The sequence below is a fragment of the Haliotis rufescens genome, unplaced genomic scaffold (genome assembly GCF_023055435.1).
Source record: "Haliotis rufescens isolate VD_foot unplaced genomic scaffold, xgHalRufe1.0.p SCAF_8, whole genome shotgun sequence".
Lineage (NCBI taxonomy): Eukaryota > Metazoa > Mollusca > Gastropoda > Lepetellida > Haliotidae > Haliotis > Haliotis rufescens.
The window spans coordinates 8745581-9029258 of record NW_025964372.1 but is presented as its reverse complement, the minus strand read 5'-3'; the positions used below and the strand labels follow the sequence as shown (position 1 = coordinate 9029258).

The following is a 283678-nucleotide window of genomic DNA, read 5'->3' as shown; positions in this document are numbered from 1 at the left end:
GACATCTGAGAGTATCGTACGAAATTATGATGTGGCGATTGTATTACAACACACTATACGTGTTATGACATATGTAAACACACACACACACACGCACGCACGCACGCACGCACACACACACACACACACACACACACACACACACACACACACACACACACACACACACACACACACACACACACACACACACACACACACACACTGTTGATTTAACAGCATAAACCTTTACCAGTCCTGACATATGAACGGCCATCGTTTTATGGCGAGCCTTCGAACAAGAAAACATTATGTAATATATGCGGAATGTACATATCAGTTAGGTTAACTTATATCCTGTCTATATTCCGTATGCTTTTAGAGAGACACCTTGTTTCGCCCAAATATGGTCCGGAGTGACACGTAATTTAAAACAGCAACAGGACGGTGTGATCTTCATGGTTCAACTTCGGAAACCACATGGTATTTTACATAATGACAAAACAGCGTAGTATATACAAGTATTGTATGAACATATTATAGTTACTTTATTTTGCGCAGAATAAAACGTGCTTGTGAAGGCAAAATAGAGTATCTTTTACTTACAGGTACTGTTATACGATTGAGTGGTAGTAGCCCAGTTCAGCCCTTGTGAAATAAAGAGAGGTATTTGTACATTCAACCTACATAACGTGTTTCTTGTCACTTGAAAACAAATAGAAACACCATTGTCATTCCGAGATGATTGCTCGAGTTCTGAATTATTATACAATGGGGGCGGTCGGGTAGCCTAGTGGTTAAAGCGTTCGCTTGTCACGCCGAAGACCCGGGTTCGAATCCCGACATGGGTACAATGTGTGAAGCCCATTTCTGGTGTCCCCCGCCGTGATATTGCTGGAATATTGCTAAAAGCGGCGTAAAACCAAACTCACTCACTCACTATTATACAATGTTACTTACAAGGATTATAGCTGGTAGAGGCCTGATGTGCAGTCGCTGGTGTTGGATCTTGGACAGTAAGAAGAAACATGTGATATTATTTTCCACTATACCTGTAAATGTTTGATGAACAACTGAAGAAAAAGGACAGTTACTGCAATGTATGTGAAATGCACATATCAGTTCGGTAACGTAACCTTTAACTTCAGCGTACCTAAAATAAGGACTGTGATGCAGGTTGTAGACAGCTGACATTTCGGTGAAAACGAGCACGCGTATGGTGCTGACAGACCAAGAATCATATACGAACCCAAGAACATATAATCATGCCTTCGCAGGAATCACCCGCCGTGTCCCGAAATGTAGACATGACTATCACATATAGTTCCTATAATTATACATTCTGTACGTTATGAAAGAACAAGTATAATAGAAGGGTGATGGAGTACACTCTTCAAAAACAGAAACGCACAGGTAGATATTTAGTAAATGTATTGTGCCTAATGAAGTTGACACGAGTTGTGTGCGGTGGAGCGTTGTCCTGTTGAAACATCTCCCTCTGGCGGTCAATGATTGGAAGAAGGTGTAGTTGAAGAATTTGACTCATGTAGCGATTTGCTGTCAAATTTCCCTGAACCACAACCAAGTCAGATCTCGTCGTCACAGCCGATCGGACTATCGCAATAGGACGAATCCAAAGAGGGGAGTCGCAGTCTTCTGTTGCACCCCACTTCAACATCTAAAACAGCACCATTTGCCGCCTTTGTGACCGATACACACAGTTCAATTCCACTGCAGACCGTCCGATAACCGGCCGACTAAGAGTTACCAACCCTGCACAGGATCGCTACATTCGACTGTTCCACCTACGTCATCGCAATGCCACAGCTACGGAGACCCTGGTTTGAGGAGGATATCGGACCAGACTATCAGGAACCATCTTCGTGAGGCTTGAATCCGACCCAAAAGACCAGTTATTGTCCCTGTTTTGCAACAGATCCATCGACAGCGACGCTTGCGTTGATGCCATACCTTACAGCCTTGGCATTTGAGAAACTGGAGACGAGTGTGACTAATCACGATTTCTCCTTCACCGGCGAGATGGAAGACAACGTGTTTATCGTCGTCGAAATGACCGTTTTGCCCCACATTGTGTACGTGAATTCGACAATTTCGGTGGCGGTAGTGTCATGGTGTGGGGGAGCAATATGACACATTATTGGCTTATGCTTGCCTTTTTATAGCAACTACCACGAGTTACGAAAGCCATAACTTGCACATGCATTTTGCTTTACTGTTTTCCTCCATGACATTTTTGAACAAGCGTGAAAACAATGCTGTTTAAGACATTGCAAATCGACAATGGCTGCTTTTTGACGCACCGTTTGGCGAATATCAGGCCACCAACATTTTCCTATATCATATATCCAATTCAAATTCCAGATTGTTTTGTGTAGTCGGGTTCAGTGAACTACATACTACCTGTGCGTTTTTTGAAGAGTGTAAGTAAATTTATCACCGCTTTGAGTGGAACATTTAGTCATTCGGGCCGCGTCAGCATAGTCTGGGAGAAGACTATCAAGGCATAGGTGTTTAAAATTTTGGTGAAACCCACGAACACGGTAATGGTGCTGACAAGAATCATATAATCAGTGCAGATCTAGGATTCGAAACCACATTAATGGGATTCTGGCATACCGCAGAGACGCATCTATACACAGCGAATTGCAGCACCTTAATAGATACGCAACCAAAAGCAAGCTTGTTATTCGTCATTCGTCTTTCGAATGTCGAAAGGCGAATTTTTTCCTCATTCTTCTTTAATCTCACAACAACAAAATACTTTCGCATGGCGAATGACGAATTTAAAACATTCGAATGACGAATAACAAATTATGTCGTCATTTGTCATTCAGCTTACACGATCACAATACAATCGAATGATGAATGAGAAATTAAAAATACCCATTCGAATAACGAATTATTTCGTCATTCGTCATTAGAATGTGTTTTAAAGTTATAAAAACATAATTCTTCACTCGCTCCAATGTATTTTTATGTTGTGAGTTGAATGACGAATAACATGCTTATTTCTGGTTGCCAAATTACAGGATCCTCTTTGTTCCACGATCCAGACTAGGAACCACTAAAAGCAGGTACTCATATGGCTTGAACCTCTCCTGCCTGCATTGGTTACAACAGGATTTGTTATTTTTGTCTTTGCCATATTCCAAACTTACACAACTCTCCACTCACAATTCAAGGAATGGGAAAAGCGTAACAAAATTATTTTGGCTTGCGTGACAGAATCATTTGTTGTAATTCGTTTATATGCCTAAGGATTTTTAAACGGATTGAAGGAAAGGCATATACTCACCTGTTGAAGCTTGTCATTTATTGCGCCGGGAAGATATTCTCTGTATTATCATGAAACAGATATAACAGTTAAACAGCATTCTTTCTACTAATTTAGAGCCGAATCAGTTACAAGTCTCAGGAAGTGTTAATTATAGGTCAAGAGAATTATAACTGCAGACTAATTAGAGATATTAGTTACAACTGATTATAGTGATAATTGTTTAGCATCGTGCTGACAACAACCGCTCAGAAAAACAACAAAATTACGCAATTATTCAACATTACGAAACGCCACGCCTGTTCGAAAATGAGCGTCTGCGAGCCATTGGTATGCTTAAAGGAGGATCGAGTCAACGTGATATTGCAAGACAATGTAACGTCCACAGAAACACCATTTGGTGTTTTGTGGCAACGTTGGCAACAGACGAATGCAGTCAGAGACCATCCTCGGAGTGGCAGGCCACGCGTAACCAATAAGCGACAAGACAACTGGATTCGAACAACACACCTACGAAATCGATTCCAACCAGTAACAGTGACTGCAAGAAGCATCCCTGGCCTTCGACTAATATCTTCACAAACCCTACGTCGTCGCCTCAGATGTGCAGGGATTGTCGCCAGAAGACCCGCCAGACGTCCCATTTTGACACGAAACCACCGTCCAGCACGTCTTCAGTGGTGTAGACAGCGTCTACACTTGACGGCCATGCAGTGGGGGCAAGTTCTATTCTCTGACGAGTCTCATTTCACCTCAGCCACAGCGATTGACAGACTGGAGTGTACCGACGTCGAGGTGAACGTTACGTCAATCATTGTGTCATGGAAGAAGATCGGTTCGGGGGCGTTAGCGTTATGGTATGGGGTGGGGTAACAGCAAGACAGAGGACCCGTTTGATAGTGGTAGAGGGAAATATCAATGGACAGCGCTACCGCGACGAGATCATCGGGCCTGTTTTTGCGTCATCATGGTCCATTCATTACCTTTCAACATGACAACGCACGGCCTCATATTGCTCGACTTGTTCAGGATTCTCAACAAAACAGCGTGAATGTCATCCCCTGGCCGGCTCGCTTCCCTGATCTCTCACCAATCGAGCACATGTGGGATGAGATGGATCGGCGCCTTCGACGTCAACCACGTGTTCCACAGACACACCAGGAACTTCGAAACATGCTCCAGCAGATATGGACAGATACCCCACAGGACTTTGTGCGACGCCTGGTCCATTCCATGAGACGAAGATGTGTTGCTTGCATCGCAACCAGAGGTGGACACACGGTATTGTGTTGTAATTTGACATTTTTGCATCTTCATGTTTTTTTATGAAATCAGGCATTTTCCGAAGTTAGTATGGCAAATTAAACAATTTGAACACTTACAGGAGTCTTTTATCTGTTGCAAACCGAAATTGTTTCAGATTTGGTAAAAAACTTAACTTTGCATTAAATCTTATTTAATGTCACAGGAACTTTTGCTGTTCAGTATATCTCCAAGTGACTGGCTGATTTACTTTAGAGATCTTCGTAATCCCTTACAGGGAACTGATAATAATGAGTTTGATCGTGTTGTGGGAGAGTTTCTGCTCTCTCATACATGTGATAATTGTAATGATTTACCCTTTTTGGATGAAGTCAGATGAGATCACTGAGAGAGAGGTCTTGTACGCTATCAATAATCTGAGTATGGGCAAGTCCGCAGGTGAAGATGGGATACCCCCTGAACTCTTTAAACTAACATCGGATCTCTTTGCACCCTAGTTGAAGTTATTGTTCAATAAGATTTTAGACATGGGTGTGTTTCAAGAATCTTGGAATATAAGTATGATTATTTCATTATATAAATCTTGGTCAGTTTGTGAACCAAGTAATTATAGAGGCATTTCACTACTAAAAGTTATAGGGATAATCTTTACGTCAATCATAGAAAAACGATTGCGAATATGGATGGAAGTAAATGATTTACTGTCCGAGTCTCGAGCAGGGTTCCGACCTACATGTATCTACTCTACTTTTGATAAATTGTTTATTTTACAAGCTCTTTGTTCTAAATATTTGTGCAAAACCAGAGGTCGCTTTTATTGTGTATTTATTGATTTTAAAAAAGCTTTTGACTGTTAATAGGAAAGAAATGATGTATTTACTTATTACTAAAGGATGTCATGGTAAAATGTCTGTACTTTTAAAAAACATGTATGCATCAGTCGGCGCATGTATAAAGGTCAATAATGAGCGTACGGAATGCTTTCCAACATCCTCCGGTGTACGACAAGGTTGTGTTTTAAGTCCGTTGTTGTTTATATTTTTCATAAATGAACTAGCATAGAGCTGCAAAATAGTTGCCAACATGGGATATTTGTATGACAAGAAATATTGGACATTATGCTCCTTCTCTTTGCTGATGATGTTGTATTTTTTTCCTATTCTGTAAATGGCTTTCAAAAACAGTTAAATGTGTTACAGAGTTACTGTTCAAAATGAAGTCTTTAAGTAAATCTGAATAAAACCAATGCTTTAGTTTTTAGAAAAGGTGGTATTGTTGCAAAACATGAAAAATAGTCACTTACTATAAATACTTAGGTCTTATGTTCTCCTCTAGATTGTCATGGTCTATGGCATGTAAGCAATTAGCTGTTCAGGCGTCGAAAGCCATAATGCCTCTTCATAATCTATTCAGGAAAAATAGTTGTGTGTCTTTTTTCACAGCATGTACCATTTTTGAAGGCAAAATTATGCCTATACTCTTGTATGGTTCTGAAATATGGGGTGCTAAGTATTATGCTGTAATTGAAAAAGTTCACACTTCATATTTCAAATGTTTTCTCGGTTTGGGTGAGTTTGCCTCAAACAAGGCAATCCTTGGTGAAACAGGCCGTAGTAATATTTTTGTAGCCAGCCAATTAAGGGTAATTAAGTATTGGATTAAATTACTTAGAATGATGCCTGATGCTCTGGACTGTCTATGTAACTTTGGGATGTTGTCAATCTGTTTATGTAGCCAAACTGCCCGTGTAAGTCTATGTAGCGTCATGTTTTAGCTATGGTGTTGTCAATCTGTCTATGTACCTTCATGGTGTAGCAAGTATGTCCTTGTCAATACAAGACGTAGTCAGTAAGTCTATGGTACGTCATGTTGTTGTCAATCTGTCTATCTAACGTCATGCTGTAGCCGTGGTGCAGTCAATATGTCAGCGTAATGTCATGCTGCAGTCAATCAGTCCACGTCACGTCATGTTATACTCAATCTATCTAGGTAACGTCATGTTGTAGTCAATCTGTCTATGTGGCGCCATATTGTAGTCAATCTAAATATGTTACGTCTTCTTGTTGTCAACCTATCTATGTAACGTCATGTTGTAGGCAATCTGTCTATGTAACGCCATGCTGCAGTCAATTCGTCCACGTCACGTCATGTTATACTCAATCTATCTAGGTAACGTCATGTTGTAGTCAATCTGTCTATGTGACGCCATGTTGTGGTCAAGTAGTCTATGTCACGTCAATCTGTAGTCAATCTGTCTATGTGACGCCATGTTGTGGTCAAGTAGTCTATGTCACGTCAATCTGTAGTCAATCTGTCTATGTGACGCCATGTTGTGGTCAAGTAGTCTATGTCACGTCAATCTGTAGTCAATCTGTCTATGTGACGCCATGTTGTGGTCAAGTAGTCTATGTCACGTCAATCTGTAGTCAATCTGTCTATGTGACGCCATGTTGTGGTCAAGTAGTCTATGTCACGTCAATCTGTAGTCAATCTGTCTATGTAACGCCATGATGTGGTCAATTAGTCTATGTCACGTGAATCTGTAGTCAATCTGTCTATGTAACGCCATGTTGTGGTCAAGTAGTCTATGTCACGTCAATCTGTAGTCAATCTGTCTATTTTCCATCTTGTTGCAGCAAATATGTCTATGTGACGTCATGTTGTAGCCAATTAGCCTATGTGACGCTATATTGTAATTAATATATCTATGTAACGCCATGCTGTAGCCAATTAGTCTATGTGACGTCATGTTGTAGCCAATAAGTTTATGTAACGCTATACTGTAGCCAGTATGTCTATCTAACGTCATGCTGTATTCAATCTGTCTGTGTAACGTCATGCTTTATTCAATCTGTCTGTGTAACGTCATGATGTATTCAATCCGTCTGTGTAACGTCATGCTTTATTCAATCTGTCTGTGTAACGTCATGCTGTATTCAATCTGTCTGTGTAACATCATGATGTAGCCAGTATGTCTGTGTAACGTCATATTGTAGCTAATCTGACCGCGTAACGTCATGCTGTCGTCCAGCTGTTAGTCAGTCTGTCTGTATAACGCAATGTTGTATCTAAACTGTCTATGTAACGACATGATGCAGCCAATATGTCTTTGTAACGTCATGTCAAAGTAAGTCTGTCTTTGTAACGCCATACAGTAGTCACTCTGTCCATGTGACGCCTTGGTATCACCAATCTGTCCATATAACGCCATGCTGTCAATGTAACGTCATGTTCTGACCGACCGCCTCCGTGTTCTCGTGATAGAGCATCTGACCGGAAGAACGGAAGGTCGGGATCCCCGGCCGCGTCATACCAAAAGAGATACAAAATGGTACTTGGTGTTGCCCTTGCATGGCGCTCGGCATGAAGGGACAAAAACAAGGACTGGTCGGCTAGGAGTCAGTATACTGAGTCTGAGTGAGGTAATAATGTTAAACTGCGGCATGGTATCTCAAGTGTGCTAGCACTATAAAATCAGCTTTAGTCAGGACAAGTACAAGCTGGAACATACACACATACACACACACACACACGTGAACGTCGCTGTATAAATGCAATAATCTTGAACGTGACGTTGAACCCCATTTCACCTCACCTCATCATGGAGCCAAGTATTCTATGTGACGTAACGTTGTAGCCAAGTAGTCGTTGTAACGTCATATTGTAGCCAAGTAGTCTACGTGACGTCATGATGTAGTCAGTACAATGTGTAATCCATGGTGCAGGTTATCTGTCTATGTAACGTCATGCTCTAGTCAGTACAATGTGTAATCCATGGTGCAGGTTATCTGTCTATGTAACGTCATGCTCTAGTCAGTACAATGTGTAATCCAAGGTGCAGGTTATCTGTCTATGTAACGTCATGCTCTAGTCAGTACAATGTGTAATCCAAGGTGCAGGTTATCTGTCTATGTAACGTCATGCTCTAGTCAGTACAATTGTGTAATCCATGGTGCAGGTTATCTGTCTATGTAACGTCATGCTCTAGTCAGTACAATGTGTAATCCAAGGTGCAGGTTATCTGTCTATGTAACGTCATGCTCTAGTCAGTACAATGTGTAATCCATGGTGCAGGTTATCTGTCTATGTAACGTCATTCTCTAGTCAGTACAATGTGTAATCCAAGGTGCAGGTTATCTGTCTATGTAACGTCATGCTCTAGTCAGTACAATTGTGTAATCCATGGTGCAGGTTATCTGTCTATGTAACGTCATGCTCTAGTCAGTACAATGTGTAATCCAAGGTGCGGGTTATCTGTCTATGTAACGTCATGCTCTAGTCAGTACAATTGTGTAATCCATGGTCCAGGTTATCTGTCTATGTAACGTCATGCTCTAGTCAGTATAATTATGTAATCCATGGTGCAGGTTATCTGTCTATGTAACGTCATGCTCTAGTCAGTACAATTGTGTAATCCAAGGTGCAGGTTATCTGTCTATGTAACGTCATGCTCTAGTCAGTACAATTATGTAATCCATGGTGCAGGTTATCTGTCTATGTAACGTCATGCTCTAGTCAGTACAATTGTGTAATCCATGGTCCAGGTTATCTGTCTATGTAACGTCATGCTCTAGTCAGTACAATTATGTAATCCATGGTGCAGGTTATCTGTCTATGTAACGTCATGCTCTAGTCAGTACAATTATGTAATCCAAGGTGCAGGTTATCTGTCTGTGTAACGTCATGCTCTAGTCAGTACAATGTGTAATCCATGGTCCAGGTTATCTGTCTATGTAACGTCATGCTCTAGTCAGTACAATTATGTAATCCAAGGTGCGGGTTATCTGTCTATGTAACGTCATGCTCTAGTCAGTACAATTGTGTAATCCATGGTCCAGGTTATCTGTCTATGTAACGTCATGCTCTAGTCAGTACAATTATGTAATCCAAGGTGCGGGTTATCTGTCTATGTAACGTCATGCTCTAGTCAGTACAATTATGTAATCCAAGGTGCAGGTTATCTGTCTATGTAACGTCATATTGTGGTCAATTTATCTATGTGACGCCATTGTAAAGTCAATATGTTTGTGTAACGTTTTGCTGGAACCAATCTGTCTGTATGTACATCAAGTCAATCTGTAAATTTAACGTCACGATGAATTAAATATCTGTTAGCGTTATGATACTATGTATTTACTGCTCATCCAATCGTATCATCCGATGTAATATCAGTTGCTGAGTTCAGAAGCAAGTTTATTTTGCAATATCTCGAGGCAACTGCCAACATCGATATCACCTCTAACTGCCATTAGGAATTGCATCTGATATACATACATGTACATATTTATCCACTTGTTCGCCACTTGATGACTTGTAGCCAAACAGAAGACAAGCAGCCTCAAGGAAAAGACAAGTTAGATATCGATGAAACAAAATACAATTATACCTTTTTATTGAAAGAGAATTCACGGTAAACGCCTTTTACTACAGTATATCAGTCATATGACGAAAGTTTTAAACTGTGCAACGACAGCAGTTATACCAATTTAGTTAAGCAGTGGAGTTAGTGAGTGAGTGAGTCTATGTATTCTATTAATATCACCGCGTGTTAGCCTAATGCGGGAGGAAAGCCCAATAATGTAGGTCTCATGCGTTTACTACTTTGGTGAAACTCACGAGTAAGGGCATAGGCTGACAAACCTAGAAACTGTTCGGGGCGAACTGGGATTCAGACCCACGAGCATAGGTTGCCCAAGGGACGCAAATCTGCACAGCGAATTGCGGTGCCTTAGTCGACTGTGCCACCCGTGCCCCCTGTATGGTGGTTAAGATTGCTTGGTGAATCTTACAGACGCTTTTAAAGTGTTGACACACCAATGATCAACATTACTGAACATAGTTGCTGTGTATCTGTCGTTTACAAGAAAATGATCAATGAGATAAATATAAATGAATAAATGAGAGTGTATTAAACGTGAAAGTACAAATCACGAAGGTGACTAGGTGACGTTTGTTGAAACATCACAGCTGTTATTTGATGGGAAAGCTGAACATAAAGCAGATACTAGTATATAAGGCGTTTACGATATGGTGAAACTCTCGAGATAATACTATGGCTGACGCACGGGTGTTGTTAACAGCGGGGTTGCGCTGTCAGTGACCACAAAGTAACTCTACTGATGTACCTACCAGCCTGAGACGGCGGTGAGGTTCAGCGTCACACATAAGCGCTAGACACAGCCCGGCCAGCACTGTGGCCACGCCCAAGTAGAAGGTCTTCATCCCCACGGGGAAAACGGGCACCTTGAATGAAGTGTAATGGACAACCCGCACTGAAAAAGAATAAATATATCATGTGTTTTTCATCTGTAACGATAACAAGTTTAGGGTAAGTAAAACTTAGACGATACAAATTATTTAACACCGGGTCCGGTTTTAGACAACCGTGGCAACAATATTTTGGATCTATGTGGATGGCTCAACATCCGCACCAGTACAGTCATAACAAAGCGCGTCCACCGAAATCTGGTATTAGATGATGGAACTGTGAAGTGGGCAACTCAAGTCTGAATGTTATGGTTCTATTCCAGGTATATTAGACAAGAGGCCGACTCACGGGAATTCTGTGAGTTTGGTGGGAAACACTTTTTTTAATAGAGTGTAAATTGGGTTTCGAAAGGTGTCTTGGTTTATCATCACCATACCCGTGCTCATAGGTTTCCCCAGTGTTATAAGTAAACCTCGATGACCTGCATCTCTTTAAACTTTTCTCCCATGCGCTTTTCTGCCGCAACTGAAATACTGCTGAAGGCGACATGAACCAAACTCACACACTCACCCCAGTTCATATTGACCGATTGATTGACCTGTGTTTCATAAAAAACTAACTAGGTATCACTTGTTGACATGTACCTTTAACATTACTTTTCGGATTAATCATCCGTTTTTAGATGTGGCGCGCGTATTTTCAATTACATACTCACAGATTTCCCGAACGGGGATTGAGGGTGACTGAGGATATGATTTTAGAATGATTCGAACGACATTTAAACACACATCGACACATATTACACATTTCGACCACTGGTTCCATTGGTCAAGATATGATAGTGTATGGCCCCTGCTTGGCCAATGTCCCCTCGGTTCAACGTTTTTAATGTTAAACCCCTGTACGTATAACGTTTTCATGAGCTATGGGAAAAGCATCTTTTTCGAGGCAAGGGCGTTAACTGACTATAAAAGTCCAGTTTCCATCCTTGCCGAACTAGGCTGGAATTCTGGAGCAAGATTTGGGCTGGACGACAAGTACATGCATAGTTCAAGCAAAATCGGGTAACGAAGTAGACATCCAGTTCGTAAACAACATGTATTTCAACGTGCAGATTGTGGTCGACTGCAGGATTTGCAAAACATGTGTACCGTCAACTGGGTGTCGACAGATATTTTTTCAAATCTGTTCATGTTTCAAATCAATACGCTGAAGTGACCCGTTTTATTACAACACAGAACTTGATTATCGATCAGATCGTCTTTACTGTTTGATCTGCTCACTTTTGTTTGGTGCAAACGCAAGTGACATGGGAGACGGAATTGGACCGCAGGAGGGACATAGAAGGGACATAACCCGTAATTATTACAACCACTGGTGGCGCTACGATCGAGTCTGGAAATTCCAGCCAAGTTCGACAAGGGTGGAAACTGGACTTTTTTGTCAGTTAACGCTCTTGTCTCGCGAAGATCGCCACCTGGCTAGTATTGTCAGTGTACAACTATGCCCATCTGCGGTTATGATAAGAAGAACAAAGGTTTCCTCTGACCAGTGCATAATTAGTTGATGAAGCCGTCTGGCATATCCCCAATCTACAATTCTGATTTTTGCAACTTCGCTTTCAATTTGCCTTGTCCACTATAAGGAGGCGAAACTATCAGTGGTCGCCCTTTAGCTGCAGGTGCGTTTTTGTAAGTTTATTAAACACACTTTATACGACACAAAATCATTTTGTGGACAGAATGTCTTCTGATGTTCAACTTATACGAAGCTTTGTGAAATAAGTTTTCATTTACGCGCCGTACACTGGACGTTTGTTACATCACAACCTGCTGGTTGCATGGCTGCCCCCGTGATGACCAGTACATGTATAACGCAGGAATTACACGATAACCAAACCTTTTGCAATTACAGTATTACAGTATCACATGCATTTTAGGTTATTCGTCATAAGAGCATATTGCACATCCCAGTCAATTTTTCAATTAGTGGATTTAGGAAGTTTCTAGACAACCTTTTACCGGCATATACACATATTTCAATTCTTAAACATGATATAAACTCATATTGGAGTTTGTTTATCCTTTGACAAAACATAAAGTACAACTAAGTCCTGACTTGACGTATTCTGATAATTGTGAGCTATGGAACATGTTTATTTATCATCAATAATACTGACACGGTCGACAAATATGCGGATGTAATAAAAAATTAATCTTTCAACAATCAGAAAGAAAACTCTGTATATTACTTTTAAATTGCTGAACAAATGATCATAGATGAAATTATTGAAGTTAATGTTTGTGTCCGTATTTCTGGTAAGACATAAGTAAGACATAAATAATGATGCCTGTCTGTCAAACCTGATAACTTGTGGACGTACGTAACTAACCATCACCCCTGACAGCTTTACTTTATTCAGAGCGTACTGATGCAGTTCACGTGGTCTTCCCTGACAGCTCTAACTACCAGCCTTTCCTTCTCTTGAAACGCTACTATAAGAAAGCACCATTCTCTTTTTAGACAATAATTGGACATATTTACACGAATATGAGAAGTTGCGTCCCAGCAAATAATGAGAAATAACCGACAGTAGCTTTCGTATGTGTGTGTATGTATGTGCGTGCGTGAATCGTTGTCAATGGAACTTGTCTCATAAATACTTCGCATGCAAGAACCACATTTATACATCATATGAACATTTCCAATACGTTAAGCATTATTTATAGGCGTTTACGATCACCAAAAAATGATATTTCTATTATCACAGAGAGCATCAGAGAGCAGAGTTTCGAACGTACATTTATTACAGAGTAAGTGTACACCAGACCTGAAACGAGGTGTTTATTCACCATAAATAATTATTATGTTGCGCTGCGCTGCATTCTACACGCAGTGTCTGGTAACCACGGGAATATCAGTGTATACAATTGTCAAGTATTAGTCATTCAGTTCATATTGTAGCAGGAGAAAAAGCACATGAGATCAAAAGAAATATGAAGGCAACAAGTGAAATGAGGTCATCCTAAATATTTCAGAGCTATAATCATGAGAAGGTTCCTCATGTAAAAAAGTCCAAAAGCATATGGAAATAAAAGAGTGATGTCAGACCGCTATCGATTCGGGAGACATACGCGTTATTGATGGTAGCTGACCTTCACCTTGGACTTTTCCTATGTACCGATAACTGAGTTAACTACAATCAGCAAGTGTTCTCACCACAACATTTTGGCTCAAAACATTGTACGGTTCCTCGTATAAATGTATTTTCCTACCTCACAAATCTGGCTTTGTTTTTTTAAGAGTATATATTATCCATCCTAGTGTGTGTATATGTTTAGTTGATTATATGAGGCAAAGGTTCCATGTATCAGTGTTATCTGTCATTGCATTCCACATGTACACACCACAGAAACAGAATCTATCACTTGAACATGGTATCCTAACATATGCCAGGCACTCAACATCCGAAAATCTCAACATATTTTGGACAAAAACCTGTTTATGAAAACTGTGGACAATAGTTAATGGTGTCATTCCTAAGTGAGACCATCCCTGTTGCGCGTCAATACAAGGCACGTACTTTACTGCAGCTCTGCTGCTGTAACGCTCGATATATCAAACTCATGCAGAGTCTCGGTAGTGAGTGAGTATGGTTTTACGCCGCTTTTAGCAATGTTCCAGCAATATCACGGCGGGGGACACCGGAAATGGGCTTCACACATTGTACCCATGTCGGGAATCGAACCCGGGTCTTCGGCGTGACGAGCGAAAGCTTTAACCACTAGGCTACCCGACCGCCCGGCAGAGTCTTGGGAAATATAATGATTTCAAGCAGAAGTCAGAAGAGAAATGTCGATGATTGTGTGATACCATTTAAGTCTAAAAGTGATCAACAAAATATTCTTATTTCATAATATCGTCCAACCAAAACAATTAGACATTATACGTACTTGATTATCTGAATATTGTATTTTTTCTTATTTCATAATATCGTCCAACCAAAACAATTAGACATTATACGTACTTGATTATCTGAATATTGTATTTTTTTAGAGGTCTTCATTGTAAACGATTCCAAACAAGTTAATTGGAATACAAACGTATCAAAACGCGTTTAAATGATCGGACAAGGATTAAACACTTTCTGCCGCGTAGTTAGCAGTTTATATGCCTTCTAGGGAGAGGATGTGCCCACCACTATTGTAAGGACCGAGATAACCTTAGATTATTAATTATCAACTAAGATAAAGACAAGGCTAAAGCTAAGAAAAAAATTGTCCCTTGATATCTCCACTCGTGCCAGTTGTAACATGACGGTTGCCATGAGCGGAATATTACGTACGTCTATCGCATACATTTGATAATATCTTTCCACAAGTCTCAAAAAATAAATCCATGAACTGATTGGCAATGTTATACATTAGGGAAACTTCCGAGACACGAACAAAGCAATATTTTAAGTTTCCTTGAGGAGCTGACACATCTAAAAGGTTGGTATATCTTCAGCCTCTACACGTTTTGTAGATCAAATAACGAACAACGTGGACAAGAATATAAACTGGTGACCTAGGCTATCAATGACGTGAATGTATCCATGCATAAAACAATGTATCTGCCAACCCGACAGTCGAGGTATTCACCTACCTTCGGCAACCAGACAAACAAAACAACAGCAGGCAGTTACATCTAGTAGTATGTTCGCTTCAAGGAGGGCTAAATTAAAAGACCCTCACAAGGATTTGTCAAGCGTAACCAAATAATGAGAAGATGTTCGAAAAAGCGAAACAATTTACTTCAAATAAAATCGCATGAACGAGTGTATGTTAAGATTTGTTTACAAGAACATCTGTAATGCCGTTGTGTCATCCGTATTGTGGGATAAACACTCTGTTGAACATTGTAGCTAACAAGGTCTGTAGGAGACTTATCTTGGATGCGGTTACCACAATAAATAACCTCCTTCCATCCAATATTAGGGGTACTTACCCGGTACAGAACACAGCCTACAGTTCTCCTCACCGATAAATGAAGGAACGCCCGGGTATTACCCCACACGTCACGTCTCGGGGCAGTGCTCCTCGTGTACTGGTCGGGTGCATGTTGACGTATTATCCGCGAACGAGGCTCCGGGTGAGCACAAAGAGACTACATGAGGCAGTGTCAAATGTTTCTACTTCACCTAACGTATTTCTAAATTGAACTATCATACCCTCGAAATACACCGAACCTGTAGTGACAACCTTGGTTAATTATACATTTAAATAGCTGGGCAACACATGTTCTACGGATTGGTATCTAAGACAAGTCAAAATACAAATATAAATACATCGTCATACATTTGTCTGTTAGATCTAATGGGATAAAATAAATGCTCATTTTGTTTAAATTATACAAGTTTGTATATGTTTAAAGTAATATGTGCATGTATTTATTTCTGTCAGAGAAAGTTATCTTCTTTTTATTAATATTTAAACGGTTAGTAGTTACTCTTCTTAATTACACAAAAGTCAATTATTCAGTACAGCCATGCCGTATTATATATATATATATATATATAAGAGAGAGAGAGAGAGAGAGAGAGAGAGAGAGAGAGAGAGAGAGAGAGAGAGAGAGAGAGAGAATGTTTATTTAAGTGTCACGTGCATATTATATGATAAAATACAAAATATACATTCATAGAATTATAAAAAGCACCCGGCCATATGGCCTATGAGACAGTATAATCTAAAATATCACAGAACAACAATAAGTTAAGAAAGTACAAATGACAAACAGTCCCCACATTCAATATATAATTAAAACATGAATTATACCAAAACCTGTGTTGAGAACAATCATACAACATAGATTCTCGCACAAACATGTATTCAGTCGAACGCATACACACACATACATACACGCATACACACACATACATACACGCATACACACACATACATACATACACGCATACACACACACAACATACACATATAGACACACACACACACACACACACACACACACACACACACACACACACACACACACACACACATGCATACATACATACATACTTACAAACATTACAGAAAATACGTTAACTACATAAATCATAAAAGAGTATTCCTTCTTCTGACCATGAGATGAATCTTAGAAGCAAGTAAGATTTGGCAATTAGGATTTTGAATTAAAAACACATACTTTTCTGTTGGGTTTTTATGTGTAAATTCATCGTCTACATTCAGGGCATACTTGAAGACATCGTACTTTATATCTGAGTACAGTGGGCAGGTGATGGTGAAATGGGTTCATCCTCGATTTCTAGGGGGCAGATAGGACAGATTCTGTCATGAAGTGGTATAGGCGGTTTAGAATATCTCTACACACAGAGGCAGACTGCAGGCTCTCAGTCGTATGAAGTCCTAAGATTATTTCCGTTTGTTAAATTTCCTTTATCGTCCCATAGGTCAGTAAACCACTTCTGTTCATCCTGAATGTTCAGCTGCTTGCGAATAAGTTGTACAGTGGATTGTTGTACGGTGTTCCAAATATATCTTCCGGTTGAGTGACCACTTATGTATCTTGTGCATAAGTCCTACTCTCATCCACAATCTGAAGACCTCAAGACGCTGTTTGGTTACACAAGAGGTCCAACCCATATCTCCTCTCGTAGCGATGTTCGAAGTTTTACAACTGGCTCCAAGGAAAAAACGACACGCTCTGTTTTGGACTGTGTTAAGGCATTTGTGTTCATAGAGTCCCCAAATACCTGCCCCATACGTCAGAATAGGCTGGATCAAAGAATTATAGAGGGCAGTAAATGCCTCATAGGCCATTCCACCTGCATCACAAAACTTGGTGAAAAGTGCACACAGAGCTCTGCCTGCCGATTTTGCCAACTGGTTGATCGCTGTCTTGAAGTCCGAATGTTCATGGAACCAGAGGCCGAGGTATTTGTAGGTATGTGTGTACTTCAATGTAATATCACCACATTTAAACGTTACTTTGGAACATTCTCGCTTGCCTGGTCTGAAGTGAACGATTTGAGACTTCTCACCATTAAGCTCCAATCTCCACTTAAAACACCATTCATGAACTTTGTCGAGCATCATTTGTAAATATTCTTCTGTCGGTGCAAGTAACACTATGTCGTCTGCATAGAGAAGAATACATATATTCGCATCCTTGACATCAACACCACAGTTCAAGTTCTTAATACTGCGAGCAAGGTCATCAATATAAATGGCAAAAAGGGTTGGTGAGAGAAGGCATCCTTGCTTAACGCCATTTGGTACTTTAAACCATGGAGTTAAAGAGTCGTTTACCTGAACAGCACAAGTGACCCCTTCGTATAGAGATTGAATTGCTTTCAACATTGGTCCTCCGATACCTGACATTTTCAATTTATACCATAAGCAGTCTCTGTTTACGTTGTCAAACGCTTTTTTCATGTCGATGAAACAGGCGAAAGTAGATTGGTCAGAGCATCTCCTGTTGTTGAGAATTTCATACAGGCTGTATATATGGTCCATGCAGCTACGTTGTTTCCTGAAGCCATTTTGCTCCTCAGCTAATAAGTGATGATCTTCGATGAAGGCTGATAATCTGTGGTTTAAAATGTCACAATATACCTTGCACGGGACTGAAATCAAGCAAATACCTCTGTATGTTAGTGGTTGCCGAACATCAGTGGTGCCGGGTTTAACGATAGGGTTGATAATTCCAGATTTCCAAGACTCAGGAACACATCCGCTCTCGAAACAGTATTCGATCAACCTATGGAGAATGTCAATACAAACATCGTTCTTAATTGCTTCAGCTGGTATAGAGTCAATGCCTGCAGCTTTTTTTAGTTTACAACGGAAAACAGCAGCCTTGACTTCATCCCGAGTGATCTCACGGTTGATGGTTGTTATGTCATCACGGACCGTTGTGACGTCATCCGTCGTCAAAGAGTTACGCACAAACGACAGGTGTGTATCATCAAAGGACATTGTGTTGGTATTGTCGTTGTAGAGCTCTTCGTAGTCATCTCTCCATCTTTTCGTGACGAGTTCAGGGTCGGTGATTACGGTACCATCATCGTTGGCAACTTCCATGGGAATACGGACTTTGCGATCGTTTCCAATTCCAATTTTACCAAAGGATTTCCAAAATACTGAGGAATTACAATGCTGTAGTTGCTCCAGTAAAACACTCTGTTCTTTTAGCTGGTATGATTTTTTAACCTTTCTATGCAACTTGTCAAAGTGGGTTCTCTGACTACAGTATAGTCTACGTAGGTTCCGTTTCTGTCCCTGGTTGTTAGCTCGTCGCCACTGACGTTCCAATTGACACACTTTATTCCACTGGAGTTGTAACTCCTGATTCCAATACGGTTTACCGGTGCGTTTGTGTCTTTTGGTAGCATTAGGTGATTTCGAGTTCGTGGAGCAGAAAAAATCAAGACTCTTGGTAATAAGAGACACAAATTCATCGTATGCTGAGTTGATATCTCTCTGTGTAGAAAGACTATCTTCTATACGCTGTATGGCAGCCACAACAGCCTCGGAGTTCCCATCCTGTAGAAAAACACCCTGTAGAACGGTAACGCTATTTTTCAGGGCATTATCATTTGCAGAAGCCCGATGTCTTCAATTAACTGCCCAACGAAGCAATGATTATACAAACAACAAAGTTAATTATCTGGAAAGCATGGTCAGCCGTAAATCTTTTCAAAATTAACTTTGATGGCATTCCCAAAGACATAAACAAAAGTATGAACGTTACTTCATTTGGGGTTAGAGGCAAATTTAAAGATTCTTGTAATGGCCGCTCCCACACTGGTGGCAGCGATGTTACCGAGAGTGTAACGAAGGTGTCACGCTTGAAAGGGGCTTGCAAGTTACAGTGGCCCGCTCATTTCTGATAACATGCAGGCGGTTTAATGATAATTCTACCCATTTTAGCTATAATATCGTATATAACGATTCACGTGGATCAAGTGTGTTGGCGTCATATAGAGAGTCGAATGAAACTGTTTTACAAGAACCCGAGTTATCAAACTTAGTTGTGTGTCTTACGACCAGACACCTACTTGTCTACATCACAACTTGCTGTCTTGGTCCACGATCATCAAATTATATCTGAAACGTGATGTAGTTTAGTTATCAGGAATCAAAAGATCATTACAGATGAACTCGCCTGAGACCAAACGAAAGTGCATTGTATAAGTTACCCCGAGACTACACAGACGTCGTCGACTCCATAAAAGATACTGAACATCTGCCTTGTGAATGAATGTCTACACATTCCGTCGGCAGAATGATGCATCAAACATCGGCTAATTTCGTCAACGTAATGTCAGGCTAAGTAATTTACTTTTTCCGAAAAAGTCATACTTGGAATACGAAACAGTTAAACTTTGTAACTATTTTAATGTGACATTTGTTGTGTTATGCACCCGTGAATTCCCCCTGCAAAACCGTTTTGAGATTTACAACAGAAACAATAACGTTGTCACAGACGAAATGGTACTATGGAGATTTTTATTCCTCGTGAACAGTTAATAGAACGACGTAACATTACGAAGATGTGTTCAGTTTACCTGCTGCATATTGAGAGACAAGTAAACTTCAGCTAACCATGCTTGCCGTAAAAGGCGACTATGCTTGTCGTAAGAGGCGACTAACGGGATCGGGGGGTTGTCAGGCTCGCTGACTTGGTTGATGCATATCATCGTATCCCAATTGCGTGGGATGCAGCCCAGACAGCGAAGAGCTGCCTCGTCGAACCCTCTCAGAACTTTTCGGAGAATGTGAAGACTCAGACCAATTATTAACAAATCGAGAGAGATGTATTCGCAATTGCTTTATTCTTTCATGTGGGTTATACTTACCAAGTAATATTATGTCCTATTCAAATTCATTGTATGTAAAACTCGCACTTCCCTTGGGTAGGACCATGAGGACCAGTATACACAACTCTGTTGCCCGTTTTTATGTTGTTTTGTGCTGTTGTGTGATATTTTTCTCTCCCAAATATTCTAAAATTAGTTTTAAAAATAATTATGTGGTAATAGTGTGCTGTTCATCGCTGACAACTTTAAATATAATATTATTAATATACGGTATATTTTTCTGGCTAAAACACTGCTAATGTGACTTTTAGCCTCACTCAGCCCCCACAAATAAATCTAAAATGTGTCATAAAGGTTGATGTTAGAGTTTTTCAGAAAGTGTTTTTCTAAAATTTAAATATGATGGAGCCGATTTTCATGGAACTTGCAGCTAAAGCAGAACAAACGTATGGTACAACAGTCCTGGGTCTCGGACTTGCCGGTGCTTCGGTTTTCTCTTGAAGTTTACTTTTCACTCATTTTGAATACACTCAGAAATCCATAATAAAGCTGCTTTTTTCTTCTATCAAATTTGCATAGGGAAGATGTCAAATTTAACCCTTCCAGTAATTTTCTAACAGGGTATTTAAACAAACAACTAATACACATTTATACAATCATTCATTGCTCAACAATTTATACAAAACATAACATTAAGAATACACTGTATCGAATATGAAATGATTTTATAATTTTGCAGTTTTCAGTGACTCCTGGGGCAGTCCATTCCCTTTGCCAAGAAATAGCCGTGTCCATTGTCTTTGGCAGCTAAAGTTATCTTACTTTGGCTAAAGGGGACGGAAGTGTACATACATGTAGGTTAGAACCGGCATGAACCATTAAACACTTAAGTACTTTATATAAATGTACGTTCAACACTGCGCGTGAACAAAACATCTATTTGTTGGAATCCACCTTTCCTGTGGCTGCCGCATAGCATGATATCCTTTCGCAAGATCAACTACATCGCAATATAGCTGACGCCATTGTCATGGCAGAATCAGGAAAACCCAACTCGTTTTTTCACTTCATAGGCTTCAAAACTTAGTATCTGCCCAGTAGACGTTTTGCTTCCTATGAGATATCGGAACATCACATGGTCACCAGTACTACCACCGTTTATTACTGACTGTATATTGTTCTAAGGTAATATTTTTCACTGCAAATTATTTTCACTTAAATATATATGATTGTAACCGACACGTAATAAAATGAAACACGAGACACCAGGTAGAAGATTTCGTCACACGGTCGCTATACGCAGCTCAACAAGTTCTTTGTTGTTCTGGAATGTGCCAGATCACGGGATGGGTGATCGCATAACTTTTTAGGTCATGCTGACAACTTTGCAACAAAAGGCGTAAATGACTCAGCTTTGCTTCGTGTGAAAACACTGACAAGGGTTTATCTGGAAGTCACGCTGTGTGGTTAATTGTGTAATGTACCAGTAATCAAGTACTTTTGGTGAATCATGCACATGTTTATAGTGTCAACTGATATCGCCAATATTGAGCCACAAGTTGTTGCAGAAATAATGAAAGAAATTTCTTGGAAAAACCCATATATGAAGACAGACATTTTTTAACAAATGTAGCAGGAGATATATGGTGTGAAGATGGAGATTAGTAAGATAGACGGAGTGTTGTAGGGAATAGATGGAGATAAGTAAGATAGACGGAGTGTTGTAGGGAATAGATGGAAAGTAGTAAGATAGACGGAGTGTTGTAGGGAATAGATGGAGATTAGTAAGATAGACGGAGAGTTGTAGGGAATAGATGGAAAGTAGTAAGATAGACGGAGTGTTGTAGGGAATAGATGGAGATTAGTAAGATAGACGGAGTGTTGTAGGGAATAGATGGAGATTAGTAAGATAGACGGAGTGTTGTAGGGAATAGATGGAGATTAAAAGATAGACGGAGTGTTGTAGGGAATAGATGGAGATTAGTAAGATAGACGGAGTGCTGTAGGGAATAGATGGAGATTAAAAGATAGACGGAGTGTTGTAGGGAATAGATGGAGATTAGTAAGATAGACGGAGTGTTGTAGGGAATAGATGGAGATTAGTAAGATAGACGGGGTTTTGTAGGGAATAGATGGAGATTAGTAAGATAGACGGAGTGTTGTAGGGAATAGATGTAGAGTAGTAAGATAAACGGAGTGTTGTAGGGAATAGATGGAGATTAGTAAGATAGACGGAGTGTTGTAGGGGATAGATGGAGATTAGTAAGATAGATGGAGTGCTGTAGGGAATAGATGGAGATTAAAAGATAGACGGAGTGTTGTAGGGAATAGATGTAGAGTAGTAAGATAGACGGAGTGTTGTAGGGAATAGATGGAGATTAGTAAGATAGACGGAGTGTTGTAGGGAATAGATGGAGATTAGTAAGATAGACGGAGTGTTGTAGGGGATAGATGGAGATTAGTAAGATAGATGGAGTGCTGTAGGGAATAGATAAAGATTAAAAGATAGACGGAGTGTTGAAGGGAATAGATGTAGAGTAGTAAGATAGACGGAGTGTTGTAGGGAATAGATGGAGATTAGTAAGATAGACGGAGTGTTGTAGGGAATAGATGGAGATTAGTAAGATAGACGGAGTGTTGGAGGGGATAGATGGAGATTAGTAAGATAGACGGAGTGTTGTAGGGAATAGATGGAGAGTAGTAAGATAGACGGATTGTTGTAGGGGATAGATGGAGATTAGTAAGATAGATGGAGTGTTGTACGGAATAGATGGAGATTAGTAAGATAGACGGAGTGTTGTAGGGAATAGATGGAGATTAGTAAGATAGACGGAGTGCTGTAGGGAATAGATGGAGATTAAAAGATAGACGGAGTGTTGTAGGGAATAGATGTAGAGTAGTAAGATAGACGGAGTGTTGTAGGGAATAGATGTAGAGTAGTAAGATAGACGGAGTGTTGTAAGGAATAGATGGAGAGTAGTTTCGGATAGACGGAGTGTTGTAGGGAATAGATGGAGATTAGTAAGATAGACGGAGTGTTGTAGGGAATAGATGGAGATTAGTAAGATAGACGGAGTGTTGTAGAGAATAGATGGAGATTAAAAGATAGACGGAGAGTTGTAGGGAATAGATGGAGATTAGTAAGATAGACGGAGTGCTGTAGGGAATAGATGGAGATTAAAAGATAGACGGAGTGTTGTAGGGAATAGATGTAGAGTAGTAAGATAGACGGAGTGTTGTAGGGAATAGATGGAGATTAGTAAGATAGACGGATTGTTGTAGGGAATAGATGGAGATTAGTAAGATAGACGGAGTGTTGTAGGGGATAGATGGAGATTAGTAAGATAGACGGAGTGTTGTAGGGAATAGATGTAGAGTAGTAAGATAGACGGATTGTTGTAGGGGATAGATGGAGATTAGTAAGATAGATGGAGTGTTGTAGGGAATAGATGGAGATTAGTAAGATAGACGGAGTGTTGTAGGGAATAGATGGAGATTAGTAAGATAGACGGAGTGTTGTAGGGAATAGATGTAGAGTAGTAAGATAGACGGAGCGTTGTAGGGAATAGATGTAGAGTAGTAAGATAGACGGAGTGTTGTAGGGAATAGATGGAGATTAGTAAGATAGACGGAGTGTTGTAGGGAATAGATGGAGATTAGTAAGATAGACGAAGTGTTGTAGGGAATAGATGGAGAGTAGTAAGATAGACGGAGTGTTGTAGGGAATAGATGGAGATTAGTAAGATAGACGGAGTGTTGTAGGGGATAGATGGAGATTAGTAAGATAGATGGAGTGCTGTAGGGAATAGATAAAGATTAAAAGATAGACGGAGTGTTGAAGGGAATAGATGTAGAGTAGTAAGATAGACGGAGTGTTGTAGGGAATAGATGGAGATTAGTAAGATAGACGGAGTGTTGTAGGGAATAGATGGAGATTAGTAAGATAGACGGAGTGTTGGAGGGGATAGATGGAGATTAGTAAGATAGACGGAGTGTTGTAGGGAATAGATGGAGAGTAGTAAGATAGACGGATTGTTGTAGGGGATAGATGGAGATTAGTAAGATAGATGGAGTGTTGTACGGAATAGATGGAGATTAGTAAGATAGACGGAGTGTTGTAGGGAATAGATGGAGATTAGTAAGATAGACGGAGTGCTGTAGGGAATAGATGGAGATTAAAAGATAGACGGAGTGTTGTAGGGAATAGATGTAGAGTAGTAAGATAGACGGAGTGTTGTAGGGAATAGATGTAGAGTAGTAAGATAGACGGAGTGTTGTAAGGAATAGATGGAGAGTAGTTTCGGATAGACGGAGTGTTGTAGGGAATAGATGGAGATTAGTAAGATAGACGGAGTGTTGTAGGGAATAGATGGAGATTAGTAAGATAGACGGAGTGTTGTAGAGAATAGATGGAGATTAAAAGATAGACGGAGAGTTGTAGGGAATAGATGGAGATTAGTAAGATAGACGGAGTGCTGTAGGGAATAGATGGAGATTAAAAGATAGACGGAGTGTTGTAGGGAATAGATGTAGAGTAGTAAGATAGACGGAGTGTTGTAGGGAATAGATGGAGATTAGTAAGATAGACGGATTGTTGTAGGGAATAGATGGAGATTAGTAAGATAGACGGAGTGTTGTAGGGGATAGATGGAGATTAGTAAGATAGACGGAGTGTTGTAGGGAATAGATGTAGAGTAGTAAGATAGACGGATTGTTGTAGGGGATAGATGGAGATTAGTAAGATAGATGGAGTGTTGTAGGGAATAGATGGAGATTAGTAAGATAGACGGAGTGTTGTAGGGAATAGATGGAGATTAGTAAGATAGACGGAGTGTTGTAGGGAATAGATGTAGAGTAGTAAGATAGACGGAGCGTTGTAGGGAATAGATGTAGAGTAGTAAGATAGACGGAGTGTTGTAGGGAATAGATGGAGATTAGTAAGATAGACGGAGTGTTGTAGGGAATAGATGGAGATTAGTAAGATAGACGGAGTGTTGTAGGGAATAGATGGAGAGTAGTAAGATAGACGGAGTGTTGTAGGGAATAGATGGAGATTAGTAAGATAGACGAAGTGTTGTAGGGGATAGATGGAGATTAGTAAGATAGACGGAGTGTTGTAGGGAATACATGGAGATTAGTAAGATAGACGGAGTGTTGTAGGGAATAGATGGAGATTAGTAAGATAGACGGAGTGTTGTAGGGAATAGATGGAGATTAGTAAGATAGACGGAGTGTTGTAGAGAATAGATGGAGATTAAAAGATAGACGGAGAGTTGTAGGGAATAGATGGAGATTAGTAAGATAGACGGAGTGCTGTAGGGAATAGATGGAGATTAAAAGATAGACGGAGTGTTGTAGGGAATAGATGTAGAGTAGTAAGATAGACGGAGTGTTGTAGGGAATAGATGGAGATTAGTAAGATAGACGGATTGTTGTAGGGAATAGATGGAGATTAGTAAGATAGACGGAGTGTTGTAGGGGATAGATGGAGATTAGTAAGATAGACGGAGTGTTGTAGGGAATAGATGGAGAGTAGTAAGATAGACGGATTGTTGTAGGGGATAGATGGAGATTAGTAAGATAGATGGAGTGTTGTAGGGAATAGATGGAGATTAGTAAGATAGACGGAGTGTTGTAGGGAATAGATGGAGATTAGTAAGATAGACGGAGTGTTGTAGGGAATAGATGTAGAGTAGTAAGATAGACGGAGTGTTGTAGGGAATAGATGTAGAGTAGTAAGATAGACGGAGTGTTGTAGGGAATAGATGGAGATTAGTAAGATAGACGGAGTGTTGTAGGGAATAGATGGAGATTAGTAAGATAGACGGAGTGTTGTAGGGAATAGATGGAGATTAGTAAGATAGACGGAGTGTTGTAGGGAATAGATGGAGATTAGTAAGATAGACGAAGTGTTGTAGGGGATAGATGGAGATTAGTAAGATAGACGGAGTGTTGTAGGGAATACATGGAGATTAGTAAGATAGACGGAGTGTTGTAGGGAATAGATGGAGATTAGTAAGATAGACGGAGTGTTGTAGGGAATAGATGGAGATTAGTAAGATAGACGAAGTGTTGTAGGGGATAGATGGAGATTAGTAAGATAGACGGAGTGTTGTAGGGAATAGATGGAGATTAGTAAGATAGACGGGGTTTTGTAGGGAATAGATGGAGATTAGTAAGATAGACGGAGTGTTGTAGGGAATAGATGTAGAGTAGTAAGATAAACGGAGTGTTGTAGGGAATAGATGGAGATTAGTAAGATAGACGGAGTGTTGTAGGGGATAGATGGAGATTAGTAAGATAGATGGAGTGCTGTAGGGAATAGATGGAGATTAAAAGATAGACGGAGTGTTGTAGGGAATAGATGTAGAGTAGTAAGATAGACGGAGTGTTGTAGGGAATAGATGGAGATTAGTAAGATAGACGGAGTGTTGTAGGGAATAGATGGAGATTAGTAAGATAGACGGAGTGTTGTAGGGGATAGATGGAGATTAGTAAGATAGACGGAGTGTTGTAGGGAATAGATGGAGAGTAGTAAGATAGACGGATTGTTGTAGGGGATAGATGGAGATTAGTAAGATAGATGGAGTGTTGTAGGGAATAGATGGAGATTAGTAAGATAGACGGAGTGTTGTAGGGAATAGATGGAGATTAGTAAGATAGACGGAGTGTTGTAGGGAATAGATGTAGAGTAGTAAGATAGACGGAGTGTTGTAGGGAATAGATGTAGAGTAGTAAGATAGACGGAGTGTTGTAGGGAATAGATGGAGATTAGTAAGATAGACGGAGTGTTGTAGGGAATAGATGGAGATTAGTAAGATAGACGGAGTGTTGTAGGGAATAGATGGAGATTAGTAAGATAGACGGAGTGTTGTAGGGAATAGATGGAGATTAGTAAGATAGACGAAGTGTTGTAGGGGATAGATGGAGATTAGTAAGATAGACGGAGTGTTGTAGGGAATAGATGGAGATTAGTAAGATAGACGGGGTTTTGTAGGGAATAGATGGAGATTAGTAAGATAGACGGAGTGTTGTAGGGAATAGATGTAGAGTAGTAAGATAAACGGAGTGTTGTAGGGAATAGATGGAGATTAGTAAGATAGACGGAGTGTTGTAGGGGATAGATGGAGATTAGTAAGATAGATGGAGTGCTGTAGGGAATAGATGGAGATTAAAAGATAGACGGAGTGTTGTAGGGAATAGATGTAGAGTAGTAAGATAGACGGAGTGTTGTAGGGAATAGATGGAGATTAGTAAGATAGACGGAGTGTTGTAGGGAATAGATGGAGATTAGTAAGATAGACGGAGTGTTGTAGGGGATAGATGGAGATTAGTAAGATAGACGGAGTGTTGTAGGGAATAGATGGAGAGTAGTAAGATAGACGGATTGTTGTAGGGGATAGATGGAGATTAGTAAGATAGATGGAGTGTTGTAGGGAATAGATGGAGATTAGTAAGATAGACGGAGTGTTGTAGGGAATAGATGGAGATTAGTAAGATAGACGGAGTGTTGTAGGGAATAGATGTAGAGTAGTAAGATAGACGGAGTGTTGTAGGGAATAGATGTAGAGTAGTAAGATAGACGGAGTGTTGTAGGGAATAGATGGAGATTAGTAAGATAGACGGAGTGTTGTAGGGAATAGATGGAGATTAGTAAGATAGACGGAGTGTTGTAGGGGATAGATGGAGATTAGTAAGATAGATGGAGTGTTGTAGGGAATAGATGGAGATTAGTAAGATAGACGGGGTTTTGTAGGGAATAGATGGAGATTAGTAAGATAGACGGAGTGTTGTAGGGAATAGATGGAGAGTAGTAAGATAAACGGAGTGTTGTAGGGAATAGATGGAGATTAGTAAGATAGACGGAGTGTTGTAGGGGATAGATGGAGATTAGTAAGATAGATGGAGTGTTGTAGGGGATAGATGGAGATTAGTAAGATAGACGGATTGTTGTAGGGGATAGATGGAGATTAGTAAGATAGATGGAGTGTTGTAGGGAATAGATGGAGATTAGTAAGATAGACGGAGTGTTGTAGGGAATAGATGTAGAGTAGTAAGATAGACGGAGTGTTGTAGGGAATAGATGTAGAGTAGTAAGATAGACGGAGTGTTGTAGGGAATAGATGGAGATTAGTAAGATAGACGGAGTGTTGTAGGGAATAGATGGAGATTAGTAAGATAGACGGAGTGTTGTAGGGAATAGATGGAGATTAGTAAGATAGACGGAGTGTTGTAGGGGATAGATGGAGATTAGTAAGATAGATGGAGTGTTGTAGGGAATAGATGGAGATTAGTAAGATAGACGGGGTTTTGTAGGGAATAGATGGAGATTAGTAAGATAGACGGAGTGTTGTAGGGAATAGATGGAGAGTAGTAAGATAGACGGAGTGTTGTAGGGAATAGATGGAGAGTAGTAAGATAGACGGATTGTTGTAGGGGATAGATGGAGATTAGTAAGATAGATGGAGTGTTGTAGGGAATAGATGGAGATTAGTAAGATAGACGGAGTGTTGTAGGGAATAGATGTAGAGTAGTAAGATAGACGGAGTGTTGTAGGGAATAGATGTAGAGTAGTAAGATAGACGGAGTGTTGTAGGGAATAGATGGAGATTAGTAAGATAGACGGAGTGTTGTAGGGAATAGATGGAGATTAGTAAGATAGACGGAGTGTTGTAGGGAATAGATGGAGATTAGTAGGATAGACGGAGTGTTGTAGGGAATAGATGGAGATTAGTAAGATAGACGGAGTGTTGTAGGGGATAGATGGAGATTAGTAAGATAGATGGAGTGTTGTAGGGAATAGATGGAGATTAGTAAGATAGACGGAGTGTTGTAGGGAATAGATGGAGAGTAGTAAGATAGACGGAGTGTTGTAGGGAATAGATGGAGATTAGTAAGATAGATTGAGTGTTGTGGGGAATAGATGGAGATTAGTAAGATAGACGGAGTGTTGTAGGGAATAGATGGAGAGTAGTAAGATAGACGGTGTGTTGTAGGGAATAGATGGAGAGTAGTTTCGGATAGACGGAGTGTTGTAGGGGATAGATGGAATGTCTTAGGAGATAGATGGAGTGTTGTAGGGAATAGATGGAGATTAGTAAGATAGACGGAGTGTTGTAGGGAATAGATGGAGATTAGTAAGATAGACGGAGTGTTGTAGGGAATAGATGGAGATTAGTAAGATAGACGAAGTGTTGTAGGGGATAGATGGAGATTAGTAAGATAGACGGAGTGTTGTAGGGAATAGATGGAGATTAGTAAGATAGACGGGGTTTTGTAGGGAATAGATGGAGATTAGTAAGATAGACGGAGTGTTGTAGGGAATAGATGTAGAGTAGTAAGATAAACGGAGTGTTGTAGGGAATAGATGGAGATTAGTAAGATAGACGGAGTGTTGTAGGGGATAGATGGAGATTAGTAAGATAGATGGAGTGCTGTAGGGAATAGATGGAGATTAAAAGATAGACGGAGTGTTGTAGGGAATAGATGGAGAGTAGTAAGATAGACGGAGTGTTGTAGGGAATAGATGGAGATTAGAAAGATAGACGGAGTGTTGTAGGGAATAGATGGAGATTAGTAAGATAGACGGAGTGTTGTAGGGGATAGATGGAGATTAGTAAGATAGACGGAGTGTTGTAGGGAATAGATGGAGAGTAGTAAGATAGACGGATTGTTGTAGGGGATAGATGGAGATTAGTAAGATAGATGGAGTGTTGTAGGGAATAGATGGAGATTAGTAAGATAGACGGAGTGTTGTAGGGAATAGATGGAGATTAGTAAGATAGACGGAGTGTTGTAGGGAATAGATGTAGAGTAGTAAGATAGACGGAGTGTTGTAGGGAATAGATGTAGAGTAGTAAGATAGACGGAGTGTTGTAGGGAATAGATGGAGATTAGTAAGATAGACGGAGTGTTGTAGGGAATAGATGGAGATTAGTAAGATAGACGGAGTGTTGTAGGGGATAGATGGAGATTAGTAAGATAGATGGAGTGTTGTAGGGAATAGATGGAGATTAGTAAGATAGACGGGGTTTTGTAGGGAATAGATGGAGATTAGTAAGATAGACGGAGTGTTGTAGGGAATAGATGGAGAGTAGTAAGATAAACGGAGTGTTGTAGGGAATAGATGGAGATTAGTAAGATAGACGGAGTGTTGTAGGGGATAGATGGAGATTAGTAAGATAGATGGAGTGTTGTAGGGAATAGATGGAGATTAGTAAGATAGACGGGGTTTTGTAGGGAATAGATGGAGATTAGTAAGATAGACGGAGTGTTGTAGGGAATAGATGGAGAGTAGTAAGATAGACGGAGTGTTGTAGGGAATAGATGGAGAGAAGTAAGATAGACGGATTGTTGTAGGGGATAGATGGAGATTAGTAAGATAGATGGAGTGTTGTAGGGAATAGATGGAGATTAGTAAGATAGACGGAGTGTTGTAGGGAATAGATGTAGAGTAGTAAGATAGACGGAGTGTTGTAGGGAATAGATGTAGAGTAGTAAGATAGACGGAGTGTTGTAGGGAATAGATGGAGATTAGTAAGATAGACGGAGTGTTGTAGGGAATAGATGGAGATTAGTAAGATAGACGGAGTGTTGTAGGGAATAGATGGAGATTAGTAAGATAGACGGAGTGTTGTAGGGAATAGATGGAGATTAGTAAGATAGACGGAGTGTTGTAGGGGATAGATGGAGATTAGTAAGATAGATGGAGTGTTGTAGGGAATAGATGGAGATTAGTAAGATAGACGGAGTGTTGTAGGGAATAGATGGAGAGTAGTAAGATAGACGGAGAGTTGTAGGGAATAGATGGAGATTAGTAAGATAGATTGAGTGTTGTGGGGAATAGATGGAGATTAGTAAGATAGACGGAGTGTTGTAGGGAATAGATGGAGAGTAGTAAGATAGACGGAGTGTTGTAGGGAATAGATGGAGAGTAGTTTCGGATAGACGGAGTGTTGTAGGGGATAGATGGAATGTCTTAGGAGATAGATGGAGTGTTGTAGGGAATAGATGGAGAGTAGTAAGATAGACGAAGTGTTGTAGGGAATAGATGGAGAGTAGTAAGATAGACGGAGTGTTGTAGGGGACAGATGGAGATTAGTAAGATAGACGGAGTGTTGTAGGGAATAGATGGAGAGTAGTAAGATAGACGGATTGCTGTAGGGGATAGATGGAGATTAGTAAGATAGATGGAGTGTTGTAGGGAATAGATGGAGATTAGTAAGATAGACGGAGTGTTGTAGGGAATAGATGGAGATTAGTAAGATAGACGGAGTGTTGTAGGGAATAGATGTAGAGTAGTAAGATAGACGGAGTGTTGTAGGGAATAGATGTAGAGTAGTAAGATAGACGGAGTGTTGTAGGGAATAGATGGAGAGTAGTTTCGGATAGACGGAGTGTTGTAGGGAATAGATGGAGATTAGTAAGATAGACGGAGTGTTGTAGGGAATAGATGGAGATTAGTAAGATAGACGGATTGTTGTAGGGAATAGATGGAGATTAGTAAGATAGACGGAGTGTTGTAGGGAATAGATGGAGATTAGTAAGATAGACGGAGTGTTGTAGGGAATAGATGGAGATTAGTAAGATAGACGGAGTGTTGTAGGGAATAGATGGAGATTAGTAAGATAGACGGAGTGTTGTAGGGAATAGATGGAGATTAGTAAGATAGACGGAGTGTTGTAGGGAATAGATGGAGAGTAGTAAGATAGACGAAGTGTTGTAGGGAATAGATGGAGAGTAGTTTCGGATAGACGGAGTGTTGTAGGGAATAGATGGAGAGTAGTAAGATAGACGGAGTGTTGTAGGGAATAGATGGAGAGTAGTAAGATAAACGGAGTGTTGTAGGGGATAGATGGAGAGTAGTTTCGGATAGACGGAGTGTTGTAGGGGATAGGTGGAATGTCTTAGGAGATAGATGGAGTGTTGTAGGGAATAGATGGAGAGTAGTAAGATAGACGAAGTGTTGTAGGGAATAGATGGAGAGTAGTAAGATAGACGGAGTGTTGTAGGGAATAGATGGAGAGTAGTTTCGGATAGACGGAGTGTTGTAGGGAATAGATGGAGAGTAGTAAGATAGACGGAGTGTTGTAGGGAATAGATGGAGAGTAGTAAGATAAACGGAGTGTTGTAGGGGATAGATGGAGAGTAGTTTCGGATAGACGGAGTGTTGTAGGGGATAGATGGAGAGTAGTTTCGGATAGACGGAGTGTCGTAGGGGATAGATGGAGAGTAGTTTCGGATAGAAGGACAATTGTAGGGGATAGATGGAGAGTAGTTTCGGATAGAGGGAGTGTTGTAGGGGATAGATGGAGAGTAGTTTCGGATAGACGGAGTGTTGTAGGGGATAGATGGAGAGTAGTTTCGGATAGACGGAGTGTTGTAGGGGATAGATGGAGAGTAGTTTCGGAGAGACGGAGTGTTGTAGGGGATAGATGGAATGTCTTAGGAGATAGATGGAAAGTAGTTAGATGGGGTGTCGTAGGGGATAGATGGAGAGTAGAAGGGGATAGATAGAGCGTCGCAGGGGATAGATAAGGCGTCGTAGGTGATATATAGTGCATCGTAGGGGATAGATTGAGAGTAGTAGGACAGATGGGGTGCCGTAGTGGATAGGAGAGTAGAAGGGGATAGATGGAGCGTCGTAAGGGATAGATTGAGAGTAGTAGGATAGATGGGTTACCCTAGTGGATAGATAGAGAGTAGAAGGACAGATGGGGTGTTGTAGGGAATATATGGAGAGTAGAAGGGGATAGATGGAGCGTCGTAAGGGATAGATGGAGAGTAGAAGGGATAGATGGAGCGTCTAGAGAGTAGAAGGGGGTAGATGGAGCTTCAAATACCAACACATGCATGTTCATCTGCTTATAAAGAAAAAGATAGAGAGAAGTAGGACAAATGGGTGTCATAGGGGATAGATTGAGAGTAGAAGGGGATAGGTAGAGAGTAGAAGGGGATAGATAGAGCGTCGTAGGGGATAGATGGAGAGTAGAATGGATAGATGGAGCGTTGTAGGGGATAAATGGAGAGTTGTAGGGGATAGCTAGAGCGTTGTAGGGTATAGATAGAGAGTAGTGGGACAAATTGGGTGTCGTAGGGAATATTTGGGGAGTAGAAGGGGATAGATGGAGCGTCGTAGGGAATAGATGGAGTGTCGAATGGGATAGATGGAGCGTCGCAGGGGAGATCGTTCGTAGGTGATAGATGGAGAGTAGTAGGACAGATGGGGTGTCGTAGGGGATAGATTGAGAGTAGAAGGGGATAGATGGAGAGTAGAAGGGGATAGATGGAGCGTCGTGGTCGTGATGAAACTCCTTCCAATACCAACCCATGTTCATCTGCTTATAAAGAAAAAAAAGAAAACTGTGAGTGTTGCAACATTTATTACCTCGGCACCTATCCGATAAGGATGTTGTTAACATGCGGGTTGTTCCCTGGAAAAAAGGAGTATTGAAAAGCACGTTACATGCAAGTTAGGGTCCGTAAAATATATAGTGAGTGAGTGAGTTGGGTTTAACGCCTCTTTTAACAGTATTCCAGTCATATCACGGCGTGTCAGCTTAATGTGGGAGGAAAGCCCGAAATGGAACATGTATAGGACACATGTCACCAATATGCATTGAGGTGTACATTCGATGCTGTCAGTTTGCTATTTATTACCATTTATGTATCAATATAGTGAATGTTATAGTTATGTTCGTCAGATTTGTCACTTCATGTCCACTACGTGTTACCTTCGTACATGTTCATTAAGGTAATGAAAGTCTTGGTATGAAGGATGAACACATTCACATTCCTGGCAGGTAGAATACATCATTGTGCACCGTTCTGCGTTGTTAACTGGGTATATATAGTGGATAATACATATTGTGTGCGGTATTGAGAACTGGATTTCAGATAATAATGAAGCTTTAAATCTAATTCCTTTTGCCAGCCAAACCGTTAGTACTTTAATGTTGCCTGTCTTTAACTGTTGCATGGACATTAGCCAAACCCTAAGATAAAGAATACTGCATCGTCATTGAGAAACATTTAGTAATATGATTAATGCATTGACGTTCATAAATAACCATACACCGTTTGGATGGTGCGTATTTATTGGGAATATTATACTCACACACGTTTTTTTTTTTAATTTGACACACAGTGGTTGTTTTGCTATCAGGTGCTCATTAAAACACTTTTGTTTAACCGTAAATGAGAACGTTTTAACGACGTTTGCGTTACTCAACGTTTACAGTTTGGGGGTGAAAGTGCAATGGCATAGGCACAAGCCATGGGAGAACAAAATTGATCATTGTTAAGGGCCATTTGAATGGCGTACGCCACATGGACGACATCTGATGTCTTCAATGCGCCGCCGCTGCCACGCCTGTATCAACGCCAATGGTTGTCACACCTAATATTGATTGTTAATTGAGTTGTAACACCACCCCTCTTTTAGGACGTGTCGCTCTGTTGTTATGATCAGAAAAATAAATAAAATATTATGTTGTTATTTTCAATTACATAACATGTTCACCGCCGTATACGGAGCACAGTTACTTTTTCCCGTTAGTATGTATGATACTGCTGTGATCTCGCGTTCTCGTGTTCTCGCGTTTTAGACGCTGTCCGTGCGCATGCGTAATATCATATGGTCAAGGCCCATGCGCACGTTAGTAGTCCTTTGGTCATGCTTCTTTCATGCTCTTCATTCTCCAAGTAGCATTTAGCAAACTTATGACTTGAGCTTGAAAACGCTATGTAATTTACATACACAAAGTCTGAGTCATCTCCAGTTGTTACAGTTTCCTATGTACTTTATAATAAAACCCTCAACATGCTCAATATAATTTAACAAAAGAAATTGTGTATATGAATGTCCAATGATGGTGAAAACATTAATGTGTCCGAAAGCTGGAAACATAACTATCACCGTCAGTGAGTGAGTGAATAATATTGCTTAAAGCCGCATCAGCAGTATTGCAGTTATTCGCGGCTACACTGTCAGTTACAGAAATAATCACAAGCCAGTGAGTTTCTCAATGAGGCAATTTTATACACGGCTAGAATATTCATGCCTTACATTATTCTAATGCCCTCAAATTCCTAGAAATAGAAGTATCGTTAATATGAGTGTTCCTACTTTCTTTACCTGATAAAATACTCCGTACACGTAGCCCTACTGAACACACATGATGCATGTGAATCGCATCCGTCGACAGCAATTGTACACATATACATATACATGACCAAGTAGGTCGATAAGAACAAAATATAACGTTAAAAATAAAATGCCTCCTGTCTCCCATGTTTTTAAAAAATCAATCAAACTGTAACTATTATTTTATTGCGGCCTTAACATCCAAATGACAGGCATGCTTATACTGGAAAAGTACCCCCAATATCCAGCCTGGGGGACCGGCATGGCTCTAAATAAGTGAGTGAGTTTGGCTTAACACTGCTTTGAACAGTATTTATATTTCAGTTATATCCCGGCTTGTCGGTTTAAAGGGGCACTAATCTTCTTCTCGGCTGTCTAACACTGCAAGCTGGGGCTCACTATCTGCCGATTTGCTCGCTGACGCAACTGAGCGTGACAAGAGACTGGACTACCGTGTTCAAGAACACTGATTGGTTACCTGTAATCTCTGAATTTCAGACAAAGGGCGCATGTTAATTAATTTCTTCAGCCTAAACAAACGGACAAAAAGATTGATGGAAGCTCATCGGATGTCGTTATTTGGAAAAAAACCCAGATGGTTATAAACTGAGGGCCAAAGAAACGTTACCAAAATTAACTGATCTGCCACTTTGAAACAAAGATGCAAACCTGTTCAAAAACAGTAAAGAACACATTTCACGAATACATCCTTCATGTTCTCTGTCGTTCTTTGCATGTGCTTTGCGGATTTTGGGAAATATTGGTGCTTTTCAGCAATTTTTAAAAACATTCTTTCCCAAATTATCGTGCAATTTCCGGGTATAAATAACGCACGGATCTGTTCCCTATCAATGGTTGCGATGATTAACACCAACCCACATGCCAAGACAGGCCGCTGTCCAGAGGGAGAGAGCCATAGGTATGCTGCAGATGGGAGCGACACAGAGAGCGGTTGCCATTAACATGAACTGCTCCAAGATGACCATTACCAGACTGGTCGCACGTCTCCGACAGACTGGCAGGACCGCAGACAGACCACGGAGTGGCAGACCAAAGGTCACGACCCCGCAGGATGACCGCTTTTTACGGGTACTTCATCTGAGGAACAGATTTCTTACTGTGACGTCATTAGCTGCCAACAGCTTAGGACATCCGGTCAGCAGACAAACAGTGACCAGACGACTACGACATTATGGTCTCCGGGCTTATCGCCCTTTCAAGGGCATGACCATGACCCGTCAACATCGACGTGCCAGATTGACGTGGTGCAGGCAAACTCAGCGATGGCAACAAAGGTAATGGCGGCGAGTGCTGTTTAGTGACGAGAGCAGGTTCCAACTCTTCAAACCTGATGGGCGGACGCGAGTTTATCGACGACGTTGTGAACATACGGCTCCTTGTTGTGTCCAGGAGGTGGAACCTTACGGGGGCGGAAGTGTGATGGTCTGGGGCGGCATTTGCGGGGACGAGAAGACGGAACTTGTCATCATCGAAGGCAATCTGACAGCACAACGCTACATTGACATCTTACGGCCAGTGGTTCTTCCTTTCATCCAGCGTCAACAACGGACGGTGTTCCAACAAGATAACGCCACACCCCATAAACCCCGTATTACTAGAGACTTCCTCAACGCCAACAACGTGACTGTCCTGCCGTGGCCAGCTCGATCACCAGATCTGTCACCCTCAGAACATCTCTGGGGCCAGCTTGGGCGTCGTCTTCGGAAACGTCAACATCCTCCCTTCACGAGACAAGCGTTGATCGTTGCCCTCCGTGAGGAATGGAATCGGATACCTGCAGTCGATGTGAGGACGCTTGTCCATTCAGTTCGACGCCGCATTCTAAGATGCATTGCCGCTCACGGAGGTCATATCCCGTGTTGAACGGTCTGGGCCGTCGTCACCTTCAAGTTGTAACCAATGTTGTTGATCGAATACTGGACGAATGACCCCTTGTCAAAAAAATGTCCCTGTTGGAGGTCAAGGACTTTGTTGTTGAATTAGTAAATTCGCATTTTACTGTTCTGAATGATGAATTTCTACAATACAATTGTTATTGCTGCTTCAATTTGTGTTGGTCATATTCTATCTTAGAAATATCGTTGGTAACGTTTCTTTTGGCAGTCAGTTTATTTTTATCGTTAAAAAAATGGTATCCAAGCAGTGAAAGCATTTTCGGATTTTTGATTGCGCGGATAATACGATTGCTATATATCTCTTGTTGTCATCCACGTTTTCTGGCATGACCCTACACCTGTGTCTTTGTTGCCATTCACTAGAAGCTCAGTTATGAACCTATTACAGGTATAGTTAGTGGTAGCACTACTCACATTACCTGACAACGGTTCCCATTTGGCATGTCTTGTGTCTTGTGGGGTAATTATTTCATCTGAATCCAGGTTTGAAGTGAGGTGAAATGTATGTTATATTCACGTCGCAGCCCAGCAAGAGGAGTGATCAGTTCATTTACTTTTTTGTAAACGGATCATTCCTCGCCATAAAAAGTTTCACAGAAAATACGTTCATTGATTAATCACTGTTATCTTGCACAGTGAATTTGTAAGTGTTTACATGTGTAGGTTTACTAAAGCAGACGGAATACACTCATATCATGGCGTGAAGTGCCGATGTAAAAACAACATACTTGGTTCAAAGGATTAGCCGATAATACGTTTATTGATTGTTCATTGCTCAACTCCATGGATATTTTTTAAAGCACCATGGACATCATGAACATAATTGTCACACGTGCTATCTTAGCTGACCGATGAGACTTGACACCTTTGTGAAACATCTGAAACAAACTTAGTGATCAGTTGAGAAACGAACACGGGTTATAATATCCAGAAACGCTATGTGTATATATTTTAAAATATTTGAATGTAACAGAGCCATGTGATGTCGAATAAGTTTATTTGTACACCTGCAGACGTCTGGGATATTGTTCCTATATGTGAATATTCACGGATACATTCCTCGAACAAGGAAGCTGCCCAAATGTATACATAAAACTTCGATGGGTCGTAATTATGATATTTGCATTTTGTTTTCATTCATTTGCTTTTGCATTGGATAGAATCATTTTTGTTCCTCTTGTACCTGTAGGCGTGTATACATGTATGTTATACTCAATGTGTAAAATGTGATTCAATCAGGCAATTTATAAAATGTCTAAATATTTCAGTAATATACAAATTGACTGAATCCAAGTCCAGATTGACTAACAATTTTTAAGAGGTTCAAAAGGGCTTAAAAATAGACTATTTATCCTAGTATTAGAGTGAGTGAGTATGTTTGATTTTACCCCGCTTTTAGCACTATTCCAGCAATAACCACTAGGCTACCCGACCGCCCCGCTAGTATTAGAAAATCAGTAACAAAGGCAACAACCAGTCTCGGGGCATTGCTTTAGATCAGTGCCCCTTTAAAATTGGAGGAAACCTACCATTGTAGGTTTCTGGCACATCCAAGGGACGCAACTCTACACAACGAATTGCGACAACTCAGACGACTGAGCCACAAGATGACTGTATAGGCAATCAGCACAAAAACACGAGAACGGGAGATCGCGACACTTGACCAATGTCGCAATCTCGCGTTCTCGCGTTCTCGTGTTTTTGAAAATAGTTACATATAACTGTATAGGCAATTAGCACAAAAACACGAGAACGCGAGATCGCGAGATCGCGAGATTGCGACATTGGTCAAGTGTCGCGATCTCGCGTTCTCGTGTTTTGGATAATAGTACATATAACTGTATAGGCAATTAGCACAAAAACACGAGAACGCGAGAACGCGAGATCGCGAGATTGCGACATTGGTCAAGTGTCGCGATCTCGCGTTCTCGTGTTTTGGATAATAGTACATATAACTGTATAGGCAATTAGCACAAAAACACGAGAACGCGAGAACGCGAGATCGCGAGATTGCGACATTGGTCAAGTGTCGCGATCTCGCGTTCTCGCGTTCTCGCGTTCTCGTGTTTTGGATAATAGTACATATAACTGTATAGGCAATCAGCACAAAAACACGGGAACGCGAGATCGCGACACTTGGCCAATGTCGCAATCTCGCGTTCTCGTGTTTTTGAAAATAGTCACATATAACTGTATAGGCAATTAGCACAAAAACACGAGAACGCGAGATCGCGACACTCGACAAATGTCGCAATCTCGCGTTCTCGTGTTTTTGAAAATAAGTGATATATAACTGTATAGACAATTAGCACAAAAACACGAGAACGCGAGAACGCGAGATCGCAACACTTGACCAATATCGCAATCTCGCGTTCTCGTGTTTTTGAAAATAGTTACATATAACTGTATAGGCAATTAGCACAAAAACACGAGAACGCGAGGTCGCGAGATCGCGAGATTGCGACATTGGTCAAGTGTCGCGATCTCGCGTTCTCGCGTTCTCGTGTTTTGGATAATAGTACATATAACTGTATAGGCAATTAGCACAAAAACACGAGAACGCGAGGTCGCGAGATCGCGAGATTGCGACATTGGTCAAGTGTCGCGATCTCGCGTTCTCGTGTTTTGGATAATAGTACATATAACTGTATAGGCAATTAGCACAAAAACACGAGAACGCGAGAACGCGAGATCGCGACATTGGTCAAGTGTCGCGATCTCACGTTCTCGTGTTTTTGTGCTAATTGCCTATACAGTTATATGTAACTATTTTGTAAGGTAATTCGTCACGGTAAACTCGCGTGCAACGGCGTGAACTGAGATGCGCACGAACCATTGTATCAAACATCTTTAAGACACTGCTTATTAATGTCTACAAACTGAAAAAAGTTGGAAGAATTATGTTGGATGATGAATAAAATCTCACGCTCGTGTCCTTTGACATCAAAACGACGAGATGAACCACAAAGTTCATAGACATTTCTGCTTTGCAAATTAATGCAGTTTATTTCAAAATGGCTGCTCAAAATCACGTGACTCTTGACAATGTGAGAATGCAAATTTTCCAAGTCTTTTGATTATACAGAAATACATATGTTGACTGGTAACATAATAAAGTCAAGAACACGCTCCGTTTCTTGCCTGTGAACTGACTGAATTTGACAAATATTGTCTGACAACTAACAGTCAAATAACCAACATGGATGCCTAATGGTACTTTTCAGTATTATACGATTAATCATGACCTCATTTTGGATTATTCGAATGTGATCTTGTAACATTATAACACAGTGAATTTAACGACGTTACTTGTGAGAGGGAAGTGACCGACAGGTTGCTCTCCATAGATGTAAATACATGTCCTTCATGAAGACGATAAACATACCAGTGTCACCAACATGGTACGGGTAATTTACATGATTGTCGTGTCTCGAAATATGAATTGTAAATAGTGTATCGTGCCAAATATATGGTGAGTTACTGAATAAATACAGCAGTTTCAAGAAAGTGGTAATTGTATTTATAATGTTAAGTGTATTTTACAACATGGACCAGGCTTATATTGTATCTTATGAGTGCTGTCGGGATCGAGTTATCGCCCTTGATGAATTGTTTGTTTATTATAGGGTTAAGATAATGATTATGTATATCATTGATTATTAAGTTCATGTTCATGTACAGAATATAGACGTGTGTTTATATGAAATGAATGAATGTGTGAATATGTATGTGTATGAAACCTATGCACTATTGTTTTTTATAATGTGATTGTTTTGTACATTAAAGGATGTCATTATCTACTCTGGCAATAAACACTCACAACCGTAGCCTATGTTTGAAATTGTATTTTCCATCACACTCCCCGGTTACAATTTGACAATCGTTTTTTGGAGAAAAGGTACGTGTAATCGACCTAAGGATTGTGTGAGCATATGCGGGAAATACCCACCTTAAATAGGGGTAAATATTTTTAAACCTTGTACATTTTATCAACATCCTTAAAGAGGCTGTACAGAATGTTGATATGTCATATAATCATTAAACGACTCGTGGTTGTTGTTTATTGTACAATAAAACACTCGCCCCTCATGGTTTATTCTCCCTGCAGTGTTGTATTGTACCCCCACTCGTCGTTTATTTCTTTAACAGTGGCCCGCTCATTTATATTATGATTACATGCGGGCGGTTTAATGATAATTTTATCCATTTTAACTATAAAATAATGTAAAGCGGGATGTTTTGTAGTCAGGTTGGAGCGGATGAAAATATGATAATTAATTTTGTATTTCAAAATTGGTCTATGAGAATTTTGCCTTTCATGAATATGCTAGCCGTGTATAAAATTGCCTCATGGAGAAACTTACTGGCCTGTGATTATTTCTGTAACTGTAGTACTGCTGATGCGGCTTTAAGCAATATTACTCACTCACTGACGGTGATAGTTTTGTTTCCAGCTTTCGGACACATTTAGGTTTTCACAATCATTGGACATTCATGTACACAATTTCTTTTGTTAAATTATATTGAGCATGTTGAGGGTTTAATCATAAAGTACATAGGAAACTGTAAAAACTGGAGATGACTCAGACTTTGTGTATGTAAATTACATAGCATTTTCAAGCTCAAGTCATAAGTTTGCTAAATGCTACTTGGAGAATTTAGAGCATGAAAGAAGCATGACCAAAGGACAACTAACGTGCGCATGCGCTTGACCTTATGATATTACGCATGCGCACGGACAGCGTCTAAAACGCGAGAACACGAGAACGCGAGATCGCGAGATCGCGAGAAGATGAAATGTCGCATTCTCGCGTTCTCGCGATTTCGTTATTTTGTGGCCTAATTTGACAAGTCGAGATTGCGAGATTGCGAGATTTTGCATCATGTCCAAATGTCGCATTCTCGCGTTGTTGACTTTTTACAAAAAGTGCTATTTACCAAAAACACGAGAATGCGAGATCGCGAGAACGCGAGATTTTGGCCAAATCTCGCTTTCTCGCGATCTCGCATTCTCGTGTTTTGGGCATATTTACCTCGTTTCCAAAGGTCGAGATCGCGAGAATGCGAGATTGCGAGAATGTTCCTTACAGTATTCCATAAGTTTCAGAGCACTCCGTTCAATTCCCAGCAGTCCATTTTGCATCGTCCGAATTGGTTTGCGATTATCCAAACACAAGCAACACATTCATAAATCGGTGATATTCCCAATTTGCTAGTGCCGTGAGAGGGTTCACGCGTCGGGGTGTTTTCCATAACTGCTCCATAAACGTCATTTTCAACAGCAGTAAGTATAATTCCATCCTCATGCTCCCGTTCGACTCGAAATGCACCTCTTTACAAACTTATGTGACGTCATATATAAATCCGCGCTTGACCTCGCCTCGGTGCATCGAGGTCATGTTTATATTTTTGTTCACCTTCCTGTAACCTATCTTTATGATTTGATTTATCCCAAATATTGATCGTAAATTTGTTCAGAGAATGAAATTATGTTGACATATTTCTAGATTATGTTGTAAATATTCAAAGAACTATTTTTCTTTGCGTAACTGAGTATGAGTGGGGAAACGCATGTTACCGAGAGCTGGCAAATACCGACAAAATAACATTGTTGCAAAGTTCTTCGGCGAAACCAGAGGACTTCAAATTTAAGCAAACAGTGTAACGATATTATTCGGCGAGACCAGTAAACTACAAAATATAAAATTATAAGAATTGAACGTCAGTTTGGATGGGTTCATTGAAGTGTGAACGATTTAAAAGCGCTCGCAAGCTCGGGGGTTCACACAGTTTAACACGCGCTTTTAAATCGTTCACACTTCAATGAACCCATCCAAACTGACGTTTAATTCTTAAGTAAATACATAATGCGCATAATGATAGTTATTGTTGACATGAGGTGAAGGTTGTTATTCAGGTTGTCTCGACGTAAACAAAATCTCAAGATATCATTTTCTCTTCCATTTCTACAAGCGTTAGATAAACACAGTTTGGATCCTATAAATGGGGTGTCATTTACAATTATAGGTCCAAAGCTCAAAGATTTTAAGTAAACTACAGCTGTCTTCCTCCAGAATGACTGTTGCTTGTGAAAAGGCTCGACTTTGTGTTGTTGGTATAGCAACACATGTGAACAGTCGTTTAGATCAGGTATTGTAATTCACGTACTTGATGTCAATATCATTCTTTCTGATAATGTCTATTCTCCTACTGGTGTCGGACTAAGGGTTGGCTATTTGGGGAATCTCCTCAACGCTGGCTGTGTCAAGTAGGTAGTTGACCTGAGACTCCGCGATCTGGAGGTACAGGCACAGCTCCTGGGCATCTGCAGGAAATACCATCTGCTGTAACCCAAATGAAGACATAATTCTGACCTATATAACTGAATTTTCAGAACTTCTGAGGGAGTGAGTGAAACAAGTGACCGAAGTGAAGCAGGTCAAAGCAAATGTGGGATTCGTATTCACCGTCATAAGTTGCTGGCACGCTGCTGGGACATATAGGTATGCACGATGAATTGACGACGGGGCTATTGTTTTTACGTTCATAATTCATAAATTCACTACAACACACCATCTACTTGTACGTTTATCACTTGACCGTCCACGAGAATACAACCATACAGTAGTCGTGGATCAGTGTTACAATTGTACAATATATCCGTATGTATACTCTGCAAAAAAACAAACACGCAAAAGTCGTTGCCGACATCCATGCAAAATCCATACCCAAAATGAATTCGTCATTTCTGCATGGATTGGGATTGATACGAGGGGCGTTCAATTAGGTTTGCAACTTGGGCATTTGTGTTTACACAAACAATGTCAACTGGCAGGTGTGGCATTAGTCATAACATCAGGTTGACACGTGTCATAACAAGTTTCAGGCACAACAATAAGTTAGATGTGATAGCTTCATTCCCCTAAGGGTAGTCACAATCATGAATTCTCTCAAACATGAACAACGCGCTGTAATAAAGTTCCTTACCAAGGAGGGATGCAAAGCAAAAGAAATCCATGATCGCATGTGTGAAGTGATGGGTGAGGCTTCGACTATTCCACAGTTTGCCGTTGGTCTCTACAGTTTAAAAGGGGTAGGGAGTCCATAGACGATGACCCAAGGTCAGGCAGGCCTTCAGATTCCACCCAACCGGAAACCATTGCAGCTATAGAAAGAAGAATTTTGTCTGTCCGACGAGTGAAAGTATCTGAACTTTCTGGGGAATTCCAAATATCAGCTGGAACTGTTGTAACCATTTTTCATGAGCATCTTGGTATGTCCAAGGTATCTGCTTGATGGATACCTAGAAACCTCAGAGCACAAGATAGCCATCAGAGAACTGAAAGTTGTTGAGACCTGCTGGATCTCTATACTGCTGATGAAGCCGGATTTCGTTCTCGTCTAGTGACAGGTGATAAAACATGGACCCAGAAACTACATTGGAATCCATGCAATGGAAGCACCCCAATTCTCCGCCTCCGAGGAAGTGTAGCACTACAACCATCGGCTGGTAAGGGATGCAAAAGGCATATTACTGATTGATTACATGCCACCCAAAACTACAATCAATGGACAGTATTATGCTAATGTTATGAAAGAATTGCGAAAATCTATTCGGCAGAAACGCCGTGGGATGTCAACACGTGGTATTCTACTTTTGCATGACAACGCTCCGATTCACAAGTCGAGAATTGCACAGGCCGCCATATGTGAATGTGGATTCGAGCAGTTAAATCACCCACCCTACAGCTCAGACTGAGCCCCCAGTGACTATTTCCTGTTCAGGAAAATGAAATCTGCCCCACGTGGAAGACGCTTCCGGGATGACGAGGACATAAAGGCTGCTACAGAGACGTGCGGATTTCTATAAAAGTCGTATTAGAAGCTTGAAGGACAAATGGAATAAGTGTATTGAGGTGAATGGAGAATATATTGAAAAATAAAAGTGCAAAAGATATTCTGAGACATGGTCTCATTTTGAAGATGCAAAACATATTGAACGCCCCTTGTATGTATGGAAAGAATGAGGTACTTCAGAAATTTGGTGAAAAGATGGAAAATAACATAAAAACACAACCATGTGAGAGTCTGAACGACATGACCTGTACGTGCAACATCACTTGTTGGGCTATAAAAACGTTGGGTTTTCATTTGCTTGCCATCACAATCTTAGAGCAAGTGAACAGCGAAAACATGTTACGACTGACGGAAGCCAAACGCAGCAACGCCGATTGCATACGGGAGAATTATTTTCAGCTTCAGGACTAAGCACCATTACAAGACTGTGGAACCGTTATCAGACACACGAGACAACACGTGAAAGAACCACCAAGGCCACCTCTTCAACCACGGCAATACCAGGATTAAGTAGGATATCAGCCCAGACAATGAGGAACTGTTTACGCGCTGAAAGTATTCGCGCGCACCTGCGACATCAAGGGTGTCAAGGCCACAGAGTTGCAGGCGTCGCGGGGAACGTTATGCACAAAACTGCATACAGAAAGTGGACGGATTTGGTGGTGGTAGTGTGATGATGTGGCCAGACGCACTATGATATCTACCACTTTAGGGAAAGAATAATAGCAGTTTTGTTGTGAGTAATAAATCTATAACGTTCTTTGTTTCAAACACCAGAACCAATAATCGATGTAATGCACAAATCCATCAGAACATTGACGGTTACCAACCGAAATTTGATCCCCACTCAAACTAGAAACTTTGACACAGACACATGCAAACTGTAACGCGTGGTCACTGTGCTAGCACGGTGTCTACACTGTTATGGTTGGAAGCATAGTTAGTGCAGTACTGTCTTGACGTTTTCCTCAAATCGTGAAATAAATTAATTCTTACTTGTTTCCTTGTTCTTTGTCTCTTGTCCAACCTGTCAAATAGTTCACTGTGGCATATTCCACCTCTCAGATTGTGAGAATAATACAACCTCATAGGGTTGGTCGGGTGTTTGCCTAAGGGGGTGCTGATCTTCAGTATTGAACATATAAGTCTCAGTCTGTCGTGAATATCCGCGGCCGGTCCAGATTCTCATGTGCTCACAAACAACAGTTCTTGCGTAATGTTCGCATATAACTGAACAATACAATTGAGCGTGGGGAATCTTCTAAAGTCGACATAGAGGATTCATCACCAGTGGATCTTTTCAATGGGGGAAATATCAACTGAGTCTCAGTTGATCGGTATTTGCCAAGTCTGAGCAAGTCTTAGTCACGATATGGCTGAAATATTGCCGATGTGACTATAAATCTTAACTCACTCACTTAGGCAAGTCAAATACCGATTAACGCGACCAGATTGGTGCTTCAACAGGAGTGATGAATTCAATTTATTGCTTCCTTCTTAAAGAGTTCTACAATGAGAAACACATACAAAAATTGTTGAAATCTGACGGTACATTATGCTAAGAGATATTTATATTCCTTGGCAATGTGAAGCAAAACAAGTAAGCCCATCACTTCCTTTGGGAAAATCAATTTGCTGAGTATAGGTTCCTTCTAATTCATAAAACATAACTGCACGGTGTCTTGTAGCATACAGTAAACTACGGTTATAACGAACACGCTTATAACGAACTGACGGATATAACGAACTTACTTTTTTGCCCCTAAAAATTGCTGTAGTTATGCTGTATATATGCCTATAACGAACTACGGTTATAACGAACTAAAATTAGTGGTTCCTTTTGGTTCGATATAACCGTAGTTTACTGTATTTGACACTGGTTCACTGTTATAACAACAATAACGATTTATTCTATTGTATTTGATTATATCTGTTGTATATCACAACTTTAGTCATTCGATAGGTCACAACAGTACATTCAAGTTGGTGTCACTGTCACACAATTGAAGTGTCGTTTGACTGGAACTGGACAAGATTAATATTTTATGTTGGAAAGCAACCAGCAAACATAGTGCTGACGCCACAAGAAAAAAAGAGAAAATATGAGATTGCCGACTGTTGCCTCAAGATAATTAGAACATTGTGCTTGCATAGGCCGCTGTTATGAAGGGAGTTTCAAGAACAAATTAAGCTGGGTAGTTATTGTGTTCAATGCGTTTGATGGAATACTTCCTGTTATTATCAGGATTTATGTTTGTGCTTATCAGGATTTATGAGTTATGCGTGTTTTCATTTGGTGGAATATTTTTGTCATTCAACATTTGGACAACTTCGTAGGCGCCAAGTGTTTTCACGTGTGGAAAATGGCTGTGTTACACATGTTCCGTGACAGTGGGTGGTTGACTTTCTTAGTAACATTTCCGATAAACCATTGGTCGGAGAATTAGGTAGGCTGAAAGGGTGAGCCGATGTAAAACAGCTCGTCATCATTTTCAGAAATTGGTTATGGACACGTTATTTACAGACTGTATCGGTGACTTTGACCATCAGTCTGTAGCCATCGGGTAACCTTTAATAGCAATCTAGCAACACTGTATCAGTGACATTGGCCATCAGTCTGTGGCCATCGGGTAACCTTTCATAGCAATCTAGCAGCACTGTATCAGTGACATTGACCATCAGCCTGTAGCCATCTGGTAACCTTTCATAGCAATCTGGCAACACTGTATCAGTGACATTGACCATCAGCCTGTAGCCATCTGGCAACCTTTCATAGCCATCTGGCAACACTGTATCAGTGACATTGACCATCAGCCTGTAGCCATCTGGTAACCTTTCATAGCAATCTGGCAACATTGTATCACTACCTTTGTATATTTTAAATGTTGTCTCAAACATCAACATGATCAAATGTATCCATGGTGTTACATTGTTTGAGTTAACCACTGTGCACCACTGAAAAACGCCCCTGGGTCATTAGGGTATGACACACATGCTTTATGTTATAGATTTATGTCATGGATCAAATTATCTCAAGGCATATCGCATTTCATTTATTAAGAGTACAAAAACTATGTGACAGTTAGGTACGATATACGAGAAATCCATCTCTTTAGGTTCCTTCATGAGGAACATAACTATTTTTCACTGCTGTATTTTCCGCAAGTCCTACTCATCGAGCCTAAGAAATATCAAGAGGAATATGCTAAGCTATATACAGTGTTAGACTTATCCAATTTCACCAAGAAGTATACAGGTGATACGTTTCAATTTGCAAAACACAATAAGTGTTCAACCTGATTACAATTACATAGGCTAGAGTCATTTTAATTAAATAAAAGGTAGTAAGGTAAGGTTATAAATTTTATTATGTTGTCTGATTCAGGCAACTATTTACCATCTCACTGTCGAGAGTCAGGCATGTAAATGTTTTATCCAATGGCAGATGGACATGCCCCTCATTTAGAAGGGCACATCCGCACGAAATCATTCTGATTTTTAATCATATTCTTCATTTCAAAATGTGTGACAAAACTTTTTAATCAGTCCACTAATGTCGGTATTTTACATTGCATCACTACAACGGATGCAAATATAATCTTGTTATTACTTCTGACTTCGTTTATGTTGTTACATTGTATTGTGTGAGGGTAACCCAGTTTTCAGCCAACTCCGCCATCATTCGGTGGGTAACCAATCAGCGATGCTGAAAAGGTGTGGTGATATTTCAGGTACAACACATTATATACTTGACATATCAGGGCCAATTTTCGAGTATGCACAGAGAACACGGTGTAAAGGTTTCCGTTGTTCGGACACCTAGAAACCTTCTGCATACCTTCCGGCCCAGATACATTCCGGAAATTAAGTGTGAAAAAGAAATATCCGAAAGTACCAAGAAAAGTGAAGGTTGCTGAAGGTATCCGGAAGGTTTCCGGAAAACGGAAACCTACACCTTTTTGCTGTGATGGCATTTATTACCATGACAACACCAACGGATACTCTGCCGGCTATTTGGTTACACTAAATGAAAACCTTTACTCTCTCCAAAACCTTGATGATAATGAATCATTATCTGCGTGTACACCAGCAAGTATTCTCCTGTTAGCCAATGGAAAGCAATTCAATTACTTATTATCTTTTTTTAATAACTGTTTTGTAGTAGTTGACAGTATTTAGATGCACTAAGACATGGAACAAACACTGAAATGATTACAAGGAGTTGATATCAAATTCGAACATGCATTTATTATTATAGCACTGAAATAGTTGCACAACATATAATTAAAACATCAAGAATAATATATCTTCGTCTTAGCAAATGGGTGTCTAAATGTGAGCGACAAATTCATAAACGTCCACGCTATCGATTGATTGGAATGATGACACATAACGGGTGTGAGAAATCACTGGATAATCAGGTTACATCCATACACTGCTCGTCAGCTGACAAACTATAGGGGGCATTGGTTAACCATTTAAAACACCATAATTGAACATTAGCCACAGATGAGGCGTTAGAATGAAAACTGCGGGTACTGGACATGCGAGGTATTATGCGACATTCACATTGGAACTAAATATGATGAACGCAAATGAGTTCACAAGGCTTTAACTTCAATATGTCAAAGTACACGGCCCATTGATAGTTGGAATTTCGTCAAAATTATCACCGATATGTTGTGTGACATGGCAACTTGAAAACCAAAAAGAAGTGATTTGTAAAATACTGACATTGATCAAAACGATTACGGACACTTTATAAACAAGGTTCACAGAAAGGGAAAAACATGAAGAAAACCTACAAAATAGAGACGTTTAATCTAGGAAGAAAGGTGTAACAACACGGAAGGCACATGCACATAAAAATATAATAGGACAAAGGCAAAAGAAATTGAAGGTTTAGGTACTATCGATATTATATGCATTTCGATTACATATTGATTGTTTCCACGTGTAAACTGCCATCAGACAGGTGTTAATGATGCGTATATGTTCACGCTGGGCGGCTGATGGTGTACTGCTGTGACTGACAGACTCGTCTCATCAACACTCATGTTACACCGTTATAACTGTCAGACTCGTCTCATCAATACTCATGTTACACCGTTATAACTGACAGACTCATCTCATCAATACTCATGTTACACCGTTATAACTGACAGACTCATCTCATCAATACTCATGTAACACCGTTATAACTGACTGATTCGTCTCATCAATACTCACGTAACACCGTTATAACTGACTGACGCGTCTCATCAATACTCATGTAACACCGTTGTAACTGACTGACGCGTCTTATCAATATTCTTGTAACATCGTCATAACTGACAGACGCGTCTCATCAATACTCATGTAACACCGTTATAACTGACTGACGCGTCTCATCAATACTCATGTAACACCGTTATAACTGACAGACTCGTCTCATCAATACTCATGTAACACCGTTATAACTGACAGACTCGTCTCATCAATACTCATGTAACACCGTTATAACTGACTGACGCGTCTCATCAATACTCATGTAACACCGTTATAACTGAATGACGCGTCTCATCAATACTCATGTAACACCGTTATAACTGACTGACGCGTCTCATCAATACTCATGTAACACCGTTATAACTGAATGACGCGTCTCATCAATACTCATGTAACACCGTTGAAACTGACTGACGCGTCTCATCAATACTCACGTAACACCGTCATAACTGAATGACGCGTCTCATCAATACTCATGTAACACCGTTATAACTGACAGACTCGTCTCATCAACACTCATGTTACACCGCTTTCAGAATAATCAGGCTATTAGTATGGTTGATTATCAACGCATGGATCACTGAAAATCATGACGACATCAGATGTTCGGAAAAAGTGTTAGCACGTCCTGCACCACGTATAGCACCCGATAATATTCCTGGCATACTACGGCGGCCTGTAAACAATAGATTCTGGATAAGGCAGTCCAGTGATAGCGAGTCTGGAATCCACCAACATGAAAGTAAAAACGAAATGTGAACCAAATTACTAAAATTGCTACTGCTGCGTAAGATATTCAGCTGTGTTCACACGAAGAGACTCTGCTGTGTATAAGTGCCGAGATTCTACTGCTTTCAATCAAAGAGAAAAACTTATAAACTTATGAAACTTTGGGGAGGGGGGAGGGGGTTGGGTGGCGGGGCAATAACAGCAGATTCCGGAGGCAGCCCACAGACAGGAAAATCATATTTGTCCTGAAAAGAATAGGATTCAATTAGTGTTGGTCATTAGGATGATCCTTAGTGAAGGTTTGAAACATAATTGTTTAAACATAAAGTGAAGGAGTTGTTTCACAATTTTACAAGTTGTTTTAATATTGGAGGACCGTCGCTGGCACTGTTCCAAAACCCGTAGAACTCAATTCACTCATATGTCTATTTATACGAGAACTACTTTGTGTAGTTGCACATAGTGTCACTGCCCCTACCACATAACACACATAACCACACAACCACGTGTACCTAGTCCCCACCTCACCCACACCCACTCAACATTTCCCTTGGCAGCAAATTCAGTTTGGGCTGCATAATTATCTTTGTCATCAATGTGTTAATATTCAAGGACTATGGGAGTGATCTAAAGGGGCTTAAGTCATCTCTTTGCCAAGTATTGTTTGCAGTCAGCTACATGGGACCAGTTGATGGATAATGTTTGTGGACAGACACAGATACAGATAAAAAAGACGACCTACTCCAACACATTCAGTGTAACCTTTTCAAAATTGATAATGTTTATGTGTCTTCAGCGATTTATCATTTTTCTGCATCAAAACTGAAAAACTGATCTGAAAACACCAACTTAATTATTTCAACATATCACATGTTGATAGATGGACAGATGATCTTCACATACAATACAATACATTTAGGCTTTTTATTATGACATAATTGGTTAATATACAACAGATGCTGGACAAATTATTCTGTCCAATTACTGTTTTTGGTTGGATATTCTACGTTATTGACATGATCCTTGTGAACTTTGGAAAAGTACTACGCATTACTGCGGACATGTTATTTGCCAATGGCCTGATCAACACGTTGACAAACTGCAATGTTATGTACATGTGAAAGAGCAATATTCACTGAACAGTCCCTTGACCCCTGTTCCCAACCAAGAGGATTCGGTTGTGAGTCTATTTCAAACAGGGGCGGTGGGGTAGCCCAGTGGTTGAAGCGTTCGCTCGTCACGCCGAAGGCCAGAGTTCGATTCCCCACATGGGCACAATGTGTGAAGCCCATTTCTGGTGTCCCCCGCCGTGATATTACTGGCATATTGCTAGGCGGCTTAAAACTATACTTACTCACTATTCCAAACAGTGGCAAGTGACATCATATCATTCGTCATTCACACATCCCATGCCTCACCCTAGATCACTTGATAGTTGAGATCAAAGCCTCTTCCTGTGACGCTGCCATCACTCCTGAAGTACATCACGATGTCACCGCTGGTGTAGGGGACTGCAACAGTTGGAGACATGTTTACTGTAGAAGTTAACTAGGCAACTTTCACATTCAAGAACTGATGAATTTAAAACAACATCACAATTAATGCTGTCCTCAGAGGCATGGCTGTTATGTATTTGTTCTTATATTTCATAAAACTGCAGTGAGTGGGTGGAGGTTACTCTGCACAATGGACTACTCTCGTCCTCAGTTTAAACTGAAACTTATGTTTGTGACATCAATGATCTGTATATACTCGAGGATATAAATTCCGTTCTCAGAAGCGAAGTACGTACAGCTCAGAGTGAGCCCTGCTCTGTTGCGACCGCAGTTCTTCGTAGAGGTGACCCCGTACATCTGGAACTCTAGTGAGTCGTAGTAGCAGGTGGAGTGATACTCGAGGTCGAAGTCTGTGAAGGTGACGTTGAATGTCTGTCCAGCCCCAGGTCTGATAGTCACCTGGCAACGGACGTTGTTGGTGTAACTGGCGGTAGTTGGGTAGTAGATGCGCCCCGTGGAAGATGTCAGCGTTGTGCCACAGGCACCTGGATAGAAAGCCGTTTTGTAGTTTAACACAACAACAGCTTCAGTGAGAACGTTAAACCCCAGTGTTTCTACGTTCTAGCTTTCTCTCAATTGACAAATTGAATGGCCAATGAAGATGAATAACAGAATATAGCCCGAGATGATCGTGTACTTGTGATAGCAATACTATTGAAGTTATTTGTGTCCACATGTGCTGTACAAGGCTATTGACTTTGTTTCATGTTTATTCTAAAAGCTTAATACAGAATATGTTTTTAATTTGAAGTTTCACACGATAAACGTGTTTTCAATTGGACGAGAGGTCGGTCACATGACCGCGAAATTGATGTTCATAAGTGTATGAACGACACAATTTGACGTGCATACGTTTTTCTTTTCGTAAACACTGACGGACTACTTCCACATCCCTGGGAAAACCCCTGGGAATTCCCTAGCACTAGTTCTTTCTGATAATTTAGACCCTTTAATTTTGAACTCAGCCTTTAAGTATACATTGAGAATCTTGAAAGAGTTTGACTGCACGATCGTTCACGAATATCCTCGCTACGACCCTCCTTGTGAACAAAACGAAGAAATGCACATCCAAACTATCGTAGTATCGACTCGATCCGTGTCAAGGCTGACAGTGACAGTCTACAGCAATCAATGACTTTACCTTAGTGACTATTTGACACATCTTTCATCACCTTTCAATGATCGGCCAATTGATCAATGATGATCAAAACATGTAACCGCCATAGGTTCATTAGCAACTCCCGAAATCTCTCCCGTCACGTATATCGTGTCGGCCATTTTGACGTCTTGTACTTGATGTAAATGTATTACGACGCACTGTCATTGTAACTGACGTACTGAAGTAGTTCTTAACAGACCTTTCTCATCTAATGGTGTGTTATTTGAATAAATGTTTTGTGTAAGATGTTTCTGAAGAGCACGTTGAGCATCCACGTCACCTCTGTTTTTGAGGAACTATCTTATTCCGCGAAAAAGCTGGTTGTTGTATCGCTGTCAGTGTAAACATGAAGTCACACCTATTATATACAATTGTGAGAAGGTCTTGGCCTACATCTTTGAGGTAAGAAATTGTGATAAAAAAATATAAGAATTGACTTTCACTTTGTGTGAGTTCACTGGAGTATGAAGCTTCATCGAGTAAGGGCCAAACATTGTATGTCAGCTCCGACGTTCATACAGTTTGGCCCTACTCGATGAAGGTTCATACTCCAATGAACTCACACAAAGTGAAAGTCAATTCTTAAGTAAACTGCAAAAAACATTCCTTTAAAATCAGATATAAAGATTTGTATATCTTATTTTCATATACATTTTCAATAACAAGGATCAGAACCTTGAATCATAATTTTTATTATGAATTAACATTGATTACACAGTTAAAAGAAAATACCAGTTTCTGCCTAAAATTAAAAATATTCCCCTTAAATTCAGTTACAGGAACCAACCCCATCTGTCGATTCTGTAGAAAAGGTGAAAGGTTCACTAGACTCGGGAGTTTATCACTCACCGTTGTTTGAAAGTACCCCGGCGGGAAGACTGGTGGTTGCTGCGTCAATAACTGAAATTGAAATGAACACTTTTTACTTTTACTCAACTCAACCACATAACCACATTTTGTTGTATTTACCTAGACTAAACTTAAGATTCGTTTATGCGTATCAGGGCTTCAAACCAAATTGAGCGTATTACCCAGATGCTTAGTATTTACACATGAGACGGAGAACTCCATCATACTTGACATAAGGTTTCGGAATAATGTTAATATAAATTAACACATGTTGGTGGTGCTTGTTAAAATGATGCATTTTGGAAAGGCTAAATCGATCTAAACTGTCAACCTATGTGACAACTCAAATCAGTTTTGTTGAATGATCATACTATCGTCAATTGTGAAAACATATCCGTTATTATTAATACTGAATAGATGCAAGTTGGCAATGCAGTTTTACCAAATCCCAACGACAACATCTTGGAGAATGTACATTATTGAATAATACCAGTGTTATCTCCTTGACGTGAGGCAAAGTATAAATTGTTATCACATTTACTTAGTTCACGCCTATTTATGTTTTATTCTATTAATCAATATGATTAATCCGAGTCTATTTTGGGATTAGGACGTTGAATATCTCATCCACATCAATCGTAAGCTAAACACCAAAGTTTCGTTCATGATTTTTCTACAAATAGTGGTAGTGGACACATTTATCACGGGTGTTCGGTTCGGTGTGGACATATTTAGATCTACAGTTGATGATTTTTTTTAAAATCAGTTCGTATTACATACACTACAGATACAAGTTAATGAGATTTCCAAGTTTACGACCCTGGAACCCTTCAGTGTTTACTTTTCTAAATTTATATTTTCCTGGCCATGACTGAAGGCTGCTGATTCTGAGAATTTTACTCAGTGTTTTGACAACTGACTTTAATATGTCAAAAACTTAAATCCGAAACTAAACAAAGTCAGAGAAGAAAAACTGAATCATTTCGTAGAACATAGATATCATCACCATTGATGACGTCGTTGCAGAAGGTCAGCATTTTGGCAACTGGTTCGAAAGTATAATGAAAATCCTAAAGCTTAAGTCAAAATGTTGAAAAACATTTTCAATAGATACCACGAGTCTCATGATTCACAAATCATACCAAGCAACATTATATTACCGTGTGTCTCAACTGTTCATCGTTGGTGCATATTACAGACATAATGTAGATTAATTTGCAACATTCAGAGGGTCTATCTTCATCTTCAGAACCAAAAGTAAAAAAGGGCTACAATATTGTCCATTTCCGAATTGAAAGGGACAAACTGTCAAACCATTACAATTTGTGATTCCATAAGTGTTTTGTTTCCATTATCGCAGCTGGTGACACAAATCCCGTCTTCGGCCCAATAGTTGTAGAATCATAGACCGTCATGGACCTTGCAGTTTAACAGGATATTCGAAACATTTCAAAGTAGATGACGGAGGACAAAACAAAGCGCCGTCATTTTTATGACAGAAAACTCACATGGAGTAGATCTTGTGTAATGTATAGCCTCTTCAGCTGCTCGCTGAAACACAGCCATCTCCACTTACCCATGGATGTCGTCTGTCACGATCAGAGATATATTTTGCGACAATAATACATAGAAGAATGTGCCCCAGCTGATATGTTCAAAAGACCCAATTTAATGTAAAACATGGCGAACAAAAAGGCTGTAATGTGAAAAAGCACTTGATATATGACTTCACGTTTGCACAATGCAAAGCGAGCTGACCAGAAGCATTTACTGACAGATGTAGATCTAATGGAAAGCCGGTGTAATGGGTTTAAATGCAGAGTGGTTGCAGAATACAATAAATGCATAACAATGCGTGATACCTACCGTCGCTGATCTGGTAGGTGGCCACGAAGCCACGGCGTGTGACTGATGAGTCAGTGTAGAAGGTGACACGGTACTGGCCGTTCATCGTATCAGTATCTGGAGACAGACACACACCCAGGATACATAACGAAAGCAATAGTACAATAAAAAGATGGTAGCTCACCTGGATATGTAGTCTACAGTTTCAATTGGTAACAAACTGTTTCGATTAGGTGGGATATTGAAATAGTTCCTGTACAAATAGAATTGGATATATGACCAAAAATATGATAAAAGTAACTAAATGTCAGATATGTTTCTTCACCTGCATCGAAGAAAGAAACATGAAATATTGCTAAAAATAATGATTGCTTGACAGTTGATTGGATAGCCAAACAATGTCTTTGCTTTTATGTGTTGGCCACTCCCACCAACAAATTCTGAAAATAGAATGAGCTGGCTTCTTGTTTCATTATTGCGCTGAACGATGTCACTGACTTCCTACTGTTGTCAGGGGCGGTCGGGTAGCCTAGTAGTGAGAGTGTTCGATCGTCACGCCGAAGACCCGGGTTCGATTCCCGACATGGGGACAATGTGTGAAGCCCATTTCTGGTGTCCCCCGCCGTGATATTGCTGGAATATTGCTAAAAGCGGCGTAAAACCATACTCACTCACTATTGTTGTCAACAGCGTTTTGCGTGTTAATGACACAATAATCAGTCTGTGAAGTTATCATTGTTGATGTGTCTATTCATAAGAATTGATTTCAATACATTTTGCGTTCATGGAGTTGAAACTGAAAAGCCGGTATGCACACTCTGCATAAATCACCGCATGCGCACCGGTTGTAACGTTTACAACTCCATTAACGCACAAAAGATATTGAAGTCAATTGTTTAAAAACAACTTTGTAATACGGTTCAAATGTAATATATAAACTCATGCACACGACACAAGTAAAACGTTGAGCACTCGGACCCTGTTGTTCACCTCATTGACATGGCCTTGTGCTAACTACCAAAGTCTTAAGCATGTACACAGTAGCAGGAGAGAACCCATAAGTAGCTGGACTGACATGATGACCGTTATGATAATTATCAGTATAATTAAATTCAGATCTTATATTTTGATTTGACACCTTTCTACATCAAGATCTGGAATAATCTCCAGAGAGTGAAAGACCCGCTTTTAATACGTCTGAATAAATTGTACCTCGACCTTTGATAATCTGACGTCTGACGTTTTTCGCATGCATGGTTCTCAGTTTAAAGGCTGGAAGTGAATCAATGCTTTAGATCCTGTCAATAAAATATGACTGATATATTTACCAAAACATTTTTTAAAGCAAGGTCCCTGCCACGATAAGTTGATTTTGTTAAACATTTTCACAAACATTTAAAACAATAAAATCACAACGAATGGAACGAATCATGACGGCTTCTAAGAAAAAATGAATGTCAACTATCTTTTGTCCAGCAATTTCAGAGATCTTCACAGAGAGCACAGAATGAATGTTGGGCGAATTGAAGGGTATAGTCATATCAAGAGCATTAGTTAAGATATCGTAAAACATAAATGTTGAGTCCCCATAACTTACCAGAGGCATGCCAAATTTCATTATTTTTGTTTCGAAAAATGGTCACAAATAGGTTTTTAATGTGACTTCCGTGACGGCCCTCGCGAAAGTCACATCCGATCCTATTGATAAAAGTCATTTTTAGTTGGAACAAAGATGTCAGGTTTTAGTTTCGACGTCAGATGACGTAATCATCGTAATAAGGACGACGGGCCCTTTCAACATAGCGACAGTAGCCCTTCGATCGCCTTACGAATACGGGCTCCAGGAACTTTAGCTGTCATTCCAAATTTTCTCAATTATCTAATGTATATTCACGGAAATATAAAATTTCAGTCTCAATTGACCCACAAAACAGATTCCATTGTGTGTAAAAGGCAAAATATCGGTGACAATTATATGAATGGATCACTGACAAGTAAAGACATTGAGGAATACTATGTTTTGCCCAAGCACAAATGACATATTATTGGTTCCAAAACTCATTTTGGATATTCACAATGAAATTAACCAAAATCTAAAAAAAACTGATCTTAACTTCTTTATTATTGTAATCCCTAACACTTACACACGAGATTAGAGATAGTTCCACATTTCTTCACGCCACCGTTAAACTGGAGGTAGTCATATCTGCAGGAGGAATGACTCTCCAGCTCGAAGGTTGTGAAGGTGAAGGTAATGGTTCTCGGGTAGGATGTCGCTGTGAAGGTGTAGTAGCACCGGGTGTTGTCCAAGTAGTTGCTGCCGTCACCTGGGGCGCTCATGATGCTGCCAGATAATGATGACAAGGTAGCCGTGCATGTCGCTGGAACAACAAATAACTATGTGAAGAATGAATAAAATATTTACTTATATTTACTTAATACGCAGGGGTTAAGTTGGATGCAAGGATTATGAAGCATCATTGTATCATTGAAGAATGAACTTACCTGTACTGCCGGGAGTGGGCGTGGTGGCGTTCACAGCTGAAATACATAATGCCTTGTATCAGAATGTGTGCCCATCATCCTGTTCAAATAATCATTCTGTCACGATCACACAGTTTCCCACGAGTTCTCGTACCTGAGATATTTCGAGAGTTGACTGTACGTCTTGATCAAACTATTTATACGACATAGTGGAGTAAGAACGTTGAGTGAAGCCATGAACTCTTTACACCAGGTAGAGCCTCTGTACATACCGTTCTGGTGTCCCCCGCCGTGATATTGCTGGAATATTGCTAAAAGCGGCGTAAAACCATACTCACTCACTCACTCACTCTGTACATACCGTCACTAACAACGTAGTTGGCCACAAATCCACTGTAGGTGACACTTCCATCTGTACGGAATTCCACCGTAAAGTTCCCAACAAATGTATCTGTAAAATATCAACAATATGTATATGAGCCAAGTACTCATATAGTGCATATAGGGTTATAGCGAAAACGGCACCTCAGCAAAACGTCACCGGGCGAAAACGTCACCGATTGGCGAAAACGGCACCTCGACTCAAGCGAAAACGGCACCTCGACTCGAGCGAAAACGGCACCTTATTTTTTTTTTTTACCTTGGTCAAATAAATGATATTAAACTTACATTGTAACTTGCAAAGGCCAATAATTGTGAGATGTTTAAACAAGTTTACATTAGAAATTAGCCTCTGCTCCAACTATAATCCAACTTAGCTTATACGCAACTCAACTTATGGTGAAAACATAACATGCTTTGACGAAAGATAATAGAAATTAAACTCACATCGTCTGTTACAAACACAAATAATTGTGAAATAAAACAAATAAGAAATTAGCCCCCTACTCCAATTTACTCACCGACTTTTATTCACTATACGCTTTGAAGTTTTAAGTACCTTTACTCAATTTAAGCTGAAACTGATTTAAGAGACCTAACATGGTGCTGTCAGGTCACAATTATTCACAATGGCCTATCGATGTGTTGCATGCGAGAAGAATGTCAGAAAAAAAATCAACATGCTGTATCCTTTGTGACTACAAAAATCGTTGTTATCGTTATTAAAAATAGAGGTGCCGTTTTCGCCCGACACATAGTAGCCGTTTTCGCCAAATGCGGTGCCGTTTTCGCCAGAGAAATCGGTGACGTTTTGCGGAGGTGCCGTTTTAGCCTGCACCCGTGCATATATACGATGACAATAATTAATCTTGAATGAACCCTTGCTAACTTTGTTGACTACAAAACTTGTAAATAGATAGAATATATTGTTCTTAAAAGATTATCAATAAAATAGCTTAATGACTGAAAATGTCAAAGGCCATGACGACTAGTGTGAGACTGATTGACGCTACCTCTAAAGTAGCTACAACCCCCACTGTCTGTCTGCTCGTCACAATACGTACATGTACTGCTGAATTCCGTGAAGCCACACCTCTTGTTCCCGCCACTGATGATGACCCAATCCCATCTACAGCTGGCATGGTTTTCCACAGCGAAGCTGGTGAAATCCAGTGTTATAGACTGTGTCTGTCCACTTCCCACAAACGTGTAGCGGCAGTAGATGTTGTTGGGGTAGTGGTAGGGGGAGTTTGGACTACGAAGCTGGCCGTTGGATGCGGTGAACGTCTCATTACAGTTGGCTGAGAAACAGAGAGACAATTGTACATCATGAAGAGCACCAGATACCGTTACACGTTCGCCATTAGCGTATGAAACACATAACGAAGGCACATATCGACTATGCCACAAAAGGTACGGGATACTGAGAACCATCAAGACGTATCTTCTGATCTACATGGCATTGGCAAATGGAAATGATGAAATGTGATCATATCTGCTTGGGAGTAGGCGATCATATCTAATGAGTTCTAATGCTTGGCGTGATGAAGTGTTGACACACTAGGTCATAAAAGAGGTCGTCAAATGACTTGCAAATGATGTACTCTTACACCAGTTGCCTTGTGCAACCGGCCCCCTTTCTGAATGACAGTTTGCAACTTATTTCGTTATGCCATCGTTCTGACTAATCTGTCCTGGGCTGAAGTTGATGCCGTTGGGCGTCCAGGGTGGCGTCGATTATCGACGCTATGTGTTTGTTGGTATCGGAACCACACTCTACTGATGACAGATCAAGAATCATGCAACATTTGGGCAACAATATTCTGACATGTGCCCATCTGCAATAAGCCTATGACACGTTGCAAACATCGCATGATCAATCCCGTTGCTTCTTTAATGATTAAATGTATTTAATCAACTGTCCCGGAGCGTTTGGTTCAAAGAAAACGATATGCGTTTGTTCACTACCGAGTGACAATGTTAAATCTGGCATGCCACCTCTTCCACGTGCTATCTGAGGTCACATGCCTCATGCATGTCACAATGTTGTGTTTGGGAGCTTGATTTCTTAGAGTATGTTCTTGCCATGTAAATCACTTATTTTCTTTACCAGACATTAGTGTATTTTACTGTAGTTTCCCCTCAAAACAAAATATCCCCGACTTTCTTTGCATAGTTTAGGAATTTAAGGAACATATAACATCCAAATATACCAACGTTTATATGAAACTGCATGTCATATCTCAAATGACGCACTGTAACTATCGCTATAACAGATCAACAAACTAAATGTCTTTAAGCACATCACACTATTGTTATCATGATTTTGTATTACGATGCAACTGCCACATTAACCGATGACATGAAGGGGAACGAGTGGCACAGTCGTCTAATGCATTGTTGTGCAGAGTTGCGTACCTTAGGCCGGCCAGAAACCTGTGATCCCGGGTTCCGCCCATGTATAGCTGACACGCCGTGATATAACCAAAACACTGTTTTTAAAGACGGCCTTAAATCACCCCGCTGACTAGATGATACACCATCCATCGCTTAAATGTTCATTAAGCGGACACGTGTAAGCCAACAAATACAAGCCTGTCACGTGGTTACATAAGTCTACATGAGGATAGACTCTCCATGTTCGGGTGAATGGATATTGTTTGCATGTTTGCAGAGTTCCAACTATAGGAGTAGCTAATCCAGTCTGGACCACCAAACCAGTGGTCGGGAGTATGAGCAACGATATCACAAGCATATGGTAATGTTTCAATGCCATTTCAAACTCGTATACTGAAGTGTGTATCTTCAATGAACAAACATCGTCAGAATCAAGACCTGCCCAAGGGGAGTCGACGGTGTGTCACATAAAGGGTAATGTCATGCATACGTACGTGTTGGCGGTGCTGTTGTTGTTGTAGTTGTTGTAGTTGTTGTAGTGGTTGTGGGGACATCTGAAAAGACATAACCAGCAAGGCATTATCAAATTGTGTAACGTTCAAGGAATCTGGGTGTTGTTGGTAGCATCGACATCATCACATTTTAACCTACATGCATGAGTTCAGTATCAAATGTAACTTCTTCACACTATCGGTGTCCTACCTTTTATATGCCCACCACAACATTTCTTTTCATTATTATTGACAGACCTGTGGCTTTGACACGAATACATTCAATTTGTATGATTGAGAGATTACTGGTGTGACGTAAACGACCATTGAAACAAAATATACACTGAATGACTGAATAAATTTGCGGGGAGAAAAGGCCGAGTTGTAGATGGATGAGGCGGGCACAACGCCTAAAGGGAGATAACTCCTGTGGTGTTAGTATAGTGCAGCTTCTAAATAAATCAGCTCCCCGCTGTATCCGAATCAGTCGAGCTTACCACTCTCTCTGCTAGACCCTGAGCAGACAAGAGTTTATTAAGGCTATGCCATGGCATCCACCCGCTGACGATCTACAGGCTTGATAAATGGGCCCCGCTGTGTAGCAGGCAACCAGCGTAAAAGCGCTACCATTGCGGTTTTTGCCCGATAGCGTGTGAGAGTGAAGGATTTGACGTAGTGAGGGCTGTGACGTGGCGGATACGTCACAAGCGCGTGGTGGTTGGCGGAGTTTACGATGTAAACATAGACAAAAGGCAGAATAAATATTACAGTTGAAGGATTTGTGTTGGCATGTCAATAGCCGCATTTTGCTGTTTATGGCTGAATGTAATTATATTCAACCTCAAGATAAAGAGTTTCAATAAACTTCAATACCACTGAACATCTTTTGCACTCTATTGAATGCATTTTCTGTCATAATTCTGTTTAAGAAGTATTCAGGTTCCACCACAGCATCATGCAACACAATCACTATGTCATTCGGTAAACGTCTGAGACCTACATTACTTCGGGCTTTCCTCCCACATTAAGCTGACACGCCGCGATATAACCGGAATACTGTTAAATGCGGCGTTAAACCCAATTCACTCACTCACACATGTCATTCATTAGAGGGGGCACGAGTGGCGCAGTCATCTTGCGTTCCTTGGGCACCCCAGAAAAATGCGGGTTTGAATCCCGGTTCGCCCCGGTAATGTTTCAAGGTTTTTCAGCAACATACCCGTGCTCGTGGGTTTCACCAAAGTGGTAAACGTCTGAGACCTGCATCACTTTGGGCTTTCCTCCCACATTAAGCTGACACGCCGCGATACAACTGGAATAATGTTAAAAGCGGCCATAAACCCAACTCACTCACTCACTCATTCATTATATGTACGTCATATTTCGCGATATACTAGTGCAAATGTTAGTTTACCTCAGTGTGTTCCCTAGAGATATCTGGCAAACACTCACATGGCACCGTCCTGTAATTAATGGAGAATCCTCTCCTAGTAACGCTGTAGTCTGTCTTGAAGTATAAGGTGAAGGTGTTCGTGAATGTATCTGTGAACGAAACATCAGCGCGACCATGAACTTAGTCGAAATGAATACTGAATACAGACAGTAAGCAAATAACGAACGCCATTTACAGCACATTCATGTATTAAATCAGCGTGCTACATGTGGACTGTATCAACGATGATACGAATTTTATAAGACAACGAGGTTTGACTTTCGTATACACATGCATCAGATTATTAAATCCTTTGAGAATCCAAATATCTTAATTTTCAAACAGCATTTGACAAAGTCAGCGGCGAAAATATGAACTCAGACAAGGAAATCTTCACCGCAGTTATACTATACGCTGCAGCGCGTCTATGTGTGGTAGTTAATTAAAACGGAAACCGGTCCTATCAAAGTTAACAACAATGCATAATGTTATTCTCACACGTGAGAACCCTGCCGGCGTACAGAGAGCTCCCGCAGTATTTCCTGCTGGAAGTTGAGCCGAACTGGAGCGAGTCGTAGTAGCAGCTGGACTGATACTCCAGGGAGAAGGTCTGTACAGTGAGCTGCAGAGTCTGCAGGCTGGAGTTCCCCTGTACAGTGTACGTACAGTAGGCGTTGTTAGGGTAGTAGGAGCCATCTCCAGGGGTGCTCTCTATAGTGCCCTCGTCGGCCGTGTGGGTCAGGTTACAGCTGACTAGACACATGCAGAACATTGACAGCAAATACAGCGTAAGGGAATTGTGATGAATGATATAAAATGTATATATCACATAACATCTGTTATTGTTCAAAGTTATTTTCATAGAATGTTTTTTGTGTGAAGAAATGTGGCAAAGAAATTTCCCAACAGCAAGTTAACTGAAGCCGTGCTTCCTCAACATTAGACAGAGTGTAAGGAGCTTGCAGTGTCCTGATGTATCCTACATTGCGCCTACCTGGTGTTTTGACGTATGTTACATTGAATCCACTCCTTACTTCACGAGAGTCCGTTACAAAAGATACCTTGAAATCCCCACTCGACACAGAATCTGAAATCAGAAGATATAGATCATAAAATGTTTGGGTGTTTTGAACTGTTTACGAGAGATAGGGGATCCTGATATCAAATCAGTATCTTGAAGACAAATACGAGTACATACATTTGAGTACCGACATTCGACTAATTACCCCCGAGGACCAGATCCCAGACATCACTTTACAGCGCGCACGTTCGTTGCCCAATCTTTTCTGAGTCAAATGTTTGTGTCATTGTGTTCTGCAGTAACATTGCCAGTGATCCGTGGAGAAGTTTTGTAGAATTTGCGAATATCACCGGATGTCTTGGAAATATAACTGATTGTTCCATGTCTCTAAATAGGAGTTTTATGAGTCTTTCACCCCATCAACGCGTTGCAGGCAATGGCAATACTCCCAGAAAACAGGTTAAAATCTAAATATATGATGCTTCACCTTAAAGTGATTGCAGGTAATAGATGCATGACAAGTTTGTAAATAATTCCCGCCATAATAATGTTGTCCCTAAATATTTGACATGTATATCTGATTTATTACAACTTCCACTTCTCTTGTCTTGTACCATTCAACGTGTATATGTACTGGCATATAACAGTAAAATTCTGCTGTGGCAATGACGTGTGCAGCGCGACAAGTAAAGGCTTACATCTAAGTGAGCGAGGTCCTATGTATCTACAGTGTATCTGACTTGTGAAGCTTACATCTAAGTGAGCGAGGGGCTATGTATCCACAACGTATCTGGCTAGCAAAACTAACATCTAAGTGAGCGAGGTCCTATGTATCTACAGTGTATCTGACTAGTAAAACTTACATCTAAGTGAGCGAGGGGCTATGTATCCACAACGTTTCTGACTAGTAAAACTTATATCTAAGTGAGCGAGGTAGCTTTACGTCTCAAAGGCTCTCAGCCACAGCACGACGTTCAATACAAATGGATCTATCAGTAATATACTCATCATGTCAAGACAATTTGACAATTTAAATGTATATGCATTTCAGTGAGCGAGGTACGATGTATCTACAACGTATCTGACTAGTAAATCTTACATCTAAATGAGCGAGGTCCTATGTATCCACAACGTATCTGACAAGTTAAACTTACATCTAAATGACCGAGGTCCTATGTTTCAACAACGTATCTGACAAGTAAAACTAACATCTAAGTGAGCGAGGTCCTATGTTTCCACAACGTATCTGACTAGTAAAACTTACATCTCAGTGAGCGACGTTCTCTGCAACATATCTGACTAGTAAAATTTACATCTAAGTGAGCGAGGTCCTATGTATCTGCAACATATCTGACTAGTAAAATTTACATCTAAGTGAGCGAGGTCCTATGTATCTGCAATGTATCCGACTAGTAAAACTTACATCTAAGTGAGCGAGTTCCTATGTATCTGTAACGTATCTGACTAGTAAAACTAAAATCTAGGTGAGCGAGGTTCTCTGCAACATATCTGACTAGTAACACTTACATCTAAGTGAGCGAGGTCCTATGTATCTGTAACGTATCTGACTAGTAAAGCTTACATCTAGGTGAGCGAGGTTCTCTGCAACATATCTGACTAGTAAAATTTACATCTAAGTGAGCGAGGTCCTATGTATCTGCAATGTATCTGACTAGTAAAACTTACATCTAAGTGAGCGAGGTCCTATGTATCTGCAATGTATCTGACTAGTAAAACTAACATCTAAATGAGCGAGGTCCTATTTTTCGACAACGTATCTGACAAGTAAAACTAACATCTAAGTGAGCGAGGTTCTCTGCAACATATCTGACTAGTAAAGCTTACATCTAGGTGAGCGAGGTCCTATGTATCTGCAACGTATCTGACAAGTAAAACTTACATCTAGGTGAGCGAGGTCCTATGTATCTGCAATGTATCTGACTAGTAAAACTTACATCTAAGTGAGCGAGGTCATATGTATCCACAACGTATCTGACTAGTAAAACTTACATCTCAGTGAGCGAGGTCCTATGTTTCCACAACGTATCTGACTAGTAAAACTTACATCTAAATGAGCGACGTTCTCTGCAACATATCTGACTAGTAAAATTTACATCTAAGTGAGCGAGGTCCTATGTATCTGCAACATATCTGACTAGTAAAATTTACATCTAAGTGAGCGAGGTCCTATGTATCTGCAATGTATCTGACTAGTAAAACTTACATCTAAGTGAGCGAGTTCCTATGTATCTGTAACGTATCTGACTAGTAAAACTAAAATCTAGGTGAGCGAGGTTCTCTGCAACATATCTGACTAGTAATACTTACATCTAAGTGAGCGAGGTCCTATGTATCTGTAACGTATCTGACTAGTAAAGCTTACATCTAGGTGAGCGAGGTTCTCTGCAACATATCTGACTAGTAAAATTTACATCTAAGTGAGCGAGGTCCTATGTATCTGCAATGTATCTGACTAGTAAAACTTACATCTAAGTGAGCGAGGTCCTATGTATCTGCAATGTATCTGACTAGTAAAACTAACATCTAAATGAGCGAGGTCCTATTTTTCGACAACGTATCTGACAAGTAAAACTAACATCTAAGTGAGCGAGGTTCTCTGCAACATATCTGACTAGTAAAGCTTACATCTAGGTGAGCGAGGTCCTATGTATCTGCAACGTATCTGACAAGTAAAACTTACATCTAGGTGAGCGAGGTCCTATGTATCTGCAATGTATCTGACTAGTAAAACTTACATCTAAGTGAGCGAGGTCATATGTATCCACAACGTATCTGACTAGTAAAACTTACATCTAAGTGAGCGAGGTCCTCTGCAACGTATCTGACTAGTAAAATTTACATCTCAGTGAGCGAGGTCCTATGTATCTGCAACGTATCTGACTAGTAAAATTTACATCTAAGTGAGCGAGGTCCTATATGTATCTGCAATGTATCTGAGTAGTAAAGCTTACATCTAAGTGAGCGAGGTACTATGTATCTTGAAATGTATCTGACTAGTAAAACTAAGATCTAAGTGAGCGAGGTCCTATGTATCCACAACATATCTGACTAGTAAAACTTACATCTAAGTGAGCGAGGTACTATGTATCTTGTAACGTATCTGACTAGTAAAACTAACATCTAAGTGAGCGAGGTCCTATGTATCCACAACATATCTTACTAGTAAAACTTACATCTAAGTGAGCGAGGTACTATGTATCCGCAACGTATCTGACTAGTAAAACTAACATCTCAGTGAGCGAGGTCCTATGAATCTTGTAACGTATCTGACTAGTAAAATTTACATCTCAGTGAGCGAGGTCCTATGTATCCACAACATATCTGACTAGTAAAACTAACATCTAAGTGAGCGAGGTCCTATATGTATATGCAATGTATCTGACTAGTTAAACTAACATCTAAGTGAGCGAGGTCCTCTGCAACGTATCTGACTAGTAAAACTTACATTTAAGTGAGCGAGGTCCTCTGCAACGTATCTGACTAGTAAAGCTTACATCTAAGTGATCGAGGTCCTATGTATCTATAATGTATCTGACAAGTAAAACTTACATCTAAGTGAGCGAGGTCCTATGTACCCACAACGTATCTGACTAGTAAAGCTTACATCTACGTGAGCGAGGTCCTCTGCAACGTATCTGACCAGTAAAACTAACATCTTAGTGAGCGAGGCCATGTATATCTACAATGTGTTATGTCAAAGTGTCACAAGTAAAGACTTACACCTGTATATCTGCAATGTATTATGTCCATGTGTCACAAGTAAAGACTTACATCTGTATATCTACAATGTGTTGTGTCAAAGTGTCACAAGTAAAGACTTACACCCGTATATCTACAATGTGTTTTTTTCAAGTGTCATAAGTAAATACACACACCTGTGTCAGTGTGAACCTGTATATCTACAATGTGTTATGTCCAAGTGTCACAAGTAAGACTCACATCTGTGTCAGCAAGGCCCTGTATATGCGCAATGTGTTATGTCCAAGTGTCACAAGTAAGACTCACATCTGTGTCAGCAAGGCCCTGTATATCCGCAATGTGTTATGTCCAAGTGTCACAAGTAAAGACTCGCATCTGAGTGAGAAAGACCCTGTATTTCTTCAGTGTGTTATGTCCAAGTGTCACCAGTAAAGACTTACACCTGTATATCTACAATGTGTTTTGTCCAAGTGTCATAAGTAAATACACACACCTGTGTCAGTGTGAAGCTGTATATCTACAACGTGTTATGTCCAAGTGTCACAAGTAAAGACTTACACCCTTATATCTACAATGTGTTTTTTTCAAGTGTCATAAGTAAAGACTTACACCTGTATATCTACAACGTGCTATGTCCAGGTGTCACAAGTAAAGACTTACACCTGTATATCTACAACGTGTTTTGTTCAAGTGTCACAAGTAAAGACTTACACCTGTATATCTACAACGTGTTATGTTCAAGTGTCACAAGTAAAGACTTACACCTGAGTGAGCGAGGCCCTGTACAGTATCTTGAAGTGGTGGTAGTGTAACCAGAGGATCCTCTGTAGCTGAATCGGACGTAGTCGTTGTTGCAGTTGTAGGAGTATTGAAGGTCGAGAGAGACGAAGTTGAGGCGGAGGATGTAGGGGGAACTACCGCCACTGATGGTGTAGGTGCACGCCAAGTCGTTCACGTAGTTTCCGTCAACATCAGCTGGACTCGCAAATGTTCCCGTGTCCGATGTAAATTGCTGGATGCAGTTTTCTATGGGTAAGTGAGGATTGTATAACATGGATCATTCTGTGTACTGTGTAGTTTATAGTCTAATGTTCTGTTGAAAAACGCGGAGCCATTATATATTGTACTATGTTGACGAAGTTAGCGTCATCATTGTTTAACATTCGTGCCACGTGTTATCATGATAGAACATAATGATACATTTGAAAATTATACATTTGAAAATTATACTTCTGTCAAATGAACACATATGTCACTTACCCGGTACAATAGTGTAGTACAAGAAGAACGACGGTGGCTCCATGTCAGCCGCGTGGAACAGAGTTATCTGGAAGTCGCCATCATAGGCATCTGATGGAAAGTGAAAGGCTCCATATCAAAATATTGTTCAAAATCAATTCCTCATGAACCACGACTTGGAGTACTTTCAACATTAACTTACGAAGACGGAATGTTGATGTGCATCTACTACGACAAATGACCTTTTTTCCTGCACAAGAAAGTAATAATGATATTTATGTAAAGAATAACCAGTGAGTTACGAGGAATTACAGATAATCTGTCGCGGGTGAATAAATTATGTTCGTCCCGAGCCATTGACGTAATTCTGCTCAGATGACGTAATGTTATAAATTTGTGACTTCATAACAACGGATGACGTCACATGGCACTACCCTAAGTGAAGTGAAGCAGGGTGACATCCTATCGCTTCAATGATCAATTATAAATGTCTATAACGCACATGTGCATATAACTGAAGGACAGTCTCGTTTTGATACTGGAAACCCATTTGTGCAGATACACTGCGCGTTGTGGTCGGTTTTCTGTCAAAGGTATTTGCAAAATCAAGATGATGTTTGATGGTGGCTGAAAAGTCCTGGGCCTTACCACGATGGACTCCATTGATGGAGTGAGTTGCTTATGATTTTTTTAACAATCCCCTTTGTGGTACCGACACATATGCCAACGATGCTGCAGTTCCTAGACCGCACAAGTGTTTTCCCTTGTGCTGTAGAAATTAATCCCTAGCATCAGCTTCATTTGCATAATGCTTGCCAGACATTGATTTGTCAAGTTTTGGAAGAGGTGGGAATCTGGTGAATATGGAGGACGTTGAATGAGTTGAGAGTCACAGTCATGCATTCAAACCATGGAAACAACAGACTTTTGCACAGTGCACTGTTCTGATGGAACGTTTACCTTGATATTCTCACGCAGTTGCCTAAGCAGATAAGCACATTATTGACCTTGTTAGCTAATGGAACAGAATAATTTGCTTTCTTGGAAACTAGAATACGTTTCCACTACTCTGGGTGTTGTAGTATCTGTCTGACAGTGGCAACCCCAAGGCTCATCGATGGTCGAAACGACGTAAATTCTCACACGAGAGATGATGAACCTGGAACCTGAACCTGACTAGGCGCCAAAAGCCTTGGAAGCCAGCATGCTGAAACCTTTTTCATATCCAGTTCATCACAATCGTAAAGGAAGGAGCATCATCCCCTAAATTGGACACCATGTCCGCGTGGAAGCCGCTAGACAATTAGGTTCATTTTCAAAGAATACCTAGTCACTTTAATTTGCTGCCTGCAGAAATAGGCTGCCTGGTTGTGCATTTGGTTAAAATGCAGCCTGTTAGCATGGTAATTATTGTACTGAATACATGCACACTATTAAATGTGTATCAATTGCAGTTAAGATATCAGATCTTTTCAGCCACCCTCTTACATAGAAAATATTTTTTTCTGCATACATGGGTAATTCATATACTATATTTTTGGCTTAGTAGTTTAAAAGTTATGTCACTGGAAGTTATATCACACAACACTGATGGCAAAACTTCACATAAACCACTATTTTAAACTGTAAATTATGTATGACGCTTCTGAGACCACAACGTACATGTTATCTCGGTGCCACTTGTTCCATTGTAGCCACATCTCCTGTCAAGGCCGTCAAAGTCGAAGTAGTTACATTCAGCATGCGAGTCACTGCTTGATTGAGAGACCAATCGGATGTGTATCTGTGATGATGCCATATTGTTCTGTATCCTGTAGTAACATGATGAGTTGCTGCTATCGCTGGACATATTGCCACTGATGCTACCAGATCGGCCCGTGTAGGTCATGTTGCACATTCCTGAAAGAAAAACGAACCACACTGAAGGCACCTCTCACATATACAGGCATGAATCATAAGCACCATGAGAGAGAAACAAACCACACTGAAGGCACCCCTCGAATACACAGGCATGAATCACAAGCACCATGAGGGAGAAACATACCACGATGAAGGCACACCTCGAATACACAGGCATGAAACACAAGCACCATGAGAGAGAAACATACATCACTGAATACACCCCTCACACACAGGCATGAATCACAAGCACCATGAGGGAGAAACATACCACACTGAAGGCACCCCTCACATACACAGGCATGAAACACAAGCACCATGAGAGAGAAACATACATCACTGAATACACCCCTCACACACAGGCATGAATCACAAGCACCATGAGGGAGAAACATACCACACTGAAGGCACCCCTCACATACACAGGCATGAATCACAAGCACCATGAGGGAGAAACATACCACAGTGAAGGCACCCCTCACATACACAGGCATGAATCACAAGCACCATGAGAGAGAAACATACATCACTGAATACACCCCTCACATACACAACATCACTGAATACACCCCTCACATACACAGACATGAATCACAAGCACAATGAAAGAGAAACAAAACGCGCTGAAGGCACCCCTCACATACACAGGCATGAATCACAAGAACCATGAGAGAGGAACATACATCACTGAATGCACCCCTCACATATACAGGCATGAATCACAAGCACCATGAGAGAGAAACAAACCACGCTGAAGGCACACCTCACATACACAGGCATGAATCACAAGCACAATGAGAGAGAAACATACATCACTGAATACACCCCTCACATACACAGACATGAATCACAAGCACCATCAGAGAGAAGCAAACCACGCTGAAGGCACACCTCACATACACAGACATGAATCACAAGCACCATGAGAGAGAAACAAACCTCGCTGAAGGCACCCCTCACATACACAGGCATGAATCACAAGCACCATGAGAGAGAAACAAACCTCGCTGAAGGCACCCCTCACATACATAGGCATGAATCACAAGCACCATGAGAGAGAAACAAACCACACTGAAGGCACCCCTCACATACACAGGCATGAATAACAAACACAAGGAGAGAGAAACATACCACAGTGAAGGCACCCCTCACATACACAGGCATGAATCACAAGCACAATGAGAGAGACACATACATCACTGAATGCACCCCTCACATACACAGGTATGAATCACAAGCAGCATGAGAAAGAAACAAAAAACGCTGAAGGCACCCCTCACATACACAGACATGAATCACAAGCACAACGAGAGAGAAACAAACCACGCTGAAGGCACCCCTCACATACACAGGCATGAATCACAAGCACAAGGAGAGAGAAACATACATCACTGAATGCAGCCCTCACATACACAGGTATGAATCACAAACACCATGAGAGAGAAACAAACCACGCTGAAGGCACCCCTCACATACACAGGCATGAATCACAAGCACCATGAGGGAGAAACATACCACACTGAAGGCACCCCTCACATATACAGGCATGATCACAAGCACCATGAAAGAGAAACATACATCACTGAAGGCACCCCTCACATACACAGACATGAATCACAAGCACCATGAGAGAGAAACATACCACGATGAAGGCAACCCTCACATACACAGGCATGAATCACAAACACCATGAGGGAGAAACATACCACGCTAAAGGCACCCCTCACATACACAGACATGAATCACAAGCACCATGAGAGAGAAACATACAAGAGTGAATGCACCCCTCACATACACAGACATGAATCACAAGCACCACGAGAGAGAAACAAACCACACTGAAGGCACCCCTCGAATACACAGGCATGAAACACAAGCACCATGAGAGAGAAACATACCACGATGAAGGCACTCATCACATACACAGGCATGAAACACAAGCACTATTAGAGAGAAATATACCACACTGAAGGCACCCCCCGAATACACAGGCATGAAACACAAGCACCATGAGAGAGAAACATGCAGCACTGAATGCACCCCTCGAATACACAAGCATGAAACACAAGCACCATGATAGAGAAACATACTACACTGAAAGCACCCCACGAATACACAGGGATGAATCACGAGCACTATGAGAGTGAAACATACATCACTGAAGGCACCCCTCACATACACAGACATGAATCACAAGCACCATGAGAGAGAAACACACCACACTGAAGGCTCCCCTCACATACACAGGCATGAATCACAAGCAGAGTGTGAGAGAAACATACCACGCTTAAGGCACCCCTCGAATGCATAGGCATAAATCACAAGCACCATGAAAGAGAAACATACAATAGGCTCCAAGGCTCCACTTGGATGGACAGGCATGAAACAAATGATCCCTGAAAGATACTCCACTCTCTCTATGTGAGATATATGTCATTCATATTCCCAGCTGTGCGTTTCGTGTACTTACCTGGAGTCACGTGATATAACACGGAGTAGTTTCCCCTCACGGCGCCAGTGCTGAAGTAATGCAGTTCCATTGCATTGTCTGCTGAATTTGCTAGAACAACATGAACAAAATCATTAGTCATACAGTTGGAACTCAGAATCGAGAGCACGAAATATTACATCAAGCGTTGGGTGTCTTGTTCAAATTAAAAAAAAACCGTTCTGACCTTGCCACGATTCATTGCGTTGGCCACAGAATCGACCCCCGTCCTGACTGACATACTCTGTGGTGCACACGCCGTCTGTGCCCGCGTCCTGGAGCCCAAACTGGAGGGGGGTGAAGGTTACAATGAAAGGGTAGAAGGGCACAAGGAATGTGTAGTCACATCTGATGTCTCCACTGAAGTCCACGCCAGAAAGGTCAGGGTCGGAGATCATGCCACCCTGCTCTGTGTAAACCCGGGAGCAGTTGACTGATTTGGAAAGACAAAATACATATCTCCAAAATAAGGTAAAATATGATAAAACGAGAACGACAATACAAAGCTATAAGGTATTATAAGACAATAAAATGGTGTCTCGTGGGTACCATCTCCTATGAAAACAAGCATTTGAAAGTTTCAGGCTTGTGTCTGACGTATGTCTTATGAATAACAACACAAAGATGCCATATGTGGTCAATACGTTTCCATAGCGCTGTTTCTGATGACTGTGAAGATGAAACAGCAAGTTCTTTTGCAGTGGTTCGTGTGTGGAGTGAGTGTTCATTCCAAAATTTCAAGAGAAAACTATTAACTTGCTTTGTTTCCCCTCTGTACTGCAATATATAAATAAAATATGGAAACACGGTACTTTTGTTTGTTAATAAAAACAAATTCAAGGTCAAAACAAATTCGAAGCGTAATAAATAGACTTACACGGGAGCACCTTGTAGCTAAGTCGGAAACCTCGATTTGCATAAGATGCATCTGAGCGAAAGGTCAAACTGGTGTTGCCTACTGTTGAAACTGAAAAGAATAGTCGTCATTGTCAAAGAAATACAGGGAATGCGACAGGTTTAGGTGTTACGTTCCATGTGGTTAACCTGGGTGGAGAATCCGTGGGCTGTTCATGATAGAAAGTAGTTTTTAGAAATGTTTGTCAATGCCACTCGTACATTGTGTTATAAACCACGAAGGGAACATCTGATGGAGGAGAAGATGCAACGCATACCGAAAAGCCGATGCAAGGGAAAGGGTCCGCCGCCTTATGCTTGACATATCTGCAGACACTTTAAGCATGTCACAATTGCGTCACCAGCTTGTTATTTTGCATGTCTTAGCATCTTATCTGAATGTCATATACTTATGTACAACAGGGCGAACAAACATAAAGGGAACTCACATGATATGTTTCTCATGTAGGTCCCGCAGTACCGCTGGCCGTCGGGGAATTCAAGGTAGTCGCCATTACAACTTCTTGTGTAGTATAATTCGAAATAGGAGATGTTGTAGAAAATGGTGTAGAGGTCGTTCCCGCCCATAATGGTGTAACTGCAGAACATGTTGTTGTGGTAGTAGTAATTACCGCCGTTTGGACTCTCGATCACACCGTGGCTGTCGGTGAATACGTGGTCACAAATATCTGTGTGCGAGAAAATATGTTCATTACATGGAGCTCACGTTGTCTACTGAAGATTAAACATACGACTGAGACAATGCCAGGAATGTGACTCACTTTCTGTGTAGGAGTATCTGATCCGAACTCCCCTCTTCTGGGTGGAACTGTCACTGTGGAAAGTGATGTTCAGATCCCCATCAACGATGTTATCTGGAACAATAGAGTGTCATCTGGATGCATGTTGTATCTACTCTTATATGTGCTGGAGATGAATGAATGGCAATCAAAATAGAAACCTATATTTTGATGTTTAGGGATGTCATGGTAGAGCTGATAACGTATGCATTATCAAATTTATAATTAATAGATATTTAAGCTAGAAAAGCTTACCTTGAAACTAAAACACTAAGTACATTTTTTTCCAATACTGCCATGAGAAATATGAGCTTAATAAGATACATTTCTCTGCTGCCATTAATCAGACTCTTACAACTTATGTCTAATATTTTGAATACAGTTGGATTTAAACGTTTCATTTAACAACTTGTACCTCGTTAGCCGAATCGACAATAGCAAATTCTAAAGTCGTTAGTGATCAAGTGGAAAGCCGAATTAGTTAACTATTTAGAAAAGGATGGACACGTGTGCTTACTATAGGATAATCGGATATGCTATGCACATAGTATTCTATGTCAAAAAAGGCATTTGCAGCCTCGACAATAACGATATGCAGTTTATTGAAATCTGCCAAAGGAACTAAGTTTGCAGGCAGAAATACAATAAAATATTACGGATATCGTTCTGGAAATGAACCTACTAAAGGTTTAATACCTTTCCATAGTCATTGATTGCCTGTGAGCTAGCGAAGTCTCGAATCTACGTACGCAATTTCGAATTTAAAAAGATGACATAGAATTAATGGCATAATATTGACAATAATATATAATCACAATATTGATGAATTTCTGCCCTGGTGACCTTAAATTACAACTCACTCCAAAGTGGGACATCGTTGATACCTCTACCACTGCATTGTCATTTCCTCTTTCGATACATGCACATGTACGTTTCAAAACACTTCTTGCATCAATTATTTATCTCAAACAAATATATCACTTACGTATGTACGAAATGGTTGAAGTCCTCGTTCCGCACATCCTGGAGGAGGAGTACCCGTCGTAGAGGATCTGTATGTAGTCCATGCTGCAGGAGGTGGAGAAACTGTTACTGTAGGAGGAATAATATCTCTGTACGTCGAACTCCTCCAGTGTAATGTTAACAGCCCACGCCCTACCTGCTGGAGGCCTGATGGTGAACAGACAGTCGAGGTTAGGTGAGTAGGTTGCGCTGCCATCGCCAGGGACCTTGATCTCCCCTTGAGCATCTGTCATCACCTGGACACAGCTGTCTGCAGAGGCAGAAGAACTGGTTTACTCATCAAATTATGAATTTGTGTGTCAGTGATATAACATAAGATGTTTTATCAGTCAGGTTTTGTGTTGAATAGGGTGAACATATACTGTTTATATCTTAGTAGGTTATTGAATATTGAAAGAACAGTTCCACAAAAAACATTACGCGAACACACACACACACACACACTCTCTCTCTCTCTCACTCACACACACACACACACACACACACACACACACACACACACACACACACACACACTCACACACACACACACACTCACACACACACACACATGTCAAAGTGTTTCTTGTACATAATAATTTGGATTCGACATGATCACAAACATTTTAATATACCATGGACACTCACTTTCTTCAAATGAATAATCCAACACAAATCCACGTCGTAGGATAGATCTATCAGTGACGAAGTGAATGGCAAAATCGCCACCTAGTGTGTTATCTGAAAATATATGTTATATGCAAATGCATAACGAACTTGTACAACAAACGGGAGTGTTTAGTATTTGTGAAATATGTTCTAACTGGAAGCTTTAAAATCAGGTTGTAGATATATCTGTTATCATCCAGGTCATGCAAAATCATTGTTTGACTTTTACATTGTATCACAATAAAATGTATATGACATATACATGAAAAGAAACGACAGGGAAATACGAAACTAAACAGTCCCAAAGATATAATTGATATATGTCCGCACTCATACGTCCAATATCCAACAATTGTAGCCAAACTGAATGCTGCTGTACTCTGTGACACTGTCAGATAACAATGATGTGTGACATTGCCACACCTAGTTGTATGACGTCGACGCCCTTTTCAAAGCCCTGCCTGTGGGTGATCTCATGTTTATGTGTCAATCATGATCCTGAATCAGTTTTGACAGGAAAAGAGCAGGACTGAGTTCCCATTTAGCTTTTAACATGAGTGCCCCCAGAAGACAAACTGACGTCATCAACACCATATTGTCGATTTTTCAAAATTCATTTAGAACTTATTAATTCCCATTCTCAAACCCTGTGTATCTCATTTCTACAGGATTTCAACATCTTAAGATGTTATTCTTTTTGGTAAACAATAAGACACAAATTTACATTCTTTTATTTCACTTTCAAGTTATTTACGTCTTTTGTCTTGTGGAGAAACAAACTGCAAAACAATTAATTAATTGAGTCTGGGTCGGACATCTTAAGTAATGTCCCAATCTGTAATGTCCCAAGTAATGACTCAACAATTAACTCAACCTTAAAAACCCGATCTAAATGAGTTACTGCTTATGATCACGCGCATATTCTAAACCTAACGGGGTTATTGTTTCCCACTAGATGAATATGTTAAAAAGAAATTATCATGACTTACAAGAGTATGTTCTTGGTGGGCTCATCCTGCCACACAGTCTGCTGGTGCTGGTGAGTCCTGAGAACTTGGTCTCCACGTAGTCGTAACTACATGATGTACTCAGACTGTAAGATGAGGAGTTGTAGTACGTCCTCTGAACGTCAAACTGAGAGTACCTCAGATTGAACTTGTATGGACCCTGTGTTGGAGGTCTGATGATATAGGTGCAGTTCAGATTATTTCTGTAGAGACCAGTACTGTAGACGGGACTCCTTATTTCGCCATTGGAGTCGGTAAACAGTTGGTTACAACGATCTGAAAGTAAAACCTTTGACGGTCAATACCTTAACATCAAGATGCGATTCATGCTGTATTCACGGAAAAAGTATTTTGGAACAAAACAAAGAGAACATTACTTTGTGAACAGGATTTCATTTCTATCTCAAAATAGATAATTATACCTTCCTCAATCCTATAGGACACGTTGAACCCTTGCCTACTGATCTCGTTGTTTGTATGAAAGACCATGTCAATCTCTCTTGTGTTTGTGTACCCTGAGGAAATTAACATCATATGAGCCACAGGAATCATTGTATATTAAGTACATATGTTATGAAAATGGTTCCAATAGAAGAACTCAATCGTGAGAGAATGAGCGAAGTATTTCCTTCGTTTAATGCTGTAATACATTTGAAACATGGAGAATTCAGCTGAGTTGAGTTCTATTTTTAAGACTTCGTTACATTACATTTTATATCAGAGTCGTCGTGTTTTCATATATTTTATGTGACCAGATATTCGGGTGAAAGTATCTACATGTTGTAAAAAGATAAACATATATAGCCCTCACAAGTAAACATGGTTCCTGCAGCGATGGCACCACAGTACCTCCCGGAAGTGTAGGACCCGTCTGTGAAGTATATGTAGTCGTTGTCACACGACCTCGTACTGTAAGATGGAGATTCAAGGTCAAAGTTGTTGACGGTGGCCGTGACCTTAGTCTGGGTGTAGGATGTTAACATGGTGTATCGGCAGTCAAGGTTGTTGTGGTACAGACCACTGCTTGTTATAGGGCTGATAAGAGTGCCTTCAGTCGCGGTGTTCGACACCAGACAACCATCTGCAATTGAAATTAATCAATTTCACCCAAAAAAGATAATATTATGATTGAAACAAACTTTTCTTTACACATCGAAAAAGCTTTTGAATGTTCACTTCTTACAAGTTAGGTTTTCACATACGGATAGACAAGTATTTAACACAATCGTCATACTTTACCTTAGAGTTCTCAGTTTTCTAAAAAAGACAAAATTCTCTGTCTTGTAAGATTTTTGTAATCAATTAAAATAGTCACCTGGAACGATGTTGTAACGGATGTTGAAGCCCATGTTTGTCTGACTATTGTCACTGATGAAGGTCACGACAAATGTGCCATCAAAGCTGACTAAAAAAGAAATGCAGAACGGCGTTGTTACATCGCGTAAACATATATATGTCACGTGATCGTATATATTGAAGAAAAATTAGTAAAATACTAGTATATATTGAGGCACATTTAACGGAATATTATTTTTTAAGCTAAATTCGAAACTACCAAACCCTGGACCAATGACTTTTGATGTATAAGTAACATTGGGATGACATATAATGTTATTCAATTGTTTTGTCTAAAGCTGATGCATGGAACATTCATTATTCCCATATTTAATAACTTAGGAATCGTTGGCGATTATAACATGCAAAGTTAACTATTGTCTTCTTTCGAGAAGATAATGTTCAACTTTGCATGTTATAAGTTTTATAATAAAAACATTGTCACATTTATGAGAATAAAACAAATACGATACCGTTTTATCGTATCGTGTGCATTTCAAACAAGTATCTGACGATCAATGGCAGGGACTCGGACAGTAACCTCCATTAGGTTGTGTTCATGAAACTGTTATATCTGAATGTCCCGAAACGCTAAATGGTTGGATGGTCTGTACTCACAGCTGCGAGTCCCGTATTGGTATCCACACAATCTCTGTTCGCCATTCATATCCACATAGTCATTACAGACAGATGTGATGTTGTCAGGGTCCTCCAGGTGGAACTGATTGAGACTAAAGACAATTGTCTGACCCACATCGTCATCCCCCTTTATTGTGAAGATGCAGTGAGTGCTGTGGTTGTAGGAATGTCCATACACGGACTCATTGCCGTAGACAGAGTAACTGTTGATGGAGCCGGCATTGTCGGTCAGCGTTATGTTACATGAGACTGCAATTTCCAAACAGGATTTATTTGTGAGAGATGTACTCATAACATGAGAGGAAAGGCAGGGTAATGGAAAGAAAGATTGTAATTGTATATATTACAAACATATTCAAGTATTTACGTTTGTGCAACCTTGTCTTCTTAAATAGAATACACACCTACATACGTGTACAATACCTACCAGGCCTTATGTAGTAAAAAATGTGAAAGCCTTCACTTCTCCCTGTGTCCGAGCTTACAGAGTGGTGATACCTCATAGAGAGGTCGCGATTCGTCGATGTGTCTGTAAAGAATATCAAAAACATTGATGAATTTGGTATTGCATGTATGCATATCTTAAAAGCGTAAACAAAGAATCTGCTTAAATATTATATTTTACTTTGGTACTTGTAATTGGCATGTTTCCACCGAACGATATGTACAGAGCAAATGAAAAGCCAAAAGTATCCCATCCCCTACAAATAAGTGAGTAAATAAATAAATAAATAAATAAGTAAATAAATAATTAAAAAATAAAAAGATAGATAGATAGATAGATAGATAGATAGATAGATAGATAGATAGATAGATAGATAGATAAATAAATCGATACAGAAATAATTAGGAAATAATTGTTACTGCAGCGAAGAATCATCCAGCTATCCCAGTTAACTCATGTTCAAGCCGATAAATCACCTGTATATCAATCTAGTGATATCATTGAAAATGTAAAGAAAACGGTGAGAAAATTTTAAATAACAAGTTGAAAGACGTTCATGGCAAATGTAAGAGAGGAATTCGATTTAAGAACTTTGACTTTTAACGAATCAGAGAATCAGAGCCCGGGACTATTCCACGACCAACACCCAACTGCAGTACTATCTTCATATTGAGACATTCAATTTTGTACTTACAGTTATATTCTCCGTAAACCGTTCCGCAGTACTGTGTGCCACCGATCTCAACATAGCTGCCAGAACAAGTGCCGTTGTTGTTCATGAAGTTGTACGGCATATAGAATGGACTGAAGTACATTGTCATGAGGAAGGGGTAGTATGGGGGACGAACGATGTATTCACAGTCCAAGTCTTGGGCCAAAATCATATTCGACAAGTAATATGAGTCGACGTTGCCTGACGTTCCATGATAAACTCTGTCACAAGTGTCTGCAACATCAGGATCACAGAATACAACAGAAGTTGCAATGACCACGCGGGTTTATCATGACTCAAAGTGGAAGGCATGAATATTCTACCCAAACGTCCATATAAATGTGGCAGAATTCTGCTTACCCTTAACCTGCTGTTAACGTCTTCAACGCAGGTAAATATATATATATATATATATATATATATATATATATATATATGTGTGTGTGTGTGTGTGTGTGTGTACTCTTGAAAATCACATGCGTGAAACCGGTTGAGTAAATTATACAGCTCATCTTTGGACATTTGTATTTAATATATATATATATATATATATATATATATATATATATATATATATATATATAAAGCACAGTAAAGTTCTAACTCTCAGGCACAATATAGTAAAAATTAATTATTACTTGCCCGTGAAGAGATCACCCGTTTAATAAACATACAGCTGTATTACACATTGTGTAATACCAAAACGCGTGCTTATGTACTCTCGGAACACGTTTCACGAACAAATATTGAAAGCTCTCAACATCCCTTTGCTTATTCAACGACATTGCGTGTGGAGATGATAGATCACTGAGAGGAGCTTATGCACACGCGATGACCCCAGCAACCTTGTTTGCTAGGTTGACGTCACATGGCATTGTTTCGCCGAAGGATCTTGCAACAAAATTCCACAAATGACGTCATCGGGTATTGTGACGTGATTGTAAACTTTGAGGTGCAAGGCCCCGTTCCACAAGGCGATCATACGGTAGCGCAACGACATTCGTTGGTCTAAGTTAAAGTATATGAGTTGCGATAATCTTAACGCTACGATAATTTTGTGGAACGGACGCCTGAATTCTAAAGGTGGACCGTTGGATGGTATTAAATCCATACGTTTCAACTTTTGACGTAATTGAAGTATTACTGTGTTAAACTCAGTTGGACTATGACGTGGATCGTGTAGGTGTCAGCCTATTCACACTCAACAGTATAATTCTAAAAACGTTATAAATGGCCAGTAATAAATAAAATACTAAACTCGCTCCCGTGTAAAACCAATTTAATAAACTCGTGAATAGTTGTGGTATCTGACTCGCTTTCGCTCGTCAGATACCACAACTATTCACTCGTTTCATAAAATTGGTTTTACACGGGAGCTTGTTTAGTTTTCTATATTTCTACCATGAATTTGGAATTGACTCGATTCTGATTGGTCAATCAGAGGCTATTAAATCACAATAAACCCCCTCTGATAGAAACAGCATCACCGCGGAAGCTGATATTCACAGAATAGTACTTTTGTCAGTCATTGTCGGTAGGCATATTTAAATAATTATATCTACAATTACAGGTTACAAAATGCACAGGTGCGGTTACTACAATATTCAAAGGATGTGTGGCAATGCATTTCGTGCAGAAAACACGATAGAAATCTACAAAGGGAATGTATTTAGGATTTGGAGACATCAGAGAGCTTGGAATTTTGGCGCTTTTCTATATACGACTGTGACGTCATAGCTTTTGCGTCACAATGAGCGATATGACGTCATAATGGTGACGCGCGATGTAGAGCGATAGCCTTGCAAAGCTTGCTTTGTTTTCTTTACGGATGCCCACCTCATGTTAGCTTACCAAGTTGCCGTGCTTATATGCTTTCAATGCCTGTCATATGTTCGAGTGAAGTATTACGGTGTAAACAAACTGCTTGAGTATACATGGCGCCATATTTTGTTCGATGATTCCGTAATTCAGATCGATAACACTGGACTCAACCCATGCCGCTTCACTCAGTATATTTGCTAACACCCAAAGAGTTCGCGTTTTATTTAGTCATGGCAGAATGGAGATAAACATACTGTGTTTTCAATGTAGAGCTAGGTTACCTGTAGATTTAGCGTGCTAAATTTAACATTTGAAACCTCACGCTGCGCGTTCGGTTTCAAATTCAATTTAGCTGGGTTAAATCTACAGGTAACCTAGCTCTACATTGAAAACACAGTATGTTTATCTCCTAAATAAGTGGAGTAAGATTGAACACAGTTTTAATAGGCTAGCGCTTTCAACTCGTACCACGTACGAGTCTCATCAGGCCATAACTGAATAACGGACATGAAGTAGTAACATATAGTTACGTGACGTCATAACATTTAGGAAACTATGACGTCACAATACCAAGGTGACAATGGACAAATAACTTACGCCTTTACATTTACCTTAGGCGCGTATTTATGAATGAAATTTTGCTCTTTTTGAAACAATGTAGGTTCATGATCAAAATTTAGCTTATATAGCGGATAAACTAAAAAGTTGCCGTTTCCACATGCTTCTAAATGTTCACAGTGTGGAATCGTGCGGTTGTGTGGCTGCTTTATTTGTGAACGGTGAAGATTCATTCTTCTTTTTAATTTAACTTCTGTCTTTCGGATATACTTTTCATTGCATCCACTGCAAACAATCAAGTAAATAACATTTCTAGTATCACAAGTCATATTTTGTTTTACAGTAAATTTAGTGTCCTTGGTAATTTGGACTGATCAGCCTTCAATTATATTGCTGCAACTTAGGCAACGTTTGTCACCGCACTGAGAAACCTGTGGAGTGATGACAACAGAATCAAATTTAGAACTTGTCAAAATCTTTCTAAGAATTTTGGGTTGTCTTTTGGCTGCTGATAATTTTGTATTTGCTCAATATCTTCTCCATTTTAATATTTTGTTTCAAAATAGGCAGGTATCGTTGAACCATGGATAATGTCTTTTCATGATTAGGGTTGAAGGTAGATACTATAGTTAATATAGATCCTTCCGGTTCCTCAGTAGGTAATTTACATAAAAAATCAATGTCATCTCTGAGAAAACTTTTTACATGTTTACATAAAGGCTTAAGAATAATTTCTATGAAATTGCTAAGACGCAGAGTACAGCTCTCGGGTCCTCCCACAATTGGTCTAAATGGTAAATCTTCGGGATTTTCAACAGAAATAACTACCGGAAGGATCTATGTTAGTTAGTTTTGATGTTTTGCTAGTTTGTATAGTAATATTGAAACTGAGCTCGGACTTGAAGCTATCAGATACTGGATGAAAGAATACCGCCATGAAATATCAAATAGATTTTCGGATGAGTTTATCATTGATGCATTGAAGTTGGTTATTACCAATGACATGGAAAGGTTTTTTAACGACTGTTTTATCATATTGAAAACCAGTGAAAGTCAACTCACCGCTGTTCATGAAATTTTAAATTCACTTAATGCGTCACTCAATTTCACTATGGAAAAAAGCGAATCCAGTTTAACCTCTCTCGATGTAAGAATCAATTTAATATCTGGGAGATTTGTACAAACTGATATCTTTTATAAAGCTACTGATACGCACCAATATTTGGATTTTGGATCATGTCACCCGTATCATACAAAACGAAATATCCCTTACGTATTTGTACCATTGTTTCCGGGAATGATGTTAAAACTACTCGCCTTGCTGAACTTAAGAGTTTCCTACTGCATCAAAATTTACTCCCGCAAAGCTAATTGAAGATAGCATACAGAAGGCGCTAAGTATTAAGCAACTAAAAATGAGAGAAAAGTCTGAAGAAAACAATATGGGGAATAATTTAACTATAGTATCTACCTTCAACCCTAATCATGAAAAGACATTATCCATGGTTCAACGATACATGCCTATTTTGAATCAAAGTATTAAAATGGAGAAGATATTGAGCAAATACAAAATTATCAACAGCCAAAGACAACCCAAAAATCTTAGAAGGATTTTGACAAGTTCTAAATTTGATTCTGTTGTCATCACTCCACAGGTTTCTCAGTGCGGTGACAAACGTTGCCTAACTTGCAGCAATATAATTATAGGCTGTTCAGGCAAAATTACCAAGGACACTAAATTTACTGTAAAACAAAATATGACTTGTGATACTAGAAATGTTATTTACTTGATTGTTTGTATTGGATGCAATGAAAAGTATATCCGAAAGACAGAAGTTAAATTAAAAAGAAGAATGAATCTTCACCGTTCACAAATAAAGCAGCCACACAACCGCACGAATCCACTCAGTGAACATTTAAAAGCATGTGGAAACGGCAACTTTTTAGTTTATCCGCTATATAACTAAATTCTTATCATGAACCTACATTGTTTCAAAAAGAGCAGGGCGGTCGGGTAGCCTAGTGGTTAAAGCGTTCGCTCGTCACGCCGAAGACCCGGGTTCGATTCCCGACATGGGTACAATGTGTGAAGCCCATTTCTGGTGTCCCCCGCCGTGATATTGCTGGAATATTGCTAAAAGCGGCGTAAAACCATACTCACTCACTCACTCACTCACTCAAAAAGAGCAACATTTCATTCATAAATACGCGCCTAAGTTAAATGTAAAGGCGTAAGTTATTTATCCATTGTCACCTTGGTATTGTGACGTCATAGTTTCCTAAATGTTATGACGTCACGTAACTATATGTTACTACTTCATGTCCGTTATTCAGTTATGGCCTGATGAGACTCGTACGTGGTACGAGTTGAAAGCGCTAGCCTATTAAAACTGTGTTCAATCTTACTCCACTTATTTAATTATTACTATATATATATATTATCATCATTATATATATATATATATATATATATATATATATATATATATATATATATAATAAAATAAAATAATAAAGTCCACGTTTAGCCATCATCTTCTTTATATCAGTTTCAGACTCAGACTGTGTGTGTGTGTGTGTGTGTGTGTGTGTGTGTGTGTGTGTGTGTGTGTGTGTGTGTGTGTGTGTGTGTGTGTGTGTGTGTGTGTGTGTGTGTGTGTGTGTTTTTGTTTGTTTATTTGTGTGTGTGTTGCACAATTCCTGTCTTCCAAATTCGTCAATATATCCCCTTTAAATACTGGTATATGTGTGTGGCTGTTCACAAATTATGTCTTTAACATATGTCAATATATCATCTATGAATATGCGGTTGTTCACTCCCTGAATTCAACACACCATGGCAATATACTGGTAGCAACCGAGTTATGTCATGTGTGAAAGGGGACATTGGTTAAGTTGTTTAATAAATGTTCGTGTAGGCGTATGTATATCCTGCTCGATTATATATTTATTTATAGATATAAGGGACTATATGTCATCATAGACATGGATCCTGTTCAATGGTACGCAAGTCTATATTTTTACAGAACTCACAGTTAGTCACATGGTAGTCGACATCCACCCCTCGACCTGTCCCAGCACTATCAGACACGAAGGTGATGTTGATCCTCCCAGTCAGGTTGACTATATAAAGGAAAATAATATCCAGAAAATATCACCAAACATCACATTAAGAGAATAAAATAGACTGTGGTACAAAAGACTGCATCTCAAGCCAGAGTATGATGTGAAGATGTGACAGAACTAATACAGATGATTACAATCGACGTTTAATAAGTAGGGTTTTTTGCAGACGCGTATTTCTTTAAACAGCTTGTTCGCAAACAAACCTTCATAGCTTTCTTCGCATCACTGGTCTTGAAAGTCCCATATGGGTTGTTATAACAGAGTTCAAGTGGTTTGATGATATTACCGGAGAAAAAAGAGCAACCAAGGAATCGTTTTTATTACTTTATATGCTTTACAGTCTGATCTAACGTGGGCATGGAACAACCCACACTCAAAACATTTTTTAACGGGGCTAAAGTATATGCATGCATTCAGATGAACGTTATTTCAAGAGACAATACTCAATGGTTTGTCGATGAAGCATTACGTTTGTTCATTCAAAAATAATCTACAACGTTATACAACAATGATGATAATCTTTGCTCCCGTTTTCCAAAATGAGTTCTAACTTTCTTAGCATATCAAATATATCTTCTTCAATAGATCTCACTCTTTGGTTTCATTTAATATACAGTGGACAATTACACAAGTTAAATCTTTAGTTTGTTTCATTGAAGCTTGTCATTGTTTCATTGATCAAACCTGTTGAGCCACCTTTACATAATGTCAGTATCTATAACCATATGCACCAATTGTATCAACGACTGAAACCATATGGGTTCACTACTCACAGGACGTCTGGTGCATCCTGTCTCCACAGAAACGCTGATCATGGACGGTGAAGGAATCACTACAGTTTACATCAAAGACCCTGACTGTGAAAGTAACAGTCTTGAGGGAATCTCCCAGGTCGAGGTAGTAAATACACAAGGTGTCTGTTGGGTAGGTCACCCCACCCTCAGTCACAGGGCTGCGGATTGTACCAGTATTCTGGTCGAGGTCCGTCACACAGGTATCTGAAATGTTAATATATTTATATTTACATTTGTCAGTACTATGTCGATTGATTATTTCACATGGAATATAACATAAAAATATAATCTTCATACAAATCAGGATACATGTACCTGTCAAGATGTCACCGTTCCTGGACTTAATACGGTTCTACTCAGATTTAGCCCTTGCGCATGTTCTTAAAACATAACAAGTGAACCTGATCAATATTGAGCTACTATACTTAATCTATGTCTATGCATGTATACTTGTGAACCTTTCCTACATTGCAGAACAGAACATGCCTCTAGTTTACTGGAACATGGGTTATGGGTCCCATCACCTTGAAGCTACTTACTGTTTATGTACGTGTAGGTTATTTTGAGTCCACTCCTCTCAGTGGAACTATCACTGTGAAAGGTGATGTTCAGGTCACTTTCAAAGATGTTGTCTGAAATAATGGAGTAAAATACTTCTTTTTTAACACTCTTAACGTGACAACATGCTTTGCTCCTTTTAAAAACAAGCTATAAGGAACATACTCACATCGGGTATTAATAATTTACATTTTGTAGTTAATATAAGTGATATGGTAGTTTTATTAATCGTTAATATTAATATGTTTTACTTCTGGAATACAATTATTATAATACAAGATTACATCTCTCGCCGATAACGACTGAACCGTTTTGTACTGAATGTGGTACTGACATATGTATGATATGGGTGATGTCCTCGTTCCGCACATCCTGGAGGAGAAGTAGCCATCGTAGAGTATCTGTATGTAGTCCATGCTGCAGGAGGTGGAGAAACTGTTACTGTAGGAGTTATAATATCTCTGCACGTCGAACTCCTCAAGAGTAATGTTAACAATCCATGCCCCACCTGCTGGAGGCCTGATGGTGAACAGACAGTCGAGGTTAGGTGAGTAGGTTGCGCTGCCATCGCCAGGGACCTGGATCTCCCCTTGAGCATCTGTTATCACCTGGACACAGCTGTCTGCAGAGGAAGTGGTTTAGTCTTCAAATTACGACTCCAGGTTGTGTTTCAATTATATAACATAAGATATTTTATCAGACAGGTCTTCATGTTGAATATGATGAACATATGAACTGTTTATTTCTCAGTTGTTTTTGAATATTGAACGAACACTTCAGCAATAACATTACACATATATATAAGTAGCACTTGGATGTTGTTCAATGTCAAAGTGTTTCTTGTACATAATAATTTGGATTCGACATGATCACAAACATTTCAATATGCCATGGACACTCACTTTCTTCAAATGAATAATCCAACACAAATCCACGTCGTAGGATAGATCTATCAGTGACGAAGTGAATGGCAAAATCGCCACCAAGTGTGTTATCTGAAATATGCAAATGAATGATAACCAACTGGTACAAAAAAATTTGGGAGTTTAGTATTTGTGAAATATGTTCCAACTTGAAGAATTCCCTTCAGGATGTAGATGCAAATATGTTCATCTAGATTATGCAGGAAAAAATCATATGCATGGTTTGAAGTTTACAGTGTTACACAATACATACGTGTAATATATTCATGAAAAGAAGCGATGGGGAGATATGAAACAAAACAACTTATCATGTGTCCGTACTTCAATGCACGCAGCATGCCAATATTAGAATAGGTGTAACCAAATGAATTCTCAAATCGTGTGATCAGTGGCATATTATATATCGACAAACATAGAGTTTTGCTGCGACACTGTCAGATAACAATGATGTGTGACATTTGACACACCTAGAATCAACGTCAAGGTAATATTATTATTATCTTATTATTTTCTTAACAGAACAACACAGATACAAACGCCACAAACGTCGGAAAAATTGTTAGGTTGTATACAATATCATAGATGCTTCTTGGTTTGAAGGACATACCTTTCTCGGCAGTATAACATAATATTCTACTGTAATTGACCTGGTTTAAGTTTGCAGGCTCAACCTCCCATTCTCAAACCCTGTGCTCTCAAACATCTAATTTCTACAGGATTTCAACATCTTAAGATGTTATTCTCTTTTGCAAACAACTATACACACGTTTATGTTCTTTTATTGGACTTTAAATCTATGTGCGACGTTTTCTTGGACATCGGAAACAAACAGTAAAAATTGAAATAGTGAAGCAATACCTTCAAACTGCCTCATCTGTTTCATATTTACATCAATGAATACAAATTCAAAATTGGCAAAGGCTGTCCGCAAGACTGTATGGCAAGAGAGATGTGCTCAACTTTAGAACAGTCAACTTTATGTAGAGCAATATTCCAGCAGCTACAGCATTTGGTGTCTACATTTAAACAACGTTTGAGGTACAATCATGCATGCTTTTTATGTGAACATTTCAATCGCTTTCATAATGTTGACATGTAGGGGACAATTCAAAATTTGATGCATCAGTGACCAAAATGGATGCAATTCCCTACCACAGATTCCTGTTTTGTTTCAGGTGAACAATTGACTTGCCCTTGCATGTGGTTGTGAAGGGTGCCAGTGGTGGGACATTATACGCTCACCTTTTTGCGAATTAAGACTTTTCTAAGCGCTCTTTAATGTTGATTGTTTATTTGTTATTTCATACCTGAGTCAGAAATATTCCAGCTTTATCATTGCGATATGTAATTAATCGAGTCTGTGTCAGACATCATAAGTCATGTTCTACCCTGCCGTGTCTCAATAAAGTAACTCAGCATAACCAGCCCGATCCAAATTAGTTACTGCTTATGACAATAGTATGACGGGCACATATTCTAAACCAAACAGGCTTGTTATTTCCCACTAGATGGATGTGTTCAAGAAAAATTACCACGACTTACAAAAGTACGTTCTTGGTGAGCTCATTCTGCCACACAGTCTGCTGGTGCCGGTGAGTCCTGAGAACCTGGTCTCCACGTAGTCGTAGCCACATGATGTACTCAGACTGTAAGATGAGGAGTTGTAGTACGTCCTCTGAACGTCAAACTGAGAGTACGTCAGATTGAACCTGTATGGACCCTGTGTTGGAGGTCTGATGATATAGGTGCAGTTCAGATTATTTCTGTAGAGACCAGTACTGTAGACGGGACTCCTTATTTCGCCATTGGAGTCGGTAAACAGTTGGTCACAACGATCTGAAAGTAAAACCTTTGACGGTCAATACCTTAACATCAAGATGCGATTCATGCTGTATTCACGGAAAAAGTATTTTGGAACAAAACAAAGAGAACATTACTTTGTGAACAGGATTTCATTTCTATCTCAAAATAGATAATTATACCTTCCTCAATCCTATAGGACACGTTGAACCCTTGCCTACTGATCTCGTTGTTTGTATGAAAGACCATGTCAATCTCTCTTGTGTTTGTGTACCCTGAGGAAATTAACATCATATGAGCCACAGGAATCATTGTATATTAAGTACATATGTTATGAAAATGGTTCCAATAGAAGAACTCAATCGTGAGAGAATGAGCGAAGTATTTCCTTCGTTTAATGCTGTAATACATTTGAAACATGGAGAATTCAGCTGAGTTGAGTTCTATTTTTAAGACTTCGTTACATTACATTTTATATCAGAGTCGTCGTGTTTTCATATATTTTATGTGACCAGATATTCGGGTGAAAGTATCTACATGTTGTAAAAAGATAAACATATATAGCCCTCACAAGTAAACATGGTTCCTGCAGCGATGGCACCACAGTACCTCCCGGAAGTGTAGGACCCGTCTGTGAAGTATATGTAGTCGTTGTCACACGACCTCGTACTGTAAGATGGAGATTCAAGGTCAAAGTTGTTGACGGTGGCCGTGACCTTAGTCTGGGTGTAGGATGTTAACATGGTGTATCGGCAGTCAAGGTTGTTGTGGTACAGACCACTGCTTGTTATAGGGCTGATAAGAGTGCCTTCAGTCGCGGTGTTCGACACCAGACAACCATCTGCAATTGAAATTAATCAATTTCACCCAAAAAAGATAATATTATGATTGAAACAAACTTTTCTTTACACATCGAAAAAGCTTTTGAATGTTCACTTCTTACAAGTTAGGTTTTCACATACGGATAGACAAGTATTTAACACAATCGTCATACTTTACCTTAGAGTTCTCAGTTTTCTAAAAAAGACAAAATTCTCTGTCTTGTAAGATTTTTGTAATCAATTAAAATAGTCACCTGGAACGATGTTGTAACGGATGTTGAAGCCCATGTTTGTCTGACTATTGTCACTGATGAAGGTCACGACAAATGTGCCATCAAAGCTGACTAAAAAAGAAATGCAGAACGGCGTTGTTACATCGCGTAAACATATATATGTCACGTGATCGTATATATTGAAGAAAAATTAGTAAAATACTAGTATATATTGAGGCACATTTAACGGAATATTATTTTTTAAGCTAAATTCGAAACTACCAAACCCTGGACCAATGACTTTTGATGTATAAGTAACATTGGGATGACATATAATGTTATTCAATTGTTTTGTCTAAAGCTGATGCATGGAACATTCATTATTCCCATATTTAATAACTTAGGAATCGTTGGCGATTATAACATGCAAAGTTAACTATTGTCTTCTTTCGAGAAGATAATGTTCAACTTTGCATGTTATAAGTTTTATAATAAAAACATTGTCACATTTATGAGAATAAAACAAATACGATACCGTTTTATCGTATCGTGTGCATTTCAAACAAGTATCTGACGATCAATGGCAGGGACTCGGACAGTAACCTCCATTAGGTTGTGTTCATGAAACTGTTATATCTGAATGTCCCGAAACGCTAAATGGTTGGATGGTCTGTACTCACAGCTGCGAGTCCCGTATTGGTATCCACACAATCTCTGTTCGCCATTTATATCCACATAGTCATTACAGACAGATGTGATGTTGTCAGGGTCCTCCAGGTGGAACTGATTGAGACTAAAGACAATTGTCTGACCCACATCGTCATCCCCCTTTATTGTGAAGATGCAGTGAGTGCTGTGGTTGTAGGAATGTCCATACACGGACTCATTGCCGTAGACAGAGTAACTGTTGATGGAGCCGGCATTGTCGGTCAGCGTTATGTTACATGAGACTGCAATTTCCAAACAGGATTTATTTGTGAGAGATGTACTCATAACATGAGAGGAAAGGCAGGGTAATGGAAAGAAAGATTGTAATTGTATATATTACAAACATATTCAAGTATTTACGTTTGTGCAACCTTGTCTTCTTAAATAGAATACACACCTACATACGTGTACAATACCTACCAGGCCTTATGTAGTAAAAAATGTGAAAGCCTTCACTTCTCCCTGTGTCCGAGCTTACAGAGTGGTGATACCTCATAGAGAGGTCGCGATTCGTCGATGTGTCTGTAAAGAATATCAAAAACATTGATGAATTTGGTATTGCATGTATGCATATCTTAAAAGCGTAAACAAAGAATCTGCTTAAATATTATATTTTACTTTGGTACTTGTAATTGGCATGTTTCCACCGAACGATATGTACAGAGCAAATGAAAAGCCAAAAGTATCCCATCCCCTACAAATAAGTGAGTAAATAAATAAATAAATAAATAAGTAAATAAATAATTAAAAAATAAAAAGATAGATAGATAGATAGATAGATAGATAGATAGATAGATAGATAGATAGATAGATAGATAGATAGATAGATAGATAAATAAATCGATACAGAAATAATTAGGAAATAATTGTTACTGCAGCGAAGAATCATCCAGCTATCCCAGTTAACTCATGTTCAAGCCGATAAATCACCTGTATATCAATCTAGTGATATCATTGAAAATGTAAAGAAAACGGTGAGAAAATTTTAAATAACAAGTTGAAAGACGTTCATGGCAAATGTAAGAGAGGAATTCGATTTAAGAACTTTGACTTTTAACGAATCAGAGAATCAGAGCCCGGGACTACTCCACGACCAACACCCAACTGCAGTACTATCTTCATATTGAGACATTCAATTTTGTACTTACAGTTATATTCTCCGTAAACCGTTCCGCAGTACTGTGTGCCACCGATCTCAACATAGCTGCCAGAACAAGTGCCGTTGTTGTTCATGAAGTTGTACGGCATATAGAATGGACTGAAGTACATTGTCATGAGGAAGGGGTAGTATGGGGGACGAACGATGTATTCACAGTCCAAGTCTTGGGCCAAAATCATATTCGACAAGTAATATGAGTCGACGTTGCCTGACGTTCCATGATAAACTCTGTCACAAGTGTCTGCAACATCAGGATCACAGAATACAACAGAAGTTGCAATGACCACGCGGGTTTATCATGACTCAAAGTGGAAGGCATGAATATTCTACCCAAACGTCCATATAAATGTGGCAGAATTCTGCTTACCCTTAACCTGCTGTTAACGTCTTCAACGCAGGTAAATATATATATATATATATATATATATATGTGTGTGTGTGTGTGTGTACTCTTGAAAATCACATGCGTGAAACCGGTTGAGTAAATTATACAGCTCATCTTTGGACATTTGTATTTAATATATATATATATATATATATATATATATATATATATATATATATATATATATATATATATATATATATATATATATATATAAAGCACAGTAAAGTTCTAACTCTCAGGCACAATATAGTAAAAATTAATTATTACTTGCCCGTGAAGAGATCACCCGTTTAATAAACATACAGCTGTATTACACATTGTGTAATACCAAAACGCGTGCTTATGTACTCTCGGAACACGTTTCACGAACAAATATTGAAAGCTCTCAACATCCCTTTGCTTATTCAACGACATTGCGTGTGGAGATGATAGATCACTGAGAGGAGCTTATGCACACGCGATGACCCCAGCAACCTTGTTTGCTAGGTTGACGTCACATGGCATTGTTTCGCCGAAGGATCTTGCAACAAAATTCCACAAATGACGTCATCGGGTATTGTGACGTGATTGTAAACTTTGAGGTGCAAGGCCCCGTTCCACAAGGCGATCATACGGTAGCGCAACGACATTCGTTGGTCTAAGTTAAAGTATATGAGTTGCGATAATCTTAACGCTACGATAATTTTGTGGAACGGACGCCTGAATTCTAAAGGTGGACCGTTGGATGGTATTAAATTCATACGTTTCAACTTTTGACGTAATTGAAGTATTACTGTGTTAAACTCAGTTGGACTATGACGTGGATCGTGTAGGTGTCAGCCTATTCACACTCAACAGTATAATTCTAAAAACGTTATAAATGGCCAGTAATAAATAAAATACTAAACTCGCTCCCGTGTAAAACCAATTTAATAAACTCGTGAATAGTTGTGGTATCTGACTCGCTTTCGCTCGTCAGATACCACAACTATTCACTCGTTTCATAAAATTGGTTTTACACGGGAGCTTGTTTAGTTTTCTATATTTCTACCATGAATTTGGAATTGACTCGATTCTGATTGGTCAATCAGAGGCTATTAAATCACAATAAACCCCCTCTGATAGAAACAGCATCACCGCGGAAGCTGATATTCACAGAATAGTACTTTTGTCAGTCATTGTCGGTAGGCATATTTAAATAATTATATCTACAATTACAGGTTACAAAATGCACAGGTGCGGTTACTACAATATTCAAAGGATGTGTGGCAATGCATTTCGTGCAGAAAACACGATAGAAATCTACAAAGGGAATGTATTTAGGATTTGGAGACATCAGAGAGCTTGGAATTTTGGCGCTTTTCTATATACGACTGTGACGTCATAGCTTTTGCGTCACAATGAGCGATATGACGTCATAATGGTGACGCGCGATGTAGAGCGATAGCCTTGCAAAGCTTGCTTTGTTTTCTTTACGGATGCCCACCTCATGTTAGCTTACCAAGTTGCCGTGCTTATATGCTTTCAATGCCTGTCATATGTTCGAGTGAAGTATTACGGTGTAAACAAACTGCTTGAGTATACATGGCGCCATATTTTGTTCGATGATTCCGTAATTCAGATCGATAACACTGGACTCAACCCATGCCGCTTCACTCAGTATATTTGCTAACACCCAAAGAGTTCGCGTTTTATTTAGTCATGGCAGAATGGAGATAAACATACTGTGTTTTCAATGTAGAGCTAGGTTACCTGTAGATTTAGCGTGCTAAATTTAACATTTGAAACCTCACGCTGCGCGTTCGGTTTCAAATTCAATTTAGCTGGGTTAAATCTACAGGTAACCTAGCTCTACATTGAAAACACAGTATGTTTATCTCCTAAATAAGTGGAGTAAGATTGAACACAGTTTTAGTAGGCTAGCGCTTTCAACTCGTACCACGTACGAGTCTCATCAGGCCATAACTGAATAACGGACATGAAGTAGTAACATATAGTTACGTGACGTCATAACATTTAGGAAACTATGACGTCACAATACCAAGGTGACAATGGACAAATAACTTACGCCTTTACATTTACCTTAGGCGCGTATTTATGAATGAAATTTTGCTCTTTTTGAAACAATGTAGGTTCATGATCAAAATTAAGCTTATATAGCGGATAAACTAAAAAGTTGCCGTTTCCACATGCTTCTAAATGTTCACAGTGTGGAATCGTGCGGTTGTGTGGCTGCTTTATTTGTGAACGGTGAAGATTCATTCTTCTTTTTAATTTAACTTCTGTCTTTCGGATATACTTTTCATTGCATCCACTGCAAACAATCAAGTAAATAACATTTCTAGTATCACAAGTCATATTTTGTTTTACAGTAAATTTAGTGTCCTTGGTAATTTGGACTGATCAGCCTTCAATTATATTGCTGCAACTTAGGCAACGTTTGTCACCGCACTGAGAAACCTGTGGAGTGATGACAACAGAATCAAATTTAGAACTTGTCAAAATCTTTCTAAGAATTTTGGGTTGTCTTTTGGCTGCTGATAATTTTGTATTTGCTCAATATCTTCTCCATTTTAATATTTTGTTTCAAAATAGGCAGGTATCGTTGAACCATGGATAATGTCTTTTCATGATTAGGGTTGAAGGTAGATACTATAGTTAATATAGATCCTTCCGGTTCCTCAGTAGGTAATTTACATAAAAAATCAATGTCATCTCTGAGAAAACTTTTTACATGTTTACATAAAGGCTTAAGAATAATATCTATGAAATTGCTAAGACGCAGAGTACAGCTCTCGGGTCCTCCCACAATTGGTCTAAATGGTAAATCTTCGGGATTTTCAACAGAAATAACTACCGGAAGGATCTATGTTAGTTAGTTTTGATGTTTTGCTAGTTTGTATAGTAATATTGAAACTGAGCTCGGACTTGAAGCTATCAGATACTGGATGAAAGAATACCGCCATGAAATATCAAATAGATTTTCGGATGAGTTTATCATTGATGCATTGAAGTTGGTTATTACCAATGACATGGAAAGGTTTTTTAACGACTGTTTTATCATATTGAAAACCAGTGAAAGTCAACTCACCGCTGTTCATGAAATTTTAAATTCACTTAATGCGTCACTCAATTTCACTATGGAAAAAAGCGAATCCAGTTTAACCTCTCTCGATGTAAGAATCAATTTAATATCTGGGAGATTTGTACAAACTGATATCTTTTATAAAGCTACTGATACGCACCAATATTTGGATTTTGGATCATGTCACCCGTATCATACAAAACGAAATATCCCTTACGTATTTGTACCATTGTTTCCGGGAATGATGTTAAAACTACTCGCCTTGCTGAACTTAAGAGTTTCCTACTGCATCAAAATTTACTCCCGCAAAGCTAATTGAAGATAGCATACAGAAGGCGCTAAGTATTAAGCAACTAAAAATGAGAGAAAAGTCTGAAGAAAACAATATGGGGAATAATTTAACTATAGTATCTACCTTCAACCCTAATCATGAAAAGACATTATCCATGGTTCAACGATACATGCCTATTTTGAATCAAAGTATTAAAATGGAGAAGATATTGAGCAAATACAAAATTATCAACAGCCAAAGACAACCCAAAAATCTTAGAAGGATTTTGACAAGTTCTAAATTTGATTCTGTTGTCATCACTCCACAGGTTTCTCAGTGCGGTGACAAACGTTGCCTAACTTGCAGCAATATAATTATAGGCTGTTCAGGCAAAATTACCAAGGACACTAAATTTACTGTAAAACAAAATATGACTTGTGATACTAGAAATGTTATTTACTTGATTGTTTGTAGTGGATGCAATGAAAAGTATATCCGAAAGACAGAAGTTAAATTAAAAAGAAGAATGAATCTTCACCGTTCACAAATAAAGCAGCCACACAACCGCACGAATCCACTCAGTGAACATTTAAAAGCATGTGGAAACGGCAACTTTTTAGTTTATCCGCTATATAACTAAATTCTTATCATGAACCTACATTGTTTCAAAAAGAGCAGGGCGGTCGGGTAGCCTAGTGGTTAAAGCGTTCGCTCGTCACGCCGAAGACCCGGGTTCGATTCCCGACATGGGTACAATGTGTGAAGCCCATTTCTGGTGTCCCCCGCCGTGATATTGCTGGAATATTGCTAAAAGCGGCGTAAAACCATACTCACTCACTCACTCACTCACTCAAAAAGAGCAACATTTCATTCATAAATACGCGCCTAAGTTAAATGTAAAGGCGTAAGTTATTTATCCATTGTCACCTTGGTATTGTGACGTCATAGTTTCCTAAATGTTATGACGTCACGTAACTATATGTTACTACTTCATGTCCGTTATTCAGTTATGGCCTGATGAGACTCGTACGTGGTACGAGTTGAAAGCGCTAGCCTATTAAAACTGTGTTCAATCTTACTCCACTTATTTAATTATTACTATATATATATATTATCATCATTATATATATATATATATATATATATATATATATATATATATATATATATATATATATATATATAATAAAATAAAATAATAAAGTCCACGTTTAGCCATCATCTTCTTTATATCAGTTTCAGACTCAGACTGTGTGTGTGTGTGTGTGTGTGTGTGTGTGTGTGTGTGTGTGTGTGTGTGTGTGTGTGTGTGTGTGTGTGTGTGTGTGTGTGTGTGTGTGTGTGTGTGTGTGTGTGTGTGTGTGTGTGTGTGTGTGTGTGTGTGTGTTTTTGTTTGTTTATTTGTGTGTGTGTTGCACAATTCCTGTCTTCCAAATTCGTCAATATATCCCCTTTAAATACTGGTATATGTGTGTGGCTGTTCACAAATTATGTCTTTAACATATGTCAATATATCATCTATGAATATGCGGTTGTTCACTCCCTGAATTCAACACACCATGGCAATATACTGGTAGCAACCGAGTTATGTCATGTGTGAAAGGGGACATTGGTTAAGTTGTTTAATAAATGTTCGTGTAGGCGTATGTATATCCTGCTCGATTATATATTTATTTATAGATATAAGGGACTATATGTCATCATAGACATGGATCCTGTTCAATGGTACGCAAGTCTATATTTTTACAGAACTCACAGTTAGTCACATGGTAGTCGACATCCACCCCTCGACCTGTCCCAGCACTATCAGACACGAAGGTGATGTTGATCCTCCCAGTCAGGTTGACTATATAAAGGAAAATAATATCCAGAAAATATCACCAAACATCACATTAAGAGAATAAAATAGACTGTGGTACAAAAGACTGCATCTCAAGCCAGAGTAAGATGTGAAGATGTGACAGAACTAATACAGATGATTACAATCGACGTTTAATAAGTAGGGTTTTTTGCAGACGCGTATTTCTTTAAACAGCTTGTTCGCAAACAAACCTTCAGAGCTTTCTTCGCATCACTGGTCTTGAAAGTCCCATATGGGTTGTTATAACAGAGTTCAAGTGGTTTGATGATATTACCGGAGAAAAAAGAGCAACCAAGGAATCGTTTTTATTACTTTATATGCTTTACAGTCTGATCTAACGTGGGCATGGAACAACCCACACTCAAAACATTTTTTAACGGGGCTAAAGTATATGCATGCATTCAGATGAACGTTATTTCAAGAGACAATACTCAATGGTTTGTCGATGAAGCATTACGTTTGTTCATTCAAAAATAATCTACAACGTTATACAACAATGATGATAATCTTTGCTCCCGTTTTCCAAAATGAGTTCTAACTTTCTTAGCATATCAAATATATCTTCTTCAATAGATCTCACTCTTTGGTTTCATTTAATATACAGTGGACAATTACACAAGTTAAATCTTTAGTTTGTTTCATTGAAGCTTGTCATTGTTTCATTGATCAAACCTGTTGAGCCACCTTTACATAATGTCAGTATCTATAACCATATGCACCAATTGTATCAACGACTGAAACCATATGGGTTCACTACTCACAGGACGTCTGGTGCATCCTGTCTCCACAGAAACGCTGATCATGGACGGTGAAGGAATCACTACAGTTTACATCAAAGACCCTGACTGTGAAAGTAACAGTCTTGAGGGAATCTCCCAGGTCGAGGTAGTAAATACACAAGGTGTCTGTTGGGTAGGTCACCCCACCCTCAGTCACAGGGCTGCGGATTGTACCAGTATTCTGGTCGAGGTCCGTCACACAGGTATCTGAAATGTTAATATATTTATATTTACATTTGTCAGTACTATGTCGATTGATTATTTCACATGGAATATAACATAAAAATATAATCTTCATACAAATCAGGATACATGTACCTGTCAAGATGTCACCGTTCCTGGACTTAATACGGTTCTACTCAGATTTAGCCCTTGCGCATGTTCTTAAAACATAACAAGTGAACCTGATCAATATTGAGCTACTATACTTAATCTATGTCTATGCATGTATACTTGTGAACCTTTCCTACATTGCAGAACAGAACATGCCTCTAGTTTACTGGAACATGGGTTATGGGTCCCATCACCTTGAAGCTACTTACTGTTTATGTACGTGTAGGTTATTTTGAGTCCACTCCTCTCAGTGGAACTATCACTGTGAAAGGTGATGTTCAGGTCACTTTCAAAGATGTTGTCTGAAATAATGGAGTAAAATACTTCTTTTTTAACACTCTTAACGTGACAACATGCTTTGCTCCTTTTAAAAACAAGCTATAAGGAACATACTCACATCGGGTATTAATAATTTACATTTTGTAGTTAATATAAGTGATATGGTAGTTTTATTAATCGTTAATATTAATATGTTTTACTTCTGGAATACAATTATTATAATACAAGATTACATCTCTCGCCGATAACGACTGAACCGTTTTGTACTGAATGTGGTACTGACATATGTATGATATGGGTGATGTCCTCGTTCCGCACATCCTGGAGGAGAAGTAGCCATCGTAGAGTATCTGTATGTAGTCCATGCTGCAGGAGGTGGAGAAACTGTTACTGTAGGAGTTATAATATCTCTGCACGTCGAACTCCTCAAGAGTAATGTTAACAATCCATGCCCCACCTGCTGGAGGCCTGATGGTGAACAGACAGTCGAGGTTAGGTGAGTAGGTTGCGCTGCCATCGCCAGGGACCTGGATCTCCCCTTGAGCATCTGTTATCACCTGGACACAGCTGTCTGCAGAGGAAGTGGTTTAGTCTTCAAATTACGACTCCAGGTTGTGTTTCAATTATATAACATAAGATATTTTATCAGACAGGTCTTCATGTTGAATATGATGAACATATGAACTGTTTATTTCTCAGTTGTTTTTGAATATTGAACGAACACTTCAGCAATAACATTACACATATATATAAGTAGCACTTGGATGTTGTTCAATGTCAAAGTGTTTCTTGTACATAATAATTTGGATTCGACATGATCACAAACATTTCAATATGCCATGGACACTCACTTTCTTCAAATGAATAATCCAACACAAATCCACGTCGTAGGATAGATCTATCAGTGACGAAGTGAATGGCAAAATCGCCACCAAGTGTGTTATCTGAAATATGCAAATGAATGATAACCAACTGGTACAAAAAAATTGGGGAGTTTAGTATTTGTGAAATATGTTCCAACTTGAAGAATTCCCTTCAGGATGTAGATGCAAATATGTTCATCTAGATTATGCAGGAAAAAATCATATGCATGGTTTGAAGTTTACAGTGTTACACAATACATACGTGTAATATATTCATGAAAAGAAGCGATGGGGAGATATGAAACAAAACAACTTATCATGTGTCCGTACTTCAATGCACGCAGCATGCCAATATTAGAATAGGTGTAACCAAATGAATTCTCAAATCGTGTGATCAGTGGCATATTATATATCGACAAACATAGAGTTTTGCTGCGACACTGTCAGATAACAATGATGTGTGACATTTGACACACCTAGAATCAACGTCAAGGTAATATTAATATTATCTTATTATTTTCTTAACAGAACAACACAGATACAAACGCCACAAACGTCGGAAAAATTGTTAGGTTGTATACAATATCATAGATGCTTCTTGGTTTGAAGGACATACCTTTCTCGGCAGTATAACATAATATTCTACTGTAATTGACCTGGTTTAAGTTTGCAGGCTCAACCTCCCATTCTCAAACCCTGTGCTCTCAAACATCTAATTTCTACAGGATTTCAACATCTTAAGATGTTATTCTCTTTTGCAAACAACTATACACACGTTTATGTTCTTTTATTGGACTTTAAATCTATGTGCGACGTTTTCTTGGACATCGGAAACAAACAGTAAAAATTGAAATAGTGAAGCAATACCTTCAAACTGCCTCATCTGTTTCATATTTACATCAATGAATACAAATTCAAAATTGGCAAAGGCTGTCCGCAAGACTGTATGGCAAGAGAGATGTGCTCAACTTTAGAACAGTCAACTTTATGTAGAGCAATATTCCAGCAGCTACAGCATTTGGTGTCTACATTTAAACAACGTTTGAGGTACAATCATGCATGCTTTTTATGTGAACATTTCAATCGCTTTCATAATGTTGACATGTAGGGGACAATTCAAAATTTGATGCATCAGTGACCAAAATGGATGCAATTCCCTACCACATATTCCTGTTTTGTTTCAGGTGAACAATTGACTTGCCCTTGCATGTGGTTGTGAAGGGTGCCAGTGGTGGGACATTATACGCTCACCTTTTTGCGAATTAAGACTTTTCTAAGCGCTCTTTAATGTTGATTGTTTATTTGTTATTTCATACCTGAGTCAGAAATATTCCAGCTTTATCATTGCGATATGTAATTAATCGAGTCTGTGTCAGACATCATAAGTCATGTTCTACCCTGCCGTGTCTCAATAAAGTAACTCAGCATAACCAGCCCGATCCAAATTAGTTACTGCTTATGACAATAGTATGACGGGCACATATTCTAAACCAAACAGGCTTGTTATTTCCCACTAGATGGATGTGTTCAAGAAAAATTACCACGACTTACAAAAGTACGTTCTTGGTGAGCTCATTCTGCCACACAGTCTGCTGGTGCCGGTGAGTCCTGAGAACCTGGTCTCCACGTAGTCGTAGCCACATGATGTACTCAGACTGTAAGATGAGGAGTTGTAGTACGTCCTCTGAACGTCAAACTGAGAGTACGTCAGATTGAACCTGTATGGACCCTGTGTTGGAGGTCTGATGATATAGGTGCAGTTCAGATTATTTCTGTAGAGACCAGTACTGTAGACGGGACTCCTTATTTCGCCATTGGAGTCGGTAAACAGTTGGTCACAACGATCTGAAAGTAAAACCTTTGACGGTCAATACCTTAACATCAAGATGCGATTCATGCTGTATTCACGGAAAAAGTATTTTGGAACAAAAAAAAGAGAACATTACTTTGTGAACAGGATTTCATTTCTATCTCAAAAAAGATAATTATACCTTCCTCAATCCTGTAGGACACGTTGAACCCTTGCCTACTGATCTCGTTGTTCGTATGAAAGACCATGTCAAACTGTCTTGTATTTGTGTACCCTGAGAAATTAACATCATATTAGCCACATAGATCGATGTATATTAAGTACTTATATTATGACAATTGTGAGAGAATAAGCGAAGTATTTCCTTCGAATAATGCTGTTATAAACTTGAAACAAAATAAATTGAACTCTTTCGACATGGAGAATTCAGCTGAGTTGAGGTCTATTTTTAAGACTTACTTACATTACACGTTTTCATCCGAATCGCCATGTTTTCATATATTTCATATTACTAGACATTCAGGTAGAATTATATGTATATTGCAAATATTTTAACACATATGGCCCTCACAGGTAAACGTGGTTCCTGCAGCGATGACACCACAATACCTCCCGGTACTGTAGGACACGTCTGAATAGTATACATAGTCGTTGTAACAGTAGCTCGAACTGTACGAAGGGGATTCAAGGTCAAAATTATTGACAGTGACTGTGACCTTGGTCAGGTCATATGGCGTTAATATGGTGTATCGGCAGTCAAGGTTGTTGTGGTACAGACCACTGCTTGTTATAGGGCTGATAAGATTGCCTTCAGTCGCGCTGTACGAGACGAGACAACCATCTGCAATTGAAATTAATCAATTTCACAAAAAAAAACGATAATATTACGATTGAAACAAACTATTGGATGTTCAGTTGTTACAATGTGCAAATTATGTTTTCACATACAAATAGACAAAGTAGTCTTTTTTTCACATACTTTACTTTTGAGATCTCAACTTTTAAAAAGACAAAATTATTTTTTAGCAATATTTCAAAAATCAATTAAAATAGTCACCTGGAACGATGTTGTAACGGATGTTAAAGCCCCTGTTTGTTTGACTATTGTCACTGATGAAGATCACGACAAATGTACCATCAAAGCTGACTATAAAAGAAACGAAAACCAAATAGTGACACGAGTTGTAACATCACATCTTGTACACACGTAAACACATGTGATCTTGAATATTAAAAAGGTACATATACATTGGGACATATTTGATGATATATGAATATTCCTGAAGACAACTAAAATCAAAACTGTCACTGACAAGTGAGTATAATTAAGGAAGGATGGGATGCTATATATAGATATTCTCTGGTCTTCTACTTTTTCTGAAGTTAATTAAAAAAATATTCCAATTGATTCTACATTATATAATCGTTGGCGGTTTTAACATGCTGCATTAAACATTATCTTCTTTCGATGTGTACAAAATACATTGACACGTTTATGAGAAAAAACAAATTACCATACTCGTCCCGTTAGATACCGTTTTATCGTATCGTGCGCATTTCAAACACGTATCTTACGACCAAAGGCAGGGACTTGGACAGCAACCATCACAAGGTTGTGTTCATGAAACAGAACGTCCCTAAAAGCTAAATAGGTGGATGGTCTGTACTTACAGCTGCGAGTCCCGTATTGGTATCCACACAATCTCTGTTCGCCATTCATATCAACATAGTCATTGCACACTGATGTGCTGTTGTCAGGGTCTTCCAGATGAAACTGATTGAGATTAAAGACAATTGTCTGACCCACATCTGCTTCTTTCGTTATGGTGAAGATGCAGTGAGTGCTGTGGTTGTAGGAATGTCCATACACGGACTCATTGCCGTAGACAGAGTAACTGTTGATGGAGCCGGCATTGTCGGTCAGCGTTATGTTACATGAGACTGCAATTTCCAAACAGGATTTATTTGTGAGAGATGTACTCATAACATGAGAAGAAAGGCAGGGTAATGGAAAGAAAGTGAAATTGTATATTTAACAAACATATTAAAGTTTATTTTGTGACTTTATTTACGTTTGTGCAACCTTGTCTTCTGAAACAGACAACACAAACGTGTACAATACCTACCAGGCCTTATGTAGTAAAAAATGTGAAAGCCTTCACTTCCCCCTGCGTGCGAGTTTACAGAGTGGTGATACCTCATAGAAAGGTCGCGATTCGTCGATGTGTCTGTAAAGAATATCGAAAACATTGTTGAATTTGGAATTGTATGGATGCATATCTTAAAACGTAAACAAAGAATCTGCTTAAATATTTTTTCACCTCGGTACTTGTAATGGGCATGTTCCCACCGAACGCTCTGAACAGAGCAAATGAAAAGCCAAAAGTATCCCACCCCCTACAAGTAATTAAGTAAATAAATAGATAAACGGATACATAAAAAAATGGGAAATTACTGCTAAGGCGGCGAAGAATCATCCAGCTAACCCCGTTAACTCATGTTCAAGCCGATACATCACCTGTATATCAATCTAGAGATATCATTGAAAATGTAAAGAAAACGGTGAGAAAATTTTAAATAACAAGTTGGAAGACGATTATGACAAATGTAACAGAAGAATTCGATTTAAGAACTTTGACTTTTAACGAATCAGAGAATCAAAACCTGGGACTACTCTAAGACCAACACCCAACTGCAGTACTATCTTCATATTGATACATTCAATTTTGTACTTACAGTTATATTCTCCGTAAACCGTTCCGCAGTACTGTGTGCCACCGATCTCAACATAGCTGCCAGAACAAGTGCCGTTGTTGTTCATGAAGTTGTACGGCATATAGAATGGACTGAAGTACATTGTCATGAGGAAGGGGTAGTATGGGGGACGAACGATGTATTCACAGTCCAAGTCTTGGGCCAAAATCATATTCGACAAGTAATATGAGTCGACGTTGCCTGACGTTCCATGATAAACTCTGTCACAAGTGTCTGCAACATCAGGATCACAGAATACAACAGAAGTTGCAATGACCACGCGGGTTTATCATGACTCAAAGTGGAAGGCATGAATATTCTACCCAAACGTCAATATAAATGTGACAGAATTCTGCTAACCTTTAACCTGCTGTTAACGTCTTCAACGTGTGTGTGTGTGTGTGTGTGTGTGTGTGTGTGTGTGTGTGTGTGTGTGTGTGTGTGTGTGTGTGTGTGTGTGTGTGTGTGTGTGTGTGTGTGTGTGTGTGTGTGTGTGTGTGTGTGTGTGTGTGTGTGTGTGTGTGTGTGTGTGTGTGTGAACAGGGATCCTGTTCAATAGTACGCTAGTCTATATTATTACAGAACTTACAGTTAGTCACATGGTAGTCGACATCCACCCCTCGACCTGTCCCAGCACTATCAGACACGAAGGTGATGTTGATCCTCCCAGTCAGGTTGACTATATAAGGGAAAATAATATCCAGATAATATCATTAAACAAATATTATTAAGAGAATAAAATAAACTGTGTTACAAAAGACTGCATCTCAAGCCAGAGAAAGATGTGAAGATGTGACAGAACTAATACATAGGACACAATCGACGTTCAATAAGTAGCTTTTTTTGCAGACACGTATTTCTTCAAACAGCTAGTTTGCAAACAAACCTTCATAACTTTCTTCGCATCATTGGTCTTGAAAGTGCCACATGGGTATTCATAACAGAGTTCAAGTGGTTTGATGATATAACCGGAGAAAAAAGAGCAACCAAGGAATCGTTTTTATTACTTTATATGCTTTACAGTCTGATCTAACGTGGGCATGGAACAACCCACACTCAAAACATTTTTTAACGGGGCTAAAGTATATGCATGCATTCAGATGAATTTATTTCAAGAGACAATACGCAGTGGTTTGTCGATGTCCCATTACGTTTGTCCATTCAATAATAATCTACAATGTTATACAACAATGATGATAGTCTTTGCTCCCGTTTTACCAAATGAGCTCTCACTTTCTTAGCATATCAAATATATCTTCTTCAATAGATCTCACTCTTTGGTTTCATTTAATATACAGCTGACAATTACACAAGATAAACCTTATTTTATTGAAGCTTGTCATTGTTTCATTGACAACACCTGTTGAGCCACCGTTACATAATGTCAGTATCTATAACCATATGCACCAATTGTATCAACGACTGAAACCATATGGGTTCACTACTCACAGGACGTCTGGTGCATCCTGTCTCCACAGAAACGCTGATCATGGACGGTGAAGGAATCACTACAGTTTACATCAAAGACCCTGACTGTGAAAGTAACAGTCTTGAGGGAATCTCCCAGGTCGAGGTAGTAAATACACAAGGTGTTTGTTGGGTAGGTCACCCCACCCTCAGTCACAGGGCTGCGGATTGTACCAGTATTCTGGTCGAGGTCCGTCACACAGGTGTCTGAAATGTTAATATATTTATATTTACATTTGTCAGTACTATGTCGATTGTTTATTTGTCATGGAATATTACATAGAAATATAATCTTCACACAGTTCAGGATACATGTACCTGTCAACATGTCCCCGTTCAAGGATTAAATATGGTTTTACTCTGTTTTAGCCCTTGCGAGTGTCCTGAAAACATAACAAATGAACTTGATCAATACGGAGCCACTATACTTAATCTATGTCCATGTTTGTTTAGTTGTGAACCTTTCCGGCACTGCAGAACAGAACATGCCTTTAGCTAACTGAAACATGGGTTATTGGTCCTGTCACTTTGAAGCTACTTACTGTTTATGTACGTGTAGGTTATGTTGAATCCACTCCTCTCAGTGGAGCTATCACTGTGAAAGGTGATGTTCAGGTCACTTTCAACGAGGTTGTCTGGAGACAATGGAGTAAATACTTCCACTTTATATTCCATCAAGCAGCAACATGCATTCTTCCTTCCTGACACAAATTGTTCATAACGTACATATTCTCCACGTGTATTAAATATTTTGAAGTTGTTTATTTTTTACGCATTATTATATTTTACTTCTAGAATAACGTAACAAGTACTGGAATGAAGATACTGATGATTAAATATCAAGTCATTATCATATATCTCAGTCACTACATACACAAAAAAATACATGTACGCTCGTATATATAGGAAACTCGCGCCAAATATCTATAGCCACCAGAGTACATTCATTCTCATGCAAGATTACATCTCTCGCCGATAACGACTGAACCGTTTTGTACTGAATGTGGTACTGACATATGTATGATATGGGTGATGTCCTCGTTCCGCACATCCTGGAGGAGGAGTAGCCATCGTAGAGTATCTGTATGTAGTCCATGCTGCAGGAGGTGGAGAAACTGTTACTGTAGGAGGAATAATATCTCTGCACGTCGAACTCCTCCAGTGTAATGTTAACAATCCAAGCCCCACCTGCTGGAGGCCTGATGGTGAACAGACAGTTGACGTTAGGTGAGTAGGTAGTGCTGCCATCGTCAGGGACCTGGATCTGCCCTGCAGCGTCTGTCATGACGTGGTAACAGCTGTCTGCAGAGGAAGTGATTCAATCACGAAACCCGGGTATTCAATCATTATTAAACGATATCAGGTCATAGAGATTCCTCAAAACTCCTCTCTTGTTTTACAAATCCGAGAAGAAATTCTAATTCGCATGTGTTAAGAAACAGATCAGCAAGTTGGAGAGCACAGCACACATCGGTGCCCAAGGGGATTCCTACTTCCTGCCTAAATGTACTTTTCCCAAATATCAAATGTACGTTATCTATGAAGAAGTCTGAGACTTCACATACTCAGCAATGTTCAAACTATATGAGGGCGTCCTTCAAATAACCTTGTCTGGACCAGAGAAACCGGTGATTTATGTTATGAGTAAAGACATTAATAATTGAAACACATTTAGACGATAAACCTACTGTGTTTTGAAATTTGAGGTATTCCAACTGTAGATAAGGTACCTATTAGTTTAATTTGGATCCGAGAGCTTGAGCGGGAAGAAACAAGGAGTAAGTATTCTGTGTATGAGTATTTGTTCCATGTTAAACTGCGGCATAGTTATAGTGGCCGAGGGGAGACAGTGAGAAAGTGAGGGGACAGCGAGAAAGCGATGACACGGAACGAGAAAGCTTTTGCTTTCTCGGCTCACGCTATCGCCCTTTCTGGACTCCTGTTATCGGTGTATCGCTTTCTCGCGCTTTGGCGAGAAAGCGATGTCCTCTCTCGGCCTCCAAATATAATGAGTATTCTCAGCTGTTCGTTCAAACTTATATTCACCTAAGCTTCAACTAACGACATGTGACTCCTCATAATGGAAAAAGTCTCAAGACTCTTATCATATTCACATGCTTTACCGTACAACTAGCATTAGTCCCGTCTAATACAAGCAATGGTTAGTTAAACCCCATATCACCTCATCACCTTCCCTTGGGTTTCAGTGTATGTGTTTTATGTCGTATGTCGTAGCATCATTTGAGCGCTGCAGTATGCTTTGATAAAAGCTTATAAATACACTTGTTCGTTAAGACGAAATATGTTTAACATGTTATGAAGTATTTAATTATGGCAGAATATGTACTTCTAAAGGGGTATGTGTAGGCATACTAGAGTTTCTGTTTCCTTCAGGATGTGTACGAAGATGTGCTCCTAAAATGCTTACGATATTATGTTTAACAGCATACTGTTTGACAGTGGCAGAACGTCCGCCAGGGGAGCGGAGGGCCGTTAAAAACTGGTCAGTAAATAGTGTCTGAGTGGGGTATTTATGTTAAACTGCGACATGGTATCTCACTGGGCTGGCACTTAAAAATCGACATTAGTCCGGACTGGTATAAGAGCACACACACACACACACACACACACACACACACACACACACACACACACACACACACACACACACACACACACACACACACACACACACACACACACACACACACACACACACACACACACACACACACACACACACACACACACACACACACACACACACACACACACACACACACACACACACACACACACACACACACACACACACACACACACACACACACACACACACACACACACACACACACACACACACACACACACACACACACACACACACACACACACACACACACACACACACACACACACACACACACACACACACACACACACACACACACACACACACACACACACACACACACACACACACACACACACACACACACACACACACACACACACACACACACACACACACACACACACACACACACACACACACACACACACACACACACACACACACACACACACACACACACACACACACACACACACACACACACACACACACACACACACACACACACACACACACACACACACACACACACACACACACACACACACACACACACACACACACACACACACACACACACACACACACACACACACACACACACACACACACACACACACACACACACACACACACACACACACACACACACACACACACACACACACACACACACACACACACACACACACACACACACACACACACACACACACACACACACACAATAGCATTTGGCGCAACGTTACACCCCAGTTCACCTAACCTAACATGTATCTTGGTGATAACGAGCTTATGTTTGAAATCTAGTGTCAACATTCCTTAATACGCCCATGACATAAAAATAATCATATTTGTCTTATTATCTATGACTACATAGTGTAATCAAAATGTTAATGAAAACATAATTCTAGATATTATGTATATTTCGGTTACATGGCTGTCTTTCTATGGCGAGCTGCTTAACAAAGATAATTTATATAACGACAAAACAGCATACAATATACAAGTGCTATATTAACATATTATAGTTACTTTAAATTGTCAGAATATGTACCCCTTAAACGTAAAATTTATTTTACTTACTGTAAGAGGTTGTGGTCCTGTAATACCACGGAGTGGTTGCAGTCCGGTTCAGCCCTTGTGAAAATAAGAGAGGTATTTGTACACTCATCCTACATTTGTACATAACGTGTCTTGTGTCAGAGCATTAGTAAATGCAAGTTCTATTGAATAAAAGTAAACACACCATTCCAGTGTGAGTACTCATGCATTTAATTATACATTCAATGTTACTTACAAGGATTATTAAACAGTAAAAAGAAATATAATCAATGTATTTTCCAACTAGAAAACTGCGTTATCTCTATTCCCCGCCATGGGGCATATTACACTTTTGATTGTTCATATAGTCGTGAAGATAAACTATACCACAGAGTCCTACAAAGCCTTAAAAGGGATATGCACTTGGGCAGCTTGATGTAATCAGAAAACGTGATTATAAGTGATATCAATACAAACAAAAGGCCCCTTCCTTGGAAAAGTCCCTCAGTCTTGATAAGTATCTCATTGGTGAGCTTACTTCAGTAGTATCTGCGAAAACGTGTCCCTATTGCACTTAGTCAAATGACATGGATCAAGGGAAGTAACTCTGTCAATATATTATTGACGGGACCAATTTTCGAACACAGTCTTGACAAGTATCTCTTAGATAAACATGCAAACTTTCACTCACTCACTCACTCATTTACTCACTCACTCACTCAGTAGTTTCTGAGAAAACGTGTTCCCATTTCAAGCAGTATGCACTTAGTTGAAAACAATGGAACAAAAGCTACAAGTCTGTAAAAACCAATTTTCAAACCCATTTTAGATCATGACCAGAGACATCAGTTTGTAAAATTTCATTTCTCTGACTTATATAGTTTTTGATAAACTGTGTCCCCTTTTAGAAGCGGAAAGACGGACAAAAGGGCGGAAGGACTGAAGGACGAATTCCGTTCCTTTATTCGCTAACAACACTTCTTGGCGGGGATAAAAAACGGTAAATGTAACCTGACGAGGGTTAAGGTAATCTGAAGATAGCATAACACTTGTCTCAATTTGGAACCGAAAATAATAGCGGCAAATCAAGCAGTCAATACACTGTCTGAGTTTCAGTAATCATTTTAAACTCTGCCATGGTATCATAGTGAGCTGGAGCTATACAACTAGCATTAGTCCCGTCTCGTGCATGCAAAGGTTATAAACTCCATTTCAATTCACCTCACACGTAACTTGGTGAAAACGAGCTTTTTTATGTTTGAAATCTGGTGTCAGCCTTCGTTCATGCGAACATGACATAAAAATAATCATATTTGTCTTATTATCTATGACTACATAGTGTAATCAAGATGTTAATGAAAACATAATTCTAGATATTATGTATATTTCGGTTACATGGCTGTCTTTCTATGGCGAGCTGCTTAACAAGGATAATTTATATAACGACAAAACAGCATACAATATACAAGTGCTATATTAACATATTATAGTTACTTTAAATTGTCAGAATATGTACCCCTTAAACGTAAAATTTATTTTACTTACTGTAAGAGGTTGTGGTCCTGTAATACCACGGAGTGGTTGCAGTCCGGTTCAGCCCTTGTGAAAATAAGAGAGGTATTTGTACACTCATACTACATTTGTACATAACGTGTCTTGTGTCAGAGCATTAGTAAATGCAAGTTCTATTGAATAAAAGTAAACACACCATTCCAGTGTGACTACTCATGCATTTAATTATACATTCAATGTTACTTACAAGGATTATAGCTTGTAGAGTTCCGATAAGAACTACCAGTCGTTGGTGTTGGATCTTAAACAGTAAAAAGAAATATAATCAATGTATTTTCCAACTAGAAAACTGCGTTATCTCTATTCCCCGCCATGGGGCATATTACACTTTTGATTGTTCATATAGTCGTGAAGATAAACTATACCACAGAGTCCTACAAAGCCTTAAAAGGGATATGCACTTGGGCAGCTTGATGTAATCAGAAAACGTGATTATAAGTGATATCAATACAAACAAAAGGCCCCTTCCTTGGAAAAGTCCCTCAGTCTTGATAAGTTTCTCATTGGTGACCTTACTTCAGTAGTATCTGCGAAAACGTGTCCCTATTGCACTTAGTCAAATGACATGGATCAAGGGAAGTAACTCTGTCAATATATTATTGACGGGACCAATTTTCGAAAACAGTCTTGACAAGTATCTCTTAGATAAACATGCAAACTTTCACTCACTCACTCACTCATTTACTCACTCACTCACTCAGTAGTTTCTGAGAAAACGTGTTCCCATTTCAAGCAGTATGCACTTAGTTGAAAACAATGGAACAAAAGCTATAAGTCTGTAAAAACCAATTTTCAAACCCATTTTAGATCATGACCAGAGACATCAGTTTGTAAAATTTCATTTCTCTGACTTATATAGTTTTTGATAAACTGTGTCCCCTTTTAGAAGCGGAAAGACGGACAAAAGGGCGGAAGGACTGAAGGACGAATTCCGTTCCTTTATTCGCTAACAACACTTCTTGGCGGGGATAAAAAACGGTAAATGTAACCTGACGAGGGTTAAGGTAATCTGAAGATAGCATAACACTTGTCTCAATTTGGAACCGAAAATAATAGCGGCAAATCAAGCAGTCAATACACTGTCTGAGTTTCAGTAATCATTTTAAACTCTGCCATGGTATCATAGTGAGCTGGAGCTATACAACTAGCATTAGTCCCGTCTCGTGCATGCAAAGGTTATAAACTCCATTTCAATTCACCTCACACGTAACTTGGTGAAAACGAGCTTTTTTATGTTTGAAATCTGGTGTCAGCCTTCGTTCATGCGAACATGACATAAAAATAATCATATTTGTCTTATTATCTATGACTACATAGTGTAATCAAGATGTTAATGAAAACATAATTCTAGATATTATGTATATTTCGGTTACATGGCTGTCTTTCTATGGCGAGCTGCTTAACAAGGATAATTTATATAACGACAAAACAGCATACAATATACAAGTGCTATATTAACATATTATAGTTACTTTAAATTGTCAGAATATGTACCCCTTAAACGTAAAATTTATTTTACTTACTGTAAGAGGTTGTGGTCCTGTAATACCACGGAGTGGTTGCAGTCCGGTTCAGCCCTTGTGAAAATAAGAGAGGTATTTGTACACTCATCCTACATTTGTACATAACGTGTCTTGTGTCAGAGCATTAGTAAATGCAAGTTCTATTGAATAAAAGTAAACACACCATTCCAGTGTGATTACTCATGCATTTAATTATACATTCAATGTTACTTACAAGGATTATTAAACAGTAAAAAGAAATATAATCAATGTATTTTCCAACTAGAAAACTGCGTTATCTCTATTCCCCGCCATGGGGCATATTACACTTTTGATTGTTCATATAGTCGTGAAGATAAACTATACCACAGAGTCCTACAAAGCCTTAAAAGGGATATGCACTTGGGCAGCTTGATGTAATCAGAAAACGTGATTATAAGTGATATCAATACAAACAAAAGGCCCCTTCCTTGGAAAAGTCCCTCAGTCTTGATAAGTATCTCATTGGTGAGCTTACTTCAGTAGTATCTGCGAAAACGTGTCCCTATTGCACTTAGTCAAATGACATGGATCAAGGGAAGTAACTCTGTCAATATATTATTGACGGGACCAATTTTCGAACACAGTCTTGACAAGTATCTCTTAGATAAACATGCAAACTTTCACTCACTCACTCACTCATTTACTCACTCACTCACTCAGTAGTTTCTGAGAAAACGTGTTCCCATTTCAAGCAGTATGCACTTAGTTGAAAACAATGGAACAAAAGCTATAAGTCTGTAAAAACCAATTTTCAAACCCATTTTAGATCATGACCAGAGACATCAGTTTGTAAAATTTCATTTCTCTGACTTATATAGTTTTTGATAAACTGTGTCCCCTTTTAGAAGCGGAAAGACGGACAAAAGGGCGGAAGGACTGAAGGACGAATTCCGTTCCTTTATTCGCTAACAACACTTCTTGGCGGGGATAAAAAACGGTAAATGTAACCTGACGAGGGTTAAGGAAATCTGAAGATAGCATAACACTTGTCTCAATTTGGAACCGAAAATAATAGCGGCAAATCAAGCAGTCAATACACTGTCTGAGTTTCAGTAATCATTTTAAACTCTGCCATGGTATCATAGTGAGCTGGAGCTATACAACTAGCATTAGTCCCGTCTCGTGCATGCAAAGGTTATAAACTCCATTTCAATTCACCTCACACGTAACTTGGTGAAAACGAGCTTTTTTATGTTTGAAATCTGGTGTCAGCCTTCGTTCATGCGAACATGACATAAAACTAATCATATTTGTCTTATTATCTATGACTACATAGTGTAATCAAGATGTTAATGAAAACATAATTCTAGATATTATGTATATTTCGGTTACATGGCTGTCTTTCTATGGCGAGCTGCTTAACAAGGATAATTTATATAACGACAAAACAGCATACAATATACAAGTGCTATATTAACATATTATAGTTACTTTAAATTGTCAGAATATGTACCCCTTAAACGTAAAATTTATTTTACTTACTGTAAGAGGTTGTGGTCCTGTAATACCACGGAGTGGTTGCAGTCCGGTTCAGCCCTTGTGAAAATAAGAGAGGTATTTGTACACTCATCCTACATTTGTACATAACGTGTCTTGTGTCAGAGCATTAGTAAATGCAAGTTCTATTGAATAAAAGTAAACACACCATTCCAGTGTGACTACTCATGCATTTAATTATACATTCAATGTTACTTACAAGGATTATAGCTTGTAGAGTTCCGATAAGAACTACCAGTCGTTGGTGTTGGATCTTAAACAGTAAAAAGAAATATAATCAATGTATTTTCCAACTAGAAAACTGCGTTATCTCTATTCCCCGCCATGGGGCATATTACACTTTTGATTGTTCATATAGTCGTGAAGATAAAATAAACTATACCACAGAGTCCTACAAAAGCCTTAAAAGGGATATGCACTTGGGCAGCTTGATGTAATCAGAAAACGTGATTATAAGTGATATTAATACAAACAAAAGGCCCCTTCCTTGGAAAAGTCCCTCAGTCTTGATAAGTATCTCATTGGTGACCTTACTTCAGTAGTATCTGCGAAAACGTGTCCCTATTGCACTTAGTCAAATGACATGGATCAAGGGAAGTAACTCTGTCAATATATTATTGACGGGACCAATTTTCGAACACAGTCTTGACAAGTATCTCTTAGATAAACATGCAAACTTTCACTCACTCACTCACTCATTTACTCACTCACTCACTCAGTAGTTTCTGAGAAAACGTGTTCCCATTTCAAGCAGTATGCACTTAGTTGAAAACAATGGAACAAAAGCTATAAGTCTGTAAAAACCAATTTTCAAACCCATTTTAGATCATGACCAGAGACATCAGTTTGTAAAATTTCATTTCTCTGACTTATATAGTTTTTGATAAACTGTGTCCCCTTTTAGAAGCGGAAAGACGGACAAAAGGGCGGAAGGACTGAAGGACGAATTCCGTTCCTTTATTCGCTAACAACACTTCTTGGCGGGGATAAAAAACGGTAAATGTAACCTGACGAGGGTTAAGGAAATCTGAAGATAGCATAACACTTGTCTCAATTTGGAACCGAAAATAATAGCGGCAAATCAAGCAGTCAATACACTGTCTGAGTTTCAGTAATCATTTTAAACTCTGCCATGGTATCATAGTGAGCTGGAGCTATACAACTAGCATTAGTCCCGTCTCGTGCATGCAAAGGTTATAAACTCCATTTCAATTCACCTCACACGTAACTTGGTGAAAACGAGCTTTTTTATGTTTGAAATCTGGTGTCAGCCTTCGTTCATGCGAACATGACATAAAACTAATCATATTTGTCTTATTATCTATGACTACATAGTGTAATCAAGATGTTAATGAAAACATAATTCTAGATATTATGTATATTTCGGTTACATGGCTGTCTTTCTATGGCGAGCTGCTTAACAAGGATAATTTATATAACGACAAAACAGCATACAATATACAAGTGCTATATTAACATATTATAGTTACTTTAAATTGTCAGAATATGTACCCCTTAAACGTAAAATTTATTTTACTTACTGTAAGAGGTTGTGGTCCTGTAATACCACGGAGTGGTTGCAGTCCGGTTCAGCCCTTGTGAAAATAAGAGAGGTATTTGTACACTCATCCTACATTTGTACATAACGTGTCTTGTGTCAGAGCATTAGTAAATGCAAGTTCTATTGAATAAAAGTAAACACACCATTCCAGTGTGACTACTCATGCATTTAATTATACATTCAATGTTACTTACAAGGATTATAGCTTGTAGAGTTCCGATAAGAACTACCAGTCGTTGGTGTTGGATCTTAAACAGTAAAAAGAAATATAATCAATGTATTTTCCAACTAGAAAACTGCGTTATCTCTATTCCCCGCCATGGGGCATATTACACTTTTGATTGTTCATATAGTCGTGAAGATAAAATAAACTATACCACAGAGTCCTACAAAAGCCTTAAAAGGGATATGCACTTGGGCAGCTTGATGTAATCAGAAAACGTGATTATAAGTGATATTAATACAAACAAAAGGCCCCTTCCTTGGAAAAGTCCCTCAGTCTTGATAAGTATCTCATTGGTGACCTTACTTCAGTAGTATCTGCGAAAACGTGTCCCTATTGCACTTAGTCAAATGACATGGATCAAGGGAAGTAACTCTGTCAATATATTATTGACGGGACCAATTTTCGAACACAGTCTTGACAAGTATCTCTTAGATAAACATGCAAACTTTCACTCACTCACTCACTCATTTACTCACTCACTCACTCAGTAGTTTCTGAGAAAACGTGTTCCCATTTCAAGCAGTATGCACTTAGTTGAAAACAATGGAACAAAAGCTATAAGTCTGTAAAAACCAATTTTCAAACCCATTTTAGATCATGACCAGAGACATCAGTTTGTAAAATTTCATTTCTCTGACTTATATAGTTTTTGATAAACTGTGTCCCCTTTTAGAAGCGGAAAGACGGACAAAAGGGCGGAAGGACTGAAGGACGAATTCCGTTCCTTTATTCGCTAACAACACTTCTTGGCGGGGATAAAAAACGGTAAATGTAACCTGACGAGGGTTAAGGAAATCTGAAGATAGCATAACACTTGTCTCAATTTGGAACCGAAAATAATAGCGGCAAATCAAGCAGTCAATACACTGTCTGAGTTTCAGTAATCATTTTAAACTCTGCCATGGTATCATAGTGAGCTGGAGCTATACAACTAGCATTAGTCCCGTCTCGTGCATGCAAAGGTTATAAACTCCATTTCAATTCACCTCACACGTAACTTGGTGAAAACGAGCTTTTTTATGTTTGAAATCTGGTGTCAGCCTTCGTTCATGCGAACATGACATAAAACTAATCATATTTGTCTTATTATCTATGACTACATAGTGTAATCAAGATGTTAATGAAAACATAATTCTAGATATTATGTATATTTCGGTTACATGGCTGTCTTTCTATGGCGAGCTGCTTAACAAGGATAATTTATATAACGACAAAACAGCATACAATATACAAGTGCTATATTAACATATTATAGTTACTTTAAATTGTCAGAATATGTACCCCTTAAACGTAAAATTTATTTTACTTACTGTAAGAGGTTGTGGTCCTGTAATACCACGGAGTGGTTGCAGTCCGGTTCAGCCCTTGTGAAAATAAGAGAGGTATTTGTACACTCATCCTACATTTGTACATAACGTGTCTTGTGTCAGAGCATTAGTAAATGCAAGTTCTATTGAATAAAAGTAAACACACCATTCCAGTGTGACTACTCATGCATTTAATTATACATTCAATGTTACTTACAAGGATTATAGCTTGTAGAGTTCCGATAAGAACTACCAGTCGTTGGTGTTGGATCTTAAACAGTAAAAAGAAATATAATCAATGTATTTTCCAACTAGAAAACTGCGTTATCTCTATTCCCCGCCATGGGGCATATTACACTTTTGATTGTTCATATAGTCGTGAAGATAAAATAAACTATACCACAGAGTCCTACAAAAGCCTTAAAAGGGATATGCACTTGGGCAGCTTGATGTAATCAGAAAACGTGATTATAAGTGATATTAATACAAACAAAAGGCCCCTTCCTTGGAAAAGTCCCTCAGTCTTGATAAGTATCTCATTGGTGACCTTACTTCAGTAGTATCTGCGAAAACGTGTCCCTATTGCACTTAGTCAAATGACATGGATCAAGGGAAGTAACTCTGTCAATATATTATTGACGGGACCAATTTTCGAACACAGTCTTGACAAGTATCTCTTAGATAAACATGCAAACTTTCACTCACTCACTCACTCATTTACTCACTCACTCACTCAGTAGTTTCTGAGAAAACGTGTTCCCATTTCAAGCAGTATGCACTTAGTTGAAAACAATGGAACAAAAGCTATAAGTCTGTAAAAACCAATTTTCAAACCCATTTTAGATCATGACCAGAGACATCAGTTTGTAAAATTTCATTTCTCTGACTTATATAGTTTTTGATAAACTGTGTCCCCTTTTAGAAGCGGAAAGACGGACAAAAGGGCGGAAGGACTGAAGGACGAATTCCGTTCCTTTATTCGCTAACAACACTTCTTGGCGGGGATAAAAAACGGTAAATGTAACCTGACGAGGGTTAAGGTAATCTGAAGATAGCATAACACTTGTCTCAATTTGGAACCGAAAATAATAGCGGCAAATCAAGCAGTCAATACACTGTCTGAGTTTCAGTAATCATTTTAAATTCTGCCATGGTATCATAGTGAGCTGGAGCTATACAACTAGCATTAGTCCCGTCTCGTGCATGCAAAGGTTATAAACTCCATTTCAATTCACCTCACACGTAACTTGGTGAAAACGAGCTTTTTTATGTTTGAAATCTGGTGTCAGCCTTCGTTCATGCGAACATGACATAAAAATAATCATATTTGTCTTATTATCTATGACTTCATATTGAAATCAAGATGTTAATGAAAACATGATTCGAGATATTATGTATATGCTTAACAAGGATAATTTATATAACGACAAAACAGCATACAATATACAAGTGCTATATTAACATATTATAGTTACTTTAAATTGTCAGAATATGTACCCCTTAAACGTAAAATTTATTTTACTTACTGTAAGAGGTTGTGGTCCTGTAATACCATGGAGTGACAGTAGTCCGGTTCAGCCCTTGTAAAAATAAGAGAGGTATTTGTACACACACCCTACATTTGTACATAACGTGTCTTGTGTCTAAGCATCATTAAATGCAAGTTCTATTGAATAAAAATAAACACACAATTCCAGTTTGACTACTCATGCATTTAATTATACATTCAATGTTACTTACAAGGATTATAGCTTGTAGAGTTCCGATAAGAACTACCAGTCGTTGGTGTTGGATCTTAAACAGTAAAAGAAATATAATCAATGTATTTTTTTAACAAGAAATGTGCATTCCCTCTATTCACCGCCATGGGGCACATTTCACTTTTGATTGCTCATATAGTAGTGAAGATAAACTTTAAAACAGAGTAATATAAAGCCTTTAAAAGAGATAGGAGTATGGGCTGCTTTATGTCATCAGAAAACGTGATTAAATGTGAAATTAATACACACAAAAGGCCCCTTCTTTGGAAAAAAATCTCAGTCTTGATAAGTAACTCTTTGGTAAGCTTTCTTCAGTAGTTTCTGCGAAAACGTGTCCCTATTGCACACACTGTGTTCTACGCAAAATAACATGGATCAAGGGAAGTAACTCTGTTAAAATATAACTGACGGACCAATTCTCGAACTCAATCTTAACAAGTATCTCTTAGATAAGCCTTCAGACTTTCATTCATGTAACTTCAGTAGTTTCTGAGAAAACGTGTGCCCCATTTCATGCAGCATGTACACCAATTTGTAAAATCATTTCAGATCATAACAAGTAACATCAGTTTGTAAAATTTCATTTCTCTGACTTATATAGTTCTTGATAGACGAATTCCGTTCCTTTATTCCCCCACCCCACTTCGTGGGGTAAATGTTACCAGGTGAGATTTCGGGTAATCTGCAGATAACCTTACACTTGTCCCAATTTGGAACCGAACATATTAGCAAGAAAAACAAGGAGTCAATACACTGTGTCTGAGTTTCAGTAATCATTTTAAACTGTGCCATGGTACCATAGTGAACTGGAACTATACATCTAGCATTAGTCCTGTCTAGTACAAGCAAAGGTTAAAACCAATTTCACCTCATCTTACCTTAGGTTTGGTTGTATGTGTTTTATGTCGTGAAAAGTACTCACTCAATAATACAAATAAATTAATAGTTTTAAGCCAAAGTATGAGTGTGGTCAGCCATCCTGAATGAGCTGAGCAGCTATGTCACTTCTCATTATTACTGTTGTCATTATTACTGTGGATTTATCCGTGTTAGATTACCATTGATATGTAGGCCTTGGCCCAGAGACGAAAAGAAGAAGGTGTTACCCTTAGCGTAGATAGGGTTAGGCCACGTGCTCCGATGCACCAACACATCAACCAATACCAATATATGCCCACCTTGCACATAGAGTTTCTTGTATATCTACCGTCATACAGTAAATGCTTGACAAGTAAATACCGCAAGCTACATACTTGATGTTGTCAGAACCGTACACAGAGCCCTTGCATATACGGATATGGATTTGTCACAAAGTGCCAAGTAGAGGTCTATGTTTTGATAGATTATGAAATCTGTGTAATCTAGTTATATATTGTCTGGGTCGTGGGTGTTCTTCTTCTTTCAAAGTTTTCTTCCAGATAAATATATAGCTGTAAAGAATAGACTACTTACTTTCTCGAATCCTAAATGCTGCAAGAAAACCAGAATGATGAACTGAACCGTCAGAGTGGAAGTATATCTTGAAGTCCGTCTCCAGGGATGTAACTGAAAACAATCAATTAGGTTATTTATAAAGTATGTCTTTTCCTATTCGACATATTCTATATTCTAACTATCTACACACAAACTACGAAAAACCACATAACGTCGAGCATTCTGTGCACACACGGGTATCAAGACTGTGTTGCGCAGGCCTTCATGAATCACCGCCTCGCCTTTCTCAGGTACATCTACACACCACTACACAGTGGTTATCATTAGCGATACGTGGTTTTCAATCAACCCTGGCCTTTCCGTGTTAATACTGACACGTGATGGGAAGTGTTTATAGTTTATACTTCTGTTTCTTGCATGTCATCTACATAAGGTATACCAGGTACGTAACTATTTTCGAAAAGGAATATCACTGTGACTGAAAGGTATGTCACTATCTAAATAAGGCAATATCAATGTGAGTGAAAGGAAGGTGACTATGTGGGGGGATATATGTGAGGCAATAGCACTGTGAGTGATAGGTAGGTCACTATTTATATAAGGGAATATCAGCATAAGTGAAAAGAATATGTGAGGGAATAAAAGTGTAAGTGAGAAGAAGGTCACTCTTTATTTGAGGCGATATCACTGTAAGTGAAAGGCAGGTCACTATTTATGTGAGGGAAAGAAAGGACAGTTGCCTGTTATGTTCCACATTATGTAATGACAATTTTGATTTTTTTGAGAGAACTGAAATAGTACGAATGACACATTTGGCCCTGTAGTAGATGCGGACTGCCTACGTACAGGAGAATGACAGAGGCGTGGTCCTGATTCCACAGATCTTCTGGCGGGTGTAGGAGAACTGGACGTAGGCATAGTCGCAAGAGGAATGGCTTTCCAATTGGAACAGCATGAATGTTATGTCAATTAGGCTCCCTGGTGGTGGTGAGGGAATGGTGTAGAGGCAGTCAAGGTTGCCAGAGTACGACGCTCCCTCTCCCGCTCCAGGGCTGCTGAAACTTCCCTCCGTACCAGATAGAGTTTGGGAACAGGCTGCAAGAGGTAGAGAGATACTTAAAGGTGTTCCCAAATATTGTCCAGAGTGACGCGTAATTTAAAACAGCAACAGGACGCTGTGATCTTCATGGTTCAACTTCGGAAACTACATGGTATTTTACATAATGACAAAACAACGTAATATATACAAGTATTGTATGAACATATTATAGTTACTTTATTTTGCGCAGAATAAAACGTGCTTGTGAAGGCAAAGTAGAGTATAATTTACTTACAGGATGAGTTCGAGGATGTGGTACTGTTATACGATGGAGTAGTAGTAGTCCAGTTCAGCCCTTGTGAAATAAAGAGAGGTAAACGACAAAACGTTTGGGCATAAAATCCTGCAAGTTCACATGAAAACAAATAGAAACACCATTCTCATTCTGATATGACTACTCGAGTTTTAAATATTAATACAATGTTACTTACAAGGATTATAGGGGGTTGAGACCCAATTTGCACTTCCAGTCGTTGCTGATGGATCTTGATCAGTTAGAAGAAATAGAATTATATTACTTTCCAAATAGGGTAAACATGTGAAATCTGGTGTTCTGAGACTATATCTCAACACATGTAAATAGAAACATGATTCTTGATATGGGGGTTATTTCGGTGACACGGTCTTCCAAAAAGAAAAGATTCTGTAATATATGTGGAATCCAAATCCATTGGGTAAACTTATATCTTGTCAACATTGCTAATACTTTTATTGAGATGCTTATAGTTGTTTCGCCCAAACATTGTCCAGAGTGACACGTAATTTAAAACAGCAACAGGACGCTGTGATCTTCATGGTTCAACTTCGGAAACTACATGGTATTTTACATAATGACAAAACAACGTAATATGTACAAGTATTGTATGAACATATTATAGTTACTTTATTTTGCGCAGAATAAAACGTGCTTGTGAAGGCAAAGTAGAGTATAATTTACTTACAGGATGAGTTCGAGGATGTGGTACTGTTATACGATGGAGTAGTAGTAGTCCAGTTCAGCCCTTGTGAAATAAAGAGAGGTAAACGACAAAACGTTTGGGCATAAAATCCTGCAAGTTCACATGAAAACAAATAGAAACACCATTCTGATTCTGATATGACTACTCGAGTTTTAAATATTAATACAATGTTACTTACAAGGATTATAGGGGGTTGAGACCCAATTTGCACTTCCAGTCGTTGCTGATGGATCTTGATCAGTTAGAAGAAATAGAATTATATTACTTTCCAAATAGGGTAAACATGTGAAATCTGGTGTTCTGAGACTATATCTCAACACATGTAAATAGAAACATGATTCTTGATATGGGGGTTATTTCGGTGACACGGTCTTCCAAAAAGAAAAGATTCTGTAATATATGTGGAATCCAAATCCATTGGGTAAACTTATATCTTGTCAACATTGCTAATACTTTTATTGAGATGCTTATAGTTGTTTCGCCCAAACATTGTCCAGAGTGACACGTAATTTAAAACAGCAACAGGACGCTGTGATCTTCATGGTTCAACTTCGGAAACTACATGGTATTTTACATAATGACAAAACAACGTAATATGTACAAGTATTGTATGAACATATTATAGTTACTTTATTTTGCGCAGAATAAAACGTGCTTGTGAAGGCAAAGTAGAGTATAATTTACTTACAGGATGAGTTCGAGGATGTGGTACTGTTATACGATGGAGTAGTAGTAGTCCAGTTCAGCCCTTGTGAAATAAAGAGAGGTAAACGACAAAACGTTTGGGCATAAAATCCTGCAAGTTCACATGAAAACAAATAGAAACACCATTCTCATTCTGATATGACTACTCGAGTTTTAAATATTAATACAATGTTACTTACAAGGATTATAGGGGGTTGAGACCCAATTTGCACTTCCAGTCGTTGCTGATGGATCTTGATCAGTTAGAAGAAATAGAATTATATTACTTTCCAAATAGGGTAAACATGTGAAATCTGGTGTTCTGAGACTATATCTCAACACATGTAAATAGAAACATGATTCTTGATATGGGGGTTATTTCGGTGACACGGTCTTCCAAAAAGAAAAGATTCTGTAATATATGTGGAATCCAAATCCATTGGGTAAACTTATATCTTGTCAACATTGCTAATACTTTTATTGAGATGCTTATAGTTGTTTCGCCCAAACATTGTCCAGAGTGACACGTAATTTAAAACAGCAACAGGACGCTGTGATCTTCATGGTTCAACTTCGGAAACTACATGGTATTTTACATAATGACAAAACAACGTAATATTATACAAGTATTGTATGAACTTATTACAGTAACTTTATTTTGCGCAGAATAAAACGTGCTTGTGAAGGCAAAGTAGAGTATCTTTTACTTACAGGATGAGTTCGAGGATGTGGTACTGTTATACGATGGAGTGGTAGTAGTCAAGTTCAGCCCTTGCGAAATAAAGAGAGGTAAACGACAAAACGTTTGGACATAGTGAAATGCTTATAGGTGTTCCGCCCAAATATGGCCGAAAGTAATACGTAATTTAAAACAGTAACAGGATTTTTTAAGGTGGCGTCATTTGTGATCTATCTTCATGGTTCAACTTCGGAAACCACATGTAAATTTACACTATGGCAAAACAGCGTATATTATTAAAGTATTGTATGAACATATTATAGTAACTTTACTTTTGAGCAGAATATAACGGGATTATTTCCTCATTCTTCTTTAATCTTACAACATCAAAATACATTCGTATGGCGAATGTTAAATTAAAAAACATTCGAATGACGAATTATTTCGTCATTCTTCATTCGAATGTGTTTTAAAGTTATATATATATAACATATTTCGTCATTCGCCATGTTGTTAGTTGAATGACGAATAACATGCTAATTTTTGGTTGTTGCCAAATTACAGGATCTATGTTCCACGATCCAGACTAGGAACCACTCAAAGCAGTTACTCATATGGTTCTCGTGTAATTCCTAAAAAACATTTCAAAGACAAGCTTCTCCGAATTGCAATTGGATTCAACATGATTAGGTATTTTTGTCTTTGCCATATTCTAAACTAACACAACTCCACACACACAAGGAATTGGAAAAACGTCACAAAATTATTTTGCCCAGCTTGACAGATCATGTGTTCGTTAATATGCCTAGAGCTTTTAAATGGATAGATGTAAAGGCCTATACTTACTTGTGGTAGCTTGTCGTTTATTGCGCCGGGAAGATATTCTCTGTAATATCATGAAACATTTACAGTTAGTTAAACAGTATTTTACATACTACTTAAAAGCCGAATCAGTTACAAGTCTCGGAAAATGTTAATTATTAACAGATGTTAATTACAAATAAGTATAGTGTTAATTGTTCTAAATCATTCAAGGGAAAAAAATACAAAATGTAGGTAGATAACTAATCTAAGTCAATATCTACATGTACATTCAAGAAAACGACATTCCTATTTGGTCCAACAGCGGCCGTGTCTGAATCCGCGATCATGCGTTACAGTTTGGAAGTTAATAGTGTCAAAATGCTCTGGACTACGTATGTAACGGATGGATGTTGTCAATCTGTCTATTTAACGTCATTATGTATTAATGTATGTCAGTGTACCGTCATCCTGTAGTTAATTTGTCCATGTAATGTCACGAAGAAGCCAAACTGCCTTTATCAGTCCAGTCAATATTTCTATGTAAAATCATGCTATGTATATGTCTATGTAACGTCGTGTTTTAGCCATGGTGCAGTAAATCTGTCTATGTACTGTCATGCTGTAGCAAGTATGTCCTTGTCACATCAAGATGTAGTTAGTTCGTCTATGTTACGTCAAGCCAATCTATCTATCTAACGTCATGTTGAAGCCATGGTGCAGTCAATCTGTCTACTAATGCCATGTTGTAGTCAATCTGTTAGTGTGACGTCATGTTGTTGTCAGTCTGTCTATGTGACGTCATGTTGTAGCCAATTAGTCTATGTGACGTCATGTTGAAGCAAGTATGTCCTTGTCACATCAAGACGTAGTCAGTAAGTCTATGGTACGTCATGTTGTAGCCAATTTGTCAATGTGACGTCATGTTGTAATCAATCTGTCTATGTAATGGCATATTGCAGCCAATTAGTCTATGAGATGCCATGTAATAATAGTCAATTTACATATGTAAGGTCAAGTCGAAGTCAATAAGTCTATGTAACGCCACATTGAAGTCAATAAGTCTTTGTAACGACATGTTGTAGTCAATCTGTCTATGTAACGTCATGTCGTAGTCAATATGTCTGTGTAACGCAGCGCAGTAGGGCATGTGTTAATGTGCCGTCTGTTAACGTCATGTTCTAGTCAGTACAATTATGTAATCCATGGTGCAGTTTATCTGTCTGTGTGACCTCATGTTGAGATCGATCTGTCTTTGTAACGCCATGATGAAGTCAATATGTTTGTGTAACGTCGCGATGTAATAAATACTGCTCATTCAATCGTATCATCCGATATAATATCAGTTGCTGAGTTCAGAAGCAAGTTTATTTTGCAACATATGGAGGCAACTGTCGCTTTCACCTCAAACTGCCATTAGGAATTGCTCTGCGCATTGTTATCACACCTTCGACTCTCACGCATACAAGTACCTGACACTAAGGCACTAGTATTTAATACAGTTTAAATAATTTGTATTTTAGTTAATTTTGGATAATAGGTAGCCCAGTAGTTATGCGTTGGTTCGTTGCGGTGAAATCCGGGTTCGATTCCCAACATAGCGTTTCCGACCTATTGTTTTTATGATATGGATAAATATTGAATCACTGCAGTTTATTTAAAGCCTTATGTATTCATCGTGAATACCACAATGGGCAGTGGTGTGTTCATTTCAATATATTTTTTTAAATTTGAGGCTTACACGATATACGGCTTTTCCATTGGACGAGAGGTCGGTCACATGACCGCGAAATTGATGTGAAGTGTATGAACGACACAATTTGACGTCCCTAGCACGAAAACATACATAAGCGTTCTTTCTGATCATTTAGAACCTTTATTCTTGGTCTCAGTATTTCGGTATACATTGAGAAATGTCAGAGAGCGTGGCTGCATGATTGTTCACGAATATTCTCGCTACGGCCTATCCTAATGAACAAACGAAGAAATGCACATCTAACCTTTCGTAGTATCGACTCGACCCGTGTCTAGAATGACATTGACCGTCTCCAGCAATCTGTGAATTTACCTTTGTGTCTTTTTGACGCATCTTTATTCACCTTTCAATGATCGGCCAGTTGATCAATGATGACTAACACATGTAACCGCCACAGGTTCATTAACAACTTCGGAAATATCTCTCTCACGTTTATCGTGTCGGCCATTTTGACGTCATGTACTTGATGTAAATGTATTACGACGCGCTGTCATTGTGACTGACTTACTGAGGTAGTTCTTTACAGACCTTTCTCATCTAATGACGATATGATTTAAACACGTGCTGCGTAAGATATTTCTGAAGAGCAAGTTGTGCATCCATACGCCCATGTCACCTCACTTTTTGAGGAACTATTTTACTCCGCGATATAGCTGGTTGTCGTATGTCTGTCAGTGTCCTTTGAGGTAAGAAATTGTGATAATTTTTTTATAAGAATTGACCTTCACTTTGTGTGAGTTCATTGCAGTATGAACCTTCATAGAGTGAGTGAGTGATTTGGGTTTAACGCCGCTGTGAACATGTATTCTATTTATATCACGGCGTGTCAGCTAAATGTGGGAGGAGAGCCTAATGATGCAGGTTTCAGACGTTTACTCCTTTGGTGAAACCCACGAGTAAGGATATAGGCTGACAAACCTAGAAACATAGTCGGGATTCGAACCCACACGCATAGGTCACCCTGATGTACCTACCAGCCTGAGACGGCTGTCAGGTTCCGCGTCACACATAAGCGCTAGACACAGCCCGGCCAGCACTGTGGCCACGCCCAAGTAGAAGGTCTTCATCCCCACGGGGAAAACGGGCACCTTGAATGAAGTCTGATGGACAACCCGCACTGAAAAAGAATAAATATATCATGTGTTTTTCATCTGTAACGATAACAGTTGTAGTGTAAGTAAAACTTAAACGATACAAATTATTAATCGCCGGGTGGAAGCAACCGTAGCAAAAACCATTTGGTGTCATGTGGATGTCTCAACATCCTGGCTATGTGCGTCCATCGGAAAATGGTATGAGGTAATGGAATGATGAAGTGGGCAACTCAAGTCTGAATGTTAATAGTTCTATTCCCTGTCCAATAGACATGAGGTTGACTCACGGGGATCTTGCGACAGTGAGTTTGGTTGGAAACACTTTGAATATTGTTGTTCTTTTTTAAATAGAGTGTCAGTTGGGTTTGGAATGGTCATACCAAGCTGTGTCACCTTTATGAGGAAGGTAAACCTAAAGTAGTATAATCAGGGCGAATTTGGATTCCAGTTGCAAGACACGCCAAGCCAGGAAATCTGTCATCGAGCGTTTACATCCCAAAGTCATCGTCATGTGTCTTGGTGTATCATCACCATACCCGTGCTCATAGGTTTCCCCAGTGTTATAAGTAAACCTCGATGACCTGCATCTCTTTAAGCTTTTCTCCCATGCGCTTTTCTGCCGCAACTGATATACTGCTGAAGGCGACATGAACCAAACTCACACATTCACCCCAGTTCATATTGATGACCTGTGTTTCATAAAGAACTAACTAGGGTTCCCCCCTTAATATTAATGTTCGGATTTATCATCCGTTTTAGGATGTGGCGCGTCTAAGACTTTCTTTTCAATTAAGTACTCACAGATTACCCGAACGGGGATTGAGGGTCACTGAAGATATGATTTAAGAATGATTCGTGTTAAAAGTGTATTTAATTCGTTATCAGATATTACGCATATCGACCACTGGTTCCATTGGTCAAGATATAATAGTGTATGGCCCCTGCTTGGCCAATGTCCCCTCGGTTCAGCGGTTTTACTGTACGTACTATGTTTTCATGAACTATGGGAAAAGCATCCTTTTTTAGGCAAGGGCGTTAACTGATTATGAAAGCCCAATTTCCTCCCTTCCCGAGCCAGGCTGGATTTCTGGAGTTACATTTTGACCGGACAAACGAGTCCATGCATAGTCAAAGCAAAATCGGGTAACGAAGTAGACATCCAGTTCGTAAACAACATGTATTTCAACGTGCAGATTTTGGTCGATTGCAGGATTTGCAAAGGATGTGTACCGTCAACTCTTTTCGACAGACTTCTTTTCAAATCTGTTCATATTTTAAATCAATTTGCTCAAGTGATTTCATGCGGGTTAAACCCGTTTTATTACAATACAGAACTTGATCATCGATCAGATGTTTGATCTGCTTACTTTTGTTTGATGCAAACGCAAGTGACATGGGAGACGGAATTGGACCGCAGGAGGGACATAGAAGGGACATAACCCGTAATAACCATTGGTGGCGCTACGATCGAGCTTGGAAATTCCAGCCTAGTTCAACAAGGTTGAAACTGGACTTTTTTTTGTCAGTTAACGCTCTTGCCACGGGAAAATGTGGGAATCGCCACCTGGCTAGTATTGTCGCGGAGTGACAAGGGTCAGCGTACAACTAGGCCCTTCTGCGAATAATTATAGTTAGAAGAAGTTACGAGACAACCTTTTATCGGCATATACGAATATGTCAATAATATATAAACTCTTATTGGAGTTTGTTTATGCTTTGACAAAATATTATGGACAACTACATCCTGACTTGACGTATTCTGAATATTGTTAGATATTGAACATATGTATGAGAAAGTGAGTGTCCATGGCATATTGAAATGTTTGTGATCATGTCATGTGTGTGTGTGTGTGTTCATCTACCTGGTTCATCTACCGTTCAAAGAGGATCTTCGCGTCCCCCCTGAAAGAAAGGCGTCCTGTGAAGGGTGTGACCCTGACAGTTTGAGTGTGTGTATAGGCATGTGTGTGTGTGTGTGTGTGTGTGTGTGTGTGTGTGTGTGTGTGTGTGTGTGTGTGTGTGTGTGTGTGTGTGTGTGTGTGTGTGTGTGTGTGTGTTGGGCATAAAAACATCGCATGCAAGAACCTCATTAATACATCCCATTAGCATGTCCGATACGTTAAGCATATTTTAAAGGCGTTCACGGTCACCAAATAAATAGATTGTTATTATCACATGATTATGCACCAGAGAGCAGAGTTTCTCACATACATACAGAGTAAGTGTACACCAGACCATAAACGAGGTGTCCATTCACCATCAATAATTATTATGTTAAGCTGCGCTGCATTCTACCAGTAGTGTCTGGTTACCACGGGAATATCAGTGTATACAATTGTCAAGTATTAGTCATTCAGTTCATATTGTAGCAGGAGAAAAAGCACATGACATCAAGAGAAATATAAAGGCAACAAGTGGTATGAGGTCATCCTAAATATTACAGAGCTATAATCATGAGAAGGTTCATCATGATAAAAAGGCCAAAAGCATATGGAAATTTTGTGACACTGATGATAAAATCGCTCTGAGGGTCTGAAAACACAGATAAGCGGCACATTTGCATGCTCATATTTACTACAACTGGGTCGATGTTTCTGTTGGTGGAATCGTATCCGAGTTTCATGATAAGCTCAGTAGCATTTATCAATAATGCTGAGTCAATCACAAAAGAATCGTTACTGCCTCCACTGTGTTACAAAACGAACACATATAGTTCTTAAACGTGTTCATTTTACGCAGCGTTAAATTTTGATCAGACAGGTCGAATGTACAATGCTTGATAAGAAGTAATAGCAGATCCTTCAAAACAACTATGGACATGTATGTCAGGGTTGGAAAACTACTGGGTGCTATCATACCCACTCAATTGTGCCATGACTCTTCTGAAATGAACCCTGATGATATGTGTTCAAAAGTTGTCTGTGGATCACAATGGGTTGACACCATGTTCTGGTGGGCAAGATCTACATTCTTGGTAAAATGAAGAAACAGAATGGCCAGAGAAAAAACTGCCATGGAGCAAAATACGGGACCAAAATCCGGATGTTACACTATTGAAAAGAACGCAAATATGGAAGGAAATGCATGCTTCCCCCCTATCGTGCTCCTCCAAATACAAACCGGATGTTTACACGTGGTAACCTGGCAACTAGGCCGGAAGTGTAGGGATGGCAAGGCGGGAATGACTTGTGCCAGGACGCAGCGAGCTCACACCATGTGACACTTGAACCAGAACTCTAGATAAACTGGTATGTTATGAACATGTTTCATCTAATGTTTTTAGCCATCATATCCCTTTTAAAAACAACCAGGGTGAACTCGACAGTAAAGACCCTTATTGCTATAAAATCGACGAGTTGTGCACTTGAACTACCACGTGGCTCACTTGGTTTACATGATGGAGAGTCTAGTCCAGCTTGTGCACAAACTGGCCCTCTTAGCGAAAGTTGCTCAGTGGAAAATGACAATTCAGAATTATTTGTTAATAAACTTGGACAAATTAATGTTATCAACATAAATGTGTGCGGTCTGAGAAAACGACTTAATTATCCAGAGTTTTTGGATCTTGTAAATAGTTTTAACTTTGTTGCTCTTCAGGAAACCAAAACAGATCCACTCGATGATATTGAAATTGATGGCTTTAAACTGTTTTTGAAACACAGGGGCCTGGGTGACAGGTATTCGGGAGGTATAGGCCTTGCAGTTAAACATTGTTTCTCTGACTATGTCACTTTATTAGATTTTGAATCGGATTAAATACTATCTAAGTTAGCTTTCAATAGCAGTGATGACCTTTTAATTGGTATTGTGTACCTTCCACTTCCACCTGAAGGTTCTAAGTACGCCACTACAGACATGTTTGATCAGTTAGAACAAGCACTATTATATATGTACTCTCACACTGAAACTGTCATCCTTACAGCAGATTTTAATGCTCGTACTGGGACACTGTGTGAATATGTCTGTTTAGATAAACATTTGTTAGAGGAATTAGATATTGATACTGATGAAATGTCAGATGACTTTGATCCTGAATCTGTTCTAGTTGAACTCGGACTTCCACGTCAGCGATACTCGTACGATAGTAACAAAATTAATAATTACGGTTACAAATTGATTGATATCTGTAAAAAAAATTAATATGTTTATTTGCAATGGAAGAATGGACAAAGACGCAAAATCCGGAAAGGTTACCTGTAAGGATACAAGTACTGTTGACTATGTCATATGTTCCAACAGGTGCCTGTCATATTTTAAGAGCTTTGAATTTGTTGATTTTTCTCCCCTATACTCAGATGTACATTGTCCTATAGCTTTTTCTTTATCAAGTATGAATAGCAGAATGTATGGTAATGTACCTAAATCATCTACCAGTAAACCTGTAACAATTTCTATAAAACCCACAAAATATGACTCATCAAAAACAAACCGATACAGGAACAATATTGATGTTATGCAGATACAAGATGTAAGCACATTATTAGATAAAGTGGTTGATGACACTACGAAGGCAAATGAATTAATAAATAATGCAACTGTTATCTGTTATGCAGCGATAAATACATTTGGCATACGCTCTTCCCCCTCATATAATTATACTGGCAATGATAAGAAACATAAAGTTAACAAACCTTGGTTCGGAAAAGAATGTACTCTGAAACGTAGACACTACCACAAAGCTAGGAGAAAATATCGAAGACATAGGAATCAAGAAAACCATATCTAAACTGACGTCCAAAAGAAACTTTACCAACTGAAAACATCGTCTGCTACATGTTTGCGAGAAAACATGCGAAAAAGTGAAAAAAACACGTGCACCACGGGCAACTGCAAATGCACGTGCGGGTAAGGGTATAAAACGATTGCAACGGCAAGTCAGACACTTCTACAGTGATAAAAAACACACGAAAGAAATGCCACGACTCACAGTCGAACAACGTGAACGAGCCTCGGGTATGGTACAGATGGGAGCCACCCACGCCCATATTGCACGAACCTTCGGTTGCTCCCTAGTTGCCGTTACCAACGTAACAGGCAGACAGGGCGGACCGCTGACAGGCCAAGAACAGGCAGACCCAGGGTGACCACGCCCCATGATGACCGGTACTTGCGTACCTTGCACCTCCGAAATAGCTTCCTGACAGTGACGTCATCGGCGACAAATGCCTTAGGTCACAGTGTTAGTCGACAGACAGTGGCCAGGAGACGCAGGGCTCATGGAATTAGGGCTTTTAGACCATACAGAGGACAGCGATTGAGATGGGCCCGGACTGTACGACGTTGGCAACGACGTGACTGGCAGAGGGTTGTCTTCACTGACGAAAGTCGATTCTGTATGTTTAGGGCTGATGGAAGACAACGTGTTTACCGCCGAAGGGGTGAACGAACGGCGGCGTGTTGCGTGCAGGAGGTCGTACCATATGGTGGAGGGAGTGTCATGGTATGGGGAGGGATCTGTGGGCAGGAGAGGACACCGCTGGTCATCGTTGACGGAAACTTGACAGCTCAGCGTTACATGGATAACATTCTTCGTCCAGTTGTCCTACCATTTCTCCAACAGCAGCCACGTGGTGTCATTTATCAGCATGACAACGCTAGAGCCATACAGCCAGAATTTTCACTAACTTCCTCGCAGCCAACAACGTCAACGCCTTGCCGTGGCCTGCACGCTCACCCTACATGTCCCCCATAGAACACCTCTGGGACTTGATGGATCGTCGTGTTCGACAACGACCACACTCTCCAGCCAACCGGCAAGAACTGATCTTGGCCCTCCGAGAAGAATGGCGTCAAATCCCACGTGACCTCATCAGACGACTGACTTTTTCTGTGCGTCGAAGAGTTTTTGCGTGTATTGAGGCATTGGGTGGTCACACACGCTACTAATGACTTGTTATTAAACGTGAGCGATTGTTTATGTACTCTGCCTATTGTTCATGATTCTGAAAGCTCGAGTTTTGTACCACACCCAACTTTGGGGGGCTCTGACGTCATTTTCGGTCGCGGTATGATTGTCATTTTCAGTGTTGATTATGTTGATATATTGATCTTCTCAATACACTTTACTTCATGCATGTATGTTTTGTTGTTTTTGAGCAAGAGTGATTTCAAACTCTGGTAAAGTTTCTTTTGGACGTCAGTTTACTTTATTCATGCAGCTAAGGAGTATAAGAAATGTAAGAACAAATATATGAAATTAGCCGTTGAAATTAGAGATTGGCAGAAGAAGAACCCAAGGGACTACTGGAAATTACTGCGTAAACGTAAGCCTGCGCATAATGACTCATCCCCTAGTGTTAATGAACTATATGAATACTTTAAGAATATAAACGCACAAGAGTATGATGATACAGTTCCTGAAGATATTAATAATACACATGTACCCATAGATTTCTCAGTTCTTAATGTTGCCGTAACATAACAAGAAATTAGTGAATCAGTATCACAACTGAAAAGAAATAAAGCATCAGGTGAAGACTTTGTAGAAACCGAATATATAATTGACTCAATAGATTTATTTCTCCCATTTTTAGAGAAACTTTTTAATGTCGTACTTGACACAGGTGAAGTTCCCGACTCATGGTTAATTGGGGTCATTAAACCTATCTATAAAGGTAAAGGTGACTCGTGTGATCCTAGTTCGTATAGACCCATTACAATTTTGATCTGTCTGGGAAAACGTTTTGCAAGTATACTTAACTGTAGATTATCCAGATTTATAAACATTAACTCTTTTTTAGCCCCTTGCCAAGCCGGTTTTCGTAAAGGTTACTCAACAGTTGATAACATGTTTGTTCTTAATTTAGTTATAGAATTCCTAAAACACAACAAACAGAAATTGTACTGTGCATTCATTGTCTTTTCTAAAGCTTTTAAAAACGTTTGGAGAGTTGGTTTTTGGTCAAAAATGTTAACTTAAAATTCCTTACATTAGTACAAAATATGTATTCCAATATAAAATCCTGTATCGAGCTTAATCATGAAAAATCTGCGTTTTTCCCAAGATTTTCGGGGGTCCGACAGGGAGAAAACCTTTCTCCGTTATTGTTTTCTATCTTTATAAATGATTTAGAATCCTGGCTAAAAAAATTTGATTGTAATGGTGTGGATATATCCAGCAAACATGATTTGAATTTAGTTTGTCTACAACTACTAGTTCTGTTATATGCAGACGATACAGTGCTATTTGCTACTTCAGCGTCAGCCCTGCAGAGGTCCCTGGGTTATTTTCATGTACAGTATATTGTCAGAAATGGAAACCAACTTTAAATAGTGATAAAACTAAAATTGTTATTTTTGGAAGTGGTAAGTGTAGAGTAAATAAGCTATCATTTTACTATGGCAAAGAAGAAATTGAAATAGTTGATAATTATAAATATCTAGGTTTTAACTTTCACAACACTAGAAAATTGACATTTGGTATAAGTGTTCTAGCCACACAAGCTAAGAAATGTATGTTTTTGTTATTGAAAGTGGCAATGATTTACCACTTGACTGCGTTTTTAAAGCATTCGATTTAATGATTTTACCCATTATGTTATATGGCTCTGAATTTTGGGGACATGTTAAAATAGATATACTTGAAAATATACATACCAAGTTTTTAAAATTAGCCTCTGGTCTCAGAACGTCCACACCGAATTATTTCTTATATGGTGAATTTGGAAGATTTCCTATCAGCATCCATGTTTCTAAAAGAATTATTAGTTATTGGTATAAACTCAACACGCCCCTGTCTCACCTCAAGTTATCCTCGGTACTGTACTGTAACTCATGTACTCATAAAGTAATGTTTATATGTTCCCAGGTAATTTTAACAGAACATGGCTGCTTAATAAAGTAGAAACGACACTAAAAGATCACTTTTACCAAGTGTGGAGGAATGCAACAGAAGTAAGTCCTAAGGGACAATATTATAAACACATTAAGACCCTACCATCACTTGATGCCTTTATCTTATTGCCCAAATATATTTACTACCCAATATTAAAATTTAGAAAATCCAATCATTGTTTACCTATTGAGACAGGGCGTTGGTATAATACTCCAAGGGAATTTAGAACTTGTAAATAGTGTGACTCTCCGACAATTGCAGACGAGTTTCATTATATATTTCGTTGTCCTGCTTTTGATGAAAATAGAAAAAGTTTTATTTCAACAAAACTAACCAAATTTTCAAATATGGTATCTTATAGACGGTTGTTTACATCATCAGGTTTCACTGTTTTAAGAAACTTAGCAAAGTTTATAAATGTTATCTTCTCTGTAATATCAAAACTTAGATAATAGACATGCTTACTATATCTACCATTGTTTACCTACAATATTTTGTTTTAGTCCGCCGCCATTTTGACTGCTTGTATATAATGATTGACATGTAAAATGTACTCTAATACCACCATGCGTGGTTCTCTGGAGAATAAAGTGAAGTGAAGTGAAGTGTAACCGAGGCTCCAGAAGGTGACACCTGTACTGAGCACGTGTTGTCTGCGGGAAGACATTGAAGTACAGTAATTGTTCCCAATTGTTCAATCTTCTGAAAGGATTAGTAGTCTATAACGGTTTCGGTCCAATGCTCTGTTGACTATAGTCTGTTTTAACAGTGAGTTTTACTACTCACTCAGTCAAACAGCCCTTTGGAAGCAATAAGATGACAACTGAACTGTGTTCACACAACATAAAAATGATAAACTAAGTTATATAGTTATCACAACTCAATCAATTGAAATACAAATACTAAGTTTATGTGAGAGTGAATGATGTCAGATTGTAGTAATATATGAGGGAGTGACAGATATCGGTGATCATTGTAGAATGGCAAGTCAACATTAGACTCGTGCAAAGCACCTGATACATTCCAGCTACACGTTCATATATTCATATGGGGTGCTTAGAATATAAATGTAAAATTTCACAGCTGTTCAGTAATAAATACTGTAATGTTTGCATTACATTTTATGATTTATATACAGTGAATGCATCAGTTGCATTGCACCAAACTGTGCAAAAATAAGAGAGAGATATGCATAGTATTATATACTTTAGTGTGAAAGACTCAGGTTTCTGAAGTTGAGAAAAAGTGATATTTTCACTGCAGTACAAGAATGACCTCCCCTTAAATTGTCTCCCTTTATCGAAAGTGTTAAGCCCGAACACAAACTCTTGACTATTTTTTCACGTTATTTCCACATTGGCAAGGCAAAACGTTGACAGGTGGTCTTTTATGGAGTTAATATCAGTTTTTAATGTTTCGCTTTACATTTCTCATTTTACTCGTCAATAGAGATTGTTCGTGTTCGCAAGCACTATTGTGTATTCCTTCATTTACAACAGCGGTCTTCAAGTTTTCAAGAATATTTTTGTTAGATTTGATTTTGTACATAATCATATTTAATGTATGATAAAGAATTTTCGTTAAAGTAAATATTTAATGTGGGCAACGAATATAAACTCATGACATTGACTAGCAATGACGCAAAGGTATCCATGCATGAAACAGTGTATCTGTCACCCCGACAGTCCGGGTATTCACCGACTTTCGGCAACAAGATAAAAAACAAGAACAGGCAGTTACATCGGACTCACTGACCCACCTAAAGTAGTATGTTCGCTTCAAGGAGGGTAAAATATAAAGTCCCTCACAAGGATTTGTCAAGCGTAGCCAAACAATGAGACGAGGTTGAAAATTAGTATTACCGTTGTGGCATAACAAGCTTAACATTGTAGCTTACAAGGCATGTAGGACACTTATCTTGGATGCGGATACAATAATAAATAACCTCCTTCCATCCATGATGCTGACAATATTAGGCATACTTACCCGGCGCAGAACACAGCCTACAGTTCTCCTCACCGATAAATGCCCGGGAATTACAACAGCGCAAGTCACGTCTCGGTTCAGTGCTCCTCGTGTACGCCGTTCACTGGTTGGGTACATCTTGACGTAGCATCCGCGAACGAGGCTCCGGATGAACACAAAACAACAGCATAGAGCAGTGTCAAATGTTTCCACTTCAGCTTACGTTTTCTTAAGTTGTAATCTCATACCCTCGAAATACCCTCGTTATTTATACATTTACATATAACTAGCTGGGCAACACATGTTCTACGGAGATTGGTATTAACCAAATTTCTTGGACAAGTCAAAATACAGATATACATCATCAGAAATATGTCTGTTAGATCTAATTGAACAAAATAAATGCTCATTTTTTTAATAGTTCAATTTTGTATATGTTTACAGTGATATGCTCTTGTATATATTTCTGTCAGATAAAGTTATCTTCTCTTTATAAGGGAAAGAGAGTGGTCATAGAACATGGCGTCGACTCTACATAAAATACTGAACATCTGCCTTGTCAATGAATGTCCACATATTCCGTCAGCAGAATGATGCATCGGGTAATTTCCTCATTCGAGCATGAGTCAACGTATTCTCGGGCCAAAACATTTACTTGTTCCGAAAAAGTCACACTTACTAAACAGTTAAACTTTGTAACTGCTTTTAATGTTACATTTGTTGTGTTATGCACACAGTTAAAGAAAATATTGATGAGCGTCCTACAGCTTTTAGTGTCCTGACGCATGAAATGTAACCTATACCCGTGAGTAATATTCCGTCAATGGCAACCGTCATATACGTTACGACCGGCACCATTGTTGACATCAAGGGAATTCACCCTGCAGAACAGTATTGAGATTTACAACAGAAACAATAACGTTGTGACAGACCAATTAAGCAAATGGTACTGTTGGTTTTTTAGAATCCTTATAAAACAGTAAATAGAACGACGTAACATTACAAAGATGTGTGCTGTTTACCTGCTGCATATTGAGAGACAAGTGAAGCTACGGGTTAGAATTGGTCTTCAACAACCCATGCTCGCCGTAAAAGTCGACTCTTCTTGTCGTAAGAAGCGACTAACGGGATCGGGTTGTCAGGCTCGCTGACATGGTTGATGCACATCACCGTGTCCCAATTACGTGGGATGCAGCCCAGATAGCGAATGGGACTTCTCCCAGGAAGCACTGCCTTGTCGAACCCACCCAGAACTTTCGTAGAATGTGAAGACTCCCCAACACAGCAGCCTCCTGCATAACCCGGGTTGTCAGAAGGGCCGTATTCCGGGTAGCAAACCCGAGTGACCATGTTCACCTGATCCCGTTATTCACCTCCTGCGATAAGCATGGGTTGCTGAAGTCAAATTCTAACCCGGATCTTCACGGGGGCCAGTTTCAAGTAGAATCAGTGTCGTCCATCTGTACTTGTTATTGTGCATACTATCCTCCCTTGCAGATTCCCAGTACGTGAGTTAATGTATGACATGGCTGAATAATTGGGCGGTACCATGAGGACCAATATATACAATTCTGCAATTCGATTGCTCTGCTAACAGTATATTGGACATATGTAAGATCATGTTTTTGTTAATGACTGCATTGAATAATAATTGAATAATAAACTGTCTTAGTGGGGTATTCACTACGGCATGGTAGATGTATCTCAGTTGGTTAGCTTTATTAAATTGGCATTAGTCCGGACTTATACAAGCAGACACAGACACACACACCGACACACACACATCGAAACAAACGCACACACATACACACAGAGACACCGACACACACATACACACGCATACGTGCATTCGCACACACTCACACGCGCACATGCACACGTGCATGCACATCGCTAAATAAGTTCAGCAAGTCCCAAAGAGGGAGAGGTCATGACGTAAAACACTGAGTAGTTTGGCATGCATTTATCATATACACAGCAGAAAAAGCCGATTTAACTCGGAATGTTCCACAAATTGCAGTGCCATCTTGCGTTCTTTTATTCAACGTTGTCCTTTAGCTGTTTAGTGTATTATTTGTGCACTGACGTTTTTAGTACACATTGTTCTTTCGTAACATGTGACGACTTTTGTTTGCGAGTTGTTCATTGATATCGTTTAGTATTTTGAATTCATTATTTGTATGTAAACAATCACATTTATTTGTATCGTTCATTCTTTATTCGTAACAATTAACTATTATTGCATACTTTTGTCCATTATTTCAATTTTGTTTTCTTTGACCGAATGGCCGCCCATAGGGCAGTCTCACTTTCGGCTAAGATAAACAGGTAACAGTTACTAGTGCAATCAACCTAACCTAATCCCAGTATAAGCTGCTTGACAATTGGGCCGTCTGACAATTGGAAGGTTACCACAAAAACCTGGCCCTTGGGGGGACCCCAGCCTTCAAATACCTTGCCTGTGATTAGGCTTCATTACAAAAACATACAATGACCACAAAAATTGTGTAACTTAAAAGCTATTCTGACAATGGCCCTTCTATAACCAAAGCTTTCCACCTTGTACACGAGCCCTCGCGCTGTTAAAGGCGTTAAACCTTCGATTATCCAGTGTATTACATAGCCATTCGGTTATGATATGTACCCTGGAACTATGTGCCACCATACCTGAATCAGACTTGAATGCGACGACACTAACAATAGACGTACTTAATATCTAAATGGCAGATGCAGCACCATTGGCGACCACATTACATCAACCAAGCCTGACAGTCATCCACCTACCGAGAATGTAGAACACATACGCATCATCGCCAGAATGAAGGAGCAAGTGAAGACAGACATCAACTCTGTTCAGCAGATCTACAACGCCCAACTCGACCGAGCTGTCGAAGATGTTGCTGCCACGATGCCGTCCTTTGGCAGTGTCCAGGCTGCTCTCTACCGACACACATTTAATCAAATTACAGTAATTTTGCTAGTAATGATGTGGTGCTAATGTTATAAAACATGAAGATGATGGATATAAATGTACAGTGCTATGATAATACATGTGTATTTATGATATTTGATGTTGTGAAAACATTTGAGTTGTGAAGATGATCTCATATACAAAATGAAATTACAGTATCAAAAGTCATTTACATTCTTTGTGATCTTGTTGGAAGAGTTCATTATACTTAAGGGATAAGGGTACGAGTGTGATGTGCACTCATCCATAAATTTGTTTTGATAGGTGTGTAGGCGATATGAGGTGTAGGCCAGATGAGGACAGGCCCCCTGTTGGTCGCAGAGGTGACGTAAGCCCCTGCGGTCTCTTGTGTGATGTGTTGCCGACGATCTTTAGTCCGTTTATATATTGTTTTGTGTTGTTCAACAATATTTTTCTATTCTAAATATTATTAAATTAGTTTTACAAATAGGTATGTGGTTATAGTGACCTGTTCATCGTTGACAATTTTGAATATACTATTATCAATGCACAGTATGTTCCTAGTGTGGAACAATGACTTAAACACTGCTAATGTGACTTTCACCTTCACTCAGCCCCAACAAATAAATCTAAAATGTGTCATAAAGGTTGATGTTAGAGTCTTTCAGAAAGTGTATTTTTCTAATATTTAAATATGATGAAGCCGATTTTCTTCAGAACATGTAGCTAAAGTAGAACAAACGTATGGTACAACATTTCTGGGTCTCGGACTTGCCGGTGCTTAGATTTTCTCTTGAAGTTTACTTTTCACTCGTTTTGAACACACTCAGAAATCAATAATTTAACCGTTTTCTTCACCTATCAAATTTGCATCTCCCCGAGGCAAGGGAGTTAACTGACTATAAAAGCCAAGTTTCCACCCTTGCCGAACTAGGCTGGAATTCCTTCTATGCCTTCCCCATTGACCAATCAGATTCCACCTCTTATATCACTTGCATTTACGTTCAAACAAATTGGCGGCCCACAGTCATGACGATCTGCTCGATAATCAAGATCTATATTGTGATGCACCGAGAAGTGCATCAAATCACGTGTGCACCTTGAATAAAAGCAAGACAATATGAAAATATCTGTTGACGCCGAGTTGTCGGGGCACCTGCTTTGCAAATCCTGGAATCGTAAAAGAAAATGAAACACGAGCCACCAGGAAGAAGATTCAGTCACACGTTCGGTATACGCAGCTCAACAAGTTCTTTGTTGTTCTGGAATGTGCCAGATCACGGGATGGGTGATCGCATAACGTTTCAGGTCATGGTCGACAACTTTGCAACAGAAGGCGCAAATGACTCAGCTTTACTTCGTGTGTAAACACTGAAAAGGGTTTATCTGGAAGTCACGCTGTGATTTATGTGTAATGTACCAGTAATCAAGTACTTTGGGTGAATCATGCACGTGTTTATCGTCAATATTGAGCCACAAGTCGTTGCAGGAATAATGAAAGACATTTCTTGGAAAATCTATGAACTCAGACATTTTTATGGTGTGTTGTAGGGGATACATGGTGTGTTGTAGGGGATACATGGTGTGTCGTAGGGGATACATGGTGTGTCGTAGGGGGCAGATGGTATGTTGTAGGGGATACATGGTGTGTTGTAGGGGATACATGGTGTGTCGTAGGGGGCAGATGGTGTGTTGTAGGGGATACATGGTGTGTTGTAGGGGATACATGGTGTGTCGTAGGGGGCAGATGGTGTGTTGTAGGGGGCAGATGGTGTGTTGTAGGGTGCAGATGGTGTGTTGTAGGGGAAACATGGTGTGTTGTAGGGGATACATGGTGTGTCGTAGGGGGCAGATGGTGTGTCGTAGGGGGAAGATGGTGGGTTGTAGGGGATACATGGTATGTCGTAGGGGATACATGGTGTGTCGTAGGGGGCAGATGGTGTGTTGTAGGGGATACATGGTGTGTCGTAGGGGGCAGATGGTGTGTTGTAGGGGTTACATGGTGTGTGTTGTAGGGGATTCATGGTGTGTTGTTGGGGGCAGATGGTGTGTCGTAGAGGAGGATGGTGTGTCGTAGGGGATACATGGTGTGTTGTAGGGGGCAGGTGGTGTGTTGTAGGGGGCAGGTGGTGTGTTGTAGGGGGCAGCTGGTGTGTTGTAGGGGTTACATGATGTGTCGTAGGGGGCAGATGGTGTGTTGTAGGGGATACATGGTGTGTTGTAGGGGGCAGGTGGTGTGTTGTAGGGGGCAGGTGGTGTGTTGTAGGGGGCAGCTGGTGTGTTGTAGGGGATACATGGTGTGTCGTAGGGGGCAGATGGTATGTTGTAGGGGGCAGATGGTGTGTTGTAGGGAATACATGGTGTGTTGTAGGGGATACATGGTGTGTCGTAGGGGGCAGATGGTGTGTCGTAGGGGGCATATGGTGTGTCGTAGGGGGGAGATGGTGTGTCGTAGGGGGCAGACGGTGTGTTGTAGGGGGTAGATGGTGTGTTGTAGGGGATACATGGTGGGTCGTAGGGGGTAGATTGTGTGTCGTAGGGGGCAGATGGTGTGTCGTAGGGGGCAAATGGTGTGTTGTAGAGAATACATGGTGTGTTGTAGGGGGCAGATGGTGTGTTGTAGGGGGTAGATGGTATGTCGTAGGGGATACATGGTGTGTCGTAGGGGGCAGATGGTGTGTTTTAGGGGATACATGGTGTGTCGTAGGGGGCAGATGGTGTGTTGTAGGGGTTACATGGTGTGTGTTGTAGGGGATTCATGGTGTGTTGTAGGGGGCAGATGGTGTGTCGTAGAGGAGGATGGTGTGTCGTAGGGGATACATGGTGTGTTGTAGGGGGCAGGTGGTGTGTTGTAGGGGGCAGCTGGTGTGTTGTAGGGGATACATGGTGTGTCGTAGGGGGCAGATGGTGTGTTGTAGGGAATACATGGTGTGTTGTAGGGGGCAGGTGGTGTGTCGTAGGGGGCAGATGGTGTGTTGTAGGGAATACATGGTGTGTTGTAGGGGGCAGGTGGTGTGTCGTAGGGGGAAGATGGTGTGTTGTAGGGGATACATGGTATGTTGTAGGGAATACATGGTGTGTTGTAGGGGATACATGGTGTGTCGTAGGGGGCAGATGGTGTGTCGTAGGGGGAAGATGGTGGGTCGTAGGGGATACATGGTGTGTTGTAGGGAATACATGGTGTGTTCTAGGGGATACATGGTGTGTTGTAGGGCGCAGGTGGTGTGTCGTAGGGGGAAGATGGTGGGTCGTAGGGGATACATGGTGTGTTGTAGGGAATACATGGTGTGTTGTAGGGGATACATGGTGTGTCGTAGGGGGCAGATGGTGTGTCGTAGGGGGCATATGGTGTGTCGTAGGGGGGAGATGGTGTGTCGTAGGGGGCAGACGGTGTGTTGTAGGGGGTAGATGGTGTGTTGTAGGGGATACATGGTGGGTCGTAGGGGGTAGATTGTGTGTCGTAGGGGGCAGATGGTGTGTCGTAGGGGGCAAATGGTGTGTTGTAGAGAATACATGGTGTGTTGTAGGGGGCAGATGGTGTGTTGTAGGGGGTAGATGGTATGTCGTAGGGGATACATGGTGTGTCGTAGGGGGCAGATGGTGTGTTTTAGGGGATACATGGTGTGTCGTAGGGGGCAGATGGTGTGTTGTAGGGGTTACATGGTGTGTGTTGTAGGGGATTCATGGTGTGTTGTTTGGGGCAGATGGTGTGTCGTAGAGGAGGATGGTGTGTTGTAGGGGGCAGATGGTGTGTCGTAGGGGGCAGATGGTGTGTTGTAGGGGTTACATGGTGTGTGTTGTAGGGGATTCATGGTGTGTTGTTGGGGGCAGATGGTGTGTCGTAGAGGAGGATGGTTTGTCGTAGGGGGCAGATGGTGTGTCGTAGGGGGCAGATGGTGTGTTTTAGGGGATACATGGTGTGTCGTAGGGGGCAGATGGTGTGTTGTAGGGGTTACATGGTGTGTGTTGTAGGGGATTCATGGTGTGTTGTTTGGGGCAGATGGTGTGTCGTAGAGGAGGATGGTGTGTTGTAGGGGGCAGATGGTGTGTCGTAGGGGGCAGATGGTGTGTTGTAGGGGTTACATGGTGTGTGTTGTAGGGGATTCATTGTGTGTTGTTGGGGGCAGATGGTGTGTCGTAGAGGAGGATGGTTTGTCGTAGGGGGCAGATGGTGTGTCGTAGGGGGCAGATGGTGTGTCGTAGAGGAGGATGGTGTGTTGTAGGGGGCAGATGGTGTGTCGTAGAGGAGGATGGTGTGTCGTAGGGGGCAGATGGTGTGTCGTAGAGGAGGATGGTTTGTCGTAGGGGGCAGATGGTGTGTCGTAGGGGGCAGATGGTGTGTCGTAGAGGAGGATGGTGTGTCGTAGGGGATACATGGTGTGTTGTAGGGGGCAGGTGGTGTGTTGTAGGGGGCAGCTGGTGTGTTGTAGGGGATACATGGTGTGTCGTAGGGGGCAGATGGTGTGTTGTAGGGTATACATGGTGTGTTGTAGGGGGCAGGTGGTGTGTTGTAGGGGGCAGATGGTGTGTTGTAGGGGATACATGGTGTGTCGTAGGGGGCAGATGGTGTGTTGTAGGGAATACATGGTGTGTCGTAGGGGGCAGATGGTGTGTCGTAGGGGGCAGATGGTGTGTCGTAGGGGGGAGATGGTGTGTCGTAGGGGGCAGACGGTGTGTTGTAGGGGGTAGATGGTGTGTTGTAGGGGATACATGGTGGGTCGTAGGGGGTAGATTGTGTGTCGTAGGGGGCAGATGGTGTGTCATCTGGGGCAGATGGTGTGTTGTAGGGGTTACATGGTGTGTGATGTAGGGGATTCATGGTGTGTCGTAGGGGGCAGATGGTGTGTCGTAGGGGGCAGATGGTATGTTGTAGGGGTTACATGGTGTGTGTTGTAGGGGATTCATGGTGTGTTGTTGGGGGCAGATGGTGTGTCGTAGAGGAGGATGGTGTGTCGTAGGGGATACATGGTGTGTTGTAGGGGGCAGGTGGTGTGTTGTAGGGGGCAGCTGGTGTGTTGTAGGGGATACATGATGTGTCGTAGGGGGCAGATGGTGTGTTGTAGGGAATACATGGTGTGTTGTAGGGGGCAGGTGGTGTGTTGTAGGGGGCAGATGGTGTGTTGTAGGGGATACATGGTGTGTTGTAGGGGGCAGATGGTGTGTTGTAGGGGGCAGATGGTGTGTCGTAGGGGGCAGATGGTGTGTCGTAGGGGGCAGATGGTGTGTCGTAGGGGATACATGATGTGTCGTAGGGGGCAGATGGTGTGTCGTAAGGGGTAGATGGTGTGTCGTAGGGGGCAGATGGTGTGTCGTACGGGGTAGATGGTGGGTCGTAAGGGGTAGATGTAGGGTCGTAGGGGGTAGATGGTGGGTCGTAGAGGGCAGATGGTGTGTCGTAGGGGGCAGATGTTGGGTTGTAAGGGCTAGATGGTGGGTCGTAGGGGGCAGATGGTGGGTCGTAGGGGGCAGATGGTGGGTCGTAGGGGGCAGATGGTATGTCGTAGGGGGCAGATGGTGTGTCGTAGTGGGCAGATGGTGTGTCGTAGGGGGCAGATGATGATTCGTAGGGGTAGATGGTGGGTCGTAGTGGGTAGATGGTGGATCGTAGGGGGCAGATGGTGTGTCGTAGGGGGCAGATGGTGGGTCGTAGGGGGACAGATGGTGGGTCTTAGGGGGCAGATGGTGTGTCGTAGTGGGCAGATGGTGTATCGTAGGGGGCAGATGGTGGTTCGTAGGGGGCAGAAGGTGGGTCGTAGGGGGCAGATGGTGTGTCGTAGGGGACAGATGGCGCGTGACAGGGGATAGATGGAAAGTAGAAGGTGATATATTGGGTGCCATAGGGTATATATGGAGCGTCGCAGGGGGTAGATGGTGAGTAGTAGGGGATAGAATGGGTGCCGTAGGTGATAGATGGAGAGTAGAAGGGGATGAATGGAGTGTGGCAGGGGATAGATGGAGAATAGAAGGGGATATATTGGGTGCCGTAGGGGATATATGGAGCGTCGCAGGGGATAGATGGAGTGTAGAAGGGGATAGATGGGGTGCTGTAGGGGATAGATGGAGAGTAGAAGGGGATAAATAGAGTGTGGCAGGGCATAGATGGAGGGTAGAAGGGGGGATAGATGGAGTGTGGCAGGGGATAGATGGAGAGTAGTAGGGGATAGATTGGGTGCCGTAGGGGATAGATGGAGAGTAGAAGGGGATAAATGGAGTGTGGCAGGGGATCGATGGAGAGTAGTAGGGGATAGATTGGGTGCCGTAGGGGATAGATGGAGAGTAGAAGGGGATAAATGAAGTGTGGCAGGGGATAGATGGAGAGTAGAAGGGGGATAGATGGAGCGTCGCAGGGGATAGATGGAGTGTCGCAGGGGATAGATGGAGCGTCGCAGGGGATAGATTGAGAGTCGCAGGGGATAGATGGAGAGTCGCAGGGGATAGATGGAGAGTCGCAGGGGATAGATGGAGCGTTGCAGGGGATAGATGGTGAGTAGAGGGGGATAAATGGAGCGTCGTAGGGGATAGATGGAGCGTCGCAGGGATAGATGGAGAGTAGTAGGACAGATAGGGTGCCGTAAGGGACACATTGAGAGTAGAAGGGGAAAGATGGAGCGTTGCAGGGTATAAATGGAGAGTAGAAGGGAATAGATGGGGTGCCGTAGGGGATGGATGGAGAGTAGAAGGGGATATATGGGGTGCCGTAGGGGAAAGATGGAAAGTAGAAGGGGATAGATGGGGTGCCGTAGGGGATATATGGAGAGTAGAAGGGAATAGATGGAGAGTAGACGGGTATAGATGGCGCTTGACAGGGGATAGATGGAGAGGAGAAGGGGATATAATGGGTGCCGTAGGGGATTTATGGAGCGTCGCAGGGGATAGATTGAGAGTAGAAGGGAATAGATGGGGTGCCGTAGGGGAAAGATGGAGAGTAGAAGGGGATATATGGGGTGCCGTAGGGGATAGATGAAGAGTAGAAGGGAATAGATGTTGCGTCGTAGGGGATAGATGGAGCGTCGCATGGATAGATGGCGAGTAGAAGGGGATAGATGGGGTGCCGTAGGGGATATATGGAGAGTAGAAGGGGATAGATGTTGCATCGTAGGGGATAGATGGAGCGTCGCATGGATAGATGGAGAGTAGAAGGGGATAGATGGGGTGCCGTAGGGGATATATGGAGGGTAGAAGGGGAATAGATGGAGAGTAGAAGGGGATAGATGGAGCGTCGTAGGGGATAGATGGAGCGTGGCAGGGGATAGATCGAGCGTGGCAGGGGATATATGGAGAGTTGAAAGGGATAGATGGAGCGTCGTAGGGGATAGATGGAGCGTCGCAGGGATAGATGGAGAGTAGTAGGACAGATAGGGTGCCGTAAGGGACAAATTGAGAGTAGAAGAGGATAGATGGAGCGTTGCAGGGTATAAATGGAGAGTAGAAGGGAATAGATGGGGTGCCGTAGGGGAAAGATGGAGAGTAGAAGGGAATAGATGGAGAGTAGATGGGGATAGATGGCGCTTGACAGGGGATAGATGGAGAGAAGAAGGGGATATATAGGGTGCCGTAGGGGATTTATGGAGCGTCGCAGGGGATAGATGGAGAGTAGAAGGGAATAGATGGGGTGCCGTAGGGGAAAGATGGAGAGTAGAAGGGGATATATGGGGTGCCGTAGGGGATTTATGGAGCGTCGCAGGGGAAAGATGGAGAGTAGAAGGGGATAGATGGAGAATAGTAAGACAGATGGGGTGTCGTAAGGGACAGATGGAGAGAAGAAGGGGATATATGGGGTGCCGTAGGTATATATGGAGCGTAGCAGGGGATAGATCGAGAGTAGAAGGGGATAGATGGAGCGTCGCAGGGGATAGATTGCGCGTCGCAGGGATAGTAGAACCGATGGGGTGTGTAAGGGATAAATGGAGAGTAGAAGGGGATAGATGGAGAGAAGAAGGGGATATATGGGGTGCCGTAGGTATATATGGAGCGTAGCAGGGGATAGATCGAGAGTAGAAGGGGATAGATGGAGCGTCGCAGGGGATAGATGGCGCGTCGCAGGGATAGTAGAACCGATGGGGTGTGTAAGGGACAAATGGAGAGTAGAAGGGGATAGATGGAGAGTAGAAGGGGATACATGGAGAGTAGAAGGGGATACATGGAGAGTAGAAGGGGATACATGGAGCGTCGTAGGGGATGGATGGAGAGTAGAAGGGGATACATGGAGCGTCGTAGGGGATGGATGGAGAGTAGAAGGGGATATATGGGGTGCCGTAGGTATATATGGAGCAACGCAGGGGATAGATGGCGCGTCGCAGGGAAAGTTGGAGAGTAGAAGGGGATAGATGGAGCGTCGTAGGGGATAGATGGAGAGTAGTAGGACCGATGGGGTGTGTAAGGGACAAATGGAGAGTAGAAGGGGATAGATGGAGCGTTGCAGGGGATAGAGGGAGAGTAGAAGGGGATAGATGGGATGCCGTAGGGGATAGATGGAGCGTCGTAGGGGATAGATGGAATGTCGCAGGGGATAGATGGAGAGTAGAAGGGGAAAGATGGAGCGTCGTAGGGTATAGATGGAGAGTAGGAGGATATATGGAGCGTCGTAGGGGATAGATCGAGCGTCGTAGGTGATAGATGGAGATTAGTGAGTGAGTGAGTGAGTTGGGTTTAACACCGCTTTTAACAGTTTTCCAGTTATATCACGGCGTGTCAGCTTAATGTGGGAGGAAAGCCCGAAGTGATGCAGGTCTCAGACGTTTCCTACTTCGGTGAAACCCACGAGCACGGGTATGGTGCTGACAAACCGAGAAACATAATCGGGGTGAACCGGGATTCGAACCCACAATCATAGGTTTCTGGTGTGACTAAGGGACGCTACTCTGCACATCAATTGGCGGCACCTTAGACGACTGGGCCACCCAGGCCCCCAGAAGGAGAGTAGAAGGGGATAGATGGCGCGTCGCAGGGGATAGATTGAGAGTAGTAGGACAGATTGGGTGCCGTAGGGGATAGATTGAGAGTAAAAGGGGATAGATGGGGCGTCGTTGGGGATGGACGGAGAGTAGAGGGGGACAAATGGAGCATCGCAGGGGATAGATGGAGAGGATAGACGGGGTGTCGTATGCTATGCTATGCTATGCTATGCTATGCTATGCTATGCTATGCTATGCTATGCTATGACGGACAGACAACGGACAACAACATGTCATAAGTTAACCTTGGGTCCAAGTGATCACACTTGAAATACGATGAGATGACGACAAACACCCCTGTGCAGCAACAACGGACAAATGTTTTGACAAATAATGTAAAGTTTACGAAATGATATTTGCAATTAGCAACGTGGGCTTAACAATCATGAAAAGAAAATTAATATTAGTAACAAGACAATATATACTCAACAACAAAAGTTTCTGTGACACCAATATTTTGGTGTATTTTTCAAACAAGTAAAGTTTGGTTTTCAATATTGTAGTACATGTATGGAATCAGGTCACAAAAACGCAACTTCTGCAGAAAAGCATGCATTCCATGCAAAAGTTGGTTTTTATGCCAGCCTCATGCATTTCAGTACCCAAAAATGGGTATAAAAAGCATGTGCGTTAATGGGATTCCCGATGCATTGTTTAGCATCGTGATGACAACAACCACCCAGAAGAAAAAATAAAAACTTACGCAATTAATCAACATTACGAAATGCCTAGCCTGACCGAAAATGAGCGTCTGCGAGCCATTGGTATGCTTGAAGCAGGATCGAGTCAACGTGATATTGCAAGACAATTTAACGTCCACAGAAACACCATTTGGTGTTTATGGCAACGTTGGCAACAGACGAATGCAGTCAGAGACCATCCTCGAAGAGGCAGGCCACGCGTAACCAATAATCGACAAGACAACTGGATTCGAACAACACACCTTCAAAATCGATTCCAGCCAGCAGTGACTGCAAGAATCATCCGTGGCCTTCGACGAATATCTTCACAAACCGTCGTCGTCGCCTCAGATGTGCAGGGATTGTCGCCAGAAGACCCGCCAGACGTCCAGTTTTGACAGGAAACAACCGTCAAGCACGTCTACAGTGGTGCAGACAGCGTCTACGCTGGACGGCCATGCAGTGGGGACAAGTTCTATTCACTGACGAGCCTCGTTTTCACCTCAGCCACAGCGATGGACGGATTGGAGTGTACCGACGTCGAGGTGAAGGTTACGTCAGGCATTACGTCAGGTCCAGGCATTACCTTTCAACGCCCGGCCTCATATTGCTCGACTTGTTTAGGATTCTCTTCAACAAAACAACGTGAATGTCTTCCCCTGGCCGCCCCCCCCCCCCCCCCATGATCTCTCACCAATCGAGCACATGTGGATGAGATGGATCGGCGCCTTTGACGTCAACCACGTGTTCCACAGACACTCCAGGAACTTCGAAACATGTTCCAGCAGATATGGACAGATATCCCACAGGACTTTGTGCAACGCCTGGTTCATTCCATGAGACGAAGATGTGTTGCTTGCATCGCAACCAGAGGTGGACACACACGCTATTGATTTGTAAATTTGATTTGACATTTTGGCATGTCCTTGTTTTTTATGAAATCACGCATTTTCTGAAATCAGTATGGAAAATTAAACCATTTGAACACTTACAGGAGTCTTTTATCTGTTGCAAACCGAAATTGTTTCAGATTTGGTAAAAAACATAACTTTGCATTTAATTTTATTCAATGTCACAGACACTTTTGTTGTTCAGTATATCTCTAATGTCACTCGATAAAATTAAACTTGCAGAAAATCCTCAATGATTATTGTTCCTTGGAAACGTACTTGTGTAGAGAACAAAGTAATTTTGCATGAAATGTATCTGGCACGTGGTAAACCTACAACCATGAGTGAGTGAGTGGGTGAATATGGTTTTACGCCGCTTTTAGCAATATTCCAGCAATATCACGGCGGGGGACACCAGAAATGGGCTTCACACATTGTACCCATGTCGGGAATCGAACCCGGGTCTTCTGCGTGACGAGCGAACGCTTTAACCACTAGGCTACCCGACCGCCCCCCCCTACAACCATGAGTACCGAGACTATCAATTTCCTTTTAAATTTCTTAACGAATATCAAATACAATGTTTCTCCTCACCGCAACTACAATCCAAGTTGGTTATGATATCACCAAGCTTAGTCATGCACAAATGTTAATACCAATGACTGCTAATGACCTATGCAATGTCGGGGGTTTACCTGGGTCTATCTATTTTCGAGTGAAGGGATTTCTCGGTAAAACGTTGTCGAGGTCCAAGGTGTTTACATGACTGGAGACACGTGGTACGTTTCATTTAAATTCCAAAAGATTTGCTAGTGTCATATCATCGCACAAAGTGAGGACTTCATTGATCAGTTGAAGAAAGTAAACAGTTGTCGCTCTGCACTCTGAGTGTATTTCGTACCAGAATAGACTGGTATACGTAACACGTAGTCTACGGTTGTGATACGTTTTAAGATTCAATCAGACATGTCTAGTGCCCCACACATCCTCTATATATCCAGGGATCACATTTCGGTAAACCTACACTAATCCCTGGACCCATCCGCAAGGTTTTTGCGATCTTGAATTACCTGCCCTTGACTTCCTTCAGCCAATTTGACTGGCTGCGCTACAAGGTCTATCGTACCAATGGCAATGCTTGTGATAAACCATACTCAATGGTGAGTTGGCGATATCAACAACATGGCTGCCAGTCGCATTGATGGCTTTGGTTTGTAGGCAGTACGAGTTACCTCCCTTATTCATTTTCTGTTCCCTAATCTCGGCGTTTGAGTGGTCGGTAAAATGTTGATGAAAATCAAGGGCAGGTAATTTAAGATCGCGAAAACCTTGTGGATTGGTCCAAGTAGTGACGAAGGTTTAATGAAATGCCGGCCCTGGAGATACAGAGGATCGTTGGGTAACACAGGACGCGCCATGTAAATTGTTCGCAAATTGTATGCATATTAGAGATGTTGCAGTAACGGAAGTAGTCCCTCCTTCAGTCAAGCAAAGGACATTGCTACTCTGGTGTACATGCACTGCCATTTCCCCAGCAGTTACGGAAACTAGTACTTCTGAAACTCCTTCCAATACCAACTCATGTTCATTTGCTTATAAAGAAAAAAAGAAAACTGTGAGTGTTGCAACATTTATTACCTCGGCACCTATCCGATAAGGATGTTGTTAACATGCGGGTTGTTCCCTGGAAAAAAGGAGTATTGAAAAGCACGTTACATGCAAGTGAGGGTCCGTAAAATGTATAGTGAGTGAGTGAGTTGGGTTTATCGCCGCTTTTAACAGTAGTCCAGTCATATCATGGCGTGTCAGCTTAATGTGGGAGGAAAGCCCGAAGTGGAACATGTATAGGACACATGTCACAGATATGCATCGAGGTGTACATTCGATGCTGTCAGTTTGCTATTTATTACCATTTATGTATCAACATAGTGAATGTTATAGTTATGTTCGTCAGATTTGTCACTTCATGTCCACTACGTGTTACCTTCGTACATGTTCATTAAGGTAATGAAAGTCTGGGTATGAAGGATGAACACATTCCCATTCCCAGCAGGTAGAATACATCATTGTGCACCGTTCTGCGGTGTTAACTGGGTATATAGGGGTACATGGATAATACATATTGTGTGCGGTATTGAGAACTGGATTTCAGATAATAATGAAGCTTTAAATCTAATTCCCTTTGCCAGCCACACCGTTAGTCCTTTAATGTCTTTTACTGTTGTATGGGCAATAGCCAAACCTTAAGATAAAAGATACTTCATCGTCATTGTCATGTTTCAAAGGTTCCGGGATTTTTAGCGCAAAAGAAACATTTAGTAATATGATTAATGCATTGACGTTAAGGAGAAAAACCTACTGTGTTTTGAAACACTTCCACTGTCGAGCAGATACAGAGCAGAGAGTGGGACTACATCAAATTTCAACAACGCTTTGAAAACGGTGCTCTCTTGCAATGCGTAACAACACGAAGGTCCGCAATCTTAGAAAAACGTTATGAATTAACATTCTACTATTTATTTTACATGAGAAAGTTCTATTAGGTAGTTTGCAATTACCCCAGTAGATAATAAAAGAAATCAAAACAAAAGCCCGAACTTGGATGTGGCAGAACTTGACCGACATCAGGAGAAATCACACCTCACAACTGTCAATGGCTGACAGTGGTTTGTTTACATTTTGTGCCTCAGACAAGTTCCACGAGCAAGATGACAACCCCGATCTTTGATATAGTTCAACACTAACCTGTAGAATGAGTCTGCTGGAACAATGAGCTTGCCAATGGAAGTGAGTATGACTGATGAAGCCGCTTTTTAGGCTGCAGACGAGCCGGCTATTTTGACACGAGTAACCTACATGATTTGACCTGTCATAAACAAAAAGGCCTTTTGGAAGTTTGACCGGATTTAACCCGATGTATGTACTACGTACCTGATCCCGACAGACTGATAGTCAGGTCTACACCGTTGCCACCCAGAGTGAAGTGCTCGGTCTTGATGACGTTACCGTTATGTTTAACCTGCACCGTGTAACCACCCTTAAATCCTCTCACTCGGAGGTTCTGTCCCTCCTGGACAGAATGGGACTCGTTGGTCCTCCACTCCCCCTTGATCAACTGCCTCACCCTCCGCCCAGCAGCGTTTGGCTGTGAGAAACAGAATAGGAATTGAACACACTGATAAAGATTGCTACTGTACAGAATCATGGGAGACACATGATTACACCGTGGAGGCCACGGCTTACTATCCAGCAGTACTTGATACTCCGATTCAAGAAATCATATCGTGAGGCTTCGATTTAATACACCAATCCACACACGTCAACCAAACACGTGAGATTCAGCCAGTCCAAATGCTGTTCTTCTTGCGTGACCTTGGTAGAGGAATGGCATGTCCTACATGACCGACATAAGAACACGAGAAAGTTTGATAATGCATCATTTGGTGCAAAACATGTTGAACCATATTTCCATGTATCTCACTAAGTGACATAATATCTGATTTTACCCGCAGTGTAATATCTAATTGACAATTTTGGAGGATGAAATTAACTCATCAGTATCCCGAATATTTCGATATTTCTTACAATACTCTCTTAATCGATTACTCCTTACAAGTGAAGTATGAAGTACCCAAATAGAAAATAAATAGAGATTATTATATTAGGAATAAGTGTGTCAAAAAAAACATATGCGAGTTAAATATTTTCTTTATTACCCGTTATTTCTTAATCAATATGAGCTCCCAATTTATAAAAATTCACCAATCACGACCAACGTGTCAGAAATGACATCAACATTTTTCAGCTATGACGTTGTTTTGCCGACCTTACGTCACAAAAACATTCGAATGACGTCACCAATGCCGTCCGGATGACGTAAACAATACACCGGTGGGCGTGAAGTGATATTTGCACTAGTGCAATACGTCTTTTATGTTTTATGAACTAAAGTATTTGTAACCCTACAGGTAATAAAATATATAAATCATGGCCTACCTCAGTCCTATATGTTTCTATGTATATATTACGTCTGGTTAGTCCCTGACTTGTCAAACGTTTACTTTATCCGTTATGTCAGTAGATATTGGGGATACGTTACATCATTTCTAACTGCTATACAATAAGATGATTGCATTTCATATAGGTGATTAGGTGCAGAGACTATACTTTACATCTTTGCCGTGTGGGCATGTTAACACTCTATGCAGTATTTGCGAAGGCACTAAGGGATATTTTATAGGACAAATTATTCATAAATGATACACATTTACAATATGTCAGACAATGTAAACATCTCATCTGGACGTAATGAACATATTTACAAAGTGATTTTGATAAACGGTTTGTGGTGAAAGCGTAAATATCGAATGTACAATATGCTGTGGCTGGGTCACGGGAGTTTGACCGCGGTGTCCGAGTGAGTGAGTATAAGCTGGAGCCGGAACATATATATTAGGATGGGTGAATGAACCAACTTAAACCTGAATATTTGGACACAACGTTATCATCATCTCACTGACTCCATTTCATCTTTTCGATCTCTCATGAGGTCGCTACTCGTGTAGTATATGGTTTTATCCTATGGCAGCGTCAAACCAAAAATACGTTAAAGGAAGGTACTTGTTGTTACCGTGACTGGCGCTCGGCATGACGGGGATACAACAAGGACTGGTCAGATCGGAGTCAGTAGAGTGTGTCTGAGTGGGGTATTCATGCTGACCTGCAGCATGGTATCTCAGTGGGCTAGCATTATAACACCCGCATCATACAAGCAGCAATACACACGTGCACATACGTCGCAATATAAGTGCAAAAATCTTGAACGCGACTTTAAACCCATCTCACCTTAACCCGCCCTCATATGTTAAGTATTGGAAGAGTTGGTCTAGACGTATACTCCCTCATTTGTACATTAAGGGGAAGAAGAATGAATACTAGCGATTAGACGACCTGGTTTGAAAGTCCGAAAAGGTCGAAATTAAATAACATTGTTGAAGAGGAAGTACTCACTGTTACGTTTGGACCGTTAGCAAGAGCAGCTTTTGGTAGCCAATGTCTGCCATCCCAGTATCCCCAGAACATGATCCCCTCTATAGCAGGATGACCGAAGTACAGTCGGAGCACCTGCTCATATTTGTCAGCCTTTGTATTCTCATTACTATCATTAATATCCAGCTCCGTGATCCACATCTTCAGACCTGCTCGAGCAACTTCGTCCAGCCGATGCTGTAAACATATTAATGTTTATTCCTGGCAATGAAAATTGTATTAAAAGGTGGCATAAACTAACCGAATTAGATTCAAACATCGGTTCGCTTTACGCCGTTACCACACGTACCTTGATTGCATCGATGTCAACTCCTCCTCCACCGAGGTGAGACTGAATGCCTATTCTGTTAACAGGGACACCCTTACTGCGCAGATACGTAGCTTGGTCTTCATATCCCTGTTAAAAGAAGAAAAGGGTTTCAACCTTTCATACATGTCTTGATGATAAAGAGAAGGTGTGTATCTACTGAGTTCCATTGCTTATTTCAACCACTGCATCCATATTCAACAAATCAATTATTCGACCGCACCCTATGATGACATGTGGTCATTCATATTACGTCATTTGGATTTGTTACATTTAGCCAACTAACATAATACAGCAGCACAGCTTACCGTGGTGGCTTCATGTCCACTCACAATGTCATAGTCGTTTAAGAAGAGAAGACAACCCGGGTCTGCCTTGTGCGCCTCTCTAAACATCCACATGGTGATGTCGGGGTCGTGTAGATGCTGCGCGTAGAAATCGCCATGTGTGTTTTCGTTATTCACGTCCCAGTGAGGCAATCTGAAAGATAAAGTTGGTGAACTCTTCACAGCGTTTTGATAGTGTGTGTGCGTGTGTGCGTGTGTGCGTGTGTGCGTGTGCGTGTGTGCGTGTGCGCGCGCGCGTGCGTGCGTGCGTGTGTGTGTGTGTGTGTCGGTCTGGGGTCGAGGACTGGCCCTAGATGAATAAAAACTTTGCGAAAATAGCTTGTTGCTGTCAAAAATATGTTTGTTATTTGAATTTGCCTGTTTACACACTCAGTTTTCTTTCCGCGGAAGATTAATTCTAGAATATGAAACGTCGTGATTATCTAGCCTTGGGCATTATTTTAATGCAACATCAAACCTTTTTATATCTATTACATCAAAACAGAGACATCCTTTCTGATAGTTCTGGGGCGCTCCAACGGCTGTGAAGATCCGGTGTAGAATAGGTCTTCAGCAAACCCATGCTTGTCCTTAAGTGCTTGTCGTAAAAGGCGACTTCCGGGATCAGGTGGTCAGACTCGCGGACTCGGTTGATGCATGTCAGCGTTTCCCAAATGTGTGGATCGTTGCTCATAATATTAATCACTGGATCGTCTGGTTCAGACTCTTTTATTTACGGACCGCCATCATACAGATGGAAAATTGTTGAGTGCGGCGTTTAAGCAACAAACAAAACAATCGGCTGTGGAGAGTTTCGACCCCGAGACGTGTCAGGTACTTCCCGCATTGAGCTGACACGCCCTGATATGACTAAAATACCGTTCAAGGCGGCGTTAAACCAAGCACATTTTCAATCACTCTGACACTGAAAGGACATTTTGGTAAGCCGTCTTCTTTGGTTTAACTCCCCTCGTGGGAATATTGTGTGAAGACATAATTGAGCCGGTAATTATAGAATATTGCGAAAAGCTGCCATTGAATGACGCCATGCGCAACTGTCCATGGGACTATAAGAAAGCATCGCCCGCTACAATCCCCAAAAAGAAACATTATTATAATAAATAAGCAAATGATATATCTTTAACAACATCCCCTCCGCTACTACCCCAACGACATTGACACCATGCCCTGCGCTGTCTCCCTCTCTATGTAAGCTGTGGTAGGAATGCAGTGTACACATGTTCATAAGATTGTGCACTATCCCCACCACGATCACTGTTGTGTATTAAACACCGTACATCTGCTCCAGATCAACCCCAGACGTATTTTCCCCTCCGTAATTCCGTAACGATCATATCCATCGATTTTTATGTCCCTCGATCTATCCAAGGCGATCTCCACTATATACGTTCGTATTAACAAATAATATGTACCCTGCCAAATCAACATGGCTGCAATTCTACCACAAGATGTGATATATATGACATATGCATGAATATCGAAAGTAAGCTAATATATGTCCTGCATGAAACAGTCAGATAAATGTATCGTTGGGTATTTTCACGAAACGCATATATTCTCTAACTAGCATAAAGGTGCACCTACCTCTTGAAATATTTTTGTCAAAAGAATTGTATTAGTAAAATGTACGTTGTGGCCAACCTGGCCATCACTGTATACCATTCTCCCGAACCACCCTTCAATAGAAGCTAAAAAACATTACCAGAATCGTAGGAAGACTACGGCCTACCTGACCATCACTATATACCTCCCTCCCCTATCACCCTCGTCATGATTCAAGGAACACTACGGCCTACCTGGCCATCACTATATACCTCCCTCCCCTACCACCCTCGTAATGATTCAAGGAACACTACGGCCTACGTTGCCATCACTATATACCTCCCTCCTCTACCACCCCCTTCTGATTCAAGGAACACTACGGCCTACCTGACCATCACTATATACCTCCCTCCCCTACCACCCTCTTTGTGATTCAAGAACACTACGGCCTACATGGCCATCACTATATACCTCCCTCCCCTACCACCCTCTTTGTGATTCAAGGAACACTACGGCCTACCTGGCCATCACTAAATACCTCCCTCCCCTACCACCCCCTTCTGATTCAAGGAACACTACGGTTTACCTGACCATCACTATATACCTCCCTCCCCTACCACCCACCCCCACCCCTTGTGATTCAAGGAACACTACGGCCTACCTGGCCATCACTATATACCTCCCTCCCCTACCACCCACCCCCACCCCTTGTGATTCAAGGAACACTACGCCCTACCTGGCCATCACTATATATCTTCCTTCCCTACCACCCCCTTGTGATTCAAGGAACACTACGGCCTGCCTGGCCATCACTATATACCTCCCTCTCCTACCACCTCTTTGTGATTCAAGAACACTACGGCCTACCTTGCCATCACTATATACCTCCCTCCCCTAACACCCACCCCCACTCCTCCTGATTCAAGGAACGCTACGGCCTACCTGACCATCATTATATACCTCCCTCCCCTACCACCCCCTTGTGATTCAAGGAACACTACGGCCTACCTGGCCATCACTATATACGTTCCTTCCCTACCACCCCTTGTGATTCAAGGAACACTACAGCCTACCTGGCAATCACAAAATGCCTGCCTCCCCCACCCCCACCCCTTGTGATTCAAGGAACACTACGGTTTACCTGGCCATCACTATATACCTCCCTCTCCTACCACCAACCCCCACCCCTTGTGATTCCAGGAACACTGCGGCCTACCTGGCCATCACAAAATGCCTGCCTCCCCCACCCCCACCACTTGTGATTCAAGGAACACTACGGTTTACCTCGCCATCACTATATACCTCCCTCCTCTACCACCCCCTTCTGATTCAAGGAACACTACGGCCTACCTGGCCATCACTATATACCTCCCTCCCCTACCACCCACCCCCTACCCTTGTGTTTCAAGGAACACTACGTCCTACCTGGCCATCACTATATATCTTCCTTCCATACCGACCCCTTGTGATTCAAGGAACACTACGTCCTACCTGGCCATTACTATATATCTTCCTTCCCTACCACCCCCTTGTGATTCAAGGAACACTACGTCCTGCCTGTCCATCACTATATACCTCCCTCCCCTACCAGCCACCCCAACCCCTTGTGATTCAAGGAACGCTACGGCCTACCTGGCCATCACTATATACCTCCCTCCCCTAACACCCCCTTGTGATTCAAGGAACACTACGGTTTACCTGGCCATCACTATATACCTCCCTCCCCTACCACCCACCCCCACCCCTTGTGATTCAAGGAACACTACGGCCTACCTGGCCATCACAAAATGCCTGCCTCCCCCACCCCAACCACTTGTGATTCAAGGAACACTACGGTTTACCTATCCATCACTATATACCTCCCTCCCCTACCACCCACCCCCACCCCTTGTGATTCAAGGAACGCTACGGCCTACTTGGCCATCACTATATACCTCCCTCCCTTTCCTCCCTCTTTGTGATTCAAGGAACACTACGGCCTACCTGGCCATCACTATATACCTTCCTTCCTACCCCCAACACCCACCCCTTGCGATTCAAGGAACACTGCGGCCTACCTGGCCATCACTAGATACCTCCCTCCCCTACTACCCTCGTCATGATTCAAGGAACACTGCGGCCTACGTTGACATCACTATATACCTCCCTCCCCTACTACCCTCGTCATGATTCAAGGAACACTATGGCCTACCTGGCCATCACTATATACCTCCCTCCTCTACTACCCTCGTCATGATTCAAGGACCACTGCGGCCTACCTGGCCATCACTATATACCTCCCTCCCCTACTACCCACCCCCACCACTTGTGATTCAAGGAACACTACGGCCTACCTGGCCATCACTATATACCTCCCTCCCCTACTACCCTCGTCATGATTCAAGGACCACTGCGGCCTACCTGGCCATCACTATATACCTCCCTCCCCTACTACCCTCGTCATGATTCAAGGAACACTACGGCCTACCTGGCCATCACTATATACCTCCCTCCCCTACTACCCTCGTCATGATTCAAGGAACACTACGGCCTACCTGGCCATCACTATATACCTTCCTTCCTAACCCCCCACCCACACCCCTTGCGATTCAAGGAACACTACGCCCTACCTGGCCATCACTATATACCTCCCTCCCCTACCATCCTCTTTGTGATTCACGGAACACTACGCCCTACCTGGCCATCACTATATACCTCCCTCCCCTACCATCCTCTTTGTGATTCAAGGAACACTACGGCCTACCTGGCCCCTCTATATATCTTCTTTCCTACCCCCAACCCCCACCACTTGTGATTCAAGGAACACTACGCCCTACCTGTCCATCACTATATACCTCCCTCCCCTACCATCGTCTTTGTGATTCAAGGAACACTACGTCCTACCTGGCCATCACTAAATACCTCCCTCCCCTACCACCCCCTTTTGATTCAAGGAACACTACGTCCTACCTGGCCATCACTAAATACCTCCCTCCCCTACCACCCCCTTTTGATTCAAGGAACACTACGGCCTACCTGGCCATCACTAAATACCTCCCTCCCCTACCACCCCCTTTTGATTCAAGGAACACTACGGCCTACCTGGCCACTCTATATATCTTCCTTCCTACCCCCAACCACCACCACTTGTGATTCTAGGAACACTGCGGCCTACCTGTCCATCACTATATACCTCCCTCCCCTACCACCCTCTTTGTGATTCAAGGAACACTACGGCCTAACCTGGCCATCACTATATACCTTCCTTCCTAACCCCCCAACCACACCCCTGGCGATTCAAGGAACACTGCGGCCTACCTGTCCATCACTATATACACCCTCCCCTACCACCCCCTTTTGATTCAAGGAACACTACGGCCTACCTGGCCACTCTATATATCTTCCTTCCTACCCCCAACCACCACCACTTGTGATTCTAGGAACACTGCGGCCTACCTGTCCATCACTATATACCTCCCTCCCCTACCACCCTCTTTGTGATTCAAGGAACACTACGGCCTAACCTGGCCATCACTATATACCTTCCTTCCTAACCCCCCAACCACACCCCTGGCGATTCAAGGAACACTGCGGCCTACCTGTCCATCACTATATACACCCTCCCCTACTACCCTCTTGTGATTCAAGGAACACTACGGCCTACCTGGCCCCTCTATATATCTTCCTTCCTACCCCCTTCCTACCCCCTGGCCATCACTATATACCTCCCTCCCCTACCATCCTCTTTGTGATTCAAGGAACACTACGGCCTACATGGCCATCACTATATACCTCCCTCCCCTACCACCCTCTTTGTGATTCAAGAACACTACGGCCTACATGGCCATCACTATATACCTCCCTCCCCTACCACCCTCGTCATGATTCAAGGAACACTACAGCCTACATGGCCATCGCTATATACCTCCCTCCCCTACCACCCTCGTCATGATTCGAGGAACACTACAGCCTACCTGGCCATCACTATATACCTCCCTCCCCTACCACCCTCGTCATGATTCAAGGAACACTACGGCTTACCTGGCCATCACTATATACCTCCCTCCCCTTCCACCCTCGTCATGATTCAAGGAACACTACGGCCTACGTTGCCATCACTATATACCTCCCTCCCCTACCACACTCGTCATGATTCAAGGAACACCACGGCCTACGTTGCCATCACTATATACCTTCCTTCCTAACACCCCACCAACACCCCTTGTGATTTAAGGAACACTACGGCCTACCTGGCCATCCCTATATACCTTCCTCCCTAACCCCCCACCAACACCCCTTGTGATTTAAGGAACACTACGGCCTACCTGGCCATCACTATATTCCTTCCATCCTAACCCCCCACCCCCACCCCTTGTGATTTAAGGAACACTACGGCCTACCTGGCCATCACTATATACCTTCCATCCTAACCCCCCACCCCCACCCCTTGTGATTTAAGGAACACTACGGCCTACCTGGCCATCACTATATACCTCCATACCCGGTCGCCCCCTTTGTGATTTAAGGAACATCTGAGCATCCTCTCCTTCCATCGACTGAGGGTTTCATATCCAACTCACCTTCCTTTGAAGTATCCCACACTCTCACCAATCCTGTACTGCATCTCTTTCTTCAGAGCTGATGGAGATAACTGGGACTGCCAGCTAGGGGCCCATTTGGGTACTGCCCAAAATATGTTGTGTCCTCTCACTTTGATCCTGATGTCAAGAGTTGCGATTTAGGGTTTGGATTATTTATAACCATCTTCCGATATATTTTTCAGCACTTCAAAATTACTCCGAAATCAATTCAACTTACTGGGGCACGGTTGGTCCAGTCGTGGTTTCGAATCCTGATTCGCCCTGATTATGTTTCTTGGTTTGTCAGCACTATAACCGTGCTCGTGGTTTTCACCAATGTGGCAAACATGTGGTCTCAGAACTTGCATCACTTCGAGCTTTCCTCCCATAGTGAGCTGACAAGACGTGTGATATAACTGGTATACAGTTCAAAGCGACATTAAAATCTACTCAGTCTCCTCCAACTTCTTACTGGTTTCCAGGAAATAATTGGCAACACCTCAAGATTTTTGTATCAAGGACCAACGTATTAATAATTACTGACCGTGAGTGACATTTGGCATAAATACCCCTTTGATCGCAACGTATTTACAGCTTTGTTCGGCAGTGCAACATTGTTTTGTCCCTGCAACAAAAGACAATATTTAAAGTAATTCCGTCAATTTAAGAAAGAAGAAATCGTATCGAGAATAAGTAACGGTAATTGAACTTCCAAATTATTTTTTCTCAGTTAAAATGATGGTTGCAGTAGGCTTTTACCTGTTGGGGCTCCATTGAGTACCACTTGAGAGCATTCTCTAGAACAGCCCACTCGAAATTGTCATAGAAGTAGTCCTGGTATTTCTTGTGTTGGGAGTCTGTGATGTCATTGGCATCCACAGCAGAGCCCCAGCCGAACTCGCTGCTAGTTTGTTGGACCTGGAACACATAAGATTTGCTTTAACTAACTGAGGTATTATTTTCAAGGACGTCTCACTTTATGTTACTTTGTTCTTTTGGACCTGACAAGCGGTGACACTAATCACAGCATTCACTGGACTTCCGTATGTAATGAAAATATAACAGCGGACTCAAGTGAAAGTTGTTTGTGTTGTCTAAAAGGCCCAAGTTTGCTGCACGGACCAACAATGGAACAAGTTATTTACTTCATAGGGTCAATGGAAAAAATAAACATGGTATGTGTTAAAATAAGAGCCAATGACACTCACCTCCACAGTTAGACCAGACGGATGTACATGGTTGTCCGTTACCCTGACAACAGGAGATGTTACAACAATACACCAGGTGATACATTACAACAAACAGTAATCCCCTCGTGATAGTTTGCAGGAACCATTACTACGAAACTCTTTGAATACTTAGAACCATTTGCATTTAGATACCTCTAAAATAAATGGAACAGTCCATAGATCTGTTTATTAATCACCCCATTTCTCCTCAAATCTGAATTATACAGGATGGTTTCACTGTGCCCGATTGTCAAAACTAAAATTGCCAGGTCCTACTGCAAATGTCCGGTTACTTGATATTGATGTTGGCTTTGCGTAGCTGGTCAATCCTTCCGTTGGTTTCAGACTTCAGGTTGGAAATGTGAGGGACCTCCTGTATGGTGGCTGAGTCCACGAGATAATTTACCTCTGGCTCGTGGATTTGGAAATACACTCTCGCCTCTTTGAAACCTGCAAGATGTGGAATATGCATGTAGTCATTCTGTGATATCATATTTCTATTGCCAATATTATATCTTCGTAACGTGAGCTGAAGTGGGGCTGTATTTAATGGATTAATTTTCTATAATAGTGTGTCTCGATTTACTTAATTTTATTATGACGTTGACATTTGAACCAATTAATTAAATGTCTAAGTGCACTTCTAACTGCAATACTGATTGGGTTCAGTTTGTTAGAAACCTATCTAAGTTGATCGTTGCCTCTCCGACTTTAGGGTCACTGCAGCTGACCTGTTAAAATGAACCAGGATTTCCAAGGCACTATTGCAAGTGTACATTGCACCTGGGACTGCCCTTCATAGTTCACGCACGGACGCACACAAACACAAACACACAGACACACACACACACACACACACACACACACACACACACACACACACACACACACACACACACACACACACACATACGCACGCACGCACGCACGCACGCACGCACGCACGCACGCGCGCGCGCTGACTTCCCGCTGTGCCCGTATATTCGTCTATCAACACAGTTTCAAGTTCTAGGTTATGCAAGGGTACAAAATTTGCTGTGTGAGTGGTTGTTTGTCCATGTACATGGACCGAGTTTCATGTTCTAGCAGGTATAAATATATTCAGTTTGTTCCGCGAGTGGTTCTTTCACGACGTTGATAGACCTAGTTTCCTGTTGTATGTGATGCAAGGAAACACAGTTTGTTTTAAATGTTTGAGATTCGCAACATAGACGAGTATGACGAGTCGCATACTTACTCCCAGGCATGCGGTAGTCTCCACCGACGACGTGCCAGTCGCCCGGTTTGATATGGGGTGTTGAGCCAACCTGAACGTACTGCAAGTTTCCTACAATGACAACAGGGATGTGTGGCCGTCTTATAAATATTGGGATTGCGGTACCAACTAATTTGGAAGCACAGACGCTGTATTATTGTAAACCTATAGATAAACTGGGCGGCAAAAGAACGTATAGTTCGAGTTCCATGATCGATAAAAAAAATAACAAGAAGAGATTTTGTTGTGAATTATAATATAATCTAGGGAGGTGTAACAAATGATGGATCAACCACAGTTTGAATGAAATTGTGCCATCACAGCTAATGTAAGCTCAAGGTAAACAATGGTGGGGTAAGAAATTTCATTTTCAAAGTTGTCTGAAATGTCACCAAAAAATTGTCAGACACACTACAAGTTCATTGTCGACAAAGTTGCCTTCAATTGCGTGTATGACCTCCAGCTGCCTCAATGCATGCTGTGATTCGCTGCCTCATCGATGACGTCAGTCTTCTGATGACGTGGACTGGAATCCGTTGCCACTTGTCTGTTGACAGGAGGCTGATGGCGTGCTCTAATCGTCATATTCCCAATACCCACTTTCCACTAGTTATCGCTATTTTTAGGAAAATTACAAATTGCCAACCTAAACTTTGTTTTGCCGCTTAGTTTAATTATATGTTACAAATTGATGTCCCTCATTTTCATAACCATATGCATCTAAGCTAAATAATATTGGTACTGACAACTTTTGCATATACACGACTCAAGTTTTGCTGATATAAAAACAAAATTGAAATGTCCCGGTACGCAATAATTGGGTAAACCTTATAGTACCTCAATTTCATGATAAACGGCACGCTGTCATGGGCATGATTTGCAGGGAGTTTTTGTATGTATCGTGACAGAATCGTTGCACGTCATTATCAGAGAGCACAACAGAATTTGCTACTGTTGATTGCAACAACTGAATGCACTTAAGCCCCCTCGGCGTCAAAGAATTAGACAGATGCACAGCATGATTGAGACTGGGTCAGCAGGACGTCACGTCTTTGGTGTCAGCCAAAGTGTATTCAACATGGCATGGAATCGATACCAGACATTTGGATAAGCTACCCAGCGACAGCGTTCCAACATACGTCGGGAAGACAGGTGACATCACACTCACAAATGACCTGCGGAACGCCAGTGGCGTTCACCGTTCTACTCATACAGTGCCTAGTAGTCTCCGTCTCCCTGGCTGGCACGTTTGGATTGGGATGAAGATCACGTCCATTGGACAGACCAGGACTAAAATTACCAAGTATCCATGTTTTCTCATAAACCCGCACTTTGAAAACACACTATTTTCCTCGTGCACAAACTCTATGGGTTCCTTTGCTTACCCCCGTTATCCTTGATCTCAAGCATCACGTCCATGCTGTGGTACATCTTGCCCTGAGCCAAGTTAAGGATTTTCACATAGGCTCGAAAAAGGTAGAGGTGTCCCCCTTGGGCTGGAAAGGTCTGCGTAATGCCGGCCCAGTCATGTTGCCTGTAATGCAGTTTACCTTAGTGTAACTCCTGCCATGTAATTGTAATGCAGTTTACCTTGGTGTAACTCCTGCCATGTAATTGTAATGCAGTTTACCTTAGTGTAACTACTGTCATGTAATTGTAATACAGTTTACCTTGGTGTAACTCCTGTCATGTAATTGTAATGCAGTTTACCTTAGTGTAACTACTGTCATGTAATTGTAATGCAGTTTACCTTGGTGTTACTCCTGCCATATGTAATTGTAATGCAGTTTACCTTAGTGTAACTACTGTCATGTAATTGTAATGCAGTTTACCTTAGTGTTACTCCTGCCATGTAATTGTAATGCAGTTTACCTTGGTGTAACTACTGTCATGTAATTGTAATGCAGTTTACCTTAGTGTAACTACTGTCATGTAATTGTAATGCAGTTTACCTTGGTGTAACTACTGTCATGTAATTGTAATGCAGTTTACCTTAGTGTAACTCCTGCCATGTAATTGTAATGCAGTTTACCTTAGTGTAACTACTGTCATGTAATTGTAATGCAGTTTACCTTGGTGTTACTCCTGCCATGTAATTGTAATGCAGTTTACCTTAGTGTAACTACTGTCATGTAATTGTAATGCAGTTTACCTTAGTGTAACTCCTGCCATGTAATTGTAATGCAGTTTACCTTAGTGTAACTACTGTCATGTAATTGTAATACAGTTTACCTTGGTGTAACTACTGTCATGTAACTGAAAATGTCTGAATGATAAATATAATGCATCGATCATTTGATTTTCGTCGGGTAGGCTGGGATTTTATCAAAAGAAATATATTGTCCAAAAACATTCTTGTACAAAACAATAATGCTTCAGTCTTTTGAAAAAATACGAAATTGCCTCGATACAGAATCCCAGGCCCCTGACAGCGCCTGACAGCGTCTTACAGCGCCTTACAGCGCCTTACAGCGTCTTACAGCGTCTTACAGGGCCCCAAAGCGTCTTACAGCGCCTTACAGAGTCTCGCAGCGCTTTACAGCGTCTTGCAGCGTCTCATAACGTCTCTGTAGGCAATTATTGTCAAGGTAGGTAGTATAGTGTAAGCTCCCGTACCGCCCACCAGTAACTACATCGACTTCGCACCAGTCAGAATCAATCTAAACAGAGAGAATATATCTTAAATGTAACAACGGTGTTTAATATCTTTGTACGTGTGTACCTGTTTGTGACCTTGACACTGTGTGAGCCGGAGTGCCTGTCGGAGCTGCCGGAAGCCGCACAGTTGTTGCACCACCATCCTGCCGAGGCGGTGTATGTTGTGCTGTCGAAGTCAGCGTTCTTCAGTTGTTCACCCAGCACTAAGGCCGGGAGAAGTGTTAACACAAGCAACATTGCGTGTCGGAATCTGTAGTATGTGACTAGGGTTTGGCCGTTGTTATATAAATAGCGGGTAAGTTCAGGTCGATAAGGAGAACGATGTACTTTAGCAAGGTATGATAAGAAAAACGCTTTGCCAATTCCAGGTCTAAGCGGTTAGTGTTGAACTTGTCTTATCCGAATGAAAACGATAAAGCAGAAAAAAAGCTGAGCGGATTTTTTTCTTGTGATGGATGTGAATCATTTGAATGTCAAACCTCATACTAATGCTTTCATTATTTCGTTTCCATTTAATTATTATTTCTCCTTAAAAACGGACTTCATGAGATGCCCCGAAAGGTAAAATTTTGAAACCGCTTGTCAAGATTCAGCTGCTGGTGGACAGTATATTTTGATGGGAAGAATAGAAACAAGCGCAGTATTGTGTCGAGTTCAGCACACATCTTGTAATAGATCAACATCATTATAGTGAGTGAGTATGGTTTTACGCCGTTTTTAACAATATTCCAGCGATATCACGGCGGGGGACACCACAACTTGGCTTCACACATTGTACCCATGTCGGGAATCGAACGCGGGCCTTCGGCGTGACGAGCGAACGCTTTAACCACTAGGCTACCCGACCGCCCCCAACATCACTTTAACATATCTGGAATGAGACTGTACTAATAAAATGATTGTGGGTACATAATACATTATACAATTACAGAATTTACATGATTCCATGAATTGACATTGGGCGCCTATATCATTTGGTTACATTGGAACGGATAACGTTATACAACAAGATATCTATACATACATAATAGCTGAGCTCTCAAATACCTGTAAAACGGACATTTAGACAAACATGAGTGTCTTAGTGGTATGGAATAACGATTAACATCTCAAATCATTCGGAAAATATGACTGTGTCAGCCGAAAAGATAAATCCGGCAAGAAACTAACTATTATTGCACCCTGTTCGTGTAATTGGTAATTTAAATCTGTATATTTTCAAGAAATTCCAGATCTAAATTATGACGATCACTACGAACCAATTGCTTCGAATTAATGTAAATTGCTTCAGAAAGTCACAGTGAAGAACTACATGTTCATCTATTTTGAAATGCAAATATGTCTTGAGTGATTGTTGCATGGCAGATATCATTGTGTAAGGGGTTGTCCACTACAACTGATAAAGTCATGACAGTCCTAGGTCTAATTATAGCTGTAATCTTTGCAGCTGTATGAAGTCACACACATGTTAAACTGTCAGTACACGCACACGGATATAATATATGCTGGATGACATAATGCCCTTACAGAAGAATAACTTGAAAAACAAACATATTGGCTGTATGGGAGCAACGATTGTGACATCCTCATTTTCACAAACCGGGCGAAATCCATGGGCTATATACCCGATGTTATTATTGTATTGAATATTTAAAGGATTTATTATTTATAATATAATTAGATATATATGGCCTCTGGAATGGTTCGTGTGCTAACAGATGCGAGTAGAAAGTGTTCAATGGCATTGATGTTAAAAAATACACAGTAGCTTTATTTTTTTTATCTTTGGGGGAACCAGAACAGTACATTGTTGTAAAGGTTATCAATACGTGAGGCATTAAATACGATGTAGGTTCGTTAAACACAATGAACCACTGACATAATTGTACACATCTACGACGAATAAGCAAATAGCATGTGAGACACCAACTGAAAAACCGTGGCTGGTGAAACACATTGTTACAACATCATGGCGACATTCGTATTAGACAAAACGTTCTCAGTTAAAGACTGCATTATGTCAATCATTAATGTCTTTGTTGAATACTACATATTTTGCATAACATCAATCACTAACGCAATTGTTATGAAACATTTACTTGTACAGTATAGACGTCAAGCACGAGTCTTGTTTGTCTGCGTCTTAAAATATATGGACGTCAATGGTATAGGTTCCGTTGACGCTTAGAGCAATGTTCATATACAAGACTATTTTGCTGTCCTGGAGGAACTGTCCATATAACAGTGTTCTTGGATCATTGAAGTTATATGTCTCCGAGACTATATAACGCGAGTTTCAGCTGAGAGTTGCTGACATTATGAAGGCCTGACATATGCAAATACGTCATACATTTTTAGGGGCACGTTGACCATTCATACAGTACGTTGTGATTCATCCATATAGTACGTAGTGATCCATCCATATAGTACGTAGTGATTCATTCATATAGTACGCAGTTAATCAGTCATATCCAACGTTGTGATTCATTCATATGGTACGTAGTGATTCATCCATATTGTACGTTATGATCCAATCATAGAGTACGCAGTGAATCATCCATAAAGTACGTCGTGATTCATCCATACAGTACGTAGTGATTCATCCATATAGAAAGTTGTGATCCATTCATATAGTACGTAGTGATCAATTCATATAGTACGTAGTGATCCATTCACATAGTACTTAGTGATTCATCCATGTAGTACATAGTGATTCATTCATATTGTACGTTGTGATTCATTCATATGGTACGTAGTGATTCATCCATATTGTACGTTATGTTCCAATCATAGAGTACGTAGTGATTCATCCATACAGTACGTTGTGATTCATCCATACAGTACGTTGTGATTCATCCATATAGTACGTTATAATCCAATCATAGAGTACGCAGTGAATCATCCATAAAGTACGTTGTGATCCATTCATATAGTACATTGTGATTCATTCACATAGTACGTTGTGATTCATTCATATAGTACGCAGTGAATAATTTTTATACTGCGTTGTGGTTCATCCATATAGTACGTTATGATCCAATCATAGAGTACGCAGTGAATCATCCATACAGTACATTGTGATTCATGCACATAGCACGTTGTGATTCATTCATATGGCACATTGCAATCCATTCATATAGTACGTAGTGATCCATTCATACAGTACGCAGTGAATCATCCATATCGCACGTAGTGATTCATTCATACAGTACGTTGTGATCCATTCATATAGTACGTAGTGATTCATCCATAAAGTACGTTGTGATCCATTCATATAGTACATTGTGATTCATTCACATAGTACGTTGTGATTCATTCATATAGTACGCAGTGAATCATCCATATAGCACGTAGTGATTCATTCATACAGTACGTTGTGGTCCATTCATATAGTACGTAGTGATTCATCCACACAGTACGTTGTGATTCAGTCAGTTGGTACAGTGTGGTCCATTCATATAGTACGTTGTGATTCAGTCACATAATACATTGTGATCCATTCATATAGCACGTTGTGATCCGTTCATACAGTACGCAGTGATTCACCCATATAGTAAGTAGTGATTCATTCATACAGTTCGTCGTGATTCATTCATATACTACAGTGTGATCCATACATATAGTACGTTGTCATCAATTCATGAGGTACGTAGTGATTCATTCATATAGTATTTTGTGATCCATTCATATAGTACGTTGTGATTCATTCATATAGTACGTATGACATAGTCTGGCATACATAATCCATGAATCGTATCCACCTTTTTTCCAACCAGCCGAGCATGGTTGTTGGTTTATGTCTGCATATCAATAAACAGCGTCTGACATGAGTTGATGTATAAATAAGGTAGGCATATTTAACAAATGCATGACGTAACGTATCATCTCAAAATCGATTTTATTAGAATGAGCATCCGCTTCAACATTTTTACCTCCATGGATACCGTATCTGCTGTCTACAAAGGACAGGATCTTTCAAATGTGCATGTACATCACGCACTATACATGTACATCCCCACGTACGAACACGAACATGGCGGGGTCGCTAAAGGTCCTACTGATTGTAAATAGAGCACAACGAGATTCAAAACATATGTGTTTTATTCACGCAAAATCTATCCAATTAGTATGTGGTTCACCTGCGGGTTGCTACCTGAAACACAAAAGAGGTCGAGTCATGCGACTAGTTCATCACCTGATGACGTGTACCAGCAGTATCAATTCTTACATCCTTGTGTCTGGATCACACAACTCCAATTTAACAACTGCATCAGTTCTTACATCCTTATCACAGATCATACAGCTCCAATTTAACAGCTGCATCAGTTCTTACATCCTTATCACAGATCATACAGCTCCAATTTAACAGCTGCATCAGTTCTTACATCCTTATCACAGATCATACAGCTCCAATTTAACAGCTGCATCAGTTCTTACATCCTTATCACAGATCATACAGCTCCTATTTAACAGCTGCATCAGTTCTTACATCCTTATCACAGATCATACAGCTCCAATTTAACAGCTGCATCAGTTCTTACATCCTTATCACTGGATCATACAGCTCCTATTTAACAGCTGCATCAGTTCTTACATCCTTATCACTGGATCACAAAGCTCCAATTTAACAGCTGCATCAGTTCTTACATCCTTATCACTGGATCACACAGCTCCAATTTAACAGCTGCATCAGTTCTTACATCTTTATCACTGGATCAAACAGCTCCAATTTAACAGCTGATATGTTCTTACATCCTTATCACTGGATCACACAGCTCCAATTTAACAGCTGCATCAGTTCTTACATCCTTATCACTGGATCACAAAGCTCCAATTTAACAGCTGCATCAGTTCTTACATCCTTATCACTGGATCCAATAGCTCCAATTTAACAGCTGCATCAGTTCTTACATCCTTATCACAGATCATACAGCTCCAATTTAACAGCTGCATCAGTTCTTACATCCTTATCACTGGATCACAAAGCTCCAATTTAACAGCTGCATCAGTTCTTTCATCCTTATCACTGGATCACACAGCTCCAATTTAACAGCTGCATCAGTTCTTACATCCTTATCACAGATCATACAGCTCCTATTTAACAGCTGCATCAGTTCTTACATCTTTATCACAGATCATACAGCTTCAATTTAACAGCTGCATCAGTTCTTACATCCTTATCACAGATCATACAGCTTCAATTTAACAGCTGCATCAGTTCTTACATCCTTATCACTGGATCACAAAGCTCCAATTTAACAGCTGCATCAGTTCTTACATCCTTATCACTGGATCACACAGCTCCAATTTAACAGCTGCATCAGTTCTTACATCCTTATCACTGGATCAAACAGCTCCAATTTAACAGCTGCATCAGTTCTTACATCTTTATCACTGGATCATACAGCTCCAATTTAACAGCTGCATCAGTTCTTACATCCTTATCACTGGATCACACAGCTCCAATTTACAAAGTAAACTTTAACCTTAAATAGAAGACATAACTAACATGATGGAAAAACATTACCTGCATTGTATCCCTTGCGTCCAAAGAATTAAACACATTCATATTACAGCGGTTCCACGTAAACAATGCCAGTATCAATATACACGTTTTTGATATAGCGAATGATTTACATTCAATGTCAACAACATTAGACATAAAGTTCTGAGTACAACATAATCACAATCCTTACATCACTTCACACTGCTTGGTATCCGTCATGATCATACCCACCTGATCCCGACAGACTGATAGTCAGATCAACACCGTTGTCACTCAGGGTGAAGTGCTCGGTCTTGATGACGTTTCCGTTGTGTTTGACCTGCACCGTGTAGTCTCCTTTGAATCCTCTCACTCGGAGATTCTGCCCCTCCTTGACAGGGTGTGACTCGTTGGTCCTCCACTCCCCCTTGATCAACTGTTTCACCCTCCGCCCTGCAGCGTTCGGCTTAACAGGAAAGTAATATGTGTTAACCTAGAATCTGTCCAGATTGTTCATTTATTACGAATCTAACAATGTATGCTTGGAGCGATAAGACAACAACACAGTACACCCGGAACCATAACCTTCTTCAGATGCATCGACGGGGTGACTTTTATCTAGGATAAATTCGTGATGTTTGTATATCTTGTGTGATGTTGAAGCCTTCAATGGTATCTACTTCTCATTTACCCCCAAAAATGACAACAATGACAATATGTTATGACATTTTCAACGGACAGCCATTGCGATCAACTGAGATATCATGAACTGGCATCCAACGATATACATCAAGTGTATCCCTGATCGGACATCATAAGCAGATTGGAGTTACATCAACGAGAAGAAGCAGCATTTGTCTTAAATGTATATTCTACTCCATGTTTAATTTAACTGAATTAACTTTAACAGCAATGACATTTTTAGTACATAAAATAGGATTCAATTTTGATTTATCTCACCGTCACATCTTGTCCATTAGCTAGAGCAGCGTTAGGTCGCCAGTGTCTCCCATCCCAGTATCCCCAGAACATGATCCCCTCCACAGCTGGGTGACTGAAGTACAGTCGGAGCAGCGCCTCATACTTGTCAGCTTTCGTGTTCTCGTTCCAGTCATCAATGTCCAGCTCAGTGATCCACATCTTTAACCCTGCACGGGCAACTTCGTCAAGGCGATGCTGGCAAAAAAAAGGTATTTACAGTTATGCTAACACTGAACGCATACAATACATATACATGGGTGTATGTAAATACATAAATTGCATCGTACCTTGACAAGGTCATAATCGATTGGCTGCCCATCAAAGTGGGACTGGATACCGAGCCTCTTGACTGGAGCACCTTTTCCAAGTATGTACTGCGCCTCATCTTCAAATGCCTACAAATAGAGCGAGTTGGTAACTTTGGTATAACAACATCTCAGTTGTATATTTCAGTATTGCAGCACTCTGTCTGTGTATGCGGGGACATCAAGCGACGGAGGCGCTACATGCTAACCAACCCACGAGATTATAATTAGGTTACACAAATCAAGGATTTGGATGAATCAGGAACTAGAACCAGTGACTAACGCCTTACAGTGGTGGCCATCGTTGTCCCTATGGTCAAGTAACACAGGAAACCTAAGATACATACCTGAATTTATGAAAGTAAATACAGAACAATTACCACAGTGGCTTCATTTTGACTGACGACGTTGTAATCATTAAGGAAAAGTAGGGAATTAGGGTCAGCATTGTGGGCTTCGTTAAACATCCAAACGGTGATATCAGGATCATGGAGTTTTTGAGCATAGAAATCCCCATGAACGTTCTCGTTGTTGACATCCCAGTGAGGAAGCCTGCAACACCAAGTCACACACACATGAACCTTTGAATACATACACTACAATAAATATATTTTACTATATTTCGCAAAATTTCCTTGGGGCCTCCACAGAACTGATGCGTGATCAAAGATGGAGAAAACATAAATCATTGACAATAGTGAATGAATTTCAGTTGGAAAGTATTGAGTACTAATCTGTACACTTACTTTCCCTTGAAGTGACCGACGCTGTCCGCTACCCTCTTCACCATTGCTTGCTTGAGAGCTGACTCGGACAGTTGTTTCTGCCAGTTTGGCACCCACTGAGCTACTGCCCAGAAGATGTTATGTCCTCTCACCTTGATGCTGAAAATGTATTTGACATGTCGCCACTGAAGGCACGCCAGAGACATAGCAAACATAGTTTTGCTTGCGGATTCATTTATACCTCAGAACATGTATATATATAGGATCTAGAGGCTCATGTATATATATAGGATCTAGAGGCTCATGTATATATATATAGGATCTAGAGGCTCATGTATATATATAGCATCTAGAGGCTCATGTATATATATAGGATCTAGAGGCTCATGTTGTATGTGTACAGATGGTGGGATTTGGGATATTACGGTTACCTAATGAAACGGGGAAAAGTAATTGTGCTTCATATAAAGTTCAATAAAAATATTTATTTTGAAATTAAATAATATGACTTTAAGGCCGTGATTCACAATTTGGACGCATATGTTCATGCACGGAACACATTTGGATGTTGCGTATTTATTGGGAACAATTTGCTCACACACGTATGGTTGTTTTGCTATCAAGTGCTCATTAAAACACTTTTGTTTCACCGTAGATGACGCTAACGCAATGCAGCGGCTTGCTGATCACCAACGTCTACGCGCCGTGCGTAAGCTGTAAACAGAAAGGTCGCATTACGACGTTTCCAGACATTTAACGTCCATCGAAACACAAAATTCTCTCTTTGGAGACGTTATCTACAACAGGGCAACACGTATGAGGGAGCACAACATCCGGCCCCGACTTCCAGCGATACGCCCAGTGGAGCGTCCACGTCACAGTGAGGCAGGACGAGCTTGGTGCAGACACCATCTGAGGTTCAATCTGGGACAGTATACTGCTCACAGTTGCATCTGGACAGCTCTCATGTTTGTGCAAGGGTCTACATGCGTCCATCAGAACGTTTTAGCGACGTTTGCGTTACTCAACGTTGGCAGTTTGGGGGTGAGATGGGTATGGGCTGGCAATACAACCCATGGGAGAACACAATACATGGAAGAACACAACCCATGGGAGAACACAATACATGGGAGAACACAACCCATGGGAGAACACAATACATGGGAGAACACAACCCATGGGAGAACACAATACATGGGAGAACACAACCCACGGGAGAACACAATACATGGGAGAACACAACCCATGGGAGAACACGATACATGGGAGAACACAACCCATGGGAGAACACAATACATGGGAGAACACAACCCATGGGAGAACACAACTCATGGGAGAACACAGCTCATGGGAGAACACAGCTCATGGGAGAACACAACCCATGGGAGAACACAACTCACGGGAGAACACAACCCATGGGAGAACACAACTCATGGGAGAACACAACTCATGGGAGAACACAACTCATGGGAGAACACAACTCATGGGAGAACACAACCCATGGGAGAACACATCACATGGGAGAACACAACTCATGGGAGAACACAACCAATGGGAGAACACAACTCATGGGAGAACACATCACATGGGAGAACACAACTCATGGGAGAACACATCACATGGGAGAACACAACCCATGGGAGAACACAACTCATGGGAGAACACAACCCATGGGAGAACACAACCCATGGGAGAAGACAACCCATGGGAGAACACAACCCATGGGAGAACACAACTCACGGGAGAAGACAACCCATGGGAGAACACAACCCATGGGAGAACACAACTCACGGGAGAAGACAACCCATGGGAGAACACAACCCATGGGAGAACACAACTCACGGGAGAACACAACCCATGGGAGAACACAACTCATGGGAGAACACAACTCATGGGAGAACACAACTCATCATTGGTAATGGCAATTTGAATTGCGTACGTTCTTGGGATGACATCAAATGGTGATCATGGCCGATATTGAGTTGTAACACCTCCCTTCTTTGAGGGCGTGTCGCTCTGTCTCCAGCTACCAGGTATGGGTTTTGTCAATGAAGTTGTTATTTTCAATTACAGAGCATGTTCAACGCTTCATATGGAGCACAGTTACTTTTTCCCTTTAGTATATTTCAGACTGCTGTGATTGCTGGGGTCTTGGAATAACGACTGCCGCCTTTTTTTCGATTCTGAAGTTGAAACACCGAATAGTTTTACAACACAGTATATCACTGATGTACACTTACAAAGAAGTAGACCTATATAAGTGGCGTTGAATTAAAGTAAGTATGAATATTGACATATTTATCTATCTGATACATTATATTTACCCCTTTGACCGCAAAGTGTCAACTGCTTTCTCAGGAAGTGCTACGTTATCTTGCCCCTGAAATAGAATCCAACGTGTGCATGTGGTGATACTGAAAGAGAGTGTTCAGAAAAGGACCACTAACAAAATACTAACCACTCTGGGGACCTCCCAATTATAGCTGAGAAGAATAATGTCCCTAACATTTGAAACGACCAATTGTCTTTGTAGGGACAATAATTAAAGTGATGAAAATTGACCGCTATTGTGATCTAATTAGATATACTATTTCACAAAATGTGAATCAATTTCCGTTTCTGTCTATGAGTAGTTTTATGAATTATATAATTTAGCTACATGACATTGAGACAGACCTGGTTTTGTTCCATTGAGTACCACTTGAGAGCATTCTCTAGAACAGCCCACTCAAAGTTGTCATAAAAGTAGTCCTGGTATTTCTTGTGTTGGGAGTCTGTGATGTCATTGGCATCCACAGCAGAGCCCCAGCCGAACTCGCTGCTAGTTTGCTGGACCTGGGTATTCAGATACCAATGTAGCTCCATGGTGGTCACAGTAAAGAGGACAATTAACAAGCGACGCGTCATGATACATGCGCACTATTTTTATGAAAAGACTCTCCGTTATTCGTTTCCGTGTTCAGATTATCATGACAGATCAAGGAAAGCTGAAATCTTTAAACGTTTCTTACCTCCACTGTGAGACCAGAGGCGTGCACGTTGCTATTCGTTACTCTGATTCCGTGGAACAATACATATATATGAATATGCATGATTGTGAACTAATATTTACAAACAAGTAAATACATAATGGGCATAATGAAAGTTATTGTTGACATAGGGTGAAGGTTGTTATTCAGGTTGTCTCGACGTAAACAAAATCTCAAGATAATATTTTATCTTCCATTTTTATAAGCGTAAGATAAACACAGTTTAAAGCCAATATATGGGGTGTCATTTACAACAGGTCCAAGGCTCAAATATGTCAAACTTCGTTAAGATTTTAAGTAAACTGTCTTCCTCCAGAATGACTGTTGCGTGTGAAAAGGCTCGACTTTGTATTGTTGGTATGGCAATACATGTGAAAAGTCCACGTACTTGATGTCAATATTATTCTTTCGGAGCATGTCTATTCTCCTATTGGTGTCGGACTTAAGGTTGGCAATTTGAGGGATCTCCTCAATGCTGGCCGTGTCAAGTAAGTAGTTGACCTGGGGCTCCGCGATCTGGAAGTACAGGCGCACCTCCTTGACATCTGCAGGAAATAGCATCTGCTTTAGCCCAGACAAAGACATAATTCTGACTTATATAACTAAGTTTCAGAACACCTGAGTGAGTGAGTGAGTGAGTGAGTGGGTGAGTGAGTGAGTGAATGACCGAAGTGAAGCAGGTCAAAGCAAATGTGGGATTCGTAATTACCGTCATAAGTTGCTGGTACGCTGCTGGGACATAGGTATGCACGGTGAATTGACCGCCTTAGACGACGTGGCGATTGTATTTACGTTCATTATTCATAAGTTCACAACTATACACCATCAACTTGTACGTGTATCACTTGACCGTCCATGAAAATACAACCATACAGTAGTCGTGGATCAGTGTACATCAAAATAATATATCCGTATATATACTCTGCAAAACAACACACACGCAAAAGTCGTAAAATCGTAAATGTCTGACAGAGTGTTGCCGACATCCATTCAAAATTCATACCCAAAATGAACAGGGATATGGATTGGGATTGATTTGTGTGGAAAGAATGAGGTACTGCAGAAATTTGGTGGCCTAAACACACCAACATGCATGACATGTACGTGTAACATCACTTGTTGGGCCATAAAAACGTTGGGTTTTCATTTGCATGCCATCACAATCTTACAGCAAGCGAACAGCGAAAACATGACGCGACTGACGCGACTGACGGAAGCCCATCGCAGCATACGCACAGGACTGATTCATATGGCAATGTCACCTACGTGAAAGAACCACCAAGACCACCTCTTTAACGACGGCATTACCAGGATTACGTAGGATATCAGCCCAGACAATGAGGAACTGTTTTCGCGCTGAAAGTATTCGAGGTGTCATTTTGACGGACCTCGACTGCGGACGGACGTCGGCTGCGACATCAATGGTGTCAATGTCACGGAGTCACAGGCGTCGCGGGGAACGTTATGCACGAAACTGCATACGGAAAGTGGACAGATTTGGTGGTGGTAGTGTGATGATGTGGGCAGCCATCTCCGGATCACGGATCAGATTCTTCCGTCACACTTCCTTCCCATAATGCAACAAGTGAACATCATTTTTAAACAAGACAACGTCCGACCTCACACAGCAAGACTGACAACAGTCTTTTCAGGAATCGTAACATCCATGTCCTGCCATGGCCCTCCAGGTCTCCAGATTTAACCCAATCGAACATTTATAGGATGCACTTGACCAACGACTGCGATCACGCCAGCAACAACATCAGAACCTCCGACAATATGCACAAGCGCTGGAGGCAGAGTAGGTGAGCATTTCCCAGACCCCAATTCGGGATCTCTCTGTTTCCATGGTACGACGAAGTCAGTCAGTTTTGGACCCTAATGGTGGCCATACAAAATATTAACAGATTACGTTCACCTTGAAAATCTACTGTTGTGTGCCAATTTTGAACAATCGATTACCATCTGATTATTATTTATATGATATATAAAATATACATCTAAAATCATTTTTGCTTTTCTTTTCTTTTTCTGGAGAGTATAATTAATATATACAACGTGTACATACCATTTGGCATATGGTAGTCCCCGCCCACAATGTGCCAGGAGCCAGGTCTCAGATGTGGAGTTGTACCAATTTGTTCATATTTAGTATTACCTAAATATAACAAAATTTTCATATAGTGTAGACGTAACATCACGAGAGGTACAGTTTACAGCTACCGCCCATTCCACATTCACACTTGAATCCTTATTAGAGTGACTGAGTGAGTATGGTTTTACGCCGCTTTTAGCAATATTCCAGCGAAATCACGGGGGGGACACCAGAAATGGGCTTCACACAATGTACCCATGTCGGGAATCGAACCCGGGTCTTCGACGTGACGAGCGAACGCTTTTACCACAAGGCTACCCGACCGCCCAAAATCCTTACTAATAAATACACAATATTATACTTTATCAGAATGATATCTTCATGGAATGTTATGTGGACGTGTGATCACATTGCAAGTTCTTCAAAATAATACAGACGTTTTCAGGTTTTTATTTTATTTTAAAGGAAACTAGTTTTACAAGATATGAAACTCTATGACATTCAAACACAAAACGACTTCTGTTTGGTGGATATTGTTCTTGACGTACCATTGCTTCCCTTGATCTCCAGCGTTGTCTGCATGCTGTGGTACACCTTACCCTTGGCTAAGTTCAAAATCTTCACGTAAGCCCTGAACGAATACTTGTGCCCACCTTTAGGCTTAAAAGACTGGGTTATACTGCCCCAATTTTGCTTTCTGCAATACAGAACACGTTTCGATTACCTTAATGCAATGTCAAGTTTAACATGCTTTGCTGTATCCATTTGGCGGAGAAGACGATAGATGCAGAGGTGTAGCAATAACATGGCCGTTTGTATACCTAGTAAACTTATCTGACCATACATACATATATTATACTGACATGAGTTAGCAATTGTTTCGATCACTATATACCTGTTTGTAACCTTGACACTGTGCGACCCTGAGTGTGTGTCGACGCTGGGAACGGCATCGCACTGCACACACCACCACCCCGCACTGGTGTCCCCTCCGTAGGTGGTCGTGCCGTCAAAGTCAGCATCATGGAGGAGTTCAACAGACAACACCGCCGGTAACAGCGTCACCCACAACAGCAACATTGTCAATGAATGCTTTCAGGTGCTGAGAAAGTAACGACTGTTTATAATACTTATATGATAAGACAGCATTCCAAAAGATTGCACGATAAGTAAAACCTCAAAATATTATAACATGTTCAAATCAAGACACGTGTTTCGTTTCATCCGTTGTAGTTTCCCGAATAAAACGTGCATCACGGGAATATTGTATTACATTTACGCAACATGTAAAACGTATGTAATACTTCAGGATAATATACCTTTGACTTAAGGTCAGATCATTCAGGGTAGTACGCAAAAGGTAACCCTAAAATCGGTTCGTACATGACTGAATTGTGAAATCAGTAAATAACCACACAAAATAAATGAATATTTAACACATTATAAGGAAACACAGTTTTAGGTTTACAATTACAAATGGCAATAAATTGGGTTACATTAATAGCATGAGGAATATGTAACATATCCCACAATATAAGTCACTTCACTGTCGAATGTCTTAACACAAGCCAGTCTCTGTTCTTCAGTCCGGAATATTGTTTGAAGCTGGCAGGAACTGGGTGTGTTCATGTAGGTATCCACTCCGCACGTGGCATATCTATCAGATACAAGTCAGGTAGTCAAAAAGCCCCGAATCATCCGCGCGTCGCTTATGTATAGGAACTTACGAAACCTCTAGAACGATTACGCTTGCTGTTTGTTTACAACTAGTGGCGATAACTCTAATAACACTTTTCTTTTAAATCCGACTTTAACATCGCTCGACATTTTATCAGCGCTCCCATCATTTGCTATCACTGACAATCACTACAAATAAACTTAAACAATCTCTACTACTCAATAACAGTTGTCAAAATGCTAACTTGTTCTATAAAACACCCCTACCAAATGGCACACCTTACAATCTCACAGAACAAGTACTGCGATTACCAAATAGCCTAACTATGCACAAGAGGTCACGGACTCTCTCTAACTGGAAGTATCCCTCTCTTGGCACCGCCTCTGTGACGTAAAAGTGTTCGAATCATCAGTCTTGCTCTTTGCACTTTCCTCCCTAAACCAGCATTTGGTAAGTGCAGCCAATATCAAGCTGGTATAGGATCATGACCATAAACAATGATCGTTGTCATAAACTACTTTATTTCGCTGACATGTCATGACAGCGTTCTCTATAAAGGTCACAGATTACACGTAAGGACAATACGTACCACACATACACCAGATAGTGTATGTGTACAAAGTTTAAGGATCTCTTATTATACTTGTCATTATTATTTCGTGGGAATGTGTCCCACATAAGACGGACGTTTGATAACAGGGCCATCTTTAATCATATCTCATGGCAACTGTTAGAATAACCATGTCTGATTACTTGGTCCATCAGGTTGCATTGTATGCAATAGAGCCTGGAGGCCTTCACTTTAATCCAGTTTCAATACCATTAAGCAGTTTGCATGTACGCATATCATCACATTAGAGCTTGCAAACTGAAAATACCTTAACTGGAAATCTGAATGCTGCTTTTATTGCTCAGACGACTCAATGAATTATTAATGATTATATGACTGAAGCTTTAACGTCTTCCAAGACAATATCTTGATAAGCTATATGATGACACGATCGAAGTATTGAAAGCTCAAACAACACTCAATAGTAAAGGTTATGGAGGCTTACGTGACTTAACTGTCCGTCAACGTTAACAAATTAAAGCCGTGAAAGATAGAGGGCTGATTGGATACTTCAAGAATGGTAACTAAACCACGTAATGATGGACATAATCATGAGACCTCCTGACGATAATTGAGGATTTACTTCAAATAAAGAAGAAGTTTATTGTACAAAAGGCCTCCGGCCCATATACCAGAGAGAGTTACGCATGTAGATACAATCATAAATGTTACACATTGGGATATACTTCATTTCTTTTGAATAATTGATGCTTAATATACAGAGAAAGATTTAATATATTAGATTCGTACTTTGTCTTCAGGAAAACTACAAAGGCGTTTATTGGTGACATTGCTATTAAACAATCTTTTACATACGTCTTTCGAAGATCATTGTAAAATGGACAGACAAACAGAAAATGAATTTCATTTTCTATATCTAGATCACATAATGGACAAATTCTTTTCAGTTTTTCAATGGACAGTGTTCTTCCTTCATTTACAAACAGGTCTAGTAAACCAAGACGATATTTAATAAAACGTTTTCTTAAGTTTTCCATAGTGAGGACTGTTAAATATATTTTTGGTTGAAGTAAAGTCTTGAAAGTTTTGTAATATTCATAACGTGAACTATCCTCTAAAATGGAATGCCATTCTTGGTAGAACATAATTATAGATTGATTTCGAAATTCATTAAGAAACGTATTTACATTCCCAACTGCCTGACATAGCCAAAACCAAACCCATGCGAAAATAAAAGATTTCCAAGCATTCTTTCCCACGTTCCCATCAACATGTAGAAGCATGTTATGAGCTAATTTAGGGAGACGTTGTTTATGCAAATGACGGATTTTAAACCAGTACTTTAAACATATAATCTGAGAGTTAATATATAATGGGTATCTACCACATTCACCATAAACCATAAACTTTGGTAAGATCCGACACAAAGAAACTTTTTACATGCTAATAAGTGAAGGTTCTCTAAACAGTCATAAACATTGAAATCTCCATACTTCAGAGCCATACAATAAAATTGGTTGTATCTGGGTATCAAAAAGTTTAAAGAATATATTAGGTGACGTCGTTCCAACTTTATGAGCAATAGATATTGCACTTATTAAAGCTTTCTTTGCACGCAAGGACAAGTCAAGGGCACATTTTTTTTCCAATTCATTGTGTGTGAGAGCCAGATTCCTAAATATGAGTAGTGATCTACTATATTGACTAACTGACTATCGAATGACCATCTTTCTTTCGACGCTATGAGACCAACTTTTCTAAAGATCACAATGTTTGTTTTTTCCAAATTTACTGATAATTTCCATTCTTTCGTGTATGTATTTAAAATATTTAATTGCCTTTGTAGACAAACAACATTATCTGACTATAAAATTACTTCGTCTGCAAAAAGTAGCATTAACATTTCTATCAAACCTGGAAACATTTTGATACCATGTTTACCATTGGCAGCTATTTCGTAACATAATTCATTAATGAAAAATGAAAATAAGATCGGACTCAAAAGACAGTCTTGTCTTAGGCCCAAAGGAGAATCAAAGAAATCTGTTACACCATCCCCACAACGAATACATGACCTCACATTAAAATAGATTTATTTTAGAATAGTAAACATGTTAATTTCCCATGTTAACCAGCTTATGGCACAGCATTCAAGTTTTGTTTTATATCATTGAATTCAGTAACTAAATTTAAACTAACATTTTTTAATGCTGGACGACTCAATAACATATGACCTGGGTTTTCTGGCAGGGGAGCAACTGACACACTTTTTCGTTTTGAGGGGATATAAGCCCAGAGTACTATCCCACTATTCATTATCTTAGTTAAATGATGTCCATTACCCATCATCACATATGCTGGAGCAATGGTGATATTCAGTAGCCACTCGATTTTTGCTTCGACCATAGTCCATTTATTATCATCATTGCGAGTAAGATTGTATGAAGTAGTTTTATTGAGTCTACTAACGTCGACATCACTTAAATCTCCTAGATTAGCTGTGAATAGAACTTCTTTCCGCTTGTATACATTATCTTGTTAGGGTAAAGCGTATAACTTGCCATCGTTACCGGGTTTACCAAATCTCTTCTGTGTCTCAAAGATCGGAAAGCGCAATTGTATTACATTGTCTAAGGTTATGCGTTCCAGGCCTTGATGAATCAACCATTATTTATAATATGGAGTGTTACACTCAAGTATCCTATATGTACAGGTTGGTGTTTTACATCTAATACAGAAATTTTGAGGTCTGAAATAATACCCCGCTTTAACCTTTTATATTGTAATGATGAGAAAGATTCCGTTCTACCGCTATTGTATTTTTCATCTTTGACTGGAATAGCTCTTAGCAGAGTTGAGGACTTTCGAGTTGAATATTATCCGTTGTACTGATCTGATCAAGATGGATGCACAACTCTTTATAGGGAACTAAAGCGGGTAAATTAACTCCATGCACTTTTGTTTGGGGTATTATATATCCTGTTATTAATCCAAGTGTATTTATTCCTAAGTTCGTGTGAAGACTGAAATACTTTTCTCCAGTGTTTAAAATCAGCATCCAATTCGACTAATTTTGTGTGAGACTAGCTCCCAAAGGCTTAACAATTTCATCATTGAGTGAGTATATGCTGTAATACCCATCAGATATATCAATGGTGTGGTGTTCCCTACCATCAACAAGTGTTAACCCATTAATTTTTCTCGCAGCACTTATATTCGTCCACCGCGGGTAATACGTTACATCGCAGAGTGCGACTTCAAGTTTCCCAGCTGAGTTATCGATAGCGTGAAGCAATTGAAAAGACTGGCCATTTGTTATTCCCGGGAGTGTAACATACATATTAAATATACAAAGATACTATATCATAACTTAAATATGAAATCAACTTACATTACGAATCAGTCGATTTTAGTTAGAGCCTCTGGTGCTAAGTGCTTTGTTATTCCCTGATATCTTTGAAAATACAGGGTCACGGCAACAATGTTGGCAGAACCAGTTAAACTTTGCCATATGGTGTGCCACAACAGGATGTGGTGTATTTATTTATGCCCCCGGATTTGAACTAAATAAGTTTGTTTTATCATTTCACATGTACTACCAGTTTAGACGTATACTTAAAGAAATTAGTGCACCATTACCGCAGGATCGAGCATGGAATTCCTCAAATAATCCGTAAAATAGGTTCGCGTATGAGCGTATTTGTCAGGAATTTGGTATTTCTACGAGTAAAGATTGGCGTATTAAAGGAATTAACCATGGTCTAAGTGTTCCGTACACTGGACAAAAAACTGTTAAAGAAGAAAGTGATGATTTAGTTAAAAAAAACTCATCAACATTACAAAAAACAATCTTTTTTTAAGAATGCATAATCTTAATCATGGCTGGGAACTTTCAAGTAACAATTGGAGAGGAGATCTTATGAGCTTTACGAGTGGTTTAGCTTACATTGTTACCTCATTTGTGCAGCTAAACGATACCGCAAACGCTTGGAATGAATTTCTGTTTGATAAAACAGAAAATAATTTTACTAACCCGGGAGTTATAAGAGTTAATGAATCAATAAGAACTTATGTATGGGCAATTCTTGGTGCACAATCACAAACACGAACGGGAATAATTGGTTCTGGGACGGCGCTCGATGCACAAAAACAGTTTGTCGCAAACGTAGAGGATGCTATTAATTCACCATTTGACATACCATCGTCTATAAAACGTTATCAAGATGTACTACAGTACGCTCAATCCAAAGTAGACTACGTTTATGGGGCAGGACTATACATGTCTCCGAGTAAAATGGAACTTAAGATCGGTCTAGTGATAGCTTATGATAATAAAATTGTTATTGATACCGATCAACAAAAACCAGGTATTAATTCAGATATTAACACCGAATGAATAACGCAAACAAACACAGGCGGAAAGGGAATAGTCAAGCCACAGACACCGAAACAGCCATCTACAGACGCACACCAAGTGCCGCCACATATTGCGGCTAAAAATCAACAACATATCGATGAAAAAACAGCGCTTATAGGAGTTGGAGTCGCGGCTGGTTTACTCATGATTTGGATCAATAGTTCTTAGCGGATACATACAACAGTCTGGCAATTGCTACGATCACAGCCCACAAGTTTTGACTGAGCCAAGTTGCGGTCTTAGCTAATAAATTCAAGAGCCAGGAAACAATACTCCCTATTATACCGGGAAGCGCAGATGCGGTTTTCCCAGCAAGCTTTCCCAGTACTTCTCCTAATGCTTTTAAATGCTTTTCTTATCCACTCTTTTACCCCATTTGGCCTTGGTGGTATGGGTAGTGTGGGTGGCCCACCTCCACCGGTTAATGCGAGAGTCAAAGTCGATATAATAAATCCCAATGTAGTTTAAATACTGGCAATGGTTATCCCCTGTTCTCTGAACAATGTTTCAATTTTATCGGCCAGTGTAGTATCATCGTTGAGGATTTTATCGCATTTGGCGATTCGCTTTAGTCTAGTCTTGCCGGGTTGTCGGCGATATATATATTTGAAATATGCCATTAAAGCCATCCAATACACGGTAATACGAGTTGCAGAATAAATACACAATCTACCCAGCAGATACCCTTAATGAGTTGGACTCACACATGTAAATAGTATTAACTTCCATCAGTACAATGCGGTGGAGAAAATGTCTATGTGTAAGTATCCCTGCACTGCAGCCTGTAGTTTCTGTTCCTCTCTGCAGAAGTGTGAATGCTGACGGCTTGTTCCTCACACACACGGGGATATCTGGTACAAGTTAAAACAGGGAATTGTATCGGACATAATGCACAACATGAAACGTTCTGAAAGTTTTACTAAAGTACTGTCGGAAATGCTAGAAAAATGCTTTTTGCCTGTTCAAAAAGGATAACAATTTCACAGACTGTTGCTATGGTAATATCGAGTAACTACCGATCGACCTACTTGTCGTTGGAAGTATTTCAGTCACAAGGAGTTATATCGACAAGTTTACAGGAGAAAACGAATCGAACGAAAACAGTAAGTCCAATGATGGCAGTATAAAACGGACTACAGAAATATGAGCACGTGACTCCGTTATAATAATAATAATGTAAAATATCTAATCCACACAAAAGAAATCATATTGAGAAAAGTCTAGATGTGCATATTCTTAAATAACAAAATGCCGCTGCCTTTCTTTCGTCAACATTGCTCCCATGATGCATGTTACATTACACTTGCACAGTCATAGCCATAGTACACGATATGGAGTCGGTTTTAGGAAAGTTCTTGACACTTTAGAGAGATAGAGGGAAAACATGTTTTAGTTAAGATAGCGCGAAGTACCGAACTGCCCAAGCTGTGGGGTTTTCAATTCATACCATCAAGTCAAAGGATTGATAAATAAAACAAAGAGGTTTACGGGTGGTCTCGAAAACAAAACCGGGACGTAAAAGCATATAGTGTACACGCTTCATGAGCAGAAGGTTCTCCCGACTTGTAAAATTCGGGTGGAAATTATAGATACAATTAAGATTTCCCGGACTGCACTAAATAGTGTCGATTTCGATACACTGCGCGTGGCGATGACCGAGCAGTTTTCAGGAGAAAATATTCCATCCTGTAGATGAGGTCACATAATCTCCGCATAATTCATCGCAGTCAGCGCTTCCAGATCATTTACTTTGACGAATCAATCCCCTGACTACATGTGGCTATCGGCAGATGGACAAAAAGCACCCATGGTACCATCAGGTAAAGGTAATCGTGTCATTGTTTTGCACGCCGCAACCTGTGATCTGGGGCGCATTGATGGATGGGTTCTAGTTTTCGAGTCGAAAAGGAAAACTGGTGATTTTCATAAGGAAATGACAGGAGGTGATGCGTTCATAGAGAGGTTGGAACATCAGCTATTGTCCATTTTAAACAACCTCAGTGTCATTGTCATGGATAACGTCAGTTTATGTAACGTCCGGGAATCAGATACTGTCGCGCAAACCATGAATAGTCTGAAGGTTGCATATTCAGGAATATATGACATTGTCGACTTCAGGCCATCAAGGAGTAAATTCGGCTGAATAAGAAACTTGTAAACAACAAGAGTTGGGTGCTTGCGGCACAAAAGGGTCACATAGTACGCCAGTCAGACATTGTGAGCTCAACCCTGTTGCGCCAATCTTGGCTAACTGTAAAGGGTTCGTGGCAAGACATATCACAACATTCAAACTCACACATGTCAAAGGAAGGATCCACGCTGTCTTTGCTAGACATCAGCCTTGTTGGACCAGTTATCGTACCTTTGGGTGATAGTACAGATTCATATTCGTCATCTGGGGAGATAGATGCTACCTGAAGAAATCATCTGTAGAACAACAAATACTTCTTGATTCCAAAACAGCAACCTTCCAATACTCATCCCGTTTCACATCTTTTTTCTAAGCAAATGTAATGCGGTACATATCCTTTATTGTCATCCCATCAACGCACATGTAAATAAAGTATAACAACAGAAATATTTTGAGACCATCCCAAACGCAGGTGACATTTGCACCTGTGAGAATGCAAGGGTCGGTGTGAGGTCATCACCTCGGGACATGCATGACAACACACGAATAGTTTTTTAAGTTTATCATCATTTTACCTGTAAAAGTACATTTTATGGGTAATCACAGTGTCATTAAGTATAGGCTAGATTAGGTCAATTTGCGTTACTTTGTCAAATATGCTATTTTCATATCCCTATGACTCGTAAGGATAAGAATTTATGGATGAACTTGATTATTAAAATTAAGAGCGACGTTTCGGTGTAGGTTCTAACACCGAAATCAAGCAATTGATATACACAGAGTGGTTGGCAAGTATATATACAAGTAGGAGGCAATGTTTATACAGTAGAGTAGATATTGTTATACTGGAGTGGAGAAGCCAGTTATGTATACGAAAGGGTAGTGATGACAATCATCGGTGAAGTCAGTGACATATAGTCACTAACTTCACCGATGATTGTCTGTGACATATGGTCATATCTGATGCTTATGTTAAACGTCTTAGTCACAGTCGATTTGATTTTGCCAACCCGTGCAGGAATTTGGATATGTATGCATAAAAAAACAGACCAGCAAGGAGGGGCAGCACAATTAGTGTTCACTAGGATGTCATTCTTTGGCCTACATGGCCATCTATCTCCTAGAGGCGTCTTGTACAGCTACACTGAGCTTTGTCGACAGCCGATGCTTTCCTACTTGAATAACAATTCTACAAACACTTGTACGTTCAAATTGATAATTTCAACGTGAAGAACTCAACAAATATTTTCAACAAGAATATTGGCTCTTGGAGAGAGAAGTTAACCTTCAGAGCAGGCACAGGCCAATAACGGCTTTTATACACAACTGGTGAATTTCATGATACAAAGAGCATGCGTTGCATGTTTGTTTGTTGTTTAACGCCGCATTCAGCAATATCCCATCAATATGACGGCGGTCTGTAAATAATCGAATCTAGACCAGACAATCCAGTGATTGACATCATGAGCATCGATCAACGCAATTGAGATGCATCAACCAAGTCAGCGAGCCTGACCACGCGATCCGGTTAGTCGCCTCTTACGCCAAGCATAGTCGCCTTTTACGGCAAGCATGGGTTACTGAAGACCTATTCTATCCCGGATCGTCACGGACCCAAAGAGTATGCAGTAATCAAAGAGCATGCAGTAAAGCAAATAAAATTTAGATTTGAATCCCAAAAGTATTTCGGTTTTATTGACATCGACCATTATGGATCATGTTTGAAAAGCGACTTGTACCATAGATGTTGTGTTGGGGGAAAATTAGAGTGAAATTGCTCATCAATCACATACATATACAGAAATTCAATATAGAATCAACGTTTACTTCCCCCCGGTCAGTAGGTGCATATATTTCTGATCGTTTGTTTGTTATGACGTAAATATAACACGCCAGAGAATAAACAGTCTCGATTACATTTACGCGTAAAAGGCAAAACAGCGGTTACAATTATTTAAAAGAGTCACTGGAAATTAGCGATGACACCAGGTGTTCGCGAGAAGGATACGCATGTTCTGTCCATCATCTATGCTTTTATGTGTGCAATATGGATATGGGATAGTACGTCATGACATGATGAAAGACAAATTAGAATACACAAATATCGAAAGCCCCAGGGATCCATTATAGTGAACCCTTATCTTGAGTGGTGAACCATGTTCATACATTTCAGAAACGATGTCGATAATCCAATAGATGTCAGTAACCTTGGGCCACTTCGCAAGAAGCAGTGGACAAAGGGTGCGTGTTGGTTGTATATAGTGGCTGTTTCGTACGAGTCATTTCACTGACGAAACACGATTCCAATCCTCAACTTCCAATCATATATAATCTTCTGCATGTCCAGATACCTGCGTGTATACAAAAGAGTTTCATATAAAGAATTACGTCTGTTCGTTGTCACTATGCATTCAAATATGGAGATGGTTTATGTATATTTACTTACGTATTTATAAATTCAAATACCAGAGACATATGTTACGGTATTTATTAATATGTCAAGGTGTCAAATATGTTTAAATAAGAAACTTGTTTTGAAAATGCACTACTATTATTGATAAGTCCTGTGTATCACACTCCTTGTCGCATGTATAATGAAAACCACGGTTAGACTTTAGATTGGAGGATCGATTGTACCGGTGCCATGATGGACACATGTATTGATGTGTTCCCACAAGACCGTCGGTTATATGACCCACTTACGTCGATGAAGATGGTTGTGTGGGTTAGCATGGCAATACATCCACGTTATGTGTTCGTGGTAGTTTGCTGCTGTCTTAACATAGCCATAAGTGTATCAACCTGTGATTTTGATACTAAAATCACGAATGGATTTCGATTGGAGTCCTTTACTTTTGGCTACTTCCCCAACTGGACCATATACGGATGTGCAGCTCAATGCGTTATGCATGTCGTATGTGTTTTTTTTAACTTTGACTTAACATTAAAAGCGTGCTACCTGAATTACAAGTCAGCTGTAGAAAACGCCGATAGTCTACAATCTCATGAACACTTTCTGTACAGCGATATCAGTGTTTGGTCGAAGGTAAGTAAATAATCATATCATTGAAACTATGGTTAGGAAAGGTCGGTAATGAATATCTGGGCTCATGTGCAACCTCAATCAACCCTGCATGTGCAACCTCAGTCAGTCAGACTGTATCTGTATGCCACATGGAAATGACACTTGTCATATAACAGTTAACATGTGCTATTAACCATTTTAAGAGTGTGAATACTATGAACATGAAACTTGTCGTATAGTTGAGTGGGGTGTTCATATTAAACTGCAGCATTGTATCTCAGTGGGCTAGCATATATATCGCCATTAGTCCGGACTATTAGAAGCAGCCACACACACACACACACACACACACACACACACACACACACACACACGTCCATAAAACTATCACCTTTGTTCACCATACCAACTTCTAAATGTAATTTAAAGAAGTTATGTCTATGCTTCATTAATTACTAAGTCTTTTCAGTGTACCCATTACCAATTTGTGAATGTAATAAACTATCGTCAATGACTTTCAGAAAGTTGCCGGGCCTTGTTTTGATCACACCTGCTCGAGAAGAAAACGCTGCGTCATCAAACGCGGTCCTGCAACAGAATGTGGTATGGCTCTGTTTTCTCTCATAATCATTGGTTCTCAGGAACATAAAGCATTGGCTGTTTGTATGATGCGTCGATGTGGTGGTCTATCTATTACTTGACATGTATTGTGAGAACAATAAAGGCATTCTAGTACCCTACTGATACAATACAAATCCTTTTTGGTATATATAATGTTTTAGGAAAGGCGGTATTCACAAATGTGGCTACAACTCCGAAGTCGTCCTATGTGTTTAGGCATACGCTGAACTGGACCCACGCCTCTGACAGGTGCGAGAAGTTTGGGTCACAACTTGTTGTTGTCGATAGTGTTGAAGAGAACTCTTTCCTCAAAGCTATAACAACTACCGCTGGTGAGATTTCTCATATTCATTCGAATGAAACTAGTTTGAAGAAACCGGTCATACACATGTATAAAGTATCTTTATCTTTCATGCATCAGTACACATAAAGGTGTCTCATCTGTCAAAACCGATCACTCGATATTATTTAGATACATTAGTAATTAACATGTTTAACAATAAACAACCTACTTGCAAACATAGCATACATGATGCATGACAAGCATGGTGCAGTAGCACAAACAATTCCATTAGTCAGGATTACGGCACAGTATCTGTGATGTAGTGGGCTTTCTCTTTCACTTCACATTCCATCGTGCGTGATGATGTTACTGATTAAACTATTATTTCCAGGAAAGCACAATACAGAATTGTGGACTGGAGTTCGCTATTTCGTCAACGTGAGCTCTTGGTTATTGTGGGATGGAACAGTGCCGACCTTCACAGATTGGGAGCTGGGTCACCCTACCGTGTCCAGTGAGAATAGCTGTACGGTGATCATATTCAAGTCTGGGTGGAAGCGTCGCGACTGCTCCAGACAAAGCTCATATATTTGCGAGAGACAACATAAATAATATACTCCTTGTGAAGCACACACCCCTTGCGGTTTGTTCTACTGCAAACTAAGGTCCACCTTGCATTGGGAATGAGGAAGCTGTAGGGATTCCATGGAAACATATAACTAGACGTGCATCACAGGAACCAGACCAACGTACTCCAAACCCTGTGGCATTGCCTGTTTCACAATCATACCAGTTCTATTGTAAACTGAACTAATCTATCCTGTTTGTTGTTTTGTATGTTTGTTGTTTAAAAACATAATAGTCCAGTTATATGACGGCGGTCTGTAAATAATAGAGTCTGGACAAGACAATCGAGTGATTGACATAATCAAGCAAGTTAGCGAGCCTGACCCTGGCGGTCCCGTTAGTCGCCTCTTACGACAAGCCTAGTCGCCTCTCATTACAAGCCTAGTCGCCTCTCATTACAAGCCAAGTCGCCTCTCATTACAAGCCTAGTCGCCTCTCATTACAAGCCTAGTCGCCTCTCATTACAAGCCTAGTCGCCTCTCATTACAAGCCTAGTCGCCTCTCGTTACAAGCCTAGTCGCCTCTCGTTACACGCCTAGTCGCTTCTCGTTACAAGCCTAGTCGCCTCTCGTTACAAGCCTAGTCGCCTCTCATTACAAGCCTAGTCGCCTCTCATTACAAGCCTAGTCGCCTCTCATTACAAGCCTAGTCGCCTCTCATTACAAGCCTAGTCGCCTCTCATTACAAACCTAGTCGCCTCTCATTACAAGCCTAGTCGCCTCTCATTACAAGCCTAGTCGCCTCTCGTTACAAGCCTAGTCGCCTCTCATTACAAGCCTAGTCGCCTCTCATTACAAGCCTAGTCGCCTCTCATTACAAGCCTAGTCGCCTCTCATTACAAGCCTAGTCGCCTCTCATTACAAGCATAATCTATCTAAAAATGCCCTTATAGTATACATTCTTGTCATCACCTGAAATAAAATAAAAATATGGAATCTATTTTGTCGTTATAATTATCATCTCATGACATAATCACACTTTCATTATGTTACTAAGATAGATTTGCTCTTAACATGAAGACATTGATGTTGGAAGAACACACGTGCTAGTTTTGAGAGTTTGAAAGCTAGCTAGGTTCATTCTCTGTCGATATTAGAGGCCAACTGACCACAGTGTAAGGTACATAATTTGACAAATCGTATTATTTTTGCACCTACACAGAGACAATGTAGTTGTATGCAAGGTACATAAGTGTAATATAGATATGTCCAAGCTTAATTCATTCTTTGCGGGTAATATACATTTTGTATCTGAATGAACTGATCTGATACAATTGATACGATATGTTTCAAGGTCTTCATTGTTTATTTATTTGTTTGTTGTTTAAGGACGCACTCATCAATATTCCAGCTATATGACACGTCGAGGCGATCTGTCCATAATCGAGTCTAGATCGTACATTCCAGTGATTGACATCGTGAGCAAAATGCTAAATCAATAAGAAACATGGTGAGACTGATGATTCTAGCGCCGATCCTCTGTGAGCACATTCCTACAGTAAATCTACCGTACGATGATTCTAAGGTTCTACGGTTTATTACTTTGATGGAATGACTGTCACGTACGGGACAGAACGACACGGCAGACCTTCGCGCGAGTCACTTGCACCTGCTCACTGCATAGCTGATAGCGACATGCTAAATGGCTGACAATGTGTTACATTATGATGACAGACTTTATTTTGTTATACAAGGAAGATCTATTGTCGTGGACAGGTTAAATAGATAGATAATGGGAGTGACTTTAGGCCAATTGCAAAACTCATATCCAAGCAGCGAAAGCTCTACGTCTGATGCCATGTAACATCCCTGTTGAAAAGGGTAACGATCCTCCACGATTTGATGTCAGCATATATGTCGCGAGGCTGTTATTAGTCAATTGTTGCAAACAAGGCATCTTCTGTTATTTTTTAACCGTTAGTTGATGTACATAATAGAATGTGACTTTGCAGATACACAAATTGGTGTCTGTATGACTTGCCGAGACTGCCAATTTCCCGAGCCTGTTCACCTTTCACAGAAATGTCACCTGCAGCTGGAGTTTACTACTGAGCTGGTGTAGTCGCCTATCAGGATATAGATTATCACACCATATGATAATACTGTGGTCGAGGTTTCCTCCAAAACTAGGTTCCGAATCATCACCATGCATATTTGGCAAATAAGGTATGTACGTACATAGTTTAACTTACGTCTTCATGAGAAGTAAGCAAGACCTCTACTCGGTAAAGGGGCACACTCACTGTAATAACAGAACTCATTGTCAGAACAGAAATATGTAATTTAATCCCAGATAGCAAATATCGGTCGGGCCAACTGTTCTCATCGGCGCAACCTTTGGCCGAGGTTGGCAATATATTATCGACATATAGCCAAAGCACACCACTACAGTTGTATTGCCTCTACTAGCTGATGTAAAGGTACTACATCAGTATAGTTACTACAGGAACACATTCGTACATTGTACTGTTTAAAATTAACATGACATTGAGTTAGATGAATTCCGCACAAACGTACGAGGGGCGTTCAATACGTTTGGCAACTTCAATAAAAGACAGAGGCGCAGAATATCTTTTGCACTTTTATTTTTCAATATAATCTCCATTCACCTCAATACACTTATTCCATTTGCCCTTCAAGCTTTTGATACCACTTTTATAGAAATCCGCAGATTGGCCCTCTAACCACGCCTCAGTGGCAGCCTTTATGTCCTCGTCATCCTGGAAGCGTCTTCCACGTAAGGCAGATTTCATTTGCCGGAACTGGAAATAGTCACTGGGGGCTAGGTCTGGGTTCGAACAGTTAAATCACCCGACCTACAGCCAAGACTTAGCCCCCAGTGACTATTTCCTGTTCCGGCACAGATTGGCCTTTGTTCAGCGGATGACACATGTTCTGTGGGAACGGCGGTATGGCGGTATGTCTAACTCTACAGATAATGTACTGAATGTCTTCTAGTATTGTGATATACAGTGGCTCAGAGCGAACATGCGCTGGACCTAATCTAGACGTATGCTTATCTCGTGCTCAGACAACCTTGGAACGGTGTCTGCACAGGAAGTCGACCTTTCCATGTGACACTATTTCCAGGAAATCGAACAGCGGATTTCTTTGATGCTCGTTGTTGTTACAAAGTGCTGGAAACATAGACATTGCATTTTTCGCAAGATCAGCGTCACATGTCATACGTCTAGATTTAGAAAATTAAGCGTGGTGTATTTAATGTTTGGATATATGTATCTCATATATGTATTTGTGTGCATGACTGTGATATGCTAATGATATATAAAATGGTAAATAAAAATCAGAAATGACACAGTTTTGTGTTTAGTGATGTATGTTATCCGGACTAACGGCTTACAAGAACATGCAACATGGTCTATTGCACCACTAAGCCTTTATTGGAGAAAACCTCACGAGGGGGACTAACTTACCCGTGCCCAGTCATTGGAAACTCGACTATTCCACGCGAATATCGCACATGTAAGCTTTGTACCTCCCCAGCCATAGCCTACGAGTTCCATTACCTCTTTAGATGTGAATATTTTGACCAGCAAAGAAAATACATTAACGGATAATAGATATCTAAACTGGTCGAACATTATTTCCTTTAACCATTTGATGTCAAATATGAGAACTTACATTCTAAAAAAACTATCTAAATTTGTAAAAATAATACTCTCTGTGCTAAAGTTAACAACTGTTGCCATTTGATCACATTGTATTTTTGTATATATGTATGTTATTATGTTGCTTTGGGGCGGTCGGGTAGCCTTGTGGTTAAAGCGTTCGCTCGTCACACCGAAGACCCGGGTTCGATTCCTGACATGGGTACAATGTGTGAAGCCCAATTCTCGTGTCCCGCGCCGTGATATTCCTGGAATATTGCTAAAAGCGGCATAAAACCACACTCACTCACTCACTCACTATTATGTTGCTCATATACCACCGGCTTGTGGTTTGAGCTAATAAAGAAATTGAATTGACTTGAATTGACTTCGTGTCAACCCTTTGGCATACCTCGTTACAAAAGAAAAATAATTAATTAATGAGGAAATTAGTTTCCATCACTAATGATTCACACTGCACTATGATCGAAATGAATACAACACGACAAATTGAATGTGTACAGTTTGAAAATTATCATACAGGATATAATGTGGATACAGTTGTTTATTCCAACTTCTTTGTGAAAAGGTTTTGTGCCACTTAAATGACAAACCTGTTTGGCGTCGCTTGTTGAAACTGTCAGGTGTTAAATTGTCACCAGTGTGGACATATTTTATCTTACTAATTAATGTGAATATACAAATCCGTTGTTGTTAAGATTGTGTACTCCAACTCCTTCAAATCTGAACGGCAAACATCTTCATGTCTGTGCTGCCAATGTAACACATGATTTACGAAACCACAAATATGTTAGTTAACTACAATCAAATACTTCACAACGCAATATGAGTACACATTCTACAAATATATCCTAGAAGTTTTACCACAGTAAAAACTTACAACAGTAATGCTACATCCACACAGCTTTAAAATTGGTTTGCATGGATTTTGAAGAAGGGCTTTCTGACGCTATTATTTCAATGTTTTGCAACTGAATTTAATTCTTCCTTAATACAAAGCAAATTCTCACCATCGTGCTGTGTCACCTTATATAACACTATTTTAGCAATGTTAAGACGAAACTTGTATGTTTATTCAAATAAAATGTCATTATATAATCAAAATTATTCAATTATTTGTCAGTGAACATCGTTCCTTTACATGAGACCACGATTACGGAGCACTAAATGACAAAAAAGTGGTTTCAAATCAAGAATACACATGGTCACCTTTTATTATTATGTACAGATAAAAAATAAAAAATGCAGCAAATTAGATCCTGGCACAGGCAGGCTGGTTAGGCTCATCATCAGCTCAGGGCCCTTGCCCCCTCTACACGCAGCCCAGACAGCGAATGGGACTTCTCCCAGGAAGCGTTGCCTAGTCAAACCCACCCAGAACTATTCGGAGAAAGTGAAGAGTCATTAACACTGCAGCCTTCTTCATTACGCAGATTGTCAGAAGAGCTGTATTCCTGGTAGCAAGCCCGGGTACTCTCCTAATGTCAGTCAACAGATTTGGGAGATACCAAACCTAAGGCACCGAGAACAATGGGGAGTCGGACAACTTGGTACTTGGGATGCAAGGGTGACATTTCGAAAGCGAAAGCATATTTGTCATGTTTTTCCTGAATCTTGTCAATCACATTAATGTCAAAAGGGACAGTCAATTCAGTGACAAAAATGATTTCATTGGATTTATCAAAAAGGACAAGATAAGGTTTGTTGGCCTGGATACGTCTGAAGCTGTAAACGGGCCTATTCCAAAGAATTTTGTATTTAACATTTTCCACGACGCCCTCTAGATATTCCGGGTCGTACCATGGATGGACCTCTGTGTCAAAATCAAGCGAAGACGGCGTATAAAATGATCGAGCTACATCACCATGTTGCTTTGGATACTGTGCCAAAGCTGGGCATGTCATTAAATTCATTACATAATCTACTTTTCATATTTACATTTTGCTGCAAAATCACACATTGTCGGTTTCGGGTCGGAAGTGACTGGTCCTGAGCAGCAAACAGAACACCTTCTTTCACTTTTCAGGCCAGTCGACTTCATCCAAGCGAAGGACCCTGCAGGGTTGCTGACCTTCTAAACACAATGCACATAAACTCGATGCAGTGGTCGTTCAGAAAGCCTCTCCTTGCAAAACTGAGTCTAGGCGGACTTGATATGGCACTTCGGGGGTAGTATGGTGCTGATACACCTAGAAACCTCACTTAAGGTCAAGATTTCTGTCGCCCCTGTGCGCACTGCCTTAGACGACACAGCAAGCCGCGCCCCCACATCGGAATAGCAGTCAGTCCTGTGGATGTGCCCTGGCACTTATGGAATGTGGGAATGATGTTGTATCGACATTTCATATTCTATATAATACTTAATAATATTCTTTGACAACACAACAATATAATGATGGGTAGTTTTACAACAAGAAAACAATATTCCAAAAACACACATGACAATGAAGTCGACCACCCGCCTCCACAATTTGTAGCTACATGTATTAAGAAATTTGAAACCGTATCTTCGGTGTGGTTTGTATGTAACCTTTGTATGTAATGTTACTTTGTCGGTATCCGCGTTCCACCGAACGTGATACACTCGTCCCAGTCTGGCCAGTAGGTCTCCTTCATCCGGTCACAGAAGGCACAGATGCGAGGGTAGCGTTCTGAAAAGTCAAACGATTTCAAAAGCAGTGGTATTGGATGGTGAATATAAACTGAGGTCGCCTTAGTCTGTTTGTTTCTGTACCTTCATTCCGCTTTATTAACTATGTAATGAACAAAGAAATGTTGGCTATTACGTCCGAGTTACTACTATATATTTCATAAACACGGTATGAACACATTGATTTACCTTCAATAAGGCGGACTCCTTCCTCTCCCAAACCAGGCATATTCCATCGCACCTGTGACAGCATTCCGAACATTGCGCAATCCACTTCAGTCGCTTTCTTGCCCATAAAGAACGGCTTTTCGCCTGGTAAGAGATAGCACAAAACATCGGACAACTAGATTTGCAGTATTGTACAAACTATCCTACACTCAACACACATGTATTTAATCATTGACTGTTTTAAAAAAATCCTTGAGTTACAGAAAGAAAGAAGAAGGCGGTGCAAAGAGTCCGCAACTTGCTTTTTCGAATCATGAGCCAACGCCCTCCGTGATCAACTGGATAGAGTCAGGAAAGCGGAAGGTCGGTGATTCGCCCCCCTGGCTGAGATATACCACAACACGTTAAGATATGGTAGTGACTGTGAGTAAAACTATTCATGTTAAACTGCGGTATGGTATGTCAATGGGCGAGCACTATAAACCGGACCAGTACGAGAGCGCGCCCGCACGGCCCGCATCAGTGTTTATTAATTAAAAGCTTAGATGATATGGGTGAGCACATTTGGACTCGAAATGTGATAGTAGGGTTATCGAAGATGAGTATCATGTACTCTTTGTAAAAAATATTCATCAATTCGTAGTAAATATCTATCAAATATACATTTACAGCATAAAAGTAAACGAACCGTAATACTACTTTTCAGTAATTATCTTTGTTTGAAACATGCTGCACTTTTCTTAATATATATGTTAAAAGAGTAACATGTCACTTTCTAACACTATTTATATTTCTACGTAAACATTTCCTTGTTTTACTTTGCCAGCACATCAATACTTTCCCAGATTTGTATTCGCCCGGAAATCTTAACCACGCCCATGAAAGGCATTTTATGTAGGCTTCAATGTAATTTACACTTTCTCAACACTTGGAGCTTGTGTCATGTTGTCAACTGATCGTAGTGTTCGCCATGTGGCTTTCTACTGAATACTCGCGTCTGAGTTACAAGCAGAGTACGTTATTATCTATGCACTACCATATCCTGGAATACTGGCAATGCACTATCATATCCTGGCATAGTACTGACACTGCACTATCATATCCAGGCATACTGACACTGCACTATCATATCCTGGCATACTGGCAATGCACTATCATATCCTGGCATACTGACACTGCACTATCATATCCTGGCATACTGACACTACACTATCATATCCAGGCATACTGGCAATGCACTATCATATCCTGGCATACTGACAATGCACTATCATATCCTGGCATACTGACAATGCACTATCATATCCTGGCATACTGACACTGCACTATCATATCCTGGCAAACTGGCAATGCACTATCATATCCTGGCATACTGGCAATGCACTATCATATCCTGGCATACTGACACTGCACTATCATATCCTGGCATACTGGCAATGCACTATCATATCCTGGCATACTGACAATGCACTATCATATCCTGGCATACTGGCAATGCACTATCATATCCTGGCATACTGACAATGCACTATCATATCCTGGCATACTGGCAATGCACTATCATATCCTGGCATACTGGCAATGCACTATCATATCCTGGCATACTGGCAATGCACTATCATATCCTGGCATACTGACACTGCACTATCATATCCAGGCATACTGACACTGCACTATCATATCCTGGCATACAGGCAATGCACTGTCATATCCTGGCATACTGGCAATGCACAGTCAAGCCCGCTCAGCTGATTATATCAAGCGTCCTGCCAAGCACTATGCCCTTCACCTGGTCATACATAAACGACGCGCTCATTTCAGAAGCTCCTGAATTGTTGTCATGTTGACCAACGCTGTAAAACTTGTGAGACATGCAATACGAGTGATCATTCCTCTAAGCTGTCATCTCAATGTGTTTCCAAACAGTTCCGATCAGACGTAACCGTGCACGTTACTTTTGTAACTGATAGTTGTTTACCTATTTATCTGTGATGTGTGGTGGGGAGGATGCAGGAGATTGCTAAAGGACACTCATCGAGTGATGACTTCAAAGATCTTTCCTTTTCAGACAATCAACTTGAACTATGAACATATCATCTATTTACCCATGCATAGTTATGCACATGTTAACTGTATCTACGGACGAAATGACCTGCAGATAGAATGCTTCACCTATAAAATCCGAAATGGCTTGAAGATCATCGTTCAATATGCCCTCAATCTCCTCCAATGAGTGTCTCCCCATGCCTTGAGCCCAGGCATTAGTCGTCATCCTTCTGCTGACCCACCACGTGATTAGCCTGTAGGGCATTCCCATCGCCTGGGTCATCAAAGAAAGGTCGAAATAGTGATTCCATCGCAGACACACCCCTGCCCTGAAACAAAGCACAAGTCCTATACGATTCAATGACATTGCTTACAAAAAGTGTTCGAAAAATAAATGTATATACAATGTATAATATTTAACAAAATTTCAGCAATTGTGTTATTATTTAGGAATTTAAGAATGGTAGGTTAGTTAAAAAAACACTTGATACCATGTTTAAATGAAATTATGACGTAGATCGAGTAGCTTTGCTTCAGAAACGAATTCTAAGAAAGATCAAGCTGACCTGGGTTTTTTAGACAGAGAGCAAAGGCAGTGGTATGTTTTTATTACATCGGGGCTTAATTTTCCACAGAGGCGTGATTTTTATTATTTCACATCTGAATGAAAATTCATGGCGGCGGGAGAAGGGAAAAATACGGACAGCTTTTTAGTCAATATGTGATGTAAAGGACATCTGCATACCAATACAAATGTTCCTCTACCATCTTCTGCATAGCTCTCGCAGTCGCCCTTTGTTCCGGAGTTAGATCCTTGTTGAGGTCAATGTCCAACTTCTTGTTGAAGTATTGTATTATCATGGAGGAATCTCCCAGCACGGTGCCGTTATACTCGATCCATGGGAACTTCCTGGTACCGGGGCAAGTCTTCAGTCCATAGTCCCCCTAGAAGTGAGAGAATCAGTCAGCAGTTGCCTCTACATTAAGTAGGTTGTCAAGGTTTGGACCAGACCAACCAGTGGCAGAAAGCAAGAGCAATAATCAACACCGACGAAGCACAGTGATACACATTTTAACTACCCTGTCCACATCTAAGTCTGTTCTCGCAAAAAGAACGGATAAGTTAACCTGGTCTCCAAAGTAAGGCATCAATGAAAGTGTTTCCTTAATTTTATGTGTACTGTGAAGTGAGTGAGTGAGTTGGGTTTAACGTCGATTTTAACAGTATTCCAGTTATATAATGCACCGTATAATGTACAGCGAGTGTGTGTATAATGTACAGCTAGTGTGTGTATAATGTACAGCGAGTGTGTGTATTATGTACAGCGAGTGTGTGTATTATGTACAGCGAGTGTGTGTATTATGTACAGCGAGTGTGTGTATAATGTACAGCGGGTGTGTGTATTATGTACAACGAGAGTGTGTATTATGTACAGCGAGTGTGTGTATTATGTACAGCGAGTGTGTGTATAATGTACAGCGAGTGTGTGTATTATGTACAACGAGAGTGTGTATTATGTACAGCGACTGTGTGTATTTTGTACAGCGAGTGTGTGTATTATGTACAGCGAGTGTGTGTATTATGTACAGCGAGTGTGCGTATTATGTACAGCGAGTGTGTGTATTATGTACAGCGAGTGTGTGTATTATGTACAGCGAGTGTGTGTATAATGTACAGCGGGTGTGTGTATTATGTACAACGAGAGTGTGTATTATGTACAGCGAGTGTGTGTATTATGTACAGCGAGTGTGTGTATAATGTACAGCGAGTGTGTGTATTATGTACAACGAGAGTGTGTATTATGTACAGCGACTGTGTGTATTTTGTACAGCGAGTGTGTGTATTATGTACAGCGAGTGTGTGTATTATGTACAGCGAGTGTGCGTATTATGTACAGCGAGTGTGTGTATTATGTACAGCGAGTGTGTGTATTATGTAACTGTAACACAACTGAACATGACTTTCACTTTGTTTTCATGTGCAATGTTAATATTGACATCAGATTCAAACGTGTTTGTCAAAGATTTTATGTCTACCTATCTCGTTGTAAATTAAATAAGCTGATATCTTACTCTGATCCATCACTAAAACGTAAAAGTTTGTTATCGAGTTCTGCAGTAAAATTGCCAATAATTCGCGGATCAGTTGCAAATAATTCCCGAATAATTTACAAATAATTCGTGAATAATCTGCGGACATCTGCGAAAACATTTTAATTGCTTTATGGCACTAATCTGGAGTTTTATGGGACCAACACGCCGTCAACGCGTGGCTGGCCATGGCAATAGTCTCCTTACCTACAATGTATACTGTGATGCTACACTGTGAATGGATTGCAGGTACATGTAATATATTCCTGCTATAATAATGCTGTCATTAGATATTCTTACTTACATGAATAGTCAATCCATGGTCAACTAGCATATGCGTTCCTTGTCTTGTACAAATATTCATGTATACAATGAAATATTATATACTAGCATATACTCATGTAGCGGTTTGATGAATACCACTTTGACACTGGTTACATCATAGTTGATGTATGTACCTCAATTCCCGTGTTATTTGAATAAAAAACAGCTATAAAATATAGATCTTTCTGTGCGTGATATGTGCTCAGTGTCATTGTGATATAACAGTAAAACACGTATTCAAACACGTTTGACGCGTACTGTACAGGGAATTACAATCAGACGACGGTCAGTGAGAAGGCTAATTATCTTGTACGACCCGTTTATAGATCTCACCCCACGAGGCCCTCCCCCCAGCAGGAGATCATACGCGAGTGCCGTCGGTCGGTCAGACAACAGACAACCCAACAAGATGGCCAGGACTGAGGACACGGGAGAAAACAGGCCGCGGTAGGAGAATAACGGAGGTCAGCAAACCCGTGAGTCGCCTAACAGTGAAAACGTAACTTCCCACGAGAAACTTAAGATACTGTCTCTTAATGTGTGTGGGATTAGGACAAAGCTGTTGAACCCCGATTTTGTGAACGATGTGTCCAGATACGATATACTGTGTCTGACTGAAACTAAAACGTGTGATTTAGATGCTGTGAAAATCCCAGGATTCTCAGTTCATATGAATAACAGAACTAACGCACTGAACACACGTGTATCTGGCGGGATCATTGTAGCCATCAAAGAGACACTATTTGACAAGGTCAGCGTCATCGAAAAGATGCATGATATTGTTTTATGGTGTAAGATACCAAGTGATTTCCTGCATGTTAACGATGACCTTATCCTAGGAACTGTGTATATACCACCAGAGCAAAGTAGATTTCATTCACCGGAAATATTTACAACACTAGAAAATGATATCATTCGTATGTCAAACTGCTCACAGTACATGTGTATTGTTGGTGATATGAATTGTCGTACTAAAAATCTTCCGGATTTTATCATTTTGGACGAATATTTATGTGACAATGATATTATTGACGAGGAATTATTGTTTTCAAATGTACAACTTCTAGTTGACACCGGTGTAAAGTTAGATAGAATATCAATGGATACTGAAACAAACTGTAACGGGTATAAACTCCTGGATTTATGTAAAAATAACGGGCTGTATATTGTGAATGGAAGATTAGGCAAAGACAAGGGTATTGGTAAACTGACATGCAGAAATGCCAGTGTTGTCGATTATTGTATTGCATCAGCAGAAACATTCCCATTATTAATAGATTTTGAGGTACAGCACAACAACTATCTCCAGTTATAGATGATGACAAGGATGTACATGTACATAAAGTTGGGTTCCTGATAAAAGTGAAACATTTTTATGTAATATCGATAGGGTTGCCATTACCCATCAGTGTACAGAATTAGATGCATGTAAAGACCAAATAGAGCGAAATGACATTAACTAAATTGTAAATAAACTCTCTCAGACGCTGGTTACTGCGGCTGAAACTACTCTAGGTACTGTAAGAAATTCTAGACATTCTGTACATAAGCACAAGCATAAACCCTGGTTTGATGAAAAATGTAAATCATCACGTAGATTTTACCACAAGCGTAAACGTATATATGGAAGGACTAAAGACAGAAATAGCAAAGCTATGTACATTTCAGCTAGTAGAGCTTATAGTAAAACCCTAAAGAAGGCATTTAAGACATATCAAAACAAATGTGTCCAACAACTGAGGGAATGTAATAGTAACCCTAAGAATTTTTTGGAAATTTTAAAATCATTTGAACCAAAGAAAACAGCAGAAAAAATCAGTATTGACAATTTTTTTCAATTTTTTAAAGATCTTAATCAAAGTTCTGATGATAATGACGATGTTTTTGCCAATAACACAAATTACGATAATCATGATGATATCTTAGATTGTAGGATTACAGAAGAAGAAATTATGACAGCTGTCCGTGCATTGAAGAACAATAAGGCTTGTGGGTTGGATGGTATTTACAATGAGTACATTAAAAGCTCTATTCATGTTATGATGCCGGTTTACGTAAGGCTTTTTAACCTCGTTTTTGACACTGGAGCTTTACCTGAAGCTTGGCTTGTTGGCCAAATAAAACCAATCTACAAAAACAAAGGAAACCAAGCTGACCCAGACAATTTCAGAGGTATTTCTATCCTAAGCTGTTTAGGTAAATTGTTCACTACACTATTGAATAATCGTTTACAAGCTTACTCAGTTCTTCAGACTAATCTGATAAGCGAAGCGCAAGGAGGATTTAGAAAAAAATACTCAACAATTGACAATATGTTTATTCTTAAAGCTCTCATTGATATCTATAGAAACCTTAATAAGAAGTTGTATTGTGTTTTCGTCGATTTTAGCAAAGCTTTCGATACAGTATGGATGTGTGGTCTGTGGACAAAAATGATAAAGTCTAATATCAAAGGAAAATGTTTTAATGTCATATAAAATATGTATCAAAATATCAAATCTTGTGTTACACATAATAACAAGGTGTCAGGTTTCTTCCCATGTCAAATTGGTGTAAGACAAGGTGAAAATTTGTCACCTTTCCTGTTTGCTTGGTACCTTAATGACCTTGAACAATTTTTATCTGAAAATGACTTTGAAGGACTGCATAATGTAAATAACCTTTTAATAGATTCACTTGAACTGTACATAAAACTTTTTCTCATTTTGTATGCCGACGATACTGTTTTAATGGCCGAAAGCCCAGAAGATTTAAGAAAGTGTCTCACTATATTTGAAGAATATTGTACTATCTGGAAACTTAAAGTCAATGTTGACAAAACGAAAGTTGTTATTTTTGCCAAGCGCTCCACAAATAGAGTCTTCAAGTTTATCTTAAATGGCTCGTTTCTTCATGTTGTTAAAGAATATGTTTACCTTGGTATTTTATTTACAAACACTGGTAGATTCTGTAAGGCACTAAAGAGACTGACAGATCAGGCATCTAGAGCAATGTACGCTGTATTTCGTAAAATTAGAATATTAGAAATTCCTATTGACTGTCAACTGAAATTATTTGATCAACTTGTTCAGCCAGTATTGTTATATGGATCTGAGGTGTGGGGTTTTGAAAATGCTGTTGTCATTGAACGTGTACATCTTAAATTTTGTAAATATATTCTCAAGTTAAAACAGTCAACACCCGATTACATGGTATATGGTGAACTAGGGAGGTATCCTCTCAGCATTTTCATTAAGATGAGAATGATTTCATATTGGTGCAAGCTAACATCATCACAAACTAGCCTTTCTAGTATAGTATATAAACTTATGTTTCAAATGTCCATTGCAAATCCAGATTACCATTTCCCACTATTAAAAGAAGTAAAATGCATTCTTCAAAATATAGGCTTTAATTACATTTGGCTGTCTCAAACCTTTATTAGTGCCTCATGGTTGAAACAAAATGTGAAACATGTTCTCATTGATAATTTTCTGCAAAGATGGCGAGAATCAAAGGAAAATTCATCTAAAGGTTACTATTATAACATGTTTAAAGAGTTACCATCTCTAGAACCTTATTTACTAGAACTACCAATCACCTTACGCATCTCTCTTGCTCGTTTTAGAACAGCAAATCATAGATTACCCATTGAAACAGGAAGATGGTATAATATTGTGAGAGAGGAAAGAAAATGTACATTGTGTAAAAATTTTATATGTGATGAAATGCACTTTTTATTAGAATGTCCAAAACTCTCAGAAATTAGAAACAAGTTTTTGCCTCAATACTACTGTATGTATCCTTCTGCCGTAAAATTCTCCTATTTGATGTCCATTACTTATAAGCCAACTCTATTAAAACTGGCAAGTTATATGAGATCATGTATGGAAATGTTCCACTGACATGTTTTCTTCATTGTATCTTATTCCTGTGTCCAATTACATCTCTGTATCACTGCCGTGATTTACGAGAATAAACATCATTCATTCATTCATTCATTCATTGTATTAGTTTGTAATTAATGTATTATGTACATCAATTGTCATCAGTGCTTCTAAATCAGTTCAATTTTTCGTTTTTCTCCAGATATTAAAGAGCGCTTTTAAGTAATGCTTTCGTGAATGTGTCGGGTGGTAGTCGAAGCATTATTTTGTCACGCAAAAATTCGGATTGATGTCCCATATGAGTACGGTACAATGTGAACCTGTAATCTGGTGCACCTACATGTTTGTTTGTACCGCACTCAGAAATATTTCAGCTATATGACGGCCGTCTGTAAATAATCGAGTCTGGACCAGACAGTCAAGTGATTGACATCATGAACATGTATACATATCATGTCGATATATTGCTGGATTATTTAATAACCGGTATTTATCCATATTATGTTCAGAATGATCAGTTCATTGTGGCAGAAGTGGCACTGTAGCAACACAATGTACATGTATAATGTGCACAACTCTCAAGCGAAATAACTGTATTGTGATTAAAGTTAAATGTGTGTGGACACTGGGGTTTGAGTTTTCTAATGTAGAACTTTACATTGAAGATATATACCATGTACACCGGGAATATTAAGGTGCGGGGATGCTCGAAAAATTAGTGATATGATATTCCGCCGATTGACGAAAAATTGAATGAATATTGGGACACAAATTCAACTTTTAAATGCATTGCCACTTTTGATTTGAAGTTGGGAATAATTCAGAAAAAACAACAGCCTTCTTATGCTAATTCCCATATTCTCACTAGTACGTTGTATAACTTTTATACACAATGCCACTCGCCTAAGAGAAAGTTGCATCTAATTACAGAGTCGGTCTCGTTCAATTACAATCTGCCACACCACGCGTGAATCAACAGGTGCGCAGGTTTTGCTGTAGGCAATATAAAAAGCACAGTAAAGTTCTAACTCTCAGGCACAATATAGTAATAATTAAATAAGTGGAGTAAGTGTGTACATTATACACACACTCGCTGTACATCATACACACACTCTTACTCTACTTATTTAATTATTACTATATATATATATATGTATAAACTGTCAAGGACTCCGCATGATATAGGGGTGTGTTATCTTCCACTCAAAACTCAAAGACGTGTTGATATTTGTGAATTTCTTGATTCATTGTTGTTTAACATTTTTGAATTTCAAAAGACCGGTAGTGTCACAATTTGTTGTGATTTTAATTGTAGAATTGGTAATATGCCGGATTATATTGAAGGTATAAATTGTTTAGTTGAGAGAGATGTGGTTGATTTTACTAGAAATAAGTATGGTCATATCTTGTGTGATCGTTTAGTTAAAAGCAATATGTGTGTTTTAAACGGCAGAATTTGTACGCAAAATGATTTTACTTCCATTTCTACACGTGGCTCAGCTGTGGTTGACTATTGCATAATTCCCCTTAAAGATCTGAAGTGTTATGAAACGTTTCACGTAGAGCGTGCAAGTGAGATTGTCAGCAGAGTTTGTGGTAGCTGTGGCGTGGATCCGCGCTTGGTCCCTGATCATTCATGTTGTCATGTCAAAAAGGATTCCGGTAACGTAGAAGTACTATTGATCACATATCAACACTTACTAATATTATGGAGACAAGAAAGAAAACGAAACTCTCTGCATATGCAGCATTTATAGATTTCAAGAAAGCCTACGACTCAATCAACCGATCTAATGCATATACCAAATGTTATGACTCTGTCGTCCTTCCAGTTATTACGTATGGAGCGGCAATATGGGGAACCAAAGACTACAGGGTAGTGACCAAGATGCAGAACTGGGCCTGTAGAGTTTTCCTCGGCGACAAGACTGGAGACTGGGCGTTATGAAAACCTGCCGTTGGAACAGCGAATATGTCCTCTGTGTTGTAATGATGGTGAACATGAAATATATGTGATTTGGAAATGCCCTGTCTATGATGATCTCCGCAATTCTATCGAAGATATTGTTCCAGATGTTAAAGAAGATTTTGATTATCTGAATGATGTAGATAAATTATGCTTTTTATTCTCCGCCGTTGATATACGTTAACATGTCACCAGAACCGCTTATTATATACTTACACGTCGTCGAAACCTTGTGTATTAATCTTACGTATTACACTTTATATTAAAGTGTTTTAGTCTATCATAATGCCATAAGGAATGTACCTTGATGGGGGCACGGGTGGCCAAGTCGTCTAAGGCGCCGCGATTCGCTGTGCTGAGTTGCGTCCCTTGGTCACACCAGAAACCTATGATTGTAGGTTCGAATCCCGGTTTGCCCCGATTATGTTTCTAGATTTGTCAGCACCATACCCGTGCTCGTGGGTTTCACCGAATTGATACACGTCTGAGACCCGCATCACTACGGGCTTTCCTCCCACATTAAGCTGACACGCCGTGATATAACTGGAATACTGGGATACTGATACAGATACCAGTCATTCTTACACACGGACTGTAATTCGAGGACCGCTTTCAATAGATGGACGGAATTTACTACGAAAATGCGTTACCACAATGGTGTACGGAGGTATTCTCTGACAATGTTATTATCATGTAATTATTCTTAATGCTATACCTCGTAACTCTCTCTCTATATATATTGCTTGAACAAAGAGCCCACATCTATGTTGTAATCGGTGCAACTGTGTGTCCACATACACAGTCTCAGGTGGCTAACGTCACACCTCCCATCAAGTCAGCTCTATTTTGCAAGCATTATTTAATTCCCGAAGACATTTTGAATGAAAGGAATTAAAATGAAATTCGTTTTATAATCATATTTAACAAACCTACGTGTATTTTGCCGAGTTCAAAACCTTACACACCCGTTCTACATTTGGATCCAACTGACATGGGACCCGTGAAGATTCGGAGTAGAATAGGTCTTCAGCAACCAATGCTTGCCGTAAAAGGCGACTATGCTTGTCGTAAGAGGCGACTAACCGGAACGAGTGGTCAGGCTCGCTGACTTGCTTGAAGCATATCAACGATCCAAATTGTGTGGATCGATGCTAATGATCACTGGATTGTCTGGTCCAGACTCGATTATTTCCAGACCTCCGTCATATAGCTGGACTATTGCTGAGTGCGGCGTTAAACAACAAACCAACCAATTGGCATCGACCATTCGACTCGTATACGACGTTAAAGTGAATACATTTTTATAGTGTACACTTATGTATATATATAACTCTTAACTGCGTAATGCATATTCATGATAATCAATTAGTCTCGTTCCTAATTAGAATGAGCACATTCTGAGTCTAAATCTGCAAGATGACAGACACAATCCTTCATTGGACAATGCATTATCATTTGTTTTCGTTTAATCTATTGTACTTAACATTTGAAGTCATTTCATGTAAAGTTTCAAGGAGTACTGTAATTGTGAGGTATTATGAATGAAATTAGAATATGAATAGTGACAAAACAGTCACCATATGGGTTGTACATGTATAACTTGTCTTCCAACACCACGCCTTTTCCGCCGACGCCCGGGGGTCATAAAACTAATTTGTCCCATAAAAGAGGCAATTAGTTTCGCCGATACTCCGCAGTAGCTCCGCAGGGGTGTTTACGTAGCTACGCAGAAATTTTACAAACATTCTGCGTAGGCCACGCGTAGCAGCGCAAAAGTTTTACAAACATTCTGCGGAAATTTTGCGAAATAAAGTAAAATACTTTTACGTTGTAGTGTATATCATGCAATGTTTTTGAGACGCTGTAAAATAAATAAACATAACGTTTATTACCATTTCTCTCCAATATGACATGTGTTCAATCCATATGATGTATAATGGCCCACATGTTTTAATAATTCTTCTTCTACAAATTTGAACTGTGTAAAGTGATAACTTTGGAGCATATTATAAATATTTTTATTATTATTATTATAGCTAAACGTTAACATACATGGCGAGCTATTTAAGAGATAACGATACACATAGATCAGTAGGGGGGCACGGGTAGCCGAGTCGTCTAAGGCGCCGCGATTCGCTGTGCAGAGTTGCGTCCCTTGGGCACGCCAGAAACCTATGATTGTGGGTTCGAATCCCGGTTCGCCCCGATTATGTTTCTAGATTTGTCAGCACCATTCACCGAATTGATACACGTCTGAGACCTGCATCACTTCGGGCTTTCCTCCCACATTAAGCTGACACGCCGCGATATAACTGGAATAATGTTAAAAGCGGCGTTAAACCCAACTCACTCACTCTCACATAGATCAGTAAATGTTCTATTACCTGATATGGTATGTCTGTCATTCTGAAGTAAGTCTCCAGCTTCACAGCAAATGGTATCATACTGGGTGTCCACGGGCCCCGTCCTGGGTGGTGAAAGATGACGACATCGCTAGGTCGGGTTGTCTCCTGGCTTGACCTGGAAACCGTCAGAATACTTGGGAGTATACCTCTATCGAAGATATAAGACAAAATACATTCTGCTTGCAAATTCCTCCTCTCACTCCCTCTCTAAACAGGTCGTTCTGACGTGACTTTTAATGGGATGACTTCAGAACTAAAATCTGATTTTAATGAGATTGACCGGTGATTGATATTGTGAATTAAAACAGAGCGACAAAACGGTGACCTCCCATTAGTCAGATGTCCCATTAGTCAGACAACTTAAAACAAGAAATGATATGACTGATAATCTCCTGACTCTTACCTGTAACATACTGGTTTAGTCCAATTGTTGGTGATAAAATATGCACTATAAGCATAAATATGGGGGGCGGTCGGGTAGCCTAGTGGTTAAAGCTCGTCACGCCGAAGACCCGGGTTCGATTCCCGACATGGGTACAATATGTGAAGCCCATTTCTGGTGTCCCCCGCCGTGATAAAGCTGGAATATTGCTAAAAGCGGCATAAAACCATACTCACTTACCCACTCATAAATATGGCACAGAAATACTGCAGAAGGAATTAAACAAAATACAAATATGCGCAAATAAACGGGGCTTCTCACTAAACGCCGAAAAAACACAGGGATAGTTTTCAAACACAAATAATATGCGCGCAAACACCCCCAAACTACAACTAAACATAAATCCCATGAATTTCAAAAAAAAAAAACAGACTAAATTTCTAGGACTAATCTTTGATGAACATCTAACCTGGGGCGCTCACATCAAAACCTAATAAACAGATGCAGTAAAGATCTAAATACACTGCGCTGCCTGACAGGTTCCAACTGGGGGATAACGATAAACTAAACTCAATCCAATTCCAAGGACTTAAGATAATCACTCGCACACAACAGGGCACCTCGCTTACCTCACTGCAGGCTCTAACTGGCACAATCCCCCTTGATTTACGCCGAGAACAGTTAACAATACATGTCTGGACCTCAACCCAACAAAACACCCCCAATCAAACACATCCTCAAATACAATAAAAAGCTTAAAAAAACAAACACTAGCACGGAAGAACCCATTATTAACACCGATCTCTCAACACACACTCAAATACTTAAACATACACAACTTAAACGATTGAAGACTAAACACAAAACCAAACAACATAGTCACATCCAAACGAAAAAAAAACAATATAGACCCAACACTTTCCTCCAAACTAAATAAAGAAACCGACCCCAATGCCGCCAAAGCCATCACACTATAATGCATACACGAAAAAGGGCCAAATTGGTGTCACATCTATACAGACGGGTTCTCCCACACAGGAACACACAGGATTCGGCATCCATATATACCAACCAACAAAAAAAACAAATGCTATAGGCTCCCAAAAAATCAATCAATTTTCACGGCCGAATTAATGGGGATGGCTACAGCTCTACATAACCCCTAAATTAAAAAACAAAAACCAACCCTAATCCTAACTGACTCACTAAGTGGACTCCAAGCTATTGGAACCAAAACACAAAAAAATCGACCTAAATTACTTCAACAGATACTAAAAGAGCTCCAACAAACTCCGAAATAGAATTCGGATGAATCCCTGCCACGTCGGAGTGTTTGGTAACGAACACGCTGGCAAAGCAGCCAAAGCATCACTAAAACCAGAGAAAAATAGCATCAACCTACCAATATTTAAAAACGAGATTAAAAGTATCACTAAGAGTAAAATCTTCCAAAGTGGCGAACCCAATATCAGAAATTAAACTGTAAACTAAAACAGGTGCTCCAAAAGCCACTAAAAAACCTTCATAAATCCAAAAATATCGACAGGGCAATAATCAAATTACAGACAGGACACACTAAACTCTCACCTACACAACATCAGAAAATACCAAACATGTAAATGAACTCACTGTAACCTAATAGAAACACCTGCACATGCACTATTACACTGCACACACCACCAACAACACAGACCCCTCAAATCCACAATAACCTGCAACAACCAAATGTCTCTGGCAACACTTCTAAACCCACTAAACGACCTACAAAACTTCAAAGCATCAGGCATTTTTCTAATTAAAACAGGCCTACTAGCTCGCATCTAATAAACTACAAAATCTTCCTATAACCAATCTAAAACCCCCAAAAAACAAACCCTAAAAGAAAATATAAGAAAATAACACACAACCACACAAACTCCCTTAGTTCCCCCACCTATAGCACTGTATTCTTCAAAATTACAAATTTCCCCAAAATTGAATAAGCAGCCCAAAAGACCCCCAGGTTGCCCTTCCTTTTCGGATATTCTCTCCTCGGTAAAACCACTAAATGGCCTGGCGGGCCCGTGTGCCAAATACGCATAAAGTCGGAAAGCGCACGTAAAATCCCCATCTCTCTCTCTCTCTCTCTCTCTCTCTCTCTCTCTCTCTCTCTCTCACATTATAATGACACAGATTCGGTAAGCAAACACGCTGGTCAAAGTGAAACCCGTGTTCCCATACTCTCAATAAATGTCCGGCCCGACTTGGCCCGGGCTGCATAAATCACCTTAAACCTCACAGATGTATCATCACACGTGTTTACATCTATAGACTAGTATTATGTCTACCTACATACAGCTTTATAGTGCCACATATCGTGGTATTTAAAGCAAACACGATGCACAAAATGAAGCCATTTTTGTTCTACATTCTAAACATGGTCTCTATCAAAAGTGTTTGGTTTGTGTTCGGTCCGACTTATCGGCCTATCACAATCTTAAACCTTTCATATGTACAATGTGTCATCAAATGTGTTTTAGACCAATAGAATTGTATAATATCTACCTATATACCACTGTATAATATCACATGCAATATTCCAGCTATATGGGGGCGGTCTGTAAATAATCGAGTCTTGACCAGACAATCCAGTGATTGACATAATGAGCATCGATCCAAGCAATTGGGATACGATGACATGCATCAACCAAGTCAGCGAGCCTGACCACCCGATCCCGTTAGTCGCCTCTTACGACAAGCATAGGTGCATCTTACGACAAGCATAGGTGGCTCTTACGACAAGCATAGGTGCATCTTACGACAAGCATAGGTGGCTCTTACGACAAGCATAGGTGCATCTTACGACAAGCATAGGTGCATCTTACGACAAGCACAGGTGCATCTTACGACAAGCATACTCGCGTGTTACGACAAGCATAGGTGCATCTTACGACAAGCATAGGTGGCTCTTACGACAAGCACAGGTGCATCTTACGACAAGCATACTCGCGTGTTACGACAAGCATAGTCGCCTCTTACGACAAGCATACTCGCGTGTAACGACAAGCATAGGTGCCTCTTACGACAAGCATACTCGCGTGTTACGACAAGCATAGGTGCCTCTTACGACAAGCATACTCGCGTGTTACGACAAGCATAGGTGCCTCTTACGACAAGCATACTCGCGTGTTACGACAAGCATAGTCGCCTCTTACGACAAGCATACTCGCGTGTTACGACAAGCATAGGTGCCTCTTACGACAAGCATACTCGCGTGTTACGACAAGCATACTCGCCTCTTACGACAAGCATACTCGCGTGTTACGACAAGCATAGGTGCCTCTTACGACAAGCATACTCGCGTGTTACGACAAGCATACTCGCCTCTTACGACAAGCATACTCGCGTGTTACGACAAGCATAGGTGCCTCTTACGACAAGCATACTCGCGTGTTACGACAAGCATAGTCGCCTCTTACGACAAGCATACTCGCGTGTTACGACAAGCATAGGTGCCTCTTACGGCCCTCTGCACTCTCAACAAAGTAGACACAATTCATGGATAACAAATTCTTTAATACTGTACATTCTCAACATAGTCTCTATCAGAAGTGTTTGCACGTGGTCTGTGTTTGGTCCGAGTTTGCTCGGGCGATCAAAAGCGAGTAAAACCTCGTGGATGTGTCGTGGAAAGTCTTTAGACATGTAGAATAGTATTATGTCTACCTAAACACGGCACAGTAAATGAAGTGAAGCCACATCTCGCAACTCTCAACGTACTCTAGAGATCACACGTAAATGTTTCATGTTTTTTGTTCAATTTTTATGACACATCGATTGATCGATGCTGATTTCCTTTACCGAGATCGATAAACAAAGTACATGTGAAACGCGACACAAGGGCGGGCAACTCTATACTATCGCGGTATGGCTATCTTGTTGAGTTATACGTGTGGAATATGTGATTTACATAACTTCCTGTTTTGGATTATGAATAATCAGTATGCATACGACCAAGGTTTGGGTCAAGGGGCTTATATATGTAGGGTTCGGCCAAACGTGAAATTAGTATCAACATGTTGCGATATCTTTATATATGGAGTTACGTCTCATCAGGCGAGAACAGGTAGTGTGTATTACAGGTCACGAGAGGAGCAACTCGCTTCCTCCCTCTGCTGTCATTTGCTTGGAACCTCAATTTCAGCCCTATCATCAACGTCATGTTATATACATAATAGTATCGAGTAGTTGAACCAGCTACAGGCACAGGGTACTAGTGTCTTACCACTGACCCATTTCCTCTGAACCCAACGGTCTCCGTGTGTGTGTGCTGCATAAACAAGGAAAGGGAGGTAACTCTACCTTGACACAGCGCAAAACGATATTAATTTGGGAGATATGAGACTGCCAACCCAGCGTTAGACATCGGCACTAGTCCTATAGCCCTTGCCAAACTGCACAATAATTACGGTATGCTATCTAAGGGCTAGTAGAAAAATTGCCCTTTTTTAAAGGTTTTTCTGTATGTTATCATTATAAGGACTGTTATCCTTAAACTGTTTGCTTCTATCGCTGTAACCTGCTTTTGATACGGGGGGATTCGGGGGTCTATTTTGAGGATATTCGTTCGGGACTCAGCAGTGTCGTACGCAGGCTGCATATAAATTCGTATTTGGTACGCATAATCAACATTTAAAAAGAATAATGATGTTTGTAAAAAAGATCCTATACATAGTTTTCTGTACTTCAACTTAGCACTATTTTATGAGCTAGGGACGTGTTCTGTCGGTTTTCGTCTGTGGCCGACATTCTGTCTGTGTAGAGTGAATTGTAACGTGCTTTTGAGATTAACTACTGTGCTCTAAAAAGGGAGCGTAATTTCAGCCTCCCCCCCCCCCCCCCCCCCCCCTCACTTATTTGTCGACATGGCAGTTCACTCATACAGTGTAAAGTGTTGTTTTTTTTATCTTATTGGTAATATCATGTTTGACAAAAAATCACATTTGTTTATCTTATCAGATTTGCCCATCAATATGGATTGTGGGAGGAAGCGTTTAAATGATAGGAGTAGCTATATCTTTGCTCTTACTGGTGACGGTGGCACTGATGGCCTGATGACATTTGCATTGTACATATTATATGCTTGGAGATAATGAGTGGCAAGGCTGTTGTTTTCTGTTTGAATTGCAATACGTATATATGTTATACATCTGCAGTACAGCCGTATATAGTGCACGAAGAGTCGTTATAGTTCTGGCAGTTTTATACATACGTTTGGTTTCACAAGGACTGAGGCTTTCATCTTATGATATTACATTATATCGCGTACATGCTGTACTCATGGGACCGCCTCCGTGGTCTAGCGGTAGAGCGTCCGCCCGGAGAGCGGAAGGTCGTTAATGGATAATACTTTTTGTTACCCTGTCTCGCGGTCGGCACTATGGAGCTGAGTCAGTATACTGTGTCTGAGTGGGTTATTCATGATAAACTGTGGCATAGTATCTCAGTGGGCTAGCACTATAAAATCGGCATTAGTCCGTCCTAGTACAAGCAGACACACACACACACACACACACACGCACGCACGCACGCACGCACGCACACACACACACACACGCACGTGTATGCACGTCGCTATGTAAGTGCAATAACCTTGGACGCGACGTTAAAACCCATTTCACCCCATCTCACTTTGTACACCTGGGTGTAGGTAATGTTGTTCACTGCTATCAACTCCCCAGTAGAAGGGTCTGTTGCATGGTTGGGAGGACACAGTCCCAGAGCGTTTTCATATCATTTTTATCTCTGGTTTTACGTGTCGGGCTTCAGCACTCTACAACATTACTATCCCTTTTGTGGTGTATATGTTTACACACGGGTACTGAACGTGCAGGAAGTGTTGATGTTTAATAACGAGGCCGTGCACTGCTATGCCACTTATATGGCGTGGAATCCAAATTGGACGTATCGTTGGACCTCGGCGACTTGTGCTCCCTAAACATGTCGGGTACGGTTCTGCCACTTATTGGTATCAACCTAGGAATTGCCCGAACTGTTAATGTGGCAATTTGGTGTCGATTCCGTAGATGCACCAACCGAATATGGTTGTCTTGTTGACGTGACGTCACACTTGGACGAGTCATCATTGTTGCCCTGCTATAGATAACGTCCTCAAAGATATTATATTGTTTCGATGAACATTAAAATGTCTGCCAACTTCGTTTTGTGCCATTCCTGCATACCCACGACGCGTAGACAGGTTGATTTTCAGCAAGCCGTGGCATTGCGTAAGCGTTATTTATGATTAAACAAAATATTTTCTTAGGAGCACCTGTTCACATTCAAAAGTCACGTATGTGAGTATCTTGCTGCCAACAGACACGAAACAGACTTTAACGTCGCATTTAAGATCATTGCACTTATATTGCGAAGTGGATGCACGTGTATGTGGCTGCTTGTAGTCCGGACTTAAGCCGGTCTTGTAGTGCTAAACCACTGACATGTCATGTCGCAGTTTTCCATGGATGCCCAACTCAGACACAGGACAAGGTATAGCCATCTCTCCGGGCAGACGCTCTTCTACGGAATGGGGGCAGTTATATTTTTATGATATCACCTAGATATCTTTATATTACTGTCAGCATTAGCAATTGCCCCATTTTCACTGTTTTAATATAACATGGGCTACCAGTTACCAGCTTTCGTTGGCTGTGTTTTGGTGAGCTCGTCTCGGTTGTAAATCTCAAGATCGCTTCAATATGGATACTGATAATGAAGATATTTTAAATTCATTTGGATTTGAAGACACGTCTACTGATGATGCATTTCGAGAAAACATACATCACAACGGTAATAAGAAAACGATTATACCAGTATAAAACAAAGTGAAAAGACCACAAATGTTCTCACCATTATATTTGTATTTTATGTTCGATAGTTGACCAGAGATGAAGGCTATATCTTCAGTTCGTGGTGTTCAGAAAAAAGTATTGTTGATGTGAAAACACTGAAAAAGGTGATCTTGTGATTTGTTTGATCAAATGGAAGGTGGCAATAAATGGAAGGATGACATCAGTGTCAAGGTTTGTGTCCCGACAAGTCGGAATCAGAGCAAAAGGCTGACATATAACATTGACTGTGACGTTGAGGTAAATGAAATTGTTGAACAGCTTTGAGGTCAAAAGGTTATACATGCCAAGCGTTTATTAAGAGGAACAAGAAGTCACTACCCCTGTTTTGTTGAAATTTGCCAAACCTCAGTAGATGGTTGATGAATTACAATCAATTCGTGTCCGTCTTTAGCGATAATGTTTCAGTTGGCAACGCGTTTTGGTCACCTGTTATCTCAGTGCAAAATTAACATTCCGGAGTGTACAATATATAGCGGGGACCATAAGATGGAACATTGTAAGGCCAATTGTGTTTCAAAGTGTCGAAACTGTGCAGGCAACCACTGTTGTTTACCGAGGCTGTGATAAGTACAAGGAAGCAGTGTGGGCTCAACGAGTCCGAGCAAGAAATGGGTATTGAATGCCAAAATCACCAGCTTGTCAAGATCTGCTGCCGCTCACGCGTCTGCTGTATCAAGCAGCAGTATTGTTTAACCTTCACCCAGAAAGGCCCTTCTGGAGATACGTTCTACACATACTCCCAGACAACCCGATGTACGATCTGATGTTCCACCTGATGTACCTGTTTGTTCGTGTACCTGTAGAGTACAAACACTTTAGCAGTTCCAAGAGCTGCTTTATCACTGGTTAAACCTACTATAATTCCAGAAACTCCCCCCAAATATCTATGACGTTTTCGTTCGAGATCATTGCTGGCACCTGTGGCAGCTGATACCACCCATCCCTCTTTTGGTGGCTTAACAGATATCTTGAATAGTTTGCATGATGAAATAGAATAATGGATAAAACTCTTGTTTTCCTTATTACAAAGTGATTTACAATTTTGTGTGCATTTCAGTGTTTTGTGTATGAAAATGACCATCCGGTTCCGTATATACGGGTAAATTTATATAGTAATTATTTCGTTTTGAATGAAAATCGTCCGGGAACCGAGGTTTCCGGATATCTGAAGTCCGTATAAGCGGGGCATGACTGTATACTGCACTGGAATGCTCAGAGTCAAGTAACTCAGGCGATAATCTGAAAGACATATTTAAAAATATCCAAGCTGCCAGAGTTATGATTTCAAAAAACTTTTCTATCGCCTTGGAGCAATGTTTTTAATACAAGACCACTTCAGTTTCCCCCGAAAAGAAAGAAGAGAGGGCAGTTCTATTTTTCCAAAGTCTGATTTGTCTGTCAAGGAGCAAAAGTTGGTGAGTTTAGGTTTACTTCAACAAAACTAGATCAATCACAGTGTTGTACAACGATTATATGGCGATTGTAAGTCACAGTAATTAATAAAACCAGACTACGATGGTACAATTGTCGAAAATATTTTAAGCAAATCAGACCTGAACATTTTAAATTAATTTAAACTCACCAGAATGGATTTCGACAGATTATCCTCATCATTCTATTCTAAATGTGAAGATCCTTGGTAGAATAGGTCTTCAGCAACCTATTCTTGCCCTAAAAGGCGACTATGCTTGTCGTAACTGGATCGGGTGGGCTAGCTCGCTCACTTGGTTGATGCATGTCATCGTATCCCAATTGCTTGGATCGATGCTCATTATGTCAGTCACGGGATTGTCTGGTCCAGATTCGATTATTTACAGACCGCCGTCATATAGCTGGAATATTGCTGAGTGCGGCGTTAAACAACAATGTGACTAGGTTCTGTTCCAAGAGTTTGATATTTATCTGGACGTTCCAAGATGGAAATGTGAAAATGGTCAGAATGTTTTCCGTGAGCAACATTTTACTTCTGAAGTATTAAACGATGTTGACTTTTCAAACAATGACATTTCCAAACAAGTATTGAAACATCCTGGGCAGACACTGAAAAAAGACATCAAGGAGGCAATCTACATTGACACCCAAAGTGTGGCGGAACAATAAGTGGTCTAGACATAAATAGATCTGTGGCACAGGACTTACAGCCAGTGTCTAGATCGATGTCCAGCAACAAACCTTCAGAACGTTAATATACCAGTTGAGCAACTTCCGAAATTTAATTTCAGAGTGTGTCTCCATTTTTGCTTGAAATGTCGGAGGCCATGTTGGAATATAGCTCTGACTTAAAACACCCTTTCTCTTGCGATGTGCTCCAAGGTGTCACATATTTAAGTTTCGACGATTGTTTAGCGCAAACACGATGTTTAGAAAATCTCGCCAAAAACGGCCTGTAAACATTCCAGTGATTGATATCATGAGCAATGATCCACACGTCGTGTCGTTGTGGGGGCTGCTCAATTACACAGTTCATATAAACCACTTGATGTGTTGGGCGCAAGTAGACCTACGCCAAGTTGCCCTATAAATCTACCAACGAACCAACGTGAAATGTAATTGTCATTGGTACACAGAAACGATCGACCCTGTTCAACACTTTCATGTAAACTGCGAACAAGCTCAACGAATTCGAAGCATTATCAGCCCATTTTCTTTGTTCTATAAAAAAAAAAGAAATTCATAGTGCAAGAGATACCATGCCGCAGTTTAACATGAATACCCCACTCGGACACAGTATATTGATTCCGAGCCGGCCAGTCCTTATTTAAGCCCCTTAATGCCGAGCGCCAGGCAGGCTTACAATAAGTACCATCTTTTAACGTATTTTGGTATAACGCGGCCGGGGATCGAACCCCGGACCTTCCGCTCTCCGGGCAGACGCTCTACCACCAGACCATGGAGATGGTCGTCTTCTGTTCGGACTTAATGTATGTAAAGCATGTTATTCCTCCTTTGTGTGTATATGTACCCAGTGTAGAACGACACAATAACACCTCCACTACAATTTCTACGAACAATAATATGTACGTTTGTATATAGAGCATTCCACACCCCGTCTGGGCTACACATCATGAATTGTAACAAAGTCCTCGTTGCACTGGATAGCTAGTAACAACTAAATATCTTTATTCATTTTATTCACAAAATGGTAGGAACATACAATAATATATGAAAACACTAACAAGAGACATAACAATATTCAAACAATGAACAAATCAAAGTACAAAGTAACGACAAATGTTGTTGGCATAAACACGAGGTTCCCGCAGGGATGACGAATGTACTTCATACAAGCATAAGGCCGAACAATTATATTGTTCCTCGTGTCGACCAGCTTGACTTGTATTTAAGTAACAATGGCCTTTTCTACTTTGAAGGGCAGCAAGACCCTGTTGCTCGCCATGAACTGATAGTTATATGCGGTAGAAAATACGGCCACCAATTGAGACTGTCATGAGGGGATTCAAATGTATTCCATATCTAAGAGTGTACTTATTTGACTGTGCAGTGAGTTTGATTTCATTATTATAATATTAACTGGAAAGAATCACAACATGCGGATCAGCAGTTTCTGATGTGTAAAGCGTTTTACTGTCGCCAGATAATCAACCATGGCCAAAGATGATAAAAGTGCAAAAGATAATGCCTATGAAATCAAAACCTTGTAGACACAAGATTTATCTCCAGGTCACTACTGAGGAGGATATTATTAACAATGTCTTTACTGATGAAAGCACATTTCGTTTCAATAGAGAAATCCAAGTGACAGTTTCAGCTCACTAGTCATTATGAGTTTCAATTTCATCAATATCAGATGTTAGCTTTCTCTACCGGTAAACAAAGATCTGAGAGCATCCCGTAACAGGTCACGTCATAACGACCTTTCGCGAACTTTGTCCGACCAATGAAATGACGAAAAGGAATAATCAAATCAGAAATCAGCTTTACCGAATTTTACGGCACAAGTTTCAAACTGGTGACTTCTATTCCATACTACGTTTGGAAAATATTTTGACAAAGCTCTCGATTCAAACTTTAAAAACTGAGCAAAATATCATTCTGTAATGTCCAATAGATCACCTAGATTGTATGGCAGTACTTTCCACAGGCAATGCAAAGTCCCTTCCGTCCAAATGTGATCCCATTAAAGCAACAGATAGACAATGATTTTGACGGGTTCAGTCGTACAACCCGTAACTGTCGCTCGGAATACTCCGTGTTAACCTTTTCGAGATTGCATGATCAGAAAACAAATTCTGACTGTCAATTTTCATCATCTGGTAAGCGACGCTCTGACTGGTCGGATGAAACGTCGTTCTGACGTGCCCTTTTGATGTCCTCAGATCTCTGTTAAGCGCTAGCGAGAACTAAGATCAGATTTGAATGAGATTGAGGGGAGTAAGATTTTCAACCATTTACAAAATGTGTGGTTTTTTTCTAATACGTGTGCTAATTTATTGAAATGATCAAATTAGATTCCCATGCATTGAAAATGAATAGACAGACGGACAATGCGCAATGCTTTAATAATTAACTTGGTTCTGAGGTTATGTCGAGTAATGACATCTACCCATTGTTTGAATAGGGGAACAAAATACCTGCAAAAGGAGAAATACAAGTTCAAACAGAAGGCTGTGGTTTGAGGCTGTTTGAAGGGTAATATGTCTTAGTAATCACAAACAATTTATACATTTTCAGAATGTTCTAAATATATACGTAAGAATCAATAATTTTATTATCATTTATGTTGTTCCTCAGTGGTCGATAACTGAGCGCAAGCTTTCTCCTTTGTTTGTTTAGACACACACTGGTGTTTAATTAACAAAATAGTGGACTTCATGTAGAAGTGAATGTAACAGAACCTGCTTCGGCCTTTCCTCATGATGGGGACATTCTGCCCTTCGACAAAAAGTACGAGTTTGCACGTAAACAAGAGCTGTGTAAAACCAATAAGATCGACCACAAGAGTACTATGGCGGGATCCCCTATATGCACATAGTCGCCAGAAACGATTTCTACCTTGAGGTAGGTCTCGAAGTCAATCACACTGAATAACTTCGTTCAAACAAGGGGACAACATTAGGCTGCTAACGTCGGGTATGACTGTATATAAGTTAAAGGTTATTATGCACATATATGTACATCACCAGCAACTGTGAGCTGCATCTTACAGCTCAGAGTCGAAGCATAACTCACAACATGTACACCAACACAATCACGCGAATACAAATGCCACAAAATCACGAGTGTCTGACTTAATGTACTACTAAAGATTGCATGCCAGGAACAATCACTCGCAAACACAAATCTTTGGTTTCTTCCGTTGGTTACATCATGCATACGGCAACTTCATTTAACCGAATCATTCTCACGCAATTTATGTACCAATTACTTTCATATTGTTGAATGTTGGTGAGGAACGCATTGATCGCCGGGAAAACTATAATGTTCAAACCAACATTCTATTTAAATTGTGCTTTGAAAAATACTCTATATAAATCCCTCCCTGCAAACACGCCTGACTCCGCACAACGCGATATGGCCCGTGATCGGAATCCTTTCTGAATTGACAGTGCTAGATTTAAACAGTTCCACACTGAAAACGAAGTAACAATAACTTAGTGCGCCTATTCCAATATTCAATTATCCTGGAAACCGTGAATTGTTTCCCCATCAAACTAAAACCAGGTATTGTTAAAAGACGCGATATGATCGCGTGGGTACTCGTAGGACTAACACTAACTTTAGACTTCTCACGAATGCAAACAACATGCAGAGAACTACATTCTCCTTCAAACGGAAACTCTCATGTTCGTTCATAGCATATGCCCAATACAATTGTTACATAAAACAATGCCACGGATCCTCGACACTCTCATTTTACAAAGATCTCCTTACTTTGGACGGACAAATGTTCTAACTTCCATTGTTCTGATGGTTCTCTATCCCGATGTAAATGTCAATGATTGAGCAGTCTACAGGACCGAACTGAAGTAAGACTGTCCCTGTCAACACAATACCACGACTTTCACAGTAACAGTTTGTGAAACTAGCTGCTTAACTAACCCTCATGCCACTATCTACAAACAACGTCTCAACATATCATCTGGGAATGTAATAGGACAATCAAGATTAGAGTTCGGCCAGTTCATGACTTTGGTGACTATTTTGAAGACAAAACCAAACTTTACCATAACGGAAAATCAAATAATGATCTTTCTGGTGGCTTCTAGACTATCAAGTGCAACACAAACCAATTGTTTGGTTAAACATGTGATGTTTTCATCTGACATGATTAAATCGCAATCTTCCCCAAGAGCCAACAGAAGGCAGTGATGTCGTTAGAACTAAATAACTGTAGAAATTAGTGTACTGAAGACCCGTCTCCCGTTTTCTTCTTTCGCCCTTTCTTTCTTTTGGCAACATTTTCTTTGGCTTTGGGGTCTTTACATGCACACTCCGAGGTACATGTTTTGGCAAATGGCATGACTTGGCCACCAACTGTGGAGCGACAACAGTCACCGCCGTCCCAGTTGCAGTGTTCCCGGTTGTCACGGCCGTCACACCATCCATCAGACATAGACGCCTAGTCAAAGAAACTAGAGTAACTGTTTAATGTCACAAACACAATATATAGTTATGGTTAATTTATATCATCGGTCAATGTGTATTGCTATACAACAGTGAAGACCTGTTTTGACATAGCCTTTTTGCCCTGCATGCAACTGGAAGGAACTTTATTTGCATAGTCTCAAGTGTCAACAATAACAATTTCAACCAACTTCAGTTTCATGTACAACAAGGGCGAAAATGTAAATCCTAATGACACACCATAGGATTAACAACAATATCTTACATAGTGGACAAACTGTACCCACCATACACCAACAATACATGAGTAATTGAAGGACTTGGTCAATCTCAAACACCAAAATCAGGAGAGTTTATGTCACAAGCTGGTATGGCAACCCTATTGAAAACTCATTTGAAGCCATTTTTACAATCTTTGCCTAAACTCTACTGACTTTTTAAATATGATCCTTGATTTGGCATACGCACTTTAACAATGCTCATTTTCTTAACATGCATTCTGGCTTATGTGGACATTTTAATGTTCATCAAAGTTGATAATCTTCATTCCAAAATCAAAACTGAAGTAAATAAAGATGCGACTAACGGAATCGGAGGGTCAGGCTCGCTGACTTGGTTGATGCATGTCATCGTATCCGAAATGCGTAGATCGATGTTCATGACGTCCATCACTGGATTGTCTGGTCCAGATGCGAATATTTACAGACCAGCGTCATATAAGTGGAATATTTTTAAGGCAGCGTTGAACAAGAAACAAACAAACAAATCATAATTATCTGTTTGTTGTACATGTATGTAACCTTCACCTATGAAAATAATATTCACGTTACTTTATGTGAAATTATGCAACATCCTCTGCGTGCCGGCTGTAATGATATATCACACGGTATTGGACACTTACAACGCTGCACTTCTCCACACATTTAACGTGTCTCGGGTTCGGGAACCAGTGAGAAGATCCTGTACATGTGAAATTTGTGATGATTTGGCCTGTTGTTGGCCCATTGAGAACACGTTTCTTCCGTCGAGTCGTCCTTCCCATGTACACAGCTTCGTGGATAGAAAATCGGCATCTCACCCCGCAAGTTGTGCCTGGAAGAACACACAAGAAGAACACTTTTGCCGTGTCTAGCTCCTGTTCATACATAATTTTGATTCCCTAAAATGAGTAATTACTGAAATGACTTAACTTTGAGAAGGAAAGTAGTAATCGTTTCTGTAAATACACTTCTGCGTTATCGCAACGTTTTCGCAGCAGTTAAACATTACAAATCCACAGTAGTCCTACCAAAGGCATAGTTCCCATGAGGGCAGTCGATGACTTGATCTTGGAGGTGCGATGGTGGCTCGCATTTGGCAGCAAGATGTGAACGACAGGGCTTGAACTCACCAGACCACATACCGTTAGACTTGCATATGATTTTCTGTTTGGGCTAGAAACAAGACAGTTTGATGCTTCTCTATGACATCTAAGGGCAACAGTGAATGTTGTATTATGCCGCAGTAAGCAGTATTCCAGCTACACCACAGTGGTTTTAAATAATGAAACCCGGGCCAGGTAAATCTGTGTTTGTCAGCATTGAGCATTCCTTAATAGGGAGTCGGTTCGTCCGGAATCCCCATGGATCCCAGACGAAAACATCGGGTTTATGCGAATAATATGTCGTAAATAAAAATGCATAACATAATCAATAGTATCTGAAGTATCCGCAAGCCCCTTTACAAAAACGGTTACCAGATGAGGTTTTTACAGACAGTGTAATATTCTTTTACCTGGCTGTTGTCTTTACATCTGAGAACACAACGGCTCCGAGCTTTGTTACTGCACTTAAAGAGACCAGCTAGGGCTACCGGTAAGGAAGGGCACTGTATCCTCACACAACGGGGTCCATTCCATTCTCCGTTGTCCCCACAGGTCAGCTGATAGCTTCGTCTGGAACCAGAATCCATGCGCAGCAGTTTACACACAGGCGGGCACACACACAGGCATACATGCACAGTGGAACCATGCACACTAGGTTGTGTACTGCACACAAGAAAACTGAAAGCTTGCACAACAATATATATATATATATATATACAGGCACATACAAGAGGGAGATGTCAATGTAACACGAGCGAGTAATACTTTTGTTGTTGATCATATTATACGTCCAAAAATGACAGTCAATATATTGGACATGTCTGATAACCTTAAGTTAAATATGTCATTTGTTTTAGAAAATAATCGCAATTTTCAGTGGTCCCAATCTCATTCAAATCCTACGTTAGTTCTCGCTACCGCTAAACAAGGATCTGAAGACATCCCATTAGGGGTCACGTCAGAACGACCTTTCATCCGACCAATCAGAGCATCGCTTACCAGATCATGAAAGTGACAGTCGGAATGTGATTTCTAATCATACAACCTCGAACACTTTAACACGGGGTATTCCTAACGATAGTTACGGGTTTAACAACTTAATCCATACAATCTAGACCATCTATTAGCCATTCCAGAATGTTCTTTTGTTTAGGTTTCAAATTTGTAATCGAGAATATGTCAAAATATATTGCGAAGCGTAGACGCCAATTTGAAAGGTCGGTCTGACGTGACCCGTAATGGGATGTCCTCCGATCTTTGTTTAGCAGTAGCGAGAACTAAGATCTGATTTTAATGAGATTGCAGTGGTCAAAAACATGCAGTCATCATACCTCGTCCTTGTCAGAGACTCATGTTTATACTTTTCGAACCATGCTAATTAAGGTGCATATTCTACGTTCAAACGTACTCACGTTCACGTGCACGCACACGCACCAAACAATACGCAACGAAATCAGTGAATCATTTCTTCCTTTTTTCTAGATTTTCAGAAGTAGAATAAAACTAAAATGTCGTGTTCTCCTGGCAAAATGGTAACGCTTACATTTAAAGTTGTCAGTGGTTTTATTGTTAGGTTCGGTCCTTACCCATCAGTATAGAGAACCCGCCTCAGTTGCTCTGGGCGCTTCGGAAAGTGCAATGTACATTATGTACGGGAAGTACCGAGCGGCTGGCTACATGGCACTGGTCTACTGGGGATTCTATTACCCTGGCATCAGTTGTAGCAGTGTGGTCCTGCGCCATGATAGTGGAATTCATATATATTGGAGATGCGAAAGACTATGAATACCAAATGATCCGTTAACCAGGGCAATACCTTGTCCAGCACTTTGGGCATTCCCCTTCGTGTTGTGGAGTCTTGCGCTATGCAATCTGCATGTCACTATTTAAGTAACCAATTCAACTTGTTGGGCTTTATGTTTGGAATCGTTGGCCGCATTATCAGAGACAACACATGATGTCACTCACCTGTTGAATTTCTGTTTCTCCACGTAAAATCCTTTCTTGCATTTAAATTTACAAGTTGTTGAGAGTGGTTTACGCCCTCGCTTACACTGCCTGGTGATGAGTTTGGCGTGTGGGATCTGCAGAGGAGGGTAACAACGTATATGGCACGTGGACGTGGGGGCCGACCACAACCCGTCAGTCTCACAACGTATGGTGTTGTCATAACCTATAACAACAAAAACTATAATGAAATCTTTAGTCCAAAAGTGAACAGATTATTCTTCAGATGGAATTTCGATAATCCCCTGCTACCAATTTTTACAACAATGTTTCTTTATTGCGGAGAACCTCTTTACCTTATATCATAACCTCGGGTCATTCATCTTCCACACAATCAGTACAAGCAGGCCTTTTATTCGGATATATTATTTCCAATAATGACTTTCATCATTTCTACAACTGGTTTACTTTCAACCTGGTGGTATGAAATAACGAGTAGGTGAGATAAGGATGTTACCCATGACAAAGCAAAAGCAAATTGCAGGAGCGACTTCACCAAAACCCCAAAAATGTGTGTAATCCCGATTAAAATGGAGGGACTGAGCGCAGGACACACTTCCTGTCAGGGAGGAAGCCATTCCAATCTTCTGGTTTCGTCCCTGTTCCTACCTTGCTGTCGAGCAGGTGGGTTGCACTTGAATGTACAGTTGTTGCCGTGTGTTGTTCCAAACGGACAGGCGGATGATGCAAATGGAACCGCAGGTATCCCACAGTCTACAGGTACACAGGCCATAGGTGCTGCGCTCACCCACTTCCCACTGGCACACAGCGCGCGGTCAGTGTCACCCTCCAGGCGGTACCTTTCCGTCAGAACATTGTCGAATATATATACACTATCCCATCTCCACAATCTCCTATAAATCATTACACTGTGTTTGTTACACATAATAAAAAACGTAATGTTCGTTACTTATCTACTGTCCACATGAATACATCATGAATCAGCTGTTCATTTCCTAGAATCATCAGCTGAATATACAGCAGAGGTGTGCGTTCCTATGGTTTTTTGTTTGTTTGTTGTTTAAGGCCGCACTCAGCAATATTCCAGCTATATGACGACGGTCTGTAAATAATCGAATCTGGACCAGACAATCAAGTGATTGACATCATGAGCATCGATCCACGCGATCGGGATACGATGACATGCATCAAACATGTCAGCGAGCCTGACTACCCTATCCAGTTAGTCGCCTTTTTACGGCAAGCATGGGTTGCTGAAGACCTATTCTACCCCGGATCTTCACGGGAGCGTTCCATGTTAAGGATCTGGCACGTGCTAGTGCATGTAAATGCTGGTAAGTTCTGTGCCCTTTTTTAAAAAACAAGAACCAGTGAATTTCACACATACAATGCAATACATGAGCTATGTTCACATACACACCTTCGTGTTAGAGTGAGAGTTCGAATTCCAGATTCGTCCTACATTGATTCCTGGAATGTCATCACCCTATCAGTACTCGTTTGTTTCACCACAGTGGTAAACGTCTGAGACATGCACAACATTGGGCTCCATGCATGAAGATGACGCGCTGTGAAATAACTGAAATACTGTTCAAAGCAGCGTTACGCCTAACTCAATACCAGATCACAACATTGTTTCAGAGGAAAGCCCCAGTGTCCCTATTGACTGACCCCTCCATGCAGTGTACAGTACAGGTGTGTCCCTCGGTGTTGCCGGAGCACTGCGGCAGAGCATGTTGCAGAAGGAAGCGGGGGCACGTGGTGGAACAGTTCTGTGTGATGCAGCTGAGAGATCGCGGACTGTACACCTCCTGCCGGCCACATGTTGCTATCGTTACCGGGTCCAAGAGTCGGGACGATCGAAGCTTCACAGCACGGAAACTGTTTCTGTAGTAGTTAAAACTCAGCCGAATACCTGCAAAAAACATCACCCTTGAACACACGTGACTAAAGATTAGGGGACACTGGTGTTGTGAAGTGACGATTGATGTTTACAATAACACAGATGCCAAAATAGCAAGGAAAAACCTAGAAACATATAACCGGGGTGAACCAGATCTACCTAATGATAACTGAGAGCAGCCCCATTCGGTGAAAGAGCAGACCATCTTGTTAACAAAACAATAAAACCAAGATTCTTAAAGTCCAAGATTTTTCAAATGACATCATATGTTTCCGTCTTTTCAACAAAGTCCAACACTGCTCATTTTATAAACAGAGACATGAGATTAAGGCCAATTTGGTGAGACTTTTCCAAGTCTTTTCACGTTTTTAATCAAGGTGATCAAGTGATTTGATGCACTTGAGGCCCGTTTTATTGCAATAAAGATTTTGATTATCGATCAGATCGTCTTGACTGGGCGCGCTCTTTTGTTTAAAGCAAATGCATGTGATATGAGTAGTGGAATCTGGTTGGTCAATAGGGACATAGAAGGGAAATAACTCGAAATAGCCACTGGTGGCGCTACAATGGAGCCATGAAATTCCAGTCTAATTCGGCAAGGCTGGAAACAGGACTTTTACAGTCAGTCAACTCGCCTGACCTTATCTTTGATTTCAAGTATTGTAAATATTGACTGTTATCAGACATGTATTCTCCTCATGGAGCAGTTAGACAGCACTTGCTTCAAATGCAGTATCTCGGAGATCAGGTTATTTGAAGTACTTCCTTTTCTTTTAAGCGACTCGTTTATCAACCGAAACAAATTCCATTGGGCATGAAAGGCAAGACAATAGTAATATAATAATAATCATCATAATATGAATAAATAATTGTAAATTAGTAATGGTGAGAGTTGTCAAAGTTGTCCAAACTTCCCAAGTCACTATCCCAATACCCTTCAATGTCTTTACGATGCTTAAATATTAACAGATATAAACACGTCTTCCCAACTACCTGCTCATGGAACGCAATGTCACACATGAAAATTGTGCAGACATTACATAATGGCATACTTTTCCAACATCTTACATAAGTTTAGATATAAATTTACTTTTGCAACAAGAAAGGAATTACCTTAAGACAAACGAGTGACAAACGTGTTGATCCTCAGTCTAAACTGTAAGTTACCGGAATTTGTTTTTTGTTTTAATACACGTGACAAGTGAACCTGTAAAAGCACGTTATTTCATTGATATGACCAAAATAACATATTACAGAACTGTAAGATCACTCGACGATAACACTTCAACACTAACGTACCCAAGGTGCCACGCACAACATAGTTGACCTAACAGGTCATTATTGCTGTCACAAGCACGTCTTGAATAAAGACTTTGTAGGAAGCTGAACTACATGTGTTTTCCTTGGTAGAGCTATCCTTGCATTTACAAGTAGATATAATCAATTGTATTGTGAACTGTATACTAAGCTGTTATGATGTGAAGTTCACGGTTTGTTAGTCGTTATGTAATACAATATACAGAACAATGTACTAGACAATATCTATACCTGTATATTGTACTATGTATTTGGACATGTCAAAATGTGAGACTATAGAACCCAGTTACCTGTCGTGTGAAAGAATGGCCGAGACAGGTCATGTGTCACGGGTATGCTGGTAATAGGTTTGGAACAATCAAGAGTTGTCGCCCGTGACGAGAGGGGAATTGAATCATTGTTGGACTTGATCAGCTCAACTGTCACATTCTTTGAAGTAGGGTCGTGTTCCGACCTGCCATCAGAGCCGATGTACACTAAAACCTCAGTAGCCACGACTGGTTCCAAGAAATATAGCTGAATAACAAGCACATGTTACAGATAATGAATTTTTCCACAGTTATTTATCAAAACGTACGACAAAAGTAACATATTGGTTTCAATATCATTACCCGAAGGAGATAACCTAAACTATTATATGTGTAAAATAGGGTACGTCTACATATGAAGTGAACATTGGGTGGCTGTACCTCGATCCAAAAGTTTCCATTGTAGGAGTGACTTCCACAGGGAAACCAGGCATGGCTCGGTTCAACGTCCATCCCACATGCCTGAAAACACAAGTTTAGTGTGTAGATGGGGCTCAGATTAATCGTCAAAATATAATCTATAAAACAGTGACCTGTCCACTTGTGTTTGAACGTGTTTTGTTTGTCTGTCTGCTGTTTAACGTGGCACTCAGTAATATTCCAGCTATATGACGGTGGTCTGTAAACACTCGAGTTTGGAACAGACAATCCAGTGATTGACATCATGAGCACCGATCTTCGCAATTGGGATTCGATGACATGCATCAACCAAGTTATTGAACCTGACCACGCGATTCCGTTGGTCGCCTCTTATGACAAGCATGGGCTGCTGAATTCTAAGCCGGACTTCCACAAGTAGCTTGACTGTCTAAAGATTCACAGCGCCAGGTCATTATGACACAGCCAGGACTGGTCCTCCAGGTGGTCACCGATCGAAGTATTTCGTACTATGTAACCAATGTGACCACACATCCACACTTCACTTGGAATCTATAGAAGAGTGGAAATTTACTCTTTTCCGCTATCTTCACGTGGGGGTCCACGAGGGGGTCCACAAGGAGGTCCACGAGGGGTCCACGAGAAAAGCACAATTATCTGCGTTCTGTTTATCTATTTTTCAAATCAGCTACCTAAATGTTTGAAGACAAACTGAACATTTCTTCAATTTGTATTAAATATATTTTTTTAACAAACGTGCATGATGTTTACTGATGGCGCACATTGGATTTATCTGGTGGTCCAGTCACAACTGTCTCTGGACACATGGGTAGTTGGAACTGCGGGTTGGCTGTGGCTATATGCGCCCACTGGTCCCTGTAGCCAGGCGGAGTGTAGTAGCCACAGTCGGACACACTGGAGGTCACCTCGAAGTCCTCACACACCCCGTCACCTTCATGTCGGTAACACAAGCTGGGTGAACCTGACAAGTACATTGGATAATGAAAGCTAGATCGTTGCCTTCCACATGCAGAACGTGGTGGCATCGATACCGTGCTGACATGTATGTGTATTTATATCTATCTGAAGAAGCGAGTTCACATCAACAAGTGGTAACACAATGATTCATCTTTAAGATAAAGAATAAGATTTTCTTTTCTTTTTTCTATTTAACCATTATCCTCCCACATGTTATGAAAGTAAGGAGAGGCCTTAGTGATTAAGAGCAAGTGAGTATGTTTTTACGCCGCTTTGAGATATATTCCAGAAATATCACGGCGGGGGACACCACAAATGGGCTTCACACAATGTTCCGATGTCGGGAATCGAACCCGGGTTTTCGGTGGGACGAGCGAACGCTTTAACCACTAGGCTACTCGCCCGCCCCTTAAGCGATCAGGAACAATAAAGCAAAAGTTGTAATTGGGTTTTTAATGACATTATTTGTATACGAGTTCATTTGGGCTAAACAAATCGTATGCTTAAAATAGGAGAATCCGAATGCAGTGAAAATAATCCGTTTTTGCCATAAAATAGACGACCAAACCCAAATAGAACCAGACTATACCAGAAGTGTGACACTCGCAGCGCTCTAGGTAGCGCTATATTAAACTTACCTGCAGCCCTAATGTTTTTCTCTGAACAGATCAGCGTGTATCGACTAAAACAATGCAAGTGTATGTAATCGAAAACACATGCAAATGTGATAGTGCACCAGTACGAACACATGAGGGGATGTATGTTTCGATAAAAAAATAACATAAATGTACATGTTTACCTTGGCAATGGAAGAACTCCTCGATTTTACACTCGACATTACATCCATCCCCGTCCATAGCATTATCATCGTCACACTCCTCTTGACTCTGGCTGAAAGATACGACAGATGGACTCAAGAGTAGTAGGGGACATGTAATCATATAAAACCCATGCCTATAACTACTGGCTCATAACAGTTCTTGCTTTGTCACGTCATACTCAAAGACAAAACAATGTTTTTGTAATTGACCTTATGTTGACGACTGCCCGTGATGCTATCCAATTAATGCAATCTTTCGTTGACAAAAGGAACCACGACTTTTTCCATAAGATTCAATGACTATCTTGAAAAGGATATTGAAAATCATAGAACGAAGTTCTTTACTTCTACTAACACCAACGTGTTCCTGTTGGATCTGATAATAACTGTAGGTCTTAATATCGCCACAGAAGAATGACTACCTCTCTAAATGACCGTCACCGCAGTAGTGTTGTCCGTGTGTATAGATAAGGGGTGGAGACATGGCGCTGAATGCCGTCCCTAACATCACCGTCACCCAGTACGAGTAGGTCTTCGACTTCTCAACTTCGCTGGAAGTTAATATCAAGCGAGGAATATACAATATCACCTCTCAGAGAAAGTGTTTCAATTGTTGGTCTTAGTATGCCCTTAAAATAGATTAATTAATTGTCATTTAGAAATAAAACGTGTGTCTCACATGTTACTTGAACATTAAAGGTAAATTTTGGAATATCTTAATATTTACTTGTGGTGCAACAAATAATTCTGTACATACATGATTTCGAATGTGATAATTTCATTATGTATGCTTAGGAGTTTATTTCATACTATGCTATGACCATGAATTACAATCAACTTTCAAACTTATATCCTGTCACTTACTCGTTGAACTTACAGATCAGAGAATCTGAGGTCACTTGTGTATCGAGAGTCGCCGTCGGTGAAAGGCGGCGACCTGGTCACCTTGTACTTGATTTTACTGCACGCCGAGCAATGGTGGTTAACTGGTTGGGACAGAATCTCTATGGCATCGATGGCGACGTACGGTGACCTGGTATATATGCGAATCTACAAGTGAATCAAATCATGGTATGTCATTAACCGGATTCACGTTGGTGCATAGTAAAATAGGAATGAAAACTTTACATACCTGGATTCGCATCTCCCTCATACCATTTTATTAAAGTAAAATGGCCACTCATATTTCCTGCCTTTGCTATATCATTGTCAGTATATGTTAGAACTCGTTTATTGTAAAAGACATCCAAATAAACAGAAATATGTATTAGTGGAACTGTTCGGGCGTTAGGTGCCATCAAGGTGCCAGTTCCCAAACTGAAGACCATTCAAAAACAGTCACCACGCCATATCTGACAACAGCCCAGCAATAACGCTGTGTGATTCGTTCAAATGAGAATAAACTAGATACTGAGATCACGCTGCCTCGCGGCTCATCTTAGTCACTTTGAAGTTGATTAGTTCTGCTCTTGTGATTTATCACTACCAATCTCATTTGAATCAATTTTGATCAGAATAGTTCTAGTTTTCATCTCTCGTTTCAACAATCTGCATGTGACCTCCGACAATCTTATCATTAAGGAATGTAGCTGGACAAATCTTTAAGGTTCACATATATTAATATTGATTTGATTAAAAAAATAAGAATGATTTGATTATCTTATAATTAGAAATAAATAAATGTTCAAGTGCATGACGTGACAGACGGAAGGAAAAGGGAAAACCAAACAATCGTCGTTGAAAATTAAAATTACAAGAACATATGTTGCGAAATCACGTGCAAGCTAAATTATATCGCAGTTAGTTTCAAAACGTACGCTTTTATTTCAAGATATTATGATTGAATGTGTGATTTTATCGTATTTATGATATGGCAGCATTACTTATTAGCAATGACTAGTGGTACCGCGTGTTTGAATTTAGCCCAAAGATGTAGCTAGAGGTTCCCATCCCGTTTCGAAATGTAGCGGAAGCAAACCAGAGAACCATAAATGCTTTTTGAATATATAACAGTTCTGCCCGAAAACCGTCCCAGACGTCAGATGCCGAATCAAGTCCTACTTTAATGTTGTTATTGTGGTATATGTTTTACTCAAACTTTTCTGGAGAGAGTAAAGCTATATTTCTTCATTATATTTAACAGTTTTGAACCAGACCAGACACGTTGTATGTTCAAAATGGGAACTCCAAATACAACTACAAGGAAGTTGCGAATCGGTTTATACTATATCTGGTCATATGGTCATGTGTACCTTCATTAAGTTGTTCTTGTATAAGCATCAACCAACCACTTCAGCTCACTTCGAATGTTTATCAGCAGATGGTGTACGTATGGAATATGCACATAGTCTAACAACAGTGTCACAGGTATCTGCTACATCGGTAATATTGACAAGAAACGGTAATGGACCAAGCATAGAACCTTGTGGAACACCAGCTTTTAACTTCTGGGCTGTGGAGTATTCTCCATTGACGAAGACCCTTTGCTCCCTATCTGAAATATAGTCAGATAACCAAAGGAGAAGTTTGTCTTGAATGCCATACTTTTGTAATTTATTCATGTGACCAGCATGCCAAGTCAAGTCAAGTCAAGGTCAAGTGATTTCTGTGATTGTGAAAATATCGAAATATGACTGTTCTTTTTTGTTTATGATGTGCATATTTCATGACAAAGTTCGACTGATTGATAAACTGTGTTGTGGCCCTTCTGAACCTGGTCTGGACCCACTTGCACAAAGCGATCTTAGCGCTAAGATGATTGTAACTCCCATCCTTAAACATAGGCTTACGATAGTCTTACCGCTAAGATCGCTTTGTGCAAGTGGGCCCTGGTATTCAAATATAAAGATTGTTAGAGTCAAAACAAATTACGCTTCTAACATCCGCTATCCGGTATCCTATTGTCCGGGTCCAGTAAACAGCAAGATATATCAAGGGTAATTGCACATATGTAGGATATGTATATTGAATAAGTGATAATATTCTCGCATAGGTTCGTTAACGTATTGAACTATATTAAAAAGACCACATACACTGAAACGCAAAAGAAACGTCACCCCAAGTAACATTGCATGGTTGTCAATTAAATATCTGGGTAATTTTTGTCAAAGTTTCTAAAATTTAACATTACCTTGTCCGGAAAAATGAAATTTGAAGATAAAAAAACAAAGCAGATGACATTAAAACCGATCGCCCAAACGTATCACGGCAACGGCCATGGTAACCAGTTGCACGTGAGTTCCGTGCAAAGTGAAATGCACATGCGTTCCCCCATTTCTTGCCCTATAAAAATCAACCCAGATCGGATAACATTAATTCGTTATTGAATCGCTACCACATGCCAAGATTTTACAAGAAATCAGCGACACCAAGCCCTTGGACGATTGCAACCTGAACAAACCGCCCGGCAAGTGGTCAATGCATTTCAAGTCCATATTTCAAGGACCATATACCGGCTCCAGCAACGGTACCAGACCACCAACACTACAGATGACCGACCACGTAGGGGAAGACCAAGGGTCATCACCCGACGTCAGGATGGTCAGATTGTGCGACAACATCTTCAAGATTGCATTGTTACTGCTGCGGAAACTGCTCGACAGACAATGGGGACACACCAGCGACACATTAGTGTGGACACCGTGCGTCGACGATTGACGAGCAGACACCTCCAGTGTCACAGGCCACACCGAGGATCCATTCTGACACCACGTCATCGCTGGGACCGTCTTCAGTGGGCAATACAGCACCAACATTGGCGCCACCAGCAGTGGAGAAGAGTCCTCTTCTCAGACGAGAGCCGTTACTGTATCTCAACAGCAGATGACAGAGAGAGAGTCTGGCGACGCCGTGGGCAACATTATTCGGAAGCTTGTGTTCTTGAGAGGGACTCGTGGGGTGGTCTGAGCATCATGGTGTGGGGTGGAATTGGTCTTGCACAGAGGATCGGCCCTGTGATCTTCCGGGACATCGGTCCAGGGAGAGGCAATGGTGTCACAGCAGCTCGGTACATCGATCAAGTCTTGAGACCATACGCCATACCTCATTTGGCACGTCGCCGCAACCACGAGATTCAGCATGATAATGCCCGTGCCCACACTGCGAGAGCAACAAGAGACTTCCTCCAACAGAATAGCATCAGAACCATGCAGTGGCCTGCCCTCAGTCCCGATTTAAATTCCATTGAGCACATTGAGATTAAAAGACGGCTGAATGACGTCCGACCAAGGCCGACAACTGCAGCTGAACTGCGTCAGGTGTTCTTCAAAGTGTGGGCTCAAGTGCATAAGGCCTTCATCAACCACCTCATCCTATCGACGTTGCACGGCAGTCATCAATGCACATGGCGGACACACAAGATACTGACTTGTGATGCCATTTTCACCGAGACTAGAGTTGTGTTTCACTTTAAGAACATTTGACACTTTAATTTCAACCTTGATGATCAGTCTTGCCAAGTTTCATATTTTTAATATGTCTCAAAGTATGTTAACAGTGTTTGGACAAATAGGGTTTCTCATATATCTATCCATGGTGACGTTTCTTTTGCGGTTCAGTATATATTAACTGATCTAGCCCAGAGGCCGTTATGGAAGGGTAAATAGAACTAAATCAAGTATTTCCTGATCGTTTATTTGTAGATCTTGCAATGAGTTCAAACTATAGAACTCAACTATTCCAGTTTGGTGACTGAACAATATCTTTTGAATCATTGGTTTCAGTTTTCTTTTCGGCGATGTGTTCACACGTCTGTCTCGGGGGAGTTTAAATTTTGATGTCTTATTACAACCTATTTAACACAATCTCCAATCTTATAAACTATTCGAAATACAATTTTGTTAAATTAGATGTATCTTTGTCGATGTCTCGTGCCAATGATGGCCACGAAGCATTCATGGGGAGTATGCTTGGTACATCTGTATTTATTTATATATATTTATTTTATGTTTACTAGCTTTCGAATGCCACTGTGTTCAGATACAAACCGGACTCAGAAGATTTATATATCTTTAACACAAATTCCTCAATTAACAATATCAGGCAGTCATTGTATAGATATGCTCCGGTTTGCTAATATATGCTAGCAAAGGTGTACACTGATCAAGGCTTGATGGTTCCCATCTCTATGCATCTAAAGCGTGTATATTCTAGAGTGCATCCTTGGATTTACCTTCCTCAGTTTCCGGTCTCCAGCCAGCCTGGTAGTGAAGGGGATGTTGCAGTACGTATCAACTTCCGTCAAGGTGCGTACAGTGCGGTCCGTGTAGTACAGCCGTATCTTGTTCAGTCCCCGGTGGGCGTTCCATGTCGCCCATAACGTCAAGCTGTCGTCAGGAAACAACGTGTATGTATTGAGCATATCGATGGGGCAATCAGGGGAGATAACTCTACTTGCCTTACTGTGATCCTTTCAGGTGGGTCGTCCTCATACACATTGATTCGTGTTTGGATAGCAAACAAGTCTACTGAAAATATTTCAAGCTAGGATTTGAAATGGTATTCTTTCGTATCACCCAAACCATTTTTTCGCAACTTTTAATTCTGTTTCATTCTGGCTTTATTCTTTTCCCGTTATGACAGTGGACGTACATGAGATTTAAGGTATCTCCACGAAAGTCAGCCTGTGACGGATGACGAAACAGCACTAAAAGCATGTGATTGCTTAACTACCTTGCAGGTTTGACCGGCCACCTGAGAGACAGGTCGATATAACACTGTTGATGTTTGCAAGTATTGACATCCGGCATCCACACCCGTGTACTGGCGTCACACGTCACAGCATCAGGCGGCCCTGCAGATCAAACAAGATTCAGTCAGCTTCAGTTGCAAATCGGATGCTCACACAGTACACACAGTTTGACAGTGAAACCTTTTGACCAGTGGGTGAGTTACTAAGGTTGTTATCTGTATATGACTCGCAGAACAATCTGTCGTATAAGGAAAGAATTATTACATTGGAGTCAGTGGGCTGGAAATGAAACCAGGCCAACTGAACGTTCATATTTCTAATCACTTTGTCAAACATAAGTCAGTTATTATTATTATTATTTTTATTATTATTATTTTTATTACTTAGCTGATCTCATTGGCTGTAGTAAAGAATTTAGGGCATGTTTTCGACATGTGCATACAAACAAATAGGGTTGTTAATGATGAGAAGATCTAAGCGTGTATATGTCACAACAGATACGTACGTTAATACCTATGTCACCTGTTGCTTCTGCAGATACATAAGTTAGAATATACCTCACCTGTTGCTTCTGCAGATACGCACCTTAGCATATACCCCACCTGTTGCTTCTGCAGATACATACCTTAGCATAAACCTCACCTGTTGCTTCTGCAGATACATACGTTAGAATATACCTCACCTGTTGCTTCTGCAGATACATACCTTAGCATAAACCTCACCTGTTGCTTCTGCAGATACGTACGTTAGAATATACCTCACCTGTTGCTCGTGCAAATACGCATATTAGCATATAACTCACCTATTGCTTCTGCAGATACGCACCTTAGCATATACCTCACCTGTTGCTTCTGCAGATACGTATGTTAGCATATACCTCACCTGTTGCTTCTGCAGATACGTACGTTAGCATCTACCTCACCTGTTGCTTCTGCAGATACGTACGTTAGAATATACCTCACCTGTTGCTTCTGCAGATACGCACCTTAGCATATACCTCACCTGTTGCTTCTGCAGATACGTACCTTAGCATAAACCTCACCTGTTGCTCGTGCAAATACGCATATTAGCATATACCTCACCTGTTGCTTCTGCAGATACGCACCTTAGCATATACCTCACCTGTTGCTTCTGCAGATACGCACCTTAGCATATACCTCACCTGTTGCTTCTGCAGATACGTATGTTAGCATATACCTCACCTGTTGCTTCTGCAGATACGTATGTTAGCATATACCTCACCTGTTGCTTCTGCAGATACGTATGTTAGCATATACCTCACCTGTTGCTTCTGCAGATACGTATGTTAGCATATTCCTCACCTGTTGCTTCTGCAGTACCTTAGCATATACCTCACCTGTTGCTTCTGCAGATACGTATGTTAGCATATACCTCACCTGTTGCTTCTGCAGATACGTATGTTAGCATATACCTCACCTGTTGCTTCTGCAGATACGTATGTTAGCATATACCTCACCTGTTGCTTCTGCAGATACGTATGTTAGCATATTCCTCACCTGTTGCTTCTGCAGTACCTTAGAATATACCTCACCTGTTGCTTCTGCAGATGCGTTCGTTAGCATATATCTCACCTGTTGCTTCTGCAGATACGTATGTTAGCATATATCTCACCTGTTGCTTCTACAGGTGCCCATTCCCCACTGGCATCTTGGTGATTCGGGGAGCTTGCATCGTCAGCGTATTGAAACAGGGCGCCGTCCTCGGTACACATGCTACAAATACTATCAGGGTCATCGCTGCTGATACTGAACGGGGAGATCCAGGCAAGCGTCGTTGACGTCACGTCTGACGACAGGACCTAAACGACATGAGTATGATGCGGATTGCAGCGGAATGAAATTAAAAGACAGAAAAAAATTTATCAATGATGTGCAATGTTGCCAAAGCTAACTTCAAGAGTTGTTAAATGTGAATAAGTGGCTTTGGGTTGAACTCTGCTTTGAGCACTTCAAGTTGATGACGGCCACGTGGGCTTGTTGGGGGATGCAGGTCGTACATGTTTACCACTTTGGTGAAAAACAGAAGCACGAGTATTGTGCTGACAGGTCAAGGGTCATGATAAAGCAGAACTGGGATTCCAAGCAGAGATCAGCAGATCCTGGCCTAGCTAAGGATGCAACTCTGCACATCGAATTGTGGGCCTTCCTGACCCCATTTGTAATAGATGTCGAAAGCCTCTTCTTCATTTCATATTTGTTTGTTGTTGTGTAACGCTGCACTCATCAATGTTCCAGCTATATGACGATTTGGAAATAATCGTGTCTGGACCAGGCATTCCAGTGTTTGACTTCATGAGCATCCGACAAGCAGAGTCGCCTTTTACGGCAAGCAAGGGTTGCTGAAGACCTATTCTACCCCGGATCTTCACGGTCTTGTGAACTGAATTATAAAGACATTATTCTGAACTTTCATATTATAAGCTCTGATCATTTGTATCTTCATATTTCTAGGATGTTATCTGCATCTTTGATATATATCTTGTCATAGGTATATTGTCATGTTTACAGAGCATGTAAGCTGATGGTTAGCTGTGTTTACTGATTTGACATTCTTCTCGTCTCGTTGTTCTGGTCAATCTACGCAAATGATTCGATGACATGCAATCAACCAAGTCAGCCAGCCTTAACAGCCGATCCCGTTAGTCGCCTCTTACGGCAAGCATGGGTTGCTGAAGATTAAATTCTAACCCCGATCTTCACGGGTTACATTTAAGGCACATGTCTTGTTTGTTTCAGTTAACTTAAACACCTATGGTAAACATACCCTTGGTGGCAGCGGTACAGGTGAGGGTATCTTTGCAGTTATCCACGGCTTGTACACAAGGTCAAGGTAACAATGCATCCGGGCAACTTGGTTCTGACTGAAGTGATTAGTACAGTTGTCATCTGGAAGACAGAGTTACACAGCTTAGTCTAAGCCAAACAAACTGAGACACTAGCCAAGCCGTCGGGGCGACACACAACACAGAGTTACCACCCTATCTCAACTTGAATCGCATCTTAAGAAAAGTATGTTCTGCTATTGAAGTCCATTTAAGAAATTATCGCACAATGGGCATGATACGCGTCGTACATTATTTCATAGGAGTGAATAAGTTGAGTTTAACGCCGCTTTTAACAGTATTATAGTTATATCACGGCCTATCAGCATATTGTGAGAGGAAGAACCGAAGTGATGCAAGTTTCAAACGTTTAACATTTTGGTGAAACCCACAAGCGTACGGAAATGGTGCTGACAAACCTAGAATCTATGTCGGAGCGAACCGAAATTCGAACCCACAATCATAGGTTTCTGGCGTCCACAGGGAATTGCGGCGCCTTATACGACAGGGCCATCCGGGCCCCCATTTTCATAAGCATGGATACTCGCATTAACGCTTACAATCCAAAGACTCCAAATATAGTTGGTAAACCATACCTGCATTGCTCATATAGTTTCTGTATGGTGTGTCTGTGTAGGCGTCAAACAGTCCGCATCTGGCATCGGTAGGGTCAGGGTCGTGGCAGTGCATGTTCTCAGGCGTTGGGGTGGTGTCGGCGCACAAGTCCCCGTGCTCCAGTGAGGGATACTTCTCTACACACGGGTCGTCACACTCCATCTCAGACACCCCGTGGTGCACGTGCCACAGTCCAAGGTTATGCCCTATCTCATGTACAAGACTATTTGTCTGACCGGGACGACGAAACATCTTTGACTGGACAACGATACCACCTACAAACAACCGATAAAAAAGGTTTGTTATCTATTACCAATACACAGAGAAAGAAGTGCTCTAGTCTCTCATACTGTAACATACTTCTAAAAGGTCCCATGCAAGTCTGTTACAGTTTGGCAGGTCTAGAGGGAAAATGTCTTCCGTATCTTCGTAGATCCGTTGGGTTCATTTCTACTATACATTCTAAGAAAATTTAAAAAGAAATAACTTCAGAATATTTTTATCAAGAGAACGAATGGTTCTTTACCATTGACATACAAACAGCTCGGCAATGTTTAATAAAACGTTTAACTCATCAGTGAGGCCCTTTTAGAAACATCACTGCAATTGAAAAATCGACGAATTTGACTGTCAATGAAATCAGAATTTGTATCAACTATGCGCTAAAATTATACCAATGAGAGAGTGTTTTCTTGACTTGTTAACTCACATGTCTTTGTCGGAATCGGCAACGATCGTGACCTTGCAAATAAAACCTTATTATCTGCCATAGAGGGAGAGACAGATGTGTTTATGCGTTTACTTTCGATAATCCATGCATATTATGACCATTGTTAAAGTGACATTATTTGCCACCTGTATTATGAGGAAGGAAGGCCTATGTCATGACAAACGGGGATAGCGTAGGGAGCTGCAGCATTCCCATCACACGTGCAGACAAACATCATGGCGCGATACGTCCATGCACTATTTCTTAAACAGACTCATTTAGGTTTGTCAGCAGAAGCCTCCTCAGTGATTGCTTTTATAGAGGTCTTTAATGTTTCAATTAAGTATTCTATGTTTTCTGATGAGACTGCGTTGGTGTTCAGTTCCACCCACTCGTCTGCAGGTCATCAACAGACGAGGATTCTCCCCGTGCCCTTTCATGAAGCCATCCATACACCATTGATTACATGGGCATCTTCGTCAAGCAGTCACTCAAGTACGCAAAGGTCTACTCCCCCGCACTACTTGGCTATCAATGGGAGGAATATTACTACCCTCAAAGCCATTGTTTTAAGGTCTATGGGGGTGATAACTGGGCCAATAGAAAACATATGAACACTTTGTACCATGTACTGAACTATCACTTTCAATCTTCAGTCTACTGTGCATCATCATACCGTTATCAGTGGGTGAGTATTTAACGCCGCTTTGAACAGTATTTCAGTAACGTGTTGCCATGGGAGATTAAACATGGGAGGAAAGCCCACAATAATGCAAGTCTTAGATGATTATCAATTTGGCAAAGGATGGGTACGGTGCTGACAAACCAAGGATCAATATCAGGCTGAATCGGGGATTTGAATCCACGACCACAGGATCCTTGCGCGCCTAATGGAGGCAACTCTGCTCAGCAAATCGTGGCGCTTCTGACGACTGGGCCAATGGAGTTCCTAGACACTGTTATTAGCAAACCTCCATATGCTCTCATCGAGTGATTTACCTTCCGAGACAAAAGTGTATCTTTAAGTTGGGTTCAAGAAGTGTATATGTTCCACTTGTCTGTGCTGTGGGTGGTTCTGGCGATAACTACAACCACCTGTATACAGCCCGCGCAACCTGTGCCAGATGGATGCTCAGACAGTCACTGAATGGAGATGAACTCACCCAGACAGACACACGTACTTTGGCCGCCGTTAGCAATACACGCCGTGTGGTGTAAACACTGCGTCTAGGGCCAGCCCGGGGTCGGGGTTACACACATGGTGTCGGCGGGGGATAGTCTTACAATCAGGTGATGATGGCATAGTCCGGGATGGGGCTACACACAAGGTGTCTGGGGTCGGGGAGGGGGGGTCGTTGGGGGGAAACAGTCATATCATTCAGGTGACGGGGTCACCCACATGGTGTTTGGGGTTTATAGTAAAAACGATCAGGTGATGATGGCACAGCGGTTTTTCCTCCAAGATCAGATATAATGCATGTAATGACAACATTTCCATATATAAAAATGATGATAACTTAGAGTGAGTATGGTTTTACGCCGCTTTTAGCAATATTCCAGCAATATCACGACGGGAGACACTAGAAATCGGTTTTACACATTGTACCTATGTGGGGAATCGAACCTGGGTTTTCGGCGTGACGAACGAATGCTTTAACCACAAGGCTACCCCACCGTCCCTGAAATTCACATAACAAATTATGCTTTCACTCTCGCGTCAAAAGGGAACTCTCACCGTACACACTTTTGCCCAGAATCTCTACTCGGGGACTGCAGCCCAGTCAGATACCATATGCAGTCTTACATTCCTTACATAATTTTGAAGTAAATTCATTGGCCTTGTCATTCACGTAGGTGACATGAAAGAAAGCTTTCCTGTATAATCAGGCCCGATCTAAAATGCCATCCCCTCTCTAACATTTTCATATCCATCTATGTCTGTGATTAGCTTCCTTCATTGTCAATCACCGAGCTGCTGGTGTCATCTTTATTCAGGTGACACAGGGTTACGTGAGGATTATTGACGTCATCTTGTATATATGATGTATATGGTAGGATGGATTCTTTGAATGCATGTAGGTTCAAGCTGGTGATACACGTATCATTTCACATGCTGTTCCCCGTTGTATCGTGTACAGTTGTGCATACACTTGTGCAGTATGGCACATTGTGCATACAGTTGTACCACGTGACACATTGTGCACACTGTTTTATCATGTGGCAGATTGTCTATGGTGTTGTATCATGTGCCACGATGTGTATAGACTTGTACCTTTTTGCAAACTGGCTAAAGCATCATGTGACACAGTGTGTATACATACAACTGCACCATGTGATATATTCTTGATAAAGTTGTATCACATTAAACATTGTATAATATGTTACATTATGTATCATTGGCAAAGTCTTTGTCAAGGAACCTGAGATTACTCGACTATGTGATGCGAGTAGCCTGTTAAAATTTGACAGGACGGTCGTGTACTTATAGGAAGTAAAAAATACGTACAACATCCCCTGTATTGTGACAGGAGACATTTACTGTCGCACAATGGAGTGTTGGGGGACGAATCCGTGTTCCAATTTTATAAACACTGCGTGAAACACTGGATCGAAACGAAAATGTATAACATCGCGGTGAGGACACACCATCAACAGTGTTATGGAAACGTCCGATAATGGATTAAGTCCGTTGGCCTTACCTAGCCCCGCCAGCTCCTGGCCCAGAGCATGTGTGATGGCAGTGACCGCTCTCTTGGAGTCTACGGAAAACCTAGCACAGGTCCAGACTACACCGGCCAGCCACTCGCTGTGTCAGAGGTCAGGGGTCAAAACCATGTCAACAAGACATGATGGTGTGAGTCATATCCAAACAAGGGGAATTTACATCAGATCTTCCAGACATATAAATATGTCTGTAGGATTCACTTCACACAACAAACGTAATTTTCTCAGCTTTGGAGATTCATCAGCCGTAACTGCATGTGACATTGAGCTATTACTACGCAATTCCCCCAGCACTTCTTTGCATGCTCTGTAAATGAGATATTATTCTATCGCAACTGCATCGAGGCTGCATGGCTGAGGTTGTTCTATACGGTCAAAGAGACCAACGGTAACAAATCATTGTACTGCAAGAGCAACTATTTCCATGTAAACACAACATCCGTGGCAAGCTATTGGCAGGGCATAGAGATGGAATAAATACGTATGAAATAACCAATGCCCAAAACAATTTAGGGTATAACATGAGTTCAGATTTGCTCTCTCGAAATCGTTCAGCAATTTATTAGATACGGGTCTCGGTTGTGCATATCAAGTGAAATGTCGATGCTTATGGAATATGCTGAAAAAACGCTGTCGTATTTCCCAACTGTGAATGTGTTTCATGTTTCTGAATTTGTAAGTTCTACTACATGATTCCCCGTGGAACAGATGAAATAGGACCCGACGTTGGTCCTGAACTATGGATCGCACCACAGAAACAAAACAAAACCCATTCGACATTACAGCATGTGAATCTCTTAGTCATAACCAGGAGGCGTTCATGTCAAATGTAGACTTAGTCTCTGAATAAGGTATCTCCAATACGTCACAAACGAACGCCTCCTCCTCCTCCCCCATGACACAACCGTGTTGCAATCGCAGCAAAGAATGTCCAACCACTTGGAGCAGAGTCTGTTGAGACCAAGGATGAATGGGAGTCATGATGAGATAAAACGAAATAATGACGCTGATAACATTTCTCTTCCCCAATCTTGACGAGAACAACCATCCTAACAATGAGTCATACGAGTCACCAGAGACATGATTCTGATACAGTAAGACAATGAGTGGGAAGAGTGTGGCCGCGACGTGTAATGGTGTCTCATGGCTTGCACAACAGACGTGTTTCGCGCTACAGCTGTGTACAGGTTTTATATTTGAACATCACTTACGATAATAAAAGATACATTTTCGCTTTAAACTTTGTTATCTAGAGAACCCAATTACATTCTTTACAAGAGAATGGAGAAACAGGCGTAAATTAACATACTTTAAGCGGGGTTGCTTTCATTAGTTCAAAACGTAATTAAACTGTAATAATGACCTTTCACAAAAGACAACATTCGTACGATTTAGCCATTGAAACATGTATTTACTTTTCATTCTTAAATGGTACTTAGGTCTCCAATCATCTCGTAGGCAGAAAGTACAGTAGAGTTTATTATTATTCATTTAAATCTACTATTTGCAACAACACATTATATGCTATAATATACTTGATGGGGTATGGTATAAGGCAAATAGTCCCACATCTCTCCTGGAGGGAGCTTACCTTGATGGGTGTACACGTGTTTCTCCCAGGGGAATGTAGCCAAACCGATCAATTTGTCCGTGGTGGTGGAGGCTAGGAACACGTTCAGGTGGGAACTAGCCGGGATCCGGACTGCATCTTTGTACTCTTCAATACCGAGGAAACCACTGATAAAAAGCCAACAGGCAGATATAATCATCACATAGATAAATCATTCGCAAGTAAGAACCATTTATTTAAATCTGATACATATCTGACATCTTTTTTTCAATGAGGAATGTACTTTGCAGATGATACATCAAATTGGCACTAGCATGTATGATTGTAGAGTGGTGTATTGTATTTGAAAGGACATGAGTGGTCATCACAGAGGATATTATAGCGCTTTTGGAAAGTGGAAGACATACGTCAATAGATACAACAGCAGACCGTTACAATGCCATTAACTCTATGTCAGGGGTGTACTTTAAGGGTACATCATTCGCATTAACTGCCTTACACAACTGCGAAATAAGACACAATTTTGAGGCTGAAAATGTTTACTTAAAAACGTCTCCACTTGAACTTTGAGTGGAATGGAAGGTCACCGTCATGTGGTGGAAAGCAATAATGACATTGCATGTCTCATACCAGCATACCATCCGTGCAGGGAGCACATTTACACGTCAGGGCAAACAAGCCAATTTGTATATCGTCAAGTGAGCCCTAACCTGCTCTGTCTTACTTTGCCTCTTAAGATCATATGATCGATTTCCATACAGGCAGAACTCAGCTTCGTAGTAAATGTAAGCGTAAAGAGACGTTTGTATGAGTCAGACACACATAACAAGCGGCGAACAGTGATTGTGTGCTACATTAGAATGATTGCAGATTTGAGGCTGTACCTCAGTTTTTGAATTGGCGATGTGATCAATATAGCTTGTGTACACCTTGTGCTCCACCTCTCCAGCAGTGACCCACCTCTATCTCGGGTGCCTTGAGCAGACAATACAGTCATCAGAATTGCCCATAGATCTCTCACTCCATTGGACACGGGAAAGTTTGTTTGTTGGCATTTACAAAGTTCAGCATAACTACAGTCTCCAAGGAGAGACAGGAAATTGCATTGGATTTGAAGCTTTTAGTGGAACACGTCGTTTTTTCTATGGCCATTTAAGATGTTATAATAGCTCCTTGATGAAGTCATGTTACACTTGCGTTATGGTTATGTTAACAGAATGACGTCAGTTATATATATGTAACTTCGTAGGATTTTACACATTTACACAGTAGTATTTAGTCGTCGCAGATCATTAGACAATCGGATGTCAAGGGTTAAACAATAATGATAACAATATATGATTTTAACAAACTATTCAGAAAGTATTGTGCAATACACGTACTTCATTTTGGTCAACAGTGATTTCGAGAAGAGTAGGGAGCAGTGCATTCCATGACTTCTGAGACACCATACACATTTCATGAGCTTATACAAACTGTGTTCTCACAAGTAGTGTCACAATAAGTAGGTAAAAGATAGGATCATTTTGAACGAATATATTGATGACAGGTGCGTTTTGTCCTAATCTTCGTAATGCCCACATGACTTAACATAGTAAGTACATATTCCAAAATGTTAGCATATAAATGTGTGAGGTATTTCTTGAATAGTGTCAGGAAATCCTATCTCAGCTGTATACTCACCGCCAAGGGGATGTATGGTTGAAGCAAGTATAGTGGGTGTCGGGGCCGGGAAGACAGCAGTCGTTCGAGTCCCAGTCGTGGTAAGCTTTGTTACATTCAAAGTCACACTTTCCGTTACCTTTCTTACTCGGATTGCACTTCACCTTCACAGAGTCACAGTCACCTCCGTCGTACCCAGTCCTTGGATGTTGGCATTCAGCTTGGCAATTGCCATCACCCACATTCATAGGGTCACATGCTATCATTATGAGATGTTTACGCAATGATGAGTTCCTTATATTTTCTGTACTCAAATCGAATGTTATGTTGTATGGTTCAAATGCAGTCTTTAATGCTTCATGCTGCACAATAATCTGTTCTTGAGTAACAGTAGGATTTAACCCGTCATCATCCATCAAGTTAACAACTCTGTATTGGATTACCTTTTCATGACGCATCTGCCAACTGTGTGTGTAACTTTGAACTACATTGGGATCATCACATACGGTTTTCCCACACGATGGCACAGAAACGGAAATGTCATGACTCTGATATGGAATGTTTGAATGGATAATTTCTAGACTATGCCCTGTGATCAACTTCCAGTTTGTAACGTCATTAAAATTATCTCCAAACACCAAACCCTCAACATCCATCAAACCTTTTGTTGGAACAAACATATTTTGTTTAATATTTATATGCTTTAATGGCCTTTGCCATAGCCTTAATTCATCAATACTACCTCTAAAGAAATGTCCATTGGAAATATTTCCTCCCAAATGAATTTCTTTGCAAGCAGAAGAGGAGAGACCGAAGATATTTCCTTTCTGGTCTGTTGCCACTGTGATCCTTGCACCGTTGATATACAAAACCATCATGGATCCGTCGTAAGATGCCACAATGTGGATCCACTTGTTCGGCTGATACTGTGTGTGTGTGAAGATGGCGGTTGGTTTTGAAGATCTCTGTGTTTGTAATGAGAAAAACATCCTCACGTCCGCTGCCCCATCTCCCCTAAATGTCTGAAGTCCCAGAGACCAGTGCCCGGACGTCAGGAATCCGTCGCATGTGTCATAGAGCTCTGCAAAAGAAATCATAGTCTGGTTGATAAAGTTTTTTCGTTGTTGTTTAACGCCGCAATCAACAATATTCCAGCTATATGACGGCGGTCTATAAATAATCGAGACAATCCAGTGATTGACATCATGACAATCGATCCACGCAATTGGGATACGATGACATGTATCAACCATGTCAGCGAGCCTGACCACCCGATCCCGTTAGTCGACGCTTACGTCAAGCAAAGCATGGGTTGCTAAAGACCTATTCTACCCTGGATCTTCACGGGTCGTTTGATAAAAAAATGGGTCAAATCTGTTGACCCTCACTGCGCCCACATGTTCGACATTCTCTATATTTGCCGTTATTCTTTACTTATCTTCGGATTCTGTAGTCCTTCCTCTTCCTTCAAATAACCCTACCGATCTCCTTCTTGTATTAAAACAGAACCAATCTTGGTAACAACGCATAAAGTTCAACTTTTTTAATTTTCAAATAGTCAAATATAGGATTTCTACACGTTTGATTAGATTAGGCTGACATTATTGTGCCTTTCTATCAGTTAAATGTTTTCGATATGACAACGGCCCTGCCAGACTTTATTATTTTCTACATGCCTTTGTTCAACGGTATATAATTACAACCGTAACCTTGTGGGTGAGTGAGTGTTAACAGTAAGTCAGGTAATGTTGAAGTCAAATCTCACCATTTCAGTATTTTCATAAAATCCCAAGATTCAAAATATAAACAAAGTGTTGCTGCGACGCCGTCGAACACGCAATCACATACTGTTTAAATGATACATATGGGGGCTATAAAAGGCCAACCATGTCCTATCTCCTTGATTCATCAACTCCAACGTGGAATATGCGCGTCCAGTGACCGTCACCTACCATGTGATCTGCTTTGGCTATGTACAGGTAATGTGCTATAATGAACCCATAGAACTCACTGTACAATTTTCCCATTTGATAACCGTTTGACTATTTGAACTACAAAGGCAACATCATACAGATGCCTTATCTGTGTATACGGTTCATTTCTAATTAATGGATACTGTTAACGATTTTCAAAGCAACTAGTTGGCAGATGGGTTGTTACAATATAACCGTAACCACGCATCAAATTTAAAGAAAAAACAGTTTGAACCGTCTTAGACAAACGTTCGTAAGCTGTTATGATTGGCAAGCTTCAATTTCATTTTTTTAAATATCTGATACAAGGGCCAGACTCATATAAGTGTCATAGTCATATTAATATTTGTTTATAAAAAAGAAAGAAATAGTATATGCAGAAAACTACAATTTTTATATTAACGCCATGAACAAATCTCAGTTAGACATCCTCCTGAACTTTAAGACTCTTCCCTTCAGCGGCTTCAGGGAAGAAACAGTTGAGAGAAAGGCGACTGATGAACTAAAAGGGTAAAAACAAATACGGGCCTTGCTGCATGGTCGAGCTGAGATAAAAGTAGCTCAGCCGTACTGATGCCACAGATGCTACCATCACTTATTGTTGGTCATCCCTACCACATACCACACATCAAGTAATACTTCTTACAACTGCTCCCAACAAATGGTCGGACATGCTAGTTTCAACACCACGCAATTATTATTTAGGGGATTGGGGCTAATATGGTACTGCTGTTTAATCATTATTAGATAACAAGCTTAACGGAAGCCGGCAATAAGTCAGTAATACAAGCTTGATGTATATTCAACGTGTGGTATCTATATACAGCAGCCGAATGACTGTATTGTCATGCTCAACGTCCCAAAGGGACAGCCGTAATAGGTTTTCCACTTACCAGATGTGTACGTTCACAAATTACCTTGCATTGATCAACTAATGACTGGTACAGATCACAGACATATGAAGTGTGTGAACATACTGACGAATACTAAACAAGTACGCACGCTCTAAATAAAACATCGGCGTTAAGTGTGGACAAACACATAAAGGGGTAGGCTGCTGACTCTGGCAGCTGACTCTGGGAGGTTGACATTATCATCCACCGCCGTAGTCGTGTCAAACACCGCTTTCGCATTAAATGGTTTTAATGCGAAATCAAAGAGATTATCAAAATGTGATTCAAGTGCGATAGCATATAGTGTACCCGTTTTACCCAAGATCTCTGAAAGCTAAAAACGTGTTTTATGACAAAAAAGAACAAAACCAATGTATTGCTTACAATGCTTGAGTGAAGCACAATCCTGAAATGTCTTTCAGCACAAGCTTTACAGGTTTACTATGAAGCCCACCAAAGGCGCAAGACAAATTCAAGAACTGGTCTTTATTTCTATACAAGTGTAGGCAGCCAGTGAAAGAAATCCGATGTAACCGCCTTTTACTATAGATTGTCAATGCTAAAACATCTCCTTTTGACGGAACTGAAGGCAACAAGTGCAGTCGGGGTTGTCTAACAATGGAGAACGTTCTTCTGTTACCGTAAACCTAACAGCTTAACACAGCCTTCCATTTGTATCGTCTCACTACCCATAACTGTACACTGGGGTGGCCGCGCTCACTGGCTACGTGACGTCACCAGACTCCCGCCCATAGAAAAGCAGTATCTTTACGAATGTTCTGTGGTCGAATATACCCCTTCCATGCTGTTGTGTTCATCTGGCTTTGCGCTACCCGTACAAGAATGTAAACAGACCACCATGGTGGCTTTTGATTGCGGGCCTACGAGAAGAATGTCGCTTTATTTTCCTCGTCGATCTGCGTTGTGCACTGTGAGCTACCACTGCAGATTCATCAAGAAGGCGATGGGCTCCCAGCGCGTACCCTTTACAAGTCCCTTTGATACTGGGATTTGGCACATTATCTTGGAACACAGACGGTGAAATCTCATTGTCGCAGACAGTAGCCACCCCTAGAGCTGGGGCTAGTGCACCTTGCCATGCTTTGACTGGTGATAAAACGCCACGACCCACACGGCAGGACAGGGATGGCGGAATGTAACGCGTCATCAGAGCAACAGCTTAGAGGTATAAAATACTACACGGTTACTCGATTTAGGTAATATCAATAATCAAAGTAAAATAGGACATATTGTGTATTGTACCCTATGTGGAATTGACTGATGTTTACTAAGTACATAGTTTTCAATATCTTAGCTTCTTCATCCTGTTTGCCGGTTATATTATAGCAAGTCTTCATATCGTACTCAAGCCTGTCATTAAACATGTTTGGCTTAGGAATTAGGTAGAACGTTCTTATGAACATTCTTTGAAATGGTTTGAACTGTGGGTATTACATAATTAGGCACCTGTCCCTATTTTTAAGTGATATTCTTAAATATTTTCTCGAGGTATTTATCTATAGAGTAACAGGAGATGCAGGTATCATCCAAGTTCGACAAAATGTATTTTTCAAAGGTCTGAGTTGCTTTTGTTCTCAAGTGTAAGGTACCCAGGTACAAAGTCCAGCCAAAGTGCGTTCATTTATAGAAAATATCAAATGTCCCCGAAAGTGATAAACATAGTGTAATACAGCTCGACACTAGGTCGCAAAGTGTTTTGAATCTGGTGTTTGTGGTTGCCAACCCCCGTGGACAGAATGCGTCTACAAGGGGATGGTGGATGGATAAGTCGTTTATCATCTGTCATACCCTGGGGGATTACCTCTGCATGGCGCATTCACCTTGGCGGGACACGCTCCTGGAAAGCATTTATCACTCACAGGTAAAGAATAGTCACTGGCGTCGTGGTAGGTCCCTCATCACAGATTCGGAGTTACCTCCCTTCATTTATTTCACAACAGAACACGTATCAGTGAGTGTCTTTGTGAAAACACAGGCACTGTTCTAAACCGTGAAAATTCGAGAAAATACATCCTAAATACCAATTAAACCACCGTTAAAGATTACTAGTGAATTTGGTTTTGACAATGAACCTTAAGTACGTGTATTACATTGAGGTTAACAAATGCCAATTACTAGACGTCCGAAGCAAAACTGTATTTTAAACCAAACGTGTTGAGAAATATACAACACACGTGTCCTTCAGTAGAACGTGTACGCGAGATTGTATTCCGACATCTTTGGAAACAGACGCTGCTGGCGATACAGGTGGTTAACTGTGTTTATCTTATGGCAGTGCTTGACCCAGACAGATTTACAGGCCGCCATGATGTGCTGCAGTATTTATGACTGTCGTGTTAAAACAACGTTCACTCGCTCTTCCACCACTAGACCTTCACTCTGAATGATCTGGACATATTCATTATGTAACTGAAATATGGACGACCTGTTGTTCTGACAGTTCGTATATTTTACTGTCGATGTACATCGAGCATATATTTCCTGAATTATATAGTAGTCTGAATATTGAAAGTAATAATAAAGAATAACAAAAGAGTGACAGAAATGAGTGAAATAAGATGTGTTACCTGTATATATTTTAGGACTGAAACTGCCTGGGTTCGCTGATGTTATGTTTTACAATCACTTGTACAAGTGCAATCACATGTGATACGTCCACGTAATGCATCAGAGCGATGCTTTGCATATAAATCATTACAAGAACACCCTGTAGTCCACCAGAGACCATATAACAGAATGTAAGTAAACATTAGTTGTATCTGCAGCTGAAAGGATTTTCCAATTAGCTTTTACTGTGGACTATCTAATGACCGGCAATGACGGTATTAGATATAATCCACTCAATAGAAAGACTATAAGACTTGAGACTGATTGATCATGCTATGGCTGTGTCCTGACGGGTCCAGGCTTCGTGCTTCCGTACCGTCCTGACAGCCGGAAGATGCAGAGTTACAGAACTTCTATCGGGTCATCACGTGTCACGGAGAAGTTTTACCCTGACCCGTCGCTTCAGAGGAGGCTACTTCGTCGTCTCGACCGCCAGCCACAGATAACTTCACAATCACAGGCAGACACAACCAAATCAATGTGTAAGCAATGCCGCCTTTTGCCGTTGTAATATTAAGATGGCGACTTGGATCGTCTGGTGACACCACTGGGATTATCTCAATAATATATAGGGGCACACTTCTCAGTCTCGCGGGGATAATAAAGCAAGTAAATGGACCAGGTTTGTAAAACTTTGCCTTAATGACTCTCTGGCGGTGCTGGTATCGTAATGAAAGTGACCACGTGTTGCAGATCCATAGCTAAGATGATACGTGTATCTTGGCTCGGACACACCACCCTGGGGAGCGTATCTCATCTGACCTGGCTGCATGACTCACCAGCCACCGCTTGACCTAGACACGGGATAGGTCGGCCAGCTGACTGACCGTGTCTGGACAGAATGGTCAGACGCGGAGGGATCGCCTATACTGGACAGCCCATGCAGTATGTCGATAGGTTGTTCATTGCTATTCGACAATGGTTCGTGTTGGATAAAGGAGCTTTGTCATGTCAGATTGTTTTCAGCATTTTCCCATTGAAGCTAGCTTACTACACACAACACTGGGTTAATAATACCAACATTACACTTGTCAATATTTCATTTGCCTGGTTTTCAGTTGTGAACCGATAGAAATTTAAAATTACTGTGACAGTAAACATTTATGGTAGCGAGATACCAGTGACGTAATGAAAGTGAACGGGGAGATACTGAGTGAAGCGGCATAGTTCGATCTCAATGTTTTGAGTAGGTTTATTTGAATTAAGGATTCACCGATTATCGCCTTAAAACAAGGTGGCTGTAGCTACTCTACTATCGGTTTTACAGACAAAGACTGTACACTTTATATTGGATGCACAGAAAGTATGTAGCACAGGAAATATTTTCAATGAATAATTTTTTTTATAATAACGAACCTTGCAGAGCTTACTACAATAAGCTCATAAAACGCACAAAACTATTATGATGTGAAAACGTTCATTGTGACGTCACAGTTGGAGAGGGAGATAAACGCAAATCATCATGCTTTCTGTTCCTTACATTTGAAACACACTCAAATCCATTTTAGTTGGTATTCTTTCCATATTGTATTGCCACACATACTTTGAATATTGCATGTACCTCACAATATTTCATGTTGTTACATCCACGTGTTAACATCATTATTTGAAACAGTCTACCGATCATAACTGAAAAAGAAATTCCTTCATATCAAAAGTGACATCCGCGGTGAGACGAGGTTAAAATGCTATTACGATTTGATATCTCTGATCGACCCATTATAATCGTGTTTTTCAAGATAGAATAGTTTGCATTGTAGCTAAAAAGATAGCATTATCATTTAGACGTTCCGCATTTCGTCAAGGACGGACCATTATCGCTCTCATTTTCAACGTTGATATATGACGTCATGGCTAATTTGCATACAAAGGAAAACGAACATAGCGTCCAACTACTGCTCTGTGCAAATCCCATGGATGTTTAGAAGCAACGATAAGGATTTACATTACAACACATTTGACAGATTTCAAAGTCCTTATCAAGCATTATGCTGTTAGCCATCGTGCATTTCACTTTCAGTGTCAATGTCTGGCAAATATTGACATTCGAACAACTCACATAGTAGCCCCTCTCCTTATTGTGAGGTAATCCAATGGTAATTTAGTTTCCGTGGTTCTAGGCCACTGACCTCTGTTGAGTTCTTTGTGATCATTGGATATATTTTCAGGGCTCTGTCATTTGCAGAATCCCTGTTCAGATTTCGGGACTCTGCAAATGATAATGCCCTGAAAGTATATCCAATGATCACAAGTAGCGTTTCCCTTTTATTACCATACAGCTTGGACTACAGCCACTCAACGTGCCAAAGATCTGCTTGAGTATCATCTGCACTTGTGAAGCTCCGGTGAATGGTCGGGTATTTGAAATCTGTGCTACTTCAATAATACATTGTCCAATACCATGCGGAAGTAGCTAATGACATACTTAGCTAAGTAGCAGGTACACTTCATAATACCAACAGCAGCAGCAGCAAAACCAAGGTCTGTAGTGACATCCAACTAAGTATCAAATGTTCACTTTCGAGCAACTAGGCCTGGTGTGTACTGTTGAGAGAAACTACCGTAAACTGCGATGATAACGAACACGCTTTAAACGAACCGAAGTCCAGGTTTCAACTGAAACTACTTCGTTACAAGAAATAAATGTGCAAATACGACATGTTAATAACATAACGTTGACCTGGTGATCTGATACTGCAACATGCACCAACTTCGGGTTTATTTAACATATCTATCCTGGCATGAGGTGTCGGTCTGTTATGACAATGAGACATGCTTATGACCATTATTCAAGTACCTGCCCAAAAGCACCACCTCATATGTTGTCATATCCGTATACCATCCACGGAAAAATGGTATCCTAATCTACAAGCGATTACCAGTGTGTCCCTGTGATGTATCTCACCCTTAATTGGGGCGGTCGGGTAGTCTGTGGTAAAAGCGTTCGCTCGTCACGCCGAAGACCCGGGTTCGATTCACGACATGCGTGAAGCCCATTTCTGGTGTCCCTTGCCGTAATATTGCTGGAATACTGTAAAAAGCGGCGTTAACCCATACTCACTCACTCACCCTTAATCCGGGTGTCTCTGCGATGTATCACACCCTTAATGCCATTATCCGGGTGTCTCTGCGATGTATCTCATCCTTAATGCCATTATCCGGGTGTCCCTGGCGATGTATCTAACCCTTAATGCCATTATCCGGGTGTCCCTGCGATGTATCTCATCCTTAATGCCATTATCCGGGTGTCTCTGCGATGAATCTAACCCTAAATGCCATTATCCGGGTGTCCCTACGATGTATCTCATCCTTAATGCCATTATCCGGGTGTCCCTGTGATGTATCTCACCCTTAATGCCATTATCCGGGTGTCCCTGCGATGTATCTCACCCTTAATGCCACTATCCGGGTGTCCCTGCGATGTATCTCATCCTTAATGCCACTATCCTGGGGGTGTCCCTGGCGCTGTATCTCACCCTTAATGCCATTATCTTGGTGTCCCTGCGATGTATCTCATCCTTAATGCCATTATCCGGGTGTCCCTGCGATGTATCTCATCCTTAATGCCATTATCCGGGTGTCCCTGCGATGTATCTCACCCTTAATGCCACTATCCGGGTGTCCCTGCGATGTATCTCACCCTTAATGCCATTATCCGGGTGTCCCTGCGATGTATCTCATCCTTAATGCCACTATCCTGGGGGTGTCCCTGCGATGTATCTCATCCTTAATGCCATTATCCGGGTGTCCCTGCGATGTATCTCATCCTTAATGCCATTATCCGGGTGTCCCTGCGATGTATCTCACCCTTAATGCCATTATCAGGGTGTCCCTGCGATGTTTCTCATCCTTAATGCCACTATCCTGGGGGTGTCCCTGCGATGTATCTCATCCTTAATGCCATTAACCGGGTGTCCCTGTGATGTATCTCACCCTTAATGCCATTATCCGGGTGTCTCTGCGATGTATCTCATCCTTAATGCCATTATCCGGGTGTCCCTGCGATGTATCTCATCCTTAATGCCATTATCCGGGTGTCCCTGCGATGTATCTCACCCTTAATGCCACTATCCGGGTGTCCCTGCGATGTATCTCATCCTTAATGCCATTATCCGGGTGTCCCTGCGATGTATCTCATCCTTAATGCCATTATCCGGGTGTCCCTGCGATGTATCTCATCCTTAATGCCATTATCCGGGTGTCCCTGCGATGTATCTCATCCTTAATGCCATTATCCGGGTGTCCCTGCGATGTATCTCACCCTTAATGCCACTATCCGGGTGTCCCTGCGATGTATCTCATCCTTAATGCCATTATCCGGGTGTCCCTGCGATGTATCTCATCCTTAATGCCATTATCCGGGTGTCCCTGCGATGTATCTCATCCTTAATGCCATTATCCGGGTGTCCCTGCGATGTATCTCACCCTTAATGCCATTATCAGGGTGTCCCTGCGATGTTTCTCATCCTTAATGCCACTATCCTGGGGGTGTCCCTGCGATGTATCTCATCCTTAATGCCATTAACCGGGTGTCCCTGTGATGTATCTCACCCTTAATGCCATTATCCGGGTGTCTCTGCGATGTATCTCATCCTTAATGCCATTATCCGGGTGTCCCTGCGATGTATCTCATCCTTAATGCCATTATCCGGGTGTCCCTGCGATGTATCTCACCCTTAATGCCACTATCCGGGTGTCCCTGCGATGTATCTCATCCTTAATGCCATTATCCGGGTGTCCCTGCGATGTATCTCATCCTTAATGCCATTATCCGGGTGTCCCTGCGATGTATCTCATCCTTAATGCCATTATCCGGGTGTCCCTGCGATGTATCTCATCCTTAATGCCATTATCCGGGTGTCCCTGCGATGTATCTCACCCTTAATGCCACTATCCGGGTGTCCCTGCGATGTATCTCATCCTTAATGCCATTATCCGGGTGTCCCTGCGATGTATCTCATCCTTAATGCCATTATCCGGGTGTCCCTGCGATGTATCTCATCCTTAATGCCATTATCCGGGTGTCCCTGCGATGTATCTCACCCTTAATGCCACTATCCGGGTGTCCCTGCTATGTATCTCATCCTTAATGCCATTATCCGGGTGTCCCTGCGATGTATCTCACCCGTAATGCCATTATCAGGGTGTCTCTGCGATGTAGCTCATCCTTAATGCCATAATCCGGTCGTCCCTGCGATGTATCTCATCCTTAATGCCATTATCCGGGTGTCTCTGCGATGTATCTAACCCTTAATGACATTATCCGGGTGTCCCTGCGATGTATCTCATCCTTAATGCCATTATCCGGGTGTCCCTGCGATGTATCTCATCCTTAATGCCATTATCCGGGTGTCCCTGCGATGTATCTCACCCTTAATGCCACTATCCGGGTGTCCCTGCTATGTATCTCACCCTTAATGCCATTATCCGGGTGTCTCTGCGATGTATCTCACCCTTAATGCACCTATCCGGGTGTCCCTGCTATGTATCTCACCCTTAATGCCATTATCTTGGTGTCCCTGCGATGTATCTCATCCTTAATGCCATTATCCGGGTGTCCCTGCGATGTATCTCATCCTTAATGCCATTATCCGGGTGTCCCTGCGATGTATCTCACCCTTAATGCCATTATCCGGGTGTCCCTGCGATGTTTCTCATCCTTAATGCCACTATCCTGGGGGTGTCCCTGCGATGTATCTCATCCTTAATGCCATTAACCGGGTGTCCCTGTGATGTATCTCACCCTTAATGCCATTATCCGGGTGTCTCTGCGATGTATCTCATCCTTAATGCCATTATCCGGGTGTCCCTGCGATGTATCTCATCCTTAATGCCATTATCCGGGTGTCCCTGCGATGTATCTCACCCTTAATGCCACTATCCGGGTGTCCCTGCGATGTATCTCATCCTTAATGCCATTATCCGGGTGTCCCTGCGATGTATCTCATCCTTAATGCCATTATCCGGGTGTCCCTGCGATGTATCTCACCCTTAATGCCACTATCCGGGTGTCCCTGCTATGTATCTCATCCTTAATGCCATTATCCGGGTGTCCCTGCGATGTATCTCACCCGTAATGCCATTATCAGGGTGTCTCTGCGATGTAGCTCATCCTTAATGCCATAATCCGGTCGTCCCTGCGATGTATCTCATCCTTAATGCCATTATCCGGGTGTCTCTGCGATGTATCTAACCCTTAATGACATTATCCGGGTGTCCCTGCGATGTATCTCATCCTTAATGCCATTATCCGGGTGTCCCTGCGATGTATCTCATCCTTAATGCCATTATCCGGGTGTCCCTGCGATGTATCTCATCCTTAATGCCATTATCCGGGTGTCCCTGCGATGTATCTCATCCTTAATGCCATTATCCGGGTGTCCCTGCGATGTATCTCATCCTTAATGCCATTATCCGGGTGTCCCTGCGATGTATCTCATCCTTAATGCCATTATCCGGGTGTCCCTGCGATGTATCTCACCCTTAATGCCACTATCCGGGTGTCCCTGCGATGTATCTCATCCTTAATGCCATTATCCGGGTGTCCCTGCGATGTATCTCATCCTTAATGCCATTATCCGGGTGTCCCTGCGATGTATCTCATCCTTAATGCCATTATCCGGGTGTCCCTGCGATGTATCTCACCCTTAATGCCATTATCAGGGTGTCCCTGCGATGTTTCTCATCCTTAATGCCACTATCCTGGGGGTGTCCCTGCGATGTATCTCATCCTTAATGCCATTAACCGGGTGTCCCTGTGATGTATCTCACCCTTAATGCCATTATCCGGGTGTCTCTGCGATGTATCTCATCCTTAATGCCATTATCCGGGTGTCCCTGCGATGTATCTCATCCTTAATGCCATTATCCGGGTGTCCCTGCGATGTATCTCACCCTTAATGCCACTATCCGGGTGTCCCTGCGATGTATCTCATCCTTAATGCCATTATCCGGGTGTCCCTGCGATGTATCTCATCCTTAATGCCATTATCCGGGTGTCCCTGCGATGTATCTCATCCTTAATGCCATTATCCGGGTGTCCCTGCGATGTATCTCATCCTTAATGCCATTATCCGGGTGTCCCTGCGATGTATCTCACCCTTAATGCCACTATCCGGGTGTCCCTGCGATGTATCTCATCCTTAATGCCATTATCCGGGTGTCCCTGCGATGTATCTCATCCTTAATGCCATTATCCGGGTGTCCCTGCGATGTATCTCATCCTTAATGCCATTATCCGGGTGTCCCTGCGATGTATCTCACCCTTAATGCCACTATCCGGGTGTCCCTGCTATGTATCTCATCCTTAATGCCATTATCCGGGTGTCCCTGCGATGTATCTCACCCGTAATGCCATTATCAGGGTGTCTCTGCGATGTAGCTCATCCTTAATGCCATAATCCGGTCGTCCCTGCGATGTATCTCATCCTTAATGCCATTATCCGGGTGTCTCTGCGATGTATCTAACCCTTAATGACATTATCCGGGTGTCCCTGCGATGTATCTCATCCTTAATGCCATTATCCGGGTGTCCCTGCGATGTATCTCATCCTTAATGCCATTATCCGGGTGTCCCTGCGATGTATCTCACCCTTAATGCCACTATCCGGGTGTCCCTGCTATGTATCTCACCCTTAATGCCATTATCCGGGTGTCTCTGCGATGTATCTCACCCTTAATGCACCTATCCGGGTGTCCCTGCTATGTATCTCACCCTTAATGCCATTATCTTGGTGTCCCTGCGATGTATCTCATCCTTAATGCCATTATCCGGGTGTCCCTGCGATGTATCTCATCCTTAATGCCATTATCCGGGTGTCCCTGCGATGTATCTCACCCTTAATGCCATTATCCGGGTGTCCCTGCGATGTTTCTCATCCTTAATGCCACTATCCTGGGGGTGTCCCTGCGATGTATCTCATCCTTAATGCCATTAACCGGGTGTCCCTGTGATGTATCTCACCCTTAATGCCATTATCCGGGTGTCTCTGCGATGTATCTCATCCTTAATGCCATTATCCGGGTGTCCCTGCGATGTATCTCATCCTTAATGCCATTATCCGGGTGTCCCTGCGATGTATCTCACCCTTAATGCCACTATCCGGGTGTCCCTGCGATGTATCTCATCCTTAATGCCATTATCCGGGTGTCCCTGCGATGTATCTCATCCTTAATGCCATTATCCGGGTGTCCCTGCGATGTATCTCACCCTTAATGCCACTATCCGGGTGTCCCTGCTATGTATCTCATCCTTAATGCCATTATCCGGGTGTCCCTGCGATGTATCTCACCCGTAATGCCATTATCAGGGTGTCTCTGCGATGTAGCTCATCCTTAATGCCATAATCCGGTCGTCCCTGCGATGTATCTCATCCTTAATGCCATTATCCGGGTGTCTCTGCGATGTATCTAACCCTTAATGACATTATCCGGGTGTCCCTGCGATGTATCTCATCCTTAATGCCATTATCCGGGTGTCCCTGCGATGTATCTCATCCTTAATGCCATTATCCGGGTGTCCCTGCGATGTATCTCATCCTTAATGCCATTATCCGGGTGTCCCTGCGATGTATCTCATCCTTAATGCCATTATCCGGGTGTCCCTGCGATGTATCTCATCCTTAATGCCATTATCCGGGTGTCCCTGCGATGTATCTCATCCTTAATGCCATTATCAGGGTGTCCCTGCGATGTATCTCACCTTTAATGCCATTATCCGGGTGTCCCTGCGATGTATCTCATCCTAAATGCCATTATCCGGGTGTCCCTGCGATGTATCTCACCCTTAATGCCATTATCCGGGTGTCTCTGCGGTGTATCTCATCCTTAATGCCATTATCCGGGTGTCTCTGCGATGTATCTCATCCTTAATGCCATTTTCCGGGTGTCTCTGCGATGTATCTCACCCTTAATGCCACTATCCGGGTGTCCCTGCGATGTATCTCACCCTTAATGCCATTATCCGGGTGTCCCTGCGATGTATCTCATCCTTAATGCCACTATACTGGGGGTGTCCCTGGCGATGTATCTCACCCTTAATGCCATTATCCGGGTGTCCCTGCGATGTATCTCATCCTTAATGCCATTATCCGGGTGTCTCTGCGTTAAAGTTCTCTCAAGGCCTGGCTTTGTGCGATGAATTTCTCTTATTGCGTAGCGTTATCCGGGTACCCATGCAATGAACCGCTCTCATTGCGTGGCGTTATGTGGGTACCCATCCAATGAACCACTCTCATTGCGTGGCGTTATGTGGGTACCCAGCCAATGAACCGCTCTCATTGCGTGGCGTTATGTGGGTACCCATCCAATGAACCACTCTCATTGCGTGGCGTTAAGTGGGTACCCAGCCAATGAACCGCTCTCACTGCGTGGCGTTATGTGGGTACCCATCCAATGAACCTCTCTCACTGCGTGGCGTTATGTGGGTACCCATCCAATGAACTGCTCTCATTGCGTGGCGTTATGTGGGTACCCATCCAATGAACTGCTCTCATTGCGTGGCGTTATGTGGGTACCCATCCAATGAACTGCTCTCATTGCGCGGCGTTATCTGAGTGTCGCCGATGAATCTTCCACGCAGGAGATATCATAAACCAATTTCCTTGAAGACTGTGGCACTTTTAAGTTTGTAATCACTTTCAGTTAATACGTCACACTATGTTTCATTATCCAAATTCCAATGAATAAAGCTGAGGGTCAAATTATTAAACTGTAAGCTCCATCATTCAAACAATGCTTCTTCCTGACGATTTACACACCCAAAACACACACAATAAGTAACGGTCAATTTTTATGAAGTTTCACTGTCTGGAATCTCGGGGTATATGGTCACACTTTCGGTACGTGTGACCTCATGCGTAGTGTCATGTCATAGTTCTTCTAAACGAATGATTACTCGAGCGTACGCTTGAAGTGTACTGCAGTAGTATTTCTTTTAATATAAAAATATATAAATAATAATATCATCAGTTGAGCAAATTCTGTTGATAACTAGCTCGGTTTGTCAGTCACATTGACGGGGTGTTGTAATACATCGTCCTCAAGTATATAACGCCAAAATGGCCGACACGGTCAACTGGAAGGAAGACATGTCCAGAGAGGTGTCACTGAACACAGGAACATTAGGTGTTTTATTTCGCTGCTGAATTGAAAGGTGATTATAAGATGCGTCGAAAAGGGACTGAAGTATTAATTCAACACTAACTGCAGATTGATGTTGCCTGTTAGTATGGGTACACAGTCGACAGTTTTAGTGTGCACCCAAGTTAACGTTGATGGGTTGCAGCTGGCACATGCCATGACGGACATGCAGTCAACAACTCCAGTGTATGCAAACACCAGAGTACATGATTACCCCAAGAAAACAAATGTGGAAATTGCCCTTTACTGTTTCCGTCATTTCCAGAATACTAACTCTGAAAAACGTACCAACGTTACAATTTGTCGTCCGTACATATATGGACGTCAGTTTCGCAGTCATGTGAAAGATCTCAAAACGTATAACGAGTAATATAGTTCAAATAACATGCCATTATGAAACAATACCTAACACATATGCAGTTATTTTAACTGAGAATAGTATTACATTCGGGTTTTACAACTTCCAATAAACCGTTCAACAAACGATTTAAACAAAATATGCAAGCAACCGGCGACTCTAACATGCTATTCTTAAATCTTTCTCACAAAATCGATTTTAAGTCCAACCCTTGAAGTTTCAATCAAAAGGCATGTCTGCAGATCTCGTATCAACTGCTGGATGGTTTATACAGAATAAATGTGTTTGTTGTAGGCAGTTTTATACGAACACAGGATTGACCATTCTACGAGATGTATGCAGTAAGTATCCTTGACAGCGGGTGAATATATCATGAATATATTTGAGTGGTGATATTTTAACCCTTAAAAAAAGGTTTGCTGTGGTATTCATGTGTCTACCGTACTATCGGTCACATTTTAAGCTGATGAAACTGAGTACTATTTTATATATTAGGTACTATTATATATATATCCCCACATGAAGCACAATAAAAGCTAGGTACGTCTAGATAGTCTTTAGAATCTGGTATATTTCATGTCGGTAATATTTTTCACCATCATGATATGCCACCGGTTAAACGCTATCTAATTACTTAATCTCAGTCTTGAGAATATGTTAACTGTTCTTTTGGGGAGTGTTTAAACGGAGGGATTATAAACAGCTTGCTCTTACTAGCTTGTTATACTATATATTACACTTTGGCGCCCTGGTTATGTTTCTAGGTTTGTCAGCACCATGCCTGAGCTCGTGAGCTTCAACAAACCGATAAACGCCTGAGACCTGCATCACTTTGGGCTTTCAACCCATATCAAGATAACTCTCTGTGATATAACTGAATACTTTTCAAAGCGGCGTTAAACCAAACTCACTCACCCACTTGCTTTCGATCAAAGGGTAATCTTTTTAAAAAAATTACAAAAAACGAAACCGGAATATTTAGCTTTATATGTAAAATGATGAACAATAGATTGTCTGTTCAATGGTTGAATGTGTTATATCGTGATAGATCATTTCTCGTGGGTTAGGCCACACACACAGCACAATTCCTACTTTAAAAGATTTAATCGCAATCCTAATTCTACTATTGTATGGCGATGTGGTCACGCCGGCATCCATGCGGTAAACTAGACGGCGTTATCGACACAATGAGCAAAACATACAGAACATTAAGCTATTAAAATTGAGATTAGATATTCTTGTCAGTCTCTAGGTGAACACAGGTTCGTTCTTTCACGTTAACGTTTCCCTAACCAGCATTTAACACGCTTTCAAAAGTCGATGAGCAAAGCAATGACAACCACATGCCCGGCGTTACATGCGTTATACTTTCCCATAATCATTAATAATGAGAAATCTCATCAGAAATGACTTACCTAAAAATGTGACAGGGTCTGCCTGGCCCCCCTCGGGCCGCACCCAAAGTTCGACAGTAAACTGTTCCATAGGGATACGAGTTGTAAACGAGTGTTGAGAGGGGGTAAGGTTTAGCACCTGTCGCCCAGAAAAGTACACAGCATTACCGAACTTTGATCGCCTTTCGCCCCAATCCCCTTGCACATCCCGGGGGTACCTCGATGGCACGTGCACACTCTGCCCACCCCCCGTAACACTATAGGAAGTTTTGAGTTTGTCCTCTCTGTTTTTTGTTTCTTTTGCCACTTTATCCTTTTTTCTTTGAGTGTGTGCAAAGTGCCGGTTGATTTTCTGTTCAAATGCCTGAGATAAGAGAATAAAAAACACGAGTAAAACTCCGATCCTGTGTGAGGAGTTGGTGGGATGTCTGGGAAGTAGGGGAGGCATGGTGGATTCGGCGGCAGTGAGGACATCGCACATACAGGGACATGAGAACACGGGGTAAATTCACGTTTACACAAACTGATTTCTCTCAGTGTGACAGAAGGGTCACGTGACGACCCGTCAAGCCAGCAGTAAGAGATGGGTTTAGAGAGCGCCGCTATCACACTGCTGTGGGGGACTATCGGGTCTGAAGCGCCACCCTCCGCCCTAACATCATCTACTAAACTCCCTGTTCGTCATTGATTTCATATGCACAATACAAGGCTGCACCCATCGGCGGTGATGGCGGCACACAGTACCAGCTACCTACACGAGTTTGCTGCACCTCTGTCACTTTCCAAGTATATGTTACGCTAATCTTCAGAGAGTGACACAAGTCTTAAAACAGACGTGTTCTTCGCCTGTGACGCTATATGGAAATCATGTTATTTTTATGTAATTGGGCATAAGGAGGTAGCGATGAGAGAAAGGTAGGGCAAGTTGAGTGTGTCGATGTACGCTATCCCCTTCATACATCACTGCGCACCTGATTCAGGCGGACAAAACTCTTATTGCGGGTAAATATTTGCACTGAAACATGTCATGCCCTCGTCGGAAGCTGTTGTTATATTTGGTCGTCATGTCTCAAGTTTTCATTTATTGCAACAGACTATGCATTCATAATATGTATGAATGTGAATGTTATGATCCGTAGTGTGTAAAATATTTGCTTGAGACGTGTGTAATATAACCAAAACGACACATTAACGTTGCTATCCTATCGACTGATAAAGAAAGATAGATACCAACTTCTCCCACCATGGAAGTTAGAATTAATATGATGACTAAGCATCATGACGGCCGAGGTCTGTGGGCACGGTTGTTGTATCTCGTGCAGACGAGACTGCGACTTAGAGACTGTCGGTGTCCGGCTGGTGACCAGTGAGCGGGGCGCTGGCCAGTGCGGAGTGAAATGCCATGTCTACGGGGACTGGACACAGACACAATTAGACTGGTATCGATGTGATGGTCTTAACTTGTGACATATCGCTATGCTACAGTTCGTCCAATTTACAACTCCCTACAATGTACAGCATACAAGGGCCTAACATACGGATGATGAATTGGTATGCCTGTACTACAGTGTCTTCTGTAAGACTGTATCAAATAGCATGGAATCGATACGGTGTTTAAGACGATACACAACGTTTAAGATGTTAAAGCAGCTGATCTGTATTGTTTCAGGGGAAGAGATGACTCATCGATATAACAGCTATAGCAAGGGCATTGGTTAAGACTGTTGTAGCCACTCCACCGCTTGACCGCCTCGCTTAAGGTACATATTGACAGGCCTTCCCACAAAACATTCTCCAGGCTGACAAACTAGCTTAATTGCCAGTGAGCATTAGTACACCAACACAAGGGATACACAGGGCGCACAACTGAAAACATGGGCAGTATACATCAGAATGAACCTACAACAAAAAGACATAAACAAAAATTTGGCGACTGGAAACTGGGAAAATATATTATGTTTCAATTTCCGACTATGTTTGTACATGTAAGTTACAAGATATCTTCTTGACATGTTAAGGAACAAAACCTAGATGCCTCGCGGTACGTTCAACAGGTGCTGAAAGATTAATCAGAGACGTATGTGGTAAATATTATCGACAGATGCTCGAGGGGTGAGGCAGTACATATTGATAACACACTGTAGTTTTAGTATTGTAAGTGTCACTGTGTTGTACATCTTTCCAAACAGAATATAGGACCGCCATTACTACTGCTACCCATTCCCTGAATGCCAAATGAACAACATCACTAAATTCAGTACTAGTAAATGTTGTATGGGCAGTCCAAACATGTGTTTCCTCCAAGAAGGGACGTACGTATAACGTAAATGTTGCGTGTTGGTTTCGTAAGATCTAAGCATAAAGCCTGGGCATGATGCTGACACAAACCTGACTGTCGCACGAAGCGGACGCCACGTCAGTGCTATTAATATAAACTGGCATCAGACTCTGAACTGTGGACGGGTTGGTTGATCTTGTTAATAATGACGCGGCATGCCCTGATCACAACGACAATAGGATTTACCTCTGAACAGTTCTACAGCGGTGAGTGGGTGAGTTAAATGTAACGTCGTATCGGCATTATTTCAGCCATATAGCGACGAGACCAAGTTAATATGTTTACAATTGAGTCATTTGTGCAAAGTTATATATAAAAACAATTTATGAAACTTATTTGAGCATATCAATATCATGTATACAGTTTTAAAACACGGGCAATCTCATTAAAATCAAATCTTAGATCTGATTTTAATGAGATTGAAAACACGGGCTATAGGCCAGCAGTAACCAAAGCTAGGCCACCTCGCTGGGGATCATGGGGACTTAGTGTACCTCAGTTCTATAGTCTCAAGAGCGGAACATTATTACGCCACAGTGATAATCATCTCCCTATATAACAAATAAATATACGTAGTGTATGTGAATGTCTGTGTTCCGCCTGAAAACACGTGTATTAGGTTCCAGTCGATATGAGAGATATACGCCGAGCGCTAACGGGTCAATGACTGAACGAAACAAGCACAACGAAAAAAGGGTTGAGATGTGTGCATGCGTCCACATGCAGCAAGTCATTCTAGTACAGTAACTGCACTATGAACAGTCTTAGTTTATTAATTAAGACAATCACTCATGTGAGTGATCGTCAGTATGCCACATACGCAGCCTTGTTACAATAAACCTGTCTGCAATATTCCTGGTGAATATCTGGGCATTGATGATGCACCCAGTGAGCACCAGTTACAGCACAGTGAACATCGGGCCTTGGGCAGGATTATCAGTGGTCGAGTGCAGCAGCAGCAACCCACCCGGCTGGACACGATGACACCACCCAGGTGACGCAGTGTAATCACTTGTACTGTCAAAATGTGTTCGGAATGTAAACACAGACAAGAAATGTTTAGATCTAAATATGATTAGAAATGTGTTTAAATCCTAAATGGAGTGCACATTTGGTGTGTTCTATCTAAACGCATTTAGGTCTAAACACATGAAATGAGCTATCGTATCACAGCCTCAACACCACCTAAACAAAACATGTTCAGAATTTAAACAGGTTAAAACATGTTTAGATTGTATACATGTTTGAACATGTTTAGAAGTTTAATGTGTGTAATACACATTGAAACCCTAAAGACTTTTAGCTGTTAGACGCAGTCATAACATGTGAAGACTTAAACATGTCAAAATTATGGGACATGGAACGTGTGTATGTTTGTGTTTATAATGAAACCCTTTTTATAGTGTAGTCCTCATTGATTGCTTATTGCAACAAGCACAGGTCAAGTTTTGCCCCGGACTCTCAAAGGGGGAAAACTATAGAGGTAGGGAACGGTTGAAAAACTTCATGAATCATGACTTGATGTTGCCAGATATAGGAATCTCCCCATTTGTCCTTTTCTATGCGTTACAGCGTATGTGCTGTCTTATCGTCTCTAATTACTGCAAGCTAACACAACCTTTGTAATGTCATTTCACTACTCTTTAACCACTGTTTCAGCGACGATACTACCTTTACGAAACATTAGTAGAACTGGTACATATTACGTTTCCCGCAGCTGTCAAAACTTCCAAGATGTTATTGTAAAGTCCCATTCATCCTAATGTTATTGTTGTGAATGGACAGTCTCTACAACACTGTGCTACACGAAAGCGCCATTACATAAAAATGGATTCCGACTACAATGCTCGATACACGGCTCTGACACAACAGCAGCGTGAGGTTTGCCTAGGTCTGGGTCATGTCGGGTGCGTTACCTGTCTGCTGCAGCCAGTGATCCTGCGCTCTGTACAGACACACAGCGTTTATCTGAAGCTAGCGATGACAAGCAGGAAGATAATTACTTCCAAAAGATTTCATTCACTAAACAAAAAACACTATCCACGTCAGACTCTCTTTTCCTACCTGTGGGGCAGTCAAGTATATTTAACTGCGTTTATCTAAACACACACGAATGAGAATTAATTACGAGCTGTCTGTGGTTTCTTGTGATAGCCTGACTTGTTACAGATAGGTATTTTGAGCCACACTTTTTTATTTTTGTCGTGGTTTGGGCATGTTTATTGCTGCTATCTTGTACAGACTTGTAAAGGCGAAGCGGCAGAAGCATCTCTTGTAAATTGGTTGCATTTCACCATGTATTGTGTAGCCGGCGATAGATTTATTATGGAAGCTCTGCTGATGTAGTCACGCAGATACAACCGTTGTATTAACGTGTTGGTTCATACTGCTCTCAACAATGAAAGTTTCAATGTTCTCAGTTACAAGCAGTAGTTGAATGTCCTATCCAGCCATAGCTGGATTATGTATGTGCGTGCGTGCGTGCGTGTGTGCGTGCGTGCGTGCGAGCTAAATAGTACATGAAGATTTTAAGTGCAAATTCGCAACAGATGTAAAGTCGAAAACTACCACTTAGTGTGGACCGTTGTACATGTAGTTTGAAAGGAATTATAAATAAATCAAGCTGGGAGTCTCGGAAGATACCAAGCAAGGTATGTCAGTGTACGAAAGAACATCTCTACATAGTATACAGTTTCTGATAATCAAGTTGTAATGGAATAAGACGTCATAATAGGAAATAGTCTTAGTATAATGAACTATAGAAGACGATGCTGGCCTAGTCATACGCTGAACAACACATGAATATGCCCATAAACGCCATACAGTTCTATCATATTTGACTTCATGTGAGAAACTTTGAAAATAGTTCATAAGGAATGGGGTTTTTTCAGCACTCACTGAAGTAAAGCAGTCGCACATTGTGTGAAATCGTGTAGTCCTATGAATTTACTCAAAAAGAAAATCATTAATAATTACAATATCACTGTTTTATGTTAATATTTTGTCGTACTTTCGTCGTGTTCGTTGAACAGGTTCTAGTTTGTTACACGTCGTGACATGCGCATGAATACACTACTCGGTGCTTATTTCGGTCGGCTCTTACCGATTGTAACCAGGAATGAGGAGCCCCACGATGACCGTTGTCTTGGAAAGTGTATCATGGTAGTATAAAGCAGAAAAGAAGATAAGAATCATGTACACACAAATCCACATTAAGCGTGCAATAATCTCTCGGAAATAGAAGACGTTGTTTTTAACACCATTATTTACAGATTTTAACGATACGTTTGCTGATCGTGCCTTAAACTTATGATTGTTTGAAGTCGGTAAAACTCGCACTGATAATCGGCCTTCAGTGCCTTGATCGTGCAGAACCACTAATCTGTATATAACTTTGGTGTGTATCAGTGGAAGGGACTCTATCGAATGGACTATTTTTTGGCGTCTACCTCAGTACGAAGATGCATGAGGAAATGTTTTCAATCAACGATTACTTTGGCTCGTCATTGGTACAATGTGTGGATCACATTCATGGTGTTCCCGTTGTGATATAGCTGGACAGTTTCTAAAAGCTCCGTTGATATATAATTGCACACAAGAACTATTTAACATATTTAAAACCACATCTACTGTAATGTGTGTGTGTGTGTGTGTGTGTGTGTGTGTGTGTGTGTCTGTGTGTGTCTGTGTGTGTGTGTGCGTTATTAAGATGTATACGTGTGTGTATTTGAAACCTTTTCTACATTGTTCTTTACCCCGACGTGTCAGCAACAAGCAACCCTTCGGTCGTGGCGTTGTGTATGCTAAAGCACTACTTGGCATCACCAAGCATAACCACCTAGCGCACTCACCTAATGCACACCAGCTGAGCACAACACAAAATCAGGTGACGTTTGTTTAGAGTGATACGGTAAGCAGGTTTCCAAACTTTATCTCCTGATGTTGAGGCCACTACGATGGCCGGAAGCACTCTGAAAATAATGCTTGCATTTTTATCTCATTTGTTAAAAGTTAAAAGCTCATCGCAGCAATTTCGTACGCACTGGTGTCAGAAAAGAACACTTGGCTTCTTAACTGAGGCTTGTTCACACTGCAGGTCGTCGCATTGCGCCATGCACGACCGACCACGAGCAATGGAAGTCTACACCTTTATGTCCCAGCGACTGAATACCATCCTAGACTTTTCTTCTCTCATCCTAATGATGACGCGTGCAGATGCAGGTTTGCGGTTGGTCTTGCTGTCAGCTTCAGAATGTGGAGGTTTCCTTTGGTCGCCAAAGCGTATCGACTGAACTAGCGTCATGTACATGTGTTCATCGTCCGCGGATTGATCATTCGCTAACGGTCCAACTGAGGCAGCGAGCACTTAGCACACCGACAGATCAGCACTATTAATCGCAGGTAGTGTAAAGGCGTGCTCGCCACAATAACGGTTCACGTCTGCTTGTGTTGGCAACAATGTCGTCTGTTGCTGCCTCCCTTCGTCGTGAGAATCAAGTCTGGTGAGGTGTTACAAGGGTGGGGGGTGCCGTTATTCTTTTAGTAATACGCCGAGCACTGTCTGGCGAGGTGTTACAAGGGTGGGGGTGCCGTTATTCCCTCCTAGTTATACGCCGAGCACAGTCTGGCGAGGTGTTCCAAGGGTAGGGGTGCCGTTATTCCCTCCTAGTAATACGCCGAACACAGTCTGGCGAGGTGTTACAAGGGTAGGAGTGCCGTTATTCCCTCCTAGTAATACGCCGAACACAGTCTGGCGAGGTGTTACAAGGGTAGGGGTGCCGTTATTCCCTCCTTGTAATACGCCGAGCACAGTCTGGCGAGGTGTTACAAGGGAGGGGGGTGCCGTTATTCCCTCCCAGTAATACGCCGAACACAGTCTGGCGAGGTGTTACAAGGGTAGGGATGCCGTTATTCCCTCCTAGTAATACGCCGAACACAGTCTGGCGAGGTGTTACAAGGGAGGGGGGTGCCGTTATTCCCTCCTAGTAATACGCCGAGCACAGTCTGGCGAGATGTTTTTAAGGGTGGGGGGTGTCGTTATTCCCTCCTAGTAATACGCCGAACACTGTCTGGCGAGGTGTTACAAGGGAGGGGGGTGCCGTTATTCCCTCCTAGTAATACGCCGAACACAGTCTGGCGAGGTGTTACAAGGGAGGGGGGTGCCGTTATTCCCTCCTAGTAATACGCCGAACACAGTCTGGCGAGGTGTTACAAGGGAGGGGGGTGCCGTTATTCCCTCCTTGTAATACGCCGAGCACAGTCTGGCGAGGTGTTTTTAAGGGTGGGGGGTGTCGGTATTCCCTCCTAGTAATACGCCGAACACTGTCTGGCGAGGTGTTACAAGGGAGGGGGGTGCCGTTATTCCCTCCTAGTAATACGCCGAACACAGTCTGGCGAGGTGTTACAAGGGAGGGGGGTGCCGTTATTCCCTCCTAGTAATACGCCGAACACAGTCTGGCGAGGTGTTACAAGGGAGGGGGGTGCCGTTATTCCCTCCTTGTAATACGCCGAGCACAGTCTGGCGAGGTGTTTGAAGGGTGGGGGTGTCGTTATTTCCTCCTAGTAATACGCAGAACACAGTCTGGCGAGGTGTTACAAGGGTGGTGGTGCCGTTATTCCCTCCTAGTAATACGCCGAGCAAAGTCTGGCCAGAGAATAGAGGGTGTCGATATTCCCCCTCCCTACTAGTAATACACCGAACAAAGTCTGGCGAGAGGTTTCAGGGGTGGAGGGTGTCGATATTGCCCCTCTCCCCCCAGTAATACGCCGAACACAGTCTGGGAAGAGGTTACAAGGTGGGGGTGCCGATATTCCCAGCTAGTAATGCGCTCATAAATCAAATTCCTACACTTATAAAGCAGAGATTAGATTAAAGATATCTTTGCGGTGGATGTTACAGTGGTGAACCTGTATCAGGCCATTCTCGGCAAAAAGTCTTTAATTATAGCAGACAAAAAGTGACGCGTGGAGCATGTGCCGTGACACAGAAAACATCTCTTCATCAGTTGTATTGTCAGGCAGCACCCTCGCTCCTTTCATCTATAGCTTCAAAAGTATTTTCGGGGTCTAGTGAACTCGTGACGGCTTCACACTGCCGCAAACACCTTGGTAAATCCAATGTTGCAAATTAGATTAATGACGTTTTATTATCTTTTTTTATGGACATTATAAACACATTTTATCACACGTGACGTGTGAGTTATACTCCCTCGACACATGCTGTATTTTCGAGGTAATGGTCTCTGGACTTAAAGCTAAACCCTATTCACTGATGCACATATTAAATCAAAGTCTACCTCTTAACGACTAGGAACTGGGGTGACTAGCTGGATGTTATAGACATAAAAGTAAAACTCTACCACATGAACTAAGTTTGGTAGCTAATTATCGTAGATGTTGATTTTCGTAAGATTTATTGGAATGTTTTATTACTATTTATGTGTTAGTCTTGACAAGCCCTAAAAGGCACTTAAAACTGGATTGTACCGACTAAACTTCATTTCTTTTATAGAGGACATTTGTGTCCCTTTACGACATTATGGCTTTACAACAACTATCGGAATATGTTAATATACATTGTACATATAAACAGGTACTATATATCTAGCACAAGGAGACACTAATAATTACACGCCAAATGTAATCAAATTACCTAATTTGCAAAATGGCTCAAACTAGCTTTAACGTGGCTGTTATGGAAACCTCACAAAACGCTTGATGGAGCCAATGTGAACATAGGTGAGAAGGGCGGATTCACGGGGACGAGTCACTAACTTGCTGAAGGTCCTCGTTGTCTGTCAAAGACATTCAGTGATTGTTGTTTGAGGCCACACTCAGCAATAGTCAAGCTATATGAAGTCGGCCTGTCAATAATCCAATCTGGACCAGACAAACTAGTGATTCATGTTATCATGAGCAACGTTCCCGACAGTCAGAGATGATACGCAAATCAACTAAGCCAACCTCTACATTTAGTCACCTAGTACGACAAGCATAGGTTGATAGGGGCCGATTCCATCAGGGAGGAGTGAGATTGTTTTACACGGCTTGAATGAAGGAACATTCCAACAACATCTCGACGGGGTGCTCCTGGTGTACCATGTGCATCGTGGACGTTATTTCTTTAAAAGCCATCTTCACTATTGCTCAATACATCGACTGAGATCAATGATTCAGTTCAGGTAAACCTTAATTTAATGTTTTACATTAAGTGAATTTAGTGAGATAATGAAACATGAAGTCTTTCCCGGTCGAAAGGTCAAACGGTTCAAAATGAAACCGCCCGGGCAGAGCTCCAGATAAGCTTTTGGTGTTGTGGGTATTTTACCCATGCATTTTAAAACCATTGGGTATCAGTAATTCTACCTGCGTATTCAAATTTCTGTTACCCACTAGTTTTTACACATGTGGGTATTTAAGTTAAATATTTAAAAACACTATTCATCTGGTCCCTGCAAACTGGTGTCGTGTGGGTTCGAGAGCTTTATAGGACTCAAAAATACCACGATACTTCCACAAGAAAGTGTGATGGCAAATGATCATGATGTAACTGTCATCGTGGAGTTTGGCAAAGTTGACGGAATGCCCCTTTATAATTTCAAAATAAGTTGTTGATTTGCTAATCGAATACGCAGGGTTACTTCACAATATTTTGATGATACGCACAAGTTTTATTTTTGTAGCGTATCTGTAATGTTCGTTGCGTATTTGATACGCTTGGATTATATTTTACTGTGTATTTCTGCATTTCACGCAGATACGCAGCTTATCTGGAGCTCTGCTGAAACCATTAGAATCTGATCTGTTCAGTTGTATAGACTCATCAACATACATGGCACTTTCTGATTTATTTCACATATTCTATATAATACCGAATAAACAGCGTACACTTTGTACCAAAACATGCATACACCTAACTCCTACATACTCTCCATCTGCGGCTGGCATCTGTGGTACATCGGGCTTCATAGATTACGTTCCATGCACTTCATGCTCTCATGGTCAAACATTGAATTCTAGAGACGGGTTGTCAAGCACAAGCATCTAATCTTCAGCTCTCTTTGATGTCGACGATCGAAATCCCTCCCTAACTACCCGTGCTAAACCTATTCTGTGTGCAACTGCAGGGTGCCCTCTGTCCCAGTCTCAATGACCCTTGAGAGGACTGTCTGACACCACGTCACCTTCTACCTACTGTCATACACAGGCTGATACTAACGTTGCTATTGTGGTGGACACAGAGCGCCCGCAGCACCGAGCCCGGGGCAGTTTACATACACCTACCACCCTGCCCTGTTTGTGTAGCAAGGCTCTTAGCTTTTCAGGGAGCGCGTGTGTGGCCGTCGGTAGAATGAGGGTGTCAGGCTTTACACACGACTACAAACACAACGACAGACAAATTTCTAAACGCGGAGTATGCGACTTCTTCGCTTAAGTACTTGACAGAAAACTACAAAACTTTTTTGGAGATAGCGCGAGACATTATTCTTCGCGAAGGCTGTTTAGTTTCGTGTATGGATGCTACTATAAGACACGTGCTCGCTACTATCTAACGTTAGGAGTGGGCGCTGTCACTTTTCGGTCATTCACAAGTCTTTGGCTACCTGTTATACACTGTTAAGAAAATGCGCTACACATTAAACAGCTATGGGCATGTTTGCGAAAACGCAAATAAGTTCTTCGGACTGACAAGTGTGCAAGTGTAATCGCGCACGGACAAAATTTCAACATAGGCAGATATTTATCAAACTATTTATCCTGTGCATGCGTGGCAGTCACCGGGAGAGGAATAGATCCACTGCGGACGTTATCTGTTTCTCAGTATAACATAACAAAGGCGAATCAGAAAGAATGCCCAAAAGGGCACACTACTGATGTTTTACGTTAATTCCTAATTGTACAGTTATCTCGGAAAAGCCCGACCACACGTAAGTTGAGGAATACTTCTATTACCTATAGTCATTATATTCATGCTAAATCTTAGACATGCAAAATACACCATCTATGGGAAAGTAACCACGCTGTCTACAAGGAACATGCATCATGTGTGTCTCAAGAGGAACAAGTATATTTGAGGCCCACTGATCCTGTGTGTGAGATTCCCGCAATGAGAGGGTGTACCTCTCTGTGTGAGAATAATGTACGCTAGATGGTGGCATCACATCAAAGTGTAGTTGCGTGAAAGGTGTAAACCCTACAATTTTTCCCGGATTGACAGGGCGTCTTGTGTCTGTCTTACGCTACGTGTGTCGGATATCAAAGACACTGAGGGAGGAGGGGCAAGGTGGGGGACAGGAAGGTAATGAGGCACGACTGAATTACCAAATCAACAGATAATGCCTGAAGATGGATCGCAGTGAGGGGAGAAACGTAGGGGGGTCGAGAGGGAGGGGGAGCGTCTGTCTGGCTGTAAGGAGGTAGCAGGTGCAGCTAGGAAGCACGTATATGTAGGTACAGAATTCACTTGGGAGGCGAGCCAAAATTTCACAAGACAGTTTTCCAGGAGTCGTCATATATATTTAAAGGGTTAATCAGACTATTAACACTTTGTATAATAAGTAGTAAGCAATAGATCCATCATGGCAGGGTTGAGTGATGTTAAAAGCTGCAGTCAGCAATATTCAAGCTACATTACGACGGTCTGTAAACAACTGAGACAGGATCGACTAAGTACACCACTGACTGAAAGCATGAACAGCGATAATCCATGTCATCGGGGTACACAATCGGGAAAGTTGTCAATCTGATCCGGAAGCCCGAAAGGTGTCCAATATTGCTGGAAGTAAATTGATGTATTATAAATTACCGGACACCCTTAAGCAGGATGCTTGAGGCGTTTGGCCATTGGGTGAGTTAAAGAAAGTTGGGTGAGCTAAAGAAGGGGAGGGAAGGTAGACGAGAGTTGGTGAGCTAATGGAGGAGGGAAGGGAAGATAGACGGGAATTGGCGAGCTAATGGAGGAGGGAAGGGAAGATAGGCGGAAGTT

General features: G+C 40.8%; 6 protein-coding genes and 1 long non-coding RNA gene across 10 annotated transcripts in view; all 7 read right to left on the bottom strand.

The window, feature by feature from the left end:
- Positions 1-15882, bottom strand: part of LOC124125997 — a 19902-nt gene extending 4020 nt beyond the window's left edge. For 2 of the 4 annotated variants that reach the window (XR_007219349.1, XR_007219351.1), the window contains exons 1-5: positions 15735-15882; positions 10667-10809; positions 3296-3335; positions 940-987; positions 233-627 (exon numbers count right to left, since the gene is read on the bottom strand). This is a non-coding gene — a long non-coding RNA (uncharacterized LOC124125997). Of the gene's footprint in view, positions 1-232; positions 628-939; positions 988-3295; positions 3336-10666; positions 10810-15392; positions 15482-15734 lie in introns of those variants that run through there. The other 2 variants (XR_007219350.1, XR_007219352.1) reach the window with 2 other exon arrangements.
- A 33832-nt stretch (positions 15883-49714) lies between these two features.
- LOC124125993 (cubilin-like) lies at positions 49715-139865 on the bottom strand. The gene is made up of 83 exons (XM_048389179.1): positions 139769-139865; positions 129829-129971; positions 127144-127183; positions 126330-126389; positions 125819-125872; positions 125623-125682; positions 125113-125166; positions 124917-124976; positions 124407-124460; positions 124211-124270; positions 123723-123971; positions 122895-122987; positions 121423-121476; positions 121209-121262; positions 119900-119953; positions 119686-119739; positions 118344-118397; positions 118130-118183; positions 116788-116841; positions 116574-116627; positions 115071-115124; positions 113735-113788; positions 113521-113574; positions 112018-112071; positions 109311-109598; positions 108839-108931; positions 108279-108503; positions 107419-107508; positions 106812-107063; positions 106202-106303; positions 105747-106016; positions 105133-105222; positions 104647-104916; positions 104257-104349; positions 103817-104110; positions 102254-102346; positions 101686-101973; positions 101333-101425; positions 100773-100997; positions 99907-99996; positions 94417-94668; positions 93689-93790; positions 93241-93510; positions 92603-92692; positions 92099-92368; positions 91710-91802; positions 91270-91563; positions 89707-89799; positions 89139-89426; positions 88786-88878; positions 88226-88450; positions 87360-87449; positions 81930-82181; positions 81218-81319; positions 80770-81039; positions 80132-80221; positions 79628-79897; positions 79239-79331; positions 78799-79092; positions 77789-77881; positions 77124-77411; positions 76121-76213; positions 75788-76027; positions 75322-75411; positions 74632-74877; positions 74427-74516; positions 71720-71956; positions 70079-70168; positions 69581-69844; positions 65072-65164; positions 64576-64830; positions 64098-64187; positions 62649-62708; positions 60822-61058; positions 59738-59827; positions 59398-59433; positions 59037-59273; positions 56914-57009; positions 55048-55098; positions 53276-53524; positions 52902-52994; positions 51671-51728; positions 49715-51249 (listed from the first exon to the last, which is right to left on the bottom strand). The coding sequence occupies exons 2-81, from the start codon at positions 129919-129921 to the stop codon at positions 52903-52905; spliced, it is 11229 nt and encodes a 3742-aa protein (XP_048245136.1). The 5' UTR covers positions 129922-129971; positions 139769-139865; the 3' UTR covers positions 49715-51249; positions 51671-51728; position 52902.
- A 6766-nt stretch (positions 139866-146631) lies between these two features.
- On the bottom strand, positions 146632-147498 carry LOC124125354 (DNA-directed RNA polymerase II subunit RPB1-like). The gene has a single exon (XM_046488657.2). The coding sequence runs from the start codon at positions 147496-147498 to the stop codon at positions 146632-146634; it is 867 nt and encodes a 288-aa protein (XP_046344613.2).
- A 57-nt stretch (positions 147499-147555) lies between these two features.
- Positions 147556-154448, bottom strand: LOC124125358 (DNA-directed RNA polymerase II subunit RPB1-like). Its single transcript, XM_046488662.2, has 2 exons — positions 154436-154448; positions 147556-148346 (listed from the first exon to the last, which is right to left on the bottom strand). The coding sequence occupies exons 1-2, from the start codon at positions 154446-154448 to the stop codon at positions 147556-147558; spliced, it is 804 nt and encodes a 267-aa protein (XP_046344618.2).
- A 371-nt stretch (positions 154449-154819) lies between these two features.
- On the bottom strand, positions 154820-183871 carry LOC124125361. Its single transcript, XM_046488665.2, has 27 exons — positions 183665-183871; positions 183318-183466; positions 182743-182832; positions 181063-181219; positions 180657-180699; positions 180322-180480; positions 179970-180025; positions 177667-177804; positions 177301-177472; positions 176903-177010; positions 176595-176810; positions 175887-176100; positions 174289-174302; positions 171174-171196; positions 170214-170519; positions 168877-169025; positions 167474-167563; positions 166530-166686; positions 166216-166258; positions 165767-165925; positions 165577-165632; positions 165008-165145; positions 158868-159039; positions 158542-158649; positions 158214-158429; positions 156135-156348; positions 154820-154887 (listed from the first exon to the last, which is right to left on the bottom strand). Exons 1-27 carry the CDS (start codon positions 183847-183849, stop codon positions 154850-154852), a joined length of 3570 nt encoding a protein of 1189 aa, XP_046344621.2. The 5' UTR covers positions 183850-183871; the 3' UTR covers positions 154820-154849.
- Positions 183872-201387: 17516 nt separating this feature from the next.
- LOC124125355 (failed axon connections homolog) lies at positions 201388-219971 on the bottom strand. The gene is made up of 6 exons (XM_046488658.2): positions 219913-219971; positions 215246-215381; positions 205360-205559; positions 204741-204943; positions 202590-202712; positions 201388-202401 (listed from the first exon to the last, which is right to left on the bottom strand). Exons 1-6 carry the CDS (start codon positions 219921-219923, stop codon positions 202295-202297), a joined length of 780 nt encoding a protein of 259 aa, XP_046344614.1. The 5' UTR covers positions 219924-219971; the 3' UTR covers positions 201388-202294.
- Positions 219972-225631: 5660 nt separating this feature from the next.
- Positions 225632-271906, bottom strand: LOC124125359 (pappalysin-1-like). The gene is made up of 21 exons (XM_048389714.1): positions 271377-271906; positions 253991-255050; positions 252329-252474; positions 247286-247579; positions 246632-246753; positions 245480-245666; positions 243829-243949; positions 243329-243482; positions 239036-239208; positions 238581-238709; positions 238138-238229; positions 237143-237342; positions 236364-236444; positions 235965-236190; positions 234126-234369; positions 233103-233293; positions 232455-232659; positions 230897-231056; positions 230412-230556; positions 230025-230215; positions 225632-229118 (listed from the first exon to the last, which is right to left on the bottom strand). The coding sequence occupies exons 1-21, from the start codon at positions 271834-271836 to the stop codon at positions 228897-228899; spliced, it is 4803 nt and encodes a 1600-aa protein (XP_048245671.1). The 5' UTR covers positions 271837-271906; the 3' UTR covers positions 225632-228896.
- Between the last annotated feature and the right edge of the window lie 11772 nt (positions 271907-283678).

Bases quoted from the DNA above. Each gene is read 5' to 3' on its own strand.
- LOC124125354 (XM_046488657.2), bottom strand. From the start codon at position 147,498: ATGAATCCCCTACATCACACACCATGTAACCCCTACAACACACCATCT.
- LOC124125361 (XM_046488665.2), bottom strand. From the start codon at position 183,849: ATGTTGCTGTTGTGGGTGACGCTGTTACCGGCGGTGTTGTCTGTTGAA. The intron at 176,811-176,902 runs GTACGATGCAAT...TTTTTTTGCCAG, and splicing joins TCGATTATGACCTTGTCAAG to CATCGCCTTGACGAAGTTGC. The intron at 158,430-158,541 runs GTACGTGTGGTA...ATATGTTTACAG, and splicing joins TTGACATCGATGCAATCAAG to CATCGGCTGGACGAAGTTGC.
- LOC124125993 (XM_048389179.1), bottom strand. From the start codon at position 129,921: ATGAAGACCTTCTACTTGGGCGTGGCCACAGTGCTGGCCGGGCTGTGT. The intron at 116,842-118,129 runs GTAAGTAAAATA...TTACTGTTTAAG, and splicing joins CAGGACCACAACCTCTTACA to ATCCAACACCAACGACTGGT. The intron at 108,932-109,310 runs GTCAGTACCACA...CATTGTCTCCAG, and splicing joins ATCACCCATATCATACATAT to ACAACCTCGTTGAAAGTGAC.
- LOC124125359 (XM_048389714.1), bottom strand. From the start codon at position 271,836: ATGTGCGATGTCCTCACTGCCGCCGAATCCACCATGCCTCCCCTACTT. The intron at 236,191-236,363 runs GTACAGCCACCC...CTTGTTATTCAG, and splicing joins ATGGAAACTTTTGGATCGAG to CTATATTTCTTGGAACCAGT. The intron at 231,057-232,454 runs GTGAGTGACATC...TTCTGGTTCCAG, and splicing joins GAGAAACAGAAATTCAACAG to ACGAAGCTATCAGCTGACCT.
- LOC124125355 (XM_046488658.2), bottom strand. The intron at 204,944-205,359 runs GTATGCAGATGT...GCTTTGTTTCAG, and splicing joins GTAGAGGAACATTTGTATTG to GGCAGGGGTGTGTCTGCGAT. The intron at 202,402-202,589 runs GTAAATCAATGT...TTGACTTTTCAG, and splicing joins AGGAGTCCGCCTTATTGAAG to AACGCTACCCTCGCATCTGT.